The sequence below is a fragment of the Pholcus phalangioides genome, unplaced genomic scaffold (genome assembly GCF_987345545.1).
Source record: "Pholcus phalangioides strain wild (caught in Gottingen) unplaced genomic scaffold, Ppha-v1.0 ptg000017l_1, whole genome shotgun sequence".
Lineage (NCBI taxonomy): Eukaryota > Metazoa > Arthropoda > Arachnida > Araneae > Pholcidae > Pholcus > Pholcus phalangioides.
In genome coordinates, this window is record NW_028301610.1 from 762,623 (window position 1) to 1,050,980 (window position 288,358).

General features: G+C 37.0%; 2 protein-coding genes and 1 pseudogene across 2 annotated transcripts; 2 read left to right on the plus strand and 1 right to left on the minus strand.

Annotated features, from left to right (window-relative positions):
- Nucleotides 1-9,575: 9,575 nt before the first annotated feature.
- LOC149072092 (guanine nucleotide-binding protein G(q) subunit alpha) lies at nucleotides 9,576-235,521 on the plus strand. The gene is made up of 8 exons (XM_089246123.1): nucleotides 9,576-9,946; nucleotides 34,353-34,537; nucleotides 116,348-116,502; nucleotides 120,745-120,873; nucleotides 159,041-159,170; nucleotides 177,139-177,292; nucleotides 185,707-185,814; nucleotides 233,558-235,521. Exons 1-8 carry the CDS (start codon nucleotides 9,829-9,831, stop codon nucleotides 233,638-233,640), a joined length of 1,062 nt encoding a protein of 353 aa, XP_089102249.1. The 5' UTR covers nucleotides 9,576-9,828; the 3' UTR covers nucleotides 233,641-235,521.
- On the minus strand, nucleotides 62,880-69,720 carry LOC149072093 (uncharacterized; annotated as a pseudogene).
- Nucleotides 235,522-271,661: 36,140 nt separating the features above from the next.
- On the plus strand, nucleotides 271,662-272,264 carry LOC149072094 (uncharacterized). Its single transcript, XM_089246705.1, has one exon. The coding sequence runs from the start codon at nucleotides 271,662-271,664 to the stop codon at nucleotides 272,262-272,264; it is 603 nt and encodes a 200-aa protein (XP_089102831.1).
- Nucleotides 272,265-288,358: the final 16,094 nt, after the last annotated feature.

The window sequence follows — 288,358 nt, forward strand, 5'->3', positions numbered from 1 at the left end:
GACATTAGGACCTGCTATTCTCACCCCTCCTCCTGCTTGTGCCCTTAGGGAAATACTGTTTGCAAATGACCCTCCCTGAATGATCGCTTTACAATGTCTCTTCTTTCTTTTTTGTCTGGGAAGAACTGGCCCTTGAGAGCTGCGTCTTGTAAATTGTTCTTTTCTTTCAGTTCCCGTTTTTCTTCCATAACTCTTATACGTACAGTATACATAAAAAAAAAAATTGCGGTTAAACAAAAAAGGGAGAGCAGATACTGTACTTAGTTCAAGAGATTTGTTGATGCGCATGTAAATTCATATGTAGGATGAAGCACACAACTATTTGGAGGCCCCCCCGTTCTGCCGAGGCCCCAGGCGCGCGCCTCATGCGCCTGTGCGGTAATCCGCCACTGATGAGGGGGGGGGGATAATTTTATATTCACTTCGACTTATACATAAAACGTTTTATGAAACATTTTGACTCGGCCTCTTGAACGTCGTATAAACGACTGTAACAGAATTGTAAAGTTGCTCAGTTGAATAGATGAAGTGAACATAAATATTTAAATTATTTCAGTTCTTACACACAATTTTTCAGGCCGGTGCTTCGACCAAGGCCAATGAAAAATAGTTTTCAGTATTATTACTTTAACTCTTTAATTCACTAAATTTATTTATTATTTTTGCACGCCTGTTGTGAATCGCCTGGCATAACGGAATCGCCTTCGTTTTATCAAAAAATCATTGCATGGAATCAGGGGTGTAGCCAGAAATTTCGTTCGGGGGGGGGGGACCACTTTCATTTCGGGGGGGGGGGACCAAAGTGACAGAACAATGGATTTGGCCATCTTTTTCCCTTTTTTCGGTCATTTTCTCACATTTCGGGGGGGGGACCAGACCCCCAAGTCCCCCCCCCCCCCTGGCTACGCCCTTGCATGGAATAACTTCACGTTACGCATGATAAAACTGCAGTGAAATCTCGATATAACGATATTCTGCGGACGAAAAAAAATACCATAATAGAGGTATTATCGTTAATCGAGAGACTTTGACATTGAACACTAGCCATCAGGGCCGCAACTAAATGCTTGATCAGCTGAGGTAAGCACATATTTTGACATCCCCCCCCCCTGTAATTTTAAAGAAGAGGCTATAAAAGGTGAATTTTGCGCACTCTTCTGGTCCTGGGCAAGATACCTTCTTGTCCCCCCCCCCAGTTGCGGCCCTGCCGACCATGGATCACGATCACCATTGGCGTATGCAAAGGGGATTTAGGGTTCTAACCTCCCCCCCCCCCCGAGCCGAGATTATAGGGAAAATTATTATAAAATTACAGCAGGAAAAAAGAACGTAACCCCCCACCCTCGTGAAAATGGCAATCACAAGTTTCTATGGGAAAACCATATTGCCTAACCAATTCGTTTTTTTAACTGGCCCATAGGGGAGCTCTATTGTATTGCGTAAAATTATATACAAATCCCATAATCATATCTCGAAATGTGATAATATTTATCACACACACACACACACAATTATATTTTATTATTTAGTTTAAATATACAGTGAAACCTCGATATAACAATATTCTACGGGCCAAAAAAAAAATATTGTGGTAGAGGGATTGAAGAGGTAACATTATCCTCACGTGTGATCAAATTTATGCTATTGCCATTTTTTCTATATCGGCATTATTAATATTATCGGAAAATACGCTTTTATTTTTTTGCACAAAATTTTTCGGGGGGGGGGGGGGGTAGGGGGCCAGCGAAAAATCCTGGCCTGGGGGCCCGGCACTAGCATGTGGGGGCCATGGGTGGGAAGAAGTATTGAGAAAATAGCTAACCATATGTTTGACCATGAAAGAACATAACAAAACATTTCCCATTGGGATTAGGAATTTTGTCTGTGTATATATTGTTTGTAATTTGTGTTAATTGCATTTTTAATTGGGTTGCTGTATTTTTGAAACATATGACAACCATATTTTTATGGGCATCTTTTTATCAGCCACCTCGTTGGGCATTTTGCCTGTTGTGGCGTTGTATTTGTATTTGTATTTGTATTTGTATTTTTTTCACAAACATCAAAATTAAAAGTCAACGTGAATGGAAGAACGACGAGATTTCTATTGGTTTGAGGAAGGGGTACTTCTGTATTCCACGGACCCTTTGTGGTGGTCGCAGATACCCCCCTTTCCTGCAAAGAGAATTTGTTGTAAGGTGGAAAACTGGGCTCCTGGGCCCCGAATTCGGGGGAACCATGATTCTCTTCATTCCCCAAGTAAATTCAAGTAATCAACTAAAATGCATGCATGCTATTGCAATTCAGTTCTGAGCATCTGTCAGACCAGACATGGCCCGGGCTCTGTCTCTTAAGGGATATCAGCCCTTTGACTGTGTGGGCCATGCTGGGAAGTTCTGAGCATCTAGCAAGGACGTTTTAACAAATATTTTTCTTGCGTAACTACACTACACTGACGTGACGTGATTTCACGTCATGCTAGAGACGCTAAATTCTGATTCGTGGAAATTCTGTCACATAATTTGTACGTCACAGAATTTCCACTAATAAGATTTCACAAATTCGTCATCATAGCGTGTTTCGGTCTTAATGCATCTCTTAAAACATCAGACCACTGTACGCTCCGTATAATGTCTGATGTGATCTCACGTCATAGTAGCGTGTACCGGCCTTTATGTTCACTCACTGACCTAGTCCCTTACTGTCTCAGCAGAGACAGATTTAATTAGGGTTATACAAATTTTGTCACCCTTCTCCCATTCTATTAATTTTCTTAGCCACTCATTCCTCAAATTTGCTGCTCCTCTGAAATTTCCGCCTTGGGCCCGATGAGCCCCCTGTAAATATGTTACTGATTATCAGATTCTTCGACAATTTCAAATGCCAATTTTGAAGCAACCTCGCTTTGAGAAACTTATTCCCAAGGTGCTCATTATTATTAAACTTATTCGCCCCTCCCCGATTTTTTTCGAAGCCTATTCTAAGAGCTCTAGACTAGGCTGACCATATTTGCTCAGGAAAAATATGAGTTATTTAGCTTCGAAATACGGGACATTGCAAAATATCGCAAAAATGATGCCAATACAGTAGCACCTCTCGATAACGGACACCCATGGGACCAAAAATTTTATTCGCTAATGTGGAGGTACGATGTAGGCCTACAGTAGAACCTCGTTTATACGACTTTCACATTTATACGGCGTTTGGCTTCGGTCGCAATCCTATAAATCAGCGGTTCTCAACCTTTTCTGACTCACGGAGCCCTTTTCAGTGAATAATTTCTCTGGCGGAGCCCTGTTTAACTCATGGAGCCCTTTTTAGTATATTATTTATATGGCGGTACCCTTTAGGCCTCTTTGTTTATCAAATTTATTGATTTATTTTATTATTCTCGATTGGCCGCGGAGCCCCTGGGAAGTGCACACGGAGCACCGGTTGAGAACCGCTGCTATAAATGATAATGTTAAAATGTATATGTTACTGTGGGTTTGTATAAAAGTGAACACCAGTTCGATGGTTATGCATAATCAACAGTTGCCTCAACAAAGAAAGCTTGTGTGTGTGTGTGTGTGTGTGTGTGTGTGTGTGTGTGTGTGTGTGTGTGTGTGTGTGATTTGAAATATAACTACATATATCTCTTTCACCTACGATAACGAATAATTCTCAAATAAAAATGGAAAGTGTAATGAAAAAAAATATATGGAAAAATTTATAACCTTTCTACTCTTCATTAGGCCGGGATTACACTATAAAAGTTTGATAAAAGTTCTTTCATAAAACTTGAAAAATGCAACTAATAAGTTTATTGGTTATATTCGAGCGAATATAACCGATGAGCTTATTGGTTGTATTTTTGAAGTTTTATAAAATAATTTTTACAAAACGTTTATGATGTAATGCCGGCCTTAGACCAATGAATTATTTTTACCCGCATACACGTGCACTACACATATTCTGCAACATAAATGTAATTAAATTAACATAAGTGTGAAGGAGATAAAAACATTCATACCAACATTATCAATCTTCTAATGTTCGCTTTCTTATTAAGTTATCATGTGCAAAGAAAACTAACATTACCATTTAGAATCACCATCCTGGAACATAGTTATGTTCCGTTAATCAAGTAATTGATTGCCGGATTATGATATTTACCAATACGAGCTTGGGATTATACATAATCACCGTTGAATATGATAAATTCTCGATCAATGGACAAAAATGAATAAATTATAGTTTTGAAAAAAGAAGAAATAGAGCTTGTCTGATTTTACTGTCCGCTATCAAGAGTGTCCGCAAATGGGGAGTGAAATACATTAAATCCCTATTCCATGGGACCGGGGATCAGAAAAGTGTCAGCTAACGCGAGGTGTCCGTTAACGGAGAGTGTCCGTTAGTAGAGGTTCTACTGTAGTGGCAAAGTTGCCAACTCGTGCTAAAACTTAGAAAAATCGCCAATCGCGGAAAACGAAACACCACTTCAAATTGCAGTGAAATAGAAAAAACATGACAAATATGTAGGCTGACCATATTTTCTCGAGAAAAATACTACTACTAAACCACACATGTACCTCGTCCATATTCCTCTGTGGAATCTCTAACGAATTGGTACATGCGGGAATTTGCGTGTACATGTAGTGAAACCTGACGTGAAGTTTGTTTTTGTGTAATTCTTGTTATGTGTAGTGATGCCATTTGACACCAGTTTTTCTAACTATGAGTAAAGTGTAATGATTGAATAATTAATCGTTGTAGGTCTGTTGCTCTCTGTGGCAAGACTTTTTAATGGGGAGATGGGCTCGAATTTGCGCCTCGAAGTTGGGAAACACAGGAAACCAACTTCAGCCGACCACCACTATGGCAACAGTGGGGTTCGAACCCGGATCCGAGTCCGTCATTATGACCACTCGACCACCACAGCGGCCCAGAAAAATACTGCAAATTGAGTTTCGAAATGCTGGAAAATACGGGACACTGAAAATTATCACCGAAAATGATGCCAAAAATAAGAAAATTTGCCAACTCGTGCTGAAATCACATAAAAGTCACTAATCGCAAGAAATGAATCTCCACTTGAAATTGCAGTGCATTAAAATAAAAAACATGATAAATATGCGAGATAAATATTCTAATTTGTTGTCGCAATTGCCCTAATATATTTTCTGAGTTGGAAAGATAATTTTATTCGTTGATTTGATGAGCCAAATGAAGAATGCAAAGTGAAGTTGACTTCATTGAAAATGCGTGAAAACCCAGGCTAATTCTACAAAAAAGTCGAGCTAACTGGAAAAACATAAGAAAACCTGGACTGTCCCGGAAAATACGGGACGTATGGTCACGTACAAATATATGGGATGAATAAAACAATCGAATCCCGTTTTAACAAATATCGTTATAGCGAAAATCTCGTTTTAACAAACATTTCTCTGATCCCTCAGTTAACTTTACATAGAAACAATGACTAGAATTCCTTTATAACGAAATTTCATTATAACGAAGTTATTTATTGGTCACTTTATTTCTCCAGTCGAGTTCCTTATAATGCGATTTGACTGTATTCTTATTTGTAGTCGTAATTATAGTAATGAAATTTTTGAGTTCGGAAGATAGTTTTAATTGTTCATTTGAAGATTAAAAAGTCAATTTGTTTTCGTTGAAAATACCAAAAAACGAGGCATTTTTACAAAAATGTCGGGACAACTAGTAAAAAAGAAAAACCAGGACTCTCCCGGAAAATATGGGACTTATGGTCACCCTACACTAGACATAATAGACATTTAAAATTACATTATACATGGGGTGACCATAGGTCCCGTATTTCCCAGGACAGTCCCGGTATTTTCTGTTTTTTTAGGCGTCCCGACTTTTTGGCAAAAATGTCCCGGTTTTTCCCGTATTTTACACAAAGCCTACATGAATATTTACTCTTTATTGAAGTCAAAGATTGACATTATTTTTCAACTCATAAATTATTTTATGATAATTACAACTATAAATAAGAATATTAATGTCCCACATTCGTCTTGGTGAACGTGGAATTCATTCATTCTTCGTGGAATTCATTTTAATCCACTTCAATTTGCAGTAATGGTTCATTTCCCACCATTTTGATTTTTCTGTAATTTCAACAATATTCGGCAACTTTGTTTGGTTTTGGCGTCATTTTTGGCGATAATTGGCAGTGTCCCGTATTTTCCCGTATTTGGAATCTTGATGACCCGTATTTCTCTCGAGGAAATATGGTCAGCCTAATTATACATTACAAATACATCAAAATTTACATGCCCACAGTTTTGAAGCATATTAGGTGAAGTGACCATACGTCCTACATTTCTTAGGACGGTCCCGATTTTTTTGCAAAACTATGTGCCCGGTTTTTCCCGTTTTTTAAACAGTCTCATTTATAATCTTCATTGGCATCAAAAATTTAAACTATTTTTCCAACTCATAAATTATATTCTATTATTATAAATGTAAATAAGAATATTGATCTCACTTAGGGTGACCATATTTCCAGGGGTAGTCCTGGTTTTTTCTGTTTTTCTGGCTCTCCCGACTTTTTTTTAAAATGTCCCGGTTTTTCAGGTATTTCCAATGAAGCGAACTTGACTTTTCATTCTTCGTTTTATTCTTCAAATCAACGAATTTTTTAATCTTTCCAACTCAGGAATTACATTACCAGGAATTACATTACCATAATTATGACTACAAACAAGAATATTCTTCACCCACATATATTTATGATGTTTTTTTTCTAATTCACTGCAATTTGAAGTGAAGATTAATCTACATGATTAGCGACTTTTCTTTTATTTTAGCATGTTTTGTCGACTTTGCTCAATTATGGCATCATTTTTTGTGATAATTGGCAATGTCCCGTATTTTCTCGTATTTCGAAGCTGAATTTCCCGTATTTGTTTCCAGAAAATGGTCAGTCTAATCTCACATCATTTTATTTTGTGGAATTCATTTTAATCAACTGCAACTTGCAGTTGTGCTTCATTTCACGCCATTGTCATTCTTTCCGTGATTTTAGCAATATTTGGCAACTTCTCTTACTTTTGGATTTATTTTTAACGATGTCCCGTATTTGGAGTCTCAATTTCTTTCGAATACATATGGTCAGCCTGATATTAGTGCTTGCAAAAATTCCATTTTTGATGTGATGGTACCATTGAGAAGAAATATATTATTTCTCCTCTAAGGATGGCACTGCTTCGGTTGCTATTGTGATTAGCACTATCCGTAAGTTGACCATATTTTCTCGAAAAAAATACGTGAAATTGGGCTTTGAAATACGAGAAAATACGGAACATTGCCAATAATTGCCAAAATTGAGCAAACTCGTCAATTCGCGTTGGTTATCGCACAAAAAGTCGCCAATGAAGCGCCACTTCAAATTGCAGGAGAAAGACATGACAAATACGTGAAATAAATATTTTTATTTGTAGTCGTAATTATCATTATATAATATTTGAGTTGGAAAGATAATTTTAATCGTTCATTTGAAGAATACAAGTCAAGTTGGTTTCGTTGAAAATACGTGAAAAAATGGGACATTTTTGCACAAAAGTAGGAACAGCCAAAAAAAATAGAAAAAACTGGGATTGTGCATGGAGGAAAGAATACAAGGAGGTGACACCAGGCATTAAAATTGAAGCCGTTGTGGCAACCCTATTGGCTGAGAAGTAAGCCCAAACAAATCGCTCTTTTCCCTATACTTAACATGTGTTTTGCCGGATCGAATACTTTTAAAATATTAATAACTAAATAAATTGACCATGACTGTCTAATGCCTCTTCGAGTAATCTACATGATCCGGTAATGAGGAAAGATAAAACCTTATCCTTATATAGGGTTGTTATATTTTTAATTTATTTTTAAAAAGGGGAAGATCATTTTTCACTCTCAACTCGTCACAAGTTCATTCAGTTCATTCAATTTATTTTAAAAATTCGATGTATCACATTAATGTCTATGGGAATATCATTAATTAAAATAATATGAAGCTCCACTAAAATGCAATTTTCATAATTTTTTCTTTTAACTGTTTATTTTATCTTTTTGTTTCGTTCATCATTATGATAGATCCGGGACATTTCGAAAGTGTTCCCGGGGTTTACCCAGCATTTTGCCGTCCCCGTGCCTCAAAGTACTGGAAGTCCTCGAGTGTCCTCCGCCACTATATTTATGATTTTGTTGCCCGTAGGCTGTACAAATTTCGTCACCCTTCTTCCGTTCCACTCTCATATTCTTGAATACGTATTACTGAAATATATGCCACCCATCCGAACCTTCCGCTATGTAGATGTAGTATTCAGAAAAAAAATATATAAAAAATAAAAAAACTTTTTTTACAAGCCGCGATAAGTCATATCTCTGGCGTATACTATTTACGAAAATAATCACTTGGGCTGTTTTTTTTCCCCTCTTCATTTCGTACCTATTACTTTGCTTTTAAAGTGGTATATGTGCACGCAAATTTAACAAAAAACAGTTTCGAATTGAATTTGAAATCTAAAATTGTGTCTGTGTTCGAGTTTTTGTTCTACCTGGACTAGAAATATTTCTCACAATATTTCAATATAAACAGCTCAGAGGCATTATATATACTAATGTTTTGCATATATAATGTTTCTCGCAAACAGACAGATTTTTTTCAAACACCGCTTGTGCAAGTGTCTTTAAACATTGTGTCTCTCTCAGCATTGAGATGGGTGTTACATGCTTTGGCATAACTTTTTTAAATTAAAATTCCGAGAGAAGAAATTTTGTGGCACAAGATATGACTAAATTTTGGTTATTTTAGTAAAAGGTTCCCTGTTGTTGAAGTTAGTATTCGAAAACAAATAACAACTAAAATTGTAAAAGCTCCACAGAATTTGAGGGAAAAAAATTGAGTTCCTAAAGTGAATAGTAAATTTTTAAATGATTTTTAAAAAAACGGGCATGTTTCTCATAAGAAAGCATGGGAATCCACGGTGTGTTTTGGGCTGACTTAGTCCCTTTAATAGAGCGATCACTGGCTTCATTTGGCAACCCTAATTCCCCATGCTTTCTCAACGGACGCGTTGGTCCACGACCAGATAGATAACTTGTGTAATTTAGGAGGTCATGGCTGGTCAACTCACCTCCTGTTATTCTTTTCTCCATGGGATTGTCCCGATAAGTACGGGACGCATGGTCACTCAGGATATCTGCAATATTCCAGGAAAATTTTTCGATGGCCTGTTTCTGCTATCATGGCGTTGCATTTCTGTCACGAAGAAAAATATGGTCACTCCTTGCAGCAGTACAATTTATCAAAAAAATTGAATTCATGGAGACCTATCGAAAAATACATTTAGCTCTTATGCAACTAAAAATTTCTTTTTCCTCATAAAAAGATCCCTTCTGAAACAAAAGTTTTTGAATTTATTTTGGGAAAGAAGCAAACATGAATTAATTATGATTTCGAAAAACTTTATTATTACAGGAAATAAGTTATTTCATTTTAGAAAAATCCTTTAAAAATGATAAAGACAAACTATATTCGATTATAATAAGAGAATAGATTTTTCTGCAGAGAGGTTTTTTTTTTCTCGGTTGTTGATGTTGATGGGGGAATGGCGAGACCACCACACCCAACTTTGATTTGTAGATCAGTGTATGCGTGCCCTGTGAAGTGGTGAGACTGAGGGAGAATGTATCGCTCACTGCTTTTGTAGCAACATCCTTCAGAGATGTATATTTATTTTGTGTACTGATATATGTTCTATGAGTATAAATTGCTCCCGATGAAAACTAACTGGATGCATATATAAAACTCAGTGAGGCTGCATCTTCATCATGGCGTGTTGCCTTAGTGAGGAAGCTAAGGAACAGAAAAGAATAAATCAGGAAATAGAAAGGCAGCTACGAAAAGACAAAAGAGATGCACGACGAGAACTTAAATTACTTCTTTTAGGTAAATACTTTCCTCAGAAAAAAAAGTCCTTATATAAGCCGGGAAACAAAATTTCAACTTTTGATTTTCATTCTGTTTATTATCATGTTCTATTTACACAAATAACTTCTTTGCAACTTCTGGTGCAAACATTAATTTTACATTTTATGTAATTGAAAAAAATTGGAAAAGATTGAGGCAAAGGTAGCCCATATTCTTATGTACTTCTATGTACCTTAAATTTGTTTAATAGTATATAAATGACAATATTATATACTATTAAACAAATGTGACTAATGTCTTAAATCATTTCGGCCACTTTTGAATTAGAACTTCCGAGAAGATTAATTTTGTTAGCTTTTAACAACCTTAAAAACCTTAACTTTTTAAAAACCTTAACTCACAATTTATTCAAGTTGATTTATGTGATGAAAAAAATAATATCCTTAATATCTGTGAAAAACGTTACTTTCTAATGATGAATGCTAATAGTTTTTGTGCACCCTTTTTTGCATGCTCAAATTTAAGAATTTTTGAATCATATTAACAGACTTTGTGTGGAATGATTATTCATCATGAAATTTAATTATCTGACTTGTTTTTTTTGTAAAAATGTGGACTCTAAAACATGATTGTAAATGTGTATCCTTAGAGTACTGTCCACCACAGTAGCTCATTATCACTTAGGGGTCATTCAAGTATTATGTCATCAATGGGGGGTTTCCTGATTTGTTGGGAGGGATTGCTTACGTCATCAACCACCCTTTATAAAAACATGAAATATTCTTAATGGCATCTTACTCTGTGTCCCAAAACGGAGAAAAACCTTTCCCTAGTTTGTGGGCACCTGAACTCACATTCTACCTGTTAAGTCCTCTATAGAGCCACTTTAGTGATTCCTAAATGTTTCGCGATCCAACTGATCTGGAAAGGTGTCTGAGCTACTTGAGTGCTCTGGAACTGTGCCATGCATCACTCAAGTGATCCATAATTATGCCGCAGATCACTTAATCTGGGAATCATCACATCACAGTAATCTGGGAACGTGCCGTGGGTAACTTAAGTGGTATAGAACTGAACTGGGACAGGGCCATCTTAAGAGTATCATGGGCCCTGGGCCAAGTGATTTTTTCTGATGCCCTACCAGACAAATTCATGAAAATTTCAACCATATCTCATTTTTGCGAGGCCCCTGGCCGTGCCTTAAGACAGCACTGCACTGGAGACTGCTTTAGTGCTCTAAAACTGAAATATGTCATTCAAGGGATCTCTAAATATGCCACGGATCGCTCAAGTGTTCTGGAACTGTGTTGCGGGTCACTTAAGTTATCTGTGAATCTGCCACTGGCCACTTAAATGCTCTGGAATTATCATGGGTCACCTAAGCAAACTGTAAGTGCCGCTTAGTTAATTTTTACAAAACGGTTTAAGGGGGCAGGTTACATCCGATAACCCCAAGGCCACATTTGGTCCACGGGTTTACTATAAATAGCTTACACGGTGGGTTGCAACAAATTTCTTAAACAGAAATTTTGAGTTTTTAGCCTTCAAATAGCATTGAAACTAACAGAAATTGGTTATAGTAACATATAAAGGTATCTTTCAAAATTTTAATTTTTTTTAAAAATTTTTTACATTAAAAAAATAAATTTTTGATTGTGGGGGGGGGGGGCAGGGGGCATGAATCCCCATGCTGCCACCGCCCCCATCCCCTGCGTGTGCTCCCACCAGTATGTATTAGAAAGTACGGAGTAGAGGTGATGAAATTTTGCTGGGAGGGGGTCAAAAAGGGCTGAAAATTTACTGGCGTAATACTTGAATCCCTTCTCAATAAAATAAAGTCGTTTACATTGGAATTTTAGTGAGGGATATATGAAACATATAGCTCTTGAGAATAAAGATTTTTCAGTTATTGAAAATCATCATTAAGAAATGTTTTTTTATGGTTGACGGAGGTAGAATTATTTGCTATGTATAACCATGATTACCATGGTCTCCCCCTCCCCCCACATAAAGAGAGCTGACAGGGTTTTTAGCCTGGGATGAATTCTATTATTTTTAGTTTTTACATAAGAAATTTACTTTTGAAGGGACTATAAGAAATCTCAGTGTGTGAGCTCACCAAAGATTCCAGCCTGTCGACAATGATGTACTTTTGGCTGGATTCAAACCCATGAACCTTGATCGCAACCGTCATAGTGGAAGATGAGCATCTTTTCACTGCGCCACTCAGGCACAAGTCTATTAGTCTGGTTCTAAGATGTAGGGACCTTGTTGATTATTTCAATCCTAAATTATAAGTAACTTACTGGTCTGATTATTATCAGTATAAACTGATAAATGGAAACTTATTAAAGATTTAAAGTATTGTGCATGATGTGTTTGGGTTTGTGGATGTGGAAATCGTATCAAGATGTAATAAATTTATTTAAATAAGCCTATTAGTGTGAAATTTTTTTTTACACATTGATCAGAAGAATTTCAAATTTTGTAGTTCTACTTCTAGAATTTAATCATTTTTGTGCTAATAAAAATTGTATGATACAGTGAAAAAACTATAATATATCCCCTATATAATGATTAATTGCCTATATAACTACACACTATATAGCCATAAGTCATAGGATATTTTGGAGTTCAAAGATTTTTTTCGAATTTCTAGAAAATTACTTGAACTGTTCAGAAATTTTTTTATTTAAATCCAATATTTATATTCGCAATTTCCAGTGAAAATTTAATCACGAGTGCATTTAGGGGACTGACAAGAAATTTATGTTTTTGATCGGCCTTATATCAGCCCCTAATACATATGAAGGTTTTTTAACAACTGGCTGTTGCGAAGATGAATTTTGGAAAGAGAAAACCAAACCAACCAAGATTTTTGGAAAGCCTTCGTATGTATAGCGGAGTGACATTATCCTTTCATAAGTCACCATCTGGTGGCAGCGTCAGCAGTTGTGAGCTGGGCCTGAGTCGGGTCCGGCCATCCATGTACGGTCCCTTTCAGTGCACACGAGCTCCAAGGAAAGATTGAGAGATTTGTTGCCTTTGTAGTCTAGTGGTCTAGGGCAGTGGTTGGCAAACTCATTACTCAACAGTACAGCGATTAAAATTTCTTTCGAGAGCCAATTTTTTTTTAACTTAAATTATATAGGTACGTACATTGTTATTAACTTAATTAAGGTACTCCTAAGCTGGCCTTTGCTAAAAACGTTCTCGATCTGATTGAGTTACGTTCGCTGAGGTCGACCCTTTCAGACTCTCCCATTCACACTCGTCTTGTATATGACCGATGTTGGATGCAGATGGAGAGAGGTGGCCACTGGAGAGTCATCATGAGAGGTGGTGGCCCAGGAGCGTCGTCTTCTATGATCTGGCCGGGTAGAGATTGACGTTCCTTTGGTATGGAAAACATTGCATGCCCCCCCCCCCCATGTTCAGAGAGGAGACTCGTCTTTTGCGTCTATCTGTCCCCTAGTACCTTAAGAAAAAAAGTCTTGTTTTCTACAACTTTTTCCCGAACTTTCTAGTTTCAACCCACCTGATTGGTTGCGGAAGTGTCACATGACAGCAGTGTCAGGCTTTCTGCAAAATCCCGTAAAAAAGATGACTCACTAGCAGGGTTTAAGCTGGATAAAAAATTCCTTTCGCTAAACAGCGAAAAGGGGGGGGGGAAGCTTTAGCAAAATGCTACAATGCGTACCTCCTGTACGCATTTTTGCGAATGTGGCTACTAATTAATTCTTTATCATTCTACGATTTCCTTTCGCATTTTGCGAAAAATGCGACCGTAGCTTAAACCCTGCTCGCTAGGGAGTTGTAAGGGATGAGAACAAAACGGCCCAAATGCATGTCTAAACCAGTGTCGCCTAAACACATAGGGCCCAACCGAGCACGGCCCGGGGGCCTCAAGGAAAGAGGGGCCTCAGAGAAATTAGAACCGGTTGAAATTTTCAAAAATTTGTCAGGTAGGGCCTCAGAAAAATCACTTGGCTCGAGGCCCCATCATGCTCTTAAGACTGTCCTGGTCTAAACAGGATTTTTACAAAAATCTGGAGTTTTTGTGCCCCCGCACGTGGTATTTTGTAGAAGAGCCACACTCTATGAGCCAAAGAGCCGCATGTGGCTCGTGAGCCGCGGTTTGCTAACCACTGATCTAGGGCATTCACCTGGAAAGTGAAAGGACGTGGGTTCGATTCCCTGCAAGGCAGTTGAATTTTCCAAAATTCATCTTCGCAACAGCCAGTTATACGTTCCTGAGTTTATACTTGCAATTCAATGTAATTTTCAAGAATCAATTAGGGCCAGTCTTTTTAATAAAAATTTGACAATATTTGAGAAACCAACCCTTCCCAAAACTGAGTATAAATTTTTTATACCCTCATTTCTTTCAATTTTATCCAAAAGAATATCCATTGAATACCAAAAGAAAATTGAGACCAATTCAAATGTATAATATCCTTTATTTTTCATTAGGATAGACATATGCAATATTCACTATTTTCAGTCATTTATAAAAAAATATGTATGAAATATGTAATGTGTATTTTATTAAAGGGAAGAAAAACAGAATGAATAATACTTTGTTTAATACTTTGCCACAAATATACTTTGCTTTGCTCCTTCCAGAATTCCGTCATTTTAAATTACCATTTAAAATATGTATCGGGTATAGATGATTGCATGACTCTCATTCATACACAAATGCATAACATGCTATGCTAAAATGACAGTAAATCATTCAAACAGTAAAAATCTATATATAGAAATGACCTCTCCACTTATTAATACAAAATTCATCGAAAAACTGGTTATTTGTGGGGGTATGTGTGTGATAATTACAAGGAAGAAAATTCATCTCTGTCCCCACCGGGACTCGAACACCGGTTTCTCGTTTGCCGGACGAGTGCTCTACCAACTGAGTTATGGAAACAGAATATTTCAACCTTGGAGCTTATATATATATGTTGAAAGGCTCCATACATGGATGGGGGTCATCCATGTACTCGTCCGGCAAACGAGAGCCCAGGGTTTGAGTCCCTGTGAGAGATGCTGCTGTACTCTAATTTACCTGGGTCCCAGGACCCAGAGTATTCGAAAAATCTGGGTCCTTTTTGAGTGAAAGTGGGTTTCTTTCGAAAAAAATTATCTTGAAAAAAGTATGGTTTCCCCCATAATTCTCTGGTATTTCGATGAATTTTTTCTAGCATGCCTCAAGTCTTTCATCACCTGCTTGTATCTCTTCGTTGAGACAGAGCGGCAAGCCATGTTCTGGGTAGGAGAAGGAGGTATCTCCATGAATCAAATAATTTATATCTAAAAGCATGTTCTATCCAAAGGCTTATTTACTTTCATTGTCTACTAGTAGGAAAAGCCTGAGAATTGAACATGTGGAATTTAGCACACGTAATAAAACACTGTACAGGCCTAATACTAGGTCTACACAGCCTGTACTAATCCACTGTACAGGCCTAATACTAGGTCTACACAGCCTGTACTAATCCACTGTACAGTCCTATTGCCTGTACAGTGGATCTCGCTTATAACGTTCCCATTTAGAACGTTTTTCCACTTGGTCCAACTTATTTTCGTCATCCCAACTATATAAATAATTCTCATTAAGATTTCGATTTCTTGTTTAAAGTATTTTCCTGCTTACAATGTTTTTTTATGACACTTTTTTGAAAAACATTACGAGCAGGATCCACTGTAATTAAGTTAGAGGCACACATTTATATATTTACTAAGATATAAATTCTACTATATTACTAATAAATGAATGTATAAATTCCCTTCTGATTGGATTTTATTTCTTTAAAAAAATCTTGGCTCTTTCATTAATATCTTCTGATTTAAATTTAAAGCAAATGAGATTCTCTCTCAGTACACTCTTTCAGACCGATTCCCTATTCATACGAAGCGATTTCCTGGTAGAATGATTTTATTTCCCTCCCTGATGGTCCACCACTCTGATCTGTTGTCATTTAACTGCCACATATTTTCACACCTGAATATTGGTGCTATGTCAGATTTATATTGATGAAACTTAACCCATTAACGACGACTTTGATTTTTTGAAAGAAAAAATACTGTGTGGAACCACTTCCACACCACTTATTGGAAAAGAAAAAAATTAAAATTTTGAATGACAAATTTTCTTACCAACCGGCATTAGTGGGTTAACAGAGTGCGCTTGTATGTGCCCGGCATTTAGCGTGTTTTGTGTTCAGTAGATGGTGCCATCTATCTTGGGCCGCAACTAGATACATTCTCAAACGGAGCAAGCACACATTTTGACACCCAATGTAATGTAGAAAAAGCAGTTATAAAGGGTGAATTTGGCGCCCCCTCTAGTCCAGAGCCGGGGGGCACTAGACCTGCCTGCGACCCCCCCCCCCTCCCATCCTAGTTGCGGTCCATCATCTATCCTCTGAATTGGTAATGCGGGGATTTGAAATTTAATGTATACATATTTATGTTGTAGGTCTGTGTGATTTTCGTGGCAACCAGAGCTTTTTCAAAGGGATAGTCAACTCAAAATTGGAAAACCTTAGAAAATCGCATATTCAGCCGATTACCACTGCACAATCGCAGGTTCCAAACCCGAATTTTTACCAAAGGCAAAATCTGGGGTGTATGGAGGCTCGAGCCCCCCCCCCCCCCACACCAGAAAATTACAGATTAAAAATAATTTTGTAGAAAATTAGAATATTGGAGAAAATACAGTCTTATACTTTGCTAATTTAAAATTATTTTTGAGCATTAGTGACCCACAATTTCTGTGGAAGAAATCCTTGTGCCCCTCCAAAAGCCAATTCTGTGTACACACCCGTGATTTTCGCGATGCAAAATGGCGACTACTGCATAAATGTGCATGCGCAATCTTGTAGGAACAAGGCGAATTTATGCCATATAGATGCTGTCTTTGAATGACAGCAGATAGCCGCAAAAGTACTGTAATTTCCAGTATGTAATCGGAGGGGAGAAAATCTGCAAGGGGAAATAGAAATTCAGAATTTGAAAATACTGTACACGGCCACTCATTAAGGGAAGCAACTAAATATCTTCAACAACGTGCATGTATATCAATACAGTACAGTATGCAAAGTAGTAAAACCACTTTCTCAAGGTGGCACAATTGTGATGGACAGTGAAAAGAAAAAAAAAGAAAGGGGAAAAAAGTTAGGGAGGTTTTTTTATACTTTTTTCTTCTTGGAACTAAGAAAGAACACATCCCGGAGGACACGTGAACCAAATTTTTATGTGACCTTTTTTGAAATTCCGGGTATTTGACGTGCTCGGGGCAGAGATAAATTTCCTTCCTTTTAATCATCATCTCCACAAATAACCAGCTTTTCGTTGAATCTTGTAGTAAAAATCTAGTAACAAAAATAGTTACTTTTTTAAAAGTGTCACCAGCTTCTTTGCATAAGAGTTTTTAACTATTTATAACTTTTCTTTTAAAAGTGTATTTTTATTTGAAGGTTATTTAGAAATACGTTTGAAAAAAACACCTTTTTTTGATATATAATCAGATTTTCTGATATTTGTGTGAATTCTGATTTTCTGTGAATCAGATGTACTATCAGGGAAAAAATGGTCTGGCCTTATTGAAGAGCGAGGATGGACATTTATATGGGTACTAGTGGACAAACCTGCTATTGTGCTAGTAATGCAATTATCAGTTGCAATAGCTATACAACAATAAAGCCAGTAACATCCAAAGCTGGATCAATTTTGAGAATTACATTATGAAGCGACGAGCTATCTATGTTCAAGACAGGAAAAATATGAATTTTACCAAATTCATAGACGGTAAAATTCTATTTGATACCCTATGATTATACACTACTCTCTTATTGTGATATCAATAATATAATAATCACTTACAAATATTTTAAATTATTTTACATGAAGAATTGGAGTATAGTTGAAATCATATCTTTTGAAGTGTTTTCAATACATGAATAAAGTCATCCAAATTTGCTATTTTGTATGGAAAGATAAATTGACATTTTTTTTTAACATAATACAGTTGAACATCATATGGTTGGAATAGCATTTCGGAGAGGCTTCATTACATAAACTCACACGTTTATAATGGAATACTGTATCTCAGTGTCTTGTTAGTATTATTCCATAAATAAAATAACCCATTTTACACTCATTCAATTTGAAGATAATAAAATTCATAAAATTTTAAAAACTGTACAATATTACTTAAATATTTCTTGATATAAAACTTGAGAGAGACATATTTTACACTTACCTATGAGACTATTTTAGTTCTACATAAATTTAGCGATGCATTTTATAAGTATATAAACAAAGGAAAACGACAGCGCATCACTTTTTTTTCACTAATTTCCATTTCTCAGGTATTGAAAGAACACCTTTCAAACAAAAAAAATAATGGGCGAAGACATGTTGTGGAAATTTTCTTGTAGAATGGATACAGATTTTGTATACACATCCAAACAACAATTGGCGTTGTAACAAGTTAACACTATAACTGGTTTCTGGCGGTAAGTGGGGTTGGCACTACAACGGGGGAGGGGGGGGGGGCTATAACTGGGTTTGACTGTACTTTCTAAATATACAGAAATACTATTGAGATTTCTCTCTCATATTTACTATGTGTGAAATCTGGGGATATGAATGCACCTAATAGTGACCGATTGTATTGTACATCAAATGTCACATTATCTGCCTACACGTAAAACAAGCACAAATAGCCTACCAAAAGGTACTATCTAAAAGACATTTGGATGCGGAAAAATGTGGTTCAACTCTCTATTTCAAACGTGCTACTTCATTGTTGATTATATCAGAGATGCCATTGATGCGCTATAACGTGTCAAATACCCGGAATTTTAGAAAAGGACTCGTAAAAATATTGTTAGGGACAAGTTCTTTCCTAGTTCTAAGAAGAAACAAGTAGAGAAAAACCTCCCCAACTTTTCCCCTTTTATCATGTATCAGGATCACGTGACCTTGAAAAACTGGTTTTACTACTTTGTACACTGTAAGGTATTGATATACACGCGGATTGTTAAAGAATAAGATGAGGGATATCTCTAGTTGCGCTTCCCTGGATGAGGGGCCGTGTTACTGTCTAATTTTGGAGTTTTATTCCCCTGTGGATTTTCTCCCTTCCGGTTACATACAAGAAATTACGGTACTTTCATGGTTATATGTTGGCATTCAAAGACAGTATCTATATGGCGTAAATTTGCCTTGTTACAATATTGCGAATCATGTTTTTTTTTAAATTGTAAAGGATTGGAACACCCGTTCAAATTCTAAAATTTTCCCCAAGATCGTGAAAAAAAACCGAATCTGTAAAAACCTTGAATATCCAGTTTTGTCATCTAGCTGCTATGTGGTAGTCACCATTTCGCATTGTGAAAATCACGAGTGTGCATGCAGAATCAGCTTTTGGAGGGGCACGGTTTTCAAAAAACCGTCATAAACAGGAAAACACTTTAAATGGGAAATCTTAATGAGAATTACTTATTGTTAGGACCACAAAAATAAGTTGTACTAAGTGGAAAAATGTTCTAAATGGGAGAAACATTATAAGCGGGATCAACTGTATATTTGTTTTAGATTTATTACATGTGCAAAATTCCATACTTTAAATTCTCAGTGCTAATGAGATTCTTTGCAAGCTTTTTCTAGTAGTAGACAATGAAAGTAAATGAACTTTTAGATAGAACGTGTTTTTAGAAACTAATTACTTGATTCACCTGTACCTTCTTCTCCTACCCAGAATATGGGGCCCCTGCTCAGTCTCAATGAAGAAGTATATGCAGGTGATCAAAGACCTGGTGCATGCTGGAAGAAAATTCATAGATATACCAGTGAATTATGGGGGAGCATAATTTTTTCAAGTTAAATTTTTTTTGAGAGGGACTTCTTTTCACTCAAAAATGACCCAGATTTTTTGAATAACCTGGGTCGGGATCCAGGTAAATTAGAGTACGGAGGCATCTTTGTATATCTAATTGATATGTTTCACAAATGTTTATGCACACACATCTTATTCTTTCAAATTATAACACAGTCTATGCATCATAAAATAATGATCCTCAAGCATTATAAAATTGGTGACCAATGGTGATATTGAATTTCAATAGATATAATCTCACTCGTCTCGATTTGGTTGGTACTTTCCTCTGTCAAATAAGTTCATGTGTTGCATGTGTGGTCTTTTTTCACAAGATGGCCAGAGGCGAGTCCCATAGAAGACATATCATTCGAGACCATTGCTCTGGTTTTCGTTGGGCAGTGGATTGCCAGATTTGCTGCAATGATTATAACCAGTTCCAGTCCTCGCTCTTCTCAGGTGTTCAGTAAATTCACACAATACCATATGATACTGTCAGGTCATACACACCTATCAACTTGAAATAAAAGCATCATTAGGCTTTGAATTTTTTTAAATTTGTGAATGTGTTCAGTTAAAATTTTTAATATAAAATTAAAAAAAAAAATTGTGATTTTCATTACTTTGACCCTAGCAGGTGGCCCTCCACAGATCTTACCAAGGGACCCAGTTTCAGGAGGAGGGGCGACCATGAGACAAAATACTTCCTTTCATGCAATTATTTGAAATTCTATCGAAGGTCTCTGTGAGAAATATTGGCATGGGGTCCACCAAAAAATTTTATCATAGAAGCCCGTCTCCAGGATATGGGTAGGGGATGACACATTTTCTGTAATTCTAAATTCTATCCAACTGTTTATTTGTTAAAAGTATTTGTTTATATCCTTTTGTTGAAGGATAACATTAAAAAATGGTTCAAATAGTACAGCACCAAGATCATCAACTAACTTAATAAAGCCTTACTCCTATAGTACTAAGTTAATGAAAATTGGGATTGTGAGATTAATTATGTTTGTAATACCAATATTACAGAATATTCATCAATGCAATTCATGTAATAGTAAAAAATGAATTCATCTGATTTTATATGCAGTTGTACAGATAGGCCTGTATTTTTTATAACAAAGCTCGCTGGTGGCCAGATTAGCTGTTGTTTTTTTCAATTATTCTTTTTAAAACACTTGGCAAGGCAATAAACAGTATTGTTGCCCAAGAAATGTATAAAATAAACATTTAAACAAAAAACTTAAACATTAAAATAAGGGGCGAGTACATGCATGCTAATGGCAATTGTAATGGCCATTATCAGGGACAAGCAGCTTCAGGGGGGAATGCCGAAATGTGATGGCGTCATGGCATGGAAAATATTGTGAGCAAAGGCTTTCTGCTCTAGCTGGTGTTGGCTGTATTCAAGTTACTTGTTGAAAGTACCTAGATGATGAGGGATTTTCCACAAATTCGTATTTGTTATTTTCTGTCATTTGATTATTTAGAGAATAATTCTATAGCATTATGCTGATCAGCGAAAACACATGTATGATGAAGAAAAGTTTTTGAGCATAACACACGTGTATGATGTCATAATAAAAGATTTGAAGGAAATAATCGAAATATATCAAATTAGTGGAAAATCCTTCATCTTTCAGCAAGTAACGTGAACATAGCTCACTCTATCACATATATATATATATATTTCATGATATTCAATTGTAATTGTCATAAAAGTTTTTGTACCAGAGTTTCCAAAGTGGGCAATATTGCCACCTAGGGTATGCTGGAATGGTTGGGGGGGGGGGAAGAGCAGTAGAAGTTATATATATACATTGACGTATGCAAAGAGGGGGGTTTGGGGTTCTAACCCCCCTTGAGCCAAGATTATAGTGTTATTTTGCAGAAGAAAAAAAAATCCTCTCAAAAGGGAAAAAATTCTGAAAATCCCCTTGAGAAAATTCTGCGTACGCGTATGTATATTGTTATACGACATATGAACAATAGATAGCGCATATTTCTTTACTTCTATGACAGTATTTGCTACTAAATTCGATTTGAAAGCTTCTCGTCGACTGCGTTCACTGCTCCCTCCACCACACTCACCCTCTCAGTGATGAAGTTCATCTCCTGGGAAAACTTTTCTTTTCTGTGCCTGATTTTTCATCTGGCCCATCACAGACATCAGTTGATTCAGCTGTTCTCGCATTTCATTCATGTTCATTCTTCTCGTTTTCATGCAAGTCTTGAATTATCCCACTTCTGACACCAAAATTGTTCCGAACAATTTTCACAAGACTTCGCGATTGCAAAACAAGAAGCAGTTCGATGGACAAACACATCATATTTATAGAACAGCAATTTACACGTATTTACAAGCTAATCGGAGAGCTAACAACTTTCTCGCAAAGTTCAATCACAACTCTTGTTCTCTCTCTAGAGTCTCTCTCTTGTTCTTCTGTCATCTTAGTATTGCTTTCAAATAGGCTCAGAGAAATTTCTCAAGAGTTCTCATAGTTCCTAGAAAATGGCAGCATTATACAGGGAGGAGGAAATTCGTCCAATTATGTCAAGCCAGTTTTCTTTCCCTCAGCTTAAGTCCAAATCAAAACTATAGTCCGTTTCAGGTTAACTTTGCAGTGCAGAGAAAGGTAGAGATGTATTCCTTCGCCGCAAAATATAGTTCCCATATATCGGAGGCTTACGATGATCATTTATGCAGAATATTTCAATTTTCTGGCGAGAATCAGCTATACCTTACCGCGACTGCGCATCGATACATTGGTTGAAAGGCTTTCGTTGTCATAGCAACGTGTGATGCGGTTCCCTCGTAGCTTCCCTTTCACTGCAAAGTTAACCTGAAACGAACTATAGTAGCAAATGCCATCACAGAAGTAAAGAAATATGTGCCATCTATTGTTCATATGTCATGTATACATATAGGTTTAGTATAAGATTTAAAGATTCTATGGGTTTGCTGGAGTTGGGGTGGGCGATGAGAGAACAATTTTTGAAGAAGAGGGCAATGGAACAAAATATTTGGGAACTGTAACAAAATACTCTATATAGTTGGCAACCAAATTATAAAAAAATAAATTTTTTATACAAAATCTATCGTACATGCATACTTAAAAATTATTTCCATTAAATGCTTGTATCTCATGAAATATGGTTCTAATTTAAATTTCGGTATATTATGTAATTTTTATGTTGTCAAATTCTCTCTCTCTCGAGTTTTGCGAAATTTGGTTGCAAACTCAAAGCAACAACGTACGATGAAAATTACAATGTTTATAAAAAACATGCATATCTTTGAAAAAGTAGTGCAATTTCCAAGAAAATGCATATAAACATTGAAAATATCGGGTAAAATATTATGTGAAAGTTACAAATTATTTGCAGCTTTTTCTGATACAAGGTCGATCGAAAACATCAATTTCTGTCGGGGCCCCCAAAATGTATTTGCGACTAAATTTTCACCGGCAATTTTGAATACAAGCTTGACCAAAATTTTGGAACAGTTCATCAAGTACTTGTCTGGATATTCCAAAAAAATCACTGAACTCCAACGTATCCCATGAATTATGCTATATAGTATATTACATCATTATTATTAGTATATCCTATATATTCTATAGTATATTTTTTATTCTATAGCATACCATTCTTTAGCCCCAATGCATTTTTCATAGTATTAATATTAGAGATGGGATGAACAGTGATTTGGCAGAATACCAAATATTCGGCTAATGTTTTGGCTGAATATAAATTTTCTTAAAATTCATCACAATTATAAATAAAATTAAAAATTTAATTTAAAATAAAACTATTGGTAATTTCAAATGATTGATATTGAATTTTAATTATGAAATTTATTATTTAAATAAATATTTAAAAACTTTCAAGATATTTATTGCCATGATACTGACAATCAAATTTAATGATAATATATTGTATATTAATATTACAGTGGTACCTCGGCTAATGAAGACGATTTGTTCTGGAATCACATTAATTAGTCAAAACGTGATTTCCCATAGGTTACTATGGAAAATCATTTGATTTGTTTCAGGTTCAGCCCAAGATAAGTTTTTTAAAATGCCCAGGAATGCTATAAAAAAGACAAACTGATTGAAGGCTAAAATTAACAGCTTCAAAATTGTATAAATGGGGATATACAGGAAGATGAGAGATGCTGGAGTTTCTTTTTATTTCACATTATGTATGCAACCAATACCAGCTTTAGTCTATAAAGCTTGTGTTGAGATAACCGAATCGAGTTCATAAGTGTCCCCATTCGTTTGTGATTTGGTCAGCTTATTTCTGTGTCTGATACATGCAGATGGAAAGATAATCTCCCGGACTGTTCAGCTTCGTGCTCTAAGAGTCTTGCACTGAAAGAACGCAAGCGCTGAAAACATATTCTACCCCCCCCTTTTTTTCAGTGCATTTTCTATTTTGGCTGAATCTTTCATTTTATATGAAATGGTTCATATAATGGTTATGAAAAAAGATTAAGGTTGACACGAGTAAATTACACCCTAGTGACAGTAATTCTGATGATTTGTCCAAAAATTCAGCTTATGATGTGGATATTTTATGTTAGTGTGTGCATTCATATCATCGAAAATGTCTGTTAGCTGAATCCGTATTCGTTAGCCAAAGCAGAAAAATCACAAAGAAATCTGTTAGCTGAAAAATTTGTAAGTCGAGATATCACTGTACTTAAAGAATCAATTTTTTTTTCAACACTTGTTACAATTTTACATCTATAATTAAGAAAATGCCAACCACTATATACACTCAAGTATTAATGCATCATAAAATTTAGGACTTATTTTTCTTAGATGTTCTTTGTCTCTTTCAGTAGCTCAATGCGTTTCTTGTTTAGGTACATCCTTTGGTTAGTGAATTTGTAATTCATGCTCACTTCCATTGCAATATGCAGTAGGATTCTATTTTCAATTTCATGTTTCACTTATCCCTTAGAAAATCACCCTGACATAACCTCTTGCACAGAAAGGGATAGGTATACACCACATAATAAAATACAGGGTGGGTGGGGGGGGAAGTAAAAAGTCAGCAGAAACTTTAAAAATGCATAAAAACTGGAAAAATAACCGAAATAAAGTTTTGCAGGGTTAACATCGCTAGGTCACGGGAATTTTTTTAAGACATGAAAAAACTCAAAAAACAGCCGATAGGTACCACTGGTACGAGCGACTTCAATGGAATTATGCAAATAAGACACTTAAAAGAACTTGTGTTGTGCTCCTAATCCACAACCAGTTCACTGTTGTAAACCGTGTATGTGAACAAGGATGCTGAGTGCGAAGGATGAAGCTTTGTTGAAGTTTTTTTATGTGAACCAGGAATCAGCGACCATTGCCTTGGCTATATTCTGAGTTCAGAAGAATGTGAGGACTGCAAAAGGGCCTTTAACAGCGACAGTCCTCATAAAGCTTGTTAAGTGGTTTGAGAAAACTGGAATGCTGGGGAATCGTGTAAGAACCGGACGACCATGTTCAAGAAAGGCATGTTCGCTGAATGTTGCAGCCGAAATTGAAGCGTTAGTGTTCAAATCGGCTGCAGGGATCAGCAGTGCTCATGCAGCTGCCAGACGCTTGGGCTTACCATGCAAAGTCTAGAGTTTGCTTGTTCTTTTTTACCAAAACTCATTAAATCTGTAGAAGAATGAAAATGTGTAAATTATATTAACAACTTTCATGCAAGTCAGAAATACATCATAATAAATGCATATGTATCAAATGCGCAAGAAACAATCTTGTCAGTAAAATATGTTTTTTATTTAGTTGATGCTAAATGACCCTTTTTGGATGTACATTAGTACTGGACGATGTGTCGATTTATAATGAATCACTGATGTAAGGCCTAAATTGATATCCCGATTTCATGATTTTGAATGCAGCGATGTATCGTTAATTCTGATGTCAAACATTGTGATGTCAATTTAGCGAACACGCTTGTGCAATGTTTAGTATTGGTGGAATCTGATGTAACAATGAGTGCACTTGCTTGATGTCTAATATCAGTGGAATCCAATATAACACCACCAGAGTTGAAATGATGATGCAGGTATAGTGAGTGGCTTGCACTTTAGTGTTTAGTGGGTGTGATTGAATTTAAGGGGAAAAAAATTCACTTATTTATTTGTTGTGATTTTGAATTGTGAGCCTCACATAAATTAGAATAATGTATGTTTTCAGGTTTCTTGTACATTGTTTCAACACACATACCCGCATGAGTTTTTTAAAACAGTTATACTATAGCATTCTCAAACGGTATGCCATGGCACCAGAAGCAGTGACAGATTAATGCAATTTGGTGGGTGGACGATTGGTTGGAAGATGCAAAAATCTGGGGGACCTGGGTGTATGAGATATGTGGCAGAGTTTCGCCAACGCTTGCCGTTAAAAGTGACTACGCAGATGACACGCGCCAAGCACTGGAAGAAGAAAAAAATATGCAGTTGTTGCGTCAGTGTATATATGTTGATGTTTTTTTGTGTGTGAATTTTTGTAAGTAAATTAATGTTGATTGTTGACAAGTCATCTTATAATCAGAGTGGAGTCAGAGATATGCATTATCAAACCAACTCGGCCCGCATCCCAACGTGGCTGATGAAAGGTAGGCCAGATTATATTCACTTTCTCGTGTATCCTCTGGGGTGTTAACAGTGCAATTCCGTTCGTATTGGTATTGAAGTTTACATGCTCACATAATGACGGATTTGAAACCTGGAAATTCAGGAGATGAAAAAGTTAATAACAATGTGGTCGTGTGTCTGTCAAAGTACCAAATTTTTGGCAATGTGAAACTATTTTTTGTACAACTCGAGTCCAGTTTCGGGGTGTGTGGTATTACTGTTGAGCATACAAAATTGATACATTAGTTGCTTTGTTAGACCCTGAAACACTGTCACATGTTACTGACGTAGTTTGTGACCCCCCCATCAGATTGGCCTCATTCAAAGCTAAAAGCCTGTTTACTTTCAGAATTTGAAATTTCTCACATGAAAAAAATTCAAACATTACTTGATGTTGAGTTAGGGGATCACTCGCCCTCAATGTTAAGGCAAATGAAAGATCTCGGCGAAGATCACGATGATAATTTTTTGAAAAATTTATGGTTACGTAGATTGCTGATAACAGTGCAAACCGTCCTGGCCATTACTTCCAAAAATTTGGACAAATTGACACAGATGACATAAAATTTGCGAATGCACTGCTGTCTCGGTTACTTCCGTAAATGCCTCTCATTTGACCGCTGGTAAAAGTGATGAAAGCAATCATTATCAGGTAAATGAATTAACAAAACAAGTTGAAAATTTGACCAAATTGGATCACCGTAGATTTAACAATAATCAAGGTCGATACCGCTCTAATTCTAGAAACCGTAATGCAGTAAAAAAAGAAAATTGGCTTTGTTGGCGACCATTTTTGATTTGGAGAAAAGGCAACTATAGTCTGTTTCAGGTTAACTTTGCAGTGAAGAGGAAGCTACGAGGGAACCGCATTACTCGTTGCTATGGTTGCGAAAGCCTCTTAACCAATGTATCGATGCGCGGCCTTGCTAAGGTATGGCAGATTTTTTTTTTTTACATGTAATATAATTGCACAGTTAAATTAGTAATAATTGTAGAACTAAAAAACCACTGCCGATACTTTCAGAAATTAATGTGAAGTTTTTGAAATAATTTGTTTTGTTTTTTGATTAGAGAGCGTTTTAAAATTTAGAAAAAATAATTATCTTTTATCAGAGCGTGTCACTTACTCTTCATTGATGTGCCGTAAGTAACACTAAAAATTTCAAAAAACGTAGTAATATTTTCTGCAATATTTCCCTTTCCTCAGCTGAAATTAATTTATAAAAAAAATTCCAAACAATAATATGAAGGAACATATAATTTTAAAATACTGTATATTAACCATGGCTCTCAAAACTTATAAGGAAAAAAATAATGTTAAATAAAATTTTTGAAGCCAATCAAAAAAAAATTAGGAAGAAGCAGATTAACTCTGTTTTCAAGTGTAAATGCAGGAATAGCACCAAATAATAATGATAGGGAAAAGTTTAGAATTTTTTTACTCACTTTTCTTGCAGAAATTTCTGTCCCTCGACCTCCCCCCCCCTTCTTCCCTGAACAGTATATATTGATGACACTTGTTTTCACCACAGTTTTAGTCTTTTGTTATGGTTGATGTGCTGCTCATTGTTATTACAGATGATTCTTATTGAGTTTTGTTTACAGCGGGTATTCAAAAACCAAAAATATAGTATTCAGGAATGGAAGAGCAGAGAACTTGAGCATGGTTATCTCTGGTGAAAATAAAGATACAACTGTCACATAAAAGGTGAAATCCCAAACCACTGTGGACCCCCCCCCCCTCCACTTATTTTATCTGAAGAGACACTAAAGGCAAGGGGCATCTGGAGAAACAGGTGGGTGGAAGATGGTGGCTGTTTGTGTGAGTGGAAGAGGGGATTCGTGTCAACACTCTCCTCAACACACTCTGTGATTGGAAACTAAAATTATCTTATAAACATGGCAAAAAATAAATAATTAAAAAAAAGGACCTAAAACCAAAACTTCTGCACCCATAAAGAGCCTCTCACAATATTGGTGCTCTTGCTCTTGTGGAAGAGAAACACTTCATGTAATCTATGAGTAAATATGTAAGCCTATAACTGCAGGTAAAACTGAATGAAAAATTGTATCGTTATGGAAAATTCAACCAAATAATGATATAAAAATATATACACAGTATATAATTGTATAACAAAAAAAAACACAACAATGGCAGGGAAAATTTCTAGGATATTGCGCCAGAATGTTGTTCCCATTGCTATGGATTCTTGATAATGGTAACCAATATTTTTTATAATTTAAAAATTTGAAGCAAATAAACATCGATTCAAAACAATATTTTTTTTCAAAATCATAGAGAAAAATTTGAAATATTCTGTATAAAGGATCATCGTAAACCTCTGATATATGAGGACTATATTTTGTGGTGAAGGAATACAATCTCTACCTTTCTCTTCACTGCAAAGTTAACCTGAAACAGACTATAAGTGCATTTTGCCCTGTTCCTATGGGTCAAAAAACAAGTCAAGCCATCAAAAGTAGCTGCGGCTTCTGGGAATTAGGTTTTAAGTCATAGGCTTTATGTGAAAGATCGCTTAAATAAGACTGAATATTTGGTATATACAGGTAGCAATGTTTCATGTTATCCCTGATCATTTATGAGTAAAGAAACTACTGCTAGCACATTTAATCTCTATGCTGCGAATGGGACATGTGTAAAAACATATGGCGTCAAATTGCTCACTTTAGATTTAGGATTACGCCATACATTGCAGTGGGTATTTATCGTTGCCGATGTCAGCAAACCTATTATTATAGGGGCTGATTTTTTTACAGCATTTTGGTTTGCTTGTTGACATTAAAAAACTCAACTTAATTGACCCTTTGACAAATCTTGTGTCTCATGGTCGTGCTGGTTTATATTCAGGCAGTAAAAACAATCTTGGACAAATATGCAGTTAAATACTGTAAACTATAACATGTTACATTTTATACCAATCGTAGGCCCTCCTGTTTCAGCCAAAGCAAGCAGATTAAATCCTACGCCAATATAGCCAAGTGCCTGCCTTTTACACACAGTTCCCAAGGGTTCGTCTGACTGGCAACCCACAAGTGATTACAGAGCTCTGAACCACATTATTGTTCCAGATAAGAACCCTGAACCACACATTCGCGATTTCTCGCATATGCTCAATAGAAAGTGCATATTTTCTGAAATTGATTTGGTTCGCACCTACCATCAAATTCCAGTTAATCCACCTGATATACCCAAGACTGCCATAATAACACCCTTCGGGTTATTTGAATTTCCATTTCTAAGTTTTGGCCTCTTGTAACGTATTGTAATCGTTACCTCCTGGTTCTTTAATATTTTTTCCCCAGTAACCATTGAGTGGATGACAACAATAAAATAGACAAAGGTTTTGATTGAACTATAAACATTTATTCAATTATATGTTAAACTATTAATGTTACGTTTTATCAACAATTATCACAGATTGGCTTTTCTCTCAATGTTACAATGAAACAACAAAAGGGATCGATATCACCGCCATGTCCAGGTTTTCACGTGTTAGTTCTCATCGTCCGATAGACACTCCCAGGTGTCTACCTCACAGCCAAAGACTCCCCGGTACCAGCTTCAATCGGGTTTTGGTGTCTTCAAAACACTCGTTGAGACCAGAGCTCAGCCGCTGTACATGGAACTGGAGGCGAAAGTTCACGGGTAGCCGGTCTGGCCACTAACCAATCCACTGGATCACGACGACATTGAAACCTCACGGGAAGTCAAGCGATGAGACGAGTTAAGTGCCAAGGCACACTTCTACAATTATAACTTCATTATATTTATGAGACGATCTAGCTCACACCATAACAGGGCGTGACGCCTTAGTGATTAAGTAGCTGAATCGGTCGTAAGTAAGGTAGTAAGCACATCCCTAACTGGCTTTTATATAGTAGCATTCCCATAATGCCTCACGGAAGAACCAATCACATCATTGAAGGTACGGCATTAGCTTGTATCTAATTTACATAATTTTATGAGAGAAAAGGAAATATTGTAAACATTATATTGAATCTGGCAACAAAACATAACAAGATGGCGGCCGATCGGCGGACACACGATCCCACCGGTCGATCCCGGAGACAAAGGCAAAACAATGACTAGAATAAAGACGATTTCCACGGGGGCCCAATTGGTAACGTTACACTCTGTTCAGCAGCACAAACTTTCCAAAGATTTATCAATGAGGTTATGCATGGTTTAGACTGTTTTTTCATATATTGATGATATTTTGGTTGCTAGTGAGAATCCAGAGCAGCATATAGGCAGCATTTAGAAAAAATTTTTAAATGTTTTTTGGAATACAGTATTGTCATTAACGAATCTAAATGTGAATTTGGCAAAGAGCAAATTGAATTTTTAGGTCACAATCAATCAAAACATATTATGTTGTTTTATCAGTATTATGTTGTTTTAGGTCACACAATCAATCTAAATGGTGGTGGTTCTACTAAAGAAAAGGTTGATGCAATCTTGAATTTTCCCAAACCTAGTGATATTAGCCAACTTCGATTTTTGGGGATGATAAATTTCTATCACCGTTTCATTCCAGACAAAGTGTGGTCATTCTTGCGACCTTAAATAAGTTGTTGGTTGAGGCAAAAAAGAATGGCAAGTAGAAAATCGAATGGAATTTGGACTTAGAAACAAGTTTCAAAAAGGCCATGGCTGAGGCAACTTTATTGTATCCTCCTTCAGCGACTGCTAAAATGGCTTTGGTCATTGATTGCAGTGGTTTTGCGATGGGTGCTGTACTACATGAAGTAACACATTTTTTTTCTTTCAAACTGAGCACAACTCAGGTGTATCACCATCTATGGGCGATTTATTACCTAGTGAGTTGTGCTCGAAGTGTAACTGTGTGTGTGCCTAACAGTCTGAGTGCCATCTAGTGTTTTGCTTGATTTTTCAGTGCTGCCATTTGTATGTCAGAAGTGAAGTGAGTGATGTGTTATGATTGAATTACATTTGTACTGTTTGTAGGTCTGCTGCTCTCTGTGGCGAGACTTTTTAATGGGGAGATCGTCTCGCATTCGCGCATTGAAGTTGGGAACCACAGAAAACCAACTTCAGCCGACCACCACTGTGGTGATGGTGGGATTCGAACCCGGGATGAAGTAATACCTGATGGCCCAAAACCTCTTGGTTTTTCAAAAAAGTTCTCCCACACAATGCAATTATTAAGTTTATGATAGGGAATTGCTTGCTGCATATGCACTTATGAACCTGGTGCCCTTTACTTTATTTGTGGACCATAGACTCCTCATATTTGCATTTTAGCAAAAACAAGATAAATGTTCACCTCGTAGGCTTAGACAGCTTGACTTCATTTCACAGTTTACCATAGATATTCAGTATTTACTAGGTAAAAGTAATATTGTAGCGGATAGTGTATCCCGCATTTGTGAAATCCAATTCTCCTCATTGGCAGACATGCAGTTATAGAGCAAAATGCGATCTGAAGATGAGGAAATGAAAAATATCCTGGATGGTAATATTAAATGTAGTGTAGAATTAATGAAACTGAGGATGCCTGCTTCCGATATTTATCTCTATTGTGATAGTTCTACTGGGGAAAATAGATTTTATGTCCCTCAAACCTTAAGAAAAAGTTTTCGAACAGGTGCATGGCTTATCTCATGCTGGCATCCAGGCATCACCTCCTAGAGATAGAAGGCCTCTGCACTGTTTGCCATAAACGTCATTCAGACTACCTAGCAAGTTTGCCGCATTTTGAAACACAGCATCCTATTTCGTTTCTTCTTATTTTGGCATATAATCTTCATGATTGGCTCACAAATACCACGTAGTGATTGGATGTGGGGCATAGAAATCACCAATTCTGAAACCGATCGTTTCTTTTCCTCACAACGATGATACTGGCATGAGCAGGGAATTTTTTTTCCCTGAATATTCTGGGGGAAAATGAACTGCTTACTGACGTCACAAGCTGAGTGCGGAGGCCTTCTATCTGTAGGAGGTTCTGATCAAGGCCACTAAACAATTAATCAATAGACATTATTTTTGGCCTAATCAAAAGAAAGACATAACTGTTTGGTGTAGAGCATGTGTGCTGTGTCAGAAAACCAAGGTGCATAAATATACAAAGTCGCCTTTGACAAAATTTTTAGTCCCCTATGAACGTTTTCCACATGTTCATATAGACTTGATAGGACCACTTCCTCCTTGTCATGGTTTCCGTTCCTGTCTAATGATGGTAGATAGATTCACGAGATGGCCCAAGGTAGTGCCACTATCTGCTATGACGGCTGAAAGGGTCGCCAGAGCGTTGGTATGTGGGTGGATTGCACGATTTTGTATGCCTCAGAGGGTAACATGTGACAGGGATGGACTGTTTGAATCTGGTTTTTTCAGGCTCTTTCTTGAATGCTTGGCATCTAAATTGCAAGAAGGGCTGAAAATACTCTACAGTTCAATGCAATGGTGTAAAGATTCCATAGGCCAATCAAGCAAGCTTTGATTTGGCACATGTCAAAACAAGTCCTGGAAGGCCTTGACTGGTATGAAGCTCTGCCATTGGTTCTTCTTGGGTCAGCATACAGGGGTGAGCTTCATGCCTCAACAGCCCAGCTGACTTATGGCTCCTCACTTCATCTTCCTGGTCAGTTGTATGGCGATCAGCCATTGTCTAACCCTCAAGACTACATTTCCCGAGAATCATCAGCTCTCTGAAACTAATGAATCCTGTGTGGCATGGACTACATCTACATTCCGAAGAAGCTTACCACCTGCACTCATGTCTTCATCCGCCATGGTCCCTTCAAGAAGTCTCCCCAGTGCCCTTGCGAAGACCCATTCTGTTTTGTGTGTAGATTTACCAAGGACTTTGTGATAGAAGAAAAGGTGGTAAACATCGACAGATTAAAGCTGGCATTTTTGTTGTTGGATGAAGCCATTCAGGATGGCTCATGTCGTTTCAATGACAGTTCCGGTGATAAGAACAAAATTTACCTCCTGTTTCGTCTCACAAATGAAGTGTGAGACTGGTGGGGGAGTTGTGTAGCGGAGTTTTGCCAACGATTGGCGTTAAAAGTGACTACTCAGTTTACGTGCGCCAAGCAACTGGAAGAAGAAAAAGTTTCCAAAAGTTCTGTTACTGTTTACAATTATAATTTATTTTAACAAATAGATGATTTTTGGTCAAATAAGGAACTAAAAGATAGTCACTATTTTAGTTTTTGTCCAGTGATCAATGAATTTCGCTTATCAAATGCTCAAAAGCTATAATTGGGCAATATGTTTAGATCAGTGGTTCTTTTTCATATCATACCCAGAGTGCAATTCAATTAACACCCCCATGGATGTGTTGTCTATTTGTTATAAAAAATTTAGTTTTTGTAATTAATTTTCTATTAAATTTGTATAAAAATTCTTAACTTTATTGAAGAAAACACACACACAAAATTAAAATTAAATGTAAATTTTTGATCAATGCTTCAATTAAACAGCCTAAAAAAATTATGTTCAAAGATTACAATTATACACATTTTAGGCATATATGTGTGAAAGTTGTTGTAAATAGTTGCAACTTGAGTAAAGTTGAAGACCTCTGGCATAGACATTAAATCTGGTGTGGGATGCGGTTTAACATTTGCAATATAACTTAACTGTAATGTAAGAGAATGGTCTTAATTTGATAAAAGGATGAGATATGATGGTTCTCACCCAATATATCCAATTCTACGGTATATCATAGGTATATATAGGGCCATACACCAAAAATGTGTGAGAACTGGGAAATTGATTCATATTGTAGCATACTGCCTATGATGTATTAATTTTGAAGATGCAAAAGAATAAATCATATTTTACATCTGATCATACAATTATATTTTCTTTCTTATTCACTCCATAGGAACCGGCGAGTCTGGTAAAAGTACATTCATAAAACAAATGAGAATTATCCATGGATCTGGATACTCTGTTGAAGATAAAAAAGGTTTCATCAAATTGGTGTATCAAAACATTTTTATGGCCATGCAGAGCATGATCAAAGCTATGGATATGTTGAAAATTCCTTATAAAGATCCTCGAAATATGGTGAGTGGTTTATACTCATAGGTATTACTGCAGGAGGATATCTGGTAATTGGTAGAATCTAATGTTCTATCTTTCTTGTAGGGAAACTAAAAACCATCAGTTTCTCATGGGAAACATAGCAGATAGAGTGTGCATAGCAGTAGGGACACTATATAAAGTTTTCTTTAGACATGGTCTCACTCCTTCACAGGGGCAACGGCTAAAAATGGTTAAAGCCGATAGAGCCTGGGTCATGTTTGGTTTGAAAAAAAAGTAAGGACACTAGGTGTTGATGCCATGAAGAGGTGTGTTTGCAAGCATATATAATCATTTATGTCTTATTTGTGTCTTGGTAATACAGAATTTTTTTAATTTTAGAAATTGTTTTAATCAAAGTAGTTGAATCATTTGATCATTTTTGTCGCACCACGGTCATTTTCTGCACACGAGGGCTAATTAGACCGGGACCTACAATTTATTGCCGATTCCGAACGGCAGGGTTGTTTTTTATACTCGTCGAGAGGTTGGTGCGCTAACCCCTCGATGGGGGACTCCCTGCGGTAGTAATTTTTGCTGCGGTCATGTCGCCATTTTTGTTGTACCCCTGTGTCAGGAAAGTTTTCTGACAAGGACGAACCGGGTATCGAACTCGCGATACCTCTAAACATCCTTTGGTACTTTAGGCGAGTATCTTACCGACCTGGGCTACCGCGCCCCAAAGTAGTTGAAAAAATCTGGTTTTTATAAATGATGATAGCAGGGTTCGAGCAAGGTCAGAGAAAACCAAGGATACCTGGAACTGTCAGGTAAACAAATTTTTACTAAAAAAGTGGGGGAAAATAGCCCATTTTTGTTCTAAAATCGGGAAATTTCTGATAACGGACCTCGAAAATTGTCATGATTGTCTTCTGATCAAAAGCAAAAAAAAATAATAATAATAAAGAAAAAAATTTTTTTCCTCGAAAAGGAAAGGGAAATTGAGGATATAAATTGTGATCTGATAACATGATAAATATTGACAATCAGTAAATCTCACAATGGAATGCAAACAAAGGAACTGCCAAGGAGGAACAAGGATTTTGCCAATCCATGCGGAAGAGCGTATTGCTGCAACCTTATCATAACTGCATACAAAGAATTTCCAAAAACGTATTGTAACTGCGCAGGATGGAAAGCCATGTCCAAAAAGGTATTGATAAAGCTCAGTTGTGATAATTTCACAAGTTGACTTCAGTGAGCAATGCCAGATGAAGCCCCAAAACAGAATATTTTGCATTGTTCTGCAACAAGTCCTCGGCTGAATGGAAATGTTCTGTGGTAAAAATTCCCATAATAGCACAGGGCTCCCAGTCATCCTATTTTTTCTGCTTTCTGGTAAAATGTCCTAGTTTTGTCCTACTTTCTCAGTTTTGTCCTACTTTCTCAATTTTGTCCTACTTTCTAGTTTTTGTCTTACTTTTCCTATATTTTTACCAAAACCTTATCAGCTAAATTTGTACAATTGATTTTAATTGAGAAGGAAATCATTAATATAATGTTAAATAACACAAATGTAGTAGATTACAATTAATGATTTTGCCAAAACAGAAATTGTATTGTTTTCAAAGTTATTTTTTGGCTATGTGGACCATTTAATGGTTTATTAATTTTTCATTTGCTTAGTTTGAGGGTTCAACAAGTAGAGTAGGGATTGAAAACTTCTGCCTGGTTGAAAAAAAATAATTTTTTATTTATTACTTCATAGTCTTGGACAGTAACTAGCATTCATCATTCAAAATTATGTTCCACATTTTGTGTATAAGTGACACAACAGTTTGCATAACAAAGCAGTTGTGTCATAGGCCTATTCTACATTTCATGACTCTGATGATACCCAATACCATTCAATTGTCTTCTGTATTTTTAGGGCATGCAGAGGCATAAACAATATTTACAATGCTCAGCAAAGAGCTAGAAATGAAAGTGCTTCATTTGTCAAAAACGATTACACTGGCATTGGAGAGCTGAAATTTAAACAAATCCTATGTTCATAACAGGATGGACAACGCAGTACAACTATCTGGTCCACCTTGATTTATTTATATCAGACCTTTTGTAATTTACTCATTTTTCACAGTGCTTTTGGAAGTGGTCTCAAAAGAGCACCATTCTTAAAAAGCTTACATGTCTTCATAATTTGCTGTGTGCATTGTCAAAGAGAGTTGACAGACTGGATTGTTGAAGACTAAAAAAAAGAATGTAATATACATTGTGAGGAGAGACAGAAAAGAAAAAACCAAGTCATTTTTTTCTGTCATTTTGCTTTGGCTCGAGTCAATCTTACAGGATACTGAAATAGTGTGCTATTGAAATTTTTTTTCTTCAGGAATTTTTTTTACTATGCTATGATTATGTTGTCTAAGGGGGTATACCCTACCCTCATCCTACTCTTTCTAATTTTTTCAGTAGGAGCGCTTTCTGTACTTTTTCTTAAAATTCTTCAAGATTTTTCTGCAGTACTACTTAGTATAGATTGTTCTGCAACATACGTCACAGATTTCGTCATACATTGCTTTAGGGAGATAAAGCATGTATATTATGATTTTTCACATGGGTATTTTTTTATTTGAAAATGATGAGTGGTAAGAAAACTATTTTCAATTTAGAATGGGCTGATAAAAACCTGAATCTTCAGTGGATAGTTGGAGTGCTAATTGAATTGAAGCAGTCAAAAATTACCCGAAAAAGCATGATGACAGCTTTGCAGCAAAACGTTTAATTTGAGCAACATGGACAGACAAGCAATTCAGAGCCATGCCAAGCATGTGAAATCAGAAGAGCTTTGTAAACAACCCGAGAGATTACTAAACTTTTTGGCTCTAACACAAAGTTTAAGCCAACTGTAAGGAATTGTGATGTTGCAAAACCAACTACATCGCTGACTTATTATGTCATAAAGGAAAGAACAGTGAAGGCTTAAATCTTGTTGGCATTGAAATTAGTGATGTCCCACTTATCCTATAATAATTCAAGGATGTTGGAGAAATTTTTAAGGTAGTTTTCAGACAGTGATATTGTAGAAAAGGAGTAATCTTGCATTCCTTGATTATGTTTAATTTTTCCATCGGCTGTATTTAAATAATAAGTAAAAGCACGTATAAAAAAATGTAAAAATTATTAATAGACGATTATGATCTTATTATGATTAAATTATTTTTATTAATTATAATTTATATTAAATTATTTTTATTAATTATAATTTATATTAAATTATTTTTATTAATTATAATTTATATTAAATTATTTTTATTAATTATAATTTATATTAAATTTTTTTTACGAAAATTAATATGAACCCTGGATAGTTCACACATAGTTGATCAATACCAACCAGCTGTATCTGGTGACTGATTGACATGCATCAGAGTTTAAAACAGAATGCTGGCACCAGGATGCATCGGAGAGCCTGCTGAACTTTCATCATGCCCAGCTGACTCAGTACAAAGTGAAAATGTTAGTCCAGAGATGTGTGTTATCACTCTCCGCTATTATATGAAGGTTTTGACAGCTCGCTGATGCAAAGATAAAAATCCAGGAAAGAAAATTCATTTGTCCTTGTGGGGAATCAAACCCACATCCTCATGGATTATTCAAGGACGTGGGCTCGATTCCCTGTGAGGATAAATGAATTTTCTTTTCTGGATTTATCTTCACATTAGCCAGCTGTCAAAACCTTCATTGTAAGCATGAGTTGTTTTTCACTGGCACTAGCAATTTCTGGGTACAGTTTTGCGTCGTTTAAAAGTAGCAACAAAATTTTTTTGTAAAACTTTATGACAGACAGCCAACATATTTCTTTATAATGAGGTAGCCAGCCGAAATCCCTCTCCAAGTCTTTAAGAAATCACGATAATTAGCGCTGCTTGAAGGCCTCTGGATCAGGTGGTGTTCAAAGTGTTTGTCACAGGCTTGAGAACTGCTGCTTATTTCCAACTCTTTGCTGCAAAGGACCTGCTGGTAAATGACCCAATGAAAAAAATACACTTTAAGAATTTTCTGAATGTATTTTTTTTCAATTTTGCTATAAGTCTACAAAATCTGTATTTTTGGCAGCCATTGCTGATGTACCACCCTTTCTCAGTGCTACGAGTTCGTTCATAGAAAGTTATTTTTCCTCGATGCATAACTTGATAAGTTCTGCCATGATGTCGAAAATATATTCCCCCTTTTGTGGTTTCATGAATAAAAAATATTTCTAAAAATTCTTCAGTGATGTCAATATCCCAATCTCAAAGAAACGGTCATTTACGCCACATCTTGAACACCCAAAATTTCATTGACTGTGTTGGAAAAACATTTGAGGATATTTTTTCCAATTGATCATGAAAATTATCACCTGCTATTATTCTTTTGACCATAATAGATCTTGCAGGGGTGGGAACTCCCCTCCAAATTAACATTTTGCGCCATCCTGTTCCAATAGTGTATTTTTGTATTTTACTGTGCCAAATTGCCAAAATAGCAAATTTTGATTCAGTATGCCCGGAATTTTGGAAAGGACGCCAAAAATTTTTTGTTCCTGCTCTCCACGAAACAATTCTTTCCCAGAAGAGCTTGTTTTATTCCTCTGTATTCAAACAATTGCCTTATTTAAACTATATATATATATATATATATATATATATATATATCAGGCTTTCCACCACGAAACCCCCATAATATCTGTGATGGTCTTTCAGCTTTAAAGCGCAAATACGAGTCAGTTTCCGTTAAAAAAAAAAGCCACCACTGGAAGCAGCAGAAATTACTGTAATAGATTGTCATTGCGTCAAATCCCGATATTTTGTGAAAAATATTTTCATTCCTGGAGTAAAAAAGAATGTGCCCACCGAATTGCTAATTTAGAAACTTTGTCGAATAAATCACCAATGTTGCAGAATAACGAGTGTTAAATCACCAATATTGTCAAATAACGAGTGTCAAGTTGCCAATCTCCCCAAATAACGAGTGCTGAATCGCCAAACATTGTGCTGATTGATCTGAAATTCTCCCATTTTGCAACAATTTTTTTCCAAGTATAAAAAAATTGAAAACTTGTAGAAACGTTTTAGCCTATTTGAACTGCTGATGTTACAGACAGCAAATAGTGCCCTCAGTAAGCAAAAATAATCTTAAATAGACTGGTGTGCGTGAAAAATTTTGACAGCCGTTCTTTCAAACAAGATGTCAAATGCCTGAAACACCAAAAACAAAGAACAAGCTGATAGAAAGATGTTTGATAACTAAAGACAGTGCAGTTTTATTTTGAAAAGGGGGTGGGAGTTAATAAAAATATTCTTGTAAGTTAATTTTTCTGCTCTCCATAAATATGTTCTGCAAAACTGCTCAAAATCCTGAATTTTGCTGCTCCAAAACTGCTCAAAAATGGACTTTGTCACTCCCACCCCTGATCTTGTTATGAAAAATATCATGAAATGCTCGCACATATTTAAGAGACATATTTTCTGTCACATTCATCATTCATTTCTTAAACCATCACAAAAAAGCTTGGAATTTTTCATGAGAATGTAGCTGATTTTATATATGTAACAACTCTCACTTCCAATTTATTCAGATTTATAATTTTTCAATGCAAATGCTTCATACTTTTTATTTGAAAAAAAATAGTTTTTTTCAAATTAAAAAAAAATAAATTTTCATTTTGTTAGGACGTTATACAGGTTCCTTTGAGGGCCACATATTTGACACCCCTGTGTTAGAGGTTTAAAAGAGATATTTCCAAAATGTTGAGATAGTATTGACTCATCATTGACGTCACCACCAATATCAAACTGTTCTAGAGAGAGATTCTTCTTATTAAAAAGGATAAAATCATCAGTTCTCAAGTTTTTTACAAGAAAAACTGTCTTTATCTTTATTATGTATTGAAGTTGAGATAACTCAAAAATTGGATTTTGATGACACCATTAATTTTGCTCATGAGAATGCCAGGGGTGGGAACTCTGCGCCAATTGCGCCGCACTGCGCCAAAACTAATATCTTGCGCCATCCTGCTCCAATAGCGTATTTTCGTATTTTTCTGCGCCAAATAGCGAATTTTGCTTCAGTATGCCCGGAATTTCGGAAAGGACGAAAAAAAATTTTTGCTCCTGCTTGCTACGAAACGATTCTTTCCGAGAAGAGCGTGTTTTATTCCACTATGCCTAAACTATTGCCTTAAATTATCGGCCCCTCATCGGGCTTTCCATCGTGAAACCCCGATATTGTTCGTGATTGTCGAACTGAAGATGGTTTGCAATGTCTTTCAGCGTGAAAGTGCAAATGCGAGTGTTTCCGTTTAAAAAAAAAAGTCGCCACTGGAAGCAGCAGAAATTACTGTAGTCGATCGTCATTGTGTTAAATCCCGATGTTTCGTGAAAAAAATTTCATTCCGGGAGTAAAAAGCGCATGTCCGCCGAATTACGAATGTTAGTTTAAAAACTTTGGCGAATAACGAACGTTAAATCGTCAATATCGCCAAATAACGAGTGTCAGATCGCCAAATAACGAGTGTGGGATCGTCAATTTCGCCAAATAACGAGTGTCAGATAGCCAATCTCGCCAGATAATGAGTGCTGAATCGCCAAACATCGTGTTGATTCTTCCGAAATTCAATTCCATTTTGCAACAAAATCTTTCCAAGTATAAAAAAATTGAAAACTTATAAAAATGTTTTAGCTCATTTGAAGTGCTGCTGTTCAAGGCAGCAAATAGTGCCCTCAGTAAGCAAAAATCATCTTAAATAGACGGGTGCAAAAAATTTTATGACAGCCGCTCTTTCAAACAAGGTGTCAAAAGCCTAAAACACCAAAAACAAAAATCAAGCTCATGAAAAAATGTTTGATATCAAAAGACAGTGCAGTTTTATTTTGAAAAGGGTTGAGGGTTAACGAAAATATTCTTGTTAATTTCACTGTTCTAATTTATAAATATCTGCTCCGAATCCCATATTTTGCTGCTCCAAATCCTGAAATTGCTGCTCCAAATCCTGAATTTGCTGCTCCAAAACTGCTCCGAACCCTGAATTTTGCTGCTCCAAATCCTGTATCTTGCTGCTCCAAAGTGGACTTAGTTACTTCCCACCCCTGGAATGCAAAAAAAACAAAAACAAAAAAAAACATTTATTTTAAGATGAATGTTTAATTACATGAATTAAATAAATTTTAATTCATGGAGAATTGTACATTACATTTGATTTCTCATTTAAAATAGTGCATATCCTTTTTTGATGTGATTATAAACAACATGTACTGGAAAAGAAAAATTTGCTGACATACCAAACCTCTTCAACCACAATTGAAGGGGCCCACAATATCTCATATGTCCAGGACATCAAGTCAAAGTTAGGACCTGAGAGCAGTGGGCCATGATCTGATAAGGAGGAGGTATGGTCGACACCACTTAATAAAATCACAGATAATGTCATCATTTGGGTATTGTTATCACTTTTCCAGAGAACGTAACAAACAAAGATTATAACATGGAAAAAAATCTTTTAATATTTATCGGGACTTTGGATAATGCTATTAATTTTTTTTTTTGGTCAAATTTTTTTTTTTTGCGTACTCTGAAGCTCAGGTTTCTCTAAACTTATTTTTTTCCCTGTAAGTTATCGTTAACAGGCTGCATGACTAAAAGGCTGGAAGGTGGACTCTTTCCCCCCTTGTTGAGAAACTATGGATCTCCACAATCGGTCCATAGTATTCCCTGTGAAGCATGTATGCATGAAGCTGCTTTTGCAATGGCCTTCCTATAAAGTGATGGCAAATCCATGACAAAAACAGGTCTTTTCCTTCAATTCTTGGTCAGTTTCTTTCAGTTGATCAGATTTAATTTTTTTTCTGAGAGGCTTTCTCAACGGATCTATCAGGGTTCGCACATCCTTACAAACTCCTTAAAAACTCCTTACTTTTCATTTCCCTCTGGAAGGGCCCTTATAACTCCTTACTTTTTGCAGCCACGCCTGAAAAAGTCTTTTTTTTTTTTTTTCTCTCTGAAGGGATGATCTTTTTTAGAATAGGCGTTCCCCACGGTGATGAATAGCATTGCCTAAAAAAATAAGAGGAAGCTTCCCCCCAATATAAAGAGGAAGAAAAGATTTAAAAAAAAAACGTGCTCTCCCTTTATAATAGGAAATGTGAAAGCAGGGGATGGGATTGGAACATCCAATGGTTGTGCATACCTGCCAACCGTTACGGTTGCAACAACAACGCCTGATAAAACTTTTTTGTCGTATTTAATAAATTAATACGATTATACGCTTTTGCTTCTAAAAATGCGATTTTTTACCGAATCGCTAGTTTTGACGTGTTTTCCTGCCTATGTCGCAAACTGGTCAGCGTTGGAAATCGATGGTCCGTAGAACGACATCACTCCGCTGAACCAGTAGCCGAAAATTCCCCCATGCCCAGTGGTGAGAAAGTTTTTACTTATGTGGCGAAACGATGTCTCGAACCTCCAATATTACGCAGTATACTGAGTGCAGACCTCGCAGCTGTCCTATTTATCCTACTATTTTCCTACTTTTGCCGCAATCGTCTTTTTTTTTACCGCAATTCTCTCGTATTATTCCTATTTTATCCCTCCTTCCTATTTGCTTACAGCCAATATCTCATTACGAAAATTCCGAGAAACCGCAAAATGTCACTGCTTTCCGTAGTTTTTTTGACGTGTTTTATTCACATTACAACTCGCTACTGCAAAAGAAAGGAAAGAAAATTTCGAGTAAGGAATGACGACAAGCGTATCTTTTTGCAGCCGCTCCTTAAAGTGCTAAAAACTGAAGTCCAGTGGGGAAAGCGAATCTGTTTCGCAGATTGGTTGCAGTAAATAAAAAGGCAAAAAAAAAGGAGGTACAGGCTCTATCCACACACAAGATTCCATGAGAGAGAATGGGTTTATATCTCCTGGGATCTCATAACGAGCGTTCATCCCTGAAGCCAGGTTTTCCTAGGAGTAGGCTTTTTGCGCCGCGTGAACCTAACTGGATCATTTCGTGTCGGCAGAAATGAGTTACATAATGGCGTTACGCATTTGCGTTTTCCAAGCGTGGCGCATCGGCTCAGGATGGCTATATGACCCTGGCGTCATCTACTCTATCCGGTTTAAAGGGAAGAGACACAACACGAAAATGAAGGGAACATCGCTGAAACGCGCGGCACACGACGCTTAACTCACTAGAAGCAGTCTGCCAATCACGCCCGATGTAAAACGCTGTCGTGAGCCGTATTGCGCTCTATAGGAAAACAGTCGTACTGCTTTTCATATTGATGAATAGACGGCGTGTAGCGCTGGGTGATTCACGTTGCGCGTGGCATAGAAAACCTGCTAGTAAAACCCGGCTTTTAAAAGTGACAGCCCGAGCCACGTCTGGTTTTACAGGAGGGGAGGGGGGAGGACGAGCCGATCAGCCGCTATAGCTGAACCCACTTTTTTTAACCTTAACCTTCTGAAAATAACTTTCGGGTATCTTTATGTTAGGGGTCATTCAAGTATTACGTCAGCATGGATGGGGGATTTTCGATTTGCTGACTTGATGACGTGGAGGGGGGGGGGGTTGGATGATTCTTACGTTATCAACCACCCTTTATAAAAAATATGAAATATTCTTAATGGCGCCTTACTCGGTGCGCGAAAAACGAGTAAAACTTTTCACTAGTTTGTGGGCACCTGAACTAACATTCTCCCTATTGAGTCCCCTACAGAGCCACTCTAGTGATCTTCAAATACTTAGCGGATCCAAATGCTCTGGAGCTGTCCCGCGCATCATATAAGTGATCCGTGATTATGCCGCAGATTATTGCATTTTTAATTGGGTTGCTGTATTTTTGAAATATGACATCCATATTTTTATGGGCATCTTTTTCTTAGCCATCTCGTTTGACATTTTGCCTGTTGTGGCGTTGTATTTGTATCTCTCTCTGGCAGAAGTGGCCACAGCTCAAGCAAGATAAAAACAAAATTTATTGCGAACTCAATACATCACTTCCGATTTCTTTAAATTATTTTAATACTATATACTACCGTAACTCTCTCTGTTCTTTCTTACTACACTTCTCAATACCTAATCTTGATCATCATGCTCTGTTACTGTTCAAATTTGTGTTGTCTTGTCGCTTGTTACTCGTGCGTACAGTCACGGCATATCTCTTTCTTTTCAGCTGAAATTGCTACCCATCATACCCTTTATTCTGAAAGTTGAAGTCTTGGAAACATTGAAAAAGAAATTAAATGAAAATCAATTCACATGTGGGCTTCTTTTATTGTCTAGTGGTGCAATTTTTTTTTCGGAGGGGGCGTGGCCCCATGACACCTTAAAAACTCCTTACTTTTCATTTTGAAAATTTTATATGAGCCCTGAAGAGTTGCTGCAAATATAAATAATTTTGTAAGAAAAATCTTTGTTGGCTGTGGTTTTTATTTTGAATAATTGGAGGGGGAATGAATATCACTTTTAGAATTTTTATAATTTATGTGATGCTATTATGAGTTATATTTTTGACTAACACTTGAAGGTTTTAGAACACTTTGGTGATGACAGAAAGCATGTACGTGGATTGATTATTTTATGAATTCTTATGATGTCGGGTAACAAATCAAAACTTGTAATTTTTGAACCACTTCTAGATCTATATTTTTGAGAAGAGGGGAAGTTTGTTTGCAAATTCAAAATAAATTTGCATATGTGCCCCGCCCCCTTGTTTTTGCTGTAAAACTTGTAAGTTATGAAGTTTGCCATGACTCCTTAAAAACTGCTTGAAACTCCTTAAAAAGTCCTTAAAAACTCCTTACTTTTCATTTTGAAAATTTTGTATGAACCCTGTCTATGAAACATATATTGTATGTATTAAAAAAATTATTTCATGATGTACATTAGACAGTTTCATTGAAACGCCTCACAATGACTGAATAAAACACATGCAGGATTTTAGCTTAAAGGGGAAAAAGTCCCCCCCCCCCAATTTCAGAATAAAGAGAAACGGAACAATTGAACATCTTGCAAGAAATTATGTTAGAAAGAGAAAGTGTTGTCATGTTTTTTTAACAATACCCGTTTACCATGCGTCCCATTTGACTAAACAGGGTATATGGTCACCGAACTTGCAAAAGATTTTTTCGGATATACACGTAGTGGCCAAAAACTTAGGACCTACTCACCCCATTACTGTACAAGTTGCTGAAACTGTTGAAGAGGAATATTAGCCTATGCTTATGAAATGGCAGCTCTTAATTCCCTCAGATTAGAAGGTTGGGGTTTCTGAGCTTCTAACAGACCTTTCAACCTTGTCCCTCAAATGCTCAATTCGGTTGAGATCGAGTGACTGGGGAGGGTATTGAAGCAATTGAAACTGAATCATGTTCCTCAAACCAATCTGAGATTGTAAGGAAATGTGCTATCTAGTTGTAATTGTGTTAAGGTGTGGGTGGCTGCAGACACCCATACTTTTGCAGTGCTTTTTGTTTTTCATTCCTGTTTTTAGCTAAACAACCTTCCTAACAACCGTGGCTATCTAAGCTTCAAGGATCATTGCTATTCCTATGTGATGTAATGAGTTGGTCCAGACAACCTTGACCATTCTTGTTTCGGCTGCATAGGTAGTTTCCTCCATTTCTGTATGATGTCACCTAAAACCAAAGCCTGGGATTGGTTGGCTCTTTCGGTTGGTGGAACAGTTTTGCTATGATTTTTCCCTCTATATAAGGAAGATATGCTGTGTGTTGGTACTTCTGTTTACATTCTGTTACTGATTATGGTCATGTTACGAGCTGATTCATTTTTAAGATGAGTGCGTATTAGCATTAGGCATATTTCTGCATTTTGAAACATTTAAGATGACAGAGACGTGGCCCAGTGCATCGCAAAATAATTCCAGCCCTTCTGGATCAGAACCTGGGTCGTATGCAGGAGCATTGAAAATGAACCATACATCATCTCAATCAACTGCTTCAACAAAAGGACACCAGTATCAACTAATAAGGGGCAATTCTAGGTTGTGGGGAGTTTTTCTCTAATAGGGTTGTGAATAAATGGAATAGTTTACCTCTGCTGGTCGTGAATTCTAACACTACACAATTAACATGTTTAAAAAAAATACAATGAACATATTGGGATAAATCAAAAAGCTATCCATACTTAGATGAGACAAACCATAATTTTTTATGAGCTTATTTTTATTTATATTTTATCATAATATTGGTTTGCTGTATTTTTGATATAGTCTAGATATACAGGGCGTCTATAATTAAAAGACCCTATTTTGAAGTAGCCTCCAGGCAAAACCAGTCATCAGAAAAGTGTGAAATTTTGTGGAGGACTTCTTGAAGTGATGAGAATTTGTTTCAGGTAGGAAAAAATTAGTCTCACATGTCACCACCAGAAGGCGTTTCACTTTCAATACCTGTAGTAAATGTGTACATTTATGTGATGTCACGCAGCAGCTGTTATAAAATCTAGAAACATTCACAGAGATCTTTTTTCTCAATATATTTGCTGCTCATAATGACGATAAGTTTACTAGATCCCGCTTTCTTCGTCAAATTGTTTTACCAAAACAGCAATTTCGCAGTAACTGCTCTACGGAAATATCGGACTTGCAAGAGGATTCAAAAAGGTCCAATGAATGTTAAAACCTTCGGAGTATGATAACAAAATTTGAAACCACAGGATCATTATCTGTTCATCCTGAAAGAGGAAGAAAACCCGTTTCTATAGATGCAGTACAGGAGGTTTTGCTTCAGGTGGAAGAGGACGAAACTTCAAATTCTCGTGGTAGTGCCAGGTGTGTAGCATAGGTGTTCTATAGGGCACAGTCAACTGTCTATAAGATCATGTGGAATATCCTCAGATATTATCCGTACAAACTTTCACTTGTGCAGCCATTGCTTCCACGTGATTATGACACTGGACTGCTGTTCTCACTGCAGTTTCTAGCTGGCGTTGAGGTCGATTCAGAATGGCCTTAGAATAGCCTCTGGACAGACGAAGCACATTTTCACTTGGATGGTACAGTCAATACTCACAACTGCCGAATTTGGGAACCAGAAAATCCACACGCTATCTTGAAGCGTTCGTTGCATTCACCAAAAGTGACGGTATGGTATGGATTTACTGCATCATTTATTCTCTGTCTCTACCTCTACGAGGAGTTACGTTCTACAGGTCCAGTGACATGTTCGATCATGGGGAAGCGATATGCATTGCTGTTACAGAAAGAAATTGTTTCGGCTCTTCAAGCACGTCACTGCCGTGCAAAGTGGTTTTTCATTTAGTGGTTCGGAATTTAGTGGTAACAGCTTTATGCAAGACGGAGCTCCTCCACACATTGCAGTGTGTGTTAAGAATGTTCTTAAAACTATTTTACAGAAGAATGTGTCATCAGCTGGCGCTTCTCTAATCTATAGCATCCCCGGACCTTAATCTATGCAATTTTTGGCTTTGGGGGCATTTGAAATGTCTGATAAGTCGTTACAATCCAAGAACTTCACGTAGATTTAAAGGCAGCATTTCACGCCAAGTGCTGAACATTTCCCCGCACAAAATTCGGTCAGTTGTGGAACATGTCATCTTGCAATTTCACATGGTATCTGAAAATGATGGCCATCATGTGGAACATGTTTTGTTGCAGTAACAATTGTTAAACACTTTTACAAGTGTTTAACAATTGTTAAAATTGTAAATGTTTGCAGAAATGTGTCATTTCTTAATAAAACTCCCTATCGTGGCGACGTGCAACTAATTCCCTCCCCCCAAACTAATTCCCATCACTTCATGAAGTCCTACACAAAATTTCACAATTTTCTGATGACTGGTTTTGCTATAGGCTACTTTAAAATATGGTCTTTTAGTTATGGATGGCCTTTATATTAGACATCCATATTTTTATGGGCATCTTTTTTCAGCCATTTCGGTAGACAATTTATCTGGTGTGGCCTTTGTATTTGCATTTTAGAATTCAAATGAAGAATTCCATTTACGCAGAACTCTTACGGAAACTGTTTTAGAAATGTTGATAGGCAAATATATATTTCTGCTTATTTGGTATATGCCAAAATGAGCCTGAGATGAAAACAAGATTATGATGGAGGATTTCTTTGTTAGACTCATGATTAATGATGCAGTAAATTACGCCATCATCTGGAAAGAATTTAGTGGTTCATTTGAGTATTTCTCGGAGGTCAGTAATGTAAATGAAGAATAATAAATCTGGAGTGGACCGATCCCTGAAGAATACCAGACTTTACAGATGCAGATGGGGAGTTATGATCGTTAAAATGGATAAACTGTTAATAATTTTTTAGGAAAGCTTCTAACCATGTGAGAGCAATTGTACATTTGGATCAAGATTTAAAGCTTCAAGGAGAAGTTATCATGAACTTTATCATAGGCTTTAGAAAAATCCAAGAACATGATATCAGTTGGTAACTTATTATCAATGGCTTTGGAAAGGTCATGAATGTAAAGGGACAATTGGGATGTAATAGAAAGGGATTGTCTGAAGCTATGTTGGTTGGTAAAGAAAAAGTTAACCCATTTGCATCACAAGCAGATACGTGCGCTGAATTTTCCTGGCCATTATCACCAAAGTGCAGATATGCACGCTAGTTTTTTATGTGTAAGAACAAAACACTAGTGCGCATAGCCATAGCACGCAGTCATGGGCGGAGATACGGGGGGGGGGGGGCAATGCCCCCAGTGTCAAAGGTGGAGTTGACTGATCTAATGTATATATGAATTGACATCATCGTGCCCCCCAGCAATAATGACTGTGCCACCCAGACTTCCAAGTCTCTCCACCTATGCAATGAAGTAATTAGACCTATAAAACATAGATGTATTATTGTGATATCTTCTGACAATGACAATAGTAATTAAAGTGTAAGTAATTTTGAAATATTTCTAACTTAATACAATAAAAAAATTTTGGTGATATGAGCCAATTTTCCACTTTTTCGAATGATGCAAATGGGTTAATAGTCTAAATGGATGCAAATTTTCTCTGCTATAGTAAGTTGAAATATTTTACATGGAAACCGGACATACCTCCACGTTGATATTCCTCCATGTTAATTATCAAAAATCTTACAACAGGATGAAGTGATAGAAGATCCAACAGGATTGGCCTAAAGTTTAGAGGGTCAGAGGGTGGATGGATTTGTGAATGAAATTGGATTAATTTTATTGATTTTTTAATCGGTGAGGAGGAGGGGGATATTTAGTGAGACATTAATTAAACAGTCAGATTTCTTCAGTGCAATATTTGAGAATGGAGTTTGGAATATAATTCGGGCCTACATAATGGGGTTTCAGTTTTTTTTAGTAATTTTAAAACACCACCTTTAAAAAGAACGGGTTTGAGTTGTGGACAGAGTCAGTGAATGAGTATTGTGGGGGAGGGCACTGTGGGATCAACTGAAAGTATTAAGCAGAAAGCCAAATTGAGATCAGTAGCAATATCTGAAGGAGAAGAGATCTTTATTTGAGATTTTGAGAGAAGTTGGGGCCAACAGATTTAGTTCCGAGGAAGTTCCAAAATTTGGTAGGATTTGTTTTTAAATAATTATGTTAGCAATAGGAAAGGGTACTTAGTTTTTTGGGTAGATATGAGATTCTTGAGACTCTGAGTGGAGGTTGAAATTATATATACAGATTTGAGTCCATTGAATTCGTTAGTTTTGTATTTGGATGCGGCAGACAGATTTTCCTCTTTAGATGTATGATCTCCGTTGATCTACGGATTGTGAAGATACTCAGATGAAACACTTTTTTTTGGGACTGTAGCTAAGCATTTGTCAATATTAAGTTTGAAAGTGGTCTATAGGTTATGAATATCATTAGAGGGGGATATTAATAGAAAATGATTGTAATGGAAGCGAAGAATGCATAAATATAAGGAGGTAATTGGCTTTCTTAAAATTACATTTGGGGCAAAAACGGGATGGAGTTGTGAAGGGAGAAAAGAAATCAATGAATATTGGGATCAGAATAACCCTTGAAGATATAGGTATCAAGAATTTGAATTCAGTTAGAGGTGGCAATAAGATAGAGTGTAGAGCTGGAGTGAATGGTAGCGTGCTTGTTGGTACTAAGATAAATTAGACAAGATTAAACTTATAGAAGATGTATAAGTCTTTATTGTTGATTTGGTGGTTGCCAGACAGTGATTTAACATTTTTCCAGTTGATTCCGGGGAGGTTCCAGTCTCCAAAGATAAGAAGGGGAATGCGTATTGGAGAATATATTTCTAGGATTTTTTAGAGTTGGGCAAATAATTGAAAATCTGATCTAATGTATATATGAATTGACATCATCGACTTCCAGACTTCCAAGTCTACCTCTGCTTATGGGTTGGGTAAAGGATATGAATGCTCAAGAATGGGGGAGGGGGTGGCCTAAAGGCATGTGTCTGTTGAGGTTTGAGAGGAGTGGGACGGCAAAGAAGGGTTTGTGCTAGATTAAGTGTGGGAGATCGGGATAATATCATTGATATTGGGATCCCAAGCACAATTACAGTTATTTATAAGAACAAATGAAGAAAAAGTTTTACTTTTAGACCACTATCACAGAATTTTTGAGAAGCAGGTTTTTCCATGTAGTTTGCTTGTTTCAAATGAGAAATTCTCATAGGTATGATATGGTAGTTTTTAATTTATCCTTTCAGGGCCTATTCTATGGCAGCAGTCTATATCAGTGAGTAAAATGCTTATGCGTCAGAGCAGCATTGGATGATTTTAAATTCAAGAGTGGAGGGGGACTCAAATTCAACATTTTCATGGTGGTTTTGAAAAATCAGGTTATGGCAGGAACGGTCATCTAAATCAATAACATTTTACCCTTTTTCAATTTATAACAGTGCATGTTGCAATGTGCAAGACTTCTTGGCATACCTTGGAACATTTTTGACGAAGCATTTATCCTAAACATAAATTCCACATGATGTTTTATGCAGAATACAAATATTAAAAATGAATTTAGTAAAATTTTATGGTAAAAATTGACTGCGAGAAAAAGTTCGAAAAATAATATGACTAAGTATAACGGTCTCCCCTACATATTTATTGTCTTGGTATGGATACTTTCTAATTTGATAATTTTGCTCCAAAAATTCTTTCATCAAGTCATCCAGGTGTTGTGCAGAAACTATTTTGCATCTAAAACCCATATGCTTGTTTCCAGATGTTATTTTCTTGGATGTCACATGACATCAGACGGGACATATGCTGAATCGGTCACTGATTGATGAGGAATTTCCAGGGATCCCTGAAGCAGAATGTGCCAAATATTGGGACATACGTCGCAGAACAATCTTGGGAAGAACTTTAAAGTAGATTATATAGGTAAAACTATATTATTGGAATTTTTACCATAGAATATTTTAAGTTAGCCGAGGGTTCCAGGTAGAACAATGCAAAACATTCTGCTTTGTGGCCAGGGACTGTAGATGTGTTTTTATATATGGGTCAATCTCACTAAATTGGCCTTAATTGTGTCCCCAGTAGTTTAAATATATTTGAGACTATTTTTTTCATCACTTTCTATGTTTATTACGGTTTCTGAAAAGTTGTCACTGTTTTTATTTTTCCCATCAACAAATTTTTAATGTGATAGCTTTCTATCCTAAAACAAAAATATATTATTTTTTCAACAATACAGTGGAACTTTGGTTTAGAAACTATTCAGTTAATGAGCAATTCTATAACAAGCAAAAATTTTGAACAAATGTTGACTCAGTTAACAAGCAATGATTTGCATTATGAGCAAAAAATTTTACACTTAGTTTTATCTATTTCCACATTATCACAACTAGGGTTTTTTGCTTTCCTTGATACATGTACTGTGGAATTGTGGGTAATATTCTTCCCTACAGTCTGGTCAGCATGCCTTACTCGGAAAATGAACACACGGGGGAAACATGACTGTTTTTGATTCAAAACTAGATGTAGCTTTGTAACCTGGGCTGGTTGCATTGTTTAACGTGATTTTGAGGGGCTAGCTCATGAACAGGAGCCACCATTTGTCAAAAGGATTTTGTCCTTCTGGAAGACCATGGGACTAGTGAATGAGGATGACATTCAAGAACTAGTGGTAGAATATGGCCAGGATTGTTGACCTTAGATGAACTGGTGGATCTCCTTCGCATGTAACAGCAAGAGTTTATGAACGGCATCTTGTCTGAGGAAGACAGAAATGTATAGAAGTCACTCATTTTTGAAAGGAGATTAGGGAGGTGTATAGAGAATGTGAGAGTGCAAAATTTTGTAGAAAAGAACCAATCATAAATTCTTCATTTCTCATTTCTGAGAAATGGGAGGCAAAATCATGTGTCATCAGATATGTTCTTTTCAAAGTTATACAAAAGAATAAGCAGACAACAGAGTCCATAAATTGTCCTAAACGATAGTTCTTCTCTCTCGATTAGAGTAAGTTAGTCTCAAACATTATATATTGTATGTATGAGTAATTGTGGCACGAATTATCCGAGTTTCCATTATTTCCTATGGGGAAGTTTGATTCAATATGGTGAGCAATTCAGATAATGAGCATGTTGACAGAACGAGCTTAGTTTGTTAACTGAAGTTCCACCATTTATATTTTTAGGATTGTAGACTTTTTTGTATTTCATCTAATTTTACCCAGTTTTTTTTTTTCCATTTGTGACATAAAAGTTTCAAATGGTGTTGTAGGATTTGAACCAATCAAATTTTATATTGACAAGATTAAAAAGAATGTAGGCATCATTTGAACCTCCTTTTAAATCAATTAAAATTGTGAATCGATTCAATTAATTTTTAAAAAATAGTTTTTGTTTTAACTTGTTACAGTGCGAAATCAACTTTGAACAGTTAAATTTATGCTTTACGGAAAGTTTTTCATCAATTAGTGATTGAGATATTTATAGATCGCTAATTGAATATTGCATTGCATAGTCGTGTAGTTGTTTAGTCAGGAACAGTCACAATTTTTGCTATAGCTGAATTCCTAAATTTGTTCCTTCTAAATATCAGAGGGGAAACTTTTTTCCTGACTACTTAGATTCATTTTGATTGATGTATGATCCCTTGTCAACATTTTTATACTGTGTTTCTATGTCTGCACTTCTATGTCTTATTCATGAAGAAAAGATAATTATATAAATATAATAAAGTAAGAAAATTATAAGCAATATTAAATATAACTAATACCGTATATATTAACTAATTATTATACATAATATAACTAATAAATATAAGCAACTAAAATAAATGTGTACATAATAACTGGAGGGGGGAAGGAAATAGAATACCTTTGATGAAAATCCAAAATTTGCATTGTTTTGATTTTTTTTTTTTTTTGGTTAGGAAAAATTCATTCCGTACAGTCACACTTGCAGCACGATTAGGCATGAAGTTGAGATACTTAAATCAGTTTTCAAATTATTTTATCTCTAAAAATTTTCAGAATTAACAATTTTGCTTGGGGGGATGGTATTTGGGCACTTCCCTTGCTAAAACAAAAAAGTTGAATTTAGTAGTATAACTAGGTTTAGTTTTTTTTTTACATTCATTGCTAAGTATTCTATTGGTACAGAAAAGAGCTGCACAAAGGAACCCATCAACACTGAGAAATTAACACGTGTAACTGATTTAAAAGAAATATAATTAAGTTAAGCACATTATATATGGTGAATAATTATTAAACCAGTCTATAATTACTCTGAGTGATTTTTCATTTCAGAAAACCTCAGCCTCAATAATAAATTTAAAGCAAATGATTCTGTTGGTCATCTTTTGATTCATATAAATCCTTTTTTAGCAATTCCCAGCTAGAATGATTTCCTTTCTCCCCGATGGTCCACAACTGTGGTCTACCACCATTTAACATTCACATATTTCACTCCTGAATATGAGAGCTTTCAGATTTGTATTGGCCCTACAATTCCTAAAAAAACTAAACTTTTGCACATTTTCATCTCTGATTTTGCGACCCTTTAGAGTGGACAAACATTTTCTCCCTTTTTCATTTCAATCAAAAAAATTGTTTTCGCTCTTTCATCTTGGATTTGGATCCCCTCCCAGAGCAGCACCCTGTGTGAGTCACGTATCCCAAGAGCCGCTTCTTCGTCATGGCAACAGAATTTTTTAAAGAGGGATAGCCAACTGAAAGTTGAAAAACGTCAGAAAATTGTATTTAGTCTGCGCATTAGTGGCCTAGCGGGTCCGAAACACAGATTTTCATAGCGTGAAACTCACGACCGCATAGCGGCTTCCTGATTGGATGTTTATGATAGAGTTTTGCAGATTTTGTTTGTTTTTTTCTCCAACGATCTTAGAAAATTGTATTAGGATTTGAACTGGTGATTCTTCAAAAAATCGCATTTGCAATCTCATGAAAACATCAAGAGACCGATTGGACACTCGCGATTTGGCGAACTCGATCTTTTAGTTATTTGCCAAATGAAATATTTTGTTGCGATTTGGCGCAATGGCAATCGGCAGCGCGAACCCTAATGACACATATACTTCAACATTAGAAACTGTTGAAAAATTCCAACTTCGTTTTCTAGTCTTATTGTACAAATTTCATTTTTTTTAATATCTCAATATAACATAATTCCTTAATAAACATGCTTCATCTTAGAGTGAGTTACAGAATACAGTTACTTGAGAAGTTGCATGATTTTTTATCAAATGAACTTTATCAAATTTTACAATATTGGTTCTAGATGATTGAACAAGATTGACAAGTAAATCAAGATTTTAATCCTTCAGTGCATGAGTTTCAGAAAAATTAATGCTTAACAAAATTACTGCAAATTTGCCACGCTTTATTTAAATTTTTACATTACTTATCACAAAAAAAATAATTCAAAGTTTTGTCAGTTAGGTGCAATATTTTATTATCAATCAATTGCAGCTGTAGCTTATAAGTTATGTTATGCATTAAAGGGGGGATTCATCTAAAACACAAATTTGTGATTTCCTTATTTATAACTGATTATATAGTATAGTCATCCAAGCATGAATTTTTATCATGTCAATAATATTCAAAATTATTTATTTACACACATGCTGAATTTATATGGACACAAATTTTCATTAAAAAGAAAATTAAATATAGCGCAACACACATAGAATGTGAAACTTTAATCTGATATTATAGTGATTGCAGATTTATATTTCATTTGCCATGAATATGTCCAATACAATCCAAAATAGACATGAGCTATTTGATATTTTTCAGCATCACCAAGTGGGATCCACTGCCCATCAATTGCCTGACATTATGGTCATTTATATTTTTAAACAACACATTTAGCGGGCAAAAACAAAACACTAAGAATATCTTTAAAAACTCTTCCTATATAGTTCGATAGCAAAAAAATAATGCTTACCTTAGGGGCAATTAAGGTCCGAGGTGAAACTGGACATCATGTGTGAAAAAAAAAATTTCTTCTTTATTTCAATATTTTTATATTTCTAGCAAGGGTGAAACATATACTTTCAGAATAAATCAATTAAAATGCTTTTTGTAAAAGTTTTGTTTCTGTTTTTGGCAACACTTTCAGCATCACTCCCTATTAGTGATTGAAGCACTTTTTGAAAGCTCACATTGTTACCACTTTTTTTAAAAGAAGCAAATCAGGTATGTAATTGTTGTTATTAATTTTTGTTAATTAACTAATTTTTAATATAACTGTGTCAAACATAAACCTTTCTAAACAAAGGTTTTGAAAATCAAGAGCTTTAAAACTAGGCTTCACTGTTGTGTAACATCAGTCAAAAAATATTCCAACTGTTTCAATTGGAATATAAACAAAGCAACAAAAAAAGTTGACAAATCATATTCTCCTTATTTATGTGAATAGTTTTAATATTACTGTCTAATTTTTTGAAAATATATATCACCATTTACCCAAATTTCATTTGAAATGCGTAACATCAGTCACACTTTCTTATTATTTTATTTTTTTCAAGGTTTTATTTAAGGAAGAATATTTAAATGGCCATGACTGCAGCAGAAAGACAGAAAAAAAGAAGAGAGAAAGGAAGGAAAGTATGGAAAAATATGAAGAAAAAAACAAAGCAGCAGCTAAAAGTCATAAGAAAAAAAATTAAAATTTATTAAAATTACCAAAATCAGTACAAGCAAAAATAAAACACGAGACAAGACAAAACATTTAAAAAAAAGAGTGGCAAAATGCAGATCATTAAAACGAAAATTTGATAAATCTGTAAACCTTAATTCACCCTACATCAACTCCAGTGCGTTGGGAAAGGCCACATCTCGCACTAAACGATTTTTACCATCCTCTCCTAGGAGAAAGAAGCAGTAATAAGACGATTGTTCCAGACAGAAATAGGATTGGAAACCACAGTTGATACCTCTGCAATTCATAATCAACCAATTTCACTAACTTCAGAAACAAGAGAAATGGTCAAACATTTCTATGAACAAGATGAAATAAGCAGACAGGCTCCAGGTCGTAAAGGCATAGTAACTGTTCATGAAGATAATGGAATGAAAAAGAAGATACAGATTAGACATCTGCAGTTTTCCATAAAAGAAGCATATGTCATGTTTAAAAAAGAATATCCACGCTTAAAGATTGGAAAAAGTAAATTTGCTGCTTTGCGCCCTAAGCATGTACTGCAAACTTCCACACAATGTTTGTTTATGTAAATACCGTGAAAATTTCATTGCTGCTGTAAATTGTTTACATAAATATCTTCCACAGGTTCCTGAGTACACATTTGATTTCCTTTCTACTTTGTGCAAAAAAATCACCAGATTGTTGGCTAAATGAATGTGCAAATTGCAAAGATGGCAAGTTATTCATGGAGTTAGTTCAAGATCACATGAAAACTTTTTATTCAACGGAAATTACTTGGCATGTGTGGAAGAACAGTCAAAATGACCGTCTAAGTAAGACTGTAGAGGATGGGACTTCAAGTGATTTATTACAGTACATTCATAAACTCATCCCAAAATTTCTTGAACATTGTTTTACAAAAAGACACCAATCAAAAATTTATAGACAACAACATGGTCTAGTAACTAGCGTGTCTCTTCCCCAAAATACAGTATTACTTCAGGTTGACTATGCTGAAAATTACAAATGTGCTTCACAACATGAAATTCAGAGTGCACACTGGGTACAATCTCAAATAAGTTTGTTCACAGCCGCATTGTATCATTCTGGAATTATTCATCCTATAGTAAAAGTTTCAGATGAATTGAGTCATTCCAAGGATAACTGCCTTATGTTGGCAAAATTTTGGAAGAAATTCCAAGAGAAGTAGAAATTTTGAACATCTGGTCTGATGGTCCAGTATCGCAATTTAAAAATAAATTTATTGCTTCTGCTTTGCCTGCACTACAAGAAAAATTTGCACATAACATGGAATTTCTTTGCAACATCTCATGGAAAAAGGCCTGTTGATGGTATTGGTGGATCTGTAAAAAGGCAGGTGTGGCAAGCTGGAAAGAAGCCATACAGTTCAATGTGCAGGAGATTTTGCAAAAGCTGCTATTTCAACATCAAATGTTAATGTCTTTGAAATGACCCCAAAAAATTTAAAAAGTATGGAAAAACTAAAGCTTAAGGAAATTTTTGAAAATGCAGATCACATTGAAGGACTGAAAAGTTACCATTTTCTTGAAGTGGTGAATGGTAAAAGTGTTGGAAGCAGATTCACAGAACTTTCCCAAATAGCTAATCAAAGTTGCAGTATAGTCAGTCCCATAGCATCTATTGGAGACTGGTATGAAGTTGAATATGATAATGAACATTTCCCGGGGAAATAAAATCTATTGAAAATAATGAATATTTAGTAAATGTAATGATACGAGCTGGGAAGTACTGGAAATGGCCTCAGCATGTGGATGAAATTTTCTATCCTCAAGAGCGATTGATAAAAAAATTAAACCCACCAGAAGTTGTAAATGCTTGAGGACATTTTAAATTTCAAGAATTTTTTTAGATTTTATCAATATATTACCTTAAAAGTATTTTGAAGGACTTATAGATACTTAAGTTTTGCATTGCAAAAAACATTTTCCATATGTAACATCAGTCACACCAATTATTTATTTTTTAATTAAATAATTTCACTATTGTTTGTGATTTATTGATTGTGCATCTTTTATTTGAAATCTATTACATACTAAAAAAAATTAAAAATCTAATATTTAAATACACATTAAGGAAAATATCCATATGTTTTGAAGGTATTTTGACTGTCTTTTTTTACGTAACGTCAGTCACACCATTTTGAATGGGCTCAAAAATCTTTTTTCCTAATCTTTTCAATTTTATGTTCCTAATATTGTCTAACCTTGAAGATATTGTATCATAAATTTCAAATAAATCAAGAAACTTATTTTTGTGTTATTGCAATTATTAACTTCTAAAAAAGTTCAAAGTGTAACGTCAGTCACTGTGGAATTGCCCTTAGTATGAACGTACTAGCATTTTGTCACGGTTTCATTCGCTGATGTCAACATACACATATATCACAGCAGCAGGTTTTGGAGGATATAACGATGATATACTTCAACTTCAGAGATACCAAACATATAAACAATGTTTTATCAGTCATTTTTCTTGAATAAAATTGTCCAATTCATTTTAAAAACATATTTTATTGCTAAATATATACGATAGCGCGAGCTCGTGACTAGTGGCAAAATTTCTTCCCAACCAAGATGGCCGCCGTGATCTGCTGCTTAACAATTAGTGCTAGGAAGTCTTTAGCTGTAGTCCTAAGTAATGCTTTTTTTTTTTAGAGATAGTATTGAAAAGTCGAACTACCGGCCAGCTAAGGACAAATTGGCGCTCAACTACTTTTTTTCGGTTAAGGACCGCAGAGATATAGTTCATCCCTGTGGATAGATATCATCTGGTCCTGGTGCTTTGCTTGCACATACATTTTTTAGAACATATAGGTCCTCCATGTCTTCCACTTGAATATCATTGAGGGTTTTATTACCACATGAACACCCGTATATTGAATATCATTATATCCATTAAAACCGATGCGAAAAAGTCATTGAAAGCACTACACATGCCTACATTGCTCTCTAACCTAGACCCTCCTCCCACCATTTTTCTCCCTACCCTATCCTGCCAATATTCATACTTTTATCAATGTCTTAGTGCTGTATACGTGCATATAATTCCGAGGTTTGAGTAAAAGTGCTTTTTACGTTTAATTTGTGTTGTGGTTGAGGGAAATGGCTTCCAGAGGATGTGTTGATTCACCAGATTGTTTCTGCTATATTTGTGGTAAACTGTACAGTAAAAAGCAACAAAGAAATATTTCAGATTTTGTGGAAAAAGTGTATTTTGTTTATTTTGGTATGAAATTAGGGGATTAACCGTTTCTGCTGCAGTGTCCCCATAGTGAAACCACATTTTCAAAATTCTATAAAAAAATAGCTAATTTTCACACAGGAATCATTTAAATCCTATTAACCAGCTTCAGATTTAAATTTCCTGCCAGACATTGCAGCAACATGCTGATTATGCTATTATCCAAACCCCCCTCCCCCCTTGTCAGCAAATCGGAAACCCCCCCCCCCCCACCATCGATGATGACGTAATACTTCAATGACCCCTAAGTGTCTGAGAGAGGAGAGAGAATGTAATTTGTTTTAAATTTCATCAGTAGATATATTGAAAGTGCTAAGATTTTTTTAATGAAATGTAAAATCAATCAGAAGGGAATTTATTGATTGATTTGTTAGTAAATATATAAATGTGTGCCTCCAACTGTTAATTACAGTGGATCCTGCTTACAACGTTTTTCAAAACCCGTGATAAAAATGTTGTAAATAGGAAAACACTTTAAAAGGGAGGAAATCTTAATGAGAATTACTTATTGTTAGGACCACGAAAATAAGTACCAAGTGGAAAAACGTTCTAAATGGGAGGAATGTTATAAGCGGGATCAACTGTATATTTGTTTTTGATTTATTACATGTGCGGAATTTCATGCATTAAATTCTCAGTGCTAATGATCTTCTTTGCAAGCTTTTTCTAGTAGTAGACAATGAAAGTAAATGAACTTTTGGATAGAACGTGTTTTCAGAAATGAATTACTTGATTCATCACAGATACTTTCTTCTCCTACCCAGAACATGGCCCAAAGCTCAGTCTCAATGAAGAAATATAAGCAGGTGATCAAAGACCTGGGGCATGTTCAAAGAGAATTCATAAAGATACAAGTGAATTATGGGGGAGGGGGGGGGGCATAAATTTTTTCAAGATACATTTTTTTTTTACAGGGACCCACTTTTACTCAAAAAGGACCCAGATTTTTAAAATAACCTGGGTCCCGAGACCCAGGTAAATTAGAGTCCAGTGGCATCGCTGCATATCATTCTTTAGTTCTTCACCCCCTCCACTACCTATTGGAATGCGTATGCACAATCCTTCCCCGAGTCCACGCAGCGCCACTCCAAGCTAAACGTCCGAACTCTGAGGACCTAAATTTGAATAGAAATCTTTTCCTTTCAGTTCACTAGTTCGCTCACTTCAGACTAGTTCCTATCGTTCTGAATTTCTTATCGTACTACAAATGACGAAGTCATTTTTTGTTTGTTTTTGAGCCATACACTGTTACTGAGAAAAGTTTTTTTTTAGTTTTAATTAGGTTTTTGATTTAATTAGTTTTATGTGTAAGTACTTATCAGAAAGTAATGTTTTTTCATAAAAATTCATAGGCCAGTAAATAATCAACAATTATTTTAGATTAAAAAACCTAAATTTTTTTTTAAATATCTTAAAACTGAATTTTTAAAAATTATGTATTTTGCCATTCTTTTTTATATATCTTGAACAGCTCCAGACTTTTGTTATATAAGGGCCATTCAAGTATTACATCAGCAGATTCTTAGCCATTTATTTTTAACTCCCATCAGCAAAAGTCAGCAAAACTCGGATCCCATTGTCAGAAAAAAATTTTCAGTCCTGCCCCCTACTTTCTAATGCATATTATTGGGATCAGTAATGTTCGCGGGTGGGAATAGGGCAGAAAAGTGCAATGCAGTTCTACAACATTTTAGAAAAAGCTCAAATGCCTTGACTAGGCTTCACGAAACCCAATAACAAATGAAATAGCTGGAGTTAAAATTAATTTTTTTAAGTTGTACCAACACTTTGGAACTCCACTTATGAAATGTTAAAGAGATTATTTAGTAATAACGACCTAATATTATCCACTCTTGCACTTTACAGTATGACGAAACAACATTTTCGTGATTTGATTATTATTGAACATAACATTAATACTCTAGAAATTTTGGATGATGTAACCAAGGAACTAAGTGCTTCTAAAAGTGTAACTGTGTTTAAAACAATGGGTTTGTCCAAGAATTTGTAGGACTTTGTGAAAGACTCCAAATTTTCCTATTTTATTAAAAGAAATGTGTGATAAGCTAGTGAAAGAAATCTGACAGGCTGATATTAAAGGAGTGTGAATCCCTGAATCAGCATTGCTTGTCAACCACTTTAAAAAAGTCAGTGTTTCTTTTAAACCAAGCACAACTCAGGTCTATCACCATCTATGGGTGATTTACTACCTAGTGAGTTGTGCCGGAAGTGTAACTGTGTGTGTACCTAACAGTCTGAATGTGTATGTAGTGTTGTGTTTGATTAATATGATCTTCCATATGATATGATCATCCAAATCTTCGACGAGCTTGGGAAACCCAGGACAAAGGAACCTTGAGGTTCAGTGGAAAAGAAGATGGGCCACTTTGGTTTTGGTACATGGTGATTAATATTTTGATTTTTGGGACTATTCTACATTAAATTTCTTTGTATTTTTAAACACTAAGCCGCTGTGGTGGTCGACCCGGGTTCGAACTACCACAATGGTGGTCGGGTGAAGTTGGTTTTCTGTGAAGTTGGTTTCAACTTCAAGGCGCAAATACGAGCTGATCTCCCCTTTAAAAAGTCTCGCCACAGAGAGCAACAGACCTACAAACAGTACAAATTTAATTCAATCATAACAAATCACTCACTTCACTTCTGAAATATAGATGGCAGCACTGAACAATCAAACACAATAGAAATGGATTACCTTTTGGGTTTGATAATACGATTAAATAATCGACGTTTGGGTGTAACCAAAATTCCAAAACGAACACAGCTATAAGCGTTTCAGAACTATATGAAGTTCCTTCATCAGTAGCAGAAACAAAGAAAAAAGAAAATATTGAAAAACTCCTTATAACGGGAGTTACTCGCTGTTGTAGACAAGAGTCAAATTCAAAATTAACCGGCAAGAGGACGGAAAAAAGAAGAAAAATGGCGGAGCCAATCACAACCGAGAACGTGATAGTGATGCTGATGGAGAAGAATAATTATTGTAGAAACTGTTGCCAGATTTTTGAGAAGGGTGGTGTGCTAGATAGATCGTTCACCAACTGGTTTGTGTTTTTGTTGATGTGGAATGATTCGAAGAAATCCAAATCAGACGGTGAGGGACATTTTTGGATGATTTTGGCAGAAGAAAAGTCAAATTTATGGTCAAAGGACCAGCAGTGTTGGGCTATGGATGAGCGGTTAAGGTCTTGGTTGCTTACGTATCTTCTATGCTCATTTAAACTGTATTTTAGGGCACGTTTAGTTTGGCCTATATATGATAATCCACATTGGCATGAAATGCTGTAGATGCCCCAGTTTTTGAGTGTGTCAATGAGATCTTTTAGTTGAGAGAAACGAAGTTTATTGTCGGGGGTGAAAACCACAGAAAAATTGTATTTTCGAAGGATTTTAGCGATGCATTGGCTGGTTTTTGGGAAGAAAGGCAAAATGATCAGGTTTTTGTGTTCAGGTTTAGGCTTGGTTTTGGAAGTGTTTTTAATCAGTTTGCTGTGTAGATTATCAATGAGAGAGTTACGGTAGCCACGATCGACTGCTATTGCTCTAAGGATATTCAGTTCAGCATCGCGTAACGTCGGCGAAGAGCAGACGTTAGCGAGCATGGCTCGCTTCACGTATGTGTAGAACGAGGCATACTTTTGTGATGGGGGATGCGCAGAGAGGTTGTGAGGTGGTAGAGAAACAGCAAACAGTTTGCGATACAGTGGTAGAGAAAGTGTGTTCATGGTGAGTGACCAATACGTCCAGGAATGTAATTTGGTTATTGTTTTCTTCCTCTATAGTGAATTGAATGCAAGGGTCAATGGAATTGAGTGTGTTTAGAATATGGTCAATGTTAGTGTTACGGTCAAGAAGAACGAAGCAATCATCAACAAATCTGACATAAATTCTTCTCTACCCCCTCACAACCTCTCTGCACATCCTCCATCATAAAAGTATGCCTCGTTCGACACATACGTGAAGCAAGCCATTAATATCTGCTCTTCGCAGACGTTACTCGATGCTGAACTGAATATCCTTAGAGCAATAGCAGTCGATCATGGCTACCGTAGCTCTCTCATTGATAATCTACACAGCAAACTGATTAAAAACACTTCCAAAACCAAGCATAAACCTGAACACAAAAACTTGATCATTTTGCCTTTCTTCCCAAAAACCAGCCAACGCATCGCTAAAATCCTTCGAAAATACAATTTTTCTGTGGTTTTCACCCCCGTCAATAAACTTTGTTTCTCTCAACTAAAAGATCCCATTGACACACTCAACAACTGGGGCATCTACAGCATTTAATGCCAATGTGGATTATCATATATAGGCCAAACTAAACATGCCCTAAAATACCGTTTAAATGAGCATAGAAGATACATAAGCAACCAAGACCTTAACCGCTCATCCATAGCCCAACACTGCTGGTCCTTTGACCATAAATTTGACTTTTCTTCTGCCAAAATCATCCAAAAATGTCCCTCACCGTCTGATTTGGATTTCTTCGAATCACTCCACATCAACAAAAACACAAACCAGTTGGTGAACGACCTATCTAGCACACCATCCTTCTCAAAAATCTGGCAACAGTTTCTACAATAATTATTCTTCTCCATTAGCATCACTATCACGTTCTCGGTTGTGATTGGCTCCGCCATTTTTCTTCTTTTTTCCGTCCTCTTGCACTTTTGTTGCCGGTTAATTTTGAATTTGACTCTTGTCTACAACAGCGAGTAACTCCCGTTATAAGGAGTTTTTCAATATTTTCTTTTTTCTTTGTTTCTGCTACTGATGAAGGAACTTCATATAGTTCTGAAACGCTTATAGCTGTGTTCGTTTTGGAATTTTGGTTACACCCAAACGTCGATTATTTAATCGTATTATCAAACCCAAAAGGTAATCCATTTCTATTGTGTTTGATTGTTCAGTGCTGCCATCTATATTTCAGAAGTGAAGTGAGTGATTTGTTATGATTGAATTAAATTTGTACTGTTTGTAGGTCTGTTGCTCTCTGTGGCGAGACTTTTTAAAGGGGAGATCAGCTCGTATTTGCGCCTTGAAGTTGAAACCAACTTCACAGAAAACCAACTTCACCCGACCACCATTGTGGTAGTTCGAACCCGGGTCGACCACCACAGCGGCTTAGTGTTTAAAAATACAAAGAAATTTAATGTAGAATAGTCCCAAAAATCAAAATATTAATCACCATGTACCAAAACCAAAGTGGCCCATCTTCTTTTCCACTGAACCTCAAGGTTCCTTTGTCCTGGGTTTCCCAAGCTCGTCGAAGATTTGGATGAAATGCGATGATGAAACAATAGCTCTAACGGCAAGACAAAACCCTAAAATGGCTAGTATTGTGGAAATAGATAAGTACTTATCTGAACCACTTTTACCTGGGCTGTCTGACCCTTTACATCGGTGGGATCAAAGAAAGTTAATACACAACCATTTGTACAAAATAGCAATGAGAAGGCTTTGCATACCAGCCAGCTCAGTTCCTTGTGAAAGCATTTTTTCTAAAGCGGGTCAAATAATGACTGAGAAAAGAACTAGATTGCAAATTAACAAGCCAACTATAATACTTTTTGTCCAGTATAATTCTTAAACAGTTTGAAAGTGTATGGGTCATTTCCAACACATTACAAAAAAGTGTACATTCCACATTTTTGAAATGAAAAATTCAAAGTTGAATTTTCGAAATAAAATTGGTCTCAGATTATAGGCAATGACTTGAAGTTTAATATTTCATAAATATTTTTCACTTTTATTTTGTAATATTTTATTTTTTGGGTTTTGTGACTGAAAATGATGGATTTTGTCTACTATGTTACGAAAACAAATATCGCTGTAAAAAATGAATGTTATTATTTCTGCTGTTTTTACCCCTTAAAATAATGAAATCAGCTTATTTCTTACACATAGGCTGAAAAAAAAGTAGCTTAAAAAAAATTTCAACTTTTTTCTGTCATTTTATTCGTTTTTCATTATTTTTTCAAAATAGCGTATAGAAAAGTTATTTTTTAAGTTTTTATCAACTACTTAAAATTAATTTTTTTCATTTCTGGCAGACAATGTGTTGATAACTTAGAATTTAACATCTTAGTTTGAAGTGCTATTTAATTTTTTTGCCTGTGAACTGCCAAAATGCTTCCCGTAACAGAGTGGACACAGAGTTCGCACATCCTTACAAACTCCTTAAAAACTCCTAACTTTTCATTTCCCTCTGGAAGGGCCCTTATAACTCCTTACTTTTTGCAGCCGCGCCTGAAAAAGTCCTTTCTTTTTTCTCTAAAGGGATGATCTTTCTTAGAATAGGCATTCCCCATGGTGATGAATAGCATTGCCTAGAAAAATAAGAGGAAGCTTCCCCCGAATATAAAGAGGAAGAAAAGAGAGAAAAAAAACGCTCTCTCCCTTTGTAATAGGAAATGTGAAAGCAGGGGATTGGAACATCCAATGGTTGTGCATACCTGCCAACCGTTACGATTTTGTCGTATGTAGTAAATTAATACGATTATACGCTTTTGCTTCTAAAAATACGATTTTTTACCGAATCGCTAGTTTTGACGTGTTTTCCTGCCTATGTCGCAAACTGGTCAGCATTGGAAATCGATGGTCTGTAGAACGACATCACTCCGCTGAACCAGTAGCTGAAAATTCCCCCATGCCCAGTGGTGAGAAAGTTTTTTTAAAGTTTTTACTTATGCGGCGAAACGATGTCTCGAACCTCCTATATTACGCAGTATACTGAGTGCAGACCTCGCAGCTTTCCTATTTTTCCTACTATTTTCCTACTTTCGCCGCAATCGCCTTTTTTTTTCACCCCGCAATTCTCTCCTACTATTCCTATTTTAGCCCTCCTTCCCATTTGCTTACAGCCAATATCTCACCATGAAAATTCAGAGAAACCGCAAAATGTCACTGCTTTCTGCAGTTTTTTAGACGTGTTTTATGTGTTTTATTCACATTACAAACTCGCTACTGAAAAAGAAGAAAGGAAGAAAAATTTCAGTTCCACTGGAGTGAGGGACGACGCAAAGCGTATCTTTTTGCAGCCGCTCCTTAAAGTGCTAAAAACTGGTCCAGTGGGGAAAGCGAATCTGTTTCGCAGATTGGTTGCCGTAAATTAAAAGGCAGAAAAGAGGAACAAGCTCTATCCACACACAAGAGATTCCATGAGAAAGACAATGTGTTTATCTCTCCTGGGATCCCGTAACGAGCGTTCATCCCTGAATCCAGATTTTCCTAGGAGTAGGCTTTTTGCGCCGCGTGAACCTAACTAAATCATTTCGTGTCGGCAGAAATGAGTTACATAATGACGTTACGCATTTGCGTTTTCCAAGCGTGGCGCATCGGCTTAGGACGGCTACATAGTATATGACCCTGGCGTCATCTACTTTATCGGCTGCATGCTCCGGTTTAAAGGGAAGACACACAACACAAAAATGAAGGGAAGATCGCTGAAACACAAACCCGCGGCACACGACGCTTAACTCCTCCAGAAGCAGTCTGCCAATCATGCCTGACGTAAAGCGCTGTCGTAAGCCATATTGCGCTCTGTAGGAAAACAGTCGTACTGCTTTTCATATTGATGAATAGACGGTGTGTCGCACTGGGTGATTCACGTTACGCGTAGCATAGAAAACCTGCTAGTAAAAACTGGCTTTTAAAAGTGACAGCCCGAGCCACGTCTATTTTTACAGGAGGGGGGGGGGGGAGGACGAGCCGATCAGCCGCTATAGCTGAACCCAGTTTTTTTAACCTTCAGAAAATAACATTCGGGTATCTTTATGTTAGGGGTCATTCAAGTATTACGTCAGCATGGATGGGGGATTTTCGATTTGCTGACTTGATGACGTGGGGGGGGGGGGGGTCTGGATGATTCTTACGTCATCAACCACCCTTTATAAAAAATATGAAATATTCTTAATGGCGTCTTACTCGGTACCCGAAAAACGAGTAAAACTTTTCACTAGTTTGTGGGCACGCACCTGAACTAACATTCTCCCTATTGAGTCCCCTACAGAGCCACTCTATTGATCTTCAAATACTTAGCGGATCCAAATGCTCTGGAGCTGTGCCGCGAGTCATATAAGTGATCTGTGATTATGCCGCAGATCACTTAAGTAATCTGGGAATGTGCCGCGGATAACTTGAGTGATGTAGAACTGCACTGGTGGCAGGACCAATGCTCTAAAACTTTGTCACATGTCACTCAAGGGATCGCTTAATGTGCCACAGATCGCTTAAATGGTCTGGAATTGTGCCACGAGTCACTTGAGCAATCTGTAAATGTGTCACTTATTCATTGTTACAAAAATAGATTTAGGGACAGGCCACATCATAACGCCAGGGCCACATTTGGTCCGCACAGGCCGAATGTTTACCGCGGGTCAAGGGTTACCAAGGGCTTAGAGAGGTAGGGTCGCAATGAATTTCTTAAGTAATTTTGGGTTCTTAGCCTTCAAATAGCATTGAAATTAACAGAAATTGATTATAATGAAAGATATTTTGTTTTGAAATTGTAAAAAATATTTTTACAATTCTTTTAAAAAAATATTTTGTGGATTAAAAAAATAAATTTTTTTATCATCTGGCGGAAAGCCCCCAATTCAGATTCAGATTTCGCCAATAAGCGTTAGGAAGAAGGGGGCAGAGCGCTGACAGGGGGAGGGTGAGTTTTGCTGACTTTTTCTGACAAGAGGGGCGAGTCAAAAATTGCTGAAAATTTGCAGACGTAATACTTGAACAGCCCCTTATTTTAAAGCATACATGTGCTCAATACATGGCCTAAATGTGGCCTCCCTCAAGTGGCGCCGGTACACTTACAGATGAATTAAATGGTTCGTGGCAAATTCTTACTTCAATTGAGCGGCCCGCGGCACATTCCCAAATTTTTTGAGAGTGATTTCCGGGGGGAGAGGGGAGATATTTATGGGCATCTTTTTCTCAGCCACCTCGTTGGAGTTTTGCCTGTTGTGGGGTTGTATTTGTATCTCTCTCTGGCAGAAGTGACCACAGCTCAAGCAAGATAAAAACAAAATTTATTGCAAACTCAGTACATCACTTCCGATTTCTTTAAATCATTTTAATACTATATACTACCGCAACTCTCTCTCTCTCTAAATCAAAACTTGTAATTTTTGAACCACTTCTACATCCATATTTTTGAGAAGAGGGAAAATATGTTTGCAAATTCAAAATAAATTTGCATATGTGCCCCGCCCCTTTTTCTGCTGTAAAACTTGTAAGTTATGAAGTTTGCCATGACTCCTTAAAAACTGCTTGAAACTCCTTAAAAAGTCCTTACTTTTCATTTTGAAAATTTTGTATGAACCCTGGCCGACACCATTGTAACAGAGTGGACAGAAATGTTTAACTTACAGTAAGCAATCACAATTATTCTAAATACACTTTTATTTTTTCAACAATTATATAGACAATATGAAAGGTATCCCAGAGACTCCTCTATGACATCTGAAAAATATCCACACTATGAGGAAATTCAAAATACACGTCCCTCGTGATTTGAATTTTGGCTGTGGCAAAATTTTTAAAATCTGGTCGAAGTGAATGTAAGAGATATCTTTGTCGTCAGCTCTGAACAGCTTCCTAGCATCATTCATAGTTTTGAGGCACATAACTTTGACCTCCCTCATCTTCAGTGTCATTTTGGGCTACAACAACATATCTGCATGTAGATTTATTTACACCACCAGATTCAAATTTCACGAGCATATGAACACCTGCTTTAATTAGACCAGTTGACATTTCTTCATTGCTGTTTCCTTTGGAGTCAGGCATAGTTTTCACTATTTTCTTGAATGTCATTTTCCAGAGATTCAAACTCTGAAATTGGTTGTGGAACTTCCAGTTTTATACTTTGGTAAGAGTAGGTTTTCTTTTCGTAGCATTCACAGAAATTAGCATTTTTTTTTCACAAAATACAAATACAACGCCACAACAGGCAAAATGCCCAACGAGGTGGCTCAAAGCAAGAGACATTTATGTATTGCAGCAATCCATTGCCAGTTGCTACTATTTGGTGGACTGCCGTAGTGCCTTTCAGCATAGGTATATCATTCAGGCTAATTTTTTTTTATACCTTTTATTTCTTCATTTTTAATTTCATACAATTTTACATTGGTGGCATCTTTGAGAATTGTGAAAAGAGTAGCATGATATGTCATTCCCAGATGCAACCAGTCTATCAGCTGTCTTTTTCAATACAGCACCAACACCATCAACTGCTCCTTTGCCATGGTTTGCTTCAAAAAAATTCCAAGTACACCACTTGAAATATTTTGAGATATATTTGTCCAATAAGTAAAAATTTTTCTTTTGTTTGTCCAATAAGTAAAAATTTTTCTTTTGTTTGTCCAATAAGTAAAAATTTTTCTTTTGTTTGTACTGAGTACAAGGTCCATCAGAAAAAGTGAACCACATTTATTTCATATTCTTCTTTCATCACTTTCAAAATCGGTTCCAAATGAGCCCAAATAGATGAAGGTCCATGCTCCAAATTCGGCGACACTGAGCAGAACGAAATTGGCTTCTCACATTCCGCAACATACAGCACACGGATATGAAGACATACTTGATTTCTTGACCTACCAAAATGATGACTTTGCACCACTTCAGATAATTTGTAATTATAATTTACTGAAATACACACGAAGAACAGCTTCATGTTTTTGTATGTTCCTAATGCACATTTGTTAAGTTCTATATCGGTGTTGTTGAACTATGTAGTGTTGGATGTTAAAAATGTGTTTCTTGAACAATTTAATTTCTTTTTGAAAAATATTGATCAAGTCTGTTAGGTTCCACAATCTCTGCTCTTTTGTTATTTTTGTAACTTCTATCATTTTGCCATTCTTTTCCACTTTTTCTTGTTTGTGCTGCCATTTTTCACACTGTACAGTGCTATTCTCATCCAGCGATTTAGAAATTTAAGTCATAGATACCATCTTGTCATGAAAATTCAAACATTTGCCATACATACATGATTAAGAAACTCTGCGTGGCAGAGAATTAAATGAATAACTAGAAAAAATTACCACCAGAGTGCTCTGAAATTTTGTAAAAAAAATTGCAAAGTCTCAGAAACAGTTTGTATACTTTTCTTTGGGAATGACCCGTATGCAAGTGTAAAATAGTGTAAATCATTTTAGTAATTAGTGATGTACTGTAAATGTAAAATTCATATTATCATAACATTATTTTTAACAAATGTTTGTTCACACCTACCACTTGTTTTTACACCTTAACCTGATCTATATATTTTTTGTCTCTCTCTAATCTCATAATAATTAATTTATTTAAATTTATAATTAATTTGGGTGACATTTCTACATGATTTGTTCCATATTTATCCTACTTACGAACTACTTAGGGGAATTATGTGTAATCACTGGTAAAAGTGATAAATGTTGGAAAATTTATCAAACTTACTGTCACGATTGGTTATTATGCATAGTAACCGGCAGTTATGGATAATCACTGATTTCTCACATTTACCATATACACTTACGAGTTATTTATTCAATATTGGTTGGCCGAGGCCCAATGCTATTTGCACCAAACGAATTTTGATACCTTTTCAATGAAGTATTTGTTCTAACGGTACAGATGTGATAAACAAAGTACTTGAAAATTATAATGAATAATAAACTTAGAAAGAAACTTGAAGTAACAATTATGAATTGAAGTGACAGTGAAAAAAATAAGAATGGGGAAAAAAATCTACATAAAAATACAGTACATAAAATTCAGTGAAACCATTCGCATTGTAAGGCATTAAAAACTAGCGGAACATTTGCAATATTAATAATATTCTTCTGTGTGAAATATTCTAAAACAAGAGATATTCTAAAACAATATTCTAAAACAAGAGATATTCTAAAACAATATTCTAAAACACACAGAGCAACATTATAGTCAGTGTAAAAATATCTAGTATCTTTTCTTACTCTTTTGCCATTTTCTGATGTTTTCATGCTGCAAACAGCGCATCTCTGCTTTAGGACAGGTTTCTTCCCATTGCCCTCAGGTAAAGAGGAAGGAAAATGCAGAAGTCGAAAATGATGCTTACTTGTCAGAGGGATAGGGATGGTGAAATTTCAACATTCTCTTCCACCAGTCTCTCAATAAGCCCCGTTCGGAAGTCTAGATGTCTTTGTTGACCCCCAAGCTTCTTGTACACAACAAAAGAATTCCACACAACTTTGATTCAAAATATTCTGAAATTTTTTTTTTGTAGTATTTCCTCTGTTTGTTTCTGCATACTGAGTAATATGAGAGGCATTGATCAGATTTATCAATTTCTCCCATGCGATGATTGTAGTCTATAACTACAGTGGGCTTGCACAGTCATTTTTCTCTTTTGTGCCAGGTCTCTGTCATGTCGCAACTGTGCACTGTGCTTGGCATACATACAGACTTTTTATCCTGAAATTTTACAACACACATTCTCCATATTTTTGACTTACTCCAACTTCATTTCTTTCGGGAGAAACTTTCTTGTCAGTCTCGCTGTTCCTAGCATGTCAGTTTTCCTTATAATTAGAATATCTCCTAGCTGTGGTGAGCAATAAAACTTATCAACCGCAATGCAATATCCTTTATCCAAGAAATTTTTGGCAAGTTGCAAAACACTTTTGTTGCCAATCCAAGTTTTTGATTTAACAAGAATGTCTCTTTTCCTGTGTAGATTCTGTAATTCCATATATAGCCACTTTGTGATTCACATAGTTGAAAACTTAATTCCAAACCTTGCTCTCTTGGTAGGAATGAATTGTTTCCAACTCATCAATACTCAAGTCCCTTTCGGGTGTGTAAACCGCCAAGAACTTCTTTCTTATTGCTTCTGAGATGTCCCAAATTTTTCTCAGCTTCAGGTTGCTCCCACTATCATTTTCGTTCTCAAAGTTTATACATTTCATCAACAAACCATCTCTTCGGTGTCATGACTTTACTGACAAACAGAGTACTTAAAATTGGCCTTTCAAACCACATCTGCTTTTCAACTGGCTTCTGAACGATACCCTGCAGAAGCATAAGAGCAAAAAACAGCCTTATTTCGCACATATCAGTGTCATGCCATTGCATAGATTTTGAGTTCGGGATAATATTATTATCCATCATGTACACTTCAGCAAAGGTATTAGTTTTTTTGGACAATATCCAAAACAAGAGTATCATCAAAAAACAGATTGAAAATATCCGAAGGATTATTTGGATCATCTATGGGAACATTGATTCCAGGCTTTCCTTCGAAGCGAAATCTTGTGCCCCCAAGCCTTTTATGCCTCTCTCGAAGGTTGATCCTGCGTACACCACTGGATAGGGGCGACCAGTCCCCTCTGTTTCCGCCCATGATTTTATTGCTCTGCTATAGGTATTTAATTTTCAATTGCAACATATAATTATTGAAAGGTTGTATAAAATTTCTATGATAAACGAACGTTTAATAAAAATTGGTGAAATGGATAAATCTGTAGAATGAATATGCTAGAGTCTATCAAGGTGGCCTAAGAAAAAAATCTGTTTTCCTTTGTTGACAATAATTATCTGATATCCAAGAATGCTTCTATTTCACTGCTGAATTCCTAATAGGATTACCTACCCAGCCCAAAGTAGTCTTCGTGATATTCCTCGAAGAAAACTGCTGTCAAACAACACTAAATTGTTCATTGGTGTTCTTCTATGTATGAATATTTGTGTTATCAGTGTGTAGGAAGATACATAAGATACATGTGCCCCTCAACTTTTCTTTTTCCATGTCTTTATATTTTAAAGATCTTCAAGTGAGGGGCAGTCTGGAAGATTAAAAATGGAGAAAGAAAAGGGGTGTAAGACATGGCAGTATTAGTGTCCGGTACACTACAAAAGATACAGGGAAGGAACTGGTTTTCTCAGATGCAGGTGTGCGTTCCTGGCACTTTCGAAACCATTTTTGCTGAAACACATTTGAGTTCCTGCCCCTTTTGGTACACTAGAGCAGTGTTTCTTAACCTTTTTCAGCTCATGGCCCCCAATGGATCACGTTTTTTTTCTCGTGGCCCCCCCTGTCCTATCCAGGACCCCCCCCCCTCTCTGCCCTTATCCAAGAGTGAGATACTTTTTATTTTTTTTATTATGAATATAAAATTTTAATGAATCAGATCAATCTCTGGGATCCTGGCTAGGCACGGATTCAAATGGTGGATTATCATCTCTCCCAGGAGTAAAATTATATGGTAAAAAACGGTCTGTGTAAAAAAAACGGGATGATCCAACGAACATGCACGATAAATCGACCCTCCCAACACACCAACCGTTGCTCTGGCTTAGCTGGAAGTAACCGATTACATATGAAAATCATGTATAGTACCAGATCCCATATAGTGCAGTTCTCCTCCCTCCATTATAGATATGAAGACCCAGGTCATGCCCACATAGACCCAAGGGTTATGATGCCCCTGGTTCTATGGACGGATCTGATGGATTCTGAAAGTAGTGTAATACAACCATGTTTCTCTTTTAAAGCTTTTCTCTCCACATCTCTCTGACTCTCTTCACCACCTGCCGTGGATCACCTTTCTTCTGATTTTCATCCGCGGCCCCTCTAGAATATCCCAGGACCACAAGGGGGCCATATGGTCCCAGGTTGAGAACCACTGCACTAGAGTTTTGACGCACATGTGCATCGGGACCCCCCCCCCCCCCAGCTGGTTAAAACATCAGACCAGTGTACACACCGTGTGTCTGATATGATCCCGCACCATCTGACGTGACGTAGTTATGTAGTAGTATGTTTCAGCCTTTAAAGTCGGTGCCTGATGGGCATTATATTACTGAAGAAGAGCAATTATGTGAAACACATTTTTGGGATACACATATGAGAGATTGGTCTGGAAGATATGTTATGAAGCTTCTCTGTTTGGCATTTCAACTTAAAGAGTTAAGAGATTCCAGGGAGTTAGCTGAGAAAAGGTTCAAGAGTCTAGAGAAGAAACTGTCGCAGAATAGTGAGTTCCTTAAAATTTAGTGAATTCATCAATGAACTTGACTTTAGGTCATATGGAGAAGGTTCCTCAAGAGGACGCTTACAAATCACCTCAGTTTGCATGCCACATCATACTGTAATTAAAAAATCTGGTACAATGAAGTTGCGAGTAGTATTTGATGCACCTACCAAGACAACCAGTGGACTTTCATCTACTATTGGCTGGACCAAGAATACAATCTGATATATTTCCTATGCTATTGAGGTTCAGAATGCATAAGATAGCCATTGAAGCTGATGTAGAGAAAATGTTAAGGCAGATCAAAATTTATCCAGAGGATGCGGATTTCCAGAGAATACTGTGGAGTAATAAACCAGATGATTCAATAACAGAGTATAGACTTTCAACTGTGCCGTATGGGGTGGTCCATTCCTTGCCACGCAAGCACTGAAACAGTTAGCTCTTGATGATAATGAATCATATCCAAAATAGCTTCCAAAGTTACCCTCAGTGACTTTTATGTTGACGACCTACTATTGGGAGCTGGAAGGTGGTCATGATGACTTCCCCTTCCCGAACTCATGAGGATTATCCGACAATACATTATTTTTGTCTATCCACTCAGGGGTCTGTCCAGCCGGAATTTGGGTCCGGAAAACGGACCCTTCACAAAATTCCGGGGCTAAAAAACGGACCCTTCACAAAATTCCGGGACTAAAAAAAGGATGTTTCACAAAATTTGGAGGATAATAAACGGATCCATCACAAAATTCCAGAAAACGAACCCTTCATGAAAATTACGTCGTAAAAAACGAACTTTTGCGACTGCTGCGCGACAAAATTCTTATCATTTATGACCCTAGTCATAATAGAAAGCCATTGATTTTTTTTTTTTTTAAGCATGCATTGTTGGCCCAACACCACCACCCCCTCCCCCATAGATGAGTAATCTTATCTATAGAAGTTGTTGGTTGGATACCGGAAAACATGACCTTGAAAAGGCGATCGGAGAAAGAGCGTGACCTTGAGAGGGCTTTCCTTGTTTCTAGGCTTCTTGTTAGGACATCCCGCTGGTTGACCACGGATTGACCGCGTCCGATATTTTATCGCACAACCTATGCCATTATACAAATGCTTTAGCCCCGCACTTCTCCTCAAATGGTCTTTGAATCACAACCTCTTGTTAGTCGTAAAATCGGCGTAGTTGATGCTTATTGTAGAATTGGATTTTTTGTGCATGTTTTTTTTCCTGTATTGCGCTTTCATTTTTGAAAATTTAATATGAAACGTGGTCGACCACCAACAGGTGGAAATTCAAGGAATAGTGATTACTACATTAAAAAAATACGGCCAACTGACGTTCGGGGATGCAGCTCCATAACATCGTTTTTTAAACGAGGATCTGAAAACGTCACCAAAAAGACGTCAGATACAGATAATTCCAATTGTGCTAACCCGGAAAAAATTACTGAAACATTGCTTCCTTCATCGGTTTCGGACCACGCTGTCGAAACCTTGCAAACGGCGCGATACATTACCGATTTATCGGAGGCGCCTAAAGACATTACCGATTTATCAGAAGCGCTGAAAGACATTTCGGATTCTTCGAAAGACATTGCCGATTCGTCGGAAGCGGCGGAAGAGATGACCGATTTATCGGAAGTGGCGGAAGACAATTCCGTTTCTTCGAAAGACATTACCGATTCGTCGAAAGCGGTGGAAGACATTGCTGATTTATCGGAAGCGCTGAAAGATGCTACGAATTCGTCGGTAGAGCCAGATTTTAAGAAAATTTCATCTACAGAAGCTAGAAAAATGGGTCCAAAAGTACCGAATTTGTTGAACATCGCACGTTTTGAGAAGCTTCACAGTTGGCTATGTTACAGCATTTCTGCATCTGGCTTTCTTTGCAAAATATGTTCTACATTTTTTGATAAGGGACCCTGGATTGACCAAGGTGTGCAATTTGGTGATCACCCAACACGATGTGTCAACAAGCATATATATAGCCAGAAACACAAACAAGCTGTGAGTGCATCAAAAACTGCATCCAAAAACCCCTTGTATTTGTTTACAGAAAAAACTGAAATTGCTGTGCAGAAGACTAAGGAAAAAAATGTGAAGATTTTAACAAAATATATAAAGATTTTGTACTTCATGATAAAAAAAAAATGGGCAGTCTCCGATAATTTTTCTTCTGTAGTTAAGTTCATTGGTGAGGATCTTGGTGACAAAGAAATAGAATGCTATCTTGCTGCATGCGGCAAAAATGCCACCTATCTATCAAATGTGTCAGTAGACAATCTTACAGAGGCAATATCTTTGTATTTAGAGAGGAAAACTTTGACGGCTTTGCAAGTAGCCACTTCCTTTACATTGATAGCTGATGAGGCAACTGACGAAGAACAAAGAACACAGTTGGGTTTAATAGTGCGTTACAAGATAGCTGGAAGTCCGCTCATAGAAGAGTTCCTCAGTCTTGTGAACCTAACTGCGACAAATGCAGAATCTGTTACATCTGCCATTGAGAAGTTGTTGATAGCAAAAGCAATTCCAATCACTAACTTGTTGTTTTTAGCTTTGGATGGAACTAATGTGATGAGTGGAGAAATATCAGGTGTACAAAGACGTATACGACACTTGGCACCTCATTCTATTTATGTCAACTGCAGAAATCATCGACTAGCTTTAGTTTTTGTACATTTGATAAAAAAATATCCCATTCTACAGGCTGTGGATGCCGTTCTCATAAGCTTATGGAAGCTTTTTCACTACAGCCCAAAGAAACAGCAAGTGTTTTTAGATATTCAGCAAAATGTGTATGGTGTAGATGTTTTGAAAATGTTGAGTGTTTCGGTTACGCGGTGGTTATCTCATGGACTTGTATGCCAACGAGTGATTGATAGGTTCCAACAGTTGATTGAAACGCTCGATAATCTTTTCTCAAAGACTCAGGAGCCTGAATTGAAGGGGATTAGAGAGCAACTTCTGAATACAGATGTTCTCCTATGTATTCTGTTCTTGGCTGACTTCCTCAAAGTTATAAACAGATTTAGCTTGTGGCTTCAGGGCTCTACAATCATGTTTAGCTCTATTAATGCAAAGGTTCTAGTTGTTTGTCAGGAAATTGAAGTGCTTGCAAATGATTTACATACAGGGGAAAACTTCAAGCAGTGTAAAGATCTGTTGTGCTTCTCCCAAGAATGCACTGAACTTAGTAGGAAAAAACGAAGCAAGAAAAAGTATTTAATGAGTGCAGACACCATAATCCAGGAATTTAAGGAAAACTTTGTTCAAAATTTTATTTATGATTTTCAGGAAGAAATGTTGGCTGCATTTGGTGTGAAAAACAAAATATTAAATTCCTTTGATATATTTCACACAATGAATTTAGATTTAAAGACAGTGGAGACTACGGAAGAATGCCTGGATATATTATTGTCATTTTATGGTGGAGAGCAGCAAAATGAATTTCAGGGGACTGTGAAAATATCGGAACCCATACTTAATGCATCTGAAGGTATGATGGAAAAGAATGGGTTTGATAAAGAGATACATACCTCTTGCAAAATTGTATTTTGAGACACAAAAGAATAATGAAGCAAGTGCATTTCTCAGAGAAGACAAGAAATGTGAGGCCAAAAAAACTCTGGAAAAAAAAATTTCTCCAAATGATGTTTTGACAATTCTGGAGAATTATGCAAGCATCTGGACTGCTTATCCTAATTTAATGAGGTTATTATGATTATGCACTATCATACCTTCATCAACAGCATCTGTCGAGAGACTTTTTTCTCAAATGAACCTTGTGTGCACCGATTTAAGATCAAAATTGTCACTAACCACTCTCGACAGACATCTTCGAATCATACTCAATGGACCCGACAAGCTTACAGATATTGAATGCCTTTCAATCATTGATATTTTCAAATCGACTGGAAATAGATGTATAAGGATATGATTGTTGGTACGTTTTTATATTTTTCTGAAGATTTAGCAATTCTCACTTTTTAACTTGAAACTCAATTTGATTTCAAATTAACGTAAAATAAAGTAATGCAAAGACTACGACACACAGATTGTTTTTTTTTTTTTGTTTTTTTTTTGTATAAAGTAATAAATAGGAAAATGAGGTTGCTGTTTAATTAGTATTACTTTCACTGCTATTTTGAACGTTTTCACAAAAATAAGGTACATTTTCACAAAAATAAGGTACATTTTCCCAAAAACAGGACCCTGTGCAAAAAGTCTGGACAGACCCCTGCCACTTCACAAACTGCCTTTTAATAATTTCCAAAATTTTCGAGAAGGACCTCGTCATTGGAACCGCATTAGCAGGCTTTCAATCCCTTCAGATGATACCCTCAGCAACACTTGCGACAACCCAGCATAATTACCCAGGATTCTGATCTGGTGAAATTGGTGCAATCGATACACAATAAGAGAGAGAGAAATTATTTCAAAAGAATTTCTAGATTTTAACATAAGTAAATTTATTAACACTTTCAACAATTAAGTAGGTTAACAATTAACAGAATTATCACAAAATTATTTCTCAAATTCATACCAGTTCCCAATGCAAGTCCGTTGTCTCATCAATCTAATCCGACTACAGGAGTTTGACGATCTTTCTCGAGTCACACGAGCCGTGACGTCATTGACCTTAACGGAAGGTCACGATCTGAGACGAAGCCTCACGTGGCGGCAAGAGCTGCAAACTCAAAGGCCGAGGTGATGATCAGAAGCAATGATCGATGTTGAACCATACTATGGACGGATGAACAATGACAGGAACTGAGACGACAAAGATTGACTAGAGAGGAGGCATGATGGATCCGGAACCAGCCGGCGATGTGTAAGCACCAGTGAGACGAACTATTTCATACTTCGGATGACTCACCCAAAGGCGACCACCTTAATTGATGTATTTGAGTTGAAAGCGAGGATGAATGCGAGCTAATGCGAAGTAACTCCGGGTATTTATGCCTATAAAGGAAGTACGGAACGATCCAACTCCTGGGACCGACCATCTGAGAAAAATACACATCAGAGCACAACCAATAGGAAAATACAACATCTCATTTACATAAATAAATGACAATAGATTTTTTTATAGGAACTTTTACAAAATAGAAATGGCAACAGTAATTTAAAATGCCGATGTGATCAGGATCACACTTTTTTCCGGACTATGTGAGCAATGAAAATATCACAGACTAATTAAATCAACTGTGCACAGTTATAAAAGATAAGAAAACGTAACAAATTCTATTAAAAATTATACAATTACAACTATATAAACATGTTTCAAATTTAAGAGATAGAGGCAGGTTTGGCAAATTCCCCAAGGATTCCCAACTATTGTTACATTCTCCCTCTGACCAAGAAAAGAAAATTTCAAAGCCTTTTGAATTTTTCGTATAATGGGAGACAAGGAAAAAAAAATTAATTGGCACAGACACCGTACACCACCACATGACAAACCATCCAAAGGGACAAACTTGTATAACCATGTACAAAAGTTAATATAAAACCATATTTTTTTCAAAAGGTGTATAAACATGTGCGAAAAAAAAAAATTACTACTGTTCAGTGTCGTGTGCGGAAAATTCACCGCCAGCAATTCACCACTAGGAAAATTCACCGACTAGCAATTCAATGCGAATCAGTTAGCGAGTAAGTGAGTGACTGAGCGAGTGACCGAGTCAGTGAGTGAGTGACCGAGTAAGTAAGTGATTGAGTGACCGAGTAAGTAAGTGATTGAGTGACCGAGTAAGTAAGTGATTGAGTGAGTGACCGAGTAAGTAAGTGATTGAGTGACCGAGTAAGTAAGTGATTGAGTGAGTGAGTGACCCAGTGAGTGACTGAGTGACCAAGTAAGTACGTGAGTGAGTAAGTGATTGATCGAGTCAGTGATTGAGCGAGCAAGTAAATTGGTTAGCGAGTGAGGGAGTGAGTGAATTGGTTGGTTAGTTAGTTTTTAACCTAGTAGTGTCACAAATGATTAAAAAATTCGATTGTTCCGAAAATGTATTTATGTTGAAGTGTAGATTTGAAGACACTTGGATCGGGCGTCCTCTTCGTCGTGGTGGTCGTCGTCAGCCGCGCTTTGACATTGACATTTGGAACTGCTTTCAAGGAACGCGTAACGTTTTCCCTAATACCAACAATTCTATAGAAGGATTCTAGCGTTGAGCGTTCCAACAGCAATTATCTGCTCACCACCCAGATATATGGCAGTTCATCGGTGCCATAAAAAGAGAACAGAGTTTGAATGAAGTTCGGATGGAGCAAATTGTAAGTGGACAAAACCATCACATTGATTAGGAGAAAGAAATACCGGGACTCTGCGCAGAGATTAAAGAATTTAGTTGATAAGTATCATCAAGGATGTGACATTGAAGACTATTTGAGAGGTATAGCTCATAATGTATCATTTTAATTATGATATCAATATTTGTGAGAAATGAATATTCTCCCGTTTTTTCTTACATTTGCGTGTTATCTGTTTTTCTAGATTAGTAGATTGGAACCCTTTAATTATAAATATGTAAGGAAGAAAATCATGTCGAAAATTGTTAAATAAATACTGTATGTTTTGAATGAAAATTATGTCAGATATTACTAATTAAATATTGTAGGTTTTGATTGAAAATTACCAATTAAATATTGTAGGTTTTGATTGAAAATTACCAATTAAATATTGTAGGTTTTGATTGAAAATTACCAATTAAATATTGTAGGTTTTGATTGAAAATTACCAATTAAATATTGTAGGTTTTGATTGAAAATTACCAATTAAATATTGTAGGTTTTGATTGAAAATTACCAATTAAATATTGTAGGTTTTGATTGAAAATTACCAATTAAATATTGTAGGTTTTGATTGAAAATTACCAATTGAATATGCATGTAATGAAAACTGTGTGAAAATGATCCTTCTAAAATACTCCTCTAACATTGCCCAAAAAGAATGCCATTTTTTATATCTTTTTTTGAAGCTGTGGTTCCGTGAGTTTCAGTTTTCGAAAATGTTATTTGTCACCCAAGAGGTTTTATGTCCAAGAATTGGATGTTTAAAACGAGATAATTTCATACGATTTTTGAACTCACGCATATAACTTTAAACAATATGAGGCTATGGCTTACTTTTACCAGTTTTGCTGATGGAGAAAATTAAACTTATCTTTATATTCACTTTATTCCATTAATTTTTTTTCCAGCATCAGTAGTAGGACATAATTATATGGCCTCTACAAAACGAACTGTGTCGTAGCAAACTAATATGAGGTGGGAATCATACATAATCACTGGTAAAAGAGCTCTAGAACAATATTCTAAAAGTGAAAGCAATACAGCCAGACTCGGTTATAACGCCGAAATCCAGCGGAATGTTCGATGTCGTTATAACCGAGTTTAACTGTATTTAAAATACTGGTTTTAATAGGTGTGGCATCATCAACAACCAATTTCAATCCACTGCTGGATGTAGGTGTCCTCCTTAGATTTCCCCTCAAATGAAATGCGATATTTTATGAAATTTTCGGAACTTCTATATGGTAATATTGCAACAACAAACTCAAGAAAACTTCGACTATAAACGAGTAAAACCGTGACATTTTTCAAAAAGTCTAGATGGAGAAGAAAAAACAGAAAAACCGGACTGTCACAGAAAATACGAGACAAAATGCAGGACATGTGGTCACCGATGCTTAGACTAGATTTTTAAAGATTTGTAAAATCACCCCTACCAACAGCGAGCTCTAAATCCACCCCCGTCTTCAACATATAGGATTGTGTCATCTGCGAATGAAATTATTTTACCGTTCTACTTCATTTTACATAAATCATTAATATAAACTAGAAATAATTATGACCCAAGGGCCGATCCTTGTGGTCGAAAGGACCCTCCTTTCATTATACTTCAAATGTGCTGATTTTACCATTTATTATGGCAGCTTCTTTCCTGTTGTAGTAATATGTTTTAAACCAATATAGTACATTACCTCATACGCTTGCTGAGAAGTGTTTTTATTTGTTAGAATATTTAAATCAACATAATCTAATGTTCGTTTTAAGTCTAAGACTGTAAGTCAAATGTCAAAATTCAACCCCACTAATAAAGGGGGGGGGTTCAAAGGTTATATGGAGTAATTATCACTGAGCCGAAATATCACTGAAGCCATAAATATAAAATTTAGTAAGCATTATATTTTATTACCAGTTGTTATCTGCGGCTTCGCTCGCGTGGATTTTGCGATCTCAAAATTACTCTCACCTCATAAACCCCATGGGTGATGAACTTTCAGAAATCCAGTCTTAGTGTGTATGTACATTATAAAATATAATAACTAAATTTCATATTTATGGCTTGAGCGACTTCGTCTCAGTGCTGATTGCTCCATATAACTTTTGAAACTCCCCCTTAGGGGGTTGAATTTGGAAAAATCCCTTCTCAGTGAGTCTATATTATAAGATTATTCATCTAATGTCATATTTATAGCTTCAGCTTGGCATGATTTCAACGTTGACTCCCCCCCCCCTCTTATGACGCCCTTAGGTTGTCGAATATGGAAAAACCATTTCGTAGTGAGTCTTTACGTCGTGAAAAAAACTATTCACAAAATTTGATATTTACAGCTTCAGCAGTTTTGGCTCGGCGATGATGAATCAGTCAGGACATGTTATTTTATATACAGTACTAGGGGCTCTGCCCCCCTACCACCTTTGGCGGCCAACCCCCCCCCCCTTTTCTCTTCACAACATATCTTGTTTATTTCGTCCCACTTCATCAGCGTACTATGGAAAGAGACGTGTGAAAGCACCAGCTTACTGAAGAAGCGAATTTTATAATAATAAAGCAACAAAAAACAAATGTGATTCATCAAGTAACCCCAGAAAACTTCCCCATGGGGGGTCCCCAAACTCTAATTCGTTGAATTTTAGTGGGGGCCCTGACGGGATTTATCTCTGGCTACCGATGTGTTGCAAATTTTACAATGTTAAACAACAAAAATCAATGAGTTTCATCCAGGGACACCCGAAATGAAACCTGTCAACTTTTCCATGGGGCCCCGACCTGAAAGCTTGTCGGACATACCCCCTGTGAGTGGCCACGAAAATTTTTAATTTTTATCAATTTTAAAACGAATAAAATCCGGGGCCCACATCCAGTAACGGGGACCCAATACGCAGATATTTAGTGGGGCACCCAGACACTGGATTTATCACGGGCTTCCGCTGTTGAAAATTCTACAATTTTAAACGACAGAAAAGAATGAGATTCATCCAGTGCCCCAAAAATGAAACGGGATCCCTGACTCGGAAGCTAATCGCGCATCCCCCTGTGAGGGCCACTGCAAATATTCATTTTACCAACGAATAAAATCCAGCCCCTCCTCACGCAATTACCCTTGACCGAATTCGTAAATTTTATGGGGTCCCAGACTGTATATACCTTGGTCTTCCGCTATCGGAAATTTTTCAATGTTAAACCAGCAAGAAAACAATGAGTTCCATTAAGTACCCCTGGAAATGAAACCTTTTAACTTCCCCATGAAGGTATATGCGCAATCCCCCGGGTACCCCGACCCTGTATGTTGGGAGCACTGGTGATATATGTATATTTTACGTATACATACCTCTCAGCATGACTCCCACGAGGGCAGGGCTGACAGGGGCCGGAACGTTTCTCATCGCTTTTTGATATTTTCACACTATATATTAAGCACAGAGGGGCCCGTGAAAAAGCTGGTTTTGGGGCACGCCATCTATTTCAGCTTAGGGGACCTGCTGTAGGATGTGGGAACCTCTGGGTACATGCACATAACTTAGTCCCGATGTGTCAAATGGGTCCCGATATATGCAAGAGTTAAATGAAAACTTGATCCCAAAATCCGACTTCCGTAACACAAAAACGTAACAGATTTCCATCACTCAAAAAACGTCACTGACTCCCGTAATAAAAAAATCGTCACTAATTTCCGTTGCATAGGAAGTATATATATATATATATATATAGAGTAGATATAGATACGCACTAAGGCGGGATTTCTGAAAGTTCATCAAGTGAAATCGCGGGTAACAGCTAGTTCAGCATAAAAAAAATCCATTGGTTACTGATTTATATACTACCTATTTATACTACCTATCAGCGATGTTTTTTATAATATCAAAGTGATAACAGGAGATGATTTTAAGCATTTTTAGGAAGTTAATTTATCGCGTATCCACTTACTTTATTATCTTTTAATTCTGTTATTATCCCTTTTAATATTTCATTAGAAGTTTCTGAGTAAAACAGAGTTAATGGAATTTTGTTGAATATACTATCTTGTATTGGGCAACAGCAATTTGTAATTTATACAAATACAAGGCCACAACAGGCAAAACGCCCAGCGAGGTGGCTGAGAAAAAGATGCCCACAATAAATATGGATGTCATATATTTCAAAAATACAGCAACCCGAATCCGTATCATCTGAATTTCTTCTCATAAAGTCATTATTTAAACTTTCTGCCATATCTTTAGGATATGGCACTCAATAGATCACTCACTCACTTAGCAGCTCGCTCGCTCACTCACTTACGGACGGACTTACTCACTCATTGAATCAGTAACCCACTCGCTCACAGAATCACTTACTCACTCGTTGACTCAGTCACTCACTCAGTAACTCAATCGCACATTCCCTCGCTAACTGACTCGCATCAAAATGTCGTCGATGAATTGCATGGCGGTGAATTGTTGGTCGGTGAATTTTCCTATCGGTGAATTTCATGGCGGTGAATTGTTGGTCGGTGAATTTTCCTATCGGTGAATTTCATGGCGGTGAATTGTTGGTCTTTGAATTTTCCTAGCAGTGAATTTTCCGGCGATGAATTGTTGGCGGTGAATTTTCCGTAAACCGTTCAGTGTTATTAGGACTTTGATCATGTGAAGCCTCAGCCACAGAGACCTCCAATGCCCGACTGGAATCATTCAAATTACTTTCATTTTCATTAAACTGTTTCAAATTACAAATATTAAATTTTCCCTTAAAATTATTATCAAAATCCCTAACCAAACACACTATAGGAGAAAGTTTTTTTATGGATTACATAAGGACCCTCCCACCTGGGCATTAACTTACCCACGACATTATCCTGGGCCCTTGACCTGAAGTGAGTGCGAACCAAGACATGATCACCTACCGAAAACTCGTGCTGAAACCTTCTCTTGTCATAATAGTATCTCTGACGTTATCTCCTCACCCTCTGACGGACTTGCTGAACCAACTCTTCAGGCATACTGGCCCTATCCCATATGTGGGTGTCCAAAGCCCAATCAAAGGGTAAGGCGACTTCTCGACCCAAAAATAACTTTGAAGGTGTCAGCCTGGTAGTTTCAGAGGGTGCACTCCTTAATGCCAGACCAAAAAAAGCCAAGTTCTTGTCCCAGACTCAATGGTTACGGTCCACAAAACAAGAAATCATTTGCTTCAGTGTCCTATTGACACGTTCGGTCAGATTAGACTGAGGGTGATAAGGGGTTATGAACCTCTGATTAATTTGTAAAACCTTACATGTTTCTTTCATGAGGTTTGCTACAAAGCATGGCCCATTATCAGAGACTAAATTCTTGTGAAACCCATACCTCATGCAATATTCTAAAACAAATTTTTTACTCACAGCACTGGCAGTTATCCTACAAAGAGGAAACATTTCCACTCACTTGGTGTAATAGTCCACAATCACCAACAAGTGAATATTCTCCTTAGAGGATATGGGAAATGGACCCATTGTATCAACTCCAACTATTTCTCCAGGACAACCGGCTGTGCTGGACATCATGAAGCCCCATTTCTTTGTTATCTAACTTGCATTTTTGACAAACCGGACAACCCAAAACATACTTTTGACATCCTTACGGATACCAGGCCAGTACCCTCTCTGAAGGCATCTTTGATAAGTCTTGGCCACTCCCATGTGACCCCCTAGGGGATGGTCATGCATTTCAACCAAAAAGTTTTTCTACAAGTCAAAGGTATCACCAGTAATTTTTTACCTTTATGCTTAAAATATAATTTTTCATTATCTAATTCATAATATAATTTTTCATTATCTAATTCATAATATAATTTTTCATTATCTAATTCATAATATAATTTTTCATTATCTAATTCATAATATAATTTTTCATTATCTAATTCATAATATAATTTTTCATTATCTAATTCATAATATAATTTTTCATTATCTAATTCATAATATAATTTTTCATTATCTAATTCATAATATAATTCAATTTCTTTATTGGGGGAGTAATCACCAGATGCCTTATCATGAAAATATTGTATAATATCCTTTCTGTCAGCCTGTTGTCCTTTTATAACATCGGACAATTCCAACAGGGAAAACAACCATAATTTTCCATCCAGATTTTCCTTAAAATCTATTTCATTAACACCAGATACCGGGATAAGGGACAAAGCATCAGGAGCCTCCATAGAAGAACCTTTCCTGTACTCAAAACAAAGAGCAAACTCCTGCAGTAGCTGGGCCCACCTGCTGAGTCTTCCCTTCAACTGTTTTGCATCGAAAAACCATGCGACAGCCTTATGGTCTGTGACAATAGTCACATTATCCCCGAAAAACCAGCCACGAAATTTAGAACAGGCCCAAACCACCGCAAGACCCTCCTGCTCCGAGACAGAATAGTTCCTCTTAGCGGAATTTAAGGAACGGCTGGCAAAAGCCAAAGGTTTCTCACCATCCGACTCTACTTCTTGGAGGAAAGCTCCCAAGCCCACCCCGGATGCATCGGTATATATCCTCAAGGGGCAACTTGATTTTCTTGTCGTTAGTACTGGTGGAGAACTTAAGGCTTCCTTTAACCTTTCAAAGGCTTCTTGGTGCTCACTGCCCCAATTATATTTACATTTTTTCTTAGTAAGCTGATAAAGTGGTTGGGCAATGTCACTGAAGTGGGGAACAAACTGTCTGTACCAACTGCACAAACCAAGAAATCATTGTAACTGTTTAATATTACGAGGCCTTGCAAATCGCAGCACAACCTCAGTCTGACAAGGTCTTACATGCCAACCATCTCTTGACAAGTTCAATCCTCACCTCAGGTTTCAATGTCAAACCTGCTTTAGTTAAACATGAAAATACTTCTTCCAGATTTTTAATATGTTCATGAAATGTCTGACTATAGACGACTATATCATCGAGATAGAACTCGGCACATTTCCCTACTAGGTGTCTGAGCACGATTGTCATCATACGTTGATATGTTGCCAGGGCGTTATTCAAGCTGAAGGGCATGACTTTGAACCTATACATGCCAGAATCCGTGACGAATGAAGTCTTGTCACGATCTTCGAGCTTGACCGGTACCTGCCAATAGCCAGAGGCAAGATCAAACGTAGAGACATACGCGGCATCGCCTATCCTTTGTAATATTTGTTCAATAGAAGGTAACAGATATCGATCCGGAGCAGTAATTTTATTTACTTACTTGTAATCGACCACGAATCTCCAATCCCCCGTTTTCTTCTTGATCAGAAAACACTGAGAACTCCAGTTGGTGGAAGCCGGTTCTATGATGTCGTCCTCTAACATCTGCTTGACCTGATCCTCCACCAACTGTTTCTTCCACCGAGGGAGTGGAAAGGGCGGTCGAAACACAGGACTACCTTGTGTACAAATTTTATGTTCAATGACCTGAGTTTTACCAGGCCTATCACGAAGCAAGTCCTCAAATTTTGACCACCTTTTTTTTTCAATTCACTTTTTTGTTCAAAGAAAATTCAGAATTTCCAAATAATGCACTAATTTTTCCCCTATAATTTTTGCCACTGTAGCGTTGGAGATCGCCTTTTAATTCATTATGTTTGAAATCTACCATAATTTCTGCCGAGGTCAAAATATCTTTCCTGATCAGAAACTCAAACGGAGCTCCAGTGAGCACTATCAACTGCGCGTCGACCACACTATTAAGTATCTTGACCCGAGCCATTATGACTCCCACGGGTCGACAGAACTCACCGGAGGCCAGTTGAAAGTCCCTTCTAGAATAAGACATTATATCATTCTCATTTCAAGAAACTTTACACATCAAGTCCAAGCTGATCACAGAACTATCTGCTTCAATGTTCGCTTGCACATAAGCATTATTCACCTTGATCACAGGTCTTAAAAATTTTTGACGAGAGGATTTAGAGCCAGAGGACACACATCCCCCCTTTCATATATCCCCAGACTCGTTTCCCTGTGCATTCAAAGAGCAATTTCAGCGAACATGACCAACTTGGCGACAGTTAAAGCAGACTAAAGGACGCGAAACTCTAATATGAGGACGTGTATCAAGATTTTGTTGATTATTACCGTGTGAGGTCTCGCTGCATTGTGGGGTGATTGCGGCATACTGATCTAAAAGCACAAACAAATTTTGTAAGGACTCTGGTCTCCTTACTTCCAAATGATTTCTAACATGACTAGGTAATTGTTTAACTATAAGTTCTATTTTATCCATAACAGAAATGGATGGATCATAATTCTGAAATAAATCCAACTTGTACAACACAAAGTCCAAATAAGAGCCCATTACATACATCTGAGAGAATAGGGCCTGCGCAATTTCCATGCGAGTGTGAAATAGTGAAAATGTCTCAAGTAATAATTTTTTTTAAACCCATTCCAAGGGTCTAAATCGTGAATTTTTTTCCACTCTTCAATTCAAATATTTTTCCACCACGATCTAGCCCTTCCCTCAAAGGCACTAGCGACAAGTTCCACTTCATTGGGAACATGATACAAATAAAAATAAGTTTCACATTTATCCAAAAATACATTAATACCAGCATCCTGGCCATTAAAGGTTAAATTACCACTCCTTTGAAATGATAAAGGGATTAATGAGTTATCTAAATTCAAGGGAACTGGAGCGGAAGGTGCCAAACAAGTCCCACCTCTATTTACATTCAAACTTTCTGAATGGCCATTTTCTGGCTCAATCTGAACAAAATGACTATCAGAGTCACGATAATTAAAAGTTACAGGTGTACACATTCCTTTCCATAATTTGAATTTTTGAATTTTAGTTACAATAAAAAAAATGTTTTTTTTTTTTTTTTTTTGAAAAAATTTGTCGATCTCCAAAAATATACCTAATTGCACACAATTATCAGATTACCAGATCCGCAGTCGAGCCCCCAAAATTATATGCGACAACCCAGCATAATTACCCAGGATTCTGATCTGGCGAAATCGGTGCAATCGATACACAATAAGAGAGAGAGAAATGATTTCAAAAGAATTTCTAGATTTTAACATAAGTAAATTTATTAACACTTTCAACAATTAAGTAGGTTAACAATTACCAGAATTATCACAAAATTATTTCTCAAATTCATACCAATCCCCATGCAAGTCTGTTGACTCATCAATATAGTCCGGTGACAGAAGTTTGACGATCTTACTTGAATTTCACAAGCCGTGACGTCATTGACCTTGGCGGTAGCGAGTGAAGGTCATAACCCGAGACAAGGCTCCATGTGGCGGTGAGAACTGCAGGCTCAATGGCTAGAACTGAGGTGACGATCGGGCGGCCGGGATTGGAAGCGACGATTGACGTCGAACCAAATGCCGAACGAATGATGACAGGATCCGTGACAATGGTGGTAACAATGGATGACTAGAGAAGAGGCATGGTGAGATCCAGAACCAGCCGGTGACATGCCGAGCACCAGTGAGATGAGTTATTTCATACTGTAGACGTTTCACCAAAAGGCAACCACCTTCACCTTGAGTGATGTATACTGAGTTGAAAGCGAGAGTGAGTGCAAAGCGACGATCATGACTCCGGGTATTTATACCTAAAAAAGGAAGTACGGTACGATCCAACTCCCGGGACCGACCATCTCAAAAAAATACATATCTGAGTACGACCAATAGAAAAATATAACATTAAATTTGAATGAAGAAATGACAATATATTTTTATAGAAACTTTCACAAAACAAAATTGGCAACAACAATAAATCAAAATGGCGATGTGATCAGGATCGCACATTTTTTGGGCTATAAACAATGAAAATATCACAGAGTAATTTAATCAACTGTGCATGGTTATAAAAGGTAAAAAACAAACAAATTCTATTATAAAATTATACAATTACAACTATATAAACATGTTTCAAAATAAGAGATAGAGGCAGGTTTGGCAAATTTCCTGAAAGTTCCCAACTATTGTTACACACACAAGGGGGTAAAATTCAGAACGCATAGATGGCAAACATGGATTTTTCATTCTTCTCTTGTTCAATCATGGCCCCCCACAAGGGTGAGGCTGACAGGGCTCCAGCCCTCCATAATGGGCCCGCAAAAGATCCCAGCCTAGGGGCCCTGCTCTAGGATGTGAGGGCCATGTGTGTGCAATATTTGGGGAGACAATTACAAATTTATGCTTATAACATATTTTTATTTCTGAATCTGGAGGTGCTCCGCTCCTTGCAACAAACCATTTTTTCGAGTAAGATGCCACTTCATCAGTCAAACCTCGGTATAATGTCACACCTGAGGACCGAATAAATATGACTTCATTCACAGGGGATTTTTACTAACGAGTTAACGTTTTGCCATTAAGCTTGCAGGACTTTAAGAAACTGACATTATAGGTGTGTTGACGGTAAGAGTGGTTGAAGTTATACCGAGGTCTTACTGTATATGAATGATTCTCAAAAGAGTGTGAGCCATATGACTCTCCCATGAAGGAAGGTCCCACAGTGCTCCTGGCTGGAGTCTCAGGAGGAATTTTTTCCAGTTTTTTACCATATAAATTCACAACAGATTGGGGAGGGGGGTGATTGGGAAATTCTGCCCTGTACCCACAAGACATCTCAATATAGAATCCTTGTTCGATGACGTGGGGGCCCATTGCTGAGAGATACTTTGCAGATAAACTATATTGGAAGTACAGTATATTGTACTCTGTATTTTTATAGGGCTGTGATTTCCAATCTGTTGCAGCACTTTCTGGGTGCTGCGGATGAGGCCGTAAGCCTCATTATTGCTTTCGAGTGGAGGGGGCTGAAACATCACCTCCACAGTGTAAAAGTGGATGACTTTGAAAGATAGTTTTTGTTTTCACCCTAAAATTTGCTGACCTCTCAAAATTACTGCCATGGGCCAAAAGTTTTGTGAAAACATCGCAGCATTTTACACGCCACACGTTATTTTTCTGCAATTACTGATGAAATACGGATATTCAAATAAAACTTAATTTCTTTCAAATTAATGCCCTAGGCTGATGGAGACATTTGAGGCCCCTCCCAATAAATTTTGTGAGTGGGCTTGAGCCCCTCAATTATTTCTGAAAAAACAATACAATGCACCCTCATGGGCAGGACTGACAGGGCTCCGGCCTGGGATGATTCTTGTCATTTTTTGATTTTTCACATTGTAAATTTACTATGTAGGGGCCAGTGGAAAGTCTGGCTAAGGGCCCACCAAAGATCCCAGCCTAGGCGCCATGCCATGGCGTATTGCGTAAGCTCTTTGCGGGGCAATACATCCAAATGAATATTATTTATCAATTATTTTTGCGGTGAATAAATACTCAAAAGCGTATGTTTTTGGTGGTATTAACAACGCAATTCAGAAAAGATGCCAACAGCAACAGAAATTTCAGGGCATGGGATGATGTTGCCTCTCGATATAACAATAATCCCTTGATACAACAATATCTTTTCTTTGTCCGCAATCATTATATAGAGGTTTCTCTGCATTTCATTTAGCTATTGTTTGTCTTGTTATTAGTTGTACAGTATTTTGTCAAAAATGTTTCGGCCCGGGCTCCCGAACTCGATAAGTAAAATATGGCTCTCGGAGTGTACTTGTTTAGGTTTCAATCATTATTGGCCTATTTTTTAACCTTTCTTTTCCTCCTGCATCGTCTGGAAGCCTCCTTCCCCAAGGGACGTTCACGTTCAAACAAAAGAAGAAATGCTTCTGAGTTTTTCGACAGCGGAAACAAGAAAGATCCAAAGCACCTCCACCCCATATCCTCTCCAGATGCCATCGAGAGATGCGTGTCTTCAGGCAGCTATGATTGGCACAGAGGGAGAATGATAATTGAAGATTGAGTGTCGTCATCGACCATGAGAAAAATACTAGAAATTGTTACAAATAAAGAAACCAAGGACAAGTCGATTGCGATTTAAAAAAAAAAGTATTGTAATAAAATTTTGAGCAGATTTTTTTTACTAAACTTTTTTGGGGCAATTTTTATAATAAAAAAAATTGTTTTTCCGAGCCAAATATGGGAAGCGTATCTACACGAATTTTTGGGTGGTCTGAGCTGGTCCTTCAAAATTATTGGAGGGGCTTGGGCCCATGGGCCGGATACAAGTTTACGCCTATGCTTCTAACAGTGACAGACCCTCTGCCAAACACATGGAGGGGTGTGCGGCTGTCCAAAATTATGTCTGCCCAGACCATGACACCTCTGAAGTAGTCCGTTTCACTGATGTGGGAGGGATGGCATCGGGTACCAGGCTCTCTCCAAATACGTGCATGTCGAGAATGAGTGTCCTGGCTGAATCTCGTCTCATCTGTGAAGAGCATGGTGCTCCACTGAAGCCTGGTCCAAGGTTGATGTTGTCCGCACCATGCTAAACGCGCTCTCTTGTGTGCTGCAATTAGCAGAACACAAAGAGTTGGTCTTCTGGCAAAAAGCCTTCTCATGAAGCCTTTTTGCAACAGTAAACCATGAAACTCGAGTTCCAGTGGCAGCATGCAGCTCACGTGAGAGCTGTGATTCTGTAGCAAACATGTGGCTGTAGCAACACTGAAAGTGCCAAATAACGATTCTCAATGGTCGTCTTGGCTCTTTGACGACCTTGTCCAGGTCTTCTCGATATGGATCCAGTGTCTTGAAACTGTTTCCACAAATTGCAGATGACACTGAGCGACACAGATGACATCGAGTTCTGTAGCCACCTGCACTTGCAATTGCCTTGCCTCCAATCCACCGATGATTCTCCATATCATTCCGTCATCTATATGTTTGTGTGTCTCATTTTACTTAATACCTTATAAAATTTATCAAACTCTTGCAAGAAACACAGCTAATAATGCAGAGGAGTACGAGCAAACGAATCATGGAAAATGCCTCGTGCCCTTATCCCATCCATGGGTGGAGATACGGGGGGGGGGGGGCCCAGCCTCAAAGGTGGAGTCGACTGATCTAATGTATATATGTATGTATGAGCTGACATCATCATCGTGCCCCCCCAGCAATAATGACCTTGCCCCCCCAGACTTCCAAGTCAATCTCCGCCTATGATCTCATCTGTGGCCACAGCTTCGCCCACACACATGTACGCTTACATATTCGACAGTGAATATTTGCATACTTCTGCTGTGACATTATTAGTACCGAAAATAGAAATGGATTACCTTTGGGGTTTGATAATACGATTAAATCAAATAATACGAACGTTCCAAAGGAACGAATTCAAAATGAACCGTAGAGCAAGAGGACCCTCTTGCTCTACTCTTTAGTTGCTGGTTCATTTTGAATTTGACTCTTGTCTACAACAGCGAGTAACTCCCATTATAAGGAGTTTTTTCAATATTTTCTTTCTTTCTGCTACTGATGAAGGAACTTCATATGGTTCCGAAACTCGTATAGCCATGTTTGTTTTGGAATTTTGGGTACACCCAAACGTCGATTATTTAATCATATTATTAGTACCGTTGGTTCAGTACTTTTGTGAAAATACACAATGTGCAAATTCTTAATTTTGCACACAAGTGTAGCTTTTGGTACCTGCTGATACAAGAAATTATCGAGCACCAACTTATGTAAATTTTTCTCGTATTGATTTCTAGCCAATAGGTTCTCCCAATCTATACTTGGATAATTAAAATCCTTTAATATTACTACCCTCTTATGTTTACAGATGTATGAAATTTCTTCATCAATCTTGGAGATATAGTATGCTATAACCCACCGAATTCGGATCAAAACTCCTACAATAAGCTTATGGCGCTTTTTGTTTTCAAGCTCAACCCATATAGTTTCAATATCACTTCTCTGTACGTTACACTCTCTAGCCTTCAAACATGATTTCACATAAATCAAGACTGCATCCCTTTCCTATCAGATCAATTTTTGAAAAAAACATTGTATCCTGAGATGTGTAAGAATGATTCATCCCCATCATTTGCCCAAGATTCTGTAATGGCCAGAAAGTCTAGGCCTTCCACAGCTATCATAGTTTCTAAAAAAAATCTTTCTTATTACTCAAGCTCTTGGCATTACATTTCAAATTGCCCTGAGATTAAGTGTCAATTGAGAAGCCATCTAAGTCAGAAGTGAGTAGTTCCCCATCAATATTGATATCTTTAACTAACCCATGTTTCGATCTACCTGGTCTGGGAGCAAAAAAACTTGACCTAATCCTATGGTAAACCCGAAACCTAAACTCCCTCCTATTGAAGTGGAACCCATCCAACGAAGCCCCATATTAGGAAGCTCTAAAAACCTGACCCCAAGAGAGGAACAAATGCTTTTCAGGCCTGAATTGAAATGTTCTGGATCCTACTCCTAAATGCCCTACTACAGCTGTTCTCAACCGGTGCTCCATGTGTACTCTCCAGGGGCTCCGCAGCCACTCGAGGAAAATTAAAAAAAAAAAAATTATAAATATTTTTAAATATTAAAAATAAATCAGTAACTTTGATGAATAATTAAAAAATTGGCCTACAGGGCTCCGCCATAGAATTTTTTTACTTAAAAGGGCTCCACGAGTCAAATAAGGTTGAGAACCGCTGCCCTACTATCCCTCAGCAGTACTGGAATCACTGCCACATCTGAACCCCCCCCCCCCCACCTCGAGCGGATAATAGTAAGTTCTGGTACTCTGAGAAAGACTCACTAATATTCGCTCCTACCTGATTAGTTCCCACCCACAGAACTTTCAAAGATGAAAAGTGTCTTGAACGTTGCTAATCTTCCCCCTTGCAGAAAGACAACAGCGCTCGAAACTTCAAAAGCCCCCTACACGCCCTGTTCCCTAACCATAGAATCTCCGATAATTATACCCATATCACTAATACCTTCTACTTCATCCTCAAACAACCACTCCCCCTTTAACACAAGTTGACCGTATTGCCATTGCTGCTGAAAAACTTGTCTTTGAGCTGAATGAGAGAGAGTCTTGGCTCTCGTTCAAAATTGTCCTCCTCACGCAATCCACATTATCATTCATAAAGGATATGGTAGTAAAACTCACCTTTTATTGTTGATAATGAGAAATCGCAGATCGAAGGATAAAATTCTTGCTGAGGACAAGTAGATGGTCAACCCCCCAGGTAATTTTTGAAAATGTTAAAAATGCATAGTTACGTTTTTTCCTGCATATTGTCACTGCAAAGACCATAAATTTAGGGTGGTTGTCAACTGATACGAAAATAAGTATTGAGCCTGTTATGGTCATTTTAGAGTGGATACTAACTTAGAGTGATAATTTATAGCTTGTATCTGAATTCAGAACTGGATCCATGCACCTTAAAATACAGATTTCAATTGTGTGAAATGTAACCATATGTCTTTTTAGATTTTTTTGGCTATATCATTGTTCCTGAAGCATTAAAGTGCATTTGGGAGGGTAAAAATCTGCTAATAATAAACACATATACCAGTTCTTTCACTAACACTATTAGTTCTTTTAGAAAACTTTTTTAAGGAACTGGACTCGCAATGCATTATCAGTTTCGCTTAGATATAAAAGCCGATTAGCAAAACAAACAGTAAGACCTCGTTAACAATAGCTCAAAATTATATATTTTTTAAATCTTGAAAGGAAAAGTATAAGCATTTCTCAATGTTTAAGCAATGGTAATGTTACGTCAATTGTATTTTTTTGAGTAATTTCTAACATGATTAAAAAATAAATTTTGGAGGTATTTTGTTCTCATTCGATTTAACAATTTAAAATGCAATTGAAACTATTCATTTCATAACTGATTGTAATATTTCCTTTAAGATCTATTCGGAAGGGTCAAAAAGTTTCAGTTGCATGATTTTCACATTTATATATCATTTTGATGTGGCCTCTTAAATACACTATAAACAGGTTTCATGACAACCACATTCTGGAGCTGGGCTGCTAGGCTGGAGTTGCTCATAAGCTCTGCTATAATAGTGTTTCTCTACTGCCAGGACATGGCTCAGTACGGGACCTGGTATCAGTCAAACCAGGCTGTGAGTGATTTATCATTTCATTTCCACCATTTAATTGGCCATTACACATTTATTCTTCCGTTTATTGCCCATTACGCATTTATTCCACCATTTATTGCCCATTACGCATTTATTCCACCATTTATTTGCAACACATGCATGCACATTCCGGCATGTGCCAATTCGTTAGAAATTTTGTCGAGTAATGTGTGTACAAGGTGCATGTACAGTTTAGTAGTAATAGTAGTACATGTGCATAGTCTGATATGCCTACATTGGCGTTGAGCTTCACCATGATGGAGGGCAATCCCCCCCCCTTCAATACAAAGCAAAATAAATTGAAAATTTCTATAATTTCACTCATTAAAAGTTCATGTAAATACAGCACCCCATTTAGGTACTGCAACCTAGAGGCTCAGGTTACCCCTTTCACAAGCAACTTGCAGGGCTCGGCACGGGTCACTTTTTTCACTAAAAGTCACTTTTTTTTACTAAAAGTCACTTTTTTTACGTATTTTCATGCCCAGGTCACTTTTTCCAACTTTTTTTAGCAAAAAAACCTCGGTTTGGCTGGGGCCTTTGTGATTTTTCCCTTCTTAAGGGAAGAAGGGAAAAATCACAAAGGCCCCGGTTAAAGAGTCGTCATTTTATGGAAAAACGGGTCGGAAAAAAATAGCGTAAAAGGCATACTTACAACAAAGAATCCCCCTCCCTACTACCATTCTTCCTTATTTCCCCACGCTCGCTCGCTTATTCTTTCATTTTCATCTTATTTTAAAATTGATCCTTTATTTTATTTGTTTTAAAAAGTTTTAGTCCTAAGGGCCGAATTCCTTTCTTGGAGCATCGAGCACGTTACATTTGTTGTTTGTTCTATTGTTACTTTTCATTTTTTTAAATATTTGAAATGACGATTTAAGAGCGCCCGTGCAGAAACTAACTTACGCGCAGCGGGAGAATACCGCAGAGTGCGTATTAAAGATGCGTACTATCAATGCGTATTAAGCGTATTATTAATACGCTTTGGAGAATACTCTTGTAGCTGGCCAAGGTTAAAGAAGTTTGCAAGTATTTTGAATTTACTTACAATAAAAAAATCATCTGACTGAAAATCGCGATCTATCTAGAAATAAAATTCGTACTATTTTTCTAACTGGATTTAAATCTCAGCAAGAAACCGTAGCCCCAGATATGATCGAAAGGAGAACTGTTTATGAAAAGATCGCAGAATCCTGCAATTCAACGTTTAGTTTAACACAAGGGTTTCCAAATCAGATGAAAATTGGTCATCAGGCTGATAAAAACTCAGTTAATGTGCATGCGAGCCGTAAATAGAGGCGGATTTAATGGTGGGCACACCGAGCGTGTCTTTGGCCTCTACTTTACACTTTTTTTCCTAATTTAAGGAGCCTAATAAATTTTTTTTTATTCCCGGGGCCGTCAACAACTAACCTTTATCCGCTTCTGGCCGTAACTTAATTTAGAGCATCTTCACGATACTGATTGTTGACTTAATATCGACATATTGTACTCCATTCTTGGTGTTGTGTAAAAAAATCCCCTTTTTAGACCTCTGGAGTTATTAAAAATTTTTTGTCTCGAGTCGCTGTTATGACCGCAATAGGAGAGGGCGGGGTCTGGTTCCACGGGTGTTGAATGAGGAAGGGTGCCGAGTTTACTCTTTTTCCGTTTAAAAAAATGGATACCTGCCCCGGGTGATTGTAAATTTTCGTTCATACTTGTGGCCCGGGTTGCTACATACCATGATAAGATCCAAAACGGGGGGGGGGGGGGGCAATGCCTCGAACGGCATTTTTGATGGAATGGTATATTTAAGGGGGGCGAATTCACTGTTTTTGTATATAGAAACGTCCTCTCCACTTGTCAATACAAGATTCATTGAAAGACTGGTTATTTGTGGAGTTCATCTCCACAAATAACCAGTGTTTCGATGAATCTTGTATTCACTGTTTTTGTTCGTTGAAAATTACGGGAGAAGTCAGAGCTAACGTGGCTACTTTTTTTCGTGCTAAAATAGGTAGCCTGACAGCAGCATCCATAAACTCTGTATCAACCGCATTTATAAACCCTGTATGTCGTTGATTTGATTTTTGTGTTCATTTTATCCTAATTTTCGATATTTCCCGATATATTTCTATCAATTTTCGCATAATGTCGCATATTAGGTTGATTCATATTATAAATGATATATTTTTTTTGTAATTTTATGTGCCCTTTGTCAGCCATCTTGAATTGACCACTGCAAAACGGCGATTGATTGGCGCGGAAAAAAGTCACCACGTTGGTGCTTACAAGGTTCATGGGAAATTTACCGGGGAAGGCCGCGGAGTCTTTTTCTGTTAAAAATTACGGGGGGAGGGGCCAAAATTATACAGTTTCTGGGTAAAGGAGTAAATGTTTTTTTTGCAGGGGTGTATGTGTTGTGTGTAAAAAAAAGAAAAATATATATTTACAGATTTTTCTCTTAAAAACCAAACAATTTCAAAACTGGTTTATTTTCTCCCTCACCCAAGCACAATATTATTTGCTGCACCCCCCCCCCCCCGCCTGTAAAAGAGTAGACTCACCCACCCTTCCTAGTCCAGCCATAGGTGGAGATAGACTTGAAGGTCTTAGGGGTGCTGCAGATGACAATTGATATCAACGTATAACAATTAAAATAATTTAGTTAATTTAATAATTTACATACTTTATTCAATTTAATAATTTAAATACTTTATTCAATTTAATAATTTAAATACTTTATTCAATTTAATAATTTAAATAATTTATTTAATTCAGTAATTTAAGTAATATTTTAATGTAATAATTTAAAATAATATTGTTAAAATGTAATTTTATAGTTTTTTTTAAAAATCATTATAGTAAATTTCTTAAAATTTGTTGTGGAACGTATTATACAAACCTAGGTATGTAAATAAAATTTGTACTAGTTAAAAAAAGTTTGAGTACATTTTGTATACTGTCAGTCATAGCATAACATGAATGAAAAATCCACTAGAATGTAGATGGGACAAATTCTCGCAATTTTGTGTTATTTCTTTTTTTTTTTTACTGCATTTTCCTTTCATTTAAGAAAGGAAGAATCAGTCCTGCTTAAATTGATTTTAAGAGGGGTTGTGGAAAGCAACATGGGGGAAATACATTGCTACTGTTACTTAAAAAGGATGTAATGTTACTCTCTCACACATAGTTGTTGATAAATTTGATAAGTTATTCAAAACTTTTCTGGTAAGCAGAATGCGTTTGAGTTTGATTTATTTCACACTATTATATAAAAAAAAAAACAATTTTCATGAGTTCCATTGAAATACAAAGTTTAGTGAAAACTAAATTCAATTTCAATTCATTCAATTTGATAATAATCAAAATTCAATGTACATTTGGTCTCTTTCTAAAATAATTTTGGTCACTTTTTTAAACATTTTGGTCACTATTTTCACTAGTTTTGAGGCCATGATCCGTGCTGAGCCCTGAGCTTGTGAAGTTGGGGCTTTCATTAATTCATAAATATTCAATGCAATTCATCCCTGTATTTTCCTGTGCACAGTGTTCCCAACTGTGGGTTGTAACTCTCTGGGGAGGGGGGGGGGGGTGTTTCGCAAATTTTTTTTCGAAGTCTAAACTCTTAGATTTATTTTATCTTTCACAACGTGAATACAATGTCCGTTTTAGATATGACTCTATGCCAAATCTACAATGCACCTTAACTTTGTAAGCTTCGCACATAACTAATAAATTGAAAACTACAGGGTGTCTGAAAAAATTTTAAATTAAAAATCTTGAAAATATTAAATGAAAAATAATTCCTTTTTCATGCTTGCAGACAGCCCTGTAAAATTTTAATTATCAGGTTTGATGAAATCATGTTAAAAATATTGTAGCAGATTTCAATGATAGAAAGTCCTACACTCTTTCAACTTTCATTAGCTGTCAGACACAGGTTGATGCATCTGCTGAACGCACACATATGAGTACTCGCAGATCTTCACTGATCTCGATCACAATGTCAGTTTTTGAAAAAAATTGAAAAATATAAAGTTATTAATTCCACATTTATTGAATTTTTGATTATGCACATAGGAATAGTATTAGGGCAGTGCCATCTATCAACTAAATTTTCAACTGAAGTTGAAAAAGAGGGGCGTTTCTAAAAAAATTCTTGTCAAAGGGTTTCACACTTCAAAAAGTTAAAGAACCACTGCCTTGCAGATTGCATATGTTTGTACCCTAAGATTTGTGTTGCTTTTCCATCATTTCCCTTTTAACAGAGTAATAGCTTTTTCCATGCATTTGGTGGTACTACATTGATGACACTACAGACAGATAAACGCAATAAAAACACTGAGAACTTAAAATTTGCCCTCACTTATCTAAATTTTATGTTGATTGTATCTGAAGCCAGTCCTTATTCACTTCCTGGATCCAGAACCACCCTTGCCACACATGGGGACTAGTGTGAAAATAACTGCAGGCCCCTTCAGAAGAAAGATTTCATATATTTCTCATACTTATCATATTTTTCGAAGTTGCTTTACTAGATGCTTGCTATTTTCTCTATCATCATGTCATGTGTCAGCCTGTATCATGAGCTTGTCACCGTATTGTATTAAATTTGGCCCAAATGTTGCATCGCAACTCTTGCAAACAATATCTAAATTTAATTATTGACTCTATTCTATTCCAATGTTTTTGTCCTACCTTGCTCATTCTGTCACATGCATATACAAATTTGTTGGTATGCTACAGCTAGTGAGTAAAGATAGATAAAATTAAAAATAATAAAAATAAGTAAAATACTTGAAGAAAAACACTGACCCAGATTTTTTTGAAAAATCTGAAAGAAAACTATTTTCGTAATACTTAGAGTATCTCCATAGTTGAGCGCAGCCAAACTATGGAGAACCTGTAGTGGTTGGCAATTCTGCATAGTGAATGGTTGCCAAGTCTTCCAGATTTATACTCCATTTTCTGGACTCAGCAAAAATTCTTATGTCTAAATTTTTTTTTGTGTCTGTTTTTTATACGCAAATTTTATCATGAATGTTGCTAAATCAGTACATTTGCTTCAAAAAACTTGAGAAGTACTGCAGTATGACTCTCCACATGAGCTTTCAGAAACACCTTTCTATAGTAACTCTTTCCTTTTTCAGTTTTTTTAGGACATTCAAAGAAGTCATAAAAAAAGCTGCATGGAGAGGGGATACAGGGAGATAACCAGTTGTAAGCATTGCAAAAGCTTTTAATCACATGCAAGGGTAACATCAAAATCTGGTTTTTATAAGTCTCCTGCTGAATTATTGCATGGGAGGAAACCTAGAAATTCTCTCTTAAAAATAATAACATTGTATTTGTGCATAGGCAGTGTCACCCACACAGCCAGTATCAACAGCGGAGTGTTCTGTAAGAACAATGATGCTTCTACTAATGACGATAATTTGTTCTGTAGTCAAGTTCATTAGCCAAAATGTGATTTCCCTTAGATTTTCTTTGAAAATCATCTAATTCATTTCAGGAGCTGCCCAAAATTTGAAGTGTTTAAGACACCAAGAGTGCTATAAAATAGACAAAAATTGACTGGAAGCTTGTAGCATATACGAACTACCGCCCCATAGTTCTCAATTCCATGCTAAGTTAACAGACAATATTAATAGAGACGAAGGCAAGACAAAGCATTTATTTAACAGAATTACATAGACACAATTATATTTTAGTATTCAAATATCACAGATCAAGTTAATTCAGATAATACCAAAAAAATCTTGTGAATGAACAAGAGTGATCTCACCTGATACGCCCGTAAACAGTCCACTCTTTAAGTAAGACATCCTAATGACTATCAGGGCTATGACAACAACCAAGTATCCAGTCACTCACATGAGACAGTTCACAATCACCAAGGAAAGTTTATCTCAGGAACACGATCGATAGTGCAGAACACCAGCTACTGTAGAATTAGTTGAATGCAATGGATCATATCCAATGACCGTACATGAAGACGATCATCGCCACATGAAGTTAGGCTCAAAGAAGTATTATGGGTCGACCACTCTCTAGGACATATATGTAGAAATAACTCGCACAATCATTTTGTAGATCACCCGATTCTTTCAGGAACTATTTCATTATGACTAGAATATGTATTAAATTTTCATGAAGTGACTAGAAAAATGTAATAAAAGCAACTACACTGCTCAAAACAATTAAGGCAGCAAGCAAAAAAGTGAAGAAAACCGTGCGAGACAGCCACGTATTGGCATACAATGGATAGTACACGCGTATCAATGCGCAATACAGAAAAAAAGACATAAAAAAATTTGGAGTTAAGCTTTAATTCTTTGAAAATATGGAAAAACATGAAAAGATGATTTAGGGCAACAATTTGGTTACATGTAAACGATAAAAAAAAGTACTGTTTAGACATGATGCATGAGTTTTAATAGGGCGTGTGGCCTCCTCGAACAGCTAAGACTGCTGCACACCTGTTTGCCATGGATGTGATGAGGTTATCGATCAGACTTTGGGGAATACTGTTCCACTCCTCAAGAAGTGCAATCTGCAAGTCTCGGACAGTAACAGGTGGTCTTGGTCGAGCAGCAATGCGTCGTCCGAGCATACATGCTCGATTGAATTCAGGTCAGGAGAGCACACTGGTCATTTCATACGCTGTATTGTTTCAGCTTCAAGCATGTTCTCCACCAGACGAGCTCTATGCGGTCGGGCATTATCATCCTGGAAAACAAAGGAATCTCCAATGGCTCCAGCGTAAGGGATGACATGAGGTCGCAGTATCTCGTCAGCATACCTTCGGGCCGTCCAAGTGTCATTCCGAATGATATGCAGGTCCGTATGTCCGCCTATGCTGATTCCACCCCATACCATCCAACCAGCTCGTCTGTATTGTGACCTTTCACGAACGAATGCGGGGTTATTTCGAGTGCCCCTGTCCCTCCATACCAGAACACGTCTGGTGTCACACTCCAGACTGTATCGGGACTCGTCTGTAAACAGCACTTGGCTCCAATCATGTTGCTCCCAATCTCTATGTTCAGCAGCCCATCTTCTTCGGGCCGCACGGTGGCATGGGGTCAACGGAATGCAGACCATTGGCCTACGTGCATAGAGCCCTCCCTCATGAAGCCGATTACGTACTGTTTGGCTGGACACCCTTCGTCCTGTTGCCAAGAGCAACCGTCTTTGCAGCTGCGTAGCATTCTCTGTTCTGTTTCGACGGGCTGTTAACCGTATATACCGGTCATCAGTTGCTGTAGTGGCGCATGGCCGACCTTGCCCTGGTCGACGTCTAACATTTCCTGTTTCTTGGAATCGATTCCACAGCCTTGCAACAACACTTCTGGTGACTCCAACAGCGTCCGCGACACTACGTTGTGTTTGCCCGGATTCCAGTCTGCCTATAACACGCCATGCCAGGGATTCCGGTAAACCCCGTTGTTGAGACATCCTCAAGTCACCTTGTCTCAAAAAAAAAACATACTGCGCAATCGAATTTCACAGTTACGGCAGTAAAACAGGCGTTTCTGCAACATCCCGATTTCTGCCCTTATCTCCTTTTTCTGGTTTTTGACGTCATGAACTTTGATTTGCATATGAAGTTTTCTTCTTCCGTTTCCTGCTAGGCTTTAAATTATGGATGATTCATTTTATGTTACTTATCGGTATACATCTTTGCGTAATTTTGTTAAAACCCCTATTGTTTTGAGCAGTGTAGATGTTTTTGGAGTCGTTGGAAGTCATTAAACTTTTGTACTAGGTATTTTTTGTGGAGGACTTCAGAAATCAATATCTTAGAAAAAAAAAGTTTCCTAATTTTTGCCGAAATAATTTCAGCCTTTCGATCTGTAAGTGAGCGAAGCTTCCTCTGATTAATGTCAGTCATAGGCGGAGATTGACTTGGAAGTCTGGGGGGGGGCCACGTTGATGATGATGATGTCATTTCATATATGCATATATACATTAGATCAGTCAACTTCACCTTTCACGCTAGGCCCCCCAACGTATCTCCGCCCTGCTGTCAAGAAAATATTTATTTAGGAGTGATGTGAAGCGCTTGTACAAGGTTCTTTAAAGAAAGAAAACAAAAAATGAGTAGCAAGTGTGTGTACTTTTAATTACTTGTAGCTGAAAAATCCCTTCTATCAAGATTGGTTGCTGAGTGTGCCAGACAAAAATGCCGCCAAATGCGAGCTGTTCTTCAATGGGTGAATCGGCACTGAAATCCATTGAGCTTATATTACTGGAGGGAGTATGACGCAGGGCCATAACTAGGATTTTTGTATTGTCTTGCCGCTCCCACCAATTCGGAATTTGATAATTTTTTAACGGTGTTCACCTAAAAATTGCCACCCGGGGCAGTTGCCCCCGCGCGCCCTGTAGTAGAACTCCTTAATACACATTGATGTCGTCTTACCCTGTAGTACCGGTGCTAGTATGACGTCAGTGGCCTACATCATTCCTTGGAAGATCACGTGACGCGTTGAATGGCGGCGCATCTCCGTTATTTTCTAATGGCATCCATAGTTGTTTAAAACAATAAATGAAAGAAATAATTTCAGTATCAATGATAAGATTCCGAAATTAATGAAAGACATAGTTCCAGAATTAATGAAAGACATAGTTCCAGAATTAATGAAAGACATAGTTCCAGAATTCATGAAAGAAAAAATTACAGAATTAAAGAAAGATAATTCCGAAATTAATGAAAGACAACTTCAGCATTGATAAAAGGGAATTCCAAAATTGATAAAGCAATAATTCCAGAATTAATGAAATAATTTTAGAATTAATGAAATAATTTTAGAATCAATAAAAAAAGAATTTCAGCATTAGTGAAAGAAACAAATCCAGAATTGATGAAAGAAATTCAGAATTAATGAAAGAAATAATTTTTATTTTTCTATCTTTAGAAGATTTCTTTTTTTTTAGTCTTTAAAAGAAAATTAATTGCAATATTTAGAGACTAAACTACGTTTCAATGGGGAAATTGACAGGCACGAACTGTGTTATTCAATGTGTCATATGTTTTGTATGATATATATGTGTATGTGGCCTCCTTTATTCATTACAGATAATGTGAAATAAAGTAGGTAGAAATGTAATCTCTGAAAGTTTTAATCAAAATTAAATATGCGCCTATTCATGTGAAAAATATGCGTTTGTAAAAAAAGTCCTTGAATTTTCAAGTTTTACCTTGAAAAGTGCTTGAATTTTCCTTGAATTTTTTTTTGTTCGAAGAGTACGAACCATGTTCAAAAACAGCAACAGCAACAACTAGTTGTTAGTAGTTAGCAGCCCATCTGCTACGATGACTGAATGTGTGAAGGATGAGTGATGAAATGTGATCATTCAGTTTTCTCCAAGGAATTTGTTACCTCCAGCGCATCAGGAAAACCATGATGCCATTCATCCTTTTTTGCATAGTGACATGTATCAATAATTATTTCAAGTATTACAGTTTTTTGGATAGCAACAGTTTAAAAAAGATGAAGGAAGTTGACCAGACTTTCCCCACTATCAGGGATGTCACTGTACTCTAATTTACCTGGGTCCGGGACCCAGGTTATTAGAAAAATCGAGGTCTTTTTTGAGTGAAAGTGGGTCCCTCTCAAAAAAAATTTATCTTGAAAAAATTTATGCCCCCCCCCCCCCAATAATTCACTGGTATCTTTATGAATTTTCTTCCAACATGCCCCAGGTCTTTGATCACCTGCTTATATTTCTTCATTGAGACTGAGCTTTGGGCCATGTTCTGGGTAGGAGAAGAAAGTATCTGTGGTGAATCAAGTAATTCATTTCTAAAAACATGTTCTATCCAAAGGTTCATTTACTTTCATTGTCTACTAGTAGGAAAAGCTTGCAAAGAATCTCATTAGCACTGAGAATTTAACGTATGGAATTTTGCACATGTAATAAATCAAAAACAAATATACAGTTGATCCCGCTTATAATGTTCCTCCCATTTAGAATGTTTTTCCACTTAGTACAACTTATTTTCATGGTCCTAACAATAAGCAATTCTCATTAAGATTTCCTGTTCAAAGTGTTTTCCTGTTTATGACGATTTTTGAAAACCGTTATAAGCAGGATCCACTTTTATTAACAGTTGGAGGCACACATTTATATATTTACTAACAAAACAATCTGTAAATTCCCTTCTGATTGATTTTACATTTCATTAAAAAAATCTTCTGATTTAATCTACTGATTAAATTTAAAACAAATTACATTCTCTCTCCTCTCTCAGACACTTATCTTCTGATTTTCTATTCATACTTTGGTTTTCCTGGTAAAATGATTTTATTTTCCCTCTCTGATGGTCCACCACTCTGATCTATCGCCATTTAACTGCCATATATTTTTGCACCTGAATATGGGAGCTATGTCAGATTTGTGTTGAGAAACTTAACAGCGTGCTTATGTGTGTGTGCCCAGTACATTGGCGTGTTTTGTGTTCAGTTGGTGGTGGTGCAATCTATCTAGTGCCACAACTAGATACTTTCTCAAACTGAGCAAGCACACATTTTGGCACACCTATGTAATGTAGAAGAAGCAGTTATAAAAGGTGGATTTGGTGCCCCCTCTAGTCCAGAGCTTGGGACACAAGACCCATCTGTCCCACCTCTCAGTTGCAGTCCTGCATCTATCCTCCAAACTGGTAATGCGTGCATTTGAAATTTAATGTATACATATTTGTGTTGTAGGTCTGTGTGATCACAGTGGCAACCAGAAGTTTTTCAAAGGTCAGTAAGATTCAGTCAACTCCAAATTTGAAAACCTCATAAAATCACATTTTTAGTCGATCACCATTGCACAATCACGGTTCTAAACTTGGATTTCCACCAAAAGCAAAATTTGGGGAGGTGGGCATTATAAGGAGCCTCCCCTCCCCCAAGTTCAAAAATTTAATATTTTTGTAGAGAATTAAAATATTGGAATAAAATAATTTCTTTTATACTATATCTTAATTTAAAATTGTTTTCGAGTGTTAGCGACCAAACTTTCTGTGAAGAATTGGATCCTTGTGCCCCTCCAAAAGCCAATTCTACGTACCTACCCGTGGTTTTCACGATGCAAAACGGTCACTACCACATAGCAGCTAGATGACAAAACTGTGGATATTCAAGGTAGAGTTTTTACATATTCAGTTTTTTTCCACGATCTTGGAAAAGTTTTACAATTTGAACGGGCATTTCAATTCTTTACGATTTAAAAAAAAAAGTGCATTGGCAATATTGTAAGAACAAGGCGAATTTATGCCATATAGATGCTGTCTTTGAATGCCGACAGATAGCCACGAAAGTACCTTAATTTCTGGTATGTAACCGGAAGGGAGAAAATCCACAGGGGAATAAAAACTCCAAAATTTGACAATTACATGGGCCCTCATTCAGGGAAGTGACTAGAGATATCCCTCATCTTATTCTTTAACAACCCATGTGTATATCAATATCGTAGTGTACAAAGTAGTAAAACCAGTTTTTCAAGGTCGTGCAATCATAAAAGAATTAAAAAAAGAAAAGAAGAAAAAAAAGTTGGAGGTTTTCCTCTACTTTTTTCTTACAACTAGGAAAGGACACATGAACAAAATTTTTATGCGTCCTTTTCTGAAATTCCGGGTATTCGACATGTTATAGCACGTCAATGGCATCTTTGTGTGTGACAATGTCAACAGGACTATTATTGGTGAGATCAAAGAATTATCGGCACCAATGGAAGTCTGCAGTCACCATCTGCCAGTGAGACAAGATATTTTAGAATACTATGAAATACCATATTAATCATAATATAATTATTTATATCATTTCTATTTTGGAATCTATGCAACTTAATGCAAATAGTTATCCTTTTCTCCCGGGGAATAACTTATGGCCGTATTCATGGAGTGGCTGTCAAATGGCCAATCAAAAACATGCGGGTGAATGTTGAAAAGCATGTTAGAAAAGATCGGTATTCTTGGCATACCAGCAAGGAGCTGTCACAAGTCGACAGCGTTTAGTGACTGATGAAGATGAGTTTGATGCTGATTTGTCAATGAAGATCATGTGTTCCTTGTTTTTTTTTCTGCTGCTGTGAGTGTTTTTTAAAAACAAGATGGAGGACGATTGCCTTGATTATTGTTGCATGATGTTATTTGTTTCTGTTATTGGTAGTTTTATTTTGTTGAAATAAAGAAATAAAGTAACGAATTAAAGAAATTTCAAGAAACATGTTTGTGATGCTAGTATAGCTGATATTTATATGTTTTTACCTTGTGAAAAGAAACATGCCTGATTGCATTTCTCGAAGACATGTAGGAATTTGATTTTGATTCTCAAGCAGTTGATGAGGTATGTAAAGCTTTATTTAACAGTTGTTTATTTCCTTTTTATGAAATTATTATTTAAATAAATTTAAGTATCTGAGGGTGATACATAATGCTCCTGAGTGGTATCTGATTATCCCACAACCAAGGTCCCCGCATCCTGAAGCTGGGCCCCCAGGCCAGGATTGCAAGCCCATTCAAAGTAAATTTACACTGTAAAAACAAGAAAAAATTATGATTAACCTCGGCTCAAGGCTGAAGCTCTATCAGCCCCCCCCCCTGTTTTCCCATGTGCCGACTTGTGCTGGTTTTTTTTAAATAATATTGTAAATGCTGGAAAAAATTAACATCTGATGATTTCACGAAAGGAAAGTCAATTTCTCTTTTTTCCAAATAAAAGTAAAAATTACTTTTCCATTCATCAGCAGAGGTTTATGTATTTTTACTCAACTATACAATCAAAGTAATGCCAGTTCATAAACAATACCAATGGGGATGGGCAGAGAATATGCTATTTCCATGATTGAAATCATAATTTGCTAGTGTATAATTACTATTAAAAATATAGAAAAAATTACATTCCAAACAAATTTGTTCAACTTACTGATGGCATGATGGTTAATTTAAAGTAATTATAAAATCAGTTGATTATTCCCTCCCTTATTTTTATATGACCCAGTATTAAGCATACAAATACTTTAATTTTTCTAAATGATTTTTTTTCAATTTATGATTTTTAATTATGATTGTCCAATTAGTTTTATATACAATGTGATGACCTAAATAACGTTTTTGAGAAGTTTGACAAAATTTGGGTATCAATTTAAGGTTTTCATTTTTAATCAGTATATAAAATTACTAATTTATATGAATATTAATAACGATTTCTTCAAACGTCACTTACCACATGGCAAAGAATTAGAAAAAAATATTTTTATTATTTTTGGAAAAAAATGTATTTATTTTAATCGACGGAGTGAAATTCCACATCGAAAATCGGAACAAATTTTTTCAACATTTCTTAACAAATCATAAAAAAAATGAATTTTAAAAAAATACTGTGATACTCATTAGACAGTTCTCTTTTAATTCCAAAAGAAAATATGGAAGAAAAAATTACTTGAAAAGTTTAATGTAAAAAAGTGTTGTGCGAACAGAAAAACAGGTTCAGAATTATAAGTATTTTAGATTATTTCTTATTTGTATTTATTTTCATTGGTTTTGAGTTTCAAATAAGCTAAAAAATAGTTATCTGCATTATTATTTCACTGTCATTGTTTCGTGTGTAAAGTAAAATTTCTGAAGTAGTATGAAATATAATTAATGTGTGTCAAGAAAACTTTTCAAATATCAATGTCTTACTACTGTACTTTATTACAGAATTTGATCTAATCAAGGAAACCTGTGCACTCATAAGCAAGCATTCTACAGCACCACTCTTGAAAAGTTTCCAATTTGAGCAAAAGATAATTTGGTAATTTGCCTGAAGCAGTCATCATGCAACAAGAGTTGCTCATGATATATTCTGCATTTTAATTATTATATCAATATGTTTGAGTACAATAAATACCAATTTTAGAAAATTTGATTGACTAAATTTTTCGAAATTGCCAGTTTTTTTTCAATTTTTATTTTCAGAGTACAGTGTCTTTACACTACAAAAAACATGTTTTATATGTTCACCAGTTTGCAGGAAAAATGTAAACGTCTCTATGTTCAAGGTATTTGAAAACATGCCGCCTTTGTATCCGAGATTTGTGTGCTGAAAAAATCTTGGAAATACATTCTCATCTGTGCATTAGATTACTAATAACATTGGACTACGAACAGATTGTATCAAAAAGCACCGTTTATTTTCGCATTGAGAAGCTGAGTTTGAAAAAAATTATATCAGTAGTTACAATCGAAATGTTAAATGCATACTCGTATTGAGCATCCAGAAGTAAATAATTTATATAATTACCCACATTTTGCAGTTATACAAAATATATACAGTTGCAGTTATACAAAATATATACAGTGCTGTGTAATATTCAAACACATAATGAAATTGCACAGTATAACTATAGTATACTGTTCCAACATGGCACTAGCCATAGGAAGAGACATTAGCAAAAGAACAAAACATTTGAAAAATAGATGCAAAATCATGTTCTATATGAAATTTATAATGCTGCTTTCTGAAAAAACCTCTAGAAATTTTAATCGATTACTTTGAATCATCAAAAATACAGGAAAAAAACAATGATCAATTTTTTCCCCTTCAATAATTTAAAGTATAATCTAATTACCACATGAACAGAAAAAATTGAATGCAAAGACAATGAAATAGAATTCATGTTTCTAATATATTGTATATACTCATATATAAGCCACCCCCCCCCACACTTCAGGACCACCAACACTGCAATAAATTTAAAACCCCTATATAAGCCGACCCGAAAAATCCATGCATTTCAGAAAAAAAAAATCCTCATATTTTTATGTAAAATGAATAGCTTATGGAAATTTACAATAGAAAATGAATGATTATCGGATCTGTGGGGTTGAGCATATCCCATACCAATAATGCCAGTTTCGTGAACACTGCTACAAAAATGACTACTGATTGCGGGGGGTCGATATTTTCTCATCAAAAACTTACCAGAGTATAAGCAGACCCCCTCCATTTGAGGAATAAATTTTTCCACAAAAAAAACTCGGCTTATACATGAGTATATATGGTGCGTATATGCATATACAAAAATATATTCAACATCCATAAAATGAAATTTGAATGTCTTCATTATTATTAATATTACATATACATTCGATACACTTATAATGCCTCCACTTATAACATTTTCTCGCTGGACTCAACTATGGTCCCACACATCCTGGACAGAAATTTCAATAGTGCATTTATAGCATGAAAAAAGATTATGGTAATTGTTCCAGGCCTGGAGCCCGGTCAGCCTTGCCCTTTGGGGGGACACGGTCTCAACTCTTCATTCACAATAAGATTTTTCATTTGAAGCATTTCTCCATGATGGTTTTACGAAACACATTATAGGCAAAACAGATCCACAGTTTATATATCATCATCAACAACAATTTTCAATCCACTGCTGGATGAAGGTCTCCTCTAAATTTTTCCATTCTGCTCTGTCTGATGCTTTAGCCATCCAGTTGACTCCTGCCACTTTCCTGATCTTGTCAATCCATCTTGTGTAGGGACGCCTTCTCGGAAGTTTAACACCACAGGGGTACCACTCTAGAATACTTGTTGTCCTGTCTTTTTGCAATATGTCCAGCCCATTTCCATTTCAAACGTTTGATTCTTTCCATCATATCATATACCTTTGTGTGGTTTCTCATCCGAATGATTCGTTTTCTGTCTCTCTTTGTGATGCCTAACATACATCTTTCCATGCTCCTTTGCGTTGTCTGTAGGCTTTGTATCGTCTTGCTTGTGAGTGTTCATGTTTCAGCTCCATAAGTCAGTGTTGGTAGCACACACTGGTTAAAAACTTTTCTTTTCAGGCATAACGGCATGTGACTCTTCAGAATAATGCAGTTTTTGCCAAAAGTGCTCCATCCAATCCTGATCCTCCTGTTTATTTCATTAATGATTCCGTTATGTATGGTGATTTCTTGTCCCAGGTATACATAGCTTTCTACTTCTTCTATCTCTGTGTTGTTCAGCAAGATTGTCCTCTTCAACGCAAATGGGCTGAACATAACTTTAGTCTTTTGCAAATTCATTTTCAAGCCCACCTGAAGACTTGCCTTCGCCAATTCTTGTATCATTTCTTCTAATTCGTCTGGATTACTGCTTATAACAACAATGTCGTGTGCAAAACGCAAATGGTTGAGAAACTCTCCATTCATTTTAATTCCTTTTTTATCCCAATCCAGTTTTCTGAATACTTCTTTTAAAACAGCGGTAAAGAGTTTTGGTGAGATAGTATCACCCTGTCTGACTCCTTTTCCAAGTTTAATTTTTGCTTTTCCTTTATCCAAACGAATCGTTGCAGTTGCTTTGTCATATATTTTTTTGATGATATTGATGTAAGTCTTCTCTACCCCAATTATATCTAGATCTTTAACAACAGCAGATGTGAAGACAGATTCAAACGCTTTCTCAAAATCAATGAAGGCCATACACAATGGTAATTCGTATTCCTTATGTGTCTCTATAAGTTCCCTGATTATTTGGATGTGATCCATTGTACTAAATCCACTTCGAAATCCTGCCCGTTCTTTTGGTTGGGCTTTGTCCAATTTGGATTCAAGCCTATATGTCAGCACTTTGGTGAAGATTTTATAAATTACTGATAGGAGACTGATTGGTCGATAGTTCTTGATACATCTTTTTCACCCTTTTTGTAAAGAAGAACCATCATTGCGTTATTCCAATCTTCGGGCACATCCGATTTTGTGAGACAATTTGTGAACAAGGCGGCTAGCATACTGGCAAATTCTTCACCTGCTTCTTTAATAATGTCTATTGAAATCCCATCTTCACCTGGGCATTTGCCTTTTTTCATACATCTTATAGCCTTGTAGACTTCCTCTTTCAGCACAGGTGCTACTTGTACAAATTCGGCTTCATTTTCTTTTCTTTCTGCTCCCTTTTCTCTGTCCTGATCCTGTTGTTCTTGTTTGTATAGAGTATTATAAAATTCTTCAACAATACTAATGATTTCATTTCCATCTTTTATTATAGTTCCATCATTTCTTTTTAGTGTAAAAATTTCCTTTCTCCCAACACACACTTTTCGTTTCGCTGATTTTAAACTCCTATTATCTTCCAATGCTTTCTTTACAATATCGCAATTAAACTTCCTGACATCTTCTGTAATCCGCTTTCGTACTGTCTTGCAAAGTTCTGCATATTCCACTTCTGATTTAATGTCATTCTTCTTAATCTGAAATTCTCTCCGGTCATTCATAAGTTTCTTTGTTTCTTCTGTTATTTTCTTCACTGGTTTGATTTCTTTTTCTCCAGCGACTTCTTTTGCTACTTGTTTTAGGGTAGTGGTTGAAGGTTTATTCATCATAGGTGACATCTTGTTCATCCTTGTGGATGAACAGGATGAACACAGTTTATATATATAAAGGAATATTCAAGAAAAAAAAAAAAAAAATTGAATTTTATGTGAGTGAAATGGAACCTATTCAGTGGGTCATCATCAGGGGAGTCCCATGCATGGTTCGAAAAGTGTAGGCATTTCTGAAGGGTGGCTATGCCTAATTGCATTAAAAATGCCAACCCTTGTTCCTGATGCCTGCCTTTGCAAAAACGTTGGACGAAAAAGAGACAATGAAAAATGTTAAAAAATACAATACTTGAAAAATATATACCAGAGCTTCAGTGTAAGCTCAAAGAAGCATGAGAAAAATATATATAAAGTTACAGGAATACAATAATTACAGGGAATATTTTACAAAGATTATGAAAAAAGTCAAAAATAAATTAAAAAGTCCAAAAATATAATCAAAATCACCGGACATACCTTATGAGTGGGGAAGACCGTTTTTTGTTTGTAGGAGGAGTTTTTGAAATGTCATTGAAGAAGGCGGTTGGAATACTGTTGCCAGGTGCAGCTTTGAAAAGATTGAAGAGTGCTGTATTGAATTCCTGTTTATTACAAATGTGTCTGAATCTATAAATTTCTGAAATGAGCGTGTTTCTGAATATTTTGGTGTTGATGTTTGAATGCCGGTGGCTTGAACTGACCAGTTTAAAATATTCGGAAACACTCATTTCAGAAATTTGTAGATTGGGACGCATTTGTAATAATAAACAGGAATTCAAAACAGCACTCTTCAATTTTTTCAAAGCTGCATCTGGCAACAGTTGCCTTCTTTCCAACTGCCTGCGAAGGTCATTTTAAAAACTCCTCCATACAACAAAATTGTCTTTCCCACTCATAAGGTACGTCCAGTGATTTTTGAGTACATTTTTGGACTTTTTAATTTATTTTTGACTTTTTTCATACTCTTTGTGAAATATTCGTTGCATTTATTGTATTCCTGTAACTTTGTATATATTTTTCTCATTCTGCTTTGAGCTTTTAATCTAAAGCTCTGTATATATTTTTCAAATATTGTATTTTCTCACATTTTTCATTGTCTTTTTTTTTTTTTCGTCCAACATGTTTTTGCGAAGGCAGGCGTCAGGGAACAAGGGTTGGCATCTTTAATGCAATTAGGCATAGCCACCCTTCAGAAACGCCTACACTTTAAAAAAATAAAAAATAAAAGTCTTTAAAAAATAAAAATCCAAGTCTGTGAAATTGTATTAGAATTGTCAAAGAATATTGAAATAAAATAACATTTAAAGTTCGCAAAACTGACTTTGAATTATCAGGAGAAAAGAGGAAAAAGAACCAAAATGAATTCAGAGTTCATGAATAAAACTTGAATTTTCAAAAAATACCCCCAAAAAAATAAACGAATCCATGAAATAAACATTAATTAAGAGAATGGAAAAAAAGAAGTCAGAAAACACGCTTATTGCGCATGCGTTAACATGCCTGTTATTTTTTAACAGCCCAAATAGCAGTGGCTACATTTTCATGAAAAATACGGCTGTTAACCAGTCTGCTAGGGATGGAGAATACAGTTTTCTAAATAACCATAGTTTTAGCAAGCGCTTGCATGTTAACAGCCATCAGTGTTATTTGAACTAGGTGGCATGACAATGGCACTGCTTAAGGGCTACCTAGTCACGAGCCAAAATTATTTTTTATTTATTTTTTTTATAAATTATATTTGCATCAATTTTATTAGGATGTTATATTATTGTCTGATTTGGTTAATTTTTTGATTTAAATGTATTTATAAATCAGCTATTGATTACTATTTTTGTGAACTTTATCCTATCCCTTTTTCTATCCCTTAACTTTTAGGACCATGGAGAACTTGTTCGTGTTGTGGATTATGAAACTGTTACAACTTTTGACACACCATATGTCGTAGCTATAAAATCTTTGTGGAATGATGCTGGTATACAAGAATGTTATGATCGTAGAAGAGAATATCAGTTGACAGACTCTGCTAAATAGTAAGCTTTTTCATGATTTTTTCATTTTATACTTCTTTATAGGGAGAAGGGAGTACTGTTGAAACAGCAACATACTAAGAAAGGTGATGGTAGGCATCAAGAGGAATAAAACTTACTATAGAACATGCTATCGCAAACTACAACTATTATGTAAAAATCACAAAAATATGTATACAGGTTATGTCATCCACACCACAGGGCTGCAGGACTTGTGTTCATGCATGATCGTACCCCAGTGCGAGCCATAACCGTCTCTATATGCTACATAGCCCAGGAGATGGATTGAATTTGCTGTACCTATTGCTCTGGCCTCCACTCTTATCAGGCCACAATTCTGTTACAGGGAAAAAAAATCTGCAAATATTATTGATTACATAAGTCTGCCATCAGTCAACACTTGAAGGGAAGAATTTCCCTATCTATGAAAATTATTTTCTGTTGTTCATTAGTAAAATGTGTGGTGTTGTGATTCATTGTTATTTTTTTTCATATGCTATGCTTAGTTTTTTCCGTTTGAAATGTATTTTTTCATTTAAATTTTGTTTTTATGGAGTGATGCTACACCAAGGTTGGGGGCTTTTCTGAATTTTCACTGTGCCACATACCTCGTCCAATGTAATTTTTTCAAGTGCCCTTCTCTTGTATCCTACTATTTTTCAAGAAAAGGGCATTGCGTCTAAATTTTTTTTATTGGAGCAAGCTCCTGCCTATCATTCTTGAATATGAAGTCCAAATCTCAAGTGCCCCCTACTCAGTCAGGGCAATTATTCTTCATAGAAGTGTGATATCTAAGTCTATCTATAATGGATAGAATTCCGCGTTCTAAATACAGAGTTCCTTCATCAGGAACTCTGAACTGTTTATCACAAAAGGTTCTTTGGAAAATTTGTGACCATAACTTGGAAAAGACTTTGCCTATTTTGAATCTGTGTATTTATACATTTCTGTCTGAATGTTTTTCTTCATATTCCGAAATTAATTTATTCAATTCGTAACGTTTGAAAATTATGTAGATACTGGAGGATCTCTCATAAATCTCTAAGTAAAATTGGACCTAAAAAGCCTTGACAGCTTTTATGTATGGACGTTTGTAGTGCAGTTTCTGAGAAATCATTTTCAGGTGCAAGTATTTTTTAATCATAATCTATGTTTATTCCAGAAAAGCTACCATTTTTCCTGTAGAAAAAAAACTGATGTGTTTTTGTCTGTTTTTACTTGTTTCTAGAGGAAAAAGCTGAAAAAAATATATCAAACATGAGTGTGACAATGAAAGTTTTTTTCAGTTATAAATTAAATTATTGAGAAAAATTGAGGCATTCGAGCCGAGCATACAAATCTTTATGTACACTGAAGAGACAAAAAAACTGGTACACCTGCCTAATATCGTGTAGGGCCCCATGAGCCCGCAGAAGTGCTGCAACACGACGTGGCATGGACTCGACTAATGTCTGAAGTAGTGCTGGAGGTAATTGACACCATGAATCCTGCAGGGCTGTCCATAAATCCGTAGGAGTAAGAGGGGGTGGAGATTTCTTCTGAACAGCACGTTGCAAGGCATCCCAGATATGTTCAATAATGTGCATGTCTGGGGATTTAGGTGGCCAGCAAAAGTGTCTAAAGTCAGAAGAGTGTTCCTGGAGCCACTTTGTAGCAATTATGGACGTGTGGGGTGTCGCATTGTCTTGCTGAAATTGTCCAAGTCCGTCGGAATGCACAATGGACATGAATGGGTGCAGGTGATCAGACAGGGTACCTGTCACCTGTCAGAGTCGTATCTAGACGTATCAGGGGTCCCATATCACACCAACTGCACACGCCCCATACCATCCCAGAGCCTTCACCAGCTTGAACAGTCCCCTGTTGACATGTAGGGTCCATGGATTCATGAGGTTGTCTCCATACCCGTACACGTCCATCAGCTCAAAGCAATTGGAACCGAGACTCGTCAGACTAGGCAACATGTTTCCAGTCCTCAACAGTCCAATGTTGGTGTTGTCGGGCCCAGGCGAGGCGTGAAGCTTTGTGTCGTGCAGTCATCAAGGGTACACGAGTGGGCCTTCGGCTCCGAAAGCCCATATCGATGATGTTTTGTTGAATGGTTCGCACGCTGACACTTGTTGATGGCCCAGCATTGAAATCTGCAGCAATTTGCAGAAGGGTTGCACGTCTGTCACATTTAATGATTCTCATCAGTCGTAGATTTAATTTTTTACCGGTTTCCCGATATTCACAGTACACTCGTGAAATGGTTGTACATGAAAATCCAAATTTCATTGCTACCTCGGAGATGCTATGTCCTATCTCTTTTGCGCCGACTATAACACCACGTTCAAACTCACTGAAATCTCGATAACCTGCCATTGTAGCAGCAGTAACCGATCTAACAACTATGCCAGACACTTGTTGTGTTATATAGGCGTTGCCGACTGCAGCGCCATACTCTGATTGGTTCCATATCTCTTTATTTGCATACACATGCCTGTACCAGTTTTTTTGGCTCTTCAGTTTAGTAAAACCCTTCTTCTACAGACACAGACAGGACAAAAAAAATTTGCCTATAAAAGAGGGTGACTATTAATCAGGGATTTGAAATGCATACTTATATTACACAAGAGAAAATGTTATTTGGCCATAAAAGAATGGCAACCATTAAGAAGGGTTTTACTGTACATCCAAACAAAAAATGTGATTTTTGCAAGATATAATCAAATTGCTATCAATGGAATCAATTATTTTTTATTAAAAAATCAGTTTTGTACAAAAGCATTATTTTATTTGACTTGTGTAAAAAACAGGACTTCTCTAAAAGGCCAGAATAAAACAATATTCAAACTGTATTGTGGAAATGAACCTTCAGTAAAGCATTTCAGGATTCACAGATGTGAAGTCTTTGTGAATGTCCTGTCACATCTTGTTCCCTCTAAATGTCTGAGCTGTACACAGTGAAAATACTTATGTGCATGGAAAATAATGAAATACACCATAGGTGGATATGACATTGCCATTCCGTAAATAGAAGAAACTAGTCAGTTAGCATGCAGGATAGATATTAAAAGTTTCCTGGCAGGAAAACCAATTAAATTCTATTCGAAAGTGAAAGATCCAGATTTGACATCTGCAACCATGCAGGATGGTTGTTCGAATACAGCTTTTTCTGATTTTCCAAATTTGAGTTGACTATTCCTTTTAAAAAAAGTGTTGCTACAGCTATCACCAGACCTATAAGACAACACAAATACAGACTTGCCAATTGCTACATATTGTTTGTAGCTTCTATGGATGCTGGCACTTGACTATAAACCTACCGGATATACACTCAATGCTACAGAAAGACTTTTTCTTGAGGTTCTTCATTTAAAAAAAAGTTTTCAAAATTTCTTATGGTTATTTATTTTTTAAAATCGTGTTCATCTTTTCTGACTAGCTACGGTGTAGCCACAAATTTGTATGCGCTTACAGAGAAACAAGAATTTTTTTCACTGGACTGAAAATGATCAGTGTTAAAATTAATGTATCATTCACCATTAAGAGAGTTGTGGCGCACAAATTGGATATTAGTGAAAGGAATATGCTACAAGCTTCTATTTTTATGTTCTGTTGACTCAGGCTGACAACAGAACATAAAAATAGAGGAAATAACAAACATCTATAGATCTTGACATAGAAAAATCTGAAGAATATAAGTAATTTGTAAAATTTCTTCTGTGAAAGGCTCCATGACTATTTTTGCCCTGTTCTCCCCCCCCCCCCTTCCCACAACTGGTAACCTTTTTCAAGACTGATCAACAGAGAATTTAGATGAGTGAGGGCAAATATTTCATTTAGTAACGACTTTCACATTTTCCCCACATTTAATGGTAACACCTTTAAGGTGCAGAAAGCCATTACTTCATTAGAGGGAAATGACAAACGAGAAATGAGTAACACTAGAGCTCATTAAAACGAATACTTATAAAAGAGGTGAATGCCAGAGCTCAGTAAAATATTTAGATGCCTTAGCAAATGCTAGATCTAAAGCCTTAAGATTGTTTCCACTCATGCCAAAAAGTTTGCTTTAAATAAATTAGAAGACTTAGGGATTTTTTAAATGGGAAATTGATCGGGGGAATGTATAGATTGATTTATCAGTACCCTCAAGTTTAAAAATTACTTCATAGTATGTTTATAACGATTAAAATACCTATTTTTCCCACATGTATTTGTTTATTTTCTGATTTCATACCATTGCTACTATATTTTTAGTTATCTGAGTGATATAGATAGAATAGCTGCAACAGATTACCTACCTACACAGCAAGATATACTAAGAGTAAGAGTTCCAACTACTGGTATTATTGAATATCCATTTGATCTTGACTCAATAATATTCAGGTAAGTGAATATTCAAATATGTATTACTTTACATTTAAATCCTAAATTCATAGTCTCAGGAGTGAAAATTATCTAATGTCAAATGAAATCTTCCCAACTACAGTGGAACCTCTCAGTAACAGACATCTGTGGGACTGAAAATTCTCTCTGCCAACTGGAAGTGTCTGTTAATAGGTAGTGAAATACATTGAAGCTTGTTAACAGAATTTTAAAAAGCGTCGGTCAACGGGAGGTGTCTTCAGTTCGCAACTACACTCTGTCTATGAATCTTAAATTTTTTTTAAATATTTCTATTTCAACTTCTCATTTCAAAAGAATGACAAATAAGAACAGGATCTGCACTAAGAGATTCTGATGTTTTTTCATGTAATCCACAAATAGGAAAATAGGGTAGCCAAAAAGACATTGTTTCATCTTTAATGAAACATTGCAGAGAGGGCTGATGTTTCTCGTCCTTTGAAATCTTTCCATGTACTTACTATGAGAGGATTTTAGCTAATATAGTTAATGATCATTATATAATGACTTCCATCATTCCATCGAAAATGGATGTTATATTGAATGGTCTTTATATTAAGAAGAAAACCTATAGTTGTTACATGAAAACATTTGGACTTATTGTAGTGATAGTTGTAAAAAATTTGTTGCTATAACGAGCATTGACTATATTGTATGTTGCTATTCTTTTCATCAGCTAGGCTAAAACATCAAATACCTCTTTCCTCAAAGAGATCTATGTTTTGGCAAGAAGATTTGAAGTTTTAATGATATTGTTAGTTCGGGGGGGGGGGGGCATTCAAGTATTGCGTAAGAAGAATTTTGGTCATCTTTGACCCACTTCCGTCTTGTCAGTAAAAGTAAATAAACCTGACCTCTTCTCTCCCGTTCTTGTCAGCAAAATTAAGTAAGTTGGTCTAAAGCCCCTTACACTGGTACTAGTCTCAAAACCAAAAAAAGCATTGGCTCCTCCGTACACTGAGGAAGGGGAGGGAAATAATGGCTGCTTGCCCCCCCCCCCTCAAAAGATAAATACTAAATTTGAAAATTTTTGTAAAAAAATTTAAATATTGAAGGAAAATGCTTTTATACACTGTTTTAATTAGTTTCTATAAATTCAAATGTTTTTGAAAGCCAATAACTAGCTTCTCTCGTTAATTGGAAGCATCCTAGAATAAGGGTTGGGCCAACAGTTTGCAGTGTATGCAGCCTGAATTTCAATGTGCAGGTTCGTGGCATTCTTCAAATTGAACCACCTATATTCTGGTTAGAGTAGGTAGGTCACGTAATAAGAATACATACAAATGTGGTTTTTTATGGACACACAGCAATACTAAGTAATAGTGCACGTGCATCCTTTCACAGGTAGTCAGCCACATCTACTCAAAGCTGGTCCATCTTATCTTGGTACCATCTAGTGTTTACTCATTGCAGACACCCTCGGAGCAGATGGCCAATATGATTCACATGACTGGCTTTCGGCCCACTTTTTACCCTGACAATAAAACACCTACCGACAGACAGAGAAAAGGAAAAGCTATTCTGGTGCATGAATCAGTTCCTTGAATGTCTGTGTAACCCACACGTACAGGGTGCTGCTTTAGGAGAGATGCTACATCAGTGGTAAGGAAAAAAATTATTGCAGAAAAACTTGGGAAAAATATTTTGTCTATAAAATTTAAACTGGGTATGTATTGGTTTAATAGAATTTGCAGAAGAATCTGTGATTTTTATTGTATCACATCTAGCTGGGAATGCAACCAGATAAAAAATATATGTGTCAGTTAATGAAAAAGTGGAGGAATATAAAGCTGAGGGCATAAGCGGATACAGACTCCTTGAACGGTAAGGGAGGGGTACGAGAAGAGAGAATAATTGGTGAAGAAAGACTGACAAGTTGAAGAAAAAGGTGTCAATATGGTGTGGTGACATTAAAAATCAATCTGAGCATGAGTGAATCCGATTAACAGGAAAGTGTTGATACTTAAATATGTTTGGTTCTATGAGGTATTTTACATTTTCTTGGAAATTAAGGTGCGATGATTTCCACTTGACTGATTTTTTTTTTAAATTTATTTAAATAATTTAATTTTTATATTTCCACACCCAATTGCTTACCTAATAATCATTCAAACTCCTTCCGCATTGTCATCAAAAGTAAGCAAAGGCACCCCCCCCCCATTGTTGCTTACATAATACTTGAGCTGTCCCCAAGTCACAGCTTTTGTTAACTCATTTATGTTGCATATAAAAGAAGAATACAGCAATGTTTGAGTAGCAAGATTTATATCATGTAGGTATTTGATTGTGGGATACATTCAGTATAAAAAAACTCACTGAAGTGGGGAAAATAATCACGCAAACTGTAATAGTCAAGAGTTGAGGGGAAGTCTTTGGCTTCCAGCACATACCTATGCTACTTCACTACACTTTAACTCTGGTCATATATCGCCATACAGCAATTTTCCAACCAGTGGAGTTGGGTGGGAAATGAAGGTGCCTTCTATCTGTGGTCACCTCAGGCTCAGTAGGTAAAGAACTTGTTTCTGATGTTCCTTGGCCGGATTCGAACCCATGGACATTCATAGTGGAAGACGAGCATCCTACCACTGCGCCACTCGGGCGCACACATACACATGCTGGTTTCTAGCAGAATTAGTAGAAAAAGCATTTCCAGCATTCTCAAAGGTATGAACAAAAGGAAAGGAAACAGTGAAACTTTGTTTATGTCCCTTATTTAAAAGACCTCTGTCTCTGTAATTATACAAATTTAGTTTTTTGGTCTGCGCTGATCTCTAAGCATTTTAATGATAAAATACCTCATTCACCATATACTTGAAATATCCAACATGATGTATTTTTTTTAAAAAAAGTTGCGTAGTTTTAAACATGAAGGATTTTTTTAAAGAAAGGCTTCGACTTTTTATTTTAACAGTCCACATCCTATTACTGGGTGTTTACCAACTTATAAAAGTCGAGGAGAGCGTCTCGGAAAAATAATGAAATGAGAAATACAGTATTTTAATGTGTACAGAGTTTCCAACTGCTATGATTTGTCTGTAGTTTCTATGGTTGAACTTACTAAACTATGGAGTTACAGAAAAACCTCAATATTATGGAAGCCATTTTTAGATAAATGTAAATTAATTAAGAAGGATATCATAAAGATAAAAACAGAAGTTTTTATCCTGGAAAATAACGCTATAATCTAAGCTTGCTCCACCCCCCCCCCCCCCCCGTGCATACAGTGGCGGATCATGATTTTGGGAGGCCCCAGGCGCAACCTGATCTGGAGGCCCCCCCTATCAGGGGCGGATTAAAGGTAGGGGCTGTCACCCCCCCGAGAGCAGAAAAATTAAATGGAAAAAAAAAATATTTTCTACGTTTTTGACTGAATAACAAACCAAGAAAATAAATTTGCTTAAAAAAGGGGGAAAATTCAGAATTTTTTCCAAAAAAAATCAGAACCGTCCTGAAAAATTGAACACATGGTCACAACCACCGCCCCCACCCACAAATTTGTGTTTATCCACCACTGCACCCTTTTGGCCCTAATAAGAACGAGATGGTTCACTAAAATGAACAATATTATGAAAATCATAACTTTTTTTTTATTTTTGAATCACCAAAACCATAAACACAAAATAAGATAAGGAAATATAATGATATTCTCTGGTACTAGATGAAAAATAATCACACTCCCATTAAAAAAAAAAAAAATCGCAGTAAAATTCTGCATCATATTTTTAGTAATCTAAGATGTCCGTCCTGGTGCCTTCAGCCACACGGCAAAAATGGAGATCCGTCATAGTTTTAGTAATTTAATACTACTGATTAATAAAGATGTGATAATATCTCAAATATAATATATTTGATTTGATATAAAGATACTGATAATATTTAATAGAAAAACATTTCTTCAATAGAGGGAATAGAGGGAAGAAATTATATCAGAGTAAATATAAGAATTATATTTTTAATGGAAGAAATTAGTTCAGAATGAATTAAATTTAATGAAAGAAATTATTACAGAATGAAAGAAATTATTACAGAATGAATTAAATTTAATGAAAGAAATTATTTCAGAATGAATTAAATTTAATGAAAGAAATTATTTCAGAATGAATTAAATTTAATGAAAGAAATTATTTCAGAATGAATTAAAATTGTCAATGAAAGAAATTATTTAAAAATTTTTTTTTAGAAATTATTGTTTTTTATTTGTTTATTCTATTTTATTTTTACTATTATTATATTAATTATTTTCTCTTTCAGCCACCTCGTTGGGCACTCTGCCTGTTGTGGCCTTTGCCTTTGTATTATTTGTATTCAGAGTGAATAAAAATCTTCTATATTATGCCCCCCCCCCATTTCGTTTAATAACGAAAAATGCCACAGTATAACATTGTGGCCCGCGTACTTTATAAAATGTTTCAATATGGCCTGCTATGCCTCAAAGGTTGAAGACCCCTGCAGTAGACTCTCGCTAAACCGGTACGTATTAGACCACTGCCAGATTTTACCGAAATTGCTGGATTAACTTTGAAGAAACCCATTGAAATAATATATGAAATTTCGTGCAAAGACATAGTCAGGACTTGATCAGCAATTAAGAAATATTAGAACGTGTTAAGGGGTTAGGGCATCAGGAGAAAAGTGACACCACACCACCTAAATATCCTGGACTACTGGACGTGCTGGATTAGAGCACGACCGAATTCTCAAGAGACTATTGTAGTTGAATTGAAATGCTCAAATAAAAATTTATCAGATAATTTATATATTTTTAGTTTTGCTTACCGTTATTTTTAGAGATTCTGCAATCTAAATCCTAAAGGAAATCTTGAGGATCGGCATGAAATTTTTTTTCATTACAATAACACACATTACAATTACATTAACAATAAACACTTTTCGGTCTGACACAAAGATGTTGTCTACCCAAGCCTCCTTGACCAATCCAAAAATGTAGCTCTTTTTTTTTAGAAAGAAGGAAAAGAAACCCCCTTGATTTTTTTCAGCCGGGGAGGGAGTGTTAAAAGAGAAACAGAAAAATCATGTGATTCAGAATGCATGTCATTCAGCATTCATTTCAAACCCCACTTTTTTTTTGTCATATGGTCGTATGGTTCCAGTCATAGATTGCAAATGTATATGTTGTTTGAACCAGCTTATAGTATTTCATTCAAACAAGTGGGAGACAAAATCACAATAAGAGCTCCACTACATTCATTTTAATTAGTACGAGTGTCTCTTCCTGTCGATGTCGCCGCTTGCCGATAGCCATCTTGCCATCCATTATACTGTATACAAAAGCTTACACCAAAGCTGTCGTATTATCGGCGCCCATAAAAGCATTTAATACTGTGGAATGAGACATCTGTTTATGCCTTCACTCCAATTTTCATTTCGGACAGACATTAGGACCTGCTATTCTCACCCCTCCTCCTGCTTGTGCCCTTAGGGAAATACTGTTTGAAAATTACCCTCCCTGAATGATCACTTTACAATGTCTCTTCTTTCTTTGTCGGGGAAGAACTGGCCCTTGAGAGCTGCGTCTTGTAAATTGTTCTTTTCTTTCAGTTCCTGTTTTTCTTCCATAACTCTTATACGTACAATATACATAAAAAAAAAAGGGAGAGCAGATACTGTACTTAGTTCAAGAGATTTGTTGATGCGCATGTAAATTCATATGTAGGATGAAGCACACAACTATTTGGAGGCCCCCGCTCTGCCGAGGCCCCAGGCGCGCGCCTCATGCGCCTGTGCGGTAATCTGCCACTGTGTGCATACGACAATGAATGTCTATAGTATTTGCGATGATTGAGCACACAAATGAGACGACTGCCTATAATTTGTGAAGAGGAAACATAATTGAGTGCTTGCGTAGCAAAAAAAAAAAAAAAAAAAAAATGAACATGCTCACATCAACTGCAAATAGAGCTAATTTTATATTTTGTATGTTGAACAGTATGACTTTTTTCTTCCCACTCCTCCGTCAATCAACAATGAAAATTAAGAGTAGCTTACCAAGCTTGTCTAAAAGTTGAATTAAATACAACTAAAAAAAAAGTGGAGTACAGTCAATCCCTTTTTACTATGCTTGCTTTTGTAGTCCCAACTCAAAACTGATTCTGCTCAAAATCTCCCTTTCAAAATTTTTTCTCACATTTCTCATGACATACCCAAGTGGAATCCACTGCATAACCTTTTCACTGTTTTTCAGGTAAAAAACATTCAACAAAATAATAAAGCCACTGCAGAAGAAAAAAGATAGGTCATTAATAAACAATTTTAATTCATATATTCAGGCTAATAATATAACAGTGTCGTGATGATATCGCCAACCCTGGTTAGCACCATAACTTTTCAGTGAACGAATTTTCTGTACAGGCCAACCCCTCAGCTGACTAAAAATGTTCAATAAAAAATCTGCAGTTTGATTTTTTTTTTTTTTTAAAGTCTTTCTCCAAATGCTTACTGAGATTGTTATACATCGGCAATGATTGTCAGCTTTGTAACGCATGTCACAGTGTTCGGCTTCGGGGCGTACAGCGATTATTATGTAAAAAAACCTGTTGTAGCGCCAACCGCTGTTCGGATGTATACAAGGTGAATGTGTGTTTGATGAATACCTGCACAAGTGTAGGGCTCAAAACAACTTCAACGAAACAGATTTATTGATGAGGCACCTGTGTGCTGAAGGTTGCAAAGAAAAAAATTTCAACAGTACCTTTTTTTACTAACTGGTTATGTTTCGAGTGCTATCATCTCCCTTGATTTGCTTTATTATCATGTAAAAAGGAATTGTTCTTTCAATATCTTGAAAGCGGGAAGATTGTAATTCAAGTAATTATTAGTTTTTTATAATTGCATTAATTTTCTCATCTCAAAACTAAATGCATATGAAATGGGTTATTTATTGAGTAACACTAATGTAAGGCGCTGAGCTGCAATAGTTCATAACAACGTGTGAATTTATGTAGCGAAGCTTCTCTGAAATGTAATGCCAACCTCGTTATAGCACTCAAAATTCTTTAAGACAGATGGCGAGATTCAACAGGATTTGACTGTATGTGTGCAAAATGAAACAGTCTATACAAGGCGCTTCAAAAGTCACAGCAGATTTAAAGATCAGCTTGTGAATCTAACCACTGATGTTACATTGAAATGGCCTCTACCCAGAATGAATAAATTTGTTTGGAAATGAATTACCAGAGAAAAAACACAAGCAGACCAAAAATTGTGGCTTCAACTCCGTTAAAATTATACATTTCTGTGCATCTCGTGAATGTACAGGGCAATTATAAACTAAACGTATTAACTTTTAGGGAAAATAGAAAACACAAATGCAAAACAATAACACGGGACAGTATGACCGGAAACCCCAACCTGATCAAGTGAAGGATAAACAAAAATGCAGAAATAACAATCCTGTAATGGGTGGAAAAACACTTCATATAGCTATACTTTACACGAGGACAGTACGTGTGCATGGCAAGCTTTACAGGTGCTCTTGTTTTTACCACTGGGGTTTCTGATCATACACTTCTATGTGCTCCTGTTTCATTTTTTGTTTTCTAAATACCCTAAAAGTTTGTACATTGAGTTTTGAAACACCCAGTGTATAGATAACCATAGAAAGGGTACAAGGATATGGCAATGAGAAACAGCAGTCAGTACCGAGTATCATGATGCAGAGGATTCAATGCAAAGTACAAAGCGATATGTGTGCAAAATGAGACAGGATATATAAATAGATAAACATGGGGAGTGTGCAATGCTGTGCATATCGAGAAACAGCAGTAGCAATTACTGATACAGAGGGAGCGAAAATAAGTGTCATAATTTAGAGGATACAATGCAAAGGGGAAAGTGATAGATATATGTGCAAAATGATACATTATGCGATAGCATGTGAATTATTTGATTTCATCAAATTTTCATCTGCGGCTTTCTTGCCAGCAATGTGAAAGCAGTGGTCAATTTCTGATATTGAACATTCTGAAAACAACAAGCTTGCTTCTGAAGAATCCTCATATATCCTATCTAACCCAGAAGACTATCACCATATGGAGTGTAGAATACTCCAGTTTTTATGATGAGGATAGAAAAATAGCCAGCTTGCCTACATACCACTTATATCCTACAACCCTTACTCTCATTTTTGCCACATAAACAATGCAGTATCTAGTACATTCCATGTGTTGATTGCTCTGGGAATTACATAGGACAGAGTAGGAGACTCCAATGAGCAGACTAATTATTGTGTTAAGAACCAGGAATAAGAGAAATTGAGGCTGGCTAGCAAGTCACAGATTAAAATTTAATTAAAAATGGTTTCTTATTATTGTGTTCCACTTAGCCCTTCCAGAAATACTGCAGGGGGCTCGCCGGCCTTCCTGAAGGTTATTTTCAACATCCTCATCGCCACCACCACTAGAAGCATCCTCATCTCCCGAGCTGTCACCCATTGCTCTCGATATATTGTGCAGCACTGCTGTTGCGATGATGGTGGCCATAGCATTCTCTAACGAGCATCGCAAACCAGTGGTGAGACAAGAGAATTTCCTCTTCCACACACCGTAGGACCTTTCCACAACATTCCGTGCATCAAGATGGGCAATGTTGTACCTACAAATTAAAAAAAAAAACATTTATAGGACATTGAATTCTGACTTTCAACATGAAAAAACAGTTTGAATGGACTCTAATCAAAGGTCAGTGTTGGACATTTTGTATTAGTGCTCACCTTTTCTCTGCATCTGTGGTGGGATTTGCAATGGGAGTGAGCAGGAAGGAGAAAATAGCCACCGTCTCCAAGGAGATGGTAGTTTGGGGGTATAAAACCATTGCCGCAGAGGTATCGCAAATGGGAATGATCAAAAATGGTGCTGTCATGTGTGCTACCAGGTCTGCGAGCCACAATATCCCTGATGTATAAATCGGCATCGCTGACTGTTTGCACATTCAGGGAGAAGTATCCCTTCCTATTCCTGAATACCTCTGCTTGGTCTCCACCAGGACTGGAGATTCGGATGTGGGTGCAGTCCAACGCTCCATACACCTCAGGGAAGGCACTTGCAAAATAGAATTTCCGAGCAATCTATAATGAAAAACAACAGGAATTTACACAATTCAGTTTCCCACTATACATGATACACTAATTTATAATACATTAAAATCTCCAAATAGAACCGCGGCAATTGTAATCTGAGCATACAAAAAAAAATATAACGTTAAAAATTGGAACACCACTACTAACTCAAATCTGTATCACATCTTATATTGCTATATCAATTTCCCCCAATCTTTCTGCAAGGTTGATATTCCCCGCACCCTTCCTCTCTTACACCCGCTGTAATTTATCGCATTGGTGGGAGCACCCCCAAAATATATTTGGATATAACAAGTTCCTATGCTCAAAACCAGCACCACCATGTTTAAAGCTATTGCAATGCTCCTGATCACACTTCAGATTCTGGCAAGTATGTGTTCATCAGGAAATGAGTAACTGTGGTATTCCATTATTGATCAATTTGAGCATGCACAAAAATTTGATTATATTTGTTCCAGCCAGCATAAAAAAAATATATAAAATTATTTTCCCAAGCATACATGAAAATTTGAGCATGGAAGAAATCTTTATGAATGTATTATTCAAGCTTGTACAAAAAAGCTTATGATTAATACTTGTTTGAAGTAAAAATATTTAGAAAAGAATATTCTGCTCATATTATACTGATTGTAAAAATTTGAGAATAATCAAAAATATTCATTTTTATTTTAAATAAAAATTTCACTAATTTTGTGTACAATATGAAACATAATTCAATTTTAAATCAAAACATTTCAAACAAAACTTTCTTTATATTCACTTAATAATGTGTGACAGCTTTCAGTTGCAGAATATTCTGGGGTAGCAGGAGACGTGTTGCAATAATTTATCAATAATATCACTTTAAATATTTTTGCAAATTTTCTCTGGAAGGACTATTATTATAAATAACTTGAGAATATTATCATCGAGAATAAAAATATTTTAATGTTAGGCCTATTTCTGATAGTGGTCCTTCCAGGGAATATCCTCAAATAGTGGGGTATTTTCAGGGGTATATAATTGACATATTTACAGTAAATAATAATAAAGTAAGTGGCATATTTACATGGGGGTGGGGCTTAGCTGACTACAAAAACAGCCAAGGGCCTGCAAATTTTAGGAATTGAATGGCTAAATTAGTACATAACGAGAAAAGGGCAAAGCATTTTATAACTTAGAATCCGCCGCTGAAAGACTAGGTTAGTGAGTGAGAGTTTGTGAGTCCATAAGTGAGTAAAAGAGTGACCTACATAATGTGTGAGCATGTGATTGATCAAAAGAGTGATGCAAAGCGTGTGTAAGCATATGCATGACCCAAAAAAGTGTGTACTCATGCAGGTGACTGAAAAAGTGTGAAAGCATGTGGGTGACTGAAAGAGTTTGCAAACATATGAGTGACAATAACAGTGTGCAAGCATGTGAATGGCTGAAAGAGTGACACAGACAGTGTTGAGCATGAGTGAGTGACCAAAACAGTGTGCTAGCATCTGAGTGACCAAGAAGAACCTAAAGATAGGGCCACAACTAGATGCTTGGTAAGCTTGGACAAGCACACATTTTGGCGCCCCCTCATAATGTTGAAGGAGAGGTTAAAGAGTGAAATTTGCACCCCCTCTAGTCTGGCTACCTGCCTGCCTGCAACCCCTAATTGCGGCCCTGCCTGAAGACATTGGGGGGGGGGGCCTAAATGGGTTATGACATAAGGCAGCAAATTCAAGAAATGAGTACTCAAGAAAAGAAAACTGGAATGAGAGAAGGGCGTCAAAGTTTGGTTAACCCACAGGCAACAAAACTGTGAATACATCGCTGATATTCTTGTTATTTATAAAGATCATTTATGTTATGACGTCATGTTACTATTAATAATGAATATCCTTTACGTGAGAATTTTACCTTTTCGCAAGAATTTTACAACTCTAGTTTGATTACGCGTAAAAAATTATATGGTTATATTTTTCGACAATAAATAACTTTTTATTCAATTAGCAAACCCTATAACTGAACTTTAAATCAATTTTTGCACATGTAAACACAATGAAACAAGCAATTCATAATTTTTTAAATTGTGAAATAGACTCGCCTCCTGCTTCTCACCTTCAGTGGAAGGCAATGTGATGTGTTGTCTTGACAGTCCAGCAAGGCATTTCGACACTTGCTTGATGGCACGGCAACTGGATGGCTGGCTGACATAGGCCAAATCTCCTAATGTCAGCTGGAAACTGCCCGTAGCATAAAACCTTAGCGCAATGCACAGCTTCTCTTCAGGCATAGGGTCGAGAGCATTTTACTAGCTTTTAGCTATTGCTCTCTTCCCTGTCCCAGCTTTCTTCACCATATTATGAATTAACTATTTTCTACCGTGTCCTTTCAAACATTTTTTTTTTCTTTCTCTTTGCATTTTCTGTCAAATATTGTAAATATGTAATTTAATTGTAAACTCTAATTTGTATAGTATTATTGAAATTGACTGGGGACAAATAAATTATGTTATGTTAATAGGCTGTTATTTACCCTATTATCTGGAGGCAAGCTGTCTCTAACCAAAGGTAAAATTTCTTCTGCAGTGCTCAGACTTAATCTGTACCGGGACATGAAATCCTCATTAGATAACATGTCCAAATCTGAGCACCTATCACTGTAAACGATCCGCGATCTTCTTTCTATATTTTCAATTTCTTCCAGAGCTTGAAGATACGGCAAATATTTACGATAGGAAGCCATGTTTCAAGAAGTAAATAATACTAGCGCGCATGCGTTTACCATCGCCGGTAATGCTAACCGCCCAAAAGCAACGGTAAAAGTTAAAGTGGAAAAGGAGTGGTAACTCGCTGGTTAAACGTACGGAGAATACAGTTTTTCAAATAACCGTCATTTTTACAACTACCTACCGATTAACCGCTGATGGTGAATACAGCCATAACAAGGTGTAGTTCCTCCTTACTTGGCTGCATTTGTGATTTTGTTTGCACGTGAGTATTGCTGGTGTACTAAGATTTCTCCATCTTTAGAAGTGATCTGCCAAGTTATTGCTGAGGTCTCTGAAAAATAATGAATTGAACTTCCCCCTTCTCTGAGGATCACCTCCACCAGAAGTTGCTTATGCCGAGTTGTCAGATAGACTCTTCTCTGTCTGCTACGCTGGAGTAACCTACCGTTCCTGAATGCTCTTGCTTCGTCATCTTCAGATGTACTAAATCTAATATCAGGAGCCTACACATCCATCACCACCGACTGGAACCTACGAACTCGTCATCGCCAACCGTTCTTCTCTGCCAACCAGATTCTACAATCTTGGTACTAATCATTCATTGCCACCTATTGGATCCTACGATCTTGACGCCGCCGACCAGACCTACAGACTTGTTTTCTACTCATTGGCGTTGACTGCTTGTCGGTGCTAATCAGATTCTATGGTTTCATCATTATCGACCAGACCTTACAGACTCGTTGTCGACTGCCCATCTCTACCTTGTGGACCCACTAACTCACCGTCGCGATTGCTCATCTCTGTCTACTAGACCCTATGGACTCGTTACTACTTGTCGTCAAGAGGACTGATTGTTTGTGGACTTACATCAAGAATTCCCTGACTCGTGAAAAAAGTAATTAACTTTTCAGTTGAGAATTCTTCGATGTTAGGAAACCTAATAAATTATCTGTTCATTGTCAATGTGTCTTTGCCTGGTCACTTGCAGCGACATATACAAAAACCTTTAATGCAATGAAAACGTTGAACGCTGCTTATCATATGTAAAGATGTCGTTTCATGGATGCATGCTTGCATGGACTGCCAATAGTCAAAAATCTTTAGGCACATTAGGAGCCCTCTCCAGCAGTTCCCAATACCTTTGAGCAGGTTTGACTACATTCATCTGGACTTGATGGGTCCATTGCCTCCATCTAACGGGTTCACCTATCTACTCACCTGTGTGGGCCACTTCACCAGATGCCCTGAGGCAATTCTGATAAAAGACATCTCAGCTGAAATTGTAACGTGACGACCTCCGGGTCATGTTTTTTTACTAATCTTTAATATCGAGAGACTCACCTAGAGATGTCACCTGGTCTCATTGAGGTTTTTGTGCCTTTTTTTACGTTAACTATAAGTTTTATGTTGTTTGCTTAAATATTTCGTTTGCCGGCTGAAGGCTGCAGATATCCGTTAGTAAATTATTCCCGATTATCATTGGTCGTGTTGGGTGAACCTGGCCAGTTCACCTGGCATGTTACCAAACAATGATTTGTTGTTTACACGAATATTTATAAAACTTTATTTAAATTATTTCGAAATGTACCTTGTGTGACATAATAGTTTTCTTGGTGTGGCGTAATAGTTTTCTTGTTGTGACAATAGTTTTCGTGTTGTGACAATAGTTTTCGTGTTGTGACAATAGTTTTCGTGTTGTGACGTAATGATTTTCTTGTTGTGACAAAGTGTTTCTGTGGTCCAAGTGGACCAATAATATTTATTTCATGATGAGTATAAATTCAAATTGTGTTTGTCGAACGTTCGCATTCCATTTTTACTTGTTTCACGAGGTCAGTTTGTAACATGACGACCTGGGATCTCTTACAATCCTTATGTTCATTTAATCTTGTTTAGGCCCCAGGATTCGTTGGCTACCAGAAACCGCCCGAGGCTTCCGCTGGCAATCTGGTTCAGGCCAGTTAGTTCGCATAGTCTGACGTTTGGGGGGTGGGGTCTCCTAGCCGTCGGGCGAGAATGGGGCCAGAGGTTGGGCTGCCAACGTCCCATATAAATTCTGCTTTACATCCATGTCAAAGATCCCAATAGCTTGTCTAGTTACCTTCTCTTTCCTTCTGGGGGGTTCCCGTGGCTCGTCGGTGGGAACCGTGTTGAGTCGTCGTCATCAAACTCTATGTTAATTAACTGTGCAATATAATATAAATGTTCAGCAAAGTGTTATATATATGTGCAATATATTTTATCTCCATGCCGTCGGTGGGCCCTAGGACCATCACAGGGTCTATAAAGGGTCTATAATGTCATGAGTTTATACAATATGCAATAGGTCTAAAAGTTGTGGATCCTGGCCAGATCTCCAATTTGTTATGTTTGGTTGCCAGATTTAGTATTATAATTTTTACAATATTTCCTTTTCTCTCATGAAATTATGAAAATTAGATGCAAGTTCAATACCGCACCTTCGATCTTGTGATTGGTTCTATCATAAAGCATTATGGGAATGCTCCTATATAGAAACCAGATAGAAATGTGCTTCTTTCTCCGATTCTACTACTTCCGACTAACGTCCTGTCTTAATCACTAAGGCATCACACCCTGTTGAGGTGTGAGCTAGATCATCTCTCAAAAACAATGAATTGAAATTGTGGAGGTGTGCCCCTGGCACCTCACCCGTCATCACTGGACTTCATGTGAAAACCCAACGTCGTCTGGATCCCGTTGCCTGTGGATTGATTAGTGGCCAGACTGGCTACCCGTGGATGTTCGCCTCCAGTTCCATACGCAGTGCTGAGACCTCAATGTGTGTTTGGAGACACCAAACCCGTCTGAAGCTGGTCTCGGGTAGTCTTCTGCTGTGAGGTAGACACCTGGGAGTGTCTACTGGACGATGTGAACTAATACGTGAAAACCTGGACATGGCGGTGAGACCGTTCAGTTTTATTGTTCTGTTGTAGTATTGAAAGAGAGGTTTAATTGTGATAATTGTTGTTAAAACGTTATATTAATAGTTAATATATAATTGAATAAATACTTATAGTTTAATCAAAGTCTTGTTTCTTTCATTGTTGTCATCTATTCACAATGGTTACTTGGGAAAAATGTTAAAGAACCGGGAAATGCAAGGTAAACGTTGCAAGTTCTCCGATGTTGTAGCACAGTAGTACTTTAGTGTTTCACGTATCAACTTAAATGTAATTAAATTTCATCTAGCCTCAGACTTGGCACTATATCCTGTAATGTTTTTCTAAATTTGCATTTGTCTCGGCAGGTCCGAGTTTCTTTCATGAATAGTTAGTAACTTTTAATGAGAGCTGTGACTTAGCTTTCCTAATACACACCCGGTGACAATGGAAAGTCTCAACACCCAGTGTCCCCGGTGCTGAACAAGTTAATTTCATTAACCACTTCAAATCGATGGGTCAATTCTAGCTGAGCTCAACATCTGACTCCAAACTTCCGCCAACCCGTGTCCTTTGGTATTCTCTGAGCCGACGTCCTACGATCAACGTCTCATCTACAGATTTGTATCACTTGCGAGGCCAGATTCATTACTTGGTTCTGATGTGCAAGTTCCAGACAGTGCACGTTGACATGTGATGATATAACCTCCAGCGTGCTTCATCCACTTCAGGACTATCGTCAGTCTGCTTCCATCTGGTCTACTTCTCAGACAACATCCACCTGGAAGCTGTTGGACTTTCGAGGTCTCGTGGAAACGGAGTTCTAGTCACATGCCGATATTCCTGTCCACTTAACAGATAAGTGCAATAATGCTACGTGTGAAAAAGTTTGTGATATATATATATATTTGTCGATTAATATTTTACTAAATTTTCTAATCGTGTTTATTTTTTGTTTGAATAAATGTCTTGAAAATGAAATATGACGTTGAGTCTTCCTTTTGCTGTCAAAGCACTTGAAAGTTAAAAGTAGAATCTGGGAGTGTATTATTTAGTTGGCAAAATCGTTGCTGGAGCTTTTGTTGGGCAATAGATTGCTCGATTTCGGACCCCATCCATTATCACTGCCGACCAAAGATGCCAGTTCCAGTCCTCCTTTTCTCTTGCTTATCAAAATTATTGGGCATTAAACAAATTTGCACGGCACCATGTATCATCCTGCCAGCAATGGATTAGTGGAGCAGTTCCACTGATCATTGGAGCAGTCACTTTGATGACACACTAATCATTGATTGACCAAGACACTGCCGCTCATTCTCCTTGGTTTGCGAGCAGCCTTCATAGAAGATACACAGTGCTCCACTGCAGAGATGGTGTATGGTTCTCCAATCTGACTACCAGTTGAATTCCTCAATCCACCACGCAGATCAGATACGATAGACCGTTCCAAGTGATTAAATTTTCTGAGATACATTTCACCATTGACCAAGGAACTACAGAAGCCACAATCGGTATACACAGGCTAAAACCCGCCTTCACATTATTAGAGGAGAACTGTTCATAGACAACCGAAACAACTGATATGATGCCAGATCCTATTCTAGACAAGCCAATGATACCAAGTCCTACTCAAACCACCACAACAACACGCTCCGGTAGGCACATGCATTTCATCCCTAAGTACAACTACTCGTATGTATAATCAGAAATCGTACTGTTGATACTTAAAAGGGAGTACTGTGGTGTATCTAGTGCGTTCCAGAAACACCCAATGCAGATAGATCTAGTGGTGCCAGGAAGAAGCAGAAAAAGAGATATGAATCTAGGAACACTAAGAGTTGAAACACTAGGCCAGACCATGCGGTTCTGAAACAATGCTCTTCTGTCTCTCTACCTAATATGTAATTGTTCTTATATTTAATTAAAAAATGTTGTTGTAGTTATTTAGAAAAAGGATGGCTTGTAACGTATCAGGATCCGATCCCTCTACGTTAATGGTGATCTTGTCGTTATGTGGGAAATTCCTTCTTATTTTAGACCCCAAGGGACCTCTCAGTTACCGGAAACCCCAGAGGACCCGCTGGCGCACCGGTAAGGGCCAGAATATTTGCTTAGTTTGGCAGTTGGGGTCTTACAGCTGTCAAATGAGAACGGGCCAGAGGTTGGGTTACTGATGTCCCATATAAATTAATTTGCCTCATGACGATGATGTCACTATTTTCGTGGAGAGATCTGGTTCCAAATCTCGTATAGTTAGGACGAGGGTTAAAAGTTCGTCTTAAATATATTTATTTTATTTCCATTAATTATCCCGGGGAAGTTATTGCAAGTCTTGTTATGTGGGAAACTAAGAGTTTTATTCACTTGTTTTCGGGGGGGGGGGGGGCTGCAGACCTCCGTCAAAACACTTCATTTTTAAGTATTGTTTATCCAATGTTGACATAGTTGGGAGAGTGATCAGTTCTCTGAATTGTGTCTTGTTGCCAGGTTTCCGATGTAATATTTTCTTTGTGATAAGCTCATGAATGAAAAAATTTACTTTTGTAAATGCATGAATATGCAAATGTGATGTTTTTGTTGAGGCGGAAAGGCCTTGCAAGGATATGTTGTCCTAAATTTTTTTGAAATGTGTGTGTATAAATTCCTCCCTCTTTGGCTAACTAATTCTCTTCCTTTATTGTATTCATTCAACTAAAACCCTCTAGTTGGGCGATTGTCCATCCTACAACCACTTCATTTGGCCTTAGGCTGGGAAAATGATCCAATAGTTGTTCATTATACAATAGTTCAATTGTCTAAATTTGTTTCCCGGCAGGTCCGGAACCAAAAAAGTTGTTTGATTTTCATAGTTGAAAAATCCATCATTAACTGATGTCGGATGGAAAATAACAAAGGAGCTGGCCTTGTCAAGGGTATATGCAATAACATTACATCTTGTTGATCCAGCTCTCAACCGAGAGGCTCCCTGGAGCTTATCCGGCCCACAACAGAGAGGCGCCCTGGTGCTGACCCGGCTGGGCTACACCAAAGTGACTACCAATGTCGAGTATCGGACCGGCAGATAATGTACGTATAAATAGACTGATTATTGACTGACCACAAACCGGTGAGAATATTCAATTTTGTCAATATTGAATTGAGGGTTTTATGTGTTGAAAAAAATCCAGTGTTAGATTTGTAATGTTAGTCCGAACTTAATAAATAACATTTTCATGCGAAAGTTGAGTTGTGTTAATTTTCCACTTGTCGTTTGCTTCTACAAATTACTGGATATTTCGAACTGGGCAAGCAACTCCCACAAGGGACGTTGCAGGCTTTAGTTATTCCGAAGCCGACAAAACACAAAAGCCTATAATTCTTTTAAAAAGATTGTGTGTGTGTATATAAAATGTAGCAGTAAGATTGTCTACTATTGTATGGAATGCTAATAGATATGAATATAATTGACATTTTTTTGTCAATGCTATTCAATCTTTTTAACACTAATACTAGTAAAGACTATTTGATTATTAATAGTTTTCATCCTTTTCCCCATTCATTCAAACAATCTCTTATTTTACTATAATTTTAAAGGTTTTAAAGTACTTTTCTAAGAAAAGATTCATTATTCTCATAATTTTGTAGATACAAATCATCTATCAATGATCGTTATTTTGTTTCATTTCATAAAAGACTTTATTTTAAAAAAAGTGCATTTGAATAATATAATTAGAGTGATTTCAACTTATAATTTACGTCATTTATATCCGGTGTCAAAATGACACCAGCTCTAGAGTAACAGAAATGTTGGCTGTTCTAGTGTTGAGAGTTTATCATGTTGGACCTCGATCGAATGTCTTTTTGAATATCAAGATAAACAATGTCTGTATTTTTTACCTTTTCTCGAAGCCTTAGTCATGTGATCATAGAAGCAAAGGAGGTTGGTTACACATAACTTTCCCCTCTTGAACCCATATTGGTTTTGCGACAATACCTTATTTTCATCTTTCCACTTCACCAATTGCCTGGGACCAGGCCCGGTCCTAGAAATTTTGGTGCCTGAGGCAAATAATTTTTTGCCACCCATTAAATACAACTATCTGAAAAGAGTTTTCTGTCTTCATATCTATTACCCTGATAAAGTGGTTCCCAAAGTGTGGGTCTCGATTTTCAGGGGAGCCGCTGTGGTGGCTGACTGGTCATAGTGACAGACTCACATCGTGAGGATCTGGGTTCGAACCCCACTGTTGCCACAATGGTGGTCGGCTAAAGTTCGTTTTCTGTGGTTCCCAACTTCGAGGCGCAAATTCGAGCTGATCTCCCCATTCAAAAGTCTCGCCAAAGAGAACAACAGGCCTACAATGATACAGTTATTCAATCATTGCACTTCACTCATAGTTAGAAAAACTGGTGGCAGATGGCAGCACTACACATAACAAGCATTACGTCAGGTTTCACCACATGTACACGCACATTCCAACATGTACCAATTCATTAGAGGTTCCGCATAGGAATATGGACGAGGTAAATGTGTGTGGTTCAGTAGACCCTCGGGGAGGGGTTAACACTGATGATTTAGCAGTAGTTCTTAAACTTCTGCGACCTGTGATTTGCTATGATAATGTTTACCCAAAGGCCTCCAGAATAGTCTAAAAAAGAACTACTTCAAAGCACTAAATAGGCAATCATAAATGTCAACAGCTTGCTGCGATGTCCTTGACAAAGGTTAGAGACACCCCTAGGAGCTTTGGTGACTTGAGCTTACCTGCAGCCTAAGTGTAAAGCCCTATGTGTCCAGGTGACACTGGTTTAAACCTGATTTCTTTGGTACAATGCCGCACTAATTGTTTAGCATAAAAAATTCCCCTGACCATACATCAAGTCTTTTGAAGAAACACTCCTAGATTTTTGTCTCAAATCGTTATACCATTCTAAATGAAGCTAGATAACTTGATCCACATTATAGCTCACTGATTAGCCATCATTACTTAGTTATCCTGTACATAAAAAAGTATATAGAGGAACTTTTTTGAGAGAAGCTTATTTCAAACAGACTGTTCGGGAAGAATTATTGGGTGGGGGCACGAAATTACACCATTACCTCCCACATTTTGCAGCAAAGCCTCTAAGCTGGGATCTTTGGCAGGCCAGACTGTTTAAGAGCCCTTTCTACGGTGAATTTATAGCATGAGTAAACAAAAAATGATGAGAATGGTCCTGGAGCTCTGAAAGCTCATCCTTGTAGGGGCCCATGAATTGCACACTTGATCATTGTGAAAGAGTTCATGTTTCTGGTGTTACGATCTCACACACTGCATTTCCTCAAGCTTTCTTAACATCTTCGTCATCAAAGTATGGCTCAAAAACGTGATGTTATTTGAATTTTTACTATTGGTAATTTTTAAGAATTTTGGTGTCTAACTAAAGCTTTAGCTGCCACCCTAACAACATGCCATCTTTGCTTAAGCTGCTCCTGAGCTGTGGTGCACACTTTACAAAACACTAGTTTAATCCCATAAGAAAGGCACAGACCATAAATAACCTAAAAATTGAAGGTGTTCTTTGTCTCAGAAAAACTTGGCACTAATACAGGCACTAATACAGAATCGACATTTCTGGCGATATTTTTGGCTGTCAAATTACAGTAAAGCAATAAGTCGGATCAAAACAAGCAAGATATAATATTTTTGTAGAATTGTGAAGCCTGCTGCAGAAAAATGGCATGAAGCACCCATTTATGGTACCTTATTTGGGAGAAGAGTAGTCTGTCAGATGATTCTGATAACACAGGTATGTGACCAAAAAACTGCAAAGGCAAAAAATTTTTTTTTGCCTTTTTTTTTTTTTATAGTTTTTGCATGATAAAAACAAGAAAAATGCTGAAAAATTATATTGCTTTGGATTTTTCTTAAGTGAGAATTTGGATTAATTTTTGGAGAAAAAATGTAACTTTTTAAAATTATCAATATTCAACTGATAATTAACATAACTGATATTAGATGAGAGAGTGGGACCATAACGTGAGAAGAGAGAGAGTGAAGGTTATGGGAGGTCCAAACAAGTTTTGCCTTGTTGAGATTGGTTTTTTTGCAAGGAACAACCTCCTATTCTTGTTGACTGTCAAATAAGAAAGAAAGCACTTTATTTTTCCATTTAAGCATAATGCCATGAAGAGGTGTTAATTCGCCTTACTTTTGTGGTGAATCTACAATTAAAGTTCAACAAAGAAACGAGTGATTTTTTGTGAAAAAAGTTTGTTTTGCTTACTTCTGTATCAAAGTGGTGGACCAAGACAAAGGCTGGGCACTGCGTAAAGTATGCAGGAGGTGTGAGGAAGATCTCCATTTGTGGTATAAAGGTAAGAAATCATCCTTTCCTTTTTTGGTATTCCAATGGTGCGGCAAGAGCAACAGAACCACAGTACTGACTGTTACTTTTGTTAAGTGGATACAAAAGGTTTCAACAAAAAGAACAAAACAGATACTACCTACCCAAACCTCTTTTCAGCTATTCACCTAAAACCTCATTGTCATCAAATACAAATACCGAAACCACCATCTAATTTACACGAAATTAATTTTGATTAACAGAGGAGGAAGAATCGTCTCTCTATAGAGTGCATTTTGCTCAGATTATGAAGGTGAAGAGCCTCCATCAAAGTGAGTTAAATGATCTTGTAAAATATTTGGGTCTATCAAAAGCAGCAGCAAAACTTTTGGACCCAAGGCTGAAAAATAAAAACCTGTTATCACCTGGAACATTTTCATGGTAAAAACCAGGGTTTTCCAACCGGTATTCCGCAGAACCCTAGGGTTCTGTGAGAGCTTTTTTGGGGTTCTGTGGAATCAAAAGGGACGGAACCCCAAAAACCCCGGTACCCTGAAAATTTTTCTTGTTACTGTTTCACCTGAAGCAATTTTTTATTTTTATTCCTGTTGAGAACGGGTACTCTAAAATAATTCAGAAAAAATATTGGATAATCGACCAGTAGAAGACAAACAATATTCTTGTTTCCTTCCTTTCTTCTTATTCTCGCACACAAGTCCTTCAGACAACAACAGTCAAGATGAGTTCTTGGGAATTGGTATTCCCAAAACTCTCAAGACCTACATGAGGATTTTTATGAGGGTCTTCGTCCAAAAATTTGGAGGTATTAAATTGTTCCTTTGTATTCTGTGCTCCCCACCTCCCAGCTTGCCTCTCTTCCTTGGAATCTTCTGACTAGCAAATCCTAAATAGCAATCCTAAGACAGAGAAAAGGTTTACTTTCTAACTTTGCCTGAGGTTATATTCTCCCATGCTAAAGAATCGTTACCACATGGAACCTCGTTTACACAACGTGCAAGAGGCCACGTCAAAACGTCGTATAAAGGTGAAAATCTTACAATTGAAACTTCTTTGAAAATGACCCCCATCCCATAAACCTCACAGAAAATGTCACAAAAATTCAATGGTTTCAATTGCATTTTGTTTGTTATATAATAATAATTCTTGAGAAAAATTAGCCACAATATTAAATTTTTCAAAACAATATTATAAATTACTTAAATAACTAATTCACATTTCATCACTGTTCCTTAAATCCTGAGTATTCTTATATTGTTCTCCTGAAGATTTGGAAAAAAAACGTAACTTTCCTTTTTTTGAAAAAAGTTTTTTGGTTTTTTTTCCATATCTAAGCAAAGCAGATAGTAGTTGGACATCGAGTCCAACTGTCTCAAAGTTGTCCAAAAGAAAAGAACCGAAATACTGGATATCAGTGTTTCTGAGTCTCTCAGGGGCATCGCCAACCTTTGTCAAGGGCTTCGCGGCAAGCTGTCGCGATTGCCACTGAAAAGATTGCCTTTTCAGTGCTTTAAAGGGGTGTTTTTTAAACTATTCTGAGTAGGGCTGTAACCAGAGAGGAGCTTGGGAGTTCTGGTGACTCAGGCGCCGGATCACAGGGAGCGAAAATTTCACCCTAACTTCTCGCCCAACATTAAAGGGGGGGGGGGCACCTTAATGTGTGCTTGCCCCGGCTGACCAAGCATCTGGTTGCGGCCTCTGATACCATATCTCTGTCAAGAATCTGTTAATTATTCCATCATCAAAGTTAAGGGCTTTTGAGGTGACAATATGCAATTAAAAACTATCATAGTGATTTTGACATTTTTGTAATCCACGATAATTACATCTATTCAATGTATAGAAATTATCATTCTCGGAAGAAGGTCTCGAGAAAGGCATTGACATTGATCTGCCTTTTTTTTTCTTCCAATTATTCTTTTGTGAAATCATTATTATTTATCAAAATTATTATTTTTTGTTTCAATGTTGAAAGAAAAGCGTAAGGGAAATTTCCCACGAGTGACCATTATTGTATGTGGGTGAGTTCAACGAAAATGTCAATATTCCCACTCCTAGTAGTAACACATAATCGCTCTCAATATCTAATCAGTGTTGGTCATGTAACATCCCATGACAAGCAAACATTTAGCATGCTCCAGGAAAGCAAAATGGTCAATTGCTAAAAACTGACCATCCTTTCACTTTCACGTTTTTGCTCAAGTTGGAATTTTTCGCTCCGCTGAGGCCACGATATCAGTTTGTGCTCTTTCATCACAAGGGAAGTGATCCAGCGATTTGGCTGTAGTTTCGTTGTGTTCTTATTTGTTTGAAGCTTGTCTTGTTTTACTCTGTTGAAGCTTAAGAATAAACAGTTTTTGTTCATATTCACTATAGCTGGTGCTGGTTTGGCACCCAGGACCGGGGGGGGGGTAATATTCACCCTTTCTTTGACCACTCGTTCCACATTTCAGATGAGAATGGTGTATGCCAAAATTCACACACTCAACCCATGACCAAGTACAGTGAGTAGTAATTTTGCCTCTTGTTCTGTATTTTATTAATGTTATTTATCGTTAACGCTAATTTCATCCAGGGTAGTGACTACGATTTTTATGAGGAGGGACAAACATGATTTTGCCACCCTCTCCACTTAAATTCTTATGATTTTATAACGGTATTTTTGTTCTTCACTGATATTTGTCGCCCCCTAAAGTTTGGCGCCCGGGGCAGTTGCCCCCTCTCCAGTTCCAGCCTTAATTTCATCTATTTTTTTTACTATTTTCTTGTTCTTTTGACAGTTTCTTGCATTTCGCGAATTTTAATGTGAGTATTTAAATGAGAAATCAGTGATGTTGTCTAACCGTGGGTAGTTGTAAAGTACTAATAACATAGCAGTGAAATATGGTAACCCTGGTCGATAAGATACTCATGAACTCTACCACAAGATGCTCAGAGATGTCATGTGTTCAGTACCCTCTTTTGTCCTTTACAGTGTCTTTTCTGATACAAGGAATTATTATTGTGAATACAGCACATTGCTATTGAAGAAAGTGTGCACGACAAACGTTTGGCGTTCAAACCCCTCTCAGTGAGGAAACAAAGAAGCCGTTCGGTATCAGCTGTGAACTGTATAAGTAACAAAATTCGTTTTTTGAAAATGAGAAAAATGAATATGGAGGAAAAAAAATATTAAATGATTATGTTTTTTGTTATCCTGATGCTATGTGTATAACTAGTATGATCATATGAAGAAAAAATTAGCATTTTTATTAACACGATGAAATAACAGAATATTATGAAAAAATAATTCTGCCCCGTAAAATATGGATCATATGGTCACACTATGTGTAACTCACAAATATATATATTTTTTAACACTTTTATCTACTGCAAGTGAGGATTCTTGTTTCACAGAGGAAATGCAGACTTTTAGGACTCCCTGTATATATTGAAGAAATATTCAAAATTTGTTAAGGGTTCCGCGGAATAGCCTCGTTACAATCAAGGGTTCCACGCGAGCTTTCACATTGGAAAACCCTGGTATACACTAAGAGAGAGACTTCACTCCATTTTTTTTTAATTAGGGGGAATCAAGAATCTTTGAATGGTTCAAAGCAGTTTTGTTGTACAATGGCAGTAAATTCACCTCAATTCTTGTTGGGCATTTAATACTTATTCAAGAAAAATATACAGATTTAGCTCTTATATGATACAGAAAATAGAATATGATGAACACTGTTGGATGGTTTGTGGAGATTTCAAAAATGTTAACCATGCAGTTAGGCTAGCAGTTAGAATGCAAAAAATATCTATACTTCTCTTTTGTTTGTGGAACAGTCAAGTACGAAAACTTGGCAAAAAACTGATTGGCAACCTTGTGATGGACTGAACCCAGGCAATAAGAGTGTTATTAATCCTTTAAGCAGCTTTTAAAATTTTCTTGATCCACATTATACCTACCACATTTGAAATTGCAAAACCTTCACAAATTGCCACCATATGTTCAAGAAGTTTTTTTCCCAATTGTGAGCTGATAACTGCTTTCCCCCTCGCACAAGAAAATTGACTCCGCCCATCACTTTTATTTCCCTCACTATACCACCTGCCCTGATGTGTATAGCTTTCTAGGAAGAGAAATACTTCTTTTTTGGAAAAAAAAATATTTTTGTATTATTTTTATACAGAGCTATCATCAATCATATATATTGCTGTCCCGCCCCTAGAGGCATACAGCGGTTTTGAAGTTCAATATTTCAATCAATCCCTCTCAGCACAAAGAGTTATACCGAGCGTATATCTCTTTTTCTCACTCCTTCTCTTATACAACCTTGAACAAAAGCTGACTCTGCCCACTGGCAGTTGATTGATTACAAGGGAATGGAAAAATGTATTTTATGGGGTAAAATCAACTTCAATGTGTTTTTAGAGGATGCAATATTTTGTGGTGGCTGAAATAAAGCAGATCAAGTGTGACGAGATATCTTGGGATTGCCTCTGAAAGGATAAAAAAAAAAGCTTAGTTCCTGGGAAGATAGGAACAGGATTAGTGGCTTCAACGACTTAAGACTGAGTTGAATTGGAAGAAGAAGAGTGTCCCACAGCAATGGTAGAACCACCCCGGTTCGTGTATAGGAAGACAATAGCAGCGTCGAGCTTCCACTCTTTTTTTTTTGTGAAGTCTACACAGTGCAGACTACAGTGCTGTGAGAGACAATCCTGCCTAAATGTAAGAGAAGTGAGTATTATGCCGCATTGTCGAGGCGATACATAAAGATGGCGTATTTGGCAAAAGGAAACAAGGAAGATCTGGAGAGAATGGCCACCAACTTGGGGGGTAGAAGTTTGACCAGAGTTCAATTTAATGCAATTAGTGAATGCCATACAGGAAAATGAAGCATACAACAAAGCAACATGTAAAAGATGCTGAAAACGAATATTCCTGAAGCAATGGAATTTTATGACAAAGGGGAAAAATGCTTAAAAATGTGAAATTAATGACACTATACTCATCCAACACATGGGAAATTTGTTCGCAGAATGAAAACAATGGCCAGTCAGGACAAAATAACTTAATCAGCATTGCACGATTTTATAATTCATCGAAACCACAAAAATGAAGTAATTGAACAAATAAAACTCACTCACTCAAGAAATGTTAAATATGTTATCCACCACATTCTGGCTATGAGGTGAAAGCACAGAGTATGTCATGATGTGGATGTTTCACCAGAGTTTGCAATTTGACCACTGTTCAGGAAATTTTGAGGTATTCCCCACCCCCCAGCCAGAAGTTGCAGTTGCAATGGTTTAGGGCAGGTGAACTGACAGCTGGCCAGGTGTCGCGTCATCCTGTTATTGTCAAAATGGTCCTTCAGCAGCTGCTTTGCTGGTATTGCAGTGTGCATCTTGATAAAAGTTGTGCTATCCACATATTGCTGCTGTTGAAGTGCCAAAATGATGTGGTTGCACAAAATGTAGTTCCAACTGCTGGCCAAGTACAGCATCATGTACTTGCATATTTTGCCCTTTCCTTTTGCAGAAGAAATTTCCATTGCTTCAAGAGTATCCATGTAAATTTTCAAGTCATTCTGACCAGTAGTTCTTATTGTATTGTATTTTTAGCTAATATGCAGGGTGATTATAATCACCCTGTATTGGAACTCATTATTTTTTATAAATCTGTTACTACTATACAGTAGAACCTTGATTTACTGAGCTTAATGGTGAAAGCATATAAAAACTATTGAATATCAAGACTGGATGATATACAGTATGAGATATGTGCTACTTATGGAAAGAAAATGAAAATGAGATAATGTAACTACTTGTATACTAGTCTTTGTCCTTTATGGACAGCTGGCGTCTATTGGATTATAGGACCACCTGCCCCTAGCAGGATGGTGTCGCTACTGTTGCTGCTTCTTTGTGAAGGAAAAAAAAACCCTGTGAGATAATACACCACTACACTTAGATGATGTGTGATGCAATCCTTATATATTCATGAATTTGCTAAATATAGAGCATCAGAATGTAGCCAAAGGTTAGAAAGTGTAAGAACGAGAAATTTTGGCATCTGTATATCACTCTAATAACAAATAATAAGATACTTTAAATAAAAAAATATATATATATTCAGGTCCCTTTTATAAGACTTTTTGGGCAAAAACCACTTATTCCATCTTTTACCATTTAAAAATATACCATCAGAATGTCCCCAAGAATATTAAATGTGATGAGAATGAAAACTTTTGGCTAATAATAGACCAATATATATTTTTCAAGGAAAGAAATTATATTTAGGCCAATTTTATTTGAAAAAAAAAACCATACTGGTTAAAAAAAAAAAAAAACACGGTTAAACCAGGGTTAAAACTAAACAACCCTGAAATTTTCCCAGCCAAAAAGACACACATTTACACCTACTGAAAGCTAAATTTAAATGTGTTTCATTTTACACTTTAACAGAGTGTATATAGTTATTCTTTGAAATAGCTAGCTAATGTATAGAATGCAAGTGAGTTTCACGCTTTAACTGAATCAATCAGTTATTTTATGGAATAACTAGGTATTCTATACATTTCATACTTTAATGGCAACATATTTATTCATTAAACACTGTATGTTTTTTTTTCTTCTTTTTTTTGTACTTTTTATAGCAAATTACAGTGCATTTTTGTCATAAATCATTTCATAATTATTTTTGGAAGTCAAAAATTGAAAGATTTGTTTTTTTTTAATGTTAAATTTATTTTCAGTGTAAATTAAGTTTAGTACCTTTGGGGGCAATGTAGGAGGAATTCTTTTTAATCAAGGTTTTATTAGGTTTCGGCATTTGGTATACTTGATTTGTATCTAGTTTTGGTTTTGATTTTTTGTTATTTTTCATTTGTGAAAATTTGATAATTTGGTAACAGATTCCATTCAAAATGGAATGATCAATTAGACTTTTTATTGTATTTAGGTGATATTTCAAAATTATTTTCCTCATTTTAGGTGTCAGTCCATTATATTCACTTGCTTTATTTTCCAAGTAACATAATTTATTTGTCCCCAGTCAATTACGAAAATACTATGCAAATTAGAGTTTACAATTAAATTACATATTTTACAATATTTGAAAGACAATGCAAAGAGAAAGAAAAAATATTTGAATAGACACGGGAGAGAGAGAGAGAGAGTGTGTGTGTGTGTGACTGACTGACTGGGAAGAGAGCAGTAGCTAAAAGCTAGTGAAATGTAAAATGCTCTCGACCCTATGACATCTCTGAACTTGTGATACACTAAATCTTATTATTTCTTTTGGCCTGAAAGAAAGATAAAAAACACGAAGTATATTGGCCCAATAGGTGTAAATATATTTATTAATTAAATTGAAAAGTGAATTATAGCAACAAAAAGCTGATATAAGAGAATTTCATGCTACAGTTTTTTTCACTTTAATTCACTGACAAATTTTTAATATAGAAGGGAGAGAGAAGCTAGAGACAAATAAAAATTAAAATAAATAGTTAGCATCAAGTGTAGATTCTATCTACATAACCAGATCGAGTTATTGTTTCCATTTAAATTTACCTGTCAAATTTATTATTTGACATAGAAATTTGATATTGGGTTCAATTAATTTTTCATTTCATAATATTTGTTTACATTTCATTTATTGTCTTCCTATTCATTAATTTGTTAATGTGACATTGCTATTGCTGTACTTTACTAATCAGAGTTAATGAAACAGAAGGAAAGTTGCTTTCAGAATCAGAGGAGTTTCATCTGAGTTTCTGTGAAAAGTTCATAATTGGTTGTATAAATTAGTTCAGAAGAACGAGTCAGCAAAAAGAATTTTTAAGAAGGACCAAGTGAGTCACTTCACAAGGCTTGTTGATGTGGGGAAAAGATAAAAAGGTTTGGATAAAGTAGGGATAATGATAAGGACACGAATGGAAGACCCCATGCTGATTAGAAAATCCGGTATTGTCACTTTAAGAGTTTGGTTTTTTTTCAATACCTGTTCTCTATAACCAATTTATAAAGAGAGAAACATTTCCAAAGATAGGATGTAAAGAAAATAGTTTTTTGGTGTGGGGGGGGGGGTGGTGAAGTAAAAGAAAAACCTCTTATCAGTGAAAGCAACAAGTGCTTTTATACATATGTACAGATGAGCATGTGCGCACTGTTCATTTTAAGGGATTTTCATCCAGAAGATGGTTAAATACAGTCATTTTGAACAATGCTAAGGATTTATTTCGAACTCAATAGCAGAGAATTTCAAATATGAATACCCCAGGAGAAAACCATATTTTTCTTAAAATTTGTTCTCTGTAAGGGTCAGGATACAGTTTCTGGAGGAGAATCTTGTTGGATATCCGTGTGCGGGGATAGGAAAAGAGGGAATATGTGTTGGTTTATGTAGTGATTCATACATTATTATAGCTAACCAATATTTTACCAAGCTATCTATAGGAAGAATTCGCCAGAGTTTAAAAAGAGGAGTGGTCAGTCAATAATCAGTCTATATTATCTGCCGGTCGGACACTCAACGTTGGTAGTCACTTCTGTGTAGCCCAGCCGGGTCAGCACCAGAGGGCCTCCCGGTTGTGGGCCAGACCAGATCCAGGGGACCTCTCGGTTGAGGGCCAGACCAGATCCAGGGGACCTCTCGGTTGAGGGCCGGATAAGCGCCAGCAGGGGCCTCTCGATTGAGGGCCAGATCAAGATGTGTTATTGATGAGGCCAGCTCCTTTGTTATTTTTTGTTTGACATCAGTTAGCGAAGGTTTTTCAACTATGAAAATAAAACAACTTTTTTGATTCCGGAGCTGCCAGGAAACTAATTTAGACAATTGAACTATTACATAATGAACAAACTATTGGATCATTTTCTCACCGTAAGGCAATGAAGTGGTTGTAAGATGGACAATCACCCAACTAGAGGGTTTTAGTTGAATGAATACAACAAAGGAAGAGAGTTAAGTTGGCCAAAGAGGAAGGAATTTATACACAAATATTTCATAAAAATTTAGGACCACATGTCCTTGCAAGGCCTTTCCGCTTCAACAAAAACTTCACATTTGCATATTCATGCATTTACCAAAATAAATATCACAAAGAAAATATTACATCGGAAACCTGGCAACATGACGCAATCCGGAGAGCTGATCAGACTCTCCCAACTATGTCAACATTGAACAACATTGAATAACAATACTAAAAAATGAAGTGTTCCAACGGAGGTCTGCAGCCCCCGCCGAAAACAAGTGAGTACAACTCTTAGTTTCCCACATAACGAGACTTGCAGCAACTCCCCCGGGAGTTCCCTTAATCAAAATAAAATAAATTATTTTTTAAGACAAACTTTTAACCCTCATCGTAACTATACAGGAATTGGAACCAGATCTCTCCACAAAAATAGGGACATTGCTGTCATGAGGGAAATTAATTTATATGGGACATCAGTAGCCCAATTTCTTCCCCGTTCTCGTTCGACAGCCGTAAGCCTACCTGCTCACTGCCGAACTAAGCGAACATTCTGGCCCTTACCAGTTCACCAGCGGGTCCCCGGTCGGTTTGCAATAACTGAGGGGTCCTTGGGGTCTAAAATAAGAAGGAATTTCCCACATAACGACAAGATCACCATTAACGTAGAGGAATCGGATCCCAATACATTACAGCACATGTCGCCATCAGAGGGCATTTCACTTTGAATACTTGTAGTAAACGTAAATTTATGTGATGTCACGCAGCTGTCGAAAAGCTATCCATACTTAGATGAGACAACCATAATTTTTTATGAGCAGTATATTTATATTTTATCATAATTATTGGTTTTTTATTGCTCTTATTGGGTTGCTCGATGTTTTGGTATAGTTTAGATATAGAGGGCATCCATAATTAAAAGACCCTATTTTAAAGTAGCCTACAGGCAAAACCAGTCATCAGAAAAGTGTGAAATTTTGTCGAGGGTGACTTTAAGTGATGAGAAGTTGTTTCAGGTAGCAAAAAATTAGTTGCGTATGTCACCACCAGAAGGCGTTTGAATACTTTGAATACCTGTAGTAAATGTGTAAATTTATGTGATGTCATGCAGCAGCTGTTATAAAACGTAGAAACATTCGTGAAGATCTTGTTTCTGAATGTGTTTGCAGCTCACAATGATGATAACAATTTCAATATTCAATGCAAACTCAAATAAGAAAAAAAAATATTGATTATAAAAAAAAACTTTACGAAAATTTGGATGATCGTTTCTCTTAAACAATAATATTCAAATCTTCATGAAAATGTTATCAACAAATTTTTTTAATCTATATTCACACAAAGGTTTCATAAAAATATCTGCTACATTATTTTTACTATTAATGTGATATAAATCGAATTTTTGTTCGTACACAAGATTTCTTAAAAAAATGATATTTTATATCTATGTGTTTGGTTTTGTTATTTTCAATGGGAGAATGTGGAAAATCAATCACTTCTTGATTGTTGCACAAGAGTTCATTTTTATAATTCGAGGGAAGTTTAAATAAATTCAGATCTCATTACATTCATTTATTATTTGAACAATCCACATCAGTTCCTTTGCGGCTTCAGTCAAGGTGACGTACTCAGCTTCCATGGTTGAAAGACACACACACTTCTGTTTACATGTCCTCCACATGATAGGAACATGATCCACACACACATTAACAAAATAATACAACCCATGGAAACACGATCGTCTCTGTTAGCTGCAAAGTCGGAATCGCTATAACATGTGATATTAAAATTTTCTATGTTAGACAAGTCAAGTTTCAAGTACACTGCTGGCCACCATAAATGCAATACCCTGAAGGAAGCATGCAAATAATATGAAATTTACAACATGCATTAGCGGAGGTGAGATATGCAAATGATTGACGCACATCACGCGCGCCTGTGGCGCCACTTCAAAGCGCTATTTAAGGCTTGGAGATTTCGACGATTTGAAGTACGGCAATTGTGTTTTTCTTGTGGTTTTTTCAAAAAAACGACCAATTATGCCTCGTAGAAAACAGCGATCATCTTTTGATCAAGTATCCGAGTTCGACAGAGGAAGGATAGTGGCCTACCAAGATTGTGGATTATCTTTCAGGGAAATCGGCAGTCGTGTTGGACGAAACCAAACAACTGTAATGCGGATATGTGATCGTTGGATGCAGGAGGGTGGAGAGAGGATGCTGAACACCTGCGTTATGCACCGCCACACTGGTCCTGCACCGGATATTATGGTATGGGGCGGTATTGGATATCACTCTCGCACTCCTCTAGTACGCATTGCCGGTACTTTCAAAAGCCAGCGCTACATCTCCGAGCTGTTGGAGCCAGTTGTCCTTCCTTACCTTCAGGGCTTGCCCACAGGCATATTTCAACAGGATAATGCGTGACCACACGTGGCACGCATTGTCCAAAGGTTCTTCATCAATCGCCAGATTGAATTGCCTCCCTGGCCAGCTCGCTCTCCGGATCTTTCGCCGATAGAAAACATGTGGTCCATGGTTGCTCAACGATTGACCCAGATTACATCCCCAGCTGCCACACCAGATCAACTTTGGCAACGCGTGGAAGCTGCTTGGTCTGCTGTACCCCAAGAACACATCCAAAGTCTCTTTGAATCAATGCCGAGGCGTGTGGCAGCGGTGATCTCCAACAATGGTGGCTACTCTGGCTACTGATTTTGGCAGGAACCACACTTCACAGAAGTCTATAAATTTAATCATTTGATGCTTGGTCAAGATGTTATCTACAAAATAAATATTGTTGCGATATCTCTTGTCTTTCTTGGTGTTGCAATTTGGGTGGCCAGCAGTGTACTTTGTATGGATATGTGGTATATATATTTATTAGGATATGTGGAAACCACATATCCTAATAATTTCATTAGACAGTTCCAATGCACCAATCTGGGGTTTTCTTGAAATTGTGAGAGGATATTAACGGCTAAACTGATATCTGGCCTAGTACGACCAGCGATATACAATAAACGTCTTATCACATTTCTATATGGCAATTTTGCCATTTCTCTGGTCTCCGCTTTGGAGTTGGGACAGCTTAATTTGGATAACAAAGTACCCTTAGTGATTGGCAAAGATGATATAGGAAATTTAAATTTTCTAAAAATACCTCACATTTTACTGATATAATCTATCCAATGAATGAAACTTTCCTTCACTTTCCTCAAAATTGACACCTAGGAGTTTCCTAGTTTTCCCTAATATTTTTAAATCAAAGTTTGATTTTAATTTAGATATAGTCTCTTCAGGATTTTTTTTGCCAAAAACAACATCCACGTAAAGTAATAATACTACTTTGCCGTTGTAAGTGTAACGCAATTACACCAATTCAATTTTTTAAAGTTCAGTTTTTCTAAAACACTGTAAATCTCGAAAAACCACTCTCGACCACTTTAACACAATCCGTAAATAGCCTTAAAAAACTTAGACATGATCTGGGTACTTCTTGCTGGTAAAACCTTGCAGTCGACGCATAAAGATTTCTTCATTGAGGTTAGCGTATAAATATGCACACTTTACATCAAGTTGACAGTGTGTCCAGCCAAGCAAGCAAACTAATAATGTGAAAAATAATCGTATTATTGAAAAATTGACGACAGGGCTAAAACTTTGTCGCATGTTTCCCTTTTATGCTGTCTAAATCAATGAGCAACAAGACGTGCCTTATACTGTACTATTTATTGTTTTTCATTTAAAATCAATATAATTTTTCACCACCTGAATATGTATTTTTCCCACTGAAATGAAAAAAGTTTTTATTATACTTGATATTATGAGACTTGCAATATGCCTCGGCATCTTTATGAGATCTTAATCTCATATTAGTTCTTTCAATCCCATAGTATACATAGATGCGGAAGCCATCTTTTCTAGGTATAGCCTTTCTCACCCGAAGACGTGCAATGTCTTGATTGGATGTTTCAGGATTGTCAAAATTAGATTTAAATTCTTTCTTTAAAATATCTAACTCAGATTCTGAATCAGAATCAGATTCACTTTTTATATCATCTACCTTCTCGGGTTTCCGATTGCACTCGGAGTCACTTTTTATATAATCTACCTTCTCAGGTTTTCGATCGCAATCGGAGTCACTTTTAAGATCACTTTCAGATTCACTTTTAATGTGGATAAATGTTGATCTTGTGTCCAGTACAGTTTCTCGATCACAGTTCTGGCTCTCAAATTTAATTTATCTCTTAGCTGTTTAGGCACTCCGATGTATACTGTACTACCAAATATCCTCAAATGTTTTACTGAGGGCTTTCGACCACAGTATAGTTCAAAGGGAATTTTTGTCTGTTCATAGTGACATACTCGGTTCCAAGTGTACGTGAAGCACAACAGAGCTTCTGCCCAAAAAGTGTTATTCAAAAAAAGTGTTATTCGTTTGCTAATCCCATTTTGCTAAGTGTGTAGGTGTTCGTGCATTCAGCTTTGATACCTTGAGTGTGTAGAAATTCACAAAATTCATTGTTTGTAATCTCCATCCTGCTGTCAGTTCGGATATTTACAATTTTTGAATTCAAAAATACTCTGCCCTAGTTTGGAATTTTTTGAAACAGTCTAGAGCGGCTAAAAACATCAGCTTTTTTTTGATAGAGTACACAACAACCTTTCGGGAAAAGTCATCTGTAATAGTCAGAAAATATCGGGCTCTTCCTTTAGAAATTGTAGGAAGAGGCCCGCAAACATCGATATGCAAAAGTTTCAGTGATGAAAGAATCAGATCTGATGAATCACTTAAATTTTAACGAATCTCAAAAGAATATTGAAAATGAAATTTTAAAGTATAAGGGCTAAAAAACACTTGAGGCTAGAAATTTCATTTTCCGATTTTGTGGAAATGGACAATTCACTACAAACTTGCAGCCCCTTGACTAATACAAAAATTATTGCTGAATGTATGGTCGACTTGGGTGAAAATACAGTAGAAGATGCTCCGGAGGAATTTGAAAATAGTAACAGTGAATGCTAAACACATGCTGTAAGAATGCTGCACCATTTTCTAGAGCAAACTGAGAAGATAGTCTGAAATGTTTGCAGCTGTTGTTAGTATAGATTAAATTGTAGAGGCTCAAAGAATAAAGAGATTATTTTACCTAAGGTATGTAAATAAAATTGACTTGAATAAGAAGAAAAAAAAAAGTGAACATATTTTCATAGCTGCCAACTTTTGAAAATGAAAATTCGGGAGATTTTCGCGCAAACCCGTATTTTATGCTAAACCACTCCCTAATAAATACAATAGGGATTTTTCCAAATAAAATAGGGATTTTTAAAACATAAAAGTTAAAGCGTAGGGAATAAAATCCCTACTCAATAACTGAAGTCAAATTAAAATAGGGATTTTACACACATGGAAGTAAAACCCTTGGGTATGTGAAATTCCTACGCTAAAAACAAGTGAAATTGGAGGCCAAAACTTCAATGATGTAAAAATAAATATTGTGTTCAATCAGAAACGCTGTGAACACAATCAGAATCTTCGCGAATGACCCCAAAATCATCGGAAGATGAAGGAAAACACCGTCAATTTTTGAAGAACACTGACTTTTTGTGACACTTGCTCGATGGTTTTTTTTTTCATTTCACATGAGTGATGATGGCAGTCTTTCCATGACCGATGCTTATGTCCGTAACACAACTTGTACAAAAAGGAAAAGTAGGCCCTCTTCTGGAACGTTTGATGAAAGGAAATTCATCGGAATAAGTATCTTTAAAATTGATTAAATATGTTTTTGCTTATCATTATTCATGCTTTGTTATATCGCACATACGTAACTTCAACAAAAGAAATTTTGACCACATGCGCATCACTAGAATCTTCAATTATTATCCAGGACTATTGGCTGCTAAGCCATTTCCCTGCACGATAAGGCAAACAACTTTCTTGTTACCATCAGAGGGTTTGTAAAACTTCCTTAAAAAGGGAATTTCCCCATTTACGACGTGTGACGTCATTTCGAAAGGGAAAAAAAGAGGCTTCATGCCCCACAAGAAATTCCTTAGGGATTGTTTTCATGAACGGGGATTTTTTTTAACGAAGTAGGGAATTTTTAGGGACAATTAGGGATTTTTGTGATTTTCGTAAAAATTCGGGAGATTTAAGAACTTTTCGGGAGGTCGAGCGATGAAGCTAAAATTTGGGAGATTCCCGAAAAATTCGGGAGACTTGGCAGCTATGTATTTTAGTGTATTTTCATATATTATGATTGAACATTGTGCATGTAACTTAACCAATAAATTTCATTAGTATGTAGTAAAATATAGTACGGTATTGTTTTAGTTTATAATCAATGAAATTTTTTGTTATTTTGGCATGCTTTTCCTTTCTTGTTAAAAAAACTATTTCTCAAACTCATCCCGAAATTTTTTTCAGTCCTGTCAGTTTTGAGATGGAGAGGTTTAACTGTATATATATTAAATATACAAAATATGCTCGTAACGCAAAATACATTACTTACTTACACAAATACTTGTGTCGCAGGGAATTTTACATTATTGGAGAAAAATTCCCTATGACACGATAACCTAGAATTATTCTTTACAAATTGATACTGGTGTCCTCTTGTCAATAGACTACTTTAGCAAGGGGACACCAGTATCGATTGGTAAGGGACAATTCTAGCTTATGGTGTCACTGGGAATTTTTCTCCAATTGGGTTGTTAATAAATGGAATAGCTAACCCCTGGGGGTAGTAAATTCTAACACAATTGACATGATTAAAAAGAAATACAATTAACATATTGGGGTAAATCGAGAAGCTATCCATACTTAGCATAAGACAACCATAAATATTTTTTATGGGCATTGTATAATATTTTATCATGCATATGTATAGTTCATAGTTTTTATAATTGCAGTTTTAATTGAGTTAATGTATTTTAGAAATATATGACATCCATATTTGTTATGAGTATCTTATTCTCAGCCACCTCGTTAGGCATTTTGCCTGTTGTGACCTTGTATTTGTATTTATTATTAAATAGCTAACTAGCTATTTTATCTGCTAATTCTAAAACTATAGGATCCAAAGGAAAATAACTAATTGCTGAGAATACCCAGGAAAAAATTCGACTTTGCTAGCACTAATGCCCAAATCACCCAAGAAAAAGTATATGAAAGGGAAAAACACCAAAATTAATAAAAACGGAGAACCAGATATTTTCTCCTATACGAGCATATAGGCAAGAATTTAATTATACACAAACAACAGAAAAAACCTGACAGAAGTACAATAAAAATGAAATAATGAAAGTAATAGAGAAAAAAAATTTAATTGGTGAAACACTTCACAAATCCAAGCTGGCAGTTCTTCATAGGAACAAAAGGAATTTTCCAAACCAAAAATTTGGTGCAATGAAACCTCTCTATTTCGAAACTGACGGGACCAGAAAAAAGTTTAAGATAGAAAGTTTTCGATAAATGGAGTTTTTTTTTGCATGAGAAAGAAAAATTACTTCAAAAATGCAGAAAATTTCAATTGACCGAAACTAAAATGCTGTACTATGTAATATTTTACTACATACTGATTAAATTATTAGTAAAGTTTTATAATGAATGTTCAGTTACACTGTATGAAAACAAACTATTATTGGTTCAACTTTTTTTTTTGTTCAATTCATAGTTTAATTGATATACATATTAGCAAGATATGTGATGCATGATATGCATACATACCAGAGTCTGTCATAGTTTCAGCAATAATTTCAGTATCAGTTGAGATGGCGCAAGTTTGTGGTGACCTGTCCATTTCTACCAAATCGGAATTGAAATTTCTAGGTTCAAGTGTTTTTCACTGATGCCCCAATGTTCCGAAGTTTCACTTCAGCATTGTTCTGAGAGTCGCCAAAATTTGAGTGAAAAACCAGACCTCTGATCCTTCATCAGAGATGACCGGTTTCAAACCTAGCTTTCTTGAAGCAATTTTGAATTGACTATTTGCATATGGAAGGAGAGAGGGGAAAAAGACGCAAGACACGGCGACTGAGAGGAATAGAAAGAAATCTTACTTTGACAATTCTTTTAGAAAAAATTTTGAATGAAGTCCTTAGAAGTTTATTACATACTTTTTATTAAGTAAGCCTTAGTGATTAAACAAATAATAAAAACATGCTTTCTATTTTTCATGTAGGATGGTAGATGTAGGGGGCCAAAGATCAGAGAGAAGAAAGTGGATTCATTGCTTTGAGAATGTTACATCTATAATTTTTTTAGTTGCATTAAGTGAATATGATCAAATACTGTTTGAATCTGACAATGAGGTAAGTTTTTCCAATGAAATCAGTATTCTGTGCTTTATACCTATTATAATATATTGGAATTATCATTTAGTTAACAGTGCAGTGTTAAATCAACAGACAAATGAACCAGAAACTATTATTTGTTCTTTAAGCATTGAACACATATTTTTACAGTATCCATTGAAATTTTTAATCATATAAAAGATATAAGTACATCCATAATGAAATTCGAACTTGAACTATGAAAAACTGAAAATTTCTGGATGAAAAGTACAGTACCAGAGGGAATCGAAAAACATTTCAACCTAAGCGAATATCAAGTTAGCAAGGCTTTATGTAAGTATAAATACAACGAGTAACTATACAACTAAGTATAAATACAAAGGTCACAACAGGCAAATATTGCCCAACAAGGTGGCTGAGAAAAAGATTCCTATAACGAATAGGGATGTCATAATATATTTCTAAAATATAGCGACCAAAGTAAAAATGGAAATTATAAAAACTAAAGACTATACATGATAAAGTATAATAAAATGCCCATAAAAAATATAGTTGTCTTATCCAAGCATTGATTATCAATTTACCCAACATGTTTATCATATTTCTTTTTAAATATGACCCATATTTATGGGTCAATTGTGTTAGCATTTACTACCTCCGGGGGTAAGTTATTCCACACATTTATTAACAAATCTATTAGAGAAAAATTTCCTGTGACACCATAACCTAGAATTGTCCCTTACCAATCGATACTGGTGCCCTTGTAAAAGCAGTTGATTGATAGTGTACTAATAATTCATGGTCCATCCTATTCATCCCACTAAAAATTTTGAACACTTCGATCATATCTCCTCGACACCTGTGATCATCCAATGTAAACATCTTCAAAACAAAGTCTTTCTTCATAACTCAAGCCCCATGTGCCAATAAGAACACGTGTATCTTTTCCTCTGCACCCCTTGTAACGTACCAATGGGCCCCCGGCTAAAAGTCCGAAGTCGCCGTCACATAAAAACATGTATGCTATTATGTTGCTATTCATCGGCAGCGGTAGTCATACGGCGACGATCAAGGCCGATCGTGATGATATCTGCCTGCAATCGCATGCAAATGAGGTGACCTTGAAGCCGATTGGCTTGGTTAGACACGTGCGGTTGGGAGTTTTCCCTTTAAATACTGGCTGTACGTTGTAACAACGCTCACTCTCCCTTCCTTTGTTCTGTTCATTCAACTGAAACCCTCTAGTTGGATGGTTCTCCGTCTTGCTACCACTTCATTTGGCCTTAGGCTGGGAAAATGATCCAATAGCTGTTCAAAATGAAATAGATTAAGTGTCTAAATTTGTTTCCCGGCAGGTCCGGAACCGAGAAAGGATTATTTTATCTTCATAGTTGAAAATACTTCATTGCTGATGTTGGACAGAAAATAACATAGCAGCTGGCGTCGTCAAGGGTACATGCAGTAACGTAACATCTTGGTGATCCGGCCCTCAACCGAGAGGCCCCCTAGAGCTGATCAAGGTGATCCAGTCCCCTACCGAGAGACCTCCGCTGGTACTGACCAGGCTACACTGCACCGAAGTGACTATCAACGTCGGGTTATCAACGTATTATTGACTGACCATAAACCGGTGAGAGCGTTCCTTTTTTGTCAATATTGAATAGAGGGTTTTATGTCAAATTAATCTAGTGTTAAAATTTTGTAACTTACATCCGAAATTAATAAATAATATTTTCATGCGAAAGTTTAGTTGTGATAATTTTCCACTTGTCGTTTGCTACTACAAATTACTGGATATTTTGAACCGGGCAAGCAACTCCCACAAGGGACATTGCACCCTTCAACCAAGTCTATGTCCCTCTGTAGGTATGGTCTCTAAAACTTTGCAGCATGCTCCAGTGCAGGATGAACTAAGTCCCAGAAAAGCAGAATCACTGAATGAGAATGTGAAGAGACCTTTTTAAGAATGAAAGCAGGTGTCCGATTTTTTGACCACTTCTGAACAATGTTCAGAAAATCTAAGCTGCTCATCAATGAGAATTCCCATATCGGTGGACCCTAGTTGCATCTGGGATAGTGACATCATTCAAATCATAAGTGAAACGTGGGTTGTTCAAACCAAAATGAGCGCCATGTATTTGTCAATGCTCCATTCATTTGCCTATGCTCTGATCCTGTTTAAGTTGGCCTGTAGCAACTCCCCATCATTTTGATTCCCAACTACCCGCATTAGCATCACATCTGCAAATTTGCTAACAATCCCATCAATGCACTGATCGATAAAAAGTGGAAAAATATGGGCCTAGGAACAATTCCTTGAGGGATTCTACTTTGACACCTGTCCAATCAGAATATCCCCTGTTCACCATAACCCATTGTGACTTATCTCTGCCATGATTCTATCCAATTCAACAAGTTGCTCCAATCTCATGTAAACACTTCAAGAGTTTACTACATTGGACCCAATCGAATGTATTCTGGAAATCAAAAACATCATCTACATTTTTGCCATATTCCAAGCCAACGAACAAAGCCTTAGTCACGTGATCATAGAAGCAAAGGAGGCTGGTTACAAGGTTTCCCCTTTCTGAACCCATGCTGGTTATCTGCTAATACATTATCCTTATCTATCCTCTTTATCAATTGCGTTTTGATGATAATTTCCAAAATTTTCAAGAGGGAACTTGTCAAACTCACTGGATGATAATTGGACACAGCTTCTCTACCACCCTTTTTAAATATTAGAACCACATTAGTAAGCTTCCAATCCCTTGGGACGATACCCTCAGCAACACTGGTGCGACTGGTCCCAACAATTCCCTGAGGACCCTATTATATATTACCAGGACCAGCAATCTGGTTCTGATGCTTGCACACACATTTTTAAGAAGTTTTATCGTTGAGGGTTTTACTCAAAGAAAGTTACAGAATAAGCTAATGCCACAGTTATCACTAGAATAAAACTCATCCTCACAGAAATATGTTCAACATGATCCTCCGAACCAGTGAACTAAATTTAAAATAGCAGTATCCCCTATAACCCTAGTGGCGTCTGATACATGCTTATACAAAACAAAATATTGGGTACCAACTTAGTCTCATATTGATCTTTAGCTCAAAGGTTCTCCCAATCAATATCCGGTTAATTGAAATCCCCTAATATGACAACCCTTACACATGTAGGAAATAGTAAATTTTATCATGAAGTTTGGCAACATAGTTTGGATTCCTATTCAGTGGATTGTAACAAACCCTCTACAATAAGCTTGACACCTTTTGTTTTCAAGCTCTACAGATGTAGCTTCAATATCACTTCTGTGCATGTTACACTTTCTAGTCTTCAAACATTATTTCACTCCACCCCCTTTCCTATTTCATCTATTTCTTAAAAAAAGTATTCATTGTATCCTGAGATGTGCAAGAATGATTCATCCCCATCATTTGCCTGAGATTTTGTAATGGCTGTAAGATGTAGGCTCTTCATAGCCATCATAGTTTCTAAAAAAACCTTCTTATTACCTAAGCTCCTGGCATTTATTAGAACACATAATTTGCTGTGTGATTTAGTGTCAATCGAGAATCCATCCAAGTCAGAGGTGGGTAATTCCCCGTCAATACTGTTATTATTTAAATTAACTAACCCCCATTCCTGTCTGTGGTCTGGGAGTATAAAACCCGACCTAAGCCTACCATAAACCTCCCAGACTTCCCAACTATTTAGGTGAATCCCACCCCAAGGAAGCCACCTATCGTTGAATGCGGAAAGCTCCAAGAACTACATCCCAAGTGAGGAGCAATGTCCAGGGATGGGATTGCTGCGCCAATTGCACCAAGCTGCGCCATTAGCAATTTCCTGCTACATACTGCACCAATAACGTTGATTTCCCTAGAAAATTTGGTGCTTCTGCATAAATCAGGGTTCTCTGAAATTTCCCTCTTTAACTTTTACTTTCGATGATGTCATTTGAATCATGCTGTGACGTCAACCTCTGCGTTGCTACTGTAACTTATAGAAAACCTTTGTGTATGTTTAGGTTTTTTTTGTAGAATTCATCACGATACTGGTTCTGCCAAGGTTTCCTGCATTTGGGTGTGAACATTTCAGATTCCGAAACCCCGCGTCGTCTCCGATTGATTAAAAAACCAAATTTCAAGCTAAAAAAGTTTGGGTTTTTAACCAATCGGAAACGACTCCGTTTTCGGAATCTGAAATACAGATGCACTATGTTTGCGCCATCAAGCTGGAGGGAGTATGATATCAGCAGTCTTTGCCTTTGCAGTGATGAGAACGTCGTCCGCAACATCATTCGTCGGAACATCACGTGACTCGGTGAAAATACACACAATCCCCCATTATTTTCTTATGGCATAAATAAGAGTTTAGAAACAATAAATGAAAGAAATAATTTCAGCATCGATGAGATAATTCTAAAATTAATGGAATACATAATTCCAGCATTAATGAAAGATAATTCCAGCATTAATGAAAGATAATTCCAGCATTAATGAAAGATAATTCCATCATTAATGAAAGATAATTCCAGCATTAATGAAAGATAATTCCAGAATTAACGAAAGAGATAACTCAGCATTGATGAAAGAGAGAAAAATTGATGAAAGAAAAATAAATGAATGCAATAATTCCAGCATTAATTAAATATAATTCTGTAATTAATGAAAGAGAATTCCAGCATTAATAAAAGAAATAATGATTAATAAAGGAAATAATTTCAGCATAAATGAAAGAAGTAATTCCAGAATTATTGAAAGAGAATTCCAGAATTAATGAAGAAAAATTCCAGAATTAATGAAGAAAAATTCCAGAATTAATGAAGAAAAATTCCAGAATTAATGAAGAAAAATTCCAGAATTAATGAAAGAGATAATTCAGCATTGATTCAGAAGTAAGGAGCAGTGCCGTCTTAACGCATGGGCTCACCCGGCACAGCTTGGGGGTCTCAAGAGAAGAGGGACCTCAAAAAAATTAGAAGTAGTTGAATTTTTAGGGAATTTGCCGGATAGGACCTCAAAAATCACTTGGCCCCTGGGGCCCATGATGCTCTTAAGATGGCCCTGGTAAGGAGTCCAGATCAGACTTATCTCGACTGCATCAAATCCTGGAAGTCCTTTCAAATAAAAGTGTTTTGGTGAAAGCTTTGTTTCTGAAAGAAGCATTGGAACTTTTCAATGGCTTTCTGACATTATTTCAAAAAGAGGAGCCCTTCATACGCATTCTATATGATTAGCTAGGAGCTCTTGTTAGTAAAATTGTGGCGTGTTTCCTGAAATATGAACATATTCAGAATGTTAGAATTGCTGAGCTCCAGAATGTAACTATAGAAGCAGTGAGAACTGGAGGAAAAATGTGATTGTTGGTGCTGAAATAGAATCCAATCTTGCTGAGCTGGGGATGGGATGTTCTCAAGAAAAAATTTCTATTAGGTGCTAGATCACTTGTACTGGTGCTAGATCCTCAAACACTTGCTCGAAGTTTTATTTTTTGAGAACACCAGGATGGAAAAAATGAAGTGTTTGCATCCCATTTTCCGACTGGAAAACTCTTCATTATCATATATTAAATACATTGTTTCAAAGCTACCACAAGTTGTTTGTCCTTCAGATACCCCTGTTCTCTTGGAGGAATGGATTTCTCTGCAGTGTGAAGATATACAGGTGAGTCAAAGGTTAGATAATTATTGGGTATCTATATTTGATCTGAAAAACTTGGATGGAAGTGCAAAGTTCAAAATTTTGCCTGTGCTCGTCAGCCTTATGTCTTGCCGACATGGAAAGAGACAGCGAGAGGGGCTTTAGTGTAAACAAACATTTCCTGCAACATAGATCAAATCTTTCGATTGAAAGTATCAATGGCATTAGGCAAATAAAATCTTATGTACAGCACTCTCAAAATGCTAAAGATATTGATGCCAATCCTTCTGAAAACTGTTCGCAGCTCACATAATAAGTACCAAGACACCTAAAAACTTTTGATAAGAAAGTTCCATGACCAGATGAGAATCAAAGACTAAAAGAAGAAGAAAGGAGTTGGAAATTCAGTTTTTTTTTTCAAACCGAGCACAACTCAGGTCTATTGCCATAGGTAATTTACTACCTAGTGAGTTGTGCTGGAAGTGTAAGTGTGTGTATCTAGTGTTGTGTATGATTTTTCAGTGCTGCCATCTATATCTCAGAAGTGAAGTGACTGAATATTTGTACTGTTTGTAGGACTGTTGCTCTCTGTGGCGAGACTTTTTAACGGGGAGATCGGCTCGCATTTGTGCCTCAAAGTTGGGGATGCAACGTCCCTTATGGGAGTTGCTTGACCGGTTCGAAATATCCAGTAATAAGGTGGCAAACGACAAGTGGAAAATGATTGCAAATAAACTTTCGCATGAAATATTATTTATTAATTTCAATATAAAGTTGGTCAATTTTAACAATAGATTAGTACAACATGGAGCCCTCTATTTGACATTAACAGAAAGATACTGGCTCACCAATTGATGATCATCAACAGTCAAACTTTTATGCTGATCGGACATCCGATGTTGTTAGTCACTTCGACGTAGTTTCCCCCCGCAAGTATCAGTGAAGGTCTCTCGGTTGAGAGCCGGATCGTTTCGATTAGCACCAGGAGGCCTCTCGGTTGAGAGCCAGACCACCTTGATCAGCTCCAGGGGGCCTCTCGGTTGAGGGCCGGACCACTTTGATCAGCAATGAAGAATTTTGACTGTGAAGATTAACTAATGTTTTCGATTCCGGACTTGCCGGGAAACAAATTCAAATACTGTAAACTATTTCATTTTAACTAATTATCAGCTTATTTTCCCAGCCTAAGGCCAATGGATACGGTGGCAAGACGGTGAACCGTCCTACTAGAGGGCTTCAGTTGAAAAGAACAAACAAAGGATGAACGCAATGTGAGAGACAAAGAGGGAGGAATTTATACTCCTATTTCACAAGAAATTTGGGACCACATGTCCTCGCAAGGCCTTTTCGCCTCAACGAAAATATCGGATTTACATATTCATGCGTCACTATATTATAAACATTACAATTGAATTATTACATTGGAATCTAGCAACATAACACAATCCGGAGAGCTGATCAGACTCTCCCGATTATGTAAACAATACCAACAAGACAATAAGAAATGAAATGTTCCGACGGAGGTCTGCAGCCCCCCGCCGAAAACAAGTGAGTACAACACTATATTTTCCGTACAACGAGACTTCTAATAACTCCCCCGGGAGGTTCTTTAATAAAAATAAAAATATTTAACCGGGCAAACCCTTAAGCCTAGCCCAAACTATACGTAATCTGGACGAAAATAGCGACATCGTCATCATGAGGGAAATTAATTTATGTGGGATATCAGTAGCCCTACCTCTGGCCCGTTCTCGTTCGACAGCCGAAAGACCCCACCCATCGACTGCAGAACTAAGCGAACATTCTGGCCCTTACCGGTTTGTCAGCGGCTCCTCGGGTGGTTTCCGGTAACTGAGAGGTCCCTGGGGTCTAAAATAAGAAGGAACTTCCCACATAACGACAAGATCACCATTAATGTAGAGGGATCGGATCCCGATACGTTACAGGAACCACAGAAAACCAACTTCAGCCGACCACCACTGTGGTGACAGTAGGGTCCCCGCGATGCGAGTTTGTCACTATGACCACTCGACCACCACAGCGGCGGAAATTCAGTTATCATCAAAAACTATGCTGAACACTGCAGAGAAAATGATAGAAGTGGGAATAAAGAGAAAGACTTTGTAGACATCAAAAGTGGCCAAGTTCGTCTGAAAACACAGAAAAAATTTGTAGTGTTCTTGAGAAATTGGAGGAAAACAGAGTCAACAGAAACAGTCAAGGAAATGTCATGAGGTTTTTCTTTTTTTTAATGTATGCTTATTTGTTTGACTTGTAAACTTTTACTTTTTTTGCCCAGCTTGGATTATGACTAATTTTTACGTCCCTACAAGTGGATGTAAGTTTTATCAAACATATAAAACTAATTTTTGATGCCAGAACCCTACGACTTGTTAAAATGTTTAAAATTAAATAATCTAATTATCTTGGTTCAAAAAATTTCCATTTTTCACGAAGGTAATAAGCATGGCCCTCACAAAGGGGGGGGGGGCTGACAGGGCTGTAGCCCTGGGGACTGGGCAGTTCTCATCATTTTTTGCTTTTTCACGCTATAAATTAACTACAGAAGGGGCCCGTGAAAAGTATGACCAGGGGCCCTCAAAAGATTCCAGCCTGGGGCCCCTCTCCAGGATGTGGGGGCCATGGTAATAAGGATTCTGCGTGCTGCTCTGAATTCACAGATTGCTGCTCCAAAATACTAAATTAACTGCTCCAAAAAGACTCAACAGCAATCCCATCCCTGAATGTCGTTCAGGCCTGAGTTAAAGTGGTGGTTCCTACTCCTATACTCCCTACTACCCCTTGGCAATACTGGAATCACTGCCACATTTGAACCCCCCCTCTCCTGAGCAGATAATAACATGTCCTGGTATTCTGACAGACACTTACTGATATTTACTTCCACCTAATTTGTTCCCCCCCACATATCCGCCCAGGCAGCTTTCATCTACGGAAGACATCTCAAATGTTGCTAATCTTTTCCCCATAAAGACAGTAGTGCTCAAAACCATAAAAATCCCTACACACCCAGTTCCCCAACCATAGAATCCTCAATAATTGAACCCCTGTCACTATCATCCTCTACCTCATCCTGAACCACCCATTCTTCCTCGAAACTGTCGTTATTCATAGAGATTGCTTCTTTGACTACAGGTGGCTATATCCTTGCCTTCCAAAAAACCCTCTCTCCCATAATACTTTGACCTTGAGTTCCAACCTTGTCCTCTCGAAACACCCCTTACATTTGAAACTATCAGCTACTATCCCCCTAGACCAGTGGTCGGCAAACCGTTGCTCTTGGGCCCTTTGAGTGTGGCTCTTCCACAAAATACCACGTGCAAAAATTAAATTCCTCATTTGGCCCACTTAAACGGTTCGTCGATGCTGCGGGTAGTCTCATTCGACAGTACTCATTCGACGGACGGAAATAAGTTGTATGATGTAAATTAAAGAAGTCAAGTCTATCGACCTGTAATTTCAGCAGAAATTCAAATTCTAACGAAAATTCCAGTCCCTTCCCATCCCCTCCCGAGTGAGTCATCTTTGTCGCAGGCTTTTGCCAAAAGAGGGAGTGAAAGCCTGATGCTGCTGTCACGTGACACTTCCGCTACCGATCAGGTAGGTCAAAACTGGGAAGTTTGGAAAAAACTGGTAAAGAATTTTTTCCTAAGATACTCGTGGGTAGATAGACGCAAAAGACGAGTCTCCTCTCAGAATATGGGGGAGGGGGGTTAGGGGAGACATGCAATGTTTTCCATACTAAGGATCATTCTACGATCTGGCCGGGTAGAGGTTGACGGCCAGATCGTAGAATGATCCTGGGCCACCACCTCTCATGACGTCTCTCCCGAGCCTCCTCTCTCCATGCAACATCGGTCAACACTGCTAGAAGCGATCCACTAGGAGCCACACCTCTAAAGACGACACTCCTGGGCCACCACCTCTCACGACAACTCTCCCGTGGCCACCTCTTTCCATTCGCATTCAACATAGGTCATCTCTACTGAAGCAAGTCACCATGGGCAACCATCCGAAGACGATGCTCCTGGGGCTCTGTCCCACAAGACGGCCGTCTTGTTATTTCCTGACCTTTATTATTAGTGGTCATTAAAGTACTTTAAAATAACTTGATTTTTTTTGGCTTACATCATTCAGAGAAAATGAACAAATTTTCACTTCATATTTGGCGATGATCAGAGACGACTACTTGGGAAAAAAGATGTAGTGTCGAGGATTGAGAAAGAGGTATGTTGAGATGATTTGGACATAGAGAGAGAATGAACAAAAGGAGATAGACGAAACAAGTATACAAGACGAGTGGGGATGGGAGAGTTGGAAAGGTTTGATCTCAGCGAAACGTACCTCAATCAGATCGAGGACGTTTTTAGCAAAGCCCAGCTTAGGAGTACACTAATTCAGTTAATAACAATGTACTTACATATATAGCTTGAGTTTAAAAAATTTGGCTCTCAAAAGAAATTTCAATCGTTGTACTGTTGGTATTTGGCTCTGTTCACTAATGAGTTTGCCGACCACTGCCCTAGACCAAGAAAACCCTATCGCAAGCCCTACACAACCACTAATTGGGGTTGTGGCATACTAAAACTATTGTTAAAAACTAGATAAACAACTACACTTAAAAAATAGGAGAATGAGAAATGCTAATAGATAATTTAAAATAACCTAAATAGCATTACAATACAAAATGTGCGTAACAGATTATATGAGAAAATAAAGAAAACAAAATGTGCTCACACTGGATTACAAAGAAAAAAAATATATACATATAAAGTAAGAATACAAACCTAAAAAAAAGTTTTAATTCAAAGTACAACTATATTTAATAGTATTAATCAACTACATAGTAACTTAACTATCTTATTACTAACACTACAAAAATTAGACCTTACGCAAACCAACAAAAATTACTAAAAATACCCAGGGAAAAAACAAATCTACACTATTTCCCAAGCAATGTGTTTCAAATAAGTGGGAAAAACACCAAAATGGCTGAAAACAAAGAACCCATATTCCTTTCTATGTGAATACTGGGGTAAACATTTGAATATACACAAAGAAACTGTGGAAAAAAATAGTGAAAGTGCAGTAGACTCTCGGTAACTCGGCACGGGAACAACTCGACATCTATTATTCCCTTCGTTGGCACAGTACTAATTTCAATGTAGGGAAACCTCTCTAACTCGTTTGGCTTAACTCCGCATAAGTAGACTACGATTTTTGTCCCTTCACCACGACTGGTTTTTACAATTGGCCTTCTGTTACCAGTTCTAAGAATTTTTTGACATTGTTCATGGGTACTTTGACAATCCTTTGTGTCTTTGTTCTCTATGATGGGTCCCTTTTTTGCATTGGGGCTGGGGGGGGGGTGCGTGTATGTGAAGAATGAGTGTTTTTGGAACCTGTTGGCCAGCTTATCATTTTAGTGGAGTTTCCAAAAAAAAAAATTGATAAACATGTTGAGATAAATCGAGAAGCTATCCATACTTGGAATAAGACAACCATAAGTATTCTTTGTGGGCATTGTGTAATACATTATCATACTATATTATTATAGTATATACTATATTATTTCTAGTTTTTGTAGTTGCATTTTTATTTGGGTTGCTGTCTTTTTGGCATCCATATTTGATATGGCCATCTTTTTCTCAGCCACCTCGTTGGGCATTTTGTCTGTTGTGGCATTGTGTTTGTATAATGTCATTTTCTTGACAAGCTTTCAAAACCCTCAAGCTAATATGAGAACTCAGGTGGTCAATAGTTTCATTTCATGACCTAAAGACTCACTAAGAAGAGTATTTTCGAAATTTGGCTCCTAAAGGGGGGGTCAATTAGGGAAGGGGGATTTGTATGGAGGAATCACGCGGAGCCGAAACCGCTGAAGCTATAAATATGAAATTTGGTCAGTATTTTTGTAGTGTAATGTAGAGACTCACTGAGAAGGAATTTTCCAAACTTCAACCCATCAAAGAGGGGGGGGGGGTGGTGGTGGGTTCAAAGGAAATCGCTGAAGCCATAAATATACAATTTAGTCAGTATTATATTTTATAATGTTATAAATACTCAGTAAAACCGAATTTCTTAAAATTCATTCCCAGAGGGGGTCATGGGTTTAAATGTTATATGGGGGGACTCATCAGCGAGTAATTTTAAGATTACCAATCCACGCGAGCGAAGCCATGGGTAACAACTAGTGGTCCGAATTTCTTAAAATTCATTCCCAGAGGGGGTCATGGGTTTAAATGTTATATGGGGGACTCATCAGCGAGTAATTTTAAGATTACCAATCCATGGGTAACAACTAGTGGTCCATATAAATGGTTGGGTCAAAGTGGAAAGCAATGTACTGTTTTCTATTATTTTTCCTATTAATACTTTATACATATGCAACTGTAAAATTTTTTAAAACATGTAAATACTAAATTACCTGTAATAAATAAATAAATAAAACTAACTTTTTGCCAAGTGGTAAATAAAACTAACTTGTTGTAACTTGTAGCCAAGAAAGTTTGCAGCTGACAAGGGGACAACGTGAAAACATAACTCCCAGTTAACAGCTGATTTGTTGGAAAGTATTAGACAGAGGGTGTTCTAACCACATCTACATGTTACAATGCCTTAGAATTCAAATAGTCCAGTAGATGTTGTTAGCATTTCGATTATCTATTTTTTTAGTGAGCACAGGTGTTTCGACCATAGTTGTGTGAAATTGCGGTAATGCAATTGTTCAATTTTAAATTTCCTCCCCTCAATTAAAATGTTCAGATCTAGCTTTCTTGATCATTTCTCGGTAAAAATTTCAGAAATCATTTACATCTATCTGTCTTTCATAGTCTGCTAGTTAAGTTTTTATGTTCTAAACAGAGGAATAACAGGAAGTAACCCTACCCAGTGGTGTAGGGCAGAATTTTCGACCCATATCAAGCGACACATGGCAGAAACAATGAAACTGAATTTTTGAAACACACAAGAGTAATGTCAATTTTTTTTGAACCTATTAACACTTGGGCAATTTCTGAAAATCTGAAAATAAGTTGTGATAACGCAATAGTAGACTTAAGCTGCATGTGGTGGTCATGTGTCAAGTTAGAGCGGTTTTTTTTTATTGAATTTAAAGTTCCAACCATGGGAATAATAAATGTTGAATTATCGAGGTTGCACTGTAAGAAAGGAAAAAATTAATCATGATTTGCAAAATAGCTGAAGTTTTCAAATTTTTGGAGTGTGAAAAAGTTTTACTCTTTAGCAGAAAATTTTTTTTCTTTCCAGTTGTAAAAATACCTTGCATATGAGAGTGTGCAACAATTTAAAAATTTAGTGCAGGTGAATTGAATAATTTGTAAAATTAAACTAAATGGATTTATGATCAATATACAGCAATACCTTGGCTAATGAAGGTAATTTGTTCCAGAATAACATTTGCTAGCCAAAAAGCTATTTCACCATTGGTTTCTATGGAAAATCGTTTTATTGGTTCCAAAATTTTCCGAAAATTTGAAAATAAATTATACAAAACACTAAAAATAGCACTGTTAACCTTTTCCAAATGACCAAATTAAAATTTCAATTAATTTTCTTAATTTTTTTCTTGTTATTTCTCCTTATCATCCTTTAGTTAGATATTGGCCATAAAATTCATGAAAAAAATTTTCCTGCATGTTTTGAATTTTAAAAACTTTATTCGATAGCAAGAAATTTGTCTCAAGCGAAATAATTTCCTCAGTCCCTTTTTTCTCAGTTACAAGGTTTGACTCTGATGGAGAAATTTGCTTTCTGTTCATGCTGTAAGACAGTGCTTCCCATGGACAGGTATACATTGGAGCACAAAGAGGTTGCAGTCCCCCCCCCCCCCCATCAAAGATTTGTATGGTTGATAAAAATATATATGTATTGATATCATCATGATACCCCGCCGAAAGTTGCTGAAGATTAAAATTGATTTCTTATAGCAGATTTTAATTCACTTGCATTCCCCATTTCATTGAGACCCCCTTCCAGTTTATTAACATGATAAAATGGGGGGGGGGGGATCAATTGATCTAAATATTTTTTATTTTGTTTTTAAAGCATTCTGTGCAAATGATCTCCCTCGATGTGCGTCAGTGTCCAGGAAACTTGAGACTGGGGGATTTATATTTTCTATATTATCCGATAGGATTTCAGTGTTACATGACCTCTGTAGGTTTTGAATAGGATCTATGAGAGTGATCTTGCTTTATTTTCTGGGCAGTTGTTGGAAGCGCCTGATGTTCTTTCCAAAGGGTTCAACCAAGCTTGTCGATTTAGATTTGAAAAAAAATTCCCATAATTCCAGTGATGTGGAATATGTATCTGTAGGCAATGAGTTTCTTGTAAAATAATTTGGAATCACTGACGTTCTATTGATGAGGAAGTGTCCCATGATATTTCATACACTTTCATCTGCAGTAGATTTTTTGCGATCGATTGACAGAATATTATTGAAATCTCAGATATTTGTATGCCATCAAGTTGAAATTTGGGTGTAGGACAAGAATTTTAATTGCTGGCTTCAATTTGGTTTGCATTTACTGTATCTAGTATTTTTTCATTTTGAACAGCTGAGGCATTGTTGGACATATGATTTCATTCTGATTCACGCACCTATCATCAATACTCTTGCTTACTTCGCTGCTAACTTCTGAGAAGTTTTCTCTTTGGTGAATGTACATCTTTTTTCCACTTTCACAGCAATCATAAGCAAATGGATATTTTTACTGCAGAACAAACAATTTATCGAAGAAAATGACAAAAATACTTGACAACAAAAGCTGAGATGGGCTGACAGACACCCACAGATAAGAATGAAGGTAAAAAATGTCTCAAGAATAGGGATTGCACCATATTTGATGCACAGAGACTATCAGAAGAATTTTGATCTTACAAAATCTAATTGTGACAATGTTAGTAGTATTATATGGTGAATGCGTTCTAAAATATATGGGAGGGTCAGTGTGACCCCCTTCTTTCTTTCTAGGTATATCCATTTGTATCTCTGTTGCTAAGAAAGATAATGATAAGAGCTTTGGTGTATAATAGTAAGAATAAGATAATTCAGGAAATTTTTAAGCTTTTTGTTTATTCTTTCTTGAGATATAGAAGTAGAAAGAGCATATTTAGAAGACACCAACCAGTGTTGAAATGCATTAGGACTTTTATTATTTTTTGTGTATTTGCCTTATTCGTTGGTGTCTTCTAAATATTCTTGGGCAAAGTGGATCAACTCTTCTATAGAAAGAGCATGCAAGGTCACACTTTCCATCTGTCTTTCTCTTTCTAGTGGTTGAGTTGTCAAAAGCAAGTGACTTGCATAGTAAATATTATTGATAGAAAATCCAGATATCAGTTCATTGAGAAATTTTCTAATCATATAGTACGAAATTGATAAACTTATATTGGAAGCTGGTTTCTCATATTAATTAACATGGTTTGTACGGTCCTTGAAAACCTTGAAAAGTCAGTGAAAAAAAATGTTCATTTTCAAGTCCTTGAAAATCCATAAGAGTCCTTAAAAAAAGAAATTTTTTTCAAAAATTCTGAGTCTCCTTGAAAAATTTGTGTTTTCCGAAATAGTTTTCGCCACTTTTTTTTTACTCTGTAAGTGGTCCTTAAAAAAGTGCAAAGCACAGGGAAAAAGCCTTAGCAGCCAATAACCCTGGATAATTGGATTTAAAGCATGTTTTTTTCCCATTATTCTTAAGCTGGGTTTTCGTAGGAGCAGGTTTTCTGTGCTGCGTGAAAGTGAATCGCCCAGCGTGACACGCCGTCCACTCACCAATAATAAGAAAACAAGTTCGACTGTTTTCCTAGAGAGTGCAACAAGCCTCATGGCAGTGTTTTATGTTGGCCGTGATTGGCAGACTGCTTCTGGAGGAGTCAAATGCATTGTGCACCACTCGTTTTACCGATCTTCTCTTCATTTTTGTTTTCTTTCACTTCCCTTCATCGAGCTCGATGTTTCCCTTCAAACCGGAGCATGCAGATGACAGAGTAGCTGATGCCAAGGCTGTGAGCTGATGCGCCACGGTAGGAATACACAAACGCGTAGTGTGATTATGTAACATGTTTCTGTCAACGCGAAATGATCCAGTTTGGTTCACGCAGTGCCAAAACCTTTGTTGGAATGTTTTTCCTTTTTTATTCTCTGTGCACATGGAACCGCTCGGCCAGACACAATATGTAAATCGCCGGCGACGTGCTCTCACCCTCACGGGAGCTCGGCTTTATACTGTAGGCTGGTTTTTTTCCGCGTGTATGTCGGGATGTTTTTTTTCTCCCTGAGATTGCCGATTGTTATTTGTTGGCCGTTTTATTATGTTTTTTTTATGATCGTAAATGATCTTGTTTTTTTTCCTTGCAACTTTTATGGAATAAAAGCTAGAGTTCAAAATGAACTTCCGATCGTTGTTTTTTTTCTTCGGCTCAGTCGGCACATACCTCCTTCTAGAGTAGAAGTCCTGCTCTAGAAGGTATTGCAACAACCCACTTCTAGGAAAACCCGGCTTTATGGTAGCATGTATCCTGTGATCGTATGTAGACGTATTTGGAGTCATTGGAAGTCATTAAACTTTTGTACTAGGTATTTTTTTCTGGAGGACTTCAGAAATCAATATCTTAGAAAAAAAAGTTTCATAATTTTTGCCGAAATAATTTCAGTCTTTTGGTCCGTAAGCGAGCAAAGCTTCCTCTTGTTACTGTCAACCATAGGGAGAGATAGACTTTGAAGTCTGGGGGGCATGGTCATTATTTCTGGGTGGCACGATGATGATGTCAATTCATATATGCATATATACATTAGATCAGTCAACTTCACCTTTCATGCTGGGGCCTCCTCCCGTATCTCTGCCCATGCTGTCAACAAAATATTTATTTAGGAGTGATGTGAAGCGCTTGTACAAGGTTCTTTGAAGAAAGAAAACAAAAAAATGAGTAGCAAGTGTGTGTACTTTTAATTACTTGTGATTGAAAATCCCTTCTATCAAGATTGGTTGCTAAGTGTGCCAGACAAAACGGCCGCCAAATGCAAGCTGCGCTTCAATGGGTGAATCGGCGCTGAAATCCATTGAGCTTATATTACTGGAGGGAGTATGACGCAGGGCCATAACTAGGATTTTTGTATTGTCTTGCCGCCCCCACCAATTCGGAATTTGATTATTTTATAACGGTGTTCACCTAAAAATTGCCACCTGGGGCAGTTGTCCCCCCCCCTCGCGCTCTCTAGTACTGGTATGACGTCAGTGGTCTACATCATTCCTTGGAAGATCACGTGACGTGTTTAATGTCGGCGCATCTCCGTTATTTTCTAATGGCATCCATAGTTGTTTAAAGGAGTTTAAAACAATAAATGAAAGAAATAATTTTAGTATTGATGATATGATTCCAAAATTAATGAGAGATAATATCAAAATTAATGAAAGAGATAGTTCCGGAATTAATGAAAGAAAAAATTACAGAATTAATGAAAGAAAAAATTATGAATTAATGAAAGAAAAATTCCAAAATTAATGAGAGATAACTCTAAAATTAATGAGAGATAATTCCAGATATAATGAAAGACAATTCCAGATATAATGAAAGACAATTTCAGCATTGATAAAAGAGATAATTCCAAAATTAATAAAGCAATAATTTCATAATTAATGAAATTTTAGAATCAATAAAAAAATTCAGCATTAATGAAAGAATTTCAGCATTAGTGAAAGAATTTCAGCATTAGCGAAAGAAACAAATCCAGAATTTATGAAAGCAATTATTCCAAAAGTAATGAAAGAAATAATTCCAGAATTGTTGAAAAAATTCCAGAATTAATAAAACAAATTTAATCTTTTTCTATAGTTAGAATTCTTTTTTTAGTCTTTAAAAGAAAATTGATTGCAATATTTAGAGACTACGTTTCAATGAGGAAATTGACAGGCACCAACTGTGTTATTCAATGTGTCATATGTTTTGTATGATATATGTGTATGTAGCCTCCTTTATTCATTATGGATGATGTGAAATAAAGTAGGTAGAAATGTAATCTCTGAAAGTTTTAATCCATGCGCCTATTCATGTGAAAAATATGCGTTTGTAAAAAAAGTCCTTGAATTTTTAAGTTTTACCTTGAAACGTGCTTGAATTTTCCTTGAATTTTTTTTCGTTGGAATAGTACAAACCATGATTAATGTTTTAATCATTTGTGAATATTTAATTTTATCCTTTGTGAATGGTGTGTTTGTTCTGTCTTTTATGCATTGACAGATTAGTATGTTGAATGCTATTTTTTATACGAGGTTAATGTAATATTTTTTTTATTGCATAGAACCGAATGGAAGAGAGCAAGGCACTATTTAAAACAATTATCACATATCCATGGTTCCAGAACTCGTCTGTTATATTGTTTTTAAATAAAAAGGATTTATTAGAGGAAAAGATAATGTACTCGCATTTAGTTGACTACTTTCCTGAATATGATGGTGAGTATTCACAAGATTTTATATGCAAAAAAATGTCTTAAGATACAGGAAGTATCTGAGAAAGCAATTCAGGTTTCTCAATTTCATTTCCTTCTTTTATCATAAAAGTTACTGGAAATAAAAACTTTCAACATTACCAACCTGTTTCCAGTGGATTTAAATGAATTTGCATAGAATGATCAATGTTCGAACCTGAAAATACTGGAGGTTGGTTCATAACAAATATTGTATGTGATTCCTATATTAATTTATAGCATGGTTTATATTCAAAATTTTAAATAATAGTGATGGGAATTTATTAAAGTATTGGTACTATCAGCTAAAGAAAGCAGCAATTTCTTTTCACTTGCAGGAGTGTAAAGTCTGCTACAAACTGCTACAATTTCCGATGTCTGCTATATTCTGCTATAATTTTGACAATTTTCCCCTCATTTGTTACATACTGCTACAAAAATACAAAAATTCTGCACCATCTTGCACCACAAACAAAATTTTCCCTTAGGAAACTTTGAAGTTGCATCATGATATAAGCTCACTTTTCAATGAAGCTATTTGCCCTCCTCACAATTTTATTTCTTGGGGCCGTAAATGGAATTAGCTTGAGGCTCTCTCCTCCCCAGGATTTGGTGCCTAAGGCCCCTTTCACACGGAGCGGACGCGGATCCAGAAGAGGTTTTAACAATTGGAATATACTGAGCCTTTAAGATGAGCCGAAATTTCCCCGCACCTAGGAAATGTTCATTCGGGTCTGGACTTCTTCCGCATGTGTCAAAACCTAAGTGCGGGCTCCGCATCCGCACATAGAAGTTTTGACAGTTGGGTTATTCGGAGCTATTCACACGATGCGGATGCGGAGTGAATTCGTCCGCATCTTTGGCTACTTTTTAAAGATGATTTTGCACAGAATTTTTTTAATTATTTGCCATAAATACACTTAAAAACACCATATGCAGGTCCCTGTTCATCAATAGGATGTACCCAGACATGCCTATCCCTCCGTTTCCCTCTGAAATGGAGATATAGTAACTTCAACTGCCTTTTGCCCATACTTTATAATTTTATACAAAAAAACTTGTCAACAACAGCCATTGACGGAACCAAAATTATAAGCTGTTCTGTTCATTACGAATATTTAATTGACTACATACTTTAATAACTTTTAAATTTAATTTAAAAAATTTTATTTTTTTCTTTTTAAATATTTGAAATTATTTTAAATATTTATTATTTTTTTAAATTTTTAATATTTTAATTTTTTTAAACTTTAAAAAAAAACAACTTTTATTAAGCAACATTATCCATGTACTGTGTTCACTCAGGGCCGGATTAAGACGTTTGAAGGCCCTCAGCACTTGAATATTTTTGGTGCCCCCCCCCCTTCCCCCCAATACCTACAAGTATATTTAACTCGATATTCAGTCTATAAACTGAATAAAAATGAAATTTTATATTTTTCTGAAGTGACTAATCTAAGGATGAGATTTCACTCTAAAAGGTTTTATTTTATAAGACTTGGGAAAAGCAACTAATAAATTTATCGGTTGCATTCGAGTAAACGCAACCGATCAGCTTATTGGTTGCATTTTTAAAAGAATTATTATAACATTTTTATAGTGTAATCCGGGCTTAAGGCCGGGATTACACTATAAAGTTTTATAAAAGTTGAAAAAACCAATAGGCGCATCAGTTGCATTCAAGCAAATGCAACCGGTGATCTTATTGGTTGAATTTTTCACGTTTTATCAAAGAGCTTTTACAAAACTTTTATATTGTAATCCCGGCCTAAGACTGGTATTACCCTATAAAACTTTGATTAAAAATTCTTTTATAAAACTTGAAAAATGTAACCAATAAGCACATCTGTTACATTCGCGAGAACTTAATTGATCCGCCTATTGGTTGCATTTTTCAAGTTTTATAAACGAACTTTTATAGTGTAATCCCGACCCAAGACAGAATTGTGATGTGAATATTTCTAAGCATAGACATTTTGAAAGTCTCCACCCCTCCCCTTTTTTTCTACTTGTAAATTCTTTGATATCTCCTGATTTTTTTTTTTTTTTTTTTGAATGTTGAATGTTTTGGATGTTTTTGGAATTTTTCTTCCATATTTTTACGGAAAGACAGATTTTTTTTCAAAATCTTTTGAAAATATTTTAAGACATTTTCTCCCATCGACTACTTGTGAGGATAATGACCTAGGTCATTATTTTCTATAGACACCCAGGTCACAGTTTTTCATGGTTCCCTTTATTTAAGAAATATATAATAACCCCTGTGCAATCATGTGAAGGAGCAGGGAAGGCTTGAGACAAAATTCTCGCCTGTGCAAGACATTTTGGTGCCTCTGGCATAATAAGCCAGCCACATGAGTAAAATTATGTGGGGAAACTCGCAGATTTTTGTATATGCCATGAGTAATATGGTGAGAGATCAGGGGCGGATCTAGAGTCACTGTTGGGAGGGGTGTTTTTTTCTCCCCTTACGTTGTTGTGGATGGGGAGTGACCATACGTCCTGCATTACCCCATATTTTTGGGGCAATTATGGTTTTCTTTCTTTCCCGACTGTTTTTGAGAAAAATGCCCCGGTTTTTTTCCATTTTTAGTCGAAGTTTTCTTGAATTTGTTATTTAATCAAAAATATTGATACGAGTAATTTTGAATGGATTTATTAGATGCCATATTATCATATTCACATTTCATTGGAGTGGGGGGGGGGTTATCAGGGTGACCAACCTTTTTTAGTCGAAGTTTTCTTGAATTTGTTATTTAATCAAAAATATTGATACGAGTAATTTTGAATGGATTTATTAGATGCCATATTATCATATTCACATTTCATTGGAGTGGGGGGGGGGGTTATCAGGGTGACCCCCCCCCCCCACCCCCATACGTCCGCTTGTGAGAGATAACATAGGCAGTGTCTGTACTGTGTAAATTCGCCTTGTTCCTACAAGATTGCAAATGTGAATTTTTTGAAAAATCATGAAGGATTTTGGAACGCCTGTTCAAATTGTAAAAAATTTTCAGAGATCATTCAGAAAAAAACAAATCTGTAAAATTCTACCTTGAATATCCACAGTTCTGTCATCTAGCTGCTATGTGGTAGTCACTGTTTAGCATCGCGAACATCATGGGTGTGTGCACAGAATCTGTTTCTGGATGGGTAGATTTCTTCCATAGAAATGGTGGGTCACTAACACTCGAAGAATTTTAAATTAACATATAGTATATATGTTAGAATGTATTTTTCCCAATATTTTAATTTTCTACAAAACTATTCTCAACTTTCGATATTTTTTGTCAAGGAAGGGGGCACAGGCCCCCATACCCCTCCCTTCCTAGATTTTGCCTTTAATGAAAATTCAGGTTTGGAACCCGCGATTGGGCAGTAGTAATTGGCTAAAAATATGCTTTTCTGATTTTGAGTTTGCTATTCCTTTGAAAAAAGCTCTGGTTGCCAATGATCATACAGACCTACAACACAAATATGTATACATTAAATTCCAAATCCATGCATAACCAATTTGAAGGATAGATGCAGGGCTGCAACTGGGGAGGGGGTAGAGCAGGTGGGTCGAGTGCCCCAGGCTCTAGACTAGAGGGGGCAGCGAATTCACCCTTCATAATTGTTACTTTTACATTACACTGGGTGCCAAAATATGTGCTTGTCCCATTTGAGAAAGTATCTAGTTGTGGCCCTAGATAGATGGCACCACTTACTGAACATAAAGCTCACCAAATGCTGGGCACACAAGCACACTGTTAAGTTTCACAACACAAATCTGATATGACTTCCATATTCAGGTGTGAAGATATGTGGCAATGTTAAATGACGACAGATCAGAGTGGTAGACCATCAGGGAGGGAAAATAAAATCATTCCACCAGGAAATCGCTTTGTAAGGATTTAAATGAATAAGGAATCAGAAGATAAGTGTCTGAAAGTGTGTACTGAGAGAGAGAGAATTTCATTTGCTTCAAATTTAGTCAGAAGATATTATTAAAAGAGCTAAGAAGCTTTTAACAAAATGGAAGATTAATCAGAAGGGAATTTATAGATTGATTTATTAGTAAATATATAAATGTGCGCCTGTAACTTCTAATTACAGTGGATCCTGCTTATAACGTTTTTTAAAAACTCATAAAAAATGTAAGCAGGAAAACACTTTAAATGGGAAATCTTAATGAGAATTACTTGGGGTTGGAACCATGAAAATAAGTCGTACCAAGTGGAAAAATATTCTAAATGGGAACGTTATAAGATATACAGGATCAACTGTATATTTCTTTTAGATTTATTATATGGGCTAAATTCCATGTTAAATTCTCTGTGTTGATGGACTTCTTTGTAAGCTTTTTCTACTAGTAGACAATGAAAGTAAATGAACCTTTGGATAGAACTTGTTTTTAGAAATGAATTATTTATTCATTCAAAGATGATTGTTGTCCACTTGCCCAAAATTATTTGCACTAGTGAACAGCTGGTAATTTTGCGTACATTTATTTAGAAAAAAGTGTATCTGCATATTATGGTTGCATACAATGTTTCCTTCAAGTTTTGTGCATGTGTCAGGCACATGGCTAAAATGTTTCCATGGACAGAGAATTTTCACCGCTCATTGAGGACTCGTATAAGCAGAGCTGCTTTATAGCAAGTCAGCATACAAGAGCATCTAGTTAAGTTTGGATAAAATCTGTTAAAAAAGAATCAGTTAAATGATTAAATGTATAGAAATGAGCTAGCTGTTACCTGCGGCTTTGCTCATGTGGATTTGGTTATCTGAAAATTACTCGCGATGATTCCCCCATACAATATTTGAAAATATCGCGATTCCCTTGGGAGTTGAATTTTCAGAAATCCTGTCTTAGTGGGTGTCTACATTATAAAATATAACATTAACCAAAATTCATATTTATAGCTTCAGCGGTTTCAGCTTGATGCCATGATTGCCCCATGTAACCTTTGAACTGCCTTATGACCTCCTTAGAGGTTGAAATTTGTGAAGTAGTCCCTACTTAGTGAGTATTCACATCATAAAATAAAGCCCTTCTTAGTAAGTCTTTACGTCATGAAATAAAACTGCTGACCAAATTTTGTGTTTATAGCTTTGCGGTTTTGGCTCGTCAATGATGAGTCAGCCAGTGAATCAGTCAGGACGGCACAAATTTTATATGTATAGATTGCAACTGAAGCTAAATGTCATATAAATAGACATAAAGACAGAGTTTCATTGTGCAAAATGAAAAAATGAAGTATCAGAATGAAAATATGTATAATCAGACAGTAAACTTTATTGATAAAAATCATTGTTATTGAAAATATGATTGCCAGTTAAAATTTCTTGAAATAGTAGTTTTCATATTCAATTTTTCATGAATCTGTTTCTAAAAATGAAATATACTTGAAATGGTTGTAATACAGGGGGATGAAAAGTTCATGACACATTTTAAAAATTAATAATAGATCAACCAATTGATACAAAAATGTGTGGTATGCATTACAGTGATACCTCAGCTTACAAGTTTTTTGGCTAACAAAGATTTTTTCTGACAATTTTTTGCCATGGCTAATGAATGCAGATTCAGCTAACAGACTTCTCGGTTCTAGTGCTTACGCGAGTGCAAGCCAACTGTAAAGAATTTTGATGCAGTGAAACCAACTACATCTTTGACTAATTATGTCACAAAGGAAACAACTGTAAAGGCTTAAATCTTGTGGGCATTGAAATTGCAGAAAAGGGAAATCTTTCATTTCTTAATTGTGTTCCATTTTTCTTCTCCATCAGGTGTATTTGAAAAGCATAAATGTGTGTAAAAAAATGTACGAGTATGATGTCATTATGATATGAAATTATTAATTTTATAATTAATATAAATAATTTTATAATTAATATAAATAATTTTATAATTAATATAAATAATTTTATAATTAATATAAATAATTTTATAATTAATATAAATAATTTTATAATTAATATAAATAATTTTATAATTAATATAAATAATTTTATAATTAATATAAATAATTTTATAATTAATATAAATAATTTTATAATTAATATAAATAATTTTATAATTAATATAAATAATTTTATTCTAAATTTTTATTAATTTATATCAATTTTTTGATTTAAAAAAAAACCTGGTATTTTTTGAAAATTTGACTGGAAAACCTGGAAAAGTCAGGGAAATTTTTTTACCAAAATGAGTATGAACCCTGATGATATTTTGAATCACTTTATGTAAAATAAAAGATTAAGCGAAGAGATTATATACTAAAAAAATAACTTGAATGTTGAATGGTTTCAGTTTATACTCACATGTGTGGGGTAAGATTCTTGACACGAAACTGGAAAGTCTGGATACATGTTCTTTCAGTGCAAGACTCTTAGCAACAAACTGAATTGTGCCTTCAGTCAATTTTAGCTCTCTCTCAGTTTTTCTTTTTTACAAAGCTTTTTGAGTGTTTTTGAAACTTTTAAATTTTGGACAGTACCTGGAATGAATGAAATAATTTTCTATAGAAACCTATGGGGGAAATCTCATTTTGGCTTACTAATATGGTTTTGGAACGAATTATCGTTGTTAGCTTATTATACAGTAATATGTCAACTACTTTACTTTTCAGAGCGTAAAGTTCTTTTTTGATAAATTAAAAAAAAAAGCTTTTCCAGCTTAAAGGCCATTTTTGGTTTGCGTTTTTCCTCAACTTTTCACCAATGTTAGTGGTTGGCATTAGGGATGGCACGAATAGTGATTTGGCAGAATACCAAACATTTGCTAATTGTTTGGCAAAATGCTAATTATAAATTTTCTTAAAATTCATCACAATTATAGATAAAATTGGTGTTTTTCACATGTTACTAGCCGAATTAAGATTTTAATTGATTTTTTAACTTTTTTTTAGTCATTTTCTGTTCTGATCTTTTAGTTTATAGATATCAACCATAAAACTCATGAAAAAAATTTCCTGTATGTTTTCTGGACTTGTCGATGTTCATAGAAAAACATGACATCATCAAAATTAACAAAACAAATTTTATTCTTCCTTTAAAATAGATCATTTAAGAAAACTAAATTTATGGCATTAGTGCTGAAATTAATTTTTTTTTGTAAATTAAGTTTCGAATCTCTCATGTTCAAAATAATCAAGTTTTATGTAAGAGAAATATTTTTTCTAATTAATAAAACCAATATTCCAAATTGAGAGCATTGGTCATTAAAAGGTTAATTGAAACAAAATTATTGGTAATTTCAAATGATTGATATTGAATTTTAATTATGCAATTTATTTAAATAAGTATTAAAAAAACTGATAATTGAAAGATTTTAATGTTATGATATTGACATATTTCAGGATGATATATTGTATTTTAATATTACTTATGAAATCAATTTTTTAACACTTATTTCCAATTTTACATTGAATTAAAAAAATTTCCACCATTGCTTACTCTCAACTAGTTGATGCATGATAAAAATTAGGACTTATTTTCTTATTTTTCCCACTAGATGTTCTTTGCCCCTTTTTGCCTTTTTTAAATAGCTCAATACATATCTTCTTGTCTAGGTGCATCCTTCAGTTAGTGAACTTGTGTAATTCATGCTCACCTCCCTTTTTATTGTAGTAGGATTCTATTTTCAGTTTTAAGTTTTCCCTGTCCTAGAAATTCACCCTGACATAACTTTTTCATAGGAAGGGATATACATCACACAATAAAATATAATCAGTAAATTTTAAGGGAAAAATTCCAATTATATAACAATTTTTAAAAATAAGTTTTATGTACTTAGATTTATGCAGATATTCAGCCAAATACATAAGCATCATTTAGTCAAACCAAATATTCGGCAAAGGGGCAGAATACCGGATAGCAGCCCCATTTCTAATTGTCATAAACAAAGGGTCGTACTGTAAAAATCAGATTTGTTTTTGCTAAATGAAAAGAATTTCACACCAAGATTTGTCCTCAAGACATTACAATGGCATAAGAAAAGCCTGGCAGGCTAAACAGATACATTTTTTCATGGCCTCAGGCTGTACTTACATGTCTGAGTGGCTTGGCTTGTGCTATTATTTTCTGATTGGTGGGTGGGGGGCTAGGGCTGGTAGTGAGTTAAAGATGTCTTGGAAAAATTTTATTTGTTTACAGATGCAGGGTTATTCAATTGGTCATTGTTGTCACTAATAAAGTTTTGCCCAGAAAGTGAAAAACATACTTGTAAATAAATTAAATAAAATTTATAATGTGCGAGAGTATAAATCAGCAAAACCTCTTGAGTGTTGTTAGATCACACCCGTTCACCATCATTGCCACTCATTTTTTATGCATTTTCTTTTGTGTGTTTGTATTTATTTGTTGAAATAAACTTTTTTGCAGATTTTTAGATGATTTTGTTTTTATTATTAGGGCCAAAGAAGGATGCTATTCATGCTCGAGAATTCATCCTCAAAATGTTTGTGGACCTAAACCCAGACAGTGAGAAGATAATATATTCTCATTTCACATGTGCAACAGGTGCAGTCATTTTTAAAACTACTTCAACATTTTTTGTTTAGATATTTTGCAAAGCATAACTGTTTAACTGAATATAAAGGTTGAAATTTATGGTGTGAATAGAAGTACCCCGTCCCATCTCTATAGTGGCAAATAGGGGTGGCGAATTTAGAGGTGTAAATATTTGGATTACTAGTTACTTGGTTTACAAGTGTTTTGAGAGTTGATTTTTTTTTTTTGAAAATTTACATAGAGACTTTTATTTACCATAGATCTTGAACATAGAGATTTTTTGCAGTACCAGTAGTAGGAAGAGATCTCAGCAACGGGATAAGTTCAGTGGCAAAGTTCTGACTTTATTCATTGAGTACCAGTAGTAGGAAAATAAGTCTCCTAGATGAGGACTAGTCTATAAGAGGATTTGCACGGATTTGCACATATTAGCTATTGTCTGCTAAGCAGCTTTTATTTTAGCATTTACCATCTTTCAAAACATGGAAGTCAGATGGAAGCAATAGTATAACATGAAACAAGCATAACTTGGACAACATAAATATATTAAGAGCCAAACATGCAATTCAGAATGCACATTCTGACATGTAACAATTTGTTCGAAATTTCGCAGTGTAATGTGTATGAGGTGCATGTATGGTTAAGTTGTAGTTATCTGTTGAACATTGCATGATCACAACTGTCTTAACACATTTGGAAGGATCAGTTCCAAGCATTCTTTGGGACTGCTTTTATTTTACTGTAAGTCAATTTAAAAAAAAAATTGTATGTGAATTAATGAAAAAATATTCAATAGTTTAGGTGCCCTTGTTTGACTTGGGGTCCACTTATTGAGACAGCACTGACTATGGGTTTGGCATTCTTAGCACAAGCCTATGAAATACATTGTTACTCTCTTATTGGGTTTAATGCAAGCAGGGATTTCAAAGTGAAGCCGTACTCTTTTGTATCATTTTAAAAATACTCAAGTCTTCAACATAAAATAACTTAAAAGTACAATATGAGATAAATCAACATGCACTTCATTTTTCAAAAGCATCGTAGTTGGGGTGAAAGAGACAGTTGTAAATCATCTCAGTTTCCATTTGTTGTGAGGAAGTTTGCTTCAATATAGGCAGTTGTTTTGGATTATGAGCCAGTTTACGGAACAAATTATGCTTGTAAATCAAAGTTCTACTATATTTCTAGTAGCTCTGTGGTTAAAAGTTCTGTGAGTTTTTCTGCATAATGGGGAGGGAGTTACAGCAACTTTCCTTATTCAAGGTCTCAGAAAATGGTGATTGATTAGGAAATAAAGGAATTGGATGAACAAAGACTTTTTTCTTGAAGTGGAATAAAAGTAACCCTCATGAGCACTGTCCTTTACATTAGCAAAATGTAAAAAAAACCACTCAAAAAACTGCAAACGTATCAAATAGAAATATTTTTTGCCAAATTATTCCAGCACTGACTATGGGATTATTGGACTATCAAACAAGCTTCATTTAAATAGTTGATAAGGTTTTCGCGGCCATCATTTGATAAAAATTGTTTTTTTGGGTTCGAAGACCGTCGTCTGTTTGAGTTAGTTCTCAACGTTTCCCCAACACTAGTGGTTGGCATCATCAGGAGAATTGATAAACTGGATCAAAGTCAAGTTTTCCGGAGTCTATACGATACGAATTTATGGCAGTACCTGTCGTCTTCGACATTAGCTGCCCTCATCATAACAGGTCCGCTTAGGACCAATGTGAAGGAAAGGCAAGGGAGCAGTGTGTGTGTATGTGAAAAATGCGTGTACGTCAGTCAAAAGTTGGGAGCACTGTCTAAGTGGGGGACCCACGGTTAATTAATGGAGATTAATTAACCAGGAACTTCAAATTAAACATGTCTGGACGAGCTTGTTAGTTATATTACTTGTTAATATTTCGGAGGAAAAGTGATCACTCCTTTGACGTCATCTTCTCTGCGCCATGGTCGCACCTCATTCGTTGGTTGCGTTCCTGTATTTGATTGGAAGAAAAAAGTCACATGATATGCAATTTTATTAAGTAAAAAGTAAAGTTTCTGCGGTCGCTCGAACTCATTTCCTCGATGGCCCCAGATTTGACATCGATAACAGATGTTAATCGATGTTCCTACGATATCTCATAATCGATATATCGATGAGAAAAAGTTTTTTTAGTTCAAGGATACGTCTTGATACGGGGTCGTCCTTCAAATAGACCTTCCAAAGGGGTAGCAATTTCCCTCTTATTCTTTTTCTCTGGGATTTGAGTTGAGAGACGTCTAGGGGTGAGAAGCCTTCGTCACATAGTTCGTTAAAGATATCCTCTGCTGGGATCGCAGCAGTTAGCCTTCGTATAAGAACGCTGAGGGTGGGATCATCTGAAGCTGATCGTCTGGTGATTTTTGCATCACTATTTTCTATGTGGTTAAGGATTATTTCGTAGTCCTTTAAATTGCAGAAGTCCATTTTAAATTCATCACACACTATTTTTGCTTTTACTGGGGCACAACATTGATCTTTTATCACTTGGGCAATACTACGCCACTGACGGTCCGCGCAAGCTACAATGGTGTACGTGACGCCATTTGTCCCGTTTGTTGCTGACTGTTCACTGCCTGGCTCGGGTTCATTTGACTCGGGTAGATCCTTTTCGTCGTTGCTATCACACGTCTGATAAGCTGACGCTGATCCATCTTGTGGAGCGTGTTCCTCTTGGGTGCCGGTGATAACGTTAGCGAACTCCTCCTTGCCGTCTTGGACACAGGGGCCGCCGGCTGTTCACTGCCGGATTTTCCGTTGATCGCTACCAGCATGGGCGGGGCTTCATCATCGCTTCTTCCACGCGATTGGTCCGCTGCTGCTGATTCGTTCGTCGGGACGGGGCTTCCCTTTCCATCGGCGGTGGTGGAGACATCATCTTTGGTCTGTTCACCCACGTCATCTTCCAGTTTTTCCGGAGCTGCCGGTTTCTGGATTTTTTGTTGAGAGTTTTCAGTGCTTTGGGCCTTGTTTCCCTCTTCTGTTGGTTCAGCAGAGCCCAGGTTTGGTGGTGGTAATTCTTGGTCAGGCTGGGCCTTAGAATCCGGGACGGGTTTCTTCCCACTTCTTTGCCCTCTTCCAAATATGTTTGTTAATTTAATTGTAGTAGTCTATCCAGATGCCCTCATTCGCATCTTCATCAAAGAAGCAATCTTCACCGATGATGATTATTTGCTGCAAGTTCCACGGCAGTGACTGCTTGAACAGCGGCACTTCTGGGTCATCTGGATTTTCCATAATTGTGTTGTAGTCCTCCATAGCTTTCCTTAGGAAGTCGTCGCCTGTGCAATAAAACACTTCCATGTCCGGGCGTCTGTTCCTGGGATGAGACTCATTCCAGCTGTTGAAGTGGTCCCTGATGGTCCCGAGGTATGCGATTGCAGCCTTGTTTAGGTCAGCGTTGCGTGCTTTCCTTCTGCTATAAACCGCTAGCAGCTTGGCCCACTCAGCATTCTCGTTGTCCTCATCAAGAATCACTTCATGTAAGAAACAGACTGGTTGTGGAGCTAAGTTCTTTCTCTGTGCCATGTTAGGTGATGGCTATCTTATCCGACTGAGTACGGATAGTGCCTAACCCGAGCTGTACTAGTCCAGCATATTACTTGATTAATTTACGTGCACGTTTTTAGGAGCTCATGCTGAGCATCTTCCCTCTCTCGTGTCTCACTCGAAAATATGTCGCACCACACGCTTTGGAAACGCGCTTTCCGGAGTCTCAGGTTGTATTTATGCACATAAGTGGCTTGAACTACACTATTGTTTTGCGATTGGTCAGTTGATTCTATGGCTGGCAGCGTATTGTAAACAGTTGTTATGCTGGTAGAACCTGATTGGCTGAGAGATGTGGAGTTATCTGATTGGCTGTTGTCATTCTGTTGCTGGATCTTGAAGGGGAAGGTTCTTGTTATTCTGAGAGCTGGTGTCCAGGATCTGCTCAATTTCAAAGTTTCTTCTCTTCTATTATAGCTGTTTTGTGCTTGTATATTTCAATAGCCTCTCCGTAGATTCGTGGGAAGAAGTGGTCAACATTAGCTATTACCTGTGTTGTGCTGCACTGTACACTGTGGTTGTCGTAAAGCGCATGCTCTGCCACCGCCGACTTTTCTGTTTGGCCCATTCTGCAGCATCGTTCATGCTCTTTTATTCTCGTGGCCAAAGATCTTTTTGTGGTTCCAATATATACCTGACCACAGGTGCACGGTATTCTGTAGATCCCCGGTGTTGATAGATGGTCACGGTGGTCTTTTGCTGATCGCAGCATTTCACATATTTTTCTGGTTGGTTTGAAAATGGTCTTTATATGTTTTTTCCGTGTTGTTTCCGTGATGTTTCTGTGGCCACGAGAATAAAAGAGCACGAACGATGCTGCAGAATGGGCCAAACAGAAAAGTCGGCGGTGGCAGAGCATGCGCTTTACGACAACCACAGTGTACAGTTCAGCAAAACACAGGTAATAGCTAATGTTGACCACTTCTTCCCACGAATCTACAGAGAGGCTATTGAAATATACAAGCACGAAAACAGCTATAATAGAAGAGAAGAAACTTTGAAATTGAGCAGATCCTGGACACCAGCTCTCAGAAGAACAAGAACCTTCCCCTTCAAGATCCAGCAACAGAATGACGACAACAGCCAATCAGATAACTTCACATCTCTCGGCCAATCAGGTTCTACCAGCATAACAACTGCTTACAATACGCTGCCAGCCACAGAATCAACTGACCAATCGCAAAACAATAGTGTAGTTCAAGCCACTTATGTGCATAGATACAACCTGACACTCCGGAAAACTTAACTTTGATTCAGTTTATCAATTCTCCTGATGCCAACCAGTAGTGTTGGGGAAACATTGAGAACTAACTCAAACGAACGACAGTCTTCGAACCCGAAAAAACAATTTTTATCAAGCTTCATTTGTTGGGAAAACTGGCAATTTGGCAATGCTAGCTTCTTTGACTTTTTCACAAAGGTACTAACATAGCCCATAATATAGTGACCTGTTTTTTTCTTCACCATACTGAAAACCATCCTAATTTCATTACATTCTCATTAGTTTTTACTTTGTGCAGACTTGCCAAATGGTATAGTTTGTCCGTAGCTTCTATGGATGACTGCATTCAACTGCAGAGTTAAAGGAGATACTCTCGGTAGCACATAGTTTTTTCTTCAGATATATTTTACTCAGAAAAAATTCAGGTACATATTTTTTGTAATGTTTTACTTATTTTTTAAATCGCATTGATGTCTACTAACTAGCTATATAGCATAACAAACACTGTATACAAGTGACAGAATGAGAGAGTTCGAGACAAGGCAAGCAACAGACTAGAAAAGGGTAGTTATCAAGTTTACATATCATTTGATATTAAGAGTGTTGTTATGCCATATTTGAACTGAATTGAAAGGAATACAGTGACAAGCTCACGTTCCAGGCCGTCATCAGAGCATTATGATAGAGTAAATAACAAGCATCTAGTATTAAGACAAAGATCTGAAGGGTACAAGACATATCCTAAATCCATACTGCGAAGGAATCCCTAGTCATTTTCGCATGTGTCTCCACATCTGATAAAGGTGGTTTTAGTGAGATGTGGGGTTCCACTAAATGCAGTTCCACTAAACCAAAAATAGCTGGTTTCAATGCCTATCAACAGAGAATTGAGTGCAGGCAAATTTTGAGTTCTCTGCATTTTTACACTGTAGTGCCCCCAATGCACGGAGAGCTATTATTTTATTGAAGGAAAATGACCAAAAAGCGCAATGACGAATGCAACCCATATTTGGTTCCTGTATTTGTAAGCACCGTTTCCTCAATTTTTTTTTTAATATTACCTCCATTGATCTATTTTGTCTGTGCATGGTAGGCAATCTGTTAAATAGACCAATAGTATTTTAGTAGTTTTGCATGCACAGGACTACTTTTTTATGTGCACTGCCATGTCTAGAGCTGATTTTAAAGAGAGCCTTTCATAGTAGGTGCCTTAGGGAACTCTGAAACTCTGATATAAAGTAAACATTAGGAGGGGCCTAGGGTTGACAGACATTCATATATACATGACCCACAAGAGCATATGCATTGAAATCACATTGAATATTCATGAATTAATAAGAACTTCTGTGGTTTTGCAAAGGTGTGTGGGCAAAGTTGCATATAGCCTGATTCCCCCAAGTTCCAGTCCTTCCAAATTTAACAGCACATTTGAAGCTATTTTAGGCACAATATTTTTATTATATTTACTATTTACTAAAGTGTCAAATGAGCAATGCTTTATAATGCAATGAACATGAAAAGTGTCTGGTAGCACTATAAGTTGTTCAAAAGAGTATGTAAAGAGGTCACGTGTCAACGTCCCTGCATGCTGCAAAAACAGCTTTTTGCGATTTCCCAACATTTCCGCTTTCAACACTTATTAGAGTTATCATTTTTGGTCCTTAATTCACTGGGCATTTAGAGAGTGGCTCTTCTCTTTATGGTAATTTGTGTGCGTTTCAAAAATAAATCCAGCTTTTTTCATGTCTATTGTGATTTTATAAACTTCCCTCCTCCATTGTCATTTGAGTACTACCATATTAACATCTAATTGCAGAAATGGACATGTTTGTAAATGCTTTCCTGGAGCTTCATAATAGTGAACTAATACTTCCACTGTACTCTAACAGTTTCAAACTTCTTTTCCACTCCAAACTTTCTGGCCAATTCACACTTGAGTGGTGTGGTGGTAAGATACTCGTCTACCACAGTGAAGGTTGCAGTCAGGTCCCAGGTTTGAAATAAAGGAAGTATACAGACATTTTCCCTAATGAGCTTGAGGTGACCACTGACAGATGGCGCCTCCATTTCCAACCCAACTCGTAAATTGCATACAGCAATGTGGCCGGAGTCTGTGTGTGGCGAAGTAGTAGCCAATTCTTTTGCTTTGACTGCAACACTGCACGTTCTCACATTTACGTTCACCCATCGCCCTATACGAAAAAAATGTTTGGGGGGGGGGGTGTATTCATGAATTATTAGGTGGGGGCGGGCCTCTTGTCTTACAAATTTTTTCCAGGATTGTTTGAGGGCAATGTTCCTTCTAATTGTTTCACAATTGCAGATACTTGTAGTTTATTTGCATGGTTTTGAGATGCAACCAGGTACACTCCCCCCAATTTATTATGACCTCCTGACAGTTTTAAGCAAAATATCTATTGTAATCAGAAGACCACGCTAGTATAAAAATGGAAAGCTTAGCACTTGTGACAGTAGTTTGAAGTAATTTGTATGTGAAGTTAGGAGTTAACAAGATTTGACCAACTTTAACATGAAATTATTGTTATTGCTCAGAGCCATGGAGCAAACACTATACACCAAAAAATTTTTTTCTTTGTTCCTGGGTAGAAGTTATTTCGGTGTTCGCTTTCTTAGTCTGAAAAAATATGAAAATGATAATTATTTCCTTTAAGCTTTTGTGGCAAGCGGAATCTATTTGAAAATTAGTCATTTACCATTAGCTGATTGAATGACTGGAATTGTGTAATTGATGAAAGCAATACTTTTCACACTAATAAAGTGTATTTAAAGCTGTATATTGCTTTCAGAATATACCACTGCATTCAGAAAGTTCCAGAACTTATTTCATTACAGAAGAATGGGTCATCATTCATTGGTGTCCCAAGAAGGAAGAGCGTAGGCAAATTTGCCCATTGCTCTGATACCAAATAGTATAACACGAGTTATGGGCTGTGTGTATGTCAAGAAATATTCTGTGGAGATTTCCCAGAAGTTTTGTGACATCGTTTGGAATGAAAGTCATAGTATCATCAAATTTTGGTAAATATTAGAACCCCTGTAAGTGTGATATTATAATATACCTGCAAACCATAAGGGACATATCTAAATAAATGAGGAGGCTGCTCCTATCTGATACCTTTTTAAGAGAAAAAGAAGCAGAGGAGGCCTCCTAGAGGTATGGCCAAAAACTCAACATGAAGTTATTGAAAAATAACAGCTTGGATCAAAGCAGAGAATCGATAATCATCACGAAATCAGGTGTTTAGTATGATTAAGAAAATTTACCAAGATGTAAATGATCTGGCTGCATTTACTACTTCACTTAGCATCACTTGATGATCACCAAAGTAGTTCCTTCTCAGGATAGAGAAGGCAGGGCAACGTCCTGCATAGTGAAGTGGAGTTTCATCATCTTCTCCACACACAGAACAGATAGATGAATCTGTGTAGCCACAGTTGTATATCAATATGTTCAGCCATCCCGCCTTTACGGGCATATGGCAAGGTAGGTTCAATGCAGCTGAGCTTAAAAGAAGTTGACAACAAAAATATATAAAACTTTAAAGTAAACAAATAAAAGTAATTGTGTGACAAACAAAAACATTAAGACTTAAAATTATTGTTGAAATAAATAAAAGCTTAAAATATCAGATTAAAAAGCAAAATGACGGATATAAAAATATACAAATTAAAACACAAAACACATTAGAACTTGGAAATCTGAAAAAAAAACACCTATAAATATATACAAAACTTTAAAAAAACAAAAATACAAATTGACAGATTAAAACACAAAAACATAAGACTTAGAATGGAATTTAAAAGTTGAAAAACAAAGAAAAAGGAAAATAAAATATGTAATATAAAATTGAGATAGTTCGAAGGTTGTGAATTCCGAAACATACACAACATGCATATGTCCCATTTTTTATGTACACACAAAGACATACGGCCAATAATATACTCATTGATCACATTCTATAGTTATGTCATTGTCTATAGTCAAATCAAAACTATTTCAAAACCAAGAAACTCTGGAAAATTTGGGTTGTCATCGCACTAAGATAGCAAGAGGTTTTGGGTTGCTAATCTACTATGGTTCATATTGGAGTCACTTGCCACTTCTATTTGTTGTATTGTTTCCACCACCTCGTTCCAGGCTATATATCTTGCTGTGGCCTCTTCCATTATTTTATCATAAACTGTCTTGTGTGTGACATTGTTTTTCAGTAATGCTGGTAGTTTTACTGTCTTGTTCTTCACATTTATTTCATTTCTCATGCTCATTCATAATTCACACCTATATATCAGATGGTGTACATCACATTCGGTTGACCCTCAGAAGACATATCAGGGGTTTTCCGAAGTATATTGGTTTTGATGCTCTACAAGTGATCCGTATCCCATAAGTATTTGGTTCAGGAGGAAAATAGTTCCCTTCCACTCTTTTAACATTTACCATCGGGAATATACTAGAAGTTTTTCTTCCTTTTGAAGACAATGTCCATTCCTCCTGCCATCACTGCAGAATCTTTCTCTTATACAGCTTCTTTATGTACTCTCTATCATATGGATAGTTGTAATCTATATCATTCCTTTTCACAGAAGTCTGTCCTTTCATTTCCTTCTATTCCCACATGTGCGCAAACCCATGTAAGTGTAATGTCTGTCTCTCTGAGTAAATTTTATATATTCTGAACTTCTGTATTTTTTGTTTTTATTTTCATTGCATCCAGTGAGAACCTTGAATCACTTGCGGTTTACGAATTCACTATTTTTCTGCTTTTAACAAATTGAATGACTTTCTCAATTGCATAATTACATTTCAGCTCTATACACCCTGCATGTATTATTAAATCTATATACTTCTGCTTCCCTCTTCATTTCATTCTGGAAGTAGACAAAAGCAGCACCAGTTCTTCCGTCCATCCTAGATCCATCAGTATAGATAATATTTTCATATTCTTTACTACCATGGAAATTCCAGTTGTGGTAACTCAATTTACTAGTTTCAATCAGTGTGTATTTATCATTTACCACTTCATCTGGTTCAATTGTCAAGCCGCCAAAATTGGTCGTTTTCCCTTCATTAGTCAAATATTTCTGGTTGTCTGGTCTGTATCTTAGCCACCGTTGTATAGATGTTTTGCTAGGTTGGCATGACCAGTGATCTGTATAATTTGTTGAATCTGTTTTCTATTCAGTAAAATAAGTTTTTTGGCGATATTCGGCTACGTTCCCAAGGCCAGTTTGGCTGCCTTGAGTTCCATTGCCGATGTTTATTTTCTATCCATTGTTTGACATCTCTAATGGTTGACATGGAAACAGGAGGTTTAGGTACAGATAGCTTCAAGTTCCCTGCCTCCTTGGCTATCTGGTTTGCAAGTTCATTTCCCTGGAAATTTACATGTCCATGAACCCAAAAAAGGTTGATGCTGTTGTCTAGTACTGCTAGGCTATTCAGGAGCACCTGTGCAGTGGTTGACACTGTTAAAACTTAGAGTTGTCAAGAGCCATTAATACTGTTTGGCTATCAGAAGATAATGATTCGTTTATTACAATACCCTTTAGCTATTAGGTTCAGCTAATGTAGCTATTGCAAATAGTTCTGCTTGAAAGACTAGTCGTTCTACCAAGATACAAGTGCATCTTATGGTAATCATGATTAAAAAGTATCCTCTAAGCATTTTCTTAATCCGTGGATCACTAGAGATAGTATTCATCAAAAGAGAAAATCAGCCATATTGCTTTCAAATATAAAACCAACAAATCCAATTCACTTAAAATCTCATTTAGGCTCCATCCAAGTCCTCAGAGACCTCATTTCTGCCCTAAAGACCAAATACCTTTCTCATTCACTACCCCATTATTTAAAAAAAATCCCAGGAAGTTTTGGAGCTACTGTGGATCTAAATCTGTTGGCCCCACTTCCCTCAAAATTTCAAATAAAGATATAGCCTCTCCTTCAGAGATAGCTGCTGAATTTAATTTAGTGTTCTGCTCAGTTTTCTCAATAGTTCTAAAATTATTGAAAAAATTAAAACCTTATTCTTTAGGGCTCGACGACATCCCAAATTCTATTCCTAAATTCTGTGATGGTGGTCTCTGATTATTTTGTTCAATGTTTCTCTAAATACTGCTATCTTTCCCAACGATTGGAACACCAATAAAATTATTTCAATCCACAAATCAGGTTCACAAGGTGTCTACCATCATGGTAAAGTCACGAAGGTCACAAAATTTGAGTGAAGGTCATAGATTTTTTTTTTTATTCTCTGGAAATTTTTTCCCCTAAAATCTAGGATTTAGAGAAGTTGTGGCATTCAATATTTTTTCTTCTCACTCAGATTTTCCTACTTTTTTTGCCCCGGATAGATGGATGGATGGGTGAGTAGCAACAGAAAAGAAAAATGTCAATGTGTAGCCACCTTACATTGGGGCAGACATTATATAGGTGAGGCAAAAAAGCCATTTAGACTGGATGAACAAAAAAACTTTTCTTTCTTTGCTTGTCTTTGTCTGGACCTTTCAACATCTGTAATATTCCCCCAAAGCAGTGTTTCACAATTGCGTGATAATTCCTAGAGGAGGAGGGGGGCTGTAATAGACCACAGCAGTAGGGAGTCCTCTTGGGAACAATATTGGTTTTCCAAAGAAAGGACATGACTTTCCCTCACATTGTGGAGCGGGCCTGTTGGATCTTTGGCAGTTTTTCAAGCTCGTTTTCATTAGGTGGGACTCTGTAGTGAATTTATGGCATGAAAAAAACAATAATAGCAGTTGTCCCAAGCCTTAGGGCTGCAGCCCTAACATTGTGGGGGCCAGGTAAAAGGGCACAAATTTTTTTCCCCCTTGAAGGAAGAAACATTTTTAAAAAAAATTATCTATTTTTATTATTAGTTTTTTAATGGCCATAGGGAATGCCGAAATTGTACAGTATACGCATGCAACAGAATGAGAGCATTCAAGAGAAGACAGACATCAGACTCGTTCGCCGTTAATTGTGTGGCGACACAACATTTAGGCTGAATTTAAAGGAGTACCACAGTGTTTCCAAAGGTGTGCATCGTGGCTCCTAGGAGTGTTGTGGCAAGCAGATAATATTGATTTGTGCACCTATATACGCTTTGAAGTGGTTGTTTAATATGGTGAAAATATCTGCCAAACTTTTTGGGAAGCTGCAAATGAACCATGAATTATGCGAGGGAGGCAGCTGACAAAAGAGAACCGTTGGAATACGGTGAAAAGCTTGCGATCTAGACCGAAACCTAGGTATGATGATAGAGCAAATAACACAAGCATCTAATATTGGATTTTGAAAAATGTGAATAGGAAAAGGAATATTTGAAATTTGTCCTTCGGAGTTGCCTTTGGTTGGTCCCGGCAGCTGCTGAACTGGGCCGTGAGTGGTTTATTGTTTCATTTTACCCATTTAAATTTCCCATTACTCTTGTATATGCCCAGGCCTTCCAATCAAGAAAAAGAAATCAACCCTGCTGCGGGATTCCCGTTTCATTCACAACTGCTGGTCACCTTTTGTTTCCATGTCTGAACTTAAAACCAAACTTAATCTTCCCCCCCCCCCCTGTTACTATTTCGTCTTATTTCTCAACTAACCTGGTTTTATAAGATCTATCATGGTCATCTTAACTTTGATACTTCTGGTATTCTAACAAAACCATCCCACATCTCCAGAAGACTCGACCATCCCCTTAAAATTAAACCTATTTTTGCTTCCACTGACTGCTTTAAATACAGCTTCTTTCCTTATACCATTGGTGAATGGAACAAACTCCCTAGCTCTATTGTCAACTTCCCCACTATCACTAGTTTTTTACACAATATCAAACAGTATGTCTCATTCAACCACATTCTCTTGTATAGGCCTAGGGCCAACAATATTGTATAAATACATAAACTCCAGTGATGTGGAAGATTTCTCCAGCACAAGTTTCGGTAATCCTGGAGTCATTAGTATAGCATTTGATAGCTGCCGCTGTGGTGGTCAAGTGGTCATAGTGACAAACTCGCATCGGGGGGATCCAGGTTCGAGCCCCACCGTCACCACAGCGGTGGTCGTCTGAAGTTGGTTTTCTGTGGTTCCCAACTTCGAGGTGCAAATGCAAGCCGATCTCCCCGTTAAAAAGTCTCGCCACAGAGAGCAGCAGTTCTACAAACAGTACAAATATTCAGTCACTACACTTCACTCGCTTCACTTCTGAGATATAGATGGCAGCACTGAAAAATCATACACAACACTAGATACGCACTCAGATTGTTAGGTACACACACACTTACACTTCCGGCAAAACTCACTAGGTAGTAAATTGCCTATGGCGATAGACCTGAGTTGTGCTCTGTTTGAAAAGAAAAAAACATTCGATAGCTCCAGTTGGGATGATATCAATTATGTCAGCAATTTCATTTCTCCCAGGTATGTGGATAGTGTAATTTTAAATAAAATTTATTTGCTATTGTGAAACTGGAGTCTTTTGGCATTAAGTAACTTTACTTAATGCCAAAAGACTCCAGTTTCTTGGGAAAAGTAGCAGTTTGGTTGGTTTTCCCAGTAGCAGAGTTGCCAACTGCTATGAATTGTTCGTAGTTTCTACGGACAGGCAATGAACTACAGAGCTACGGGAGACACTCTCAATACTACAGAAATTGGTTTAAAAAATCGGGTCTTTGAATTTCTTCTGGTGTTTTACTTTTTTATTTTTATAAAATTGCATTGAACTTTACCGTAACGATGAATTCTTATATGCATATGAGAGAGTTCGAGAGAAGACAAACGCGGAGCCGATCTGTTTGGTGTGTGTGTGCGGAAGGCAATCTATAAAGCCGCGTCTAAACCTGCCTCTCTAAAAACACCTATAGCAGAAATCTCCCACGCAAAGCTCGTGACGTCACTGAAGTTGTTCATTTCACCAATGGTCATTGCATATACTGCAAAAAAAGTAAAAAGATTTTGCATATGTCGGCATGCTTTATCCAATGGCTGCAGGTGAAATGGACGACTTCAGTACCGTCAAAACTTCGCGCTAAAGCTTTCTGCTATAGAAAGTATTGGCTCTACCAGATGCTCAAATGCGCAAAAACCTGTTTCTGTCAAAATCGCTTCCCACTATGGAATAAAAACAGGTTTTTGAATGATTCATTGCGATGGGTCCGGATTCGGCTTGATTTGCATAGTGTATGGTCGAGCTCATGGAACTTGTGTCAGAAATAATGATTCATCATAGATACCATAGCAGCTCTGATACAAAAAAAAAGACAGGGATGGGGGGGGGGGGTCTAGGGTTGCTATACGTCTGTATATATGGCCAACAAGGGCGTATGCAGGTTGGGATTGCATTGAATATTCATGAATTATTAAGGGACTTAGCGAACTCAGAGCGTTGTTTTGGGAGGGGGGGGGTCATGTGGCCTGAACACTCTAAGTTCCAGTGCCACTGAGGTACTGTATTTGATGACCTTCGAATTAAAATTAAAAAAAAATTAAATTTTTGAGTGATTATATTTTATTGATTACTATCATTATGTTGTCCTTGGGGTACCCCCCCCCCCCTCTGTGGCAAAGCTGAATATTCATCACTACTGATGAGCTTTAAGCCAATCTTGGCATGTCTGCTGTAGACAGCTGTCAACATGGTTTTTGAAAACCATGCTGGTTCAAATTAATCTTACCCATTAAATGGGGTATGTCTTGAAGATGCCAGAGTATCAATCTTTCCAATAACTTTAATTGAAATGAAGATAATGTGATCATTCTAAAATATGATAATCTGTAATAGGAGTCTTTTCCTGGGTTTGGTAGGAAACCAGGAAACCTTTTTTTACCTTTGAAGTTCTTCCATATTTTAGGTATGTATCCTAAAGCTAGGCTGGCTTTGTAGAGACGAATCAGTTCATTACCAATAACATCCCAGCCTTTTTGTAAAAAGATAATAGATATTCCATCTGTGTCTGGAGAGTTCAAGGGAGAAAATCTCCCCAAGGCTTTGGCACATTTATCATATTCAGTTATTATATTGACTAGTGAGGTGTCTACTGGTTCCAAGGTAGACCTAGTCTGTTCACCAGAGTCTGGTTCTGTAGGTCCACCAAGGTGATTGATAATCCAGTAGACATTCGAGTGTCTTCGCTTTGTTGATAGTATATATCCCATCTCTCTGGTCATTCAATAACATTTATTTTATCAGAGGAATTGTTTTTGATCAATTTGATTACTTTGGCAGTTTCTGACAGTGAGCGCATTTCTGTGCTGAAGTTCTGCCAAGGAACTTCCTTGAAGTGAGTCCAGTTTGGTCCTGACAGCTTTCCTTTGTGCCTTCACAGTTTCCTTATGGAGGAGTTCGAAATCTTTAGTGCACCATTTTTTTTAGTAGACACTAGATTTGTCAAGCTTGAGACACGTTTAATTTTCAGAATTGCTGATCACTTCTGTCAAGGTGACGGTGTGGTAATCCAAATCATGTGCTGTTGAGATCTCATCTCCAAGGTTGACGATAGTGTTGAGCTGGTTTTCCACAGGTTTTCTTCAAAAAGATCCTAGTTTGTGTTCTTAAAATTCCAAAAGAAAAGCAGGAATTTCTATTGCTTCGTAATGAAAGTTTATGAACCTGTGATTTGATAAGGAGGGTTCATCAGTGACTCTCCATTTCTTGATCATGTTTGCAATATCTATTGAAACCAAGGTCAGATCAATAACTTCATGATTTCATGTGCAGAAAGTTGGTCTGTGTCCTTGGTTGGCCCAGAGCAGATTTGTTTCATGGCCCCCACATCCTGGAGTAGGGCCCTAGGCTAGGATCTTTTGCAGACCCCCGACCAGACTTTTACAGGCCCCCTTCATGGTGGATTTATAGCGTGAAAAAACAAAAAAATAATGAAAATTATCCCGGCCCCCAGGGCTGGAGCCTTGCCAGCCACCCCTTGTGGGGGTCATGGATAGAATCTTTTTATTTGGTGTTTCCTTCGAAGTAACTACCTTGTGCAAAAAATTATGTGTTTTTGCATTCCTTCATACAAAGATGTAAATGTGGATTGCTAGCTGCCTTGTATCACATCCTCCAATGCCTTCATCGCTGCTGATTACACTTCTTCGAAACTTGAGAATTGCTGCCCCTTGAGCAAATTCTTTATCAGAGGAAAAAGCAAAAATGTTACATGGGGAAAGTTCAGAGGAATAAGCTGGTTGTGAAAGTATCGGAATGTGATGTTTTGACAGGTAATCTGTCACCAGGAGGGACCCGTGAGCCTGTGCATTACTGTGATTGAAGCACCCACGACTTGCCGTTTCAAAGATCTGGGTGTTCGCATCTTACAGAATCATGCAGATGTTTAAGGACTCAAACTTATTCTTCTTCAGAGAATGTACGACCGTGCTGGAGGAATTTCTTGTGTGAAACCCCCTTCCTATCGAAGAAAACTGCTAACAATAAGTACCATGTCTTTCATTCTTCTTTGGGTTGATATCATTTTAGATATCAAGATGGCAGCTTGAGAGCAGTCAAAACTGCTCTCAAGCTGAAAAAGGCTTGATAAAGGAGGAGCTGTAGCAATAGAAGGGGAGCTGTTTAGTATTGGGAATGCAATAGCAGTGTAAAACCACTGGGTGGTTTTGGGGTTTAAACCCTAGGTTTTATGAATAAGTCTTTTGCATAGCATAAGTACAGTAGATTCCTGTTTTAACGAATAATGTTATAGCGAAAAAAATCTCGTTTTAATGAAAACTTTTCTAGTCCCCCAGCTAAGTTTACATAGGGACAATATAAAAATCTGAAATTCCTTTATAACGAAATTTCATTATTATGAAGTGATTTCTCCGGTCTCTTGGAGTTTGTTATAACAGATTCTACTGTATATTAGTAGGCCCATTTAGCTCTTTCTTGATTATGGAATTTCCAGGAGAGCTTGAAGTCAAAATGGCATCCAAGGTATTTCACCTTGTCACATATGGTGAGCTCTTGTCCTTTGAGGGTTAGGTTTCCAAGTTCACATTTCCTGTTCCATGTAAATATCACTATTTTGTTTTTTTCCGTAGAAAATACTAGCTAGATCACCCCATCTGTTGACAGAATGTAAAATTTGTTGAGCAAGATTTCTCAATGTGGATAAATTGTGTCCTTGGATGAGCATGGCTAGATTGTCTGCATAAGCTTGAGTATATCCTGGTCCTTTTACTAAATCAGCGATGAAGGAGCTGAAGACTGTTTCATAAAAATAGAAAAATTATTCTCCTTTGCTGAGCAGCCTATCCTGATAATTCTTTCAGCTTTGGCATCAAGAATATGAGCAGTAATTGTTCGATTCCTGAGCATATGGTCAATCCATCTCATTATCATAGGTAGAATATTATAATCTAATGGTGTGTTTGTTATCAAAAGTTCCAACAATGTCTAGGAAATAACAATAGTAAATTGTCCATTGACAATTGTATTTTCAATTCTCCAGATCAACCAACGAAGAACAGTCAGTACCTTTCCTTTGGAATGGTCAGCCATGAACTTCTGTGGTCATGGTGATGATGGGATTCGTACACTTTTGCTTTAGATAGGAGGATCATAGAAAAAAAGAACCAAGTCTCATCACCAGTTATCAATCAATTTAAGAGATCTGGATCCACTATATTGATGTTAAATCTGCAATTTTGCATACATTCATCCAATTTTTCTACTGTCAGGATTTTGGGAACATTTATTTGGCACACATGATGCATGCCTAGTTTGTCTGTTAAAATGGCATGGCCTGTTTATGGCAGCTTCTAACTGAGATGCCAACAAGTTCTGCAATCTTGGCAACAGTTTTTCTATGGTAATTTTTCACAATTTCTTTGACAGTGACGATTTGTTCATCCATTGTGAAAACTGATGGCCGCCCTGACCTCTCATCAGACAATAGAAGGGCATCAGTGCAGCAAATTACAGCATACTGAAATCAAGGATTGTCTCAAATGATCTCCCATTGCACTGTTTACCACACACTTTATCACATGGGGTATGGACGCTGAAAGCCTGTTTGGTAGTCATTAAATTGGCCATTCAGTGTATAGGCTATACCAATATGATGTATTTGAAAATTTCATGTGTGCACAGTTTAGGCGGAACATTTGTTGGTTAACTGTGATTAAAGCCTCCAGGATCTTCCAGAACAATTTACTATTGTTTATGATTTCTCTTCCATTCTTTCTCTTCCATTTTGATGCTCTTTGTGGAATTTTAGTACATGCCATAAAGGTATGCCAGCCCTGTGACTCACTCAACATATTTTTTGGAATATTCTCCACAAGCATTAAAATTAAATTTTCCGCAATCTACAATTTAGAAGCTTGTGCTGATGCAGCACTTACAATGGGGTTTACTTTTTCTCTATATTTTGAACTACTGTATTTTCAAACTGTCCCTATTAACTGAAATGTCAGAAACTTGCTAACTGAAGATGAATGATGAACATCATCAATTTTGCTAACGGAGCTGTTAATGACCATTTGCTCATCTGAAGTTCTGCACTTAACTTCGATGATGAAGCATTAGCATGAGCTAACAGTCAAATCTGACATGCAGCTTGATTCTTGTAATAGCTGCTCTTTCAGGTGTGATGGGTACAATGACACCAGGCCTCACATTCACCCAAAAAGAAATGATAAAAAATATACTGTATTTTAATGTGTATAAGGAACCCCTGATTTTTTGGGTCTAAAATTTTGGAAAAAAGTTTTCATCAAAGATATTTTCTTTTTTAAAGATATAAAAACAACATATCTTTTATTCGTCATAGCAAACATAGCCTTCTTCATCACTCTTGCCTGATATATCACAATCAGAAAAATGATGATCATGCGAGTTAAAATAAAATATTTATTACTATATAACTTCAACTTAACAATTTCAGGACCGTTGTTAGGCGTGTTCATTCCGCGGTGACTGCCAGTGGAAGTGTGTATTTCTTGCCAAGCGAGATCAAATCTCGCCAAACATTGGCAGCTTGGCGGGATATAAAACAGAGTATTCCCCCAGCGACTTAGTCGCGATTAAGAGAAACATGAAGTGTATAAGAACAACATATGTGATACAGCGCAAATAATGCATGATATGTGGTACAAACAAAAACTGTATAATGATATCCGTAGCATTTGAGAATGAATAATCATTATGAATTAAATAATAATAAAATAATGAATAATAAGTGTAAAATGCGTGAATTAGAAGAGAAAAAAATGTATGAATGCAGATATGATTATCAAATGCAAAAATATGCATACTGAATGCAAAAAAATAAACATTATATATACACTGAATACATAAAATAGGTATAACGAATGAGTTGAAAATTTGAAAGCATACAAAACATATTCACTGAATCTTAGTCTTTCAGGAAAATTCACTTTTCTTTCTGATCTTGTCACAGTGTTTTTGGGTTTTACAATATTGGTGTCAGTTGTTTTGGGAACAACCGTTAAGGGACTAGGCAGCATCGGTGGTCAAATATTTTTGTAATAATTACGTAAGCAGGTTTCACTCTGTCGATTGACACTGTTGCACGTTTATCACTTATCTTGATAACCAACTTCTTGCTATCACGTTTTATTACCTCATATGGTCCTGAGTAGGGAGGCGTTAGAGGGACGGATGTTGTCCATGCGAAGAAAGACGTGAACAAGACTATAAATCTTTGTGAATGTACGCACTTCTTGTGTTGCGACCAGAGGAAGGAAGAGATGATAGCTTACTCATAAACTCACGCAAACGCGAAACATAGTTTGAGTCAGCTGTTTCCTTATATCGGGAGAAAGTAGGTCAGCTGGAAGATGAAGTGTTGTACCGTAAACAAGCTCGTGCTGGTGGCTTGAATGTCGTTTTTGTAAGCAACTTGCAATCCCAGTAGAACTATTGGTAATGACTCCTTCCATCGAGTATTGTTGTGTGTTTTGAGGGCACTTTTCAGAGTATGATGAAATCTTTCGATCATACCAATTGGATTGAGGATGGTATGCAGTTGTATGTATTCTGTGAGTGTGTTCAACTCACGGAAAAGAGTGGATTCAAAGTTCCATCCTTGATTGGTTGTGATGGTAACAGGAGTTCTGAATGTTGATACACATCCATGAATGAGAGCTTTAGCTGTTGTTTCAGCTGTCATGTCTTGCGTTGATATGTATTCTGTCAATCTGGTAAAGCGATTGATGATGGTCATACAGTATTTGTACCCTTCGGATGGTGGCAGAGGTCCAATGAAGTCGATATGGATGTGGACAAAGCGAGTGTCGGACATAGCGAATGTTCCCAGATGAGATTTTGTATGACAGACATTTTGCATTTTTGACATTTTACGCAGCTTCTGACGCCTTCTTTTATAGATCTTTTCGTGCCAGGCCAAACAAATCTTGAGGAAATAAGTTGCGTAGTTGCCAAGGCTCCTGGATGTGACAAATCATGTAGGTGATGGAATACTGCTGTTCGAAAACATTGCGGTACAAATGGTCAAGGACTGGTCTTCGACACATTGCAATATAAATTAACATTCTCTATAGGAAAATATTGTTTTACAATTTGCAAAGATAAATCAGTCGATGCCAAAATGTTTTGCAATTCCTTGTCTTAGGTTTGAGTGTCTGAGAATTCTTTGTAATTCAATGGCGCTAATTTGGATAGAGCGTCAATCTCAATTTTGGAAAGAGCATCTGTGATGTTGTCTTTTCCCTGGGTATGCTGAATGTCCCCACGGCTGCTAGGTATGAGAGCCCCTAGGTCGTAGATTCACCAGAACATAATGACGTACTCTGGATGAGATGCCTTGATAAGTGCTGAACTTGTATGTTTGTTTAGATCTGCCCTTTTCTCTGCACAGTGGTGGCTTTTAAAGAAAAACCATCTTTTCAAGAACCAATCAGACAGCAGAATCAGCCTGTAAAAGCTTAACAGTAAAACTCATTTACATATCGTACAGAAAAAAACACTATTTTCAACTTTTGACATATGGAAGTTGGCAACATAGAAAAGATAAACATTGAAGACCTGGCTGTTAGCAAAGTGTGGTTATGTGTGAGTACAGACGGAAAGAATACGAAAATAATAATCAGCAAATTCACGGATTTATTTAATGGAAGCATATTGATCTCCGCTGGAAATCATTGAAAATTAAAGTCCATATTACGTCTAACATATGAATACTAACAACTGATGAAACAACGCAAACATGACACTAAAACGAGAACAATACAGGATCCCAACAGTTTATATATATACACATTACAAACATGTGCGATCGCGTCATGATTTACATATCGGATCGTGATCGTTATGGTTGAGTTTAATTTGCATGAAAGAAAACAAACCTAACAATCTGCCCCCTCATGCAAATTCATTTTTAAAAAAAACAATACATATATACACATATATAAAAACACAATTCCAATAACAATAAATTTTACAGATATAACAAAACGTATCAAATACAATTTATAACATTTACATTACACATACAAAAACATTTTTTCGCAAAAATTATTTTTTGCTTCTCTAGTCATAGGCTTTGTAAATATATTTGCCATGTTTTTCTTACTGTTGATAAATTCAACATTAAAGCACTTATCACGGACAAGATTTCTGAGGAAGTGACATTTAATGTCTATGTGCTTTGTCCTGTGCGTTTCTAATGGAGAGCTTGAGAAATCAATTGCAGCCTGATTATCGCATAGTAAATTACATTCGGTCATTTTTTAACCCTATTGGTCTACGTTCTTTGATTATATTTTTTATCCAAATTAATTCTTTAGCAGATTCAGTAAGTGAAATATATTCTGCCTCCATTGTTGATAGGCTTACAGATTTATGCTTGAAGGTGTGCCAAAAAATGGGAGATTTGTCAATTAAAATCGATGTATCTCCTATAGAGATTCTGTCATCTCTACTGGCTGCAAAATCAGAATCAGAAAAACAATTCATATTAATATTTTTGATTTTTGACAAGTTTAATTTATAGTCCTTTGTACATTGTACATATCCTAATAATTTTAATAAACAGTTCCAATGTCTAATTCCTGGGTTTTCCTGAAATTGAGATAAAATATTTACAGCATAACATATGTCCGGTCTGGTTCTTATTGCAATAAATGAAAGGCAACCTAAAATATTTCTATATAGAAGTTTTGACATCTCATTTATCTGGTTTCGATTTAATGGAGAGTCAAGTTTGGGCAGGATTTGACTTTTATCAATTGGTAATGTTGCCAATTTGAAATCGTATTCAGGAAACATTTTACATATCTTATCAATATATGAACGCTGATGAATAGATAAAAAACTATCAGTTTCTTTAAATTCAATACCCAAAAGTTTTTTGGTTTTACCCAACATTTTCAATTCAAATTTAAGACCTAATATAGTGATAGCTTCATCTATAGCTTGCTTAGTTTTTCCAAAAACTATTATATCATCAACATACACTAATAATATTAGTTTTTCCTCTCCTGTATACAAAATTGCACCATTTAAATTTTAGAGTCCATTTTTTTCAACATTGTATCCAATTCTAAATACCATACTCTACCACTTTGATGTAAACCATACAAAGATCTTTTTAACAGACATACATAATTTTTGTTATTGTCATTTATATATCCTTCTGGTTGCGACATAAAAATATGAGTGGATAATTTTGCATACTTTTTACATCTAATTGATAATGTAACCAACCAAGCATACATACCAATAAAGAGAAAAACAATCGAATGACACTGAAATTTACTACTGGACTATAAACTTCATCATATGATTCCCCCTTTCTTTGTCCAAAACCTTTGGCTACTAAGTGAGCCTTATACTTGACAATTTCCCCTTTTTCATTTAATTTTGTTGGATATACCCATCTGCATCCAATAACTTGTTCTTTGGGTGGTGGAACTATTTCCCAAACTTGCCTATCTTTGATAATTTGTGTTTCTTCATCCATAGCATTTTGCCAATTTTTTACCTGGGGAGAATTAAATACATCTTGGGAATCTTCAATTCAACTTGGTTTGCTTCTGGTAAATTCTGCATCATGTTTTGGGTAATATTGTATTTACACAACTCTGAAAGTTTACCCGATGAATTATCTTTACCACTAAAATTAAAAAGTTCATTTCTAAACTCTATACCACGTTTCGCACAGTATTTCTTTATATCATGTGGGGATCTAAATCTTATTTTTGTCCCTTCAATATAGTAATAGATGTCTGTCCTTGATTGATCTTTTCTCAAGACAGCTTTTCTAATCCATGGGATTGATATACAAGGAACTAAATTTTTTTCTTCCTCTGTTCGAAATTTCATTTTGTGTGTAACTTTTGTTAGATCTGGGTTAATTCTAGTGATGAATTCTGAACTTTCAGATAAGTCTACTGACTTAGTTTCATCATCTGAGTATGAAATGTCATCTATCTTGTTTATTAGAATATGTCATATTTCCTTTCAATAGCTCATTAAAGTTATAACATTAGCAGTTTCAATCATTGTGTTCATCTCTTAACCAAATTCTATAACCACGTGTTCTTTGGGCATATCCCATCATGGTTCCTAAATGTGCTCCCATGTCTAGTTTCTTTCTTTTTTGTTTTGAAACTCCTACATAAACAGTACTGCCAAAAACCTTCAAATGGGATCGTAGCCGGCCAATTTGTCGCACTCAACTTGTCGCAGTGCCAATTCATCACGGTACAAGTTTGTTGCAGTGTCAATTCGTCGCAGCTCCAATTCGTAGCTGTACAAGTTTGCCATTGTGACGTCAATTTATATATTACAGCACAGAATCAATTCGTCGAATTGCACGTCGATTCTTCACTGTACATGTTCCACGCGAGCTTGTATGTAGGTTTTTGTCTTACACGTGAAATAAAAACATGAACAAAAGTGTACATGCAGTTAACTGAAAATCATTATTTTTTGTCAATGCAGAAAGGTCATCGAAATTAAAATTACAATATCAATTACATTTAAAAATTTAATTGCATATAAAAGTTTAATTATATTTGAAAATTCAGTTGTAAAATTTTGAAATGTTAAATGTTACAGTGAGCCTATCTTTAACGATAAATTTCTATCTGCCCCATGTGATCGTGAGTTTCTCCCCACCCCCCTCCAAGAGTCATCAACATTTACGATTACATTATCTCCATAAGAACTTGAAATATTTAATTAATTAATAATTCAATTAAATTAATATTTAATTTTCACCGTATAAGCCACACTTCTCACTTTTCTTGGGATTTCTATTTCTCACAGTGAAGGGAGTCTGGCGCAGATCAAGGGTGGAAAGGTACAGTGCTTATGAATGACGATTTGATGAATTTTTCATAATGCCCACAGGATGAGCACCGACAAAGACAATGTAATCACCAATAAGAAAGATGGCTATGGGCCAGTCGCATAGATATAATATAACCATTAATCTTATGTTTATAATCAGTCGCATATCTTTGGCTGGCTTGTTTGAATATTTTCACATAGTTTTCATTAGCGTCTAAGCTTTTGGTACAAGGTTGGTGTGCTTGGTCTACCTATTTCTGTTGGCAAAAACATGGAATATTGCAAAACCGAACGTGGAAATGATAGGTTGGTTTGCGTGTAAAAGTTTTCCTCCCATAATTCATGTTCCGAAATTAGAAAAACTGTTAATGCAATTGAATGAATTACGTATTATTAATTTTCTTTATTTGAGTTTTTTGTTGTATCTTAAAGAAAGATACAGATTATACGGATGACAAAAAATAATGTAGTACTTTTTAAATTAAATTGTTTGAATTCAATTTAAATTGCAATAAGTTGAAATCTTCTATGTATCTTTAAAAAAAAAGAAAAAAATTATGGTAGTTTAAAATACCGTCACTTATTATTCTATAAATCATCATCCGGTTTTTACTGCGATATTCACGTTATATAAGTGTTTAAATAAAATGATACTCAAAGCACTGAAAATAAATAAAGGTTTAGATATTGTGGAGTGTTTTTATATGTAAGATAGGAATTGTTTTTAAAATTAAAATTATCCTAATAAATGTAAGCTATAATCAGAGTCGGATTTATAGTTTCCCCACCTGTGGGGTGTTCAAATCTTGCCTCTCTTTCTAATTCATGTTCTTGATCATCAATTACTCAATTTTGGTTACGCCCTTTCACTTGAACTTGTCATCTTGGGATAAAGCCCGCATACCCCCCTCCCCACCTAGGAAATATACCTCTGAACCTCTTACATTGTCTGTTAATGCTAATTCACTTGTATTGTGAGAAGAAATTTTTACTAATTGTTGACTTAAGCCGTATGAGTGTCATGCACATGAACTTACATACAATGAGCTAATTAAAAGTCTGATTTCATTCTTTTTACTCGAGAGTTTTTACTTTGGAGTTGAAAAAAAAAAACCAAAAATCGATTGACATTTGCAGTTGTGTCAGACAGAGATGGTGTGAGTGCCCAGGTTACTTTATGAAATAGGTATGAGCACCCAGAGAAATGATTCAGAAATCAAAATTTCCTACTTCAAGATCAAGGCAAGAACCCACAAGTTCCAAAACTTCCGGCATCCTTGGCCAGTCAAAGGTGCGACATGAAGGAAATATTGAGGGGGGGGGGGTTGAAAATTGCAATTCATTCCGTTTATAAGGGACTCAAACCCGTACTCAGGAGGCAAAACGATGCATTGCATTGTATATTCATGAGTTATTGGAGTTGGGGGGGGGGGGGGGTGCTCAATTGGCATCAGCCCCCAGTTTCTGGTGCCTGTGGTCGGAGTGTTTGAATATTATTTCGGTGTGATAATACAAAGTGATTTGAAATGCACATTGCATTGCAAAAAAATAATTGGAAATAATTTCGCAGCTGTTACACATAAAACTTAGATACATTGTCATAAAAAATTCTTTAAAGATATATTCTCTGCATGGATACATTTAATAGTGAATTACGCAAATCGTGCTGGGGGCCACATTGATCGCAATTTATTATCTCTATGTGCACCCCCCAATGCCCCTCGCTGCAAGAAATGGAAATCCCTGCAGACAGCAGGAAGCGGGGCCTATACGATGGAAACTAAATTTTCAAAATGTATTTGATCCGAATTTATTATTTGGGTGAACTCCCAACGCCCCTCACTGCGAGAAATGGAAATCCCGACAAAAAGTGGGAAATGCTGCTTATGCGGTGGAAATTAAAATTTAAAAATTTATTTCATCTCAATTTATTATTTGGGTGAGCTCTTCAACACCCCTCACTGTGAGAAATGGAAATCCCGACAGAAATGCGGCTTATATGGTAAAAATTGTATTTTAAAAATTTATTGGATCTGAATTCATTATCTTGGTGAATGTTCCAATGTCCCTCGATGATTTCAATGAATACTTTCCTTCATTTGTTAAAAATTAAAACAGATGGGGAAGGGGGAACATTTCCAATAAATGAGAAAAAAAAATTAGTTCCATTTTTTTACGCCTAAAGCAACTACCCTATTTATAAGATCACAACAAACATATGAATTTTAAAGCAATTCAAATTTGCCGCGACGAATCGACAACACAACAGCGAAATGAGTCTGCAGAAAATTTTTACCGTGGTGAAATGAGCTTGCGAGAAATTTGTACAGCGACAAAATGAGCCTGCGACAAATTTGTACCGCGAGGGAATGAGTCTGTGACAAATTTGTGCCGCAACAAGTTTGTAGCATGACGAATTGTCCCATGACAATTTGAGCGCGACAAATTGACCTAGACCCAAATTGGAGTTGGTTTGTTCCCCCCATATAACTCAAATGACTTTTTTGTTTGGTTCTTGTGACAGACTCTATTCCAAACATAAGTGAAATGAATTATTGTTTCTGCCCAGAACTTGTTATCAATTTCACTATCTTTCAGCATAGCTTTAACACCATCTAATGCTGTTAGGTGCGTTCACTCACACCATTCTGTTCTGGGGTGTAATCATTTGTCCTTTCATATCCTATTCCCTGATTGTCTAAGAATATTACAAATTCATTATGGCAAAATTCCATGCCATTATCTGTACGAACAGTTACTATTTTCAGATTTAGAAACCTTTCTTGTCTCTTTTCAAATTTTACAAAAAGTTGGAAAACTTCACCTTCATTGGGAAAACAAACACTTTTCGAGAATAATCATCTGTTATAGTTGAGATATATAAATTCCCTCCACAACATTCAAAAGAAAAATTGGACCACATACATCCATGTGTAATAATTCCAAAGGTCTACTAGATCAAATTTTGTCAATAGGTTTGAAAGGTTTTCTCTTGGTTTTTGCCAGTTTTCAACTAACACATTCTTCCTTAGGATTATTTAACAATGATAACCCTCTAACACTTGAATTCTTACTTGTATTTTGCAAATAATGTATTATGACATGACAAAAACGTTTATGCCAAAGTTTTATATCATCGTTAGTTCTTGCAATGGAATTATATATTTCTCTTTTTTGGCATTTGTATCTGCAGATACACTCTTGAAGTTATTTGAGGTTTCACAACTGTTCGTTATCAATTCATTTACGTAAAAATTCTTATTTGAATTAACATTAAGATCATATATTGGCTTTAAAACATACAAATCATTTTTTCTTATACCATAAAATAATTGTCCATTCTCTGGTGTATAGACTCAGTCTTCCGTTACAACCAATGAAATATGCACCACATTTTTCTAACAATGAACACGACATTAAATTGCGTCTCAATTTCAGTGAATATAATACATCACATATTTCAATAGTAATCAATTTTCCCTTCAATCTTACATGGAAAGTTACATCATCAATACCTACTATTGGGCTTTTAACCCCACCTGCAGCTAAAACCGTATTTACATCTTCTAACTCCTTAAAGTTTGTGAAAAGGTCTTTATTGTTACAAAAATTGTTAGTTGCTCCACTATCTAAACACCAACTAAATTTATCCATATGAAGTTTAGCATGATTAAGCAAGACTTCTACATTTGACTCAAATACTGGCTTATCTTTTACATTACATTTTTCTTTGAAACTTTTACTAACACTGGTTAAATCTTTTTTGTTATATTTGTTTGAAGGATTTGGTACTTTTACATTACAATTAAACCTTCAAATGTCCTAACTCCCCACATCTGTAACAAGGTCCAAGTTTTTTAGAATTGTTCATTTTTCTTTTGATCTTTAACTTAGTTTTAGCATTTGGATTACCATTATTGCATTTAACAGTTGCTCCATATGCCCCATCTATACTATTCTCAAAATTACTTATGTCTTTGTTAGCTTGTAACAATCTATTTTCTTCCAATACTAGCTCTTTAGCGACTTTATCAAAGAGAAAATCTTTTTCAGGCCATCTGTAAATATCAAGGAAACTATTTTCTGGATATGATGCTGAGGTGAACTCAGAAAGAAAACTCATCACGTCTCTGCCGGGACTCGAACCCAGGCCCTCTTGCATACCAGGCAAGCATGCTACCATCTATACCACTGGAGACATGGCCCTGCCTTTCTTATTTCACACCCTGTGGCGTGAGGCTCTGAAGTAGAGACATTAGTAGCCTTTCTTAACTTCAGGAAATGGCCCCCGGGTGGGACGGTTTAGAGTGAGATAGATGGCTTTTTTTCTCAACCCAAGATATCAAGGAAACTATTTTCCGGATATGATGCTGAGGTGAACTTCAGATACTTCAGAGCCTCATGCCACAGGGCGTGAAATAAGGAAGGCAGGGCCATGTCTCCAGTGGTGTAGATGGTAGCATGCTTGCCTGGTATGCAAGAGGGTCTGGGTTCGAGTCCCGGCAGAGACGTGATGACTTTTCTTTCAGAGTTCACCTCAGCATCATATCCGGAAAATAGTTTCCTTGATATCTCGGGCTGAGAAAAAAAGCCATCTATCTCATATCTATAAATAGTTTGAACTATTCCTGAAAATACTTGTGGGAGATACCTTATCAATTGAAAACTCTGATACAAAGATTCTAATGCATGTCCAGCAACTTCTAATCTTTGTACGCAATTTCTCAATCTAGCACAATATAACACTATATTTTCTGATCTCTTATCAAATCTAAGTGAGAAAAATTTATCTAATAATGAGATAACATGTGCTCTGGTATTTGGCTCAAAGTACTCTTTTAGTATCATATATGCAGATTTCCCATCAGTATTAGCTATCAAATATTTTTTAAATATTTTTAGCTATCAAATTTCTGTACTGAGGATCAACTGCATTGTTGAATATGTCATTTTTTCTCAAATTGTAATCCAATACTTCTTTACGTGATGCGGTTTTATCATCCAATGCAGGTTCTGTTTCATCTATGAAAGACCAACAACCCCTATCCATGAGAAGGACCTTAATATCAGCTATCCAAGTATTTCAATTGTCCCCATTTAAGACCTTAATTCTTACATCCTTTGTCTCCATAATGTATAAGAATATAATTTATAAGCATACACAAAAAAAAGTAATAAATAAAACAATAGAGTATAATAATGAAATTACTAGTTACTTTTTCACTTTCCGATTCGAAATCTTAACTTAACCTTTAAAATTTCTGATCCGCACTCGTGGCTGGGCCCATAACCCTTGTTACCAAAGTGTGGTTATGTGTGAGTACAGACGGAAAGAATACGAAAATAATAATCAGCAAATTAACGGATTTATTTAACAGAAGCATATTGATCTCCGGTGGAAATCATTGAAAATTAAAGTCCATATTACGTCTAACATATGAATACTAACAACTGATGAAACAACGCAAACATGACACTAAAACAAGAACAATACAGGATCCCAACACTTCATATATATATATATATATATACACATTACAAACATGTGCGATCGCATCATGATTTACATATCGGATCATGATCGATCCGGTTACGGTTGAGTTCATTTAATTTGCATGAAAGAAAACAAACCTAACACTGGCCATGGTCCGCAACAATAGGCCTATTGCACATTGAAATTCTCATGAAATTATTGACCATGAAGTGGTCCGTGGTCCACTGAAAGTATGAAGGTAAAAACATTGTATATTTTTCTTGTATAATTACATTGCAAAACATTTATCACAATTTGATATTGCACATTAATATTTTCATTTTACGGAGTTAGATGACGATCCCGCGCGGAACCGCTGCCGGCGATCCGCGGGACTTCCCATCAGCAACTGGAGGGCCCCTCATGTTACACCCGACCAGCCCATTAACCATTTAAAGGCCAATGTTCCATAAATGGACATAGTTTTTATTTACAAAAATATCAGATAAAAATTGATTCAAACATTTCGAGTTTTGTACCGTATATAGAGGAGAGTTTGAAGTATTTTTTGAAATAAATTAGGAATTAATTTTTTGGGCATTTTTTCCCCATTTCGATAAAAATTTGCCAAAATTTCAATTTTGAAGTAAATTCAAAATTATTTTGTGTTTCTACCACTTAATGTATCAATCAAAGTAAATCAATTAGTTTCTTTGTACTGTTAAACGTTAAAGAGCTACGCGCATTCAAAAATGCATGTTCCATTTATGGAACATTGGCCTTTTGAGAAAGCGGGATTCTAGCGATATCTAATGAGCAGTGTGGTGCTTTGATTTTCCCGTTCGAACCCCAAGGTGTTGTCATCGTTTGACATGCGTATAGGGGCTAATTCTGGGTAATATGACACAGAGGAATGTGCTTTCTGGGGTGGATTGTTTATATTGGTTGAGTATTTTTTATTCTTGCATTCTTAGAAATGTATATTTTAGCAAACTGTAGACTAATCAAACCGACGAAGGTTTTAACAACTGGCTGTTGCGAAGATTTTATATTTTGGAAAGAGAGAAAAATTCAACTGCCCCTGTGGGAAATTGAACCCACATCCTTTCACTTTCTGCAGGGGCAGTTGAATTTTCTCTCTTTGCAAAATATATCTTCACAACCGCCAGTTGTTTAAAACCTTCGTATGGTAGCGGAGAGTGACGTCATCCTTGTATAATCAAACCGAGTTCGACAATCTTAGATACTCTTGTTGTGTTCAGCTGAGTGTAACCATATCAAAAAGGTATCTCACATTAGAAGAAGCTGTAAGATATTTAGAAACTCTTTCAGATTCCTAATTAGAGGATGTAGATATATTCCAATTATGTGCTAGTGAAAATGGGAACATCGTGGATGAAGATGATATATTGTTGAAAATCATCTAGTATCAACAGCTCCAACTGATGTATGTGAAATGCTAGGTAATTTTGCAACAACGAGGAGATGGATTGTTAGAATACTCCTGAAACATGTTCTTCAAAAGATGTAGGGCAGAAAAAAAGGAGCAAAACGTAAGTGCAACACTCAAGTTTCAAGAAAAAGCAAGACAGTTTTGAGCAATCCGAAAAAAAATTATTATATGGGATAAAAAAAAATTCTTTCTAGAATCTTATCGAAACCTCAGCTCTGGATTCCATTGGAAAAGATTTACCACATGACCATTATAGCGCATTGTATAATTCATTCAGAGTTGCGAGAAGCGGATCTTATTTCTCATTTGGAATTCTGAAGAGAAGAGACAATGAACCTTCTACGATCTAAGGAGGGGTTAATTATTCATCCAGGTCCAAGTTGTGAATTGAAAAGAAGATGTCAGGTCATCTGATGGCCATTATATTGTGTCTGTGACGCAAGGACGCTGTGTGGTTTGCCAAAACAAAACACTATGTATAAATGCTATCAATGTGACAAACAGGTCCATCAAATATATGTTTTTCTTCTTTTATCACGGACATTATAAAAAAAATTTGAATTTTCTGCTCTCATTTTTATGTTAAAAAAAATCGGTATGTGTTGCAAATTTGAATTTGTAGTAGAAAATAGAAAATTTTGTGTGATAACTGTACTCCAGAAATAAATAATCATGAGAATATAGGCGATACCAGTTTCCGCTTTCACCTCTCCCCAAGCACATAATATTTTTCTTCAAATTTCAAACTTGATCTATATATAGGCATGCAAAAGGACCTCAAATTCTAAATTTCAAAACAATAAGTGACTTTGCTCATAGTTTGGCCTTTAAATGGTTAAGCACAACACAATACCATGCATTATATTGAAACTTCTGGTGCACCAGTCTCTGCTAAAACTTGCATGCTGGATCCAGCTAAAATGAAACTGGCCAAATTAGCTTTTCAAGAAATGCTCAATCTCTGTCATATTCAACCTCCCAAGAGCAGTTTCTCTTCTCCTCTACACATGGTCCCGAAGAAAAATTCTTTGGATTGGCGACCAGTAGGAGACTATAGAGCCTTAAATGCTCATACCATCAAGGACAAATACAGCGTCCCGAACATCAAGAGACAACATTCTTCACTGCGGAACTTCACGGGAAAAATATTTTTTCTCACGTAGATTTAGTTTCTGCATATCACCACATTCCAATTTTCCCCGACCACATACACAAAACGGCCATCACAACACCGTTTGGTCTCTTCGAGTACACACGAATGCCTTTTGGTCTGTGCAATGTGGTATCTACTTTCCAATGTTTTATTGATGAAGTTTTGCGCAATCTTCCATTCACGTATGCTTTTGTTGATGATATTCTCATTGCATCGTCATCACCTGAGGAACACCATCATCTGAGAGCAGTTTTTCAGCGATTCAATGACTATGGTCTCTCGCTGAAGCATGGACCTGCTTTTCTGTTTGGACTTTCCACAGTTGACTTTCTTGGCTTACATGTTTCATCGACTGGCATCGAGCCTCTTCCAGATCGAGTCAAAGCCATCGCAAAATATCCTGTGACATCCATTATCACACAACTTAGAAAATTCTTGAGACTTTTAAACTTCTACTGTCATTTTGTTCCGAAGGCTGCTCATCTTGGCACCTTTAGTGAAATTGCTAGAAGGCCAACGAAACTGCAAAAAGTCTGAAGAAAATCTTCCGTGGAATGAGATGTGTGCATGCCAGCATGCATTCAACAAAGTGAAATCTGCATTGGCTGAAGCAACTTTACTTCACCATCCAAATCCAGATGCCTCAATCAGTTTGTGGACTGATGCGTGTCTTTGCCATAGGTGGATTTCTCATGCAATATCATGACAATCGATGGAATCCCATTGCATTTTTGTCGATGAAGCTGACAAAAAGTAAGAAAGTGGTCAACCTACAACCGTAGAGAATTGTGAGATGAAGTCCAAATGCCTGAGCTGTCTAGAAGAACATTTATCAAGTTTCTGCTGAAATGCAAAAATGAGAGGCTGAAGAGATTTTGATCAATGAGATGGAGAATTAGTTTTCTCTTCGGGACATCGACTCTTCACCGAAACCTGGTCCACTGGTCCAGTGCGACTCACCTGGAGAAGGGAAACCTCGACGGGACAGCGGAGCAGTGCTGATGCCATCATAGAACATCCATCACGTGAAAAGCTGAGCAGACATCATCTCGGGACTCGACCACTTGGAATACTGGCTGGTGACGTCCACACAGTTAGTGAAGCCGACGCGTAGGTGCAATGAACTACCTCAGACAGATCGGTGAGACCAAACTAATTTTGATGTGCAATATTTACTAAAGCTAAAACTCTAAAAAATTGTTTAATCTTTTAACTGTTTAAAAATTTGAGAAGTGTAAAACAAAAAACTTTAATGTTAATAAATAATATTAGTGAAAAAAATTGTTTTTCATTGTTGTCATTCCCAAAGGCTGACTATGTTGGGGAAAGATAAAAAAAAATAGAATCCGGGATGTAACGATGGCCGGTACGTTACACGAGATGCAATGGTTTCGTAATGGAATTCAGGAAACTTGAGTAGTAATTTATGATAGACGCTATCTTCCAACACCACTTTAGCGGAGTGAAGATCTGCACTATTTAAATGTCCCAAAACTTAATTTGGTATTTAAATCAACTAATTTTCTACTCCTAAGATCGGGTAATAAGTTGAAATAATGAAGGAAGTCAGCTCCAATGATCGCACATAACACATCACAAATGAAAAACACAAACAGTTTTTTAAGGCCTAAATTTAAGGTGAGTAATTTCCGGCCATATACTTTAATTCCGGTGCCATTTGCAGCTTTGAAATTTTGAATTGATGATTTGAAATAATTTTTGGTTCCCGGTACAAGAGAACAGTCACTACCAGTATCAACAAGAAAGTGAATGTTTGTTTTACAATCATGAATAAATAGGCGACAAGAACTTACCGGCAAGTGGAATGCTGCTGTTACTCCTGGCTGTGATCATTTCCCTGGTAGGAACATGGCTTCGTACACTTCCTCGCGTTGGAACGGAACTTGCGATGATACCAACATATGTCAGAAACGGGACTGGTTTCGATCACTAGAATGACTCCTGGTTCGTCTTAAAACAGCAACTTCTTGCCGTAGTTGTTGTATTTCCTCCATCAGCTCGTAATTCAAGGTAGCTGCACTAGCTTGAGGGATCGATGGCTTTGTAATCTCTTTGATTTCGATCAGCATTGACTCCATGATGCAATCCGCGACTTCAGCTGCTTTCTGTGGTGTGAGTGGCTATATGGCAGCTAGAATCAAAGTAACATTTGGAGGAAGCTGTTGTGGGAACAGTTCCAAGAGAAGAGATTCAACAATGTTGTGATTTTGCGCATGGCGCTGCATGATTCGGAGAAGTTCGGACAGTTTTGTATCACTCAGCTGTTCCCCGGACAGGAGACATCGGATTTCATGCGTTTTCGATTCGCCACATCGTTCGATGATGACCGCTTTAAGTTCTTTATACGGGTGGACTTTCCTGCTCTGCATGATAAAATTGCATACCATTGTAGCTATTTCTGGTGAGAAACGCAGTGGTTGTAAATAGTTTTTGAGTCCGTTATTGGCTTCCGTGTTGCGAGTTCAAAGGTAGCTTCGCACATTTCAAACCACTCATCTGCCATGTCGAAAAAGGAAAACGATACCGTGAAACCATGAGGCAAATGAGAAACAATGAAGAAATTCTTCACATACCTAAAAGGCTACATCTGGGTCACCATTATCCTGTTTGTGAGTGATGGAGGAGTTGAGAAAAATAATGATCATGTGAGTTAAAATAAAATATTTATTATATAATGTTTTATATAATATTTACTATATAATTTAAACTTAACAATTTAAGGATGGTTGTTATGTGTGTTCATTCTGCGGTGACTGCCAGCGGAAATATGTTTCTCGCCAAGCGAGATCAAATTTCGCCAAGTGTCAGCTGCTTGGCGGAATATACAAAAATACTATAGATACTGACATATATATAATAATACATAATTTTATGAGCATTCATATTTGTTATGGGCAGCTTTTTCTCGGTTGTGGCCTTGTATTTGAATATTTGTATACACTTCTACCAGGGTTGGCAAGGTTTTGGACAGTACGGTAAATACCGTGGCTTTTACCGTACTGTCCAAAACCCTCATGTCCTAATTTGTCCAAAACCTCCTATTTATAACTATAAGTGAAAAACTTCAAAACAGTATATGCAAAGGGTTGGAAACGAAGAGGAAACATGGGAAGAGTGTAAATTATTTTTCATTTTATTAATTTTTTGTCACTTTCTGAATGTTTTTTTTATTTGAAAACAATACAGGGTGTTTCAAAAAGTTAGACCAAATATTAGAGAGGTAGTAGAATACCCATTTCAGTACAAGAATATTAATTAAGAGCCATAATTTTTTGCTGTGAGGTCAGAAATTAAACTGGCTAGAGGTGTGCAACAAGCACCCATTTTCAGGGCTCCCACTCGTCCTACTTTTTACCAAATTCTATCAACAAAATTTATGTAATTGATTTTAATTGAGCAGGGAATCCTTGATATATTGCCAAATATTACAAATGTTGGAGATTACAATTAATGATTCTGCCAAAGCAGAAATTGTATCGCCTTAAAGGTTATTTGGGGATGGGGTGTATGTGGACCATTTGATTTATTAGTTTTTCATTTGCTTAGTTTGAGGGTTCAATAAGTACAGTAGCCATTAAAAACTTCTGCTGGTTGAAAAAAAAAAATTTTTGTATTTATTATTCTTCATGGTCTTGGACAGTAACTAGCATTCATCATTCAAAATTATGGTGCAAATAGGTGAAACAACAGTTTGCATTACAAAGCAGTTGTATACATAGGCCTATTCTAAGTTTGGTGATTCTGATGCTACCCAATAGCATTCAGTTGTCTTCTGTATTTTTAAGGCATGAATAGGCATAAACAATATTTACCAGAGTTGGCAAGATTTTGGATAGTATGGTAAAATATAAAATCGTATTGTCCAAAACCCTCCTGTCCAAAACTGTCCTAATCTGTCCAAAACCTCATATTTATAACTAAGTGAAAAACTTTGCAATTCGATGAAGAGGTAACTTCTATAATCAAATAATAAACTTTGTATTATATAAATTATAATATTAAAATTACATTAAATATAAAATTTTGAAATTCAAAACAGTATGTGCAAAGGGTTATATGACTGATATCAGGTTATCAAACAATTGAAACTGAACTGTCTTGAGGTTAGATATTAGATTTATGAAAACATGAAAGATACAAGAATGGGATAAAAAGTTGTTGCATGGAAATCAGAAAAAAACCTACAGAATGAAATTAAACTTACGTAATAATCTAGCACTAATAATCAAGCGCAGCTGCACCTTTTAACATTCGATATGACACATAACTAATTTAGCTGCCCTATCTGTGCCAAAATGATTTCTAAGATAACAAAATTTGAAAATATTCTTTCAATTGATGCATAACTTGGGCGACATGAAAATAAAAAGAACAATGTGTTAAAGACTGTCTTTTGATAAGCCTTCTTCCAGTGTTTTTCGTATTGAATGATAGAATTGTAATTGTATGAATTGTACAATTGTATTGTATTTATTTTATTTTCTGCTAGTATTTTTTGTAATATGTTAGTATCATGACAAAAAAACAAAAAATCCAAAAGGTTTCCACATAAAATTTTGAAACTTGGAGGTTTTAGACAGTTTCAGACACTTTTGGACAGTTTATCCCACGTGTCCTGTCCAAAACCAGTTTCGGACGTCCAAAACCCCAACCCTGACTTCTACTATTCATGCATGAGAAACTTCCCCTATTTTTGAGACCCAATTTTTAGCAAAAAAGAGTTGCTTATGTACATTAAAATACAGTATATTGTGGTCATGGCCAATCCTATAAATTTAGCCACCCTTTGGATACGACTGTCTCAAAAGTATTATCTTTCTTCACATCTTACACTAATATAGTGGTTGCCAAAGTGTGAGTTGTGACCCTTGGGGAGGAGTGAATCACACTGATGGTTTAAAGCAGTAATTTTCAAACTAGCTACCAGTAGCTCCCTTGCTGCGACAATGTTTATCTGTGGCCCCCCCAAAATCTAAAAGAGAATCAATTCAAAGCACTAAACAGGCAATCATAAATGTCTACAGCTCACTGCGATGTCCTTGACAAAGGTTGGCGACACCCCTAGGAGTCGTGTTGCACTCTTTGAGAAACATTGGTCTAATCCCATAGAAAAGATAGACAATAAATAACCTGAAAATTTAAGGTGTTCTTTGTCAGAAAGAAACACTAATATATACATGTTTCTGGCAATATTTTGGGCTGTTAAATTACAATAGGCAGAGTTGACAACTGCTGTCCTTAGTTTCTACTGTTGAACTAACTGAACTTAAACTTGTTGAACTTTCCACAGAGTTGTAGTTACCGAAAGTACTATGGAAAAACTTTTTTTTAAGTTTCTGTCGGCTATTTTTTTCCTTTTTGCAGGAGAAAAATCCTGCTTTTTACCTTAAGAATAAAAAAAAACAATGGTGTCACAATATCTGTTTTGAGTTGATGATGGAGAGGGAAGAAAGATTTCCAGTTGACTTTGATTCATGGCTTCTTGTTAGCTGCTGTTTTTGTCTTCATTGTACCATAGGCTTGATGGGTGTAAGGGTATATAGTCTGGTGGCTCCTGAAGTCGTCTTCTAGTGGAATGAGTGTTTTCCAGGAACACTTTACACTCCATAATGGTCTACATGAAAGTACTCCAATTGTTGTTCATGTTTTGTTGTTATAACAGTATTCCTTAAAACAGGATTCGACTGTATATCTTCACAAGGGATATGTATATATCACTGTATTCTCTCAAGAGCAACTGATAGAGCACTAAGGGGAAGGGGGGCTGTTGTTGGAGAATACCATACTATTTTGGCATCAGCATCAGTAGTGTTGAGGAGGCCAAGACAGTAAAGGGTACTTCTAAAAGCTCTCCTGACACCAAAAATGGTTTGTCCCCATTAAAGGGAAAGTTGCCACCTCACTTAATTTGACTTTTATGTTTGGTTCCATATGTATCACTTTTTAAAAAGAAGTTCATCTTATGAATCCTCTACTGGTGAGGCTGCTATAAAGAAAAGGAAATGTCAGAACTTCAGAGAGGAATATCATAGGGTATGGCCACGGCTAGTTAAAATGCCATCAAAAGAAAGTAATGTGCACTGTGTGTAATATTGAATTCTCTATAGCTCATGGTGGACATGATGACTGTAGGCATCATGGGGGCTTGCAGAAGATATTTGTAATTGAACAATGTCAGAACAAGTTTCCAAAATGTTTCCTCATATTTTCTAAAATATGAGGATTATAAAGTTTTAAAATATGAATACTATTTTACAAGATTAATAAACTTTTCAACAAAATATATCAGACTTTTGAAAAGTCAGAACATGAAATACTTGCTGGATTTACTATTTCAGCATTGAACAAAACGTCTAAATTAGGAGGGAAAGTTTTATAAATATAATCCAAAATTGAAACAAAATATTTTCTTACATTCAAAAAGAAAATGCTTTATCTTTATCTGGCAAGAAACTAGGTTTGAAGTTGGGCTGCCAATGACAATCTTAAGATTGTTTTTTTTTTTTTGTATTTGTTTTCAGGATTATGGTAATCCACAAGTAGTGAGGAGTTTTTCTCCTTTACAAATTTGCTTTTCCAAATTTCGAGAACAGCTCTTTAAAAAAATCTGTAATCATTTGTCGTAAAACATGTATCCAAGGATAATAGTGTTACTGTGAAATAGAGAAAAACTTTTCCTATACAGGTATGATATTTTTCAAGAACAAACAGAATACCTTATTCAGATCTGATAAAAAAAATTCAAAGGCATGTTCTTTCTGATTTCTTTTGGAAGTATCAACTTTCTGTTCATTTTGTTTTGATTTCGTACTTGTTCGCTCCTTCCCCATGGAAATTTTACTCAAGGGTGCTTTGGGTACTTCGAGAATTTTTTCGAAATTCAAACCTATATTTCTGGTTTCAGTTGTTCCTGATAATTTTTGAAAGTCTATATGAATCCAAGTTTGTGTCTGTTGTTCTTTTCTTGCATGTATTTGAAATTTCTTCAGGAAGAAAACTTAACTGTGGGTCCCTTTATTCAATCATTCTATTTTAAACATCGACCCATGGTTAAGCACCTGGTTTCGACATGCTTGAAGATTTTTCTCATTTCTGTTCCATGCAGTTCCTGAAACTGCTCAAACTTACTCACTCTCTGCACTTTTAAATAGTAACACACAAACATCAATTAAAATTTCATCTAAGTTTATGGGCAAAGAGGCCATTCCTTGCTCAGCAGCGAGATGGCTCACACACGCAATTACAAGAATTTCACTGTGATTGTCAGTTAAAACTGATGCGACACCTTTGTGACACCCAGTAATCACATTTGCATTGTCACAGCCAAGGGTAATACAATTTTTTATTGGAATTCCCCTAGACATCAAACTGCCAAAAACAAGATTACTTATTTTTCTGCCTGTTGCATCACTGTTCAAAACAGGAGCACACTATAAATCGTTTTGAATTTGCAAAGTTTCATCATCAAAATACGTAACAAAAGCAGGATATAGTTTGTCACCATTATTGCTACCATCAGTAGCAATAGCAAACGGTTTCCTAACGTAAAACCGCTATTAATGAAGATTCTTCAGAAATAACAGGAATTATGGCTGTTGCTTTTGCGCAAGCACATCCATACATTTTTTTTGAGTTTCAAAGTCTGGAAACATTTTCTTCTGTAATAGTCCCACACGATCGGTGCAACAGACCGGCAAATTGTGTTCAATCAGAAACAACGTGAACAAACATTCTGCACGAATGACCCAAAAATCATCAGAAGATGAAGGGGGAAAGCATCAATTTTTAAAGAACACTGATCCTTTTTGACACTTGCTTGATGTTTTTTGATTTAACATGGGCGGTGATGTCATTTTTTTCCACCATGACTGTATATGTTAATACAACAATCTGTACAAAAAGCAAAAGTCGCCCCTTTTAAATTCATCAAAATAAGTATCAGTGTATTCATGTTTTGTTACCACACGTACGTGACTTCAACAACAGAAGATTTGATCACATACTTGTCACTATAATTGAAGTCCCTGCACGATAAGACAAACAGCTTTTCTTGTTGCCATCGGAGGGTTCATACTGTAAAACTTCCTTTAAAAAAAGAAATTCTCCACTTACAATTTTTGTGACGTCATTTCAAAAGGGGAAAATAGAGGCAAAAGACTCTTTTTTTTCCCCTGCAAGAAATTCCTTAGGGGTTTTTTCAAAAGCAAGGATTCTTTTTAAATGAAGTAAGGAATTTTTAAGGGTAATTAGGGATTTTTTTGGCAATTTTTGTAAAAGATCTAGAGATTCAAAAACTTTTCGGGAGGTTGGGAGATGAAGCTGAAATTTTTTAGTAGACTTGGCAGCTATGTCATTTTTTTTGAGACAGCAAAGCTACTTTGGCATTTAATTACATCTTAAGGAATTAAAGGCTTTTGAATTCCTAAAATGTAAATGTTTCTGTTCTTGAAAGAACACATCTTCTATCGTGGTTTGCTTTATTCCTGTTCACTAAATTTACTGTTCAAAGGAACACTTTTGAAGGAGAGAAATGATGTCACTCTCCGCTGTTCATACAAAGTACGAAAGCCTGGATAACATCTTGATCTCCGCTTGGTTATCCAGTCTTTCGTACTTCGTATGAACAGCGGAGAGTGACATCGTTTCTCTCTACATGTCTGGGGGCTAACATCATAAGAGCTATTAGCTCAGCTAGGAGGCTGTCCATGTGCAGTCCCGTTCAGCATTCATACATATGCTCTAAGGAATGAACATGTCTGTCCTCTGTAGTTCAATGGTTGGAACACTTGCCCGAACAGTGAGAGATTGGTGGTTCGATTCCCCACAGACAAATGTGAATGTGAAGATGTTGTTCGGAAAGAACAACATCTCTATCTCCGCTTGGTTATCCAGGCTTTCGTACTTTGCACTTTTGAAGGAGTTCAAAATCATCAGAGGAGGAGTTTTCACCATTGTACGCTATTTGATTCATTTAGTGTTTTTATGGATCTTGATATGCTTTTTACTGCATTACATTCGCTGGAACACTGTCATACAAAGAAAAGCATCTTCATTTCACATGATAGGAAGATGCTTTCGTACCTATGGCAGGCAGGGGTTTTAGCCAGGGGAGTGAGAGGATTGTTATTATTTTTTGTCTCTTCACGCTATAAATACACTAGAGTGGCTGGGGGAGGGGCAGCCAAAAATCCCAGCCTGGGGGGGCCTTGCTGCAGGATGTGAGGCATCATTATTCTACTACGTAGCTTTTGAATGAGTGAATAATAATATATTCACAACTACTGTGCTGATACCCTCTTTGTTTTTCTTTTTTAAAATTGTTGGTTTATTCTTTAACTGATGAGCCTATCAAAATGATTGAAAATACACTTGTGTGTAAAATTTGTGTCTATTTTGGCAAAAGGAACTAAACCAACGGTACTAATAATGCCACACCACAGAAGAAGTATGCACATATTCAGTGTCGAATATGTAAGCGTAAGCGTGCGTGGAGCTGTGACCACGGAGGGGATGACAAGGGCACAAGGTGTTTTCCACGATTTGTTTGCTCGTACTCCTCTGCGACATTCACTATGTTTCTTGCTAGAGTTTGGTAAATTTTATATGCTATCAGGTAAAATGAGTAGCCACAAACAAATGTATGGATGACGGAATGAGATAGAGAATTGTTGGTAGGTTGCAGGCAAGGCAATCCCAAGTACAGGTGGCTACAGAGCTCGACGTAAAACCCAGTGTAGTCTGCAATTTGTGGAAACAGTTTGAGGACCTGGATCCATATTAAGAAGACCTGGACAAGGTAGTCAAAGAGCCACGATGACCAATGAGGATCGTTATTTTGCACTTTCACCGCGTCGCCACAGGACTGCCACAGCATCACAGCTGTCATGTGAGCTGCATGCTGCCACTGGAACTCGAGTTTCATGGCTTACTGTTGCCCGAAGGCTTCATGAGAGAAGGCTTTTATGCCAGAAGACCTGCTGTTTGCGTCCCACTCACTGCAGCACATGAGAGCACATTGAGCATGGCCTGGGCAGGCATCGCATCATGTTGGATGGGCGCACACCCCTTCATGTGTTTAACAGAGTGTCTAACTGCTAGGAGGTATAGAGAGATCTTAGAGTCCTATGTTGAACTTTTCAGGGGTGCAGTTGGCCCTTGGTTCCTGTTCATGGATGACAATGCTCGCCTGCATCGGGCTCACCTGGTCAACAATTATGTGAAAAGTGAGAATATTCGGTGTTTGGATTGACCAACATGGTACAGTATCAGCCTTGGATCAGGCTTTAGTGGAGCACTGTGCTCTTCACGGATGAGTCGAAATTGTCTGGCACTGATTCTTGATATGCCTTCATCTGAAGAGAGCCTGGGACCCGATACTATCACTCCCACACAGGGTTGTTTAGCTTAAACCAAGTTGGTTTTAACCAAGTGGTATTTTTTTAAAAAACCAGTCTAGTTTTTTCAAAAAAATTACATAAAAGTGGCAATAAATATAATTCCCCCCCCTGAAAAATATCATAATGATTAATTATTAGTGAAAATGTTTCATTCCTACCTTATTTTCTATTGGGGTACATACATTCTGATGGTATATCTTTAAATGGTGTAAGATGATAGAAGTGGTTTTTTCAAAAAAATCTTGTAACTGGCCTGAATATAATTTTTTTTTCATATTAAATATCTTAGTTGCTGAAAATTATATACAGTATCAAAATTTTTCATTCTTACTGCATTTTCTAACTTTCCACTACATTCTGATGCTCTTTCTTAAGCAAATTCATGAATAAGGATTGCATCACACATATGTGGTACAGGCTGTTGATTTATGAAAAATCATTGTTAACACACATCTTTATTATAGGGTTAGTAAGGGGGATTATCAAACACAAAATAATTCCTTTAGTTAAGCTATAAAATAATTAAATAGCAAAAGTTAGTTTTTATTAAAATGTAAGAAATATTTATAGATTAATTATTATGAGAATTGTTTTAATTATGTTAATAAACATTTTATTTTAATTAATTATTAGAAGTTTGATTTTTCAGAAATTTTATTTTTAATGCAAATGCTATTAAAACCAAAAAACCCGGCTTTTTTAGCCCCCTGATTGCTAAGAGGTATAGAGAGATCTTAGATCGCTATGTTTGACTTTTAAGGGGTGCGGTTGGTCCTTGGTTCCTGTTCATGGGCGACAACGCTCATCCTCAACGGGCTCACCTGGTCAACGATTATCTGGAAAGTGAGAATATTCTGCGTTTCGATTGGCCAGCCAGATCTGTCCTAAACCCTATGGGGCACATGTTTGGGATGCTCTTAGGAGGGCAATCGTATCTCGCCATCCCCCTCCGAGAACCATCCTAGAGCTGAAAGCTGCATTGCTGCAGGAGTGGGACAGATTGCCTCAGGGACTCCTCATGCCAAACATGTTTACCATTTATTCAGTAAATGGTGGAAAATCTATTTTAATAAAATGCGCTGAAATTTTTGTTAATTTTGAAATGATATCAGATCTTGTATTTGAAAAAGCAGCGGTAAATTCAAAATTTATTTGCATTGACATAGATGTCTTCAGTTATGAACAGCTATTCATCATTGTTACTTAATCACAGAGAACCTCAATTGTAACAGTATTGAGTTCATCTCATTGAAGGTTAGAGGTGAATAGTTAAATAACTCTCACTATTTACAGTTGGTAAGCAAAGAAATTCTGGTTCTTGAATACCATGCACAGAGAAGTTGAAATCACAGAGAAAAGACATTTCTGTTAGAAATTAAAAGAAATTTGGTTACTCTCTACTAATGAGTACAATTGATTTTTTGCGATGAAATGAATTCTTTCAATGCATGATGCGATCAACATTGAAAAGCTGCTCATGTATGCATTCATGCATGCAATCTCTTCCCAAATTTCTTGGTGGTGTTGGTATACTTCATTCTTCATACTCTATTCTTTGTCAGTGGACAGTCTAGTGACAATGAAGCATCAAATTACAAGAGCTGGAAGAATTGCAATGAAAACCTCTATTGAGATAGCAAAACAAATGATTAGTTATCCTATAACAAGTCATTTTGTCCCAAATTAGAAAAAAATGATGAATAAAACAAGAAGTTTATCACAAAAAATAAATATATTTAATAAAGTATATAAGTATAAGAGTAAATAAATATTTCAGAGAACTGGATATATGCAATTTTAAAAAATTAGTGAAAAAAAATATTTTGAGTATTTCTTATTGCAGTCTAAATGGCAGCTATCTGTCGTTCTAAATTTCTGTCATTCTAACGTAAAATATATACAGTGGCGGCTGTGGGTGCTCAAGCACTCACAGGTTCAAAACATGTTCAGATTCCCCTGAGATCTTTTGGTTACTCACATGCTTCCACACTCTCTAGGACCTAGATAATGTATGTGCAAGGTAATGACCAAGAGAGCAAGAAACCCCATCAGTGAGTGATCAAAAGATTGACTTAGAGAATGTGTGTACCTAATTCACTCTTTTTATCACTCACTGACCTGATGTCTCATCCTCTGCGTCACTCTTCCAAAAATTCAGTGACCTGGCCCCTCACTCTCTTTCAATCATTCATTGACCAGGGACCTAGCTGTCTTTAGGTCATTGACTGACTTGACCTCTGACCCTCTGTTACTTTTTCAATCAATGACTAACCTAGCTACTCACTATTTAGATCTTTTGGCCACTTGCATGATTTCACAATTTATTGGTCATTCACATACTTCACACATGCTAGGTCACTCTTTTGGTAACTTACTGATGTTTTTTCTTGCTCTCTAGGTCATTCCCATGCACATACATTCTCCAATGCCTTTTGATCACTTATTGACCCAACTTCTCACTCTCTGTATCACTCAGTCCTGGCACTTCACTCTTTTTTGGTCACTCACTGACTTGACCTTTCACTCTTTAGGCCAGTGGCATCGGAATTGGGTGCTCGAGCACCCACACACACAGAACTTCATAGAATGGATTCAAGCACCTCCAGAGTTGATTCAGAAATCAAAATTTCCAACATGAAACTCAAGACAAGCACCCACAGGATTTAAACACTTCAGTGCCCTTGTAAATATATGTGTATAAAGCATAGCTGCCAAGTCTCCCGAATTTTTCGGGAATCTCCCGAATTTTATCTTCATCGCTCGATCTCCCGAAAAGTACTTAAATCTCCCGAATTTTTACGAAAATCACAAAAATCCCTAATTGTCCCTAAAAATTCCCTACTTCATTAAAAAAATCTCCGCTTATGAAAACAATCCCTAAGGAATTTCTTGTGGGGCATGAAGCCTCTTTTTTTCCCTTTCGAAATGACGTCACACGTCGTAAATGGGGAAATTCCCTTTTTAAGGAAGTTTTACAAACCCTCTGATGGTAACAAGAAAGTTGTCTTATCGTGCAGGGAAATGGCTTAGCAGCCAATAGTCCTGGATAATAATTGAAGATTATGGTGATGCACATGTGGTCAAAATTTCTTTTGTTGAAGTTACGTACGTGCGATATAACAAAGCGTGAATAATGATAAGCAAAAACATATTTAATCAATTTTAAAGACACTTATTCCGATGAATTTCCTTTCATCAAACGTTCCAGAAGAGGGCTGACTTTTCCTTTTTGTACAAGTTGTGTTACGGACATAAACATCGGTCATGGAAAGACTGTCATCATCAGTCGTGAAGTGAAAAAAAACCATCAAGCAAGTGTCACAAAAAGTCAGTGTTCTTCAAAAATTGACGGTGTTTTCCTTCATCTTCCGATGATTTTGGGGTCATTCGCGCAGAATGTTTGTTCACAGCGTTTCTGATTGAACACAATATTTATTTTTACATCATTGAAGTTTTGGCCTCCGATTTCACTTGTTTTTTGCGTAGGAATTTTATTCCCCAGGGTTTAACTTCCATGTGTGTAAAATCCCTATTTTAATTTGACTTCAGTTTTTGAGTAGGGATTTTATTCCCTACGCTTTAACTTTTATGTTTGGAAAATCCCTATTTTATTTGGAAAAATCCCTATTGTATTTATTAAGGAGTGGTTTTAGCATAAAATACGGGTGTGCGCGAAAATCTCCCGAATTTTCATTTTCAAAAGTTGGCAGCTATGGTATAAAGTTATAATTTCATGTCTGTTATGGAATGAAATGTATCAATTAAATTTTTTTCACCAGTAAAACAAAGAGACTGAGTCTATTAAAGGTGGCCTTGATTCATGTATAAATGATCACACATTAATCAAAATTTCTTAATATATATGCTGTTTGTTTACAATGTTTTGCAAAAAAATAATTATAATAAACACCAAAGCACCATGAAGAAAAATACTTTTTATTGAAATTAAATACGTGTAAAGCCCATACACAGTGAATTTAATGATTGAAAATTCAAGGCCATCGAACCCATCAGTGTCTAGAAATTGCCCATGGAATCTTCAGATCAGTAATTGGTTAAACTTCTCTTGGCAGGGATGCATGCTTGTATACTTCATCATGCTACTATGTGAGGAGTGATAAATATTCCTAATCTCATCCTACAATACATTCTGCCAGGCATCTCTCAATTGTTGCTCCAGATCTGTGACATTTGGAGTGCCCAACTCTAGTCCCCTACTGTGCCCTATAACTTGTTCAGTTGGTAAAAGGTCTAGTGATCTCACTGGCCAAGGAAGAGTATCAACAGCACGGAGGTAGTCCAGAGATATGTGAAACATATTAGGCTGCTCATTATCAAGTTGGAAAATGGTTCTTGCCCTCCTTGAAAAAATAGTTTCATTTTTTCAAGTCTTTCAAAATCTTTGAAAACTTGTTGCAATTATTGAAAGAAATTATAACTTTTAAGTGCTTGAAAGATTTTTTTTTTGTGAATTTCTTTCAATTTTTGTTCCCTCCTCCCCCCTTCCTAAACTAAGTTCCACTGAGACAAAAACGAACAGGGCAACATTGATGAGTTATAGGACAATGTTCAAAACAGGGCACACATATCTGATTTGTTTCTTTTCGTAAAGAGAGGTGTTGCCAATAATCTGGGAGCAAAACACTGCATTTAAGATACTGCTTTGAAATATTCCAAACTATTGAACTAATGAATGTCAGTTGCATATATGAGTATGTGTTTTCTGATTTTTTTTTTTTATTAATTTCAATACTGTTTCAAACATTGAATGACTTCTGCTTAGGTGTCATTTGTATGATAAACTACAATTCCTTTTTTTTATTATAAAAAAAGGTATAAATTAAACCAGGCAACGTTTCTCATTTTTGTGATAATTCCTTTTTTGAAAGCAAAACTTTTAGAACTGGATATTTTCTACAAGTTAAAAAATGAGAACTAATATAACTGCTTTAAAAAATATATATCTTTAATAAATTAGCATTTCAAACTTGAAATTAAAAATGAATAAATTTTGAATATTAAAAAAGTCTCATTATAATTTGGTTTTTCCTGCATGTGAAATGTGATAGATTTTTTTAGGTCAATTTTTTTTTTTTTGCAAAAGAAGTGTATTTTATCATTGATTGAGTTTATATGGAATTATGTTTGTTTATTTTTATTTATTTTTCAGATACTGAAAATATCAGATTTGTGTTTGCAGCTGTGAAAGACACAATACTACAACTGAACCTAAAAGAATATAATTTGGTGTAATGTGATTTTTTATATTTTTGCAAGTGAGACTTTTTTCCTTCACCATATACCTTGCTGCTGTTTAAGCAGCCATTTTGAAAACAATGATATTCATTCATTGGATAATGAGCACGAGAAGGTGAAGCCTCTGGTCATCCCCTGTTTCTGTTTTTTTTTTCATTTGAAAGAATGCCACAATGCAGTGAGGTGTTCTGTGAAGTATGAGTAAAAGTGTGTTATATACACAAATGTCTGGCCTTTCATCTAGAGTTTTCTTCTGTTTATTTTCCTTGTGATTTTCAGTCTGAGAAAATAAAATCAAATGTAGTGTACAAATATTTATATTTAATTATCAATGTATTATCTCAAGCTTGTTCTCATTCCAAGGCCCTTGTGTTGAGTATGTAATTTACTCATTTTTACTTTGAGAAATTATTTTTCATGTACATGTATGAAAAAATAATTTTTAGTGTGTGCCAAATTCTGAGTTTGGTTTCAAGTAGAATTCAACTTGGAGCCTTTATTTGTACCCTATATGTGCTTCATTTTACGATGGCATATTTGTGCCCCACCCTGCTGAACAAAAGAAAGGGCATTGTGGATAAGATTTGAAAACCTGTAACTTTTATGAAAAGGAAAGAAAACTCACAATTTGTGCTATTAGATGCAGCAGAAATGTTTAGGAACAGTTAATAAAAATGCTCATTTCAAATGTAATTTGTGATTTTCTGTCTCAGATTCAGAGCCTCAACTGTTTGCTGTGAATGACATTTTGTACATGCCTTTCATTTCAGCCCAGCATTATTACTAGTCACTATACTGTATATAAATTTGATTGTAGTATTGCTTCATGGTATTATTTTGTTCATGCCAGTTGTGAATCAAAGTTCCAAAAATTGAGCAATTGTGTCAATGGCAATACTGAAAATTTCAAAGTGATGTATTTGTCAATATGTATATGCATTCTGATAGTTTTGTTTTTTGTTTGTTAAATATCAAAATGTGGTTGAATATTTGAAGATATTGTTTTTGCTGTAACTGAATCAATCTGTACTTAAAACTTCACTTCATGTAATGGTGCTTGGTGAGTTCTATAAGATTGTGTTTCATTTTGATTTTTTTGTAAAATGATCATCTATGCATTGCTGCACAAGCACAATACTGTATTCAGAAGGGCTTTATCCTTCCAGTGTATGTGTGTTCATGAGCGTGTGTATATGCATGTTTCTTTTCAGTGAAATATGTAGTCCTGCTTTTTTCCATTAGATAGATTTAGTGTTGTTATGGGGATGTTTTCTTTCTCACTTGTTGTTTGTGTAATATAAAGGAGATGTGCAGCTTTTAAGTGTCTGTCTGTTGTAAAAGCTGTTGAACCTATGCGAAAGAAATGTGGTACTCTTGTATTCCTTAAAGTGTGTGATTGTTGAAATTTAAAAGAAAAGATAAAAACTTATTATATAGTGAACCAAACATTGTGTTTGCACAAGCCTGCAATGTTCTTTTGCATCATAGTGTATTTTCAGTCTGAGATCCACTGCAATATGCATTTCATAAGCGAATTTCATTTATTTTCTCCTTCGTTTTCCTTTATATTCTTACAAGACTTTATGTATAGAGACCATGGTGCTAAGCAGAACTTGGCTATGTTTATTCATATATTTGGGGGGGGGGGGAGACAAAGCCTATCACTTTCCTGCAAACAAATAATGCTGTTAGTGATCTCTATACCACCTTTATCCTGTCAATCATTTGTATTCATAAAAGCATATTTCTTAGCACAATTTCATTTCTTTGTAAGGTGGTGATTCGAAAAAGTTTGTGATTAATGGTGTCAATTTTTATTGTGTAATATACTTGATTAATTGATTTTTAAAAAAAATAAAATATGTTTATTTGCCTATACATCAACATCTGAGCCAGATTAGGTAAGAATCATTTCCTTTTGTGAAGAATTAGTATCACTTTCTTGAAATTTTCTCTTGCACTTTTCAGCAGTGATATTTATCATGTTTTTATTTGACAATATGTGTAACTCACTCATGTATAGTTATGTTTTGGGGGGGAGGGTAAATTAATATTGCGAAATATAGTTCAACATGGCTCATAGTCAACAATTTCTGGAAAGATAGTATAAATACTTTTTACATTCTAACAAGCAAAATTTAAAATTTCAAGATGTGTTTTATGATTGAAAGAAAACAAAAGTATATCACTTGTAGTTTGAATATCTGAGCACACACACACATAAATGAGATTACATTAAAGTTATTATAAAAATTAAAAAAAATCTATTTCTATTGCCATCATAAAATCATAAATTGATGAAATACTAGAGAAGAAACTTTTCACACACTTAATTGCAGCATGTAGCTGGCTAATTAGTGCAACAACCTGAATTTGTATTTATATCTGAGGTGGAGACATTTGGGCTGTTTAAAATTGAGCTAAATTGTAGGTTCAGGCTTATTGATCTTTGTGCGCACAAAATGACACTGGACTGAGCAAATGACTGTATACTTGTGTGTATGAAAGCTATGTAGTGTGAAATTAAACCTGAATTTACAGGATGTTTTCCTGGGCTCCAAAAGAGATGACATTTGGAAATCAAACACTTCAGACGATGCCTACACAATTTCTTGATTTTAAAAAAAGTGCAAACTCTGCAAAATAAAACTGGAAAAAATCCATAAAACTCTGGAAAAATTATTTTTCCTCAAACTGAGCAGAATTCAAACTTTTATTTCAATCCAGCAAGTTGTGTACAAATTTTAAGAAGTGAATTTGTCTATTTTTGCTGAAATGTTGCTATATCCAATATTTGTGAATCTGACAATTCAGTATAAGCAATTTTTAAACATTGTGAGTGAGTGTTGTGTCATATTTCCCAGTGCGGGGGGGGGGGGGGGGCTTAGCTGCATTTTTCTTCCTTTCTCTAAAACAGACACGTTTCTGTTGCAAACTACCTGTTTTTGGCTTTTCCTGTGTTAGGTTCCCAGTTTATGACATAACACAATAGTAGACAACCCACTATAAAGGAAAGAGGCCAGCAGGTGGCCATACAGCAAATGTTCAACAGAAAGTGGAATACATATATCAGATAATAAAGATCTGTTTTTTTATATGCATATAAGAAATTTGAGAATTGTAGAATATCATTTATATATATTTTTTGCTTATTTGTTATTTCTATTTAAGAGATGACAAACCCCTGAATTTTTATAAAATCTTGATTCTTCTCATTTGATTGACAAATGAGAAATGATTAAATGATTGACATTAGAAAATGTATTAGAGAGAAAAAAAATATCAGGAGGGGGTAATATATATATGTATAATACGGAATAGGGGTTTAAAACAAAGAAAAGAACTAAAATAGAACAAAAACTAGATTTATGAGCCTTATGACCCAAAAAAAAACAATGTTTCAACATGTCTGCTAGTGGGGAATTGAGATCCAAGTCAGAAAACATCTGACTGGGATTTAAAACTTTTCTTGAGCTGCAGAAAGTTGTTGCCATGTGCATGTTTATAATCTTTTGCCATATCTTCAAAAATAGGAGAAAAGAAATGATGTTCAAATTAGATCTTTCCTTTTTATAGAAAAGGAAGTTCACGGACAATATACATATGGTATAGAGCATTTCTCTTCTCTGGTTTTATATACTGTATATGTACAGGGTGCATTTCAAATGGGGGTGCAACATTTTACTGGCAAACAGTTGATCCTAGAGGTACACTTTCAATTAGAATAAGTTTCCAAATAACTTAGTACTCAGATATGCCATTCATGTTTCAAGGGGTTGTATAGTTATTAAAAATAAAAAAATTACTTTTTATACATTCCCTGTGCCCAAAAGCCCAATTAAAAAGTTGTTCCCTGTCTCTACTGATGCCACAAAAAAAAAAATCCATGTTTCTAAGTGCAATATGCACAGAGATATTCGAAAAACAGGAAAGTTGGGGAAAAAACAGCTGTTAATGGCTGTATTCTGGAACCCATTTCAGTTTCAACACAAAATTGGTATTCTGAAAACAGTACCGAGTGCATATCAAGTTGGCGAGTAATTTCCATATAATATCTTGGCACAAGTAGACTCTCTGCTGATTGTATGAAAGATGAATAGGGTTTTTGGTCTTCTAAAATGAAGTAGGAAAGTCAACTGCATTAATCTTGTGTTTACCTTTCAGCAATTTTTGTTTTCTATAAGCATGATAATAATATGGTTAACCTCCAACCCTTTATTAATGGAAATTCTATTTCATTCGAGTTATTTTTTCCCACCCTGAGATATCGATAATGATAGTTTCTCATTTGGCTACCGAATTGCTAAAACTCGCTAATTCCGATTGGATTATTGCAAATAATTTATATCACTTGTATCATATTTTTCTCTGTGTAATCCATTTCACTACTTTGAAAAAAAGTTACCTGCATATACAAATTTCATTAATCATGAATGAAATCAAAGAAAAAGGTCATCTGTCGGGTTTCTGTAGAAAAAATTTTGATTTTTCTTCTTGCAAAACTATACAAAATTTATATTCAAAAATATTAATAAAAATTATTTTTTTTGAAAAATTTATCTGAATTTTTTAATTAGGATTGTTTTGTACTGAAATCACAATTTTGCAAATATTAACCTTTTAACAGACAATGTTCCCAATTGGGAACATTGGTTTTATTAATTAGAAAAAGAAATATTTTTCTCACATGAGAGCGCTTTTTTTTCTGAATGCACAAGATTCTGAACTTAATTTACAAAACAAATATTTAATTCATTTCAGCACTTATGCCATAAATTCAAATTTTTAAAGAAGAATAAAATTTAATTGTTTTTGTTTTGATTTTAATGTTTTTATGGACAGAAAACAAAAAAAATTTTTTCATTAATTTTATGGTTGTATGGTTTATACCTACAGAAGAGAGGACATAGACTTGGTTGAAGAGGTGCAGAGAAGAGCTACGCATGTCCTTGTTAGCACACGGCTTGAGTTATGAAGAGAGATTTCATTTTTTCAAGATGTTTACATTGGATGAATGCGGGTGTCGGATATGTGTGAAGTGTTCTAAATTTTTAATGGGATATTAGTACAGACCATGATATTAATGCACTGTCAATTGACTGTTTTGACAAGGGAACACCAGTATTAATTGGTAAGAGACAATTTTAGATTGTGGTGTCGCAGGGAATTTTTCTCTAATAGGGTTGTTAATAAATGAAATAGCTTACTTCCGTGGTAGTAAATTTTAACACAATGAACACATTTAAAAATAAATATGATAAACATGTTGGGGTAAATTGAGAAGCTATCCATACTTAGAACCATAATATTTTTTATGGAAATTGTGTAATATTTTAACATGTATATATAGTTTTTAGTTCTTATGATTGTATTTTTAATTGGGTTACTGTATTAGAAATATGACATACATATTTGTTATGGGCATTTTGCCTGTTGGGACCTTGTGTTTGTATTTATCGATATTTCTAAACTAAAGGATCAGAAGAGGAAATAGCAGAAAAAATATTTAGAAAATCAATTCAAATCTTAATTCAGCTGGTCAAAGTTTTATAAGGTAGGGCAAATATGATACAAAAAAATCAAACTTTAGCATGTTTCTCCTCAACGAATAATGATACAAAATAAAAAAATTGATACAAGGCGAGGGCAAATGTGTTACACCTCTGTTATTCAGCCCCTGTATTGTATAGGGAAGCTGAGAGGGCATTTTTGACACAGAACATGCTGTAATGTATCATGTATCCAAAAATCATGCAAATCAGACATTAAATGCCCAAGTGCATAAAATGTAAATCACAGTCAAATTACCAAATTTTTGTATGGTAAAAAATTGAATTTTTTTTACACAAATTAAGTGATTAGATACATGTTTGTCTTGAAAAAATTATTTAAATATATTTTAACTGATTTGAAAAATGCCTTAATTAAATGTGGTTAATATAATTAGCATTTACAGTTGTAGTAGTGGCGCAACCACATAAGTAAATTTTTGTTTATGTTGTAGCTTTATGTTGTACTTTTTGGCATATTTGTTCACCATTTCTGTCTACACAACACCTTTTATTAACAAGTCATTTTAACAAGTTCATTTAATTAAGCCAGGATAAATCTTCAATTAGACCTAATCTGAAACAAAGAAACATAAGCCTGAAAGGTCTTAAAACACTTAAAAACCCCAACTTGAATAAAATAAACCAAAGCACAAATAAAAACTGTGCATATACACTGCTCAAAATAATTAGGGGAACACATGGTTTTAACAAAATTACGCAAAGATGTATACCGATAAGTAACATAAAATGAATCATCCATAATTTAAAGCCTAGCAGGAAACGGAAGAAGAAAACTTCATATGCAAATCAAAGTTTATGACGTCAAAAACCAGAAAAAGGAGATAAGGGTAGAAATCGAGATGTTGCAGAAACGTCTGTTTTACTGCCGTAACTGTGAAATTCGATTGCGCAGTATTTTTTTTTTGAGACAAGGTGACTTGAGGATGTCTCAACAACGTGATTTACCGGAATCCATGACATGGCGTGTTATAGGCAGACTGGAATCCGGGGAAACACAACGTAGTGTCGCGGACGCTGTTGGAGTCGCCAGAAGTGTTGTTGCAAGGCTGTGGAATCGATTCCAAGAAACGGGAAATGTTAGACGTCGACCAGGGCAAGGTCGGCCACGCACCACTACAGCAACTGATGACCGGTATATACAGTTAACAGCCCGTCGAAACAGAACAGAGAATGCTACGCAGCTGCAAAGACGGTTGCTCTTGGCAACAGGACGAAGGGTGTCCAGCCAAACAGTACGTAATCGGCTTCATGAGGGAGGGCTCTATGCACGTAGGCCAATGGTCTGCATTCCGTTGACCCCACGCCACCGTGCGGCCCGAAGAAGATGGGCTGCTGAACATCGAGATTGGGAGCAACATGATTGGAGCCAAGTGCTGTTTACAGACGAGTACTGATTCAGTCTGGAGTGTGACACCCGACATGTTCTGGTATGGAGGGACAGGGGCACTCGAAATAACCCCACATTCGTTCGTGAAAGGTCACAATACAGACGAGCTGGTTGGATGGTATGGGGTGGAATCAGAATAGGCTGACGTACGGACCTGCATATCATTCGGAATGGCACTTTGACGGCCCGAAGGTATGCAGACGAGATACTGCGACCTCATGTCATCCCTTACGCTGGAGCCATTGGAGATGCCTTTGTTTTCCAGGATGATAATGCCCGACCGCATAGATCTCGTCTGGTGGAGAACATGCTTGAAGCTGAAACAATACAGCGTATGGAATGGCCAGCGTGCTCTCCTGACCTGAATCCAATCGAGCATGTCCCAAACATGCTCGGACGATGCATTGCTGCACGGCCAAGGCCGCCTGTTACTGTCCGAGACTTGCAGATTGCACTTCTTGAGGAGTGGAACAGTATTCCCCAAAGTCTGATCGATAACCTCATCGCATCTATGGCAAACAGGTGTGCAGCAGTCTTAGCTGTTCGAGGAGGCCACACGCCCTATTAAAACTCATGCATCATGTCTAAACAGTACTTTTTTTTATCGTTTACATATAACCAAATTGTTACCCTAAATCATCTTTTCATGTTTTTTCCATATTTTCAAAGAATTAAAGCTTAATTCCAAATTTTTTTACGTCTTTTTTTCTGTATTGCGCATTGATACGCGTGTACTATCCATTGTATGCCAATACATGGCTGTCTCGCACGGTTTTCTTCAATTCTTTGCTTGCTCTTCTAATTGTTTTGAGCAGTGTAGAATTAGCTAATCAACAAACATAACTTGTAATATAAAAAATTGTTGAAAAGTGTATTGCCCTTTCACTTTGTAGCTAAATAAACACCACAAAGAGTATGATATTAATATAAATGTAAATATAGCCTAAGAAAAAAGAAAATTTGTTTCCCAGCATTTGTTTATATCCGTTTAGGGTCACAAGTAGGGTATGTTACACTAAAAAAAGAGGGCAATTATTTTATATTATAAAAAAAGCACTATTGTTGACCAAACCAAACCTAAAAAATATATTTGAATTGCTTGTTTCTTACGTCCTATTATCTGTTAAAAAATTTGAAGCAATCAAGGAGCTAAATATAAAATTATGGCACCTATATTTTTGGAGTCAGAAACCTTCGTGAGGTACATCAAAAATTTTTACTGTAACTTGCTGTAGAATGAAGCTATTTATCATTAATAAATAGCTTCATTCTACAGGAAATTTGATTTCCAAATAAAAAAAATGTAATTAATTATAGTGCTAAAAGTAATTCCTCTTGTGATGGATGTTGAATATTAAAGTAATCACTAAACATTCATATATTTGCTATTTTTAGCCAATTATGTTAATATTCATTTAACATAATTGGCTGCTACAAATAATCAATTATGTGTAGGGATTTTCGGGGTTTTGAGCGCTGTTGTCTTCCTGGGAGGAAGATTTTCAACGTTCGAGACATTTTTCATCGCCAAAAGTTGCCCTTGCGGATGATTCTGTGGGTGGGAACGAATCAGGTAGGAGCGAATATTAGTGAGTCTCTGTCAGAGTACCGGGATTTACTATTATTCGCTAGGGAGGGGGATTCAGATATGGCAGTGATTCCAGTTCTGCCAAGGGGTAGTAGGGGGTATAGGAGTAGGATCCACCAATTCAATATAGGCCTGAAGGACATTTGCTCTTCACTTGGGGTCACGTTCTTCGAGCTTCCCGCATTTACCGATAGGTGGCTTCGTTCAGATGGGATCCATCTAAATAAGAGGGGGGTCTGGGAGGTTTACGATAGTCTTAGGTCAGGTTTTTTACTCCCAGACCACATAGTCGGGAATGTGGGTTGGTTAATGCTAATCACAACAGTACTGACAGGGAATTACCCACCTCTGACTTGAATGGCTTCTCGATTGACACTAAATCACCAGGCAAATTAAAATGTGTGCTTTAATAAATGCCAGGAGCTTGAGTAATAAGAAAGATTTTTTAGAAATGATAGTTGTGGAGGGTCTGGATCTTATAGTCATTACAGAATCTTGGGCAAACGATGGTGATGAATTTTTCTTACATGTCTCAGGATACGATACTTTTTTGAGAAATAGATCTGATAGGAAAGGGGGTGGAGTGTTGATATACGTGAAATTCTGTTTGAATGCTAGAGAGTGTAACGTGCAGAGAAGTGATATTGAAATTATATGGGTTGAGCTTGAGAACGAAAGACGTCATAAACTTATTGTTGGGGTTTGTTACATTCCACCGAATAGGGATCGAAACTACATCGCCAAATTGCATGATGAAATTTCCTACATGTGTAAGCGTAAGTGGGTTCTCATACTAGGGGATTTCAATTACCCAGGTATTGATTGGGAGAACCTTCCATCTAGAGATTAGTATGAAAGAGACTTTCTTAAGTTGGCGCTCGAAAATTTTTTGTGTCAGAAGCCACGAGGGGTACTGCTATTTTGGATTTAGTTCTTACTAGTTCTAAGGATCTTGTTGAACATGTTTCGGTGGGTGAAGAGTTTTCTTCCAGTGATCATCGTATAGTCAGATTTCACTAACTTTTCCTCGGGTAAGGTTGATAACAAAAGACTGGTTCCTTGTTTTCGGAGAACTAACTTTGATGTTTTGAGAGGAAGGTTAGCGGAAGTTTTCAAAGACCAATTGGAATCAGTAGAGGTGGTAAGTCAATGGGAAGAATTTAATACCAAGCTGTCCTCTGTTTTGCATGATGTCATACCCTTTGTTCGAAAAAAGTGTGTTTGTACATCGCACCCTCTATGGTTCACGGATAGTGTGCGTAACCTTTATCTTGAAAAGAAAGGAGCATTTAGAGAGTATAAAAGTGAGAGAGGTGACCTATCATTGTTTACTGATAAAAGAAGAGTGTTGAAGAAAGGGATAGTAAAAAGGAAGTTGAATCTATGTTGGCAGATAACATTGGCTCAGACCAAAAATCATTTTTTCGATACGTCAATAATGGATGTAAGGGGACAGTTTGCCCCCTGTCGATAAGAGGCTCTAGGTTAGAGAGAAATGTAGGCATGAGTAGTGCTTTCAATGACTTTTTTGCATCGGTTTTTAATGGAGAAAATGATATTCGATTAATATACCTCGTTGAGGTAATAAAACCCTCAACGATATTTAAGTAGAAGACGTGGAGGTCCTAAATCTTCTAAGAAATTTATGTGCAAGCAAAGCACCAGGAGATATCTATCCCAAGGTCCTCAGGGAATGTGCTAATGAATTGTTGGGTCCAGTCGCACAGATATACAGGAGTAGTGTTGCTGAGGGTATCGTCCCAAGAGATTGGAAACTTGCTAATGTTGTTCCGATATTTAAGAAGGGTAGTAGAGAAGCTGTGTCCAATTATCGCCCAGTGAGTTTGACGAGCTCCCTCTCGAAAATTTTGGAAATTATCATCAAAAGGCAGTTGCTGCTGTGGTAGTCGAGTGGTTATAGTGACGGACTCGCGATGCGAGGATCCGGGTTCGAACCCCACAGTGGTGGTCGGCTGAAGTTGGTTTTCTGTGGTTCCCAACTTCAAGGCGCAAATGCGAGCCGGTCTCCCCGTTAAAAAGTCTCGCCACAGAGAGCAACAGTCCTACAACGATAAATCATTCAATCATAACACTTCACTCATAGTTAGAAAAACTGGTGGCAGATGGCAGCACTACACATAACAAGCATTACAGAGAAACAACAAAAACTTCACGTCAGGTTTCACTACACGTAAACGCACATTCCCGCATGCACCGATTCGTTGGTGGGTTCCGCGGGCGGGGGGTGCATGTGTGGTGTAGTAGTAGTAGGTAGGGCCTCCAAGAAATGGCTCGGGGATCCATGATGTTCTTAAGTCAGCCACCTTGTTGGGCAATTTGCCTGTTGTGGCGTTGTATTTGTATATTTGTATTTGTATTAGTTTGTGAAGTGGATAGACGAGAATAATGTATTGTCGGATAATCAGCATGGGTTCAGGAAGGGGAAGTCATGTGTAACTAACTTCCTTTGCTTCTATGTAATGGGTAAGAGCAAAAATGTAGATGTTGTTTACCTTGATTTCCAGAAGGCATTCGATCGGGTCCAACATGATAAACTCTTGAAGCGTTTATACGAGATTGTGATTGGGGGACACTTGCTGAATTGGATAGAATCGTGGTTAAGAGAGAGGTCACAACTAGTTATGGTGAACGGGGAATTCTTTGGTTGGACAGGTGTCACAAGTGGAGTTCCTCAAGGAAGTGTCCTCGGCCCCATACTTTTTTCACTTTTTATCGATAAACTCGATCAGGTTATCGATGGGAGTACTAGCAAATTCGCAGATGATGTGAAGCTAATGGAAGTAATCGGGAATCCATGCGATAGGGAGTCGCTCCAGACCAATCTAAACAGGATTGCAGCATGGGCAAATGAATGGAGCATGACGTTTAGCGTTGAGAGGTGCATGGTCGCTCATTTTGGTTCGAACAACCCACGGTTCTCTTACGACTATCCCGGATGCAACCAGGGTCATCGATTTGGGAATTCTCAATGACGAGCGGCTTAGGTTTTCTGAACATTGTTCAGAGGTGGTCAAAAAAGCGAATAGAATGCTTGGTCTCATTTTCAAAAAGGTCTCTTCGCGTTTTCCTATAGTCATTCTTCCGCTTTTTCGAGGCTTAGTTTGTCCTGGACTGGACTATGCTGTATGGTTAAGGGAGACCATACCTACGGAGGGACATAGACTTGGTTGAAGGGGGTGCAGAGAAGAGCTACGCATGTCCTTATTGGCACACAGGGCTTGAGTTATGAAGAGAGACTTCATTTTTTGAATATGTTTACATTGGATGAACGCAGGTGTCGAGGAGATATGATCGAAGTGTTCAAAATTTTCATTGGGATGGATAGGGTGGACCATGAATCGTCTGCTTTTACAAGGGGACACCAGTACCAATTTGTGAGGGACAATGCAAGGTTATGGTGTTGCAGGGAATTTTTCTCTAATAGGGTTGTTAATAAATGAAATAGCTTACCCCCGTAGTAGTAAATTGTAACACAATTGACACGTTTAAAAAGAAATACGATAAACATGTTGGGGTAAATCGAGAAGCTATCCATACTTAGAATAAGATAACCATAAGTATTCTTCATGGGCATTGTATAATATTATATCTTGTGTATATATTGTTTATAATTTTTGTTATTTGCATTTTTAATTGGGTTGCTGTATTTTTGAAACATGACATCCATATTTGTATGGGCATGTTTTTCTCATCCACCCCGTCGGGCGTTTTGCCTGTTGTGGTGTTGTTTTTGTATTTGTATTCAAGACTATTACTTTTTTGTGTAGAGCTACTCTTTTGTGTTGGAACGAACTTGCATGGAGCAAACAGTAAACATTTCATTTCTTAAGATACTGTTTTTTTAATGCAATCTACGCACAATAAGGTCTCCCCTTTCATGTACTCACTGCTACACTGAAAGTTTTTTTTTTTTTCGAGTATGCACACTTATTAAGAAAAGTATGAAAGTACAAAAACCATGTTTCAACATGTGTGCTAGTTTTTTTGATTAGAGCTTGGGGGCCATTCAAGTATTACGTCAGCATCGATGGGGGAGGTGTTTCAGATTCAATGACTTGATGACAAGGGGGGGGGGGTGTTTGGATGATGCTTACGTCATCAACCACCCTTTATGAAAATATGAAATATTCTTAATGACATCTTATTAGGTGCCCTAAAAACTAGAAAAACCTTTTGATAGTTTGAAGTAACATTCCCCCCTATTGATAAGTGCCCTACAGAGCTACTTTAGTGATCTCTAAATGTTTCGTATATCCAAGTGATCTGGAAATGTGTTCAGGCCGCTTAAGTGCTCTGGAACTGTGCCACGCATCACTCAAGCAATCCATAATTATATGCTGTAGATCACTTAAGTAATCTGAAAATGTGCTGCGGGTAACTTGAGTGACGTAGAACCGCACTGGGGGCCACTTAAGTGCTCAAAAACTATGTGACATGTCACTCACTAAATGTGTCACGGATCGCTTAAGCGTTCTGGAACTGTGTCCTGAGTCATTTAAGTGATCTGAAAATGTGCCACGGGCTGCTTAAATGCTCAGGAATTGTTTGTACCACAGGACACTTAAGCAATCTGTGAATGTGCCACTTAGTTCATTTTTAAAAAATTAGGTTTGAGGAGGGCAGGCAGCATCAGATAACCCCAGGGTTATATTTGGTCCGTGGCCCAAGGGCGTTTATGTGATTTATCATTATATGGCTTAGAGAGTGGGTCATAATGAATTTATTAAGATAAATTTTGAGTTCTTACCCTTCAAATAACATTGAAATTCACAGAAATTCATTATAACAACATATAAAGGTATTTTCTTTGGAAATTTCAATTAAAATATTTTTTTGCATTAAAAAAATAATTTTTTAATCGCCTTCGTGTACGTCTCTGATTCCATCAATATGCATTACGATTCAGAGGGGCAGAGCTGATGGCAAAATTTTTCTTTTTTGAACATTTGAAGATGTGAGAGATTCTCAAAAAAATCATTTATAAACAAATCTTCAAATCTATAACAATCAATACAAGCATTAGTGTAGGGAGAAAAATTTTCGTTTTGGTTGAATCATTGTATTTGAATCATGTCAATGTTTAACTCAGTGGCCAGACACGACTGACTAATAGCCAAGACTAGAAACTATTTTAAAAAAATTAAGTGACACATATTGATATAGATTCAACGATGTCATTCATCTACGAAATCATTTTGTGCCCTTTTCTTCTTGCAGGAAGTTAAATCTGGAATTATTTTTTTAAAATATATTTGCATGATAATCACAGTAATATGTTGCTTTCGAAATTTACACTGTAAATTCAATATAACCATGACACAAACTTATATGCCAGTATTTGAGATTGCTAAAAAAAATGGTATGTATTATTAAAGGTATGTGTAACACAAACACACATAGTAAATAAATATTGGGATTTTCTTTCATCGCATTATGAAATAACATTGTGTCACCTTATTTCCATCTTCAATGGCCACATTCTATCTTAGATATCTGCTTTCATCTTTCTTTTGCTTCCAAATAATTGTTTAATCTGAAAAAATTAAACATAGGTTTCATGAGGGAAAACATTTTTTCCCAAAGAATTAAGCAAACTTTACTCGTAAGTGTTGTGATTTCAAGTAGAGTGGAACCATACTGCATAATACGAATAATGCACATGCAATCAGCAGTTACATGGTATGATTTAAGTAATGATATTTATTACTGAAATATTATAAATTTCACTCAATCATTACCCAATGCTGGCATGAATTGCCCAATGCTCACATAAATAAGTTTTAAAAAAGTAATTTCATAAATTTCTGAATTCTTTTTTTTTGTGTGTGTGCACAAATGGTATGGGGTCACACTCTGAAATTTCAATCTTACTGCAGATCAAGAAAAAATATCGTATCGAGAGGTAGCAGTTTAACATTAGGCTATAGACATTTCCAAACAAGATTTGAAAGAATGTTGTTGCAGAGTAGTGAGGCTTCACTGTGGTTATTAAAGTATCCATGTAATTTCTTTCTAATCAGAAAAGTGTAGGAAGGTAGGCGAATCGTGAGGAATATATATATTTTCAGAATTTTTGGAAAAATTAGTCTAGAAATTGCATAATCATGAAAGGGATGAATAAATTCTAAAATTGATTCAGATATTTATAAGATGTATTATTAGATTATTTTTGTATTCAGATATTTATTTTTAAGTTAAAAAAATAATAAAGCACAAAAAAAGAAAAAAATTAAATGACACGTAGAGTGAAATCTCAATTTAACAGTACTCTGTGAACCAAGAAAGAATATTGTTGTAGAGGGAATGTCATATCCAGAGGCAGCAGTTTGACATTAGAATATAGGAAGTTCCAAACAAGACATTTAAAAATATTGAATGTAGAGGGATTTATTGTTATATTTAGTATCATTGCAGTGGAAGGTTTGCTGTAAATAATAAGCCAATGAACTGATATTTATATGCAAAATATTAATACACAAATAGAATTAAATGAGTTTTAACTGTATGATTTTGGATAAAGAGCCTGTACCACAGAAAATAGTTTTTGTTATGCATGCGTTTTCATTCGTGCAAATATGTGGAAGGAAAATTTCATGTTTTTTGCATGGCAGGGAAATATTTAATAAATATTCCTGCCAAGAGGTAAAAAGCTAAAAAAACTAATGTATTTTGCTTTGTATTGATATATATTCATATTAGTGGCGAAACATTTCGTACACAAATATATATTTTCCACTGTCTGGGAATATTGTATAAGTTAGGAATTAGAATACACTACTGTAAATGTGATGTACATATTTCTGCTAGAAAAAAAGTGCTGAAATATTCGTGCAGAGGAAGATGGAGGACAGTATTAACATTACAATTTATCTATATTTATTGCATGGTCCCCTTTTCCTGGGATATACATTTTTAGAGTTAGGGATAGTGCTGTCTTAACACATGGGTCCGCCCTGGGTTCTCAAGAGAAGAGCTTCCCCCATAGAAATGAGAGTTGGTTGAAATCATCTAGAATTTATCAGGTTGGAGCCTCAGAAAAGTCACTTTGCCCGGGAGTGGGGTGGGGGACATCTTAAGGTGGTTTAGGAAAATAATTATTTTCTAGAAAAAATTATCAAAATTCATGCTAAGAAAATTCATGAATTTTTTCACACTTGAATTCATTATTTTCAGAGAAGAAAAACTTCAAAAGCCTGCCACTATTCCCCCCCATATTTTAACCTTTAGGACAGGCCCACAACTAGCCTGGGGCAACTGGGGCCCCGTGCATGTGAATAGGGGCCCACAAAAATGTATACTTCATTTTGCATAATAACCCTTTCAGGGGGGCCCCAAGAAAAAAGCTCTGCTTCAGATGCTTCATAAACATGAATTTATGTCATTAATATCAATGAGTATATTACACATCTAATTCTATCATTATTTAATAATAGAATTAGATGTGTTAAACTAGCACAATGAGCTAATGAGCACTTTATTATGGCCGTATTCACCGGCAAAGTTTAACTCCAAGATATCGACACTTGATAGGTTAAAATCCCAAATTAAACCAATCTGTTTCAATCTCTAATCCTTTAACCTGCAGTTGCAGTTAAACTATGTTGGTTAATATGGCCGTTAGAGGATAAAGTTCAAATTTGAAGGAAATCATAAAAAGTATCATCGCTCACCTTTTTTTTTTTTGCAACTTGTTGATGGCTTCAAGTAGTAGTTGATGGCTTTCATTGAATCCAGAATAAATATTTACCACATAATTCATCACTAAAGCCCAGATTATATGCACTAAAAAGTGTTGAAATATACACGGATAAAAATATGTCAACTATCTCATACATCTTTGTCAGGTTCACGATATAGATCTATGTATTTCAAACTATATTAAAATAATTTATTGTTCCGAATTGTCCTTCAAGGCAAAGATTATTCAAATGGAATCAAATACATATTAGACTGAAAAATCAATCGACTGACTTAATCAATTAATATTATAAATAACTTGTACCATATAGGATGATCTCGTCCTATATTGTAGTTATGACATCTGATATTCCTCTGACATTCCAATATGGTCCAGATATTGTACTATGTCATTGTGCTACTGGGGTTTTGAGGGGAGGGCACACTGGTTTATTAGAAGTTTGGGGGAAAGAACAAAAGATACGCTTATTGGTTGCACTTTTCAAGTTTTGTAAAGGAACTTTTCTAAAACTTTTATAGTTTGATGCTCTCCTTATTCAACAGTAGAGAAGGGAGTAAAATAATATTGAAGTTGAGACATTACTCGTTAACTCATGTTATAATTGTAAATTTTAGTTACTGCTATGGTGGCAAAATCAGGTACAGCATGAAGTCAATGAGGTCAGATTCGGGTTCAAATCCGGCCCTGGAAGACTGGGTTTACTTTATTTTTTCTGAAATGATGCTATCTATTTCCAAAATTCAAAGTATTTCCAAGTATACTAAAATATGCAAAAACGCAAAAATATTCATAAAAAACTTAAAATATGCACTAAAATATCCTGAAAAAGTTAAAAATTCCAAAATATGCACCAAAACTGAGAAAACATGCATTACAAAAATAATCCATGCAAAAAAAAGCAGACATAAAAATGCATATTCTCTATTTCTTAGTGCATATTCATTTACAAAGAAATATCCCGCATATGTATATAATGCAGATGCATGTACCTTCTACATATTTTTTATTCCAGCATTTTTCAAATTCTTAGTTTGTTGTAGCTGCTCTGTAACAAAATACCAGTAACAATAGAATGTTGACACTATTTCTATATATAAAAAAATTCAGCACTTTTGGCAAGCGTTTAAACATCCCTATTAATTCACTAAATCCCACCTGCAGAAAAGAAAAAAAAACGTTATGAAAATATGAGTAATTATTTTAAAAAATATGCTCTTATTCTAAATTTTTTTTTGATGCGATGCATTTTTATATGCATTAATACTAAAAAACCAATAATCTGGGCTCTATTCATCACCTTATAATTAATAAAATATTTTTTATTTGGACTCGTCTCAAAAGCAATCCAGAATGATGGCTGCTACATCGATACTGATGTATGCAGAGCCATAATGCTCACTGCGCATGCGCTGAAACTCGATTAATCTTGTGGATCCCAAAAATCGGAAGTCCAGTTTCAGGCTCGAGAAATTGGTTCCCAGATTGTGATTTTTTCAGAATGTAAAGAGGACAGACACCATAACACGTTGACCTTCAAGTTTCAGGTGTGGTGAATACCATTTTTGAGGTAAAGTGATGTTTTGAATCATGTTCTGAAATGTAATGGTGAATATGGTTGTACAAAAAAAAAATTTTTTTTTTTTTGCATCAGGAGTCTTGGCAACAACTTTCTAATTGAGTTTTCTGGCGCACGAGAACTGTATAAAAAGTTAATTTTTTTACTTTAATAACTATACAACCCCTTGAAATATGAATGACATATTTGAGTACTAATTATTTTGGAACTTTTCCTAATTGGAAGTATACCTCTGATCAACCGTTTGCCAGTAAAATGTGATTCCCCATGTTTGCTGTGCACCCTGTATACTTATATGTATATAGAGAACGTTAGTGTATAAACAATGTTTTTGTGTGTGTATTACACGGTAAATATGATATATTGGTAATTAATGTATAATTGCTGGTTATATATATGTATAACCACCAGTCATTTCGGTAAGTATGATAAATTAATCATTTTTAATGGTGATTATGCATAATTCTCAAATGAAATAGGTGAGGATGGTAACGGCTTTAGTTAGTATTGTGGGAACTCCATTTGGCTCAGGGCCCAGTGACCTTGTTCCAGTTACCCTAGCCCAGTTATGCTCCTGGTTGGTGAATATTGAAGAAATCATATGGAAATATCACTTTAATTTTTTTTGGGTTATGAGGTTGCGTGATTTGAATAAAATGATGGATTCGGGATAATTGATTAATTTCTTAAAATAATTATTTATTTACAACACGAAACAAGACGAAATAAAAAAATCTACGGAGCGACATGTTGAGCTCTTGATGGTTCGATCGCTTCCCTTGCGATTTCCCCGTGTGACAATCCAATGGCGTCGGCTTTACAAGTGCCGCCATCTGTGAGATAAAATACAAATCGAATCTCACCACATGAGTTTCCCCCCAGTGAAGGAACATGGTGAGAGAACGATAAATGAGATACAAAATGAAAATGTGATACAAAAAATTAATCATAAGATGCAGAATAATAGATGTGCAAGACATAATACAATGATGCAGGAAATCATGTGCAATAAGTATACACTTAAAAAAAATATGATGCAAAATGTACAATTAAATGCAGAAAATTCAATAAGCTGTACAAAATATATATCGGATGCATAATATAAATGAGATGCATGAAATACAAGATGCAAAAAAAATCAATGAAATGTAGAATTATATGATGCAAAAAAATATTATGATGCACAATTCGAAACAAAATTAATTTCGGTTATCAGCCTAGGACTGAATTTGACTTTTCTGCCAGACCTAGTGACATATGGTTGTACTGGCACAGTGTCATTTTTCTTTTCTTCGAGCTTGTTTTTGTCAAGTCGACAAGACAGACATCGTTAAAGATAAATGCGGGTTACACAGGTCTTTCTCCCATTTACATTTACAGTGATATTTTTTTCATTACGAGAAATCACTTCATGGGGTCCAGTATACATAGGCGTAAACTTCTATAGGGCCCATGGGCCCGAGCCCCCCCAACATTTTTGAAGACGCGGCTCAGCCCCCCCAAAAATTCGTATGAATATGGCTTATTCATTTTGCAATGATGAAAAATTTTTTTTTAACCAAAAGTTGTCCTAATTATGAATTAGTTAATGGAAACAATCTGCACAAAATTTTAGTTCTTTTAAAAAATCTGGATGGTCTTTGGCTTTCTTGTTCCATGACAATACGTTTATTTCATTTCTTCCCTGCCGTTCAATCCCCAATTGCACCCTCCATCGGTTCCAATCGGTCTCCATCGGTTACTGCCAGAAGGCACGGCTGAGAGGAAGATTCTTTGCGGTGTTGAGGGGGGCTCTTTCTTCTTTACCTGTGGCAAAAACTGAGTGTCTCTCGATGGAGTGTCTCTTCTTTTGTTCACTGCGACCGGAGGACGGCCATGGCGCCGACATGAAAATAAGCCCAAAGATGCATGGTGGGGGGAGGGGGAAGGTTGAAAATTGGGAAGCAATGATATTGAAACCGAAATAAATTACACTCTATAAAGAATAGGTGCCAGAACCTAGAGGCTGAGGCCATTTGAGCCCCCCCCCCTCGCAATAAATTTTGTAAGGGGACTGAGCCTCCCAGTAATTACTGAAAAAAACCATTGTGCAATGCATTCTCCCTCTCCTTCGTACACGCTTGAGTCTCGTATATGCGGAGGACCAATAACTTTTAGGCCCCCCCCCCTCAATGTTTTTTTGAAAAATATTGGGGAAAAAAGCACATTCTAAATGCCCATTCATAACAGATCTTGAGGACCGATGCCGAAACATTTTTCAAGCCCCTTCACAACAAAATTTGACTGGGGGTGGGGGTAGAACATAGGCGTAAACTTGTATCCGGCCCGTGGGCCCGAGCCCCCCCCCCCCACCATTTTAGAAGAGCCGGCTCGGCCCCCCCCCCAAAAATTCGAGTGGATATGTTTCTCACACTTGGCTCAGAAAAAACTTTTTGACAAAAAATTTCTTTAAATAGTAGAAATCCATCTGCTCGAAATTTTATTTTTTTACTTTTCTTCAGAATCTCAACGCACTTGTTCTGTGACAATAGTAGTCTTATCTCCGAATCAATCCTGCATCCATTCATCCTAAATTGCGTCCTCCCAGAGGTGCCTGAAGGCACCAGTGTAGATAACTTGGGGGTGGGGGAACCTTTCTCTTGCTTGCACTGTCGGTAAACTCAAGAGCATCTCTTCCTTCTTTTGTTGAGTGTGACCCTTGGGGATGGGGACATGATGCAACACAAAAAAAGAAAAAAAGTGGGAGGAGGTAAAGTGAACAATGATTAAGCTTATTAACAAGTTCTTCACAACAGAGGCGCTGACATGAAGAAATTAACATTGGGTGGAGAGAGACGCACTGCATTGTTCTTCTAAAAACTATTGGGGGGGGGGGGGGCTCAACCGCCTTACAAAATTTTTTGGGCTCAAATATCCTCCACTCCTAGGTTCCGGTGCCTTTGAGGGGAATCAAATAAATAATAGTAAAATAAAATTAACACACAAAAAAAAAGAAAATAAGAAATGAATGGAAAATTTCAAAGCCCCCTGAGCCGGGTACTATTGCATTCTAATACTAGGAATATGAAATTTCCTCCTTATAAATCAGGGATTCTCAAACTATCTACGTTAGCAGCACTTTTATATAGAAATTTTAAATACGGTATTTCAATAAATGTTGAAGAGAGGTTAAAAGGTGAAATTTGCGTCGTCCCCCCCTCTGGTCCGGCACCCTAGACATTTGACCCCTCCCCCCAGCCCTGTTTCCAGTACTCCAACACTTAGGTAGCCAGGGCCGGAACTAGGGAAGAAGGCAGTTTTCACAGGCGGAATTCTTGTGGGGACTGCTAATTCTGGGTGGGGGGGGGGGTGGAAGACGAAAAATATCATTTCGATCGGAGGAGGATTCGGGGAGAGGGTGAAAAAATTACATACTCTTCCCTCCCTCCACGACTAAAATGATCCTGTCTCCGTTGGACCGGGCTTTTGGACAGATCTTTCGCGAGGACCCCGATTTTTCACAGGGAAGTGCTTGGACCTGTCGTAAGCGTAACTTGTATTAAGTCGTATGTTAAGTGCATTAAGTCGTAACTTGTTTTAAGCCAATGGGATCGAGACTCCCCCCCCCCTTATTAATTTCGGAGAGCTGGCTCAATCTTCCCCTCTCCCCCCAAAAAAAATCGCATGGATACGTTTTCCACACCTAGACTCGGAATAATCACGTCACGTCAGTACAGTGAGTTTCGGCCTTTATACGAAGCTGTGACATGTAAAAAAAAAAGTGGCGATTTTTCCACAAACACTTTTTTCCGGCCATTTTACAGGATGCGACCTCTATTTATCGGAAAATACTGTAATTTTTTCTATGTTCCATTGCAAATTATATTGGGGAATTTTTCTGAAAAGGATGTAGTATTTCTTACTTATGTTATTCAAAAAATTGTGTTTATTTCAAAATGAAGAATTATTCTCAAGGTTTTAATAGGGTTCCTACTTTCCCGATCAATTCTTTTTTACGGACGAATTTCTATTTGTCCAGCCGGTGACCGCAAAGAGGGGGTTTTACATACCCTGTTTACGTTCGCAGCACTGTTAGAAATTTTAAATATCTTGCGGCATCACAGTCGATCTCAAGGAGGTATTTCGATGCTTTCCCCCCCCCTTTCCCGACAATAAAATGATCTTCACTCCTAGTTACAGCCCGTCTGTGGCATCTAGTGGCGTGTTTCCCGGGGGGGGGGGGAACTCAGCGAGCTATAAGCACGGCCATGGACTCCCACATACTGGAGAAGGGCTTCTAGCCTGGGATCTTTGGCGGACTTTTTATTCCATGTATTTTTTTTTTTTCTTCATGATAAAGGGGCCGCCCCTTCTGCAGCTGACAAAGAGCATTTCAATAGGGTTCAGTTTCGGCTGCTTCAATGCAGGTTTACTGAATACAATCACCATTTCCTAATTAGAAGGACGGGGAGTGTATAGCGTGTCGCTTATGTGGGGAATATGTCACCTGGAGGCATCCGTCCATATGGGGACCCCCCTTCTGATCCTGAAAACTACATTCTTCTTGACGCCGCCGGTCAAGGCTTTAAAAGCTTTTGTGCTTAATGGATGGCCATCCGTGAAGGACGCCGACATAGATGATCCTAATTGGAATATAAAGAAATTACGGTGGTGAAGAAAAATCTAGACGAGGTTTGTGATTCTGCAAAATAAGAATAGCTGTGTTTGGAGCCACTTGAAGTAAACTCCTTGTTTTTCCCCTGAAAAAAAACCCCCACAAATGTTGAGATAGACAGTTCCACAGTATTTTATGGTTTGTGTGGACCACATTCGGTTGTGCACGTACAGTATAACCTTCTGTTAGTAAAACATGTTGTATTACAAGAAAACGGAAAAGTTCCTCGTGATTCCGCACAGTTTCCTGACAGAAAAAGTAAGCAATATTAAATATAGCTACACATTTTTGATAAATTCATGCATTTTAAACATTTTATTTAATGATAATTTATTCAGAATCTTCAAAAACAATCTAGATTTTGCAGCCCTCTAATAGTTATAATCAATAAAGCGTAGTATAAAATACTTTTTTTTCTGTTAGACATATCAATAAATTAATAAAACTTACCATGTTTTATTTTTTTCAATCATATTTAAAATTTATTTAAGAAAAATTTAAACTCCATTTTTCTTGCATACTTGTAAAAGGGACAATATTTGAATCGAGTTTTTAATAAGAAATTTATGCAACTAAAAAAATTATTATTTTTCTAATTTAAAACCTGATATATGAGAGTAAAATAAATCTTAAATAAGTGACATGTAATTTGATTTTGGGGGAAATATACACTGTATCATAAAATATAAATAAATACAGGGCTCGACAAAAATCAGTAAAAAATTTAGGCACCAGCCAAATTTTGTAAGAGCCAAGCATGGTTTTTTCACGAGAAAAGTATCTTAAATAATCTTTTTTCAACCTTTCTGGGAATTGATGACCCCCTTCCCAGGGCCGCAACTAGATACTTTGTCATCTGGGGCAATTCGGAATTTTGGCGCCCCTTGCATGTAGAAGAAGCAGTTAAAGGGTGAATTCGACTCACATTCTGGTCCAGCGTCCGGAGCACCAGACCTACCTACTTTCTCTAGTTGTGGCTCTGCTCCTTTCTATGTTGGAAGACAATTATGAAATCGGAAAATTTTGAGCCATCACTAGATTCTGATTTAGCAATCACATATACAAAATTTTAGGCGCGAATACAGATTTTCCAGTCACCATGGTGACCTGGCACTTGGGGTTTGTCCAACCCTGGAATAAATAAAGATGCATATACTGTTCTGAATATATTTTTTGTATATAGTCATTTTCATGACCCCGCCCAGGGGATTTCGGGATTCATGAGATCTGGGGGATCCTGGCAGGATATACTCAGATTTACGGCATGACTAGATCTGAATAAATTGCCTATGGCGATAGACAGGAGTTGTGCTCGTTTCAATGAGAGAGAGAGAGAGAATGAAAGTATATTTTTACTTGGACCGTGATCAAACTAGAATGGGGCTCAAGGGCAAAGGCTACGCCCCCAACAATCAAATAAATTTTTGTTAATTAAATGCTTTTGGAAAATTGGCACCAACTCAAAAATTCTCTGGAAGAAATTCCGTGTGTCCCCCCCCCCCAATAGATTGGTTTTCTTGGGTACGCTCATGCTCAGGGGTAGTCCCATTCCAAGGGCGTAGCGAAGAGGAAGACTTGGGGGTCTGGTCCCCTCGTCCGAAATGTGAGAAAATGACCGAAAAAAGGGGAAAAGATGACCAAATCTATTGTTCTATCACTTTGGTCCCCCCTGCCGAACGAAATTTCTGGCTACGCCCTTGTCACATTCACTTTGGCAACAATACATTAAATGATTGTTATACAGTCGAATATGCTGTTATAACGAAGTCCAAGAAACCGGAGAAAACACTTCGTTATAAAGAAATTTCAGATTGTTTGCATTGTTCCTATGTATACTTATTAGAGGGATTAGAAAACCATTCGTTAAAACGATATTTTCGCTGTAACGGTATTCGTTAAAACGGGATTCACCTGTAATTAGAGCCCGAATTTTCCACTTAAAAAAAATGGCTAAATATGAACTAAAACTGAGAAAATATGTGCTAAAGAACAAATAACCAAGCAAAAAACGGAAATGCGTTTTTAAATGCATCTTTTCTATTTATCTCGGTGCATATTCATTTGCAAAAACATTCTCATGCAAATGATTTCTACATGTATTTTATTTAGGAATTTCTAGTTATTAGTACTGTAGCTGCTCACTAATAGAAAGAAAAAGTTGCTCGAAAAAGAAGCAAACTACACGTGCACACAAGTAACAAAACATGAATAATGTCAAAAATAGGCGGATTTTTCTCCTGAGATTTTACTTCTTTTTACTTGAAAAAAAAGAAACGACAAGCAAATAAAGCACCCGGGCTTCGGGTATGGTCCATTGTAGCTAGAAGGTCCTTGGAGTTGAGCAACCAAACTATTTGAAAATGTCGAATTTCCGATTCGATAGACGATGTTGCCTGATCCATAAATCCATGGAAGTGAGCATGAATGTAATAAGTTCAGACTTTTAATTGTTCAGTTGGTCATCTAAACCGCTTTGATGATACGAAATTCTATGGAAAACGTCTTATGCTCTTAGAGAATCAACTGATTTGAGATCAAAAATCAATTTCACATGACTAGAGTTCCGTTCAATCGTTAATATTAGAACGAAATGATCTCAAAGACGTCCCAATGCAGATAAAGCAGCAATTTTCAATAATTTTATGTTCTTACAGAGCGAAACGTGAAAATTCGTTTATAATGAGAACTACGTTACAGCGAAAACTTTTCTTGTGGTTGTGAGCTGTTGTTATAACGAACTTTTATTGTATTTATGAGCAATATTAATTTGAAAAATTACAAAAATTTAATTAATCTTCCGCACAACTTGAAAATTTGCACTTATTCTGAAAATTCTTCAATTACATACATTTATACACACATTAATGCTAAAAAGAGGTTAATTTATATAAATGCAACAAACAGGACTAATCATAACAAATTTATAAATAGTGCAAAAAAAAAATGAATAAATCAAAAATAAAAAGGTCAATTTCCCGTGACCTTTCATTAAATTAAGTTGTATAATAACCAAGAATGGCCACTGAAGCTGTGCTTTCCAAAGTGTGAAACATCGACCCCTGGGGGAAGGGGTCGATGCAATTGTCCAAAGGGTCGATAGAAGCTATGGGTTTAGTATAGGATCCTATGGGTGGGCTTGAGTTGGGAGAAATGAGAAAGAAATTTTTTTTAAAGAAGAGCTATGGAACACAAAAAGTTTTGGAAACTTTTCACTGAAGCAGCGGTTCTCAACCGGTGCTCCGTGTACACTTCCCGGGGGCTCCGCACCCACTCGAAGAAAATAAATCAGTAAATTCGATAAATGAATATAAGAGGAGAGCGTACGGGGCTCCACCATAGAAATTTTACGCCAAATAGAGGCGGCCACTGATGCATATTTGTGTTTGAGTGCAGGTGATCATTTGTGGAGATTTTACTGTATTTAGGAAAATGTAATGGAACCCTTTGTATATATCTCCCTATTACGTTTCTGACCTTACTTATTTGTACGAGGTTTTGCTTCAGTTGCTATACATTTCTATACATTATCCCTGTATACAGGGCCTAATTTCTTCATGGGCAAATGAAGCCTTTATAACTTTGAGCCCCCGAAATTCAAACAACATACATTCACTGACCAATTAACATCTTTGACTCTTGTCGCAAGAGCCTCCTAATTCCTGCTTTACCCAGGACCCTGCCTGTATACACTTCAATTAATCGACGTTTTCATTTCGATTCGAACTCCCAAGTCTTTGGAAAACACCTTTTCTATCAATCGAATCACATAATTTTTCAATTGGTGAAAACGTATCACTGAAATACAGTGTTTTACGGTTTTCAAAAACCCATCATGAAGAAACGTTGTAAGCGGAAAAACTAAGCGGGATCGACTGTAGTTTCTCATGCATATTTTTTACTGAAAAAGTAATAAAATTTAAAATGATTGACTGGTTCAATCAGGGCTGCAACTAGATCCTTGGTTACCCGGGGCAAGCGCGCATTTTGACGCCCCCCTTGTAATGTTGAAGGAGAGGTTTTAGAATGAAATTTGCACCCCATCCGGTCTAGCGCCCGGGGCACGAGACCCGCCTGCTCCTCCCTAGTTGTGGCCCTGTGTTCAATGGCTTTTGACAGGTACTGAAATAATTATTGAACGGGCTACGGTATGCTGATAGCCAGGGCTGTAACTGGGATTTTTGTCGCCCCCACATTCGATAATTTTGTAACGGTGTTCTCTGTCAAGTAAAGGACGTTTTACATAACGTTTAAATAACACTTTTTTTTCGGTTAAATCTTGAAATGAATACCGTAAAATTGCGTGAGACTTTAGCAACAGTAATGTTATGATAGTATTATAAGTATATTTCTTCTCAAGCATAAGATTTTGAATCAAAACGACAGATTTTCCACAAAATTTTTTTTCGGAAACGTCTGTAAAAAAAAGGTGGGGGGGGGGTAATTTTCGGAAAAAGTTCGTTTTTCAGTACTGCTTTCGCATTTATACGACGCGTCGTATAAACGAGGTTCCATTAGAGCCTGAGCCCCCCCAACATTTTCAATAAGTTTACGCCTATGCCAGTATATGGTTGTGTCAAAGGTGGTGTGATCTTGTCAATTCGAAGAAACACATGTGAGCAAGTTTGCAGTTGAGGATGCACATAAATTTTGGATTGACCATGAGCTGATATTTTGCATGGTTTGATACTATTCATACGCTCTCTGAGCTGTTGTACGTATGTGTATGTTGATGAGAGCTGACCGGGTGTATCCGTGCAGAGATCTGCAGGTAATCTCAAAGATGTACCAAAAACTAACTCGGCACTAGAGGCTTTGATATCCGGCTTGACGGCTGCCCTGAGACCAAGTAAGATGGCTGGCAATGTGACGGTCCACTTTGGATTCTCATGTGCCTTCAATGAGCTTTTTAAGACACGGTGGAACCGTTCGACCATGCCATTGGCCTGTGGATGGTAAGCAGTGGTAGGAATCCTGCTAGTGCCAAGCAGGTTGATCAGTTCTCTGAAGAGTGATGATTCGAACTGCCGTCCTTGATCGGTTGTTATGGTTGATGGACATCCATAACGGCAAATCCAACCATCGAACAAGGCACGACAAACTGTGTCTGCTGTGATGTCTGCTACAGGTATGACTTCCGGCCATCTGGTGTAGCGATCAATTACTGTTAAGCAGTATGTCTTTCCTTCTGAAGGAAGCAGAGGTCCAACCAGATCGATATGAATATGAGAAAATCTTGCATCGGGTGTTGCAAAGGTGCCTAAAGGTGTTTTGGTATGCTTATGAACCTTTGAGCGTTGGCACTCATTGCAACACTTTACCCAATCTTTGATGTTCTTTCTCATGTTAGGCCAAACGTATCTTGCAGATATTAGCTGAGTAGATGATGTTACACCTGCATGAGCAAGATTGTGGAAATGATGAAAAATAGTCTTGCGGAAGCTCGCTGGAACAAATGGTCTTGGTGAGCCTGTTGACACATCACATACCAGTTCTGTTGCGGTAAATGGACTTGGCATTGACTTGAAAGTCAGTGAACTAGAGTTGTCTTGCTGTAACTGTTTTAATTCAGGGTCCTCTCGTTGAGCGGTTGGAAATCGAGTTGATTTCTATTGAAAGAGCGTCAGCTACCACATTATCTGCACCTTTAGTATGACGAACATCAGTGCTGAATTGCGAGATGAAGTCGAGGTGTCGCCATTGACGTGGGCTGCATTTATCAGGATTTTGCTTGAAGGCGAAGACGAGAGGTTTCTGATCCGTGAATATTGTGAATTCACGGCCGTCTAGCATGTGTCGGAATCTTTTGACAGCAGTGTATATTGCTAACAGTTCTCGGTCGTAAGTGGAGAACTTCTGTTGACTCTTTGTCAGTTTCATGGACAGGAATGCAATGGGTTCCCATCCTTTTCCATTTGATTGCATTAGCGAACCACCGACTGCTAAATCACTGGCGTCAACCCAAAGACTTAGCTTGGCACCAGGAATTGGATGGTGAAGTAATGTTGCACCCGCTAAAGCTTGCTTCGCATCGATGAATGCTTGCTCGGCTGGATCAGTCCACTGAAGGATATCAGCTGGCTTGGTTTGAGTAGCTCTTTTGGATTTCTTTTTGTTTTTTATTCCCTCCAAAAACTTGTGTAGAGGTGTTAAGATGTGTGCAGCTCTGGGCACAAAACGACGATAAAAGTTGAAGAGACCAAGAAAACGTCGTAATTGAGTGATGGTGTTTGGCTGAGGAAAGTTCAGGATGCAATCAACACGATCTGTTAAAGGCTCGATGCCAGATCCAGAAACTTGGTAACCCAAAAATTCAATTGATGAAACACCAAATACACATTTAGAGGGCTTGATGCTGAGGCCATATATTTGCAGACGTTCGAATAACAACCGAAGATGTTCGATGTGCTCTTTTGGTGATTTCGAGGCTACCAGTATGTCATCAACAAAGGCATATACAAATGGAAGTCCACGAGTGACCTCGTCAATAAACCTTTGGAATGTGGCTGCAGCGTTGCAAAGGCCAAATTGCATTCGAGTGCTCTCGAACAACCCAAATGGTGTGATAATAGCACTTTTATGGACATCTTCAGGATGTATAGGAATCTGATGATAGGCCCTGATGAGATCTATGTGAGAAAAGATTTTACTACCATCCAATTCAGATGTAAAGTCCAGAACATTTGGAACACTGTACCGGTCCTTCACAGTCTGTGCATTTAAAGCTCGGTAATCACCAACTGGACGCCATTCATCACTGTCCTTTTTCGGGACCAAGTGCAGAGGTGATGCATAGCAGCTGTTAGATGGTCGTAAATGGCCGAGGTCAAGCATCTGCTGAAATTCTTGCTTCACGATTTTCAATCGATCAGGAGCTAGACGTCTTGGTTTGGCATGCACAGGTGGACAAACAGTCTCGATATGATGCACGACAGAGTGTTTCACAGGTTGTCCTGGTTGTGGTGGTTTGATGATGTCGGGAAACTTGCTGAGAAGGCTGTGGTAGATGGTGTCACCTTCGATGAGTTTGATTGAGTGAACTTCTGCAATGTGAAGATCACAGTCAGCGTTGAGTTTTGTTGTCCTATCCAGTAAACATCGTCGTCGGAGATCCGGAACAAGATCAAAGTTGAACAGAAAGTCTGCCCCAATGATGGGTGTGGAAACATTAGCCAGTAGGAAAGTCCAAGTGAAATTACGACGGAGATTGAAATCTAATGTCACCCTCTTTTGACCATAAACACTAATGGATGAAGCATTAGCAGCAGAGAGCTTCATAGTGGCGTCGCAGCGTCGTTGTGATGGTGATGCTGGAAGGATAGAAACATCGGATCCAGTGTCAATCAGGAATCGAATTTTGGAATTTCTGTCCATGGTAAAAAGGCGACGAGATGCCTGTGGCAAGGAGCATGTCGCGATTACTCCTCGCCCGCCCCGTTTTTTTTAAACTTGCACGGCGACACGCACTTTTTGGCGTTGTTGCCGAATTTGTTGTGATACCAGCAGTTTTCCGATCGTGGATGCAGACTGCGCGCACGTGAGGTACGTTGACGAGAGTTGCTACGCGAACGCAGGACGTTTTTCAACTCGCGGCGTAACTGAGCCACTTCGTCCCGAAGTTGCGCGACGGAATCCGGCTGTTGCGGTTTCTCAACTGCGTCAACATGCTGAGGGTTGACTTCGTGAATTTTGTCGGCGAGTTGAGCAGCTTTCTCGAGAACGAGTGGAGTGACAGCAGCGAGAATGGACTGAGTTGATGCCGGTAGGTGTTGGAGAAAAAGCTCCATCAGCAATTCTTCGGAGACAGAATGCGATTCCGCTCGTCGTCGCAATTCGCGGAGAATGTTGGATGGTTTCCGATCTCCCAATGACCCGCATGTTAAGAGCTTTCGAAGTTGAGTGGACGACGACTCGCTCGACCGTTTAATCAGTTCCGATTTCAGCCTTTCATACGGATCCGTGGCCGGCGGATTAACGAGAATGTCCCGGACAAGAGCCGCACTTTCCGGAGGCAGATTCGCGACAACATAGTTGTACTTTGTGACAGATTCGGTTATCGGTTTCGGAACAGCGAGAGCGAAAGTGCTTTCACACATGATAAACCACAGCGCTGGATCATGGTGGTTAAAAAGTGATACCTGAACGGCACTTCCATGATGGAAATCCAGGAAAAGTGATGTCAAGTTCCGGAAAGCGAAAGTTCACTCACGGGAAACGCCAGTAGATTGCCTCGTGCTGCAGTGAAGAAACTGGAACTTGTTTGAAGTCCGCGGTCACCATACTTTGGGTTATGAGGTTGCGTGATTTGAATAAAATGATGGATTCGGGATAATTGATTAATTTCTTAAAATAATTATTTATTTACAACACGAAACATAAGACGAAATAAAAAATCTACGGAGCGACATGTTGAGCTCTTGATGGTTCGATCGCTTCCCTTGCGATTTCCCCGTGTGACAATCCAATGGCGTCGGCTTTACAAGTGCCGCCATCTGTGAGATAAAATACAAATCGAATCTCACCACATGTATATAGAGAACGTTAGTGTATAAACAATGTTGTTGTGTGTGTATTACACGGTAAATATGATATATTGGTAATTAATGTATAATTGCTGGTTATATATATGTATAACCACCAGTCATTTCGGTAAGTATGATAAATTAATCATTTTTAATGGTGATTATGCATAATTCCCAAATGAAATAGGTGAGGATGGTAACGGCCTTAGTTAGTATTGTGGGAACTCCATTTGGCTCAGGGCCCAGTGACCTTGTTCCAGTTGCCCTAGCCCAGTTATGCTCCTGGTTGGTGAATATTGAAGAAATCATATGGAAATATCACTTTAATTTTTTTGACCACTTATCAGTTTTATTCGCACATGGTGAGTGCAGTACTCGCAATTTGCCGTAAAAATTAAAATAAGTGAAAAAGATGGAAAAATAAAAAATTTTCAGTTTTGTTAAATGTTAGTTTTCTTCATGTTTATCAACATATTGCAAACATAATGAACATTACGGATCATGTTCATCACATCCTAGACTGAAGTTTATGTAAAATGTCCGGGGTAAATTTGAGCACTTCATTGAAGACTTATAATATTCACCAATACGAGAGAGTTGAAGATTACACATTATCTCTGGTGAATGTGATAAATTCACAAAATTCAATTAGTAATTAGGGCCCATTCAAGTATTACGTAAGCAGATTTTCAGCCATTTTTGACCCTCCCCCCGTCAGCAAAATTTCGTCAGCAGCTTAGAATATTTCACATCTTCAAAAAGGGGTGGTTGATGACGTAAGCAACCTTCAAACCGCCCTTGTCATCAAAAGTCAGCAAATCCGAACTCCCCCCCCCCGATGCTGACGTAATACTTGAATGACCCCTTATGCATAATTGCCAGATTTATCACATTTACCAATATATATTTAAACTAAAGAGCCAAAAAAACTGGTACAGGCATGCGTATGGAAATAAAGAGATATGGAACCAATGAGAGTACGGCGCTGCGGTCGGCAACGCCTATATAACAAGTGTCTGGCATAGTTTTTAGATCGGTTACTGCTGCTACAATGGCAGGTTATCGAGATTTAAGTGAGTTTGAACGTGGTGTTATAGTCGGCGCACGAGAGATGGGACATAGCATCTCCGAGGTAGCGATGAAATTTGGATTTTCACGTACGACCATTTCACGCCCCCCATCCCATCCCTATTCCCTTTCCCATCTCTATTTTAATTTTTAACAAATGAAGGAAAGTATTCATTAAAGTCATCGAGGGACAATGGAACGTACACCAAGATAATAAATTGCGATTCAATAAATTTTCAAAATATAAGCCGCATTTCTGTCGCGATTTCCATTTCTCGCAGTGAGGGGCGTTGGGGAGCTCACCAAGAATAAATTGGGATCAAATAAATATTGAAAATTTAATCTTCACCGTATAAGCCGCATTTCCCGCTTTTTAGCGGGATTTCCATTTCTCGCAGTGAGGGGCGTCGGGGACGCACATTGCGATAATAAATACAATGTGCTCCTCTCCCAGCACAATTTCCGTAATTCACTATTAAATGCAGAGAATATATCTTAAAGGAATTTTTTATCGACAATGTATCCAAATTTTATGTGTAACAGCTGCGAAAAGTCTTATTTTAAAATTATTTTTTTGCAATGCAATGTACATTTTTAATCACTTTGTATTATATCACACCGAAATAATATTCAAACATTTCGACCGTAGGTACCAGAACCTGGGGGCTGATGCCATTTGAGTCATCCCCCCCCCCATACTCCAATAACTCATTAATATACAATGCAATGCACCATTCCACCTCCAAGTACACCAACCTTGTACCAAAAACTTAGACGCTAATGAAAACTACGTGAAAATATTTAAACAAGCAAGTCAAGGATATGTGACTGACTTTAGACATAAGATTAATGGTTATATTATATCTATGCGACTGACCAATAGTCGTCTTTTTATCGGTGATTATATTGCCTTTGTCGGTGCTCATCCAGTGGGCATTATGAAAGCTTTGTAGCGCTGCTTGTCTTGTACAATTTTTATATTTTTATTATATTTTTTATGCCATTCACTAGCTAGACATTATCTAGTGTGTTCTTGTATTGGAGTTGAGTCTGGCTCCAACTGTCGACCGAACATGTCGTAAAAATCTCTCTCTTCTCTATTAAATAACTAAAAAAAGAAAGGAGTCATGACTCTGTATGTTTCCGACATAACAACCAGACACATCCACCAGCACTGGCATCACCATAGCTTCATCGAATCGTCATTCATGAGCACTTTACATTTCTACTCTTGATTTGTGCCCAACTCCCTTCGCTGCGAGAAATAGAAATCCCAACAGAAAGTGGAAAGTGCGGCTTATACGGTGAAAATTACATTTTCAAAATTTATTTAATCCCAATTTATCATCTTGGTGTGTTCCCCCTTCTCTGCAAGAAATGGAAATCATGACAGGAAGCGGAAAAATTTATCTTATACGGTGAAAATTAAATATTAATTTAATTGAATTATTAATTAATTAAATATTTCAGGTTCTTATGGAGATACTGTAGTGGTAAATGTTGGTGACTCTCCGAGTGGGGGGGGGGGGAAGATAGAAGTTTACAGTTAAAGAGAGGCTCCACTGTATAATTTGGGGAATATCATACAAACCGAAATTTTTCCACATGATATTGGAATTTTATCACAGCAAAAATCAATTATTTAACATTTCAAATTTTTATAACTGAATTTTTAAATATAATTACATTTTATATGAAGTTACATTTTTCAATGTAATTGATATGGTAATTACAATAATAAAATATTAATATAAATTGAATTTTTTAATTTCGATGACTTTTCCGCAATGAAAAAAAAACAATTATTTTCAGTAAACTGCGTGTACACTTTTGTTCATGTTTCTTATTCCACGTATAAGACAAAAACCTACATACAAGCTCGCGTGGAACATGTACAGTGGAGGTTCGACGAATTGATTCTGCGATAAATTGACGTCATGACGAATTGCAAAAAACTTGTACAGCTATGAATTGGAGCTGCGACAAATTGAGGCGCGAATCATCTGGATTGAAATTGAATCATCTAGGAAGGCAGGCGAGGGCTACAAATGGAACTCCCTGAGCTCCAGTTAGCCAAATTTTCTGGTTGATTCGAAGAGTGAACACATTCAAGTGCCACTTTACTGCGGTCATCGGCAACAATGGTGGACTTTCGGATGGACAGAAACTACACTGCTCAAAACAATTAGGGGAGCAAGCAAAGAAGTGAAGAAAACCGTGCGAGACAGCCATGTATTGGCATACAATGGATAGTACACGCGTATCAATGCGCAATACAGAAAAAAGACGTAAAAAAATTTGGAATTAAGCTTTAATTCTTTGAAAATATGGAAAAAACATGAAAAGATGATTTAGGGCAACAATTTGGTTACATGTAAACGATAAAAAAAAGTAATGTTTAGACATGATGCATGAGTTTTAATAGGGCGTGTGGTCTCCTCGAACAGCTAAGACTGCTGCACACCTGTTTGCCATGGATGCGATGAGGTTATCGATCAGACTTTGGGGAATACTGTTCCACTCCTCAAGAAGTGCAATCTGCAAGTCTCGGACAGTAACAGGCGGCCTTGGTCGCGCAGCAATGCGTCGTCCGGATTCAGGTCAGGAGAGCACGATGGCCATTCCATACGCTGTATTGTTTCAGCTTCAAGCATGTTCTCCACCAGACGAGCTCTATGCGGTCGGGCATTATCATCCTGGAAAACAAAGGAATCTCCAATGGCTCCAGCGTAAGGGATGACATGAGGTCACAGTATCTCGTCTGCATACCTTCGGGCCGTCAAAGTGCCATTCCGAATGATATGCAGGTCCGTACGTCCGCCTATGCTTTTACCCCATACCATCCAACCAGCTCGTCTGTATTGTGACCTTTCACGAACGAATGTGGGGTTATTTCGAGTGCCCCTGTCCCTCCATACCAGAACACGTCGGGTGTCACACTCCAGACTGAATCGGAACTCGTCTGTAAACAGCACTTGGCTCCAATCATGTTGCTCCCAATCTCGATGTTCAGCAGCCCATCTTCTTCGGGTCGCACGGTGGCGTGGGGTCAACGGAATGCAGACCATTGGCCTACGTGCATAGAGCTCTCCCTCATGAAGCCGGTTACGTACTGTTTGGCTGGACACCCTTCGTCCTGTTGCCAAGAGCAACCGTCTTTGCAGCTGCGTAGCATTCTCTGTTCTGTTTCGACGGGCTGTTAACCGTATATACCGGTCATCAGTTGCTGTAGTGGCGCGTGGCCGACCTTGCCCTGGTCGACGTCTAACATTTCCTGTTTCTTGGAATCGATTCCACAGCCTTACAACAACACTTCTGGCGACTCTAACAGCGTCCGCGACACTACGTTGTGTTTGCCCGGATTCCAGTCTGCCTATAACACGCCATGCCATGGATTCCGGTAAATCACGTTGTTGAGACATCCTCAAGTCACCTTGTCTCAAAAAAAAAAATACTGCGCAATCGAATTTCACAGTTACGGCAGTAAAACAGGCGTTTCTGCAACATCCCGATTTCTGCCCTTATCTCCTTTTTCTGGTTTTTGACGTCATGAACTTTGATTTGCATATGAAGTTTTCTTCTTCCGTTTCCTGCTAGGCTTTAAATTATGGATGATTCATTTTTATGTTACTTATCGGTATACATCTTTGCATAATTTTGTTAAAACCATGTGCTCCCCTAATTGTTTTGTGTAGTGTACTTTACCTGCGATCATCGCTAGAAGGAGAGGCAAAACATGTTGAAACGCCAGATGATACCTATTCATCACTGATGAAGGCTTTGGAAATGAGATACGAAAACAAGCGATTCATAGTGAACAGCCACATCAATGCCATTATATGTTTCCAGAGGCTAGAAAGAGAATCTTCGAGGGTTCTCAGAAAGCTATAGTTTGTTTCAGGTTAACTTTGCAGTGGAGAGAAAGGTAGAGAGTGTATTCCTTCGCCGCAAAATATAGTTCCCATACATCGGAGGTTTCTGATGATCATTTATATAGAATATTTCAAATTTTTTTATGATTTTGAAAAAGATACTTAAAAAATACCGTTTTGAACCAATGTATATTCGTTTAAAATTTTTAAATTAGAAAAATATTGGTTACCATTATCAAAAATCCATGGCGAGCTTAAAAACATTTTGGCGCGATTTCCAAGAAATTTTCCCCGCCAATATTACTATCGTGCTTTTTTTTTTTTTGATTGCTCAGAGAGAGAGAGAATTATATATATATATTATATCGTCATTTTGTTTAATTTTTTCCGATACAATTTTTCATTCAGTTTTGCATGTAGTTATAGGCCTACACACCCAGACGAATATTCAATCAGGTTTTTTTTTCTCGCGAAAATAACCTCCAACGAATTCAGATATTCACTCATAGATTACAAGTGTCCCTCTTTCACGACAGCGCCGATACCGTTGTGAGAGGCTCTCTTTATGGGTGTAGGTTACGGTTCCAGACCCCCCCCCCTCCTTTTTTTAAATTATCTATTTCTTGCCGTGTTCGTAGGATAGGGGTGGTTTCTGAATTCCAATAGCCGATAGCGGAGGGTGTTGACATAAGTAATGTCTCTTTTTCACCCACACCAACTTCCTCCCCCACAACAGAGGCTGTTCCTCCAGATGACCCTTCAGTGTCTCTCCAGATAAATATAAATAAGCGAGAGAGAGAGACCCACAATGTTTTAGGCTTGCAGTGTATTTTTTTCTTCTGTGACAGTTGTATCTTGCTTTTCACCCGAGATAGACACGCTAAAACGTTCTCCGTTCCTTTTTGGCAATAATGCATAAAGCACGTTATTGAAAAAGAAGAGGAATTTTGGATTGCAGGTGGCCTGATGGAACACATGTTGGAGCAACAACAATTAATAAGTAATAGAGAATCAGATAGTTCTACAACGTCAAGTGAGGATTCCATAGAATGGGAATCCGTGAAAAATGACTAAAACTGTAGTGATAACAAGTCGCATCGACGTATATGCGTTCGGGTGGGTGAGCGACGGAAATTTCGGCAAGAAAAGTGAGTAAAAGAATTCTAAATTTTGCCTTATCATTTTTATTATTATTTGGGGCTATTCCCAAATTCAAACGTGAAAACCGGGTTAATAGGAGTTACTAAGATACTTTTCAATAAAAAAAAATGATTTCAAAAACCGCAACTTTGATTTCTGAAAGTATCGACAATGATTTTTTTTTTTCATTAGCTAATTTTTTGTTATTAACTGACTGCAATTTTTTCTACAAGCATTACGTTACACGTAAAAAATATTTTTTTCTGCGAGATTGGCAAGAATCAGCCATACCTCACCGAGGCCGCGCATCGATACACAGGTTAAGAGGCTTTCGTTGTCATAGCAACGAGTGATGCGGTTCCCTCGTAGCTTCCTCTTCACTGCAAAGTTAACCTGAAACGGACTATAGTGGATGAACTTTGCAATCATCTTAGAGCTCGTCGGATTGGGGACCGACAAGCTCTCAGAGTCGCTTCTAATAAACATCGTGCTTCAAAGGGTTGATAAGGAAACAAGAAAAAGTTACGAAATGTCCTTATATTCCAATGAAGTGCCTGAGTTGAAGGACTTTCTAGAATTTCTCCAAAAACGTTGCGCTGTGCTAGAGAACATCGAAAGATCAAACATCGATTCCTCTTCGGTGAGAATGAAAGCACCAAAATATGCCGGAGCAGTAAAAATTTGGTGTTGGAGACAAAAGAGAGCGCGAATCTTGCCCAGTTTGCTCCGGAAAGCATGCAATTTACAAATGCCGGAAATTTCTGAACATGCCAACGTTGGAACGATTTCATTTAGTGAAAGGGAAAGGGCTGTGTTTCAATTGTCTCTCGAATTCACATCGCATAGCCGGTTGTCAAGCAAGAGTTACAGCCGGTGTGACAGAAAACTATTGTTAACGAGGAAAGAACTGTTGCTAAGGAGATGGAGCTTCTCTTGGTTCTAAACATCACTGGTTTAACTCCAATGAAGCCCGTCAACGCTGCCTCCCTCCGTCTTCCAAGCCACATCAAGTATGCGGATGCCAGTTTTCATTCTCCTGGCAAGATTGACGTATTGCTCGGAGCGGAGAACTTCTTCCAATGGCTAAAGGAAGGAAGAATAAATTTAAATTCCGGGCTGTTACTCCAAGAGACCGATTTCGGCTGTATCGCCACTGGCAGAGTCCCACAAGATGGGGATCATATTTCTACATGTCACTTACTGACAGAATCCTTAGAGGAAAACTTGAAGAAATTCTGGGAAATAGAAGAGGTGAATGACCTCTCTCCTTGCCTTAGTCCCGAAGCTATCCAATGCGAGGAAGACTTCTTGCATTACTGCTCCCGCAACAACGATGGTGGAAGCATTGTCAAGATGCCGCTGAAGGTAGACCAGCATCCACATCTTGGCCATTCAAAGATGTCAGTAAAGAGAAGTCTCGACTCCCTTTGCAGACGCTTGGAAAAAGTTCCAAATCTAAAAACATTCTATGCGTGTTTCTTTCTTCACGACTTCCTTCACGACGGAGTATACGGAACTAAATGACATGAGTGAGGTTACCGATGAAGATGAGGCAAGCAAGGTGTATTATTTGCCTCATCATGGAATCTACCGGCCGGAAAAAAGTACAACAAAGCTTTGAGTTGTATTCAACGCATCGAACCCTACATCCACAGGTGTGTCACTGAATGACATAATGCCCAAGGGTCCAGTGGTGCAAGATGATCTATTCTCAATTTTGCTCAAATTAAGATCGCACAAGTATGCATTCACAGCCGACATCGAAAAGACGTACCGGCAAATATGGGGGACGCAAGTCAACGAGACTTGCTGAGAATTCTCTGGAAGGATTCTCCTCAAGCTCCCACCAAAATGTTCCAACTGAACACCGTCACATATGGCACGTCCAGTGCCCCTTTCCTGGCAACTAGGACTCTTGTGGAATTAGCGCGGGATGAGGGAATGCGATTTCCTTTGGCAGCAAACTGTTTGCTCAGTTATTTCTACGTCGATGATGTCCTAAGTGGTGCATCTAGTGGAAGTAGTCAAAGGTTGCAAGCGGAGCTGATAGAACTACTCTAGTGTGCACAAATGAACTTGCGCAAGTGGTGTGTGAATGTGAAAGACTTGATGCCAGTATCCCCAACCCACAGCGCTCAGGATTATCCAGTGCCAGACGGAGCCGAGTCTACTGTGAAGACCTTGGGACTCTACTGAGGACTACTTCTTCAAAGTAACCCCTAAATCTTCTCAGTACACAAAGCGAGCTGTATTATCTGGAATCGCTACTATATTTGACCCTCTTGGCCTTATCGGCCCCGTCGTTGCTAAGGGGAAAATATTCATACAAAAAACTACGGCCACTTAAACTTGATTGGAATGAGCATGTGCCTCAACCCCAGGCTAGAGGGGGCATAAATTCATTTCGGAGTTGCACGAAATAGACCTTTCGAATTTTCAGATTCGTTGGCATAAATCCTGAAAATACGGTTGAGTTACATGGGTTCGCAAATTTATCTCAAAACGCTTATGGCGCAGCTGTTTACATCAGAGGCATTTCTCGTTCAGGTGACATAACCGTCAGGCTGTTGTGTAGTAAGTCTAGGGTTGCACCCCTGAAATCGCTTACAATACCAATATTAGAGCTATGCGCAGCACTGCTATTGTCCAAATTGATTCGTATATCTACAGCAGCATTACGAACTTCCTTCGGAAGAGTTATGTTGTGGTCAGATTCCACTATTGCTTTGGCCTGGATCGGCACTTCAGCACACCAGCTGAAGATCTTCGTTGCGAATCGAGTATCAAGCATACAGGAGCTGACCAAGGAATATCATTGGGGTCATGTCTCTTCGTCCCAGAGTCCGCAGATCTTGATCTCGAGGCGCAAGCTCTAAAGAATTGCTTGATAATTCGATGTGGAGGAACGGACCTGAATTTTTGATGCAACACATTGATGTTCCTTTCCATGATTGCGAATACAGTGTTACAGATGCTTCGTACTTGAAAGAACTAAAACCAATTACGGGCACCACACTGACCATTGTCAACGAGGAAAAATTGTTAGATCATGTCCTGAATCTGTCGAATAACTATTGCAAGCATTTATTTAGTCTTTTGTTGTATTTCATATTGATTCGTATTTACTTTAAAATTGCACATGTCATATGTTTACATAATTTGAATTCATCTGTAACTTATGTCGTATGCAAATCGTTAGTATGTTCTATGATAATCGTTACGTTAGTATGTTTAGTATGATAATCGTTACGTTAGTATGTTTAGTATGATAATCGTTACGTTAGTATGTTTAGTATGATAATCGTTACGTTAGTATGTTTAGTATGATAATCGTTAGCATATTGTATAGTTTGAGTTTAAAGTAATGTGATGTACGTAATTTGAATAATATGTTGAAATAATGCAATATTTCAAGACCGGTCGGGATGTTAGAGCCCGCATGTATAAGCATCCACGTATGTGTGATTCGCCGTAGGGAGGCGCTTTGGGAGAGAGTGGGGGGATTGACCTCTCCGGGAAGTCTTTTCTTCTCTCTCTTACAGCGCACTCCTCATCAAGTTTGAGTCCTCTCCTTGAGAGACACGCACGTACTTTACGGAGCTTCCGTTCATGGTCCTACTGCAGGAGCCCCTCAGCATTTCAAGTTGGGGAAAATTTTCCTAATCTTCAAGAAAGATAAGGATCCAAGGGACATACACTCATTCCATGCAATACATCTTCCAACTATCGGAAAAACACTGGAGAAGATCATAACACAACGTATCATATTCCACACCGAAAAAGAGAACTGGTGGAATGATAAACAATTTGGATTCCGCCAGGGACGCTCAACAGAACACGCATTGCTTGGAATGAAAGAAGAAATCAGCAAACAAAAAAATGCTATACTCGACACAGTGCTCATCTCATTAGACATCAAAGATGTGTTCAACTCGATCAAGCACAGTACCATCATAGAAAAACTCAACAATATGCCAATCTCAAACCAACTATTCAAAATCGCATGTAACACATTGAAAGGAAGAAAAGTTGAGATACAGACGAAGGACGGACTAGCCATTCACGACCTTTCTAAGGGCTGCCCGCAAGGCTCCTGCTCTGGGCCAACACTTTGGAACGCGGTCATAGACAGCCTACTTGAAACAAAGTGGCCAAACAACACCAGAGTACAAGCGTTCGCTGACGATATTGCAGTTACCTTACAGTTGCAGGCAGCTAGATTGGTTACGTTCACACAATGATTCGTATTCCCAAATAGTATATAACGTAGTGGAAAAATTGCATGTATTAATAAACTGGCACACTTTTTAATTACTAAATCTATTTGGTGAGACGTATTATCGCTCTTCCACCTAGTACCTTACCAAGGTGCAAAACAATGTCGTGAAGGGACAACCATCCTAATGGAATAAATAACTCGTATATATTTTGCTCCTTAAACTTTTTCTTAGTTTCAAAAACAGCATTGGGGAGGTGGGGGTCATGATTGTGGAATCTGGTTGACAAAAGCTGTTTAAACAAATCAAATTGAATTTTCAACATAAGTTCCTCATTAGTTTCTTGAAAGGGAAAAGATGCCTTTTTAGAGCCCCGTTGTGGCCACGCTTTACCAAGGTATCCTAGATAGAGATGCTGTCTAGGAGCCTCATAGGAGACTCTACCATTACTCACCGGGTATCTGGAACAAGATACATGGAACTCCGAAAAGATGTTCAGTTGTGTCATGTACGGTTCGTTGGTTTTTAAGTGCATACACATACGTTGCACTCAGGTGCGGTTCGAGACGAAATCTCTACTCGAATGGGACCTATTTTTGTGCCCCATACCTCCCCCAATTAAAAGAAAACCTTCTGTTTGAAAAGGTTTGTTTTGATGCATTTAAAGGAACAGCGATATTTTATATCATAACATATCATGTCGAACTTTTTCTGTCGTTTTACCTTGGATTTGGTGCTCCTAAGAGAAGGAGGTAGAAATAATTTCCCCTAACATTTTTCGCCCTTTCTACCTCAGACTTGACACCCCTCCTATAGTGGGCACAAATGATTTTTTCTAATTTGTTTTTCTCCCTTTCACTTCGGATTTGATGCCCTTCTAGTGCGACCAAGCTACCCCTGGTTGCACTACGAGGAAAGTATGTTGATTTTCATAATGTCGGATTCTTATCGCTTTTCTGAAGAGCAAATCCTAAATAGCAATCGTAATAAGACAGAGAAAAGGGAAAGCTTCACTTTCTAACTTACCTGAGGCTATTTTTTCACTCTACAAATTTTTTACCACAAATGGAACCTCGTTTATACGACGTTTAAGAGGCTACGTGGAAACGTTGTAAATGGGTGAAAATCGTACAGCTTAAACTTCGCTGAAAATGATCCCCCGCCCCATAGACCACAAAGAAAATCTCATGAAAATTCATTGGTTTTAATTGCACTTTGTTGTAATCGTTCTTGAGAAAAATTACCCACATCAAATTTTTCAAAACCATATAAATTAATTGAATAACTGTAATTCGCATTACATTACCGTTGATTAAATCTTTAATATTCTTATATTGTTTCCCTGAAGATTTGAAGGAAAAAACGTATTTTTTTACTTTTTCAAGAAAGATTTTTTGTTTTGTTTTCCATATCTTAGGCTGAGATCCCACTGCGTCGCGGCAGCGCTCGAGGGGGAATCGAAAATATATAGGTTTATACTGTAAGCGCACCAACACGCCGCCGCAGCGGCAGAGGCGGCACCATTTCTGTCGTGAAAATTTAAATTTTCTTCGCGACGAAAGCTTTTGTAATCTATTGAAAGGTCTATTGTGCGTTACCCCAACTCATTGTGTCTTATTGTCTACGACAAAGGAATTGCTCTTCTGCCAAGGTTGTGAGGAAAAGAAGGGCTGGAAGGGAAAATCAAAGACACTGAACTTGGCGCTTTATTTTCAAACTGGATGTCGGATTTTTTTTCGGCAAAAAAAATCAATCTATTTCCGAAGCAAACTAAGCTGCACAGTTAACTGCTGCAGAGTCCCTGGGCCTTTGCATCCTGAAGCGGGGGCCATACCAGATTGGTGTCGGGCCCCATTTCAGATTTTTCACGGAGGCTCAAAAATGAATTTATAGTATGGAAAGCAGGGCCGTCTCTTAATATTGTCATGGAGCCTCCGGCCAAGTGATTTTTCTGAGGCTCTACGTAGGAAATTATTGAAAATTTCAACTGGTTCTCATTTTTGTGAGAACCTCCTCACTTCACGCACCCAGACGAGCCCGCGCCTGTGTGGGCTCGTGCGTTAAGACGGCAATGGTGGTAAGACAATAAGTAAGAATTCCTCTCGATCCCCAGGCTGGAGCCCTGTTAGCGCCATCCTTGGGCAGCGCCGTCTTAACGCATGATCCCACCCAGACACGGCCTGGGGGCCTCAAGAGAGGAGGAACCTCACAAAAATAGGGACTGGTTGACATTTTCGAGAACTGGTCTTGGAAAAATCACTTGGCCCGGGGCCCCATGATGCGCTTCAGACAACCTTGCCTTTTACGAGTGCGTTTTCTTGCATGCATACATGTAGAATCAAACTTGATTATGACAGCCTTCGTGAAATTATGTTATTGTTTCGCTCGTTAGAACTGAGATAGTAGCAGGGTCGTCTTAATACATGAGCCGGGCCCCAAATGCATAAGGGAGTCTCGTGTTGTACAGAAGTGAAAAAAACCATAAATAAGATTCATAATCAGGGCCGCAACTAGAGGGGAGCAGGCGGATCTGGTGCCTTTCGGGCGCTGGACGTGAAGGGGCACCGAATTCACTCTTTGACTTTCACCTTCATACCATGCACCACCCAAGCTCTATCGACCATTGTCTATTTCAGCCATTGCCCCGGATGAGGTGGCTGGGCGGTGTCGGGTGCTTTATTATGCATATATAAATAATACATTGATATAAAACACAAATTTTAAAAAAAGACAGAAAAAAAAGTATATAGACACGCAGATTAAAAAAATTTACAATGAATGATTTATTATATACAAAATTTATGTCCATGGATTTGTAGTTCTAGTGAGCCTTTTGTCGTTTTCTGTAGCCAAGCGTCAGGTCTTGGACCACGTCTTCTCTTCTAGGCTTGGTGGCTCGGATGAGCCCTCTACCGTATAAGTTTCTAATTGAGGTTGCTGAAAAATTTGGGAAGAGGAAAATTCAAGAAATGGAATGAAGAAATTACATTCGGCACAAAATAATTCTTTGATTGGCTCGCTCGAACTGATAACAGTATAAAATATATCGATGAAAAAAATTAATTTTTTTCTGCTTATAAAATTTGTTCATTTTCTTTCATTTGCATAAGGAATTTTTTTAATTTCGATGTCTTTACTTAATTCTGAACTAATTTCAAACGTCAAATTATTGTATCAAAAATTTAAATCATTTTACCACTTGAGGGGTGTAATGTGATAGGCCTCCCCGTGGTGCACCCTGGGTAACGCTAAATCTATCACACGTCATTGTCTTCGCATATTTGTGCTCTTATCATTCACATTGCAATAGCCCAGACATGTTTATTTCTACACACCTTACAGTACTTGTCTTGCGTCTATATTTGTCCTGTACATGTTTGTGTCTTGTGTCCAACCCCTCATTGTGGACCCCGCTTAGGCGGGGAGGGGTCCTCCCAGACGGGGCGTTGCTTCTAGCGTATGCTCTGTCTGGGACGCTGTCTACCTGCGTGTTTGCCGTGCGTGGAGACCCGTAAGGCTGGAGATGGGGATCCTGATTAGCCTTATGCACTAGCTTTGGCCTCGGATTCAGTCGAAACGGGAGGCCTGGATTAGCCTCGTCTGGGTCAATCGGCTGGTCGCCTCTGTGGCTGAAGGGGTTATACTACTGGGCAGGTAGAGGGGCCGGGCCTGCCGGACTTCGTTAGGTTTCTTGGTGCTGCTTCACGTTGATCTTGGATCTTGAACGCGTTTGCTCGCCTGTGGTGTATAGTTCCTACCTAACCTGACGTTGCTACTAACCTTCATCGGCTACTAACAGAAGAGCTGGCGTCTCAAGGCGTAACATCTGCCAAGCATATCATGAGCCGCAAAGATGGCAACCCAGCTCCATCACGTAATATAATCCTGACATTCACATCCCCAATATTACCGAAAGATATCAAGATCGGTTATTACAGCCTCAAAATCCGGCCATACATACATAGCCCTGTAAGATGCTTCAACTGCCAGAAATTCGGCCATTCACGAACGGCGTGACGAAGTCAAACCACCTGCGCAAAGTGCGATGAGAAGAACCACATTTCGGACAGCTGCACTAATTCAACATTCAAGTGCGTCAATTGCGGTGGCGAACACCCCGCATTTGACAGAAAATGGTCGAAGAAAAAGAGATCCAGAAGATAAAGGTCCTTAATAACATCTCGTATATCGAAGCACGCCGTCGTATAACCTCTAACCAAGCTCCAATAGTTGCAAAAACATACGCGAATATGGCAAACACTCCATCATTAGCTAAGACTAACAATGTCACCAAAGTATCCATAACTCAGACCGAACCAATAGCTAACATATCTACTCAAATTTCATCCAATAAACCATGCAATAGTTGTGGCTGCTGTTGCTCCGCTGGATTCCGGAGGGAGCCTACCTCCGAAGAAGAAGCGGGAAAAGCAACGGCGAACACATTCAAAATATCTACTGGTACTAATCCAAAAAAAATTATCTCTGTCAAAAAAGAAACCATTCAAGACGGGGTATTCCAAAAAAGCCATACAGAGAGCTCTGAAACATCTCACCGTTAAAAATATTTCACTAATCGATGACACATCAATTGGTGACATGGATCTCGACAATTCCACAGAATCCGGTGGTACTCGCCGAAAACTAGACCGCAATAAATTCAAGGATCTTGAACCGTCTACCTCTATTTGGATTTTAAACTTATGGCCAACATAATTCAATGGAATATTCGTGGTCTTAGATCGAATTACGAAGATCTCAAGGATTTGATCAATCGCTATCATCCTGTTTGTGTGGTACTCCAGGAAACTTTTACGAATCCCTCGGAGACATGGAACATCAGGCGACATTCCCTGTTTCGTATCGATTACGATGACGGGAGTAGAGCTTGCCGCGGTGTTGCTCTGCTGGTTCCGCATCACGTGTCGTCGCGTACCTGTAAGCCATCGCGGTGGAAATCTCTACAGGCCTAAGAATTACCATCTGTTCTATTTATTTGCCACCAAATGACACCATCTTACAGAGAGATCTAGGAGATCTGATTGATCAATTACCTCCACCATTTTTTCTTCTCGAAGACTTTTTCTCGGCACATAATATGATTTGGGGTTCTAACAGCAACACTCCTCGTGGGGATATGGTCGAACGGCTGTTAGACAACATGGACCTGGCCATCATGAATGATGGCAGTTTCACGCATTACCATGCCTCAAACAATAGTTTCAGTGCAATAGATCTATCCTTATGTTCACCCTCACTCTTGCCCAACTGGTCCTGGTCGGTGATCCGGACCTCCACGGGAGCAATCATTTCTCTCTAGTGGTTAAGTGCCTTGATCGACGCCATAGCATACCTGAGGGACCTCCTCGGTGGAAGCTTGTGGCTGCCCGATGGGCTGACTTCACGGTCAAGGCAGAAATCACGGAGGATATGGTTTTGCAACCCGACGTCGACCATTGTGTCGACCTTGTGACCAGATGTATGATCCCAGCAGCCAATGAAACAATACCTAAAGTCTCCTCGAAACTTCCTAAATTTCCTAAACCTTGGTGGAACCACGAATGGTAATCTTACGATTAAAGCACAAAAGAAAGCATGGAGCATGGTTCCTGCGGTATCCTACCCATGACAACAAGTTGGCATTTTTAAAAGCAAAGGCGGTAGCAAGAAGAACCAGGCGCCAGGCTCAACGCGAGTCCTGGCAAAAGTTTACCACGGGAATCAATTCATCAACTTCATCTAAAATCATTTGGGACCGGATCCGAAAAATCAATGGTCATTATCAGTCTCATACCATCACCATTTTAAATACCAATGGCACTATCATCAGCGATGTAGCGGATATTGCTGACACCATCGCCGCCCATTTCACAGCTGTCTCCAGTGATGCGAATTATCCCCCCACCCATCGTTTCATCGCATTAAATCATCAGCCGAACGCAATTCGTACACTTTCCGGCCTTTTACACCGGAGGGGTACAATTCATTGTTCACCCTTCACGAACTGACGACGGCCTTGCAGCGAAGTCTTGACTCAGCTTTAGGGCCCGATGCCATTCATTATTCCATGATTCGGCATCTCTCACCAGAATCACTGTCACACATTTACTCATATCATTTAATCGGATATGGGTCGGTCATTCATTTCCTGACACCTGGCGAGCAGCCATAGTTCTTGCATTCCCGAAGCCTGGCAAAAATCCTCAGCAACCTAATAGTTACAGACCTATTTCTTTGACCAGTTGTCTATGTAAACTTATGGAACGCATGTTCCAGATAATAGTTACAAACTATCGCCTTATGCACTATCTTGAGGTTAACAATATTTTATCAAAACATCAAAGCGGCTTTAGACGGTTTAGGTCCACAACATGCAATTTGTTACTCCTAGAGACTTCAATTAGAGAAGCATTCGTAAAGAGGGAGCATATGATTGTCATATTTTTCGATATAGAAAAGGCCTACGACCGTACTTGGAGGCACGGAATTCTTTCCCACCTGTATAATTGCGGCTTGCGGGGCAACTTGCCCATTTTCATTCAAAACTTCCTCGCTCGCCGCATCTTCCAGCAATTGGAAGCACGTTATCAATTCCCCAAATTCAAGAACAAGGTGTACCTCAAGGTAGAATTTTAAGTGTTACACTTTTATTTTGCGGCTCAACCGGGTGTTAAACCAACTCCCATTGTCTGTCACGGCGCACTATACGTGGATGATCTGTTAATATCATATCAATCAGTGAATATGAGGACAGCCGAGAGACAATTACAAACTGCACTCAACAAGATCAGCAAGTGGGCACATTCTCCGCTGACAAAACTGTGGCTATGCACTTTTGTCGGTGTCGAGACCTACATGGTGATACAGAGATGTTCCTAAACAATAGTCAAATACCAATTATAGAGGACACTAAATTCCTCGGCCTTACATTTGACAAAAAACTGACTTTCAAACCTCATATTGCACAGTTAAGAGCTCGTTGCATGAAGACGATGAACCTCTTGAAGATCATCTCTCCTACATCGTGGGGAGCAGACCGTAAGTCGCTCCTTCACATATATAAATCTCTAGTAAGATCAAAGCTTGACTACGGCTGCATTGTATATTGGTCGGCACCTCGGAGCTATCTGAGTGTGCTCGACCCAGTCCACCATCTCGCCCTACGGATTTGTTCTGGAGCTTTCCGGACGTCTCCAATTGAGAGCCTGTATGTCGAATGCAACGAGCCATCACTGACATCAAGACGCCAGCAACTTTCCTTGAAATATTTTATCAAGATGAAGTCTTTACCAGATCATCCACTTCATCGTGTCATTTTCAATCCCTCATTTCATAGACTTTTTGCTGCTCGTCCTTCATGTGTTCCGTCCTATGGTCTCCGTATGAGGGCACTCGTAGAAGAACTACAAATAGACATCAGTCGTGTGACACCAGTTGCTCGACAACTGGCTCCGTTGTGCCGTAGGCCACTTAAGTGATCTGTAAATAATTCGCGTGTTGCTTGGGTGAACCGAAACTGGGCCATGGGTCGCTTAATTGCTCTGGAACTGTGCCACAATTATCTGTAAATATTCCATAGGGCACTTAATTCATTAAGTGCCTAATAACGCTTTTTCATTATCATTATACCCTAGAGCCACCACAGCAGATGTCATATATCGACAGACATTCCTTAGCCACAGGGATAGGTACAACAGGTACTTCCCTATATATACCGACGGCTCCAAGAGCTCTGGCCATGTCGGTTGTGCCTACATCTGCTGTGAGGAGACATCTTTCAAACTTCCAGACACATTCACTATATATTCGGCAGAACTGTACGCATTAATTCAGGCTCTACGTCATATACGACGTAAACGCCACCGACGATGCATCATCTATAGCGACTCTCTCAGCGCATTACAAGCACTGAGTTCCTTCACTTTTCGCACCCATCCATTTATTCTTGCCATTTTTCATGAATTGAATCATCTCATCCATCACGGTACCACAGTAAAATTTTACTGGGTACTAGGTCATGTTAGAATACCGGGCAAAGAAAAAGCAGACACCGCAGCTCGAACAACAGCAACCATTGATAATAGCCTTTTGGTACCTGCCAGTGACCACTTCTCAATCCTCCGGGAAGTGATGCATCGCCGCTGGCAGGATCATCGGGACACTCAAGTAAATAATAAACTACATGCCATTAAGCCCACACTTGGCCATTGGCGTTCGAGCTGCAGAACTAACTGAAAGGAGGAAGTTCTGCTATCCCGGTTACGCATAGGACACAGTCGCATCAAACAATCATATTTGTTATTGCGAGAGAGTCAACCAGAATGCGCTCATTGTCAAAGTCCATTTACCATTGCTCATGCTTTTACTTGTTCGCACCATCGTCATCAATTTACGACCGCTTTTGGACAGAGTCATCTTTCACTTCGTTGCATTTTATCTGACCATTGCGATGCATCTCGCATTTTTAAATTCATCAAAGTCATTGGTTTATATGACAAATTATAGTTTTTACAATCCATGCCATGTTTTTACGTTTCACGCAACATTGTTTTTTATCATGCATAGTCTTATTTTCTGGACTTGACAAAAATAAGTTTAATCTTTTTTTAATTAACCATTTGTTTTGGCGCATTTTGACCTTATTGGCCCTTGCGCCATTAAACCCAAAATCCAATCCAATTTTACCACTTGAAAATATTTTGCATTATCTAACACTTTGCAAAAACTAATTAGCCCGCTAATCAGACACAGCTTCGATTTGGCGCTAAATAATTTAGCCAACCCCGGGATGCCACGTGACACTTTACAAAAAAAAGCGGCAAAAAAAAAAAGCGATGGGTGTTCGCCACGAAATTCCTTATCTCGCGGCAGATCGACCAGTGGCGAAAAACTTCGGTGGGATCGCAGCCTAAGCAAAGCAGATGAAATGAAGTGAATATAGCTCTTTAAAAGTTGTCTAAAAATTTGCCTAATCCTGGCACCGGACCAGAGGGAGCGCAAATTTCCCCTTTTAACCTCTCCTTCAACATGAAAAGGCAGAGATGCCAATGACGCGCTATAAAGCGTCAAATACCCGGAATTTCGGAAAAGGGAGCATAAAAATTTGGTTCATGCGTCCTCCGGGACGCGTTCTTTCCTGATTCCAAGAAAAAAAAAGTAGAGAAGAATATAAACCCCTCCCCACCTTTTTACTTTTTTTTCTCCTTTTTATTTATTTATATAATATTGTTGCCCTGGGGCCTATACAAGAGGATGCGATTGAAAATGACAAAGATATTGTTTGATATTGGACAGAAAACTGGTGATAGGGAAATTCAACAATATAGCTTGGAAATTTGTTCCATTCACCAATGGTATGAGGAAAGAAGCTGTATTTAAAGCAGTCAGTGTGTGTGTGTAAGCAAAAATAGGTTTTGATTTAAGGGAATAGTCGAGTCTTCTAGAGATGTAGGATGATTTGACTAAGATACCAGAACTATCTATGTTGAAATGACCATGATAAATTTTATAAAATAATGTTAATCGAGAAATGAGACGAAGAGTAGAGAGAGAAAGGGAGGAGATGAAGTTCGTTTTTAAGTTCGGACACGGAAACGAAAGATGACCAGCAGTCGTGAGTAAATCGGGTGGATTTATTTTGGATTGATTCGAGTTTGTCTATATTACCGGAGGTGTAGGGTTCCCAGATTTTAGCGGCGTAGGAAAGAACGGGGGAGATATAAGTTTGGTGACAGAGTAGTCTGATATTCTGAGTGGAGTGTTTAAGGTTGCGGCGGAGGAAGAAAAGTTCGTTAAGACACTTCTGGTAAACGTAGGTCGGCTGAGATTATGACACCGAGGTATTTGATTTGAGAAACTTGGGATAACGCTAAATTATTGATGGAGTGCATGTATTCAAGAGGAAGTAATTTACGGTTAACTTTCATGTGAACCGTTTTTAAGATATTGATTGGCATTTGTCATAAAGAACGCCAGTACGCGATAGAAGCCAGGTTATGTTGGAGAAGTTCTTGGTCAGATTCATGGTGAATGATACGGTAAATTACACAATCATCAGCAAATAATCTAGTGGTGCAGTTGAGGGATTGTGGAAGGTCATTGATGTAAATTAAGAAAAGTAACGGGGAGAGGACCGATCCTTGAGGGGTCCCAGACTTTACGGGGGCGGATGGGGAGTTATGATAATTGAAATGGACAAACTGTTTACGATGTTTTAGGAAAGACTCCACCCAATCAAGTAATTGTACGTTGAGGCCAAGGCATGAGAGTTTAAGAACTTTATGATGGGGAACGCGGGCTTTAGAGAAATCTAGGAAAACGATATCAGTTTGTAGGTCTTATCAATGGCTCCCGAAAGGTCGTGGATGAAGAGGGCCAATTGAGAGGTAGTAGAAAGAGATTGTCTAAAGCCGTGTTGTGGTTGGGTGAAAAAAAGTTGATGGAGTCCAAGTGGGTACGGATTTATTTTGCAACAATATGTTCGATTTTTTACCGTCTATCATGATCGCGCGATCTTGAAACAGTGGTTTTACTACTTTGTAAACTGTACTGTATTGTATTGACATACACGCGGGTTGTTGAATAAGATGACGGATATCTACTTGCTTCCCGTGAATGAGGGGCCGCATACAGAAGTTTCAAATTACGAAGTTTTTACTCTCCAGCGGATTTTCGCTCCTCCGGTTACATACCGTTAATTACGATAGACTTTCGCGGCTATCTGGCGGCATTCAAAGACATCGTCTATACCGCGTGAATTCGCCTTATTCCTACAAGATCACGAATGCGCATTTTCTTGAAAAAGGATTTGGAATGCCTGTTCAAATTGTAAAACAAATTTCCGAGATCGTTCAGAAAAAAATGAATCTAAAAATTCTACCTTAAATATGCACAGTTCGTCATCTAACGGGTATGTGGTAGTCACCATTTCTCATCGCGAAAATCACGGGTGTGTACGCAGAATCGGCTTTTGGAGGAGCACAAGGATTTCTTCCACAGAAATTGTGGGTCACTAGCACTCAAAAAGAATTTTAAATTAACATATAGTATAAGAATGTGTATTTTTTTTAAATTTTTAATTTAAATTTAATTCAGCCCCCTCAGTATTTTCTTCATGTCATGTCGGCACCTCTGCTACCCAGTTTCAACTGGGTCCCTACGAAAATTCCAGCCGAGGGACTCATACAGCTTCAGGATGGGGGGGGGGGGACATGCCTACTTGGTGATGGTGAAAAAATATTTATTAGCCTATAAAATAAACGATCATGGGCAAGGACGTAGTGTGTCTTCTTGGGCGCCCGCCCTTTTGAAAGGTTGCAAAATAAGTATACATATTTTTTGTGAGCCCCCATTCAGCTCGATGCCCCAGATGCCCCAGCTTATTTACAGGCCCGATTATGTACCTTTTTGCATCCTAAGCCCCACCCATGGGCTATCAGGGCAGGGGTTTTTTGTGGTTCTCTGAAGTCAATTTTTGTATCATCATCATCATCATCGTCGTCGTCGTCATCATCATCAACAACCATTTTCAATCTAATGCTGGATGAAGGTCTCCTCTAAGTTTTTCCATTCTGCTCTGTCTGATGCTATCCAGTTGACTCCTGCTACTTTCCTGATCTCGTCAATCCATCTTGCGTGGACTTTCAACGCTACTGGGGTACCAATCTAGAATACTTGTGGTCCATGTCGTCTTGCCCATTTCCATTTTAAACGTTTAATTCTTTCCATGATATATACCTTTGTGTAGTTCCTTATCTAAGTGATTAGTTTTCTGTCTCTCCTTGTGATGCCTAGCATACATCTTTCCATGCTCCTTTGAGTTGTCTGTAGCCTTTGTATCGTTTTGCTTGTGAGTGTCCATGTTTCAGCTCTGTAAGTCACTGCTGGTAGCGCACACTGGTTAAAAACTTTTCTTTTCAGGTATAATGGCATGTGACTCTTCAGAATTACACAGTTTTTGCCAAAAGTGCTCCATCCAATCCTGATCCTTCTGTTTATTTCATTAATGATTCCATTGTCCATGGTAATTTCTTGTCCCAGGTATACATAGCTTTTTCTATCTCTGTGTTGTTCAGCAAGATTGTCCTCTTCAACGCGAACGGGTTGAACATAACTTTACTCTTTTGCAGATTCATTTTCAAGCCCACCTGAGTACTTGCCTTCACCAATTCTTGTATCATTTTCTCTGGACAACAATGCCATCTGCAAAACGCAAATGGTTGAGAAATTCGCCATTTATTTTAATTCCTTTTTTATCCCAACCCAGTTTTCTGAATACTTCTTCTAAAACAGCGGTAAAGAGTTTTGATGAGATAATATCACCCTGTCTGAGTCCTTTTCCGAGTTTAATCTTTGCTTTTCCTTTATCCAAACGAATCGTTCCAGTTGCTTTGTCATATATTTTCTTGATGATATTGATGTAAGTCTTCTCTACCCCAATTATATCTAGATCTTTAACAACAGCAGATGTGAAGACAGAGTCAAACGCTTTCTCAAAATCAATGAAGGCCATACACAATGGTAATTCGTATTCCTTGTGTCTCTCTATAAGTTCTCTGATTGTTTGGATGCGATCCATTGTACTGAATCCACTTCGAAATCCTGCCCGTTCTTTTGGTTGAGCTTCGTCCAATTTGGGCTCAAGAATATATGTCAGCAGTTTGGTGAAGATTTTATAAATTACTGATAAGCGACTGATTGGTCGATAGTTCTTGATAGCCTCTTTTTCACCCTTTTTGTAAAGAAGAACGATCATTGCGTTATTCCAATCTTCAGGCACATCCGATTTTGTGAGAGAAGTTGTGAATAAGGCAGCTAGCGTACTGGCAAATTCTTCTCCTGCTTCTTTAACAATGTCTATTGAAATCCCATCTTTACCTGGGCGTTTCCCTTTTTCCATACATCTTATAGCCTTATAGACTTCCTCTTTCAGCACAGATGCTAATTGTACAATTTGGCTCCATTTTCTTTTCTTTCTGCTCCCTTTTCTCTGTCCCGATCCTGTTCTTCTTGTTTGTATAGAGTATTATAAAATTCCTCAATAATACTAATGATTTCATTTCCATATTTCCTTTTTAGTGCAAAAATTCCCTTTCTCCCTACATACTGATTTCGTTTTGCTGATTTTAAGCTCCTATTATCTTCCAATGCTTTCTTTACAATATCGCAATTAAACTTCCTGACATGTATAAACATCCGGTTTCGTACTGTCGTACTTTTGATTTAGGGTCATTCTTCTTAATCTGAAATTCTCTTCGATCATTCATAAGTTTCTTTGTTTCTTTTGTTATTTTCTTCACCGGTTTGATTTCTTTTTCTCCAAGCGACTTCTTTTGCTACTTCTTTTAGGGTAGTGGTTAAAGTATTGTACATCGTGGTGACATCTTGTTCATCCTCAGTGGT

What these genes read in the sequence shown, in the direction of transcription:
- LOC149072092 (XM_089246123.1), top strand. Translation starts at nt 9,829, where the DNA reads ATGGCGTGTTGCCTTAGTGAGGAAGCTAAGGAACAGAAAAGAATAAAT. An exon ending in ACTTAAATTACTTCTTTTAG is followed by an intron (nt 9,947 to 34,352) that starts GTAAATACTTTC and finishes TTCACTCCATAG; the next exon opens with GAACCGGCGAGTCTGGTAAA. An exon ending in ATAAAGATCCTCGAAATATG is followed by an intron (nt 34,538 to 116,347) that starts GTGAGTGGTTTA and finishes CTTAACTTTTAG; the next exon opens with GACCATGGAGAACTTGTTCG.
- LOC149072094 (XM_089246705.1), top strand. Translation starts at nt 271,662, where the DNA reads ATGGAGCTTCTCTTGGTTCTAAACATCACTGGTTTAACTCCAATGAAG.